This window comes from Antedon mediterranea, chromosome 8 (genome assembly GCF_964355755.1).
Source record: "Antedon mediterranea chromosome 8, ecAntMedi1.1, whole genome shotgun sequence".
Lineage (NCBI taxonomy): Eukaryota > Metazoa > Echinodermata > Crinoidea > Comatulida > Antedonidae > Antedon > Antedon mediterranea.
Window position 1 is genome coordinate 23,612,968 of NC_092677.1, and position 288,358 is coordinate 23,901,325.

A 288,358-nucleotide genomic window follows, 5' to 3' on the forward strand; every position below is an offset into this window, starting at 1 on the left:
TAAAAATTAAAACATAATTAGCCTAATTATAAAAAGGTATAGTTAAGTCTATAAAGGGTTTTTTTTAATGGCAAACTGAATACAAAAATACTATTGTTGATAAATATAAAGCAATTCTTATTACGTCTACATTGAAATCAGTAAATAATAGTAAGTAATTAAATGAATACCTTTCCTATTACTAAAAACACCTAATATTTGAAATCACTATATAGATACTTATGGAGATTTCAATTATAATTTTAGATATAAGTCTAGTTTAAAAAACGTACCGTTATACTGGAAAAATATCATGTATTGTGGTACTGATCTAATAAAAATGGTTGTATCTCATATCCTTCTTATTAAAATAAATTTTAAAATAAAATATCATCGATCAATTTTTTTTGCACGGATAGTTTATTTTATTTGTTGGGATGTCTACATTTATTCTGCGGCATTATGTTTCTATTTCATTTAAATTTAATAATAATTTGAATTCATATCACATATTTTTATTCTAATGACCTCCTCTCCTCATATCAGCTCCTTTTTTATATTTTTCTATTGTGTTTATATTTATTTGTTTTGCTTTATATATTGTATTCTCTGAAAAAATAAATAATAACAAATAATAATAATTGTTGAATAAATGTTATTAAGTCATATTTCGTTCATTTAGATATCAAAACATGTTGTTGACAACAACTTCTAAAAATATTCTTTATGTTAAGTAAAGCTCAGTCGTTAGAGCAGAAGACTTTAATTCTCAGCTTTAAGTCCCATATTCGTTTTGCATTTAATATGAAGTACATTTTTGTACAATAAGTAAAATAAAAATTACTTATCTTTAAGCTGTATAAATAAAAATCAAAGCAAAAATAAGGAATTACGAGAATATGGCTTGTAAAAGAAGCCCAGTTACCTCAGTCGGTAGAGTATCAGGCTTTTAATCTGAGGGTCAAGGGTTCAAGTCCATTTTTGGTGTATTTGTTTTAAATTCCATTATCTTTAAAGTCATTTTTGACAACATGCAATTCCTTTTATAAATATAAGATACAGGTTTTAAAAGTATTAATATTACATAAATAATTCTAAATACAATTGTTATATTAAATAAATACAACGATTATATTTAGATTTATTTGTATATTTATTTTAGTAAAATCATATTCCACAGTATTGTGTTCACATGGCAATACTTGTATTGTTCTATTATTAATTGGCAAAACACATGTAATTCAATCGGAAACGCCTTGCTTTTATGAAATATTCAACTGGAATATCTATGATATAATTGTTATGTTGGGCTTAAAATAGTGACGAGAGTAATAATTGACAATTGTCTGATTGACAAATGTTATTATTGTACCTTATAAATCATGGCCTTAAATTAAGTATGTATTTAATATAAGATAATAATCATAACGATTATGTATTACTAAAAAATGCAGCAGCGTAACTTAAACCAAAGAACTTATAACAAAAGAATCTCCTGTTCTTCAATTTGCATTCAAAACACAGTATCGGAAGTACAGGGTTAAAAGGTCAAACTGGGCGACGCCATTTCACAGCATGGAGTAGCGCCCCCTCCAAACTAGGAAGTCAATTACTCTACCCACCTAGAGTATTAGCAGATCCCCTCTATGATTTTGACTTTCTAATTTGATGCGGGCGCCCTACTCCTCAGTCAATTACTCTACCCACCTAGAGTATTAGCAGATCCCCTCTATGATTTTGACTTTCTAATTTGATGCGGGCGCCCTACTCCTCAGTCAATTACTCTATCCTCCCTAGAGCATTAGCAGATCCCCTCTATGATTTTGACTTTCTAATTTGATGCGGGAGCCCTACTCCTCAGTCAATTACTCTACCCCCTCTAGAGCATTAGCAGATCCCCTCTATGATTTTGACTTTCTAATTTGAAGCGGGCGCCCTACTCCATGGCTCACAAGCTCTATTCTATCCCACAATGCCTTTCGAAATTGTTACGCGCTTCGGACGAACAGGAGATTCTTGTGTTATAAGTTCTTTGCTTAAACTACAAAAAAATAGAGAAGATTACACTGACTTTAATGTACAATCCGATTGTGCATTAACTTTATGGTATTGGTAATTTACGTTTAATATGTCGTATGTTTATTTAATTAATATTTATATTGAATTGAAATTAATTAATTTAATTGGAAAAAATGCTTAGGGAAAAAAAGTTATACATATCTATAATGAATGTCGATAAGTTTCTGAAATTGAATGTCATGAATAGAATGTCTATTATGTTAACTAACTATTCCAAGTGAAGGAGCAGTTTTAATTGGAGATTGGAAGCTATATATTTATATTTTATAACTTTATTATTTATTCAATAAAACACCCAATATATGTGGCTGAACTATTAATCAATATTGCGGTAAATCAAATCAGTTATCAACCGACTACCGAACTCCAGCCAGCATCTAATCACGTGTTTATAAGAACGTATTTTTACATGCTCATAGCATTTCCCCTGTTGTTAAACTTTTTGATCGTTTTTAATTCTTATTTTTTACATTTGAATGATATGAATGATAATATATAAAGTAATAATAGTATAAGCCTATAAAGTATATATTTGATAACAATTCGTTTTAAATAAATTTATTTTATGAGCTCTCATTATTCATTCGTTTTGTCTATAATGTATTGCGATTATCCATATGTATTGTGACTATGGTGTATTGAACCATATAGATATTATTTATAATTTTATTCAGGTCCTTTTGGAAATTCTTGTCAGGGGTTTCATGTCAGACTTCATTCGCTCAAACGAAATTTAAGTAAATATACCAAAATATAAAATAACAAATATACAGAATAAACCTATAAAATAATTATTATATAATAAATATTGTACAAATACAAACAACTTAACAAACTTATAAACCCTTGATCTTATCTTTGCCCTCTGACAAACTATATACCTTTCGCAATAGAAACGCAATTGAAGACGAATTTCCATTTCCAAATGCCCATTTTATTCAGATTTACGTTATGACTTGTACAGCAATGTTAAAGAGGGAGCTATTTATTTTTATTATTTAAATGACAATGACAAATTCATTTTTCTTACTGGCGGACATGATTTTAATATTATTTTGCCTGTTATAAAAAAAACTCGGCCTTTTTTAGAAGACAAAATTAATTGTTTTTAAAGGTTCTGATGCTGTTTATTTGTAATATATTTTAAAACATTCTCAGTACAACAAATATACACCCGAACCCCACCAACCGGCAAGGCAACCCCTCAGTGGCAGTTTTCAAATGTTATAGTTTAAAACATTTCCGGTTTATTTAGATACTCCATTACTCCTCTGATATGAACCCGAACATTTCCTGTAATTCAAATATTTTAACCCCCACCCACAGTACACATGAGGTCATTCCCCACTACTCCAGCCCCAGCAACCCACACCCCTATCCCCCGCACCATGTGAATTAACAGCACCATGTGAATCTCAAGTTTTCCGACTTTCAATGGAAATGACCATAGATAAGTTCAAATCGCCAGGGCCCACGTAACTGAGATTGTCGACTTATGACTATATTATGATATGATAATACAGTATTAGTATAGTTGTCGTGTTTCGTAATACGTCAGTCAGATGTAAATAAAAATAGAAAATGTAAGTTAAATCCTTTCCATGACAATTCTGTTAATGTCATTACCTCTCCACCCGTCCCCTATCCACAGATCTTTAACCCTCCTTGGGACGGTTCAAATGTATTAAATGTATAAAATTCCAATCATTTTGATACACCATTTTAGGCCTACTCTTATCTCAACCCCTTCCCTCATTATCCAAACGGCAGCATGACTTGTCCTTAATATACGCAATTACCCTCTAACGACCCTAATTTTGCAATAACAACCATTTTTTATAAAACGAACAAACGTACAAACTTGCTCTCTTATAATTAATAATATGTATTTTATTCTGTATTTTTAACGTTTAACGACTGAAACTGAAATAATGTAGATAGGCAAACCTTAAATGACGTCCGCCATTGCCTTTTTGACTATTTTATATTTGACTATTCAGGCATTTTAAAACATTTACTGTTATTGTGTTGCTTCACATCTCATTGGCTGAAATCGGGTCTAAAGAATCTTGTATTGAGTGTATTCCTTCCGTATAACGGATTTAGAATCATACGATACTGAAAACCGTTGATATCAGACTACAATAATTATACTGTGCTTACGCTACGCAATCAGATAAACAGGGAAGAGTGAGGCTCATTTCCTCACTCTTCCCTGATCATTTATTAGAAAAATATACTTATCTTGAAGGTTAGTATCCTATAGATTTTACCAAATGGATAATTTTGGAATACTTTTTGTAAATGATTAGTAGTAAGAGCAATAGCTCAGTAAACAAATATGTTTACCAGTTTAACGGAAGTATTGCACCAGAATGAAAAACAGAAGTCGTAATAATTGAACGCTTTTCCGTTATTCACTAGGCCAATATCCTTGACGAAATAAGGTAATGCACGCATAGCTTAAAGCCGATTACTAGGCGAATTTGTTCGCGTGAATTGTAAGCGTCAGCTTATACGTATGCGTATTCATGCTTCCATCTTCCTAGTCCCTCTACGCATGCGTATAAGCTGACGCTTACGATTCGCAAATTCGCCTAGTGAAAAATCGGCCTAATATATTTTGCACACGACGAAATATAACCTTGAAAGAACTAAATAATCCCCATTGTATACCCATGGAGGTAAAAAAATCATGGTATAACTACGTCATTTATTACGTAAGCCACACCCCACTACTACTAAAATGTTTAATTATTGACACATAGCAGAGAAGATTCACTCTTCCCTGCTCATAGTATACAAAAAGAATAATGCAACGAACACCCTATTATTATAAGTAGGCCTACATTGCATGAGAAATTCGATCTGCATGACTAAGATTATACATTGTTAACAGTTATTGCAGAAGTAAATTATTTTCAATACTATCACTTTATGGCCTTAGTTTTGTAAAAAAAATATTGTATACAGTATTATATTATTTGATATCTGCTGTGCGTGTAGGGGAACTGCGATCAAAAAGCTACTAAAACCTAGATTCGACTCGGAATCTTCTGCTTGACATGTAGACATCCTATCATAAAGTTAAAAAACGGTATTAAGCCTAATGGTATGGTTGTTAACAACACCATTGTCGTGAGGTGTAACATGAAGTTATCAATTGTACGCACGCGCAACAAAAATCTAATTTATACGCCCTCATCTTCATCGCTTTTCTAGTACAATTGTCATTTTGGAATTGTTTTCACATGTCAACTTATAGGTTTAATTAAATCCATTTAAACATATTTTTCATTTTTTCAGACTAATACATAAAGATGTCAGACATTGAAAGTAAATTTCAGGTGTTGAAATTAGAACTCAGTAAGCATTACGATGGTAAAAACTACAAGTTATTGAAATATTGCTTATTTCATCATTTACCGCTAGCAGACCTTACTGACGGTAATTTTACAGCACTTCATTTATTTAATAAACTTGATAATAAAGGCGGCACTGGTATTATCACACCTAATGATGTCAAACTTTTGCTCGAGATTTCTACACTAACAGGTCCAAAGGATGCTGAACATCTTGTAACTAAATATATACAAGAGAACAACATTAAAAATACAAATGAAAAGACGTTGTCGTCTTATCGAAAACAACTGTTTAGTGCTTTAAAAGAAACGGAATCTGATGCATTAGGGAGGGTTAATGCATTTTATCGACTAGAACAATTTGAATATATCAGCCTCTGGGACGCCGTATTTAAATTGGAGATGGACAAACTTTTACCCGACAAGTTAGAAGAGTTTTCACGTCTTCTCGGAAAACATGCACAGCAAGAACTAGACCTATTAAGTAAGCCTACAGGTTATATTTTTGCTTGATATGTGTATATGTCTTGAAACACGAATTAATCGTAACAATGAATTCAAATACAGTACAGTATTAATTTGTATGGTATTAATTTGTAATTACCGTATTTATCCGAGGTGAAGGTAGGGGGTGCTTTAATCAAAATGATGTTCATGGGGCGTTTATTCAAGGGAGGCGTTTATTCGAATAAATACGGTATGTTTAATTCAGGCAGAAACAGCTCATAGTACATAAAGTATATATTATGTAAAAAATAAACAATACTTATATGTTAAGCTCAGATATAATATTTATATTTTATAAAATACTGTAAAACGACCAAACGCAATTACCTTTAACAAGGATGTCCCTTGGCACTCTCTGTTTGATTATAATATTATACAAATAATGAATGTTTGAGTGTAATGGTGCAAATAATTGCATGAGGCGCTGTTGTATTTTATGTTCAGAATCACAGTAGGCCTGGTATTAGTAATTGTTTGTTTTGGTCCGCGAAATGTTTTTCCTTACGTTCAATAGTGCGTACTATTGCACGTCATGTGACCCACAATAGTTCAGTCAAATGAATTTATTTAGGTGTTATATAACAATTAATATTTATTAAAATATCAATATTGCTTTATTTTTATTTTTACAGATATTCCAGTTAATCCAACGATACCATATTACAATGAAGGTATGTGTACTATGGCGGTACCATAAACCCGCTACTATTAGGAGGCTTACAATACAATAACAATTTATGTATTTCAAAATTATACACCAAGATAATTATAATATGGGACTGCAGAAATGATAACAAATCTTAACATAAATATTCTTTCTTTGCATTTAGAAAAGATAGAAAAATACCTTCTTAAAAATCAAAAGGATTTGTGCAGCAACGACAGCACATTTACACCAGCAACAATGCGTGCTAGATACAAAGTCGACATTTCAAAGATGTTTACGGATATGGAACTTCTCAAGGAAGCTGAAAACAATAAAGAAAGCAGTGAACCAACGAATTTAGAAAAAATGGTAGAAGTTATAAAATTCACACCTGGATGTAGAGCTCTTATAGATGGTGAAGGAGGTATTGGTAAAACTACTATATTAAGGTATTTATCATACAACTGGGCAACTGGCCAATCAATGAAAGTATTTGACAATAAAATTGTATTTTTTTTAAGTTTAAGAGATTTAAATGAAAATGACGACATATTAGATCTCATTGTAAAGCAATTTGATATGAAATACTTTGGTTTATGCACAGATCTTCCAGAAGATCCAAGGTTGATTGAACAATTCATAATAACACATGATGATAAAATTGTTATGTTGTTAGATGGATTAGATGAAGTACGATTTAATAATCAAAGCTTACTTAGTCTTTTCAGAAAAAACAAGTTAAAGAAAGGCACCGTGATACTTACATCACGATTAGAAAACATAGATGAATTTATTAAAGCATGTGATGTACATGTAAGAGTTAAAGGATTTAACGAAAAAAACATAGGAAAGTATATTGAAAAACACTTTGTGTATTTTGGAAAACCACAATTGGGAAGATCTCTTAGAAATAAATTAAATATTGGCAGATGGTGGGTTAGGCGACAAAAACATCCTGAAATGTTTTCAATGTGCAAAAATCCTATGTTACTTCTTTCAATTTGTATTTTATGGGAAGAAAATCAATGTTTTCCTGAAAACAAGGCTGACCTTTTTAAAGAAATATTTCGGAGTATTTTGAATCAGTATAACAAACAAGAAAAATTCAATAAGATTTCTAATTTAGAAGATACTCCAGTAAAGTTAGTAAATGCTATGATTTTGTTGGGGAAATGTATGTATTATAGATTAAAAGAAAATCAACTATCAATAAACAAAACAAATCTAACTGAACATTCAAACAAGGAAATAGCTGACATGGCCCTAAATATTGGATTTGTTTACGAAGAAACACCAATTTCAAAATCTAACTTTGAAATCATTCTTATGCCTCCTCACAAGTTGATAGTAGAGTCATTAGTAGGATTTTACTTGTGCAAATTATGTGAAAGTGAAGGTATGGTGAATAAACACACAGAAGATGTCAGGCGATTATTGACACCGTTGGATGAAAACGAATGGAAATCAATAAGAAAAAATGAATACTTAATGGTAGCGAGAGAATTTGCCATTGGTTTTCTTGGTGCTAACGCCAGTGAATTTTTAAAGCATTATATAACAAATGATTTGTCATCATATCGCCAGCTTCCTAGTGAATTAAACTATGCTAAAAAACAACATGAGACTGTAAATGCATTAATTGATTACATGAACACCACAGATTTAGAAATAAAAAAACATATAGGAGATATATCTACCTCCATTAGATTGTTTATTCTTCACAATAGTCCGGAGGCGGATTGTGATGAGAATTTCATACCCCTGGTTTTGCAACTTAATTGTATGAAATATGTTAATAAAAGTTCCATTTGTAGTGAGATGGCATGGAATGGCAATGGAAGAGGTATTGCGCACATTTTAGGCATTGATGCCAAATGTACCAATGTTCATGTTAAGCATCTATCGGGTGATTTAATGAATGAAATGATTACAGAGTGTTCAAATATAGGTGCTGAATTAATGTTAAATGAGCTACAAATCTGCAATAATAATCTCGGCAACATTGATGGTACTTTATTGTCTTCTTTATTGAATTTGTCACCTAAGCTGACGGTGATTTCTATGAAGAATTGCAATATATCAGGTGATGTAATAAATAACATGATTGGAGGGTGTTTAAATACAGGAGTTCGATTAGCATTAATTTCTTTCAATGTCAATGATAATAATTTCAGCAATATTGATGGTGGTTTACTGTGTTCTTTCTTAATGTTATCTCCTGAGCTGAGGGAGCTTGATATGGGTAATTGCAAACTATCAGGTAGTGTCATTAATCACATGATCAGAGAGTGTTCAAATAGAAGCGTTCTATTAGGATTAGAATGTCTCAATATCCATGATAATAATCTCAGCAACATTGATGGTACTTTACTGTGCTCTTTATTGATTATGTCTCCTTGTCTGAGGCGGTTTGACATGAGTAATTGCAATTTGTCAGGTGAGATAGTGAATCAAATGCTTATGGAGTGTTTACATAGACGAGTTAAACTAAAAACGTTACAAGACCTCTGTTTGAACAAAAATGATCTCAGCAATGTAAATGGTATTTTACTGGGACTATTTATTGAAATGTGTATTAAAACAAGTTATTTCCCTAGAATCCATAATTGCAATATTCCATGTAACGTAATAGATAACATTGTTGGATGTTTGCATAGAGAAAAGAGAGATAACTTTATAATGGAATATTTTTATGATAATCATGATATACGTGTTATTTTACTACGAAATGCATGGGCAGCACTTATTCTTCGTGGATGCTGGATATCTGCAGGATGGCCGTCGGTGGTCTCATATTTCATAATTGATGACCAGTTTTTTTTATTCAAGATAATAAGATACATTTCGAAACATCTGAAATATAAGCTACGCGAAAAATGAAAAAGTTATTATTAAGAATAATCTATGGCGAGCCTAAACATGTATAAACTTGATTATAATGGACTATAAATGGACTAGTAAGATCCAATAATCCGTGTTCTTTCTCTACAATATGCATTGGCAGTACTTATTTTTGGTGGGTGCTGGATGGCCGTCTCAAACTTCTTATTTGATAACCAGTTGTTTTTATCCAAGTTGATAAGAAACTCTTTGAAGCGAATGAAATAGGCATGCCTAAAATGGTAAAAAGTTATTATTAAGATTAATTTATTTATTGCGAGCCTAAAACTGTTTAATTAAATTTGTTCACTACCATATCAATAATTGAATACATATGACAGGTACAGAATCAATTCTAAACCACCAAGTAATATACTGAAAAATTAATTTGAAACAACGATGAGGAAATCTGTAAAATGAGAAAAGTCGCCACAACCCAGATTCTAACCCGGATGTCCTAAGCATTAGACCACTTCGGGTATTGATAACATGCTTTTGAAATATAATTTTGTTACTATTGAATAAATATAGAATTATATTTAGAATTATTTGCAGGACTAAATTCAAATCTTTGTTTTTGTTAATTTTACCTATTTTTAACTAATGAAATTTGGTTGTAGCACTAAAGATATTGTTTTCATTGTATGAATATCAATAAATGAAATAAATTCGTTTTTATTGGTCTTGCTTTACTTTTTAAAGGTACTATAGGTAAATATATATTTACGTAGCATTTTCAATCAATGGTATTTAAAGTTGGTACGGTATGATGTTTAATACCTAATGAAAACCAGTACACTACAATTAAGTTTAGTTAGATAATTAATGGCTGTGTTAAAAGCGGCGTTTGAAAGCGAGGCCCTGGCTAGGAAGGTAGGCCTATGCTATCACCAGAGCCAAGCGATTCAGAAGGGCCTCGCGTCACGAGACAGGGGAGGGATCGGAGAGAGATACTGCTGGTCGTCGTCTTCGCGCAGGGTGCGTAACTAATAAAACTGCTATGTTGACTGGATATGACTTTACGCTCTAGCGATCACAGGGTATTCGTCGTCCTCCCTTAACCGTCGTGTTTCGTAAAGTCCCTATGGTGTTCACGTGACAATACTTGTATAATTGCTCTATTATTTCTCAAAACACATGTAATTCAATCGGAAACGCCTTGTTTTTATGAAATATACAACTTGAATATCTATGATATAATTGTTATTTTAGGCGTAAAATAGTGACGAGAGTAATAAGTGACAATTGTCTGATTGACAGATGTTATCAACTTTATGGTATTGGTAATTTAAATATGTTGCATTTTCATTTCATATTCAGATATACTGAACTAAAAAGAAAGTATGCTTCGGAAAAAATATATGTTTAAATTAAATTGTATTTCGTGAATAGATTGTATTACACATTACTTACTATTCCATGGAACAGGTTTAAATGGCAATACACTGATTAACACGGTGCGTCTGTACTTTTCTTAAATGAAATGGTCTAAAGATTGTTCTGTATACTGTGGTAACTTACTATTTAATTGGAACCATTCATATACCGTAATTTTTTTTCAGAGTAGCAACTTCAGTATACAAATTTACACGGCTCGCCAGTTTGTTTCTTAAATAGAATGGTATAATATATATAAATAATATGTCTGATAATGCGAAAGCATGTATGAGACTTTGACTGGCCACGTTCAAGTAGAGATATTATTATAGTGACTATAATCTTATAGGTTTATCCTGTATATTTGTTATGTTATACTTTTATTTTTTTAAAATATTTATTTGATCGATGAAAGTCTGACATGAATTTCCGAAAGGACTCAAATAAATATAAATTTAATACGAATACATTATAGTAACTTATGACATAAAGCTTATAAGCACACATCGAAAGAAACAAAACGAATAAGTAATGAGAGCTCAGAAAATAAATTTATTTAAAAAAACCTGTTATCTAAAATAAATTGTATATACTATTATTTACATGACTATGTAAGAAGTAACAATTAAAAACGTTCTCAAAGTTTAATCAGCAAGTTCTATGACTATGTAACAATAAGTTGTTATTACAAGACACGTGATTAGATGCTGGCTGGAGTTTAGCAGTAAGTTGATAACTGGTGACGTCTGTCCAGTAGTCTGGTGATATACTTAAGAAGTTGTAGTTGAAGACTTCACTGCATTTCATTTCTTGATTAATAGCACCTTCTTCGTTTTGTATGATGAGAGATTGAGAATCGTCTAACATGGCTGGAAAAAACCCCAAATATTATAAGATAAAAGCAAAATTGAATATCTTTCAGTAATTTCGGATCCTTAAAGTAAAAATGAATACATTTTAAGGAAGATAAATTCCAAAAAATATATAAACAAGTACTTACAAGGAAATCCCATTTGAAGCTCACGTAATAAATCGGCATCACTGCCGTCACTGGTCTCACAGTCGCTATCACTGGTATAGTCGTCATCGCTGACCTCACATTCGTCACATGTCATTAACACATCGGGAGACTCATACACTGATGTTATTGAATCACTTTGTAGATGTGGAAAGTAGATTCTAAGATCTGAATCCATTTCAGTTTGTAGAAGATCTTCTCTTGACAAATACGGTAGTGGACTGTCATCTTCTTCGATGTCATCTTGGAAGGTTGTAGAATACATTTCATACCACTGGAGTCTTTCATGGCAACTAATTGAAGATGTTCCTGTATTCATTGTAGTACTATTTACTCGTTAATTTCAGGATACGACGTTATTTAAACTGATCTTAATTATGAAGATCATTGAGATTTTTACGATATAACAGTTGTAGGTCTAATGACAAATTGATAAAAAAACTCCACAGAACACTCGTTTTTATCACGTGGTGGTCCTTTACGCTGTTGTTTTATCATAATGTGTTAGCCAATCAAAATGTGTGAAAATGCGCGGTTTCCTAAATCGGTCGCCGCATGACGTTTGATGATAACTTTAACAATAGAAATATAAAACAATAGGCCTAGATATGAACTCTTTGTTATATTGAAAAACAGATTAGCAATAAAAATTAAAACATATTTAATTATAAAAAGGTATTTAAGTTCAGTCTAGTTTTTTTTATATGGAATACTTAATATAAAAATACTATTGTTGATAAATATAAAGAAATCCGTATTACGTCCACATTTAAGTCAGTAAATAATAGTAAGTAATTAAATGAATACATTTGCTACTAAAAATACCTAATATTTAAAATTACTATACAGATACTTATAGAAACTTATCTTCTAATTTTAGATATAAATCTAGTATATAGTTCAAAAAACGTACCGTTAAATTTGTTGTGCGCCATTGCATGAATAATTTATTTTATTTTGGCCTACTATTTTGCTCCGTCATTATCTTTCAATTTGATTTTAATTTAATAATAATTTTAATTTATATCACATATTTTTATTCTAATTAACTTTCGTTCTAATGATTTATTACCAAGTCATATATATTTTAAAATCGTATTACGTTGTATTAAGTTCCTTATTCGTTTTGCTTCCAATATGTAAGTTGATTTTTGTACAATAAATAAGTAAAATAAAAAATTCCTTGTCTTTTAAATTGATTGATTGATTGATTGAATTGATTGAAATATATATTTATACTGGGTAACCTCTTCAGTCAATGACTGGTCTCCCAGAGGGCCCAGTTGGTGATCAGTGGCTGTGATGTACTAATACACCGGGGTAACCCCCTACTCGTCTCGAAAGATGTACTAGGTTCTTTAAAGTGCACACGAGCCAGATGTGTACACTGGACCTACGGTTTATAGTCCTTATCCGAGAAGACTCGTTCTACCACCAGAACCATGGAGTGAGTGAGCCTCGAACCCCTGCCGTTGTTATGGCTAGGTAATTACGGTTCCACTGTCTTAACCGCTCGGCCACTCACTCATTAAGAACAACGTTTATCAATGTAGCCCAGTTAGCTCAGTTGGTAGAGCATCAGACTTTTAATCTGAGGGTCAAGGGTTCAAGTCCCTTATTGGGCGTATTTTTTTTAAATATGACAACATGAAATTCCTTTTTAAAAGGGAAAGGTTTATATGTCTTAATGTATAAATATTAAATAAATAATTCTAAATATAATTGTTATATTAAATAAATATAACAATTATATTTATAATTATTTGTGTATTCATTTAAGTAAATCTATATTCCGGGCATATTGGTTAATTTTACCAATTGTTAACTACTTTACATGATATAGTTTTATTTTGGTTATACCACTAAATATATTAATTTTCATTGTGTAACTAATTGATACCAATAAATGAAGATTTATAAGATCATTTTTGACAACATGTAATTCCTTTTTAAAATATAAGATCGAGGATTTAAATGTCTTAATGTATAAATATTAAATAAATAATTCTAAATATAATTGTTATATTAAATAAATATAACAATAATAGTTATAATTATTTGTATATTAATTTTGGTAAATCTATATTCCAGGCATATTGGTTAATTTTACCAATTGTTAACAACTTTACATGGTATAGTTTTATTTTGGTTGTACCACTAAATATATTATTTTTAGTGTGAGATTAATACCAATAAATAAAGATTTAAAACTATCGTGCCAAAATAGAATGTCGCTGTATTATTATTTTTCTTAGCCCAGTCCCACCCACAGTATTGTGTTCACATGACAATACTTGTATTGTTCTAATATTAATTGGCAAAACACATGCACTTCAATCGGAAACGCCTTGCTTTTATGAAATATACAACTGGAATATCTATGATATAATTGTTTTTTTGGGCGTAAAATAGTGACGAGAGTAATAATTGACAATTGTCTGATTGACAGATGTTATTATTGTACCTTATAAATCATGGCCTTACATTAGTTAAAGGTATTTAATATAAAATAATAATTATAACGATTATTTATTACTACAAAATGCAGCAGCGTAACTTAAACTACAAAAAATATTTTAATGTACAATCCGATTGGGCAATAACTTTATGGTATTGGTAATTTACGTTTAAATATGTTCCATTTTTATTTCATTTTATATTCAGATATACTGAACTAAAAAGAAAGATGCTTCGGAAAAATATATGTTTAAATTAAATTGTATTTTGTGAATAGATTGTATTACACATTACTTACTATTGCATGGAACAGGTTTATATGGCAAGTGGCAACTGATTAATAGATTGTTCTATATACAGTACTATGGTAACTTATACTATTTAATTGGTACAATTTATATACCGTAATTTTTTTTCAGAGTAGCAACTTCAGTATATTACTCGGTGGCTCGCCAGTTCGTTTCTTAAATAGAATGGTATAATATATAAATAATATGTCTGATAATGCGAAAGCATGTATGGGACTTTACCTGGCCACGTTCAAGTAGAGATATTATTACAGTGACTATAATCTTATAGGTTTATCCTGTATATTTGTTATGTTTTCATAATTTCATTAAAAAAAAAATATTTATTTGAGCGATAAAAGTCTGACATGAATTTCCGAAAAGACTCAAATAAATCTGAATACATTATAGTAACTTATGACATAATGCTTATAAGCACACATCGAAAGAAACAAAACGAATAAGTAATGAGAGCTCAGAAAATAAATTTATTTAAAAAAACCTGTTATCTAAAATATACTTTATATAACTATTATTTACATGACTATGTAAGAAGTAACAATTAAAAACGTTCTCAAAGTTTAATCAGCAAGTTCTATGACTATGTAAACATAAATTGTTATTATAAGACACGTGATTAGATGCTGGCTGGAATTTAGTAAGTTGATAACTGGTGACGCCTGTCCAGTAGTCTGGTGATATGCTTAAGAAGTTGTAGTTGAAGACTTCACTCCATTCCATTTCTTGATCAATAGCACCTTCTTCGTTTTGTGTGATGAGAGATTGAGAATCGTCTAACATGGCTGGAAAAGAAAAAAAATATTATAAAATAAAAAAAAATATATAAAAAATTGAATATCTTTCAGATAATTTCTGATCTTTAAAGTAAAAATGAGTACATTTTAACATTTTAAGAAATATAAATTTCGAAAATATCTTAAAAGAGAAAAAAAAAGTACTTACAAGGACATCCCAATTGAAGCTCACGTAATAAATCGGCATTGTCGTCACTGGTCTCACAGTCGCTATCACTGGTATAGTCGTCATCGCTGACCTCACATTCGTCACATGTCATTAACACATCGGGAGACTCACACACTGACGTTATTGAATCACTTTGTAGATGTGGAAAGTAGATTCTAAGATCTGAATCCATTTCAGTTTGTAGAAGATCTTCTCTTGACAAATACGGTAGTGGACTGTCATCTTCTTCGATGTCATCTTGGAAGGTTGTAGAATACATTTCATACCACTGGAGTCTTTCATGGCAACTAATTGAAGATGTTCCTGTATTCATTGTAGTATTTACTTTGCACAATACGTAAAACTTATCGTAATTATGCAGATCGTTGAGATTTTTACGTTATAGCAGTTGAAAGTCTAATGACAAATTGGTAAAAACTGCACAGATCACTTGTTTTTATCACGGGGATGTCTCTTACGCTATTGTTTTATCATAATTTGTTATCCAATCAAAATGTGTGAAAATGCGCGGTTTCCTTAATCGGTCGCGGCATGACGTTTAATGATAGAGCCACTTTAACAATAGAAATATAAAACAATAGATATTACCTAGTTATTATAATTGCGTTCAAACAGATAAAATTAAGAAAAACTAAGCAATACTTAATTTTTAAAACTTATACTTGAAATGGAATACTTAAAATAAAAAAGATTTAAAATGGAATTTTTGATAGAAGTATGTGATATGTATTTATATGCATTTTAATGTTTATACACATTTTATTCTAAATGTTTGCAATAGGAGACCTACTAGATAGTGATTATGTTCGCGGCTTTTAAGGAATTCTGTTTCTGCATGGTTTTGTGTGATGTTTTCTTGTTGTTTGTCCACATTTTTTGATATTATATTTTTATGGAGACATGAAATGAAATGTAACTTTCTGTACCATAGAAACTTCAAACCTCTTTTCTCTTTTTTCGGATCGTTTGTTTCATTTTAACTAAAAATCATACATTATAATAATACTACAAATTGTCTATGTGCTGTTTTAGCCTTTTTTTATTTGTTTTTTTGTCCTTATTTTTGTTTTAGTTATTTTCTCTTATCTATTATATTACACAAATATCACATATTTTTATATTTATAATACCACAATATATCACGTTATGTCCTTTACATTTTACTTCTGATTCTTAGTTCTAAATTTAACAAGGCCATATAGATGGCTGCAGTCGCGTGCTTAGTGTTTACCGACCGACCGACCAACCTACCAACTGACCGAAATTACTGAACATGTTTAAAAATGTTGAAATGTAAAATGAAAATGTTGTTGAAATTTACACGTGCGTAGCCTGTCACTTTTGACGTGCTCGTATAACGTAATTTCGAGTTGAAAAGTAAGTCAAGAAAACAGAAATCGGGCAAAAAGAGTGCGCAATAACATTTAACGCGCAGTGCGCGCGCAAAAATCTGCGCACTCATGGCAATTTTTTAAACGCTTAAAATTGCCTGAAACGTACTCTTATTTCATCGAAAATAAATTTTGAAAATTTTAAGCGCGCGTACGCATGCGTTACATGCGCTACGCACGTAATTGTATTGCCATATGATGATTTATGCCCTGAAATTTATGAGTACCAAATTTTATTTAATTGTGATTCATGGTTGTGAAGATATGATTACAAACGTGATTTCGTTAAATCGTGCGTAGACCGCGTAATTTTTTATTGCGCACCGTGAAAACATAACCACATCGATTCCTGGCCATAAGGAATAACCTGTGAAAAATTGACTTAGCTAGATTAAACTGATATCAAGATAAGGTCAGAAAGCGATAAAACGCATAGTGATACCGGACCGACAGACAGACCGACAGACCGACCGACCGACATAGTGAACTATAGTGTCGCTTCCACGCGACTAATAAATTGTGAATATTACTGTTTCTTATTTTCCTTTTATTTTCTTCTAATCTCATGATTTGTAAATTGTAAAACAAGCTATAGAAATTATTTCATTGACTGCATGATTTTTAACACAAAAATAATATCAACGTTTGACATTTTACTAATGTTTACCTTTTCAAATCTATGGTTGCATCTCATAAGCATTGTATATTCGATTCGGTCGATTTATCAAATTTTACTACAAATTCCGGTCATCAAATCACCTATTTTACGCAGTAAATCCCGGTTTTCAACTGGGATGAGAGAGCATTAGGCTGTTTTTATTCAGAACATGACATCTATTAGTAAATCCATATTTTGTTTGTTTGCCTTTATTGGTAATTTTACCAATTTTTTTCTAAATTGATTCCTTTATCTGTTTTTATTTTTGTTGCACCACTAAAGACTATGTGATAATAAATGAAAAAAAAAGTTTTTTAACCGGGTGTGTTGATCTTTAACCTAAAAAAGCGAATGTAATTGTTTGTAGTTCTGTTTGTCCACATTATACAAGAGGCATTGTGTTCACATCACAATAACTTTTATTGTGTTATTATTTTGTAAAGACACATTCAATTAAATCGGAAACGCCTTGCTTTTGTCATGGATGAATAATACAACTGAAATATTTAAGCTATGACTTTTATTTGCGTATATTAACAATTATTTGATTGACATATGTTATATCTTTACAGTTATAATTATTCTTTAAATTTAACTTTTATTTAATAAATAGAAATTAATTTAAAGATATCTAGAAATAAAATACTGTAGTAGAGAATCACTGCGAATTCCATTCGTACAATATCTTTAATATTAACTTTAGGCTTCATAAAGGTAACGTATACATTGAATTGTATGGCGTTCGCTTAAAGGTTCCGCTCCAAGTTACCTGAGAGATATTCTTACTGTGCGGAATGTTTCTCGCAGTACTCGTTCAAGCACCAGCAATTATAACCTGACAATCCCATGAACTAAACGAAAGACATTTGCTGACCGTTCGTTCGCCGTAGCAGGACCCAAAATTTGGAACAGATTACCAAGTCACATTAAACACTTAGACGACTATAATCAGTTTAAAAAACATTTAAAAGCACTATATTTCAAACAATGTTACGATACTAATTGATGTGAAGCGCCGCTGATTATAATTAAATGTTGTATAAATGTGCGCTATACAAGTAATAATAATAATAATAATAATCGGAGCAGCTGCTTACAATAATAATTCATAATCATGGATATAGCACTGCACTATATTATTTACTTTCTTCTCTTTAGTTTGTTTATGTTTTGCCTATGTTTTGATAAAAGCACTGCCTTAAAAACGACACAATTAATAACACATAACATAGAGAAACAAATAACTATCACAAACCATTGATATTATTTTTTATTTATTCCAATAAATGTAACAGCACGTATATATATTTTCCCTTTATCGAAAAAAACCTCTTTCATAGTCATGTATACTACACTATTTACTTCCTATATAGGAGCACTTCCATTCTGTATTTGAAGTTTATGTTTACAAACTTATATTGTATAATAAATAAAACAAATATATATAACTATACGCAAAATAACTAAAAATACACAAATAATTTCACGTTGGCATGCTCCAATCAACATTATGTACAGCACCAATACAGTTGCGTTATTATGTTTTAAATACTTTATTATTCTGAATTCAGTGTAGACATTTTAGACAAATTATTGAAAATAAAAAACATATATTAAATTATCTAATTAAAGTACATGAATCTAAGTACAATATAGTAAACGGTTAAGTTTGGTATTTAACTTTTTGTTCTACAATGGTATTTTTGTATTTGCATTTTAACAAAATGTTATAATTATTTGTACAAATACTTATTACTCACTATATACAATACACATTAGTAACATTTGTTAGAATTGTCTATAAACATCACACAAACGGGAGTTTCCCCTACTATTCAGGAATACAACATTTGTACAATTATTGTACAATGGATTATAATTGTGTTTTTAATACCGTTTTATGAGTGTAGACATTTCAGAGAATTAAAAAAAATAAAAAAATAACTTTTTATACAGTATATACAGTAGATAACATAAAACAAGTATAAATACAATATATTTGAAACGATGAACAATACAGGATGTGTTTCGATCGGAGCAGTGCCTATAATAATTATTACTGTGGTACATACGTGTATTAAATCACTATATAAAAAGTACATCGAGTTTTAATGTCGAGTAGCCATCATGTCATTGTTCCTATGCAAAGAGATATGATATGGATGAGTAGCAAATACTGGTGACGGCGAGTCAGATTTACCGCCACTTTCGATTACTTGTTGATGGAATGAATATGCATTCAAAGTGGCCTGATTAGATTGAGCGAAGTATCTTGTGATGTAGAATCTGTAACAGTTGATGGAGCACTTGTCTGTTTTCTGGAAGTTTGCTAGAGAAAACAACAGAGTAAAGGGTTAAAACACATTTAAAGGTCAAATTATAGGAAACATGCCAACATTATTCTACTGAAGTTACTGTATAGTAATGACGTTTATTTTACAATACGTAATTTTAGTTTTCTTTCAATCATAGACGTGCAGATATAGTGATATCTCTATATTATTTCCCTGGTATAAGGAAGTCACTGCAGTGTGTATGGTTTTTAGTCGCGTGGACGCGACTCTATAGTTCACTATGTCGGTCGGTCTGTCTGTCGGTCCGGTATCACTATGCGTTTTAGCACGCGACTTATGGCTGTTGGCCTTGTTTAATGAATGCTTGCTTAATAATTGCATACTGTAAAGATATGCAAAAAGGTAGAAGGCCTACTGCAGTGGAATAATATTGACAAACGAATTGAATTAATCACCCGGTTACATTATTAACATAGACCTACATAGAAGGCATACAATAAATTACATTTTAAAACGTCACGATACTGTTGCATACAAGTCAAAAAAAAAATCTCACATTATATTATTTATTAAACAAAACACCAATATATGACTGGAAATGTTGTTTATAATCAACACGTTAACCATGAAATATGAAAATAAAAACAAAGAACGAGAAAACATATGAAACCATTTACTTAAAAATATATATAGATTTGAATCAGTATTTCAATCAATGTACTGTATAATATTATTTTAAAGAGAAATGTCTCAATCTAGAAGAAAATGTATAACCATGGATTATAGGTCCACGGTATAACTTACCGGGTTTTGACATGATACACTTGCAGTTAGGTCGCCATCGAAGACATTGAAATACTTCGACTGATCAATATCTAATTCTGGAACAAACAAGTCGTTGATAAACTGAAGATCATAGGATAACCCACCAAGTCTGCGGCGTAGTGCTCGCTGGCGAGTGAAGTTGGCGCCCACACAGCTACCAGGGTGAGATAATCTGTATGCAGGGGAACGACTTGATGTCAATGTCACAGCTGGAAAAGTACCGTCCGCTCTACGGATATGATGGCGAGTATTGCTAGTATAAATCAATGTGTTCTCGTATCGGATTGGTACTGGATGCGAATGAGAAGACTTATTAGAGGTATGGGTTGATTTTTCCAAGCGTTGCTTCTTACCGACGAGTTTTAAGTTGTTATTAACTACTGCGGTGACATGCTTTGAAGAAGTCGTTGTTAGGTCCATAGGTTTCATCTCTTGTTCGTGGCAGTGTTTACAGTCATGATTCATGGCCCAGGAGCTCAACTTTTCGTCAGGCTTAAAGAAACACGTACAATTATTTAAGGCATAACGTACAGAAGTTTTCCAACCTTTGTGCTCTCCAAGACGGAAACAATCGTAGGTCTTAGCCAAATACTCGTTGATCTCCCTTGTTGTCATTGTCAAGCGTGGAAAGTGTTTAAATGCACATTTAATCATGTCCACATACGTCTCTCTCCTCGCTTGAGATATCTTAAACATTATAAATAGTTGCTTGTACAGCTTGCTGATGAAAACCGTTAGCACAGGTGTAATTCAGAGCTTAAGAAAATGGTAATTAAAATGACTGTTTTGGTTTATTTATTCACAGTGATCCCAGTCACCGAACTAACCAATCAGAACAATTATAATTTCAGAATAATGCAGAGCGCGGTGTTTAAGAAGTTGTTGCGTATTAAGGTACATCATCAAATCTAAAACTTCCACGCCTATTTTCAGTGATTTAACAACCCGTTCAATTTGAATAACAATTAGAATCAACAGCATTTTACGATTATTTCGATAAACCATGAGGTATATGAAAATAAATGGATCTGATGAAGTTTGTAGCCGGGAAATAACAATACAGAAACCATTAAATAAAAAATTACTAACAAAGTATAAAAATAATGGATGAGTTGTTGGAACATAATATTACAGGAGGGTCATAGACTGTGTATAACAGCGTCAACCATGATATGTATGTTTCAATTCCCATTTTATTTTCAACCTGCCTATGGAACAAAAACTAACATGAAAAATAATAGAAGAAAATAATGTAGCCCGCTTAGCTAAGTTGGTAGGGCATCATTAACCTGAGAATCACGGGTTCAAGCTTCCAATATCTTTCAAGTGCATTTTATACCATAGGACAATTGAAATAAAAAAAAATTATGATAATGAAAAAATGGTATTTAAACAAAGCCCGGTAAGCTCAATCGGTAGAGCATCAGACTTTTAATGTGAGCGTCAAGGGTTGAAGTCCATTATTGGGCGTATATGTTTTTTGCTTCCATTATCTTTCAAGTCAATTTTATACTTTAGGCCAATAGAAATTTAAAAAAAACATCTAAGAATGAGAACAAGGTATTTATATGAAGCCCGGTTAGCTCAGTAGGTAGAGCATCAGACTTTTAATCTGAGGGTCAAGGGTTCAAATCCCTTATTGGGCGTATTTGTTTTTGCTTCCATTATCTTTCAAGTCTATTTTATACTTTAGGCCAATTGAAATAAAACAAACGTCTAAGAATAAGAACATGGCTTTTATGTGAAGCCCGGTTAGCTCACTTGGTAGAGCATCAGAGTTTTAATCTGAGGGTCAAGGGTTCAAGTCCCTTATTGGACGTGTTTGTTTTTTGCTTCCATTATCTTTGAAGTTAATTTTATACTTTAGGCCAATAGAAATTTTTAAGAAAAAGTCTAAGAATGAGAACAAGTTGTTTATATGAAGCCCGGTTAGCTCAGTTGGTAGAGCATCAGACTTTGAATGTGATGGTCAAGGGTTCAAGTCCCTTATTGGGCGTATATGTTTTTTGCTTCCACTATCTTTGAAGTCAATTTTATACTTCAGGCCAGAATGAGAACAAGGTATTTTTATGAACCCCGGTTAGCTCAGTAGGTAGAGCATCAGACTTTTAATCTGACGGTCAAGGGTTAAAGCCCGGTCAAGGGTTAAAGCCCGTTATTGGGCGTACTCCTTTTTTGCTTCCATTATCGTTCAAGTCAATTTTATTCTTTAGGCCAATAGAAATAAAAAAAAAAAAAACGTTTAAGAATGAGAACAAGGTATTTATATGAAGCCCGCTTAGCTCAGTTGGTAGAGCTTCAGACTTTTAATCTGAGGGTCAAGAGTTCAAGTCCCTTATTGGGCGTATTTGTTTTTTGCTTCCATTATCTTTCAAGTCAATTTTATACTTTAGGCCAATTGAAATTAAAAAAAAACGTCTAAGAATGAGAACAAGGTAGTTATATGAAGCCCGGTTAGCTCAGTTGGTAGAGCATCAGACTTTTAATCTGAGGGTCAAGGGTTCAAATCCCTTATTGAGCGTATATGTTTTTTGCTTCCATTATTCTTTGAAGTCAATTTTATACTTTAGGCCAATTGAAATTTTAAAAAAAAACGTCTAAGAATGAGAACAAGGTATTTATATGAAGCCCGGTTAGCTCAGTTGGTAGAGCATAAGACTTTTAATCTGAAGGTCAAGGGTTCAAATCCCTTATTGGGCTTTTTTCGAGTTTTGCTTCCATTATCGTACAAGTCAATTTTATACTCCAGGCCAATTGAAATAAAACAAACTTCTAAGAATGAGAATAATGTATTTATATGAAGCTCGGTTAGCTCAGTTGGTAGCGCAAAAGACTTTTAATCTGAGGTCAAGGATTAAAGCCCGTTATTTGGCGTATTCCTTTTTTGCTCCCATTATCGTTCAAGTCAATTTTATACTTTAGGCCAATAGAAATAAAAAAAAACCGTCTAAGAATGAGAACAAGGTATTTATATGAAGCCCGGTTAGCTCAGTTGGTAGAGATCAGACTTTTAATCTGAGGGTCAAGGGTTCAAGTCCCTTATTGGGCGTACAGTATTTGTTTTTTGCCTCCATTATCTTTCAAGTCAATTTTATACTTTAGGCCAATTGAAATTTCAAATAAACGTCTAAGAATGAGAACAAGGTAGTTATATGAAGCCCGGTTAGCTCAGTTGGTAGAGCATCAGACTTTTAATCTGAGGGTCAAGGGTTCAAGTCCCTTATTGGGCGTATATGTTCTTTGCTTCCATTATCTTTGAAGTCAATTTTATACTTCAGGCCAATAAAAATATAAAAAAAACGTCTAAGAATGAGAACAATGTAATTATATGAAGCCCGGTTAGCTCAGTAGGTAGAGCCTCAAACTTTTAATCTGATTGTCAAGGGTTCAAATCCCTTATTGGGCGTATTCGTTTTTGCTTCCATTATCTTTCAAGTCTATTTTATACTTTAGGCCAATTGAAATAAAACAAATGTCTAAGAATAAGAACATGGCTTTTATATAAAGCCCGGTTAGCTCAGTTGGTAGAGCATCAGACTTTTAATCTGAGGGTGAGGGGTTCAAGTCCCTTATTGGGCGTATTTGTTTTTGCTTCCATTATCTTTGAAGTCAATTTTATACTTTAGGCCAATAGAAATTTAAAAAAAACGTCTAAGAATGAGAACAAGGTGTTTATATGAAGCCCGGTTAGCTCAGTTGGTAGAGCATCAGACTTTTAATCTGAGGGTCAAGGGTTTAAATCCCTTATTGGGCGTGTATGTTTTTTGCTTCCATTATCTTTGAAGTCAATTTTATACTTTAGGCGAATAGAAATTTAAAAAAAACGTCTAAGAATGAGAACAAGGTATTTATTTGAAGCCCGGTTACCTCAGTTGGTAGAGCATCAGACTTTTAATCTGAGGGTAAAGGGTTCAAATCCCTTATTGGGCTTTTTTTCGAGTTTTGCTTCCATTATCGTACAAGTCAATTTTATACTCCAGGCCAATTGAAATAAAACAAACTTCTAAGAATGAGAATAATGTATTTATATGAAGCTCGGTTAGCTCAGTTGGTAGCGCAAAAGACTTTTAATCTGAGGTCAAGGATTAAAGCCCGTTATTTGGCATATTCCTTTTTTGCTCCCATTATCGTTCAAGTCAATTTTTTATACTTTAGGCCAATTGAAATAACAAACTTCTAAGAATGAGAACAAGGTATTTATATGAGGCTCGGTTAGCTCAGTTGGTAGCGCAAAAGACTTTTAATCTGAGGTCAAGGGTTAAAGCCCGTTATTCGGCGTATTCCTTTTTGGCTTCCATTATTGTTCAAGTCAATTTTATACTTTAGGCCAATAGAAATAAAAAAAAACCGTCTAAGAATGAGAACAAGGTATTTATATGAAGCCCGGTTAGCTCAGTTGGTAGAGCATCAGACGTTTAATCTGGGGGTCAAGGGTTCAAATCCCTTAATGGGCGTATTTGTTTTTGCTTCCATTATCTTTGAAGTCAATTTTATACTTTAGTCCAATAGAAATTTAAAAAAAAACGTCTAAGAATGAGAACAAGGTATTCATATGAAGCCCGGTTAGCTCAGTTGGTAGAGCATCAGACTTTTAATCTGAGGGTCAAGGGTTCAAGTCCCTTATTGGGCGTATTTGTTTTTTGCTTCCATTATCTTTCAAGGTAATTTTATACTTTAGGCCAATTGAAATTAAAAAAAAAACGTCTAAGAATGAGAACAAGGTGATAATATGAAGCCCGGTTAGCTCATTTGGTAGAGCATCAGACTTTTAATCTGAGGGTCAAGGGTTCAAATCCCTTATTGGGCGTATATGTTTTTTGCTTCCATTATCTTTGAAGTCAATTTTATACTTTAAGCGAATAGAAATTTAAAAAAAACGTCTAAGAATGAGAACAAGGTATTTATATGAAGCCCGGTTACCTCAGTTGGTAGAGCATCAGACTTTTAATCTGAGGGTAAAGGGTTCAAATCCCTTATTGGGCTTATTGGAGTTTTGCTTCCATTATCGTTCAAGTCAATTTTATACTTTAGGCCAATTGAAATAAAACAAACTTCTAAGAATGAGAACAAGGTATTTATATGAGGCTCGGTTAGCTCAGTTGGTAGCGCAAAAGACTTTTAATCTGAGGTCAAGGGTTAAAGCCCATTATTCGGCGTATTCCTTTTTGGCTTCCATTATCGTCCAAGTCAATTTTATACCTTAGGCCAATAGAAGTAAAAAAAAAAAACGTCTAAGAATGAGAACAAGGTATTTATATGAAGCCCGGTTAGCTCAGTTGGTAGAGCATCAGACTTTTAATCTGAGGGTCAAGGGTTCAAGTCCCTTATTGGGCGTATTTGTTTTTTGCTTCCATTATCTTTCAAGTCAATTTTATACTTTAGGCCAATTGAAATTTAAAAAAACGTCTAAGAATGAGAACAAGGTGTTTAAATGAAGCCCGGTTAGCTCAGTTGGTGGAGCATCAGACTTTTAATCTGAGGGTCAAGGGTTCAAATCCCTTATTGGGCGTGTATGTTTTTTGCTTCCATTATCTTTCAAGGTAATTTTATACTTTAGGCCAATTGAAATTTAAAAAAAACGTCTAAGAATGAGAACAAGGTGATAATATGAAGACCGGTTAGCTCATTTGGTAGAGCATCAGACTTTTAATCTGAGGGTCAAGGGTTCAAATCCCTTATTGGGCGTATATGTTTTTTGCTTCCATTATCTTTGAAGTCAATTTTATACTTTAGGCGAATAGAAATTTAAAAAAAACGTCTAAGAATGAGAACAATGTATTTATATGAAGCCCGGTTACCTCAGTTGGTAGAGCATCAGACTTTTAATCTGAGGGTAAAGGGTTCAAATCCCTTATTGGGCTTATTGGAGTTTTGCTTCCATTATCGTTCAAGTCAATTTTATACTTTAGGCCAATTGAAATAAAACAAACTTCTAAGAATGAGAACAAGGTATTTATATGAGGCTCGGTTAGCTCAGTTGGTAGCGCAAAAGACTTTTAATCTGAGGTCAAGGGTTAAAGCCCATTATTCGGCGTATTCCTTTTTGGCTTCCATTATCGTCCAAGTCAATTTTATACCTTAGGCCAATAGAAGTAAAAAAAAAAAACGTCTAAGAATGAGAACAAGGTATTTATATGAAGCCCGGTTAGCTCAGTTGGTAGAGCATCAGACTTTTAATCTGAGGGTCAAGGGTTCAAGTCCCTTATTGGGGGTATTTGTTTTTTGCTTCCATTATCTTTCAAGTCAATTTTATACTTTAGGCCAATTGAAATTTAAAAAAAACGTCTAAGAATGAGAACAAGGTGTTTATATGAAGCCCGGTTAGCTCAGTTGGTAGAGCATCAGACTTTTAATCTGAGGGTCAAGGGTTCAAATCTCTTATTGGGCGTGTATGTTTTTTGCTTCCATTATCTTTGAAGTCAATTTTATACTTTAGGCGAATAGAAATTTAAAAAAAACGTCTAAAAATGAGAACAAGGTATTTATATGAAGCCCGGTTACGTCAGTTGGTAGAGCATCAGACTTTTAATCTGAGGGTCAAGGGTTCAAATCCCTTATTGGGCTTTTTTCGAGTTTTGCTTCCATTATCGTACAAGTCAATTTTATACTCCAGGCCAATTGAAATAAAACAAACTTCTAAGAATGAGAATAACGTATTTATATGAAGCTCGGTTAGCTCAGTTGGTAGCGCAAAAGACTTTTAATCTGAGGTCAAGGATTAAAGCCCGTTATTTGGCGTATTCCTTTTTTGCTCCCATTATCGTTCAAGTCAATTTTATACTTTAGGCCAATAGAAATAAAAAAAAACCGTCTAAGAATGAGAACAAGGTATTTATATGAAGCCCGGTTAGCTCAGTTGGTAGAGCATCAGACTTTTAATCTGAGGGTCAAGGGTTCAAGTCCCTTATTGGGCGTATTTGTTTTTTGCCTCCATTATCTTTAAAGTCAATTTTATACTTTAGGCCAATTGAAATTTCAAATAAACGTCTAAGAATGAGAACAAGGTAGTTATATGAAGCCCGGTTAGCTCAGTTGGTAGAGCATCAGACTTTTAATCTGAGGGTCAAGGGTTCAAGTCTCTTATTGGGCGTATATGTTTTTTGCTTCCATTATCTTTGAAGTCAATTTTATACTTCAGGCCAATAAAAATATAAAAAAAACGTCTAAGAATGAGAACAATGTAATTATATGAAGCCCGGTTAGCTCAGTGGGTAGAGCCTCAAACTTTTAATCTGAGGGTCAAGGGTTCAAATCCCTTATTGGGCGTATTCGTTTTTGCTTCCATTATCTTTCAAGTCTATTTTATACTTTAGGCCAATTGAAATAAAACAAACGTCTAAGAATAAGAACATGGCTTTATATAAAGCCCGGTTAGCTCAGTTGGTAGAGCATCAGACTTTTAATCTGAGGGTCAAGGGTTCAAGTCCCTTATTGGGCGTATTTGTTTTTGCTTCCATTATCTTTGAAGTCAATTTTATACTTTAGGCCAATAGAAATTTAAAAAAAAACGTCTAAGAATGAGAACAAGGTATTCATATGAAGCCCGGTTAGCTCAGTTGGTAGAGCATCAGACTTTTAATCTGAGGGTCAAGGGTTCAAGTCCCTTATTGGGCGTATTTGTTTTTTGCTTCCATTATCTTTCAAGGTAATTTTATACTTTAGGCCAATTGAAATTTTAAAAAAACGTCTAAGAATGAGAACAAGGTGATAATATGAAGCCCGGTTAGCTCATTTGGTAGAGCATCAGACTTTTAATCTGAGGGTCAAGGGTTCAAATCCCTTATTGGGCTTATTGGAGTTTTGCTTCCATTATCGTTCAAGTCAATTTTATACTTTAGGCCAATTGAAATAAAACAAACTTCTAAGAATGAGAACAAGGTATTTATATGAGGCTCGGTTAGCTCAGTTGGTAGCGCAAAAGACTTTTAATCTGAGGTCAAGGGTTAAAGCCCGTTATTCGGCGTATTCCTTTTTGGCTTCCATTATCGTCCAAGTCAATTTTATACATTAGGCCAATAGAAGTAAAAAAAAAACGTCTAAGAATGAGAACAAGGTATTTATATGAAGCCCGGTTAGCTCAGTTGGTAGAGCATCAGACTTTTAATCTGAGGGTCAAGGGTTCAAGTCCCTTATTGGGCGTATTTGTTTTTTGCTTCCATTATCTTTCAAGTCAATTTTATACTTTAGGCCAATTGAAATTTAAAAAAAACGTCTAAGAATGAGAACAAGGTGTTTATATGAAGCCCGGTTAGCTCAGTTGGTAGAGCATCAGACTTTTAATCTGAGGGTCAAGGGTTCAAATCCCTTATTGGGCGTGTATGTTTTTTGCTTCCATTATCTTTGAAGTCAATTTTATACTTTAGGCGAATAGAAATTTAAAAAAAACGTCTAAGAATGAGAACAAGGTATTTATATGAAGCCCGGTTACCTCAGTTGGTAGAGCATCAGACTTTTAATCTGAGGGTAAAAGGTTCAAATCCCTTATTGGGCTTTTTTTCGAGTTTTGCTTCCATTATCGTACAAGTCAATTTTATACTCCAGGCCAATTGAAATAAAACAAACTTCTAAGAATGAGAATAATGTATTTATATGAAGCTCGGTTAGCTCAGTTGGTAGCGCAAAAGACTTTTAATCTGAGGTCAAGGATTAAAGCCTGTGATTTGGCATATTCCTTTTTTGCTCCCATTATCGTTCAAGTCAATTTTTTATACTTTAGGCCAATTGAAATAACAAACTTCTAAGAATGAGAACAAGGTATTTATATGAGGCTCGGTTAGCTCAGTTGGTAGCGCAAAAGACTTTTAATCTGAGGTCAAGGGTTAAAGCCCGTTATTCGGCGTATTCCTTTTTGGCTTCCATTATTGTTCAAGTAAATTTTATACTTTAGGCCAATAGAAATAAAAAAAAACCGTCTAAGAATGAGAACAAGGTATTTATATGAAGCCCGGTTAGCTCAGTTGGTAGAGCATCAGACGTTTAATCTGGGGGTCAAGGGTTCAAGTCCCTTAATGGGCGTATTTGTTTTTTGCCTCCATTATCTTTCAAGTTAATTTTATACTTTAGGCCAATTGAAATTTCAAATAAACGTCTAAGAATGAGAACAAGGTAGTTATATGAAGCCCGGTTAGCTCAGTTGGTAGAGCATCAGACTTTTAATCTGAGGGTCAAGGGTTCAAATCCCTTATTGGGCTTTTTTCGAGTTTTGCTTCCATTATCGTATAAGTCAATTTTATACTCCAGGCCAATTGAAATAAAACAAACTTCTAAGAATGAGAATAATGTATTTATATGAAGCTCGGTTAGCTCAGTTGGTAGCGCAAAAGACTTTTAATCTGAGGTCAAGGATTAAAGCCCGTTATTTGGCGTATTCCTTTTTTGCTCCCATTATCGTTCAAGTCAATTTTATACTTTAGGCCAATACAAATAAAAAAAAACCGTCTAAGAATGAGAACAAGGTATTTATATGAAGCCCGGTTAGCTCAGTTGGTAGAGCATCAGACTTTTAATCTGAGGGTCAAGGGTTCAAGTCCCTTATTGGGCGTATTTGTTTTTTGCCTCCATTATCTTTAAAGTCAATTTTATACTTTAGGCCAATTGAAATTTCAAATAAACGTCTAAGAATGAGAACAAGGTAGTTATATGAAGCCCGGTTAGCTCAGTTGGTAGAGCATCAGACTTTTAATCTGAGGGTCAAGGGTTTAAGTCCCTTATTGGGCTTATATGTTTTTTGCTTCCATTATCTTTGAAGTCAATTTTATACTTCAGGCCAATAAAAATATAAAAAAAACGTCTAAGAATGAGAACAATGTAATTATATGAAGCCCGGTTAGCTCAGTAGGTAGAGCCTCAAACTTTTTATCTGAGGGTCAAGGGTTCAAATCCCTTATTGGGCGTATTCGTTTTTGCTTCCATTATCTTTCAAGTCTATTTTATACTTTAGGCCAATTGAAATAAAAAAAACGTCTAAGAATGAGAACAAGGTATTTATATGAAGCCCGGTTAGCTCAGTTGGTAGAGCATCAGACGTTTAATCTGGGGGTCAAGGGTTCAAGTCCCTTAATGGGCGTATTTGTTTTTTGCCTCCATTATCTTTCAAGTTAATTTTATACTTTAGGCCAATTGAAATTTCAAATAAACGTCTAAGAATGAGAACAAGGTAGTTATATGAAGCCCGGTTAGCTCAGTTGGTATAGTAGAGCATCAGACTTTTAATCTGAGGGTCAAGGGTTCAAATCCCTTATTGGGCTTTTTTCGAGTTTTGCTTCCATTATCGTATAAGTCAATTTTATACTCCAGGCCAATTGAAATAAAACAAACTTCTAAGATTGAGAATAATGTATTTATATGAAGCTCGGTTAGCTCAGTTGGTAGCGCAAAAGACTTTTAATCTGAGGTCAAGGATTAAAGCCCGTTATTTGGCGTATTCCTTTTTTGCTCCCATTATCGTTCAAGTCAATTTTATACTTTAGGCCAATACAAATTAAAAAAAAACCGTCTAAGAATGAGAACAAGGTATTTATATGAAGCCCGGTTAGCTCAGTTGGTAGAGCATCAGACTTTTAATCTGAGGGTCAAGGGTTCAAGTCCCTTATTGGGCGTATTTGTTTTTTGCCTCCATTATCTTTAAAGTCAATTTTATACTTTAGGCCAATTGAAATTTCAAATAAACGTCTAAGAATGAGAACAAGGTAATTATATGAAGCCCGGTTAGCTCAGTTGGTAGAGCATCAGACTTTTAATCTGAGGGTCAAGGGTTTAAGTCCCTTATTGGGCTTATATGTTTTTTGCTTCCATTATCTTTGAAGTCAATTTTATACTTCAGGCCAATAAAAATATAAAAAAAACGTCTAAGAATGAAAACAATGTAATTATATGAAGCCCGGTTAGCTCAGTAGGTAGAGTCTCAAACTTTTTATCTGAGGGTCAAGGGTTCAAATCCCTTATTGGGCGTATTCGTTTTTGCTCCCATTATCTTTCAAGTCTATTTTATACTTTAGGCCAATTGAAATAAAAAAAACGTCTAAGAATAAGAACATGGCTTTTATATAAAGCCCGGTTAGCTCAGTTGGTAGAGCATCAGACTTTTAATCTGAGGGTAAAGGGTTCAAATCCCTTATTGGGCTTATTGGAGTTTTGCTTCCATTATCGTTCAAGTCAATTTTATACTTTAGGCCAATTGAAATAAAACAAACTTCTAAGAATGAGAACAAGGTATTTATATGAGGCTCGGTTAGCTCAGTTGGTAGCGCAAAAGACTTTTAATCTGAGGTCAAGGGTTAAAGCCCGTTATTCGGCGTATTCCTTTTTGGCTTCCATTATCGTCCAAGTCAATTTTATACATTAGGCCAATAGAAGTAAAAAAAAAACGTCTAAGAATGAGAACAAGGTATTTATATGAAGCCCGGTTAGCTCAGTTGGTAGAGCATCAGACTTTTAATCTGAGGGTCAAGGGTTCAAGTCCCTTATTGGGCGTATTTGTTTTTTGCTTCCATTATCTTTCAAGTCAATTTTATACTTTAGGCCAATTGAAATTTAAAAAAAACGTCTAAGAATGAGAACAAGGTGTTTATATGAAGCCCGGTTAGCTCAGTTGGTAGAGCATCAGACTTTTAATCTGAGGGTCAAGGGTTCAAATCCCTTATTGGGCGTGTATGTTTTTTGCTTCCATTATCTTTGAAGTCAATTTTATACTTTAGGCGAATAGAAATTTAAAAAAAACGTCTAAGAATGAGAACAAGGTATTTATATGAAGCCCGGTTACCTCAGTTGGTAGAGCATCAGACTTTTAATCTGAGGGTAAAAGGTTCAAATCCCTTATTGGGCTTTTTTTCGAGTTTTGCTTCCATTATCGTACAAGTCAATTTTATACTCCAGGCCAATTGAAATAAAACAAACTTCTAAGAATGAGAATAATGTATTTATATGAAGCTCGGTTAGCTCAGTCGGTAGCGCAAAAGACTTTTAATCTGAGGTCAAGGATTAAAGCCCGTGATTTGGCATATTCCTTTTTTGCTCCCATTATCGTTCAAGTCAATTTTTTATACTTTAGGCCAATTGAAATAACAAACTTCTAAGAATGAGAACAAGGTATTTATATGAGGCTCGGTTAGCTCAGTTGGTAGCGCAAAAGACTTTTAATCTGAGGTCAAGGGTTAAAGCCCGTTATTCGGCGTATTCCTTTTTGGCTTCCATTATTGTTCAAGTAAATTTTATACTTTAGGCCAATAGAAATAAAAAAAAACCGTCTAAGAATGAGAACAAGGTATTTATATGAAGCCCGGTTAGCTCAGTTGGTAGAGCATCAGACGTTTAATCTGGGGGTCAAGGGTTCAAGTCCCTTAATGGGCGTATTTGTTTTTTGCCTCCATTATCTTTCAAGTTAATTTTATACTTTAGGCCAATTGAAATTTCAAATAAACGTCTAAGAATGAGAACAAGGTAGTTATATGAAGCCCGGTAAGCTCAGTTGGTAGAGCATCAGACTTTTAATCTGAGGGTCAAGGGTTTAAGTCCCTTATTGGGCTTTTTCCAGGTTTGGCTTCCATTATCGTATAAGTCAATTTTATACTCCAGGCCAATTGAAATAAAACAAACTTCTAAGAATGAGAATAATGTATTTATATGAAGCTCGGTTAGCTCAGTTGGTAGCGCAAAAGACTTTTAATCTGAGGTCAAGGATTAAAGCCCGTTATTTGGCGTATTCCTTTTTTGCTCCCATTATCGTTCAAGTCAATTTTATACTTTAGGCCAATACAAATAAAAAAAAACCATCTAAGAATGAGAACAAGGTATTTATATGAAGCCCGGTTAGCTCAGTTGGTAGAGCATCAGACTTTTAATCTGAGGGTCAAGGGTTCAAGTCCCTTATTGGGCTTATATGTTTTTTGCTTCCATTATCTTTGAAGTCAATTTTATACTTCAGGCCAATTGAAATTTCAAATAAACGTCTAAGAATGAGAACAAGGTAGTTATATGAAGCCCGGTTAGCTCAGTTGGTAGAGCATCAGACTTTTAATCTGAGGGTCAAGGGTTTAAGTCCCTTATTGGGCTTATATGTTTTTGTCTTCCATTATCTTTGAAGTCAATTTTATACTTCAGGCCAATAAAAATATAAAAAAAACGTCTAAGAATGAGAACAATGTAATTATATGAAGCCCGGTTAGCTCAGTAGGTAGAGCCTCAAACTTTTTATCTGAGGGTCAAGGGTTCAAATCCCTTATTGGGCGTATTCGTTTTTGCTTCCATTATCTTTCAAGTCTATTTTATACTTTAGGCCAATTGAAATAAAAAAAACGTCTAAGAATAAGAACATGGCTTTTATATAAAGCCCGGTTAGCTCAGTTGGTAGAGCATCAGACTTTTAATCTGAGGGTAAAGGGTTCAAATCCCTTATTGGGCTTATTGGAGTTTTGCTTCCATTATCGTTCAAGTCAATTTTATACTTTAGGCCAATTGAAATAAAACAAACTTCTAAGAATGAGAACAAGGTATTTATATGAGGCTCGGTTAGCTCAGTTGGTAGCGCAAAAGACTTTTAATCTGAGGTCAAGGGTTAAAGCCCGTTATTCGGCGTATTCCTTTTTGGCTTCCATTATCGTCCAAGTCAATTTTATACCTTAGGCCAATAGAAGTAAAAAAAAAACATCTAAGAATGAGAACAAGGTATTTATATGAAGCCCGGTTAGCTCAGTTGGTAGAGCATCAGACTTTTAATCTGAGGGTCAAGGGTTCAAGTCCCTTATTGGGCGTATTTGTTTTTTGCTTCCATTATCTTTTAAGTCAATTTTATACTTTAGGCCAATTGAAATTAAAAAAAAACGTCTAAGAATGAGAACAAGGTGTTTATATGAAGCCCGGTTAGCTCAGTTGGTAGAGCATCAGACTTTTAACATGAGGGTCAAGGGTTCAAATCCCTTAATGGGCGTATATGTTTTTTGCTTCCATTATCTTTGAAGTCAATTTTATACTTTAGGCGAATAGAAATTAAAAAAAAACGTCTAAGAATGAGAACAAGGTATTTATATGAAGCCCGGTTACCTCAGTTGGTAGAGCATCAGACTTTTAATCTGGAGGTAAAGGGTTCAAATCCCTTATTGGGCTTATTCGAGTTTTGCTTCCATTATCGTTCAAGTCAATTTTATACTTTAGGCCAATTGAAATAAAACAAACTTCTAAGAATGAGAACAAGGTATTTATATGAGGCTCGGTTAGCTCAGTTGGTAGCGCAAAAGACTTTTAATCTGAGGTCAAGGGTTAAAGCCTGTTATTCGGCGTATTCCTTTTTGGCTTCCATTATCGTCCAAGTCAATTTTATACCTTAGGCCAATTGAAGTAGAAAAAAAAACGTCTAAGAATGAGAACAAGGTATTTATATGAAGCCCGGTTAGCTCAGTTGGTAGAGCTTCAGACTTTTAATCTGAGGTCAAGGGTTAAAGCCCGGTATTGGGCGTATTCCTTTTTTGCTTCCATTATCGTTCAAGTCAATTTTATTCTTTACGCCAATAGAAATAAAAAAAAAAACGTCTAAGAATGAGAACAAGATATTTATATGAAGCCCGGTTAGCTCAGTTGGTAGAGCATCAGACTCTTAATCTGAGGGTCAAGGGTTCAAGTCCCTTAATGGGCGTATTTGTTTTTTGCTTCCATTATCTTTGAAGTCAATTTTATACTTTAGGCCAATAGAAATTTAAAAAAAAACGTGTAAGAATGAGAACAGGGTATTTATATGAAGCCCGGTTAGCTCAGTTGGTAGAGCATCAGACTTTTAATCTGAGGGTCAAGGGTTCAAGTCCCTTATTGGGCGTATTTGTTTTTAGCTTCCATTATCTTTCAAGTCAATTTTATACTTTAGGCCAATTGAAATTTAAAAAAAACGTCTAAGAATGAGAACAAGGTAGTTATTTGAAGCCCGGTTAGCTCAGTTGGTAGAGCATCAGACTTTTAAGCTGAGGGTCAAGATTTCAAGTCCCTTATTGGGCGTATTTGTTTTTTGCTTCCATTATCTTTCAAGTCAATTTTATACTTTAGGCCAATTGAAATTTAAAAAAAACGTCTAAGAATGAGAACAAGGTATTTATATGAAGCCCGGTTAGCTCAGTTGGTAGAGCATCAGACTTTTAAGCTGAGTGTCAAGGGTTCAAATCTCTTAATGGGCGTATTCGTTTTTGCTTCCATTATCTTTCAAGTCTATTTTTTACTTTAGGCCAATTGAAATAAAACAAACGTCTAAGAATAAGAACATGGCTTTTATATGAAGCCCGGTTAGCTCAGTTGGTAGAGCATCAGACTTTTAATCTGAGGGTCAAGGGTTCAAGTTCCTTATTGGGCGTATTTGTTTTTTGCTTCCATTATCTTTGAAGTTAATTTTATACTTTAGGCCAATAAAATTATTAAGAAAAAGTCTAAGAATGAGAACAAGTTGTTTATATGAAGCCCGGTAAGCTCAGTTGGTAGAGCATCAGATTTTTAATCTGAGGGTCAAGGGTTCAAATACCTTATTGGGCGTATTCATTTTTGCTTCCATTATCTTTCAAGTCTATTTTATACTTTAGGCCAATTGAAATAAAACAAACGTCTACGAATAAGAACATGGCTTTTATATGAAGCCCGGTTAGCTCAGTTGGTAGAGCATCAGACTTTTAAACTGAGGGTCAAGGGTTCAAGTCCCTTAATGGGCGTATTTGTTTTTTGCTTCCATTATCTTTGAAGTCAATTTTATACTTTAGGCCAATTGAAATTTAAAAAAAAACGTCTAAGACTGAGAACAAGGTATTTATATGAAGCCCGGTTAGCTCAGTTGGTAGAGCATCAGACTTTTAATCTGAGGGTCAAGGGTTCAAATCCCTTATTGGGCGTATATGTTTTTTGCTTCCATTATCTTTGAAGTCAATTTTATACTTTAGGCCAATAGAAATTTAAAAAAAACGTCTAAGAATGAGAACAAGGTATTTATATGAAGCCCGGTTACCTCAGTTGGTAGAGCATCAGACTTTTAATCTGAGGGTAAAGGGTTCAAATCCTTTATTGGGCTTATTCGAGTTTTGCTTACATTATCGTTCAAGTCAATTTTATACTTTAGGCCAATTGAAATAAAACAAACTTCTGAGAATGAGAACAAGGTATTTATATGAGGCTCGGTTAGCTCAGTTGGTAGCGCAAAAGACTTTTAATCTGAGGTCAAGGGTTAAAAGCCGTTATTCGGCGTATTCCTTTTTGGCTTCCATTATCGTTGAGGTCAATTTTATACCTTAGGCCTATAGAAGTTAAAAAAAAACGTCTAAGAATGAGAACAAGGTATTTATATGAAGCCCGGTTAGCTCAGTTGGTAGAGCATCAGACTTTTAATCTGAGGGTCAAGGGTTCAAATTCCTTATTGGGCGTATTCGTTTTTGCTTCCATTATCTTTCAAGTCTATTTTATACTTTAGGCCAATTGAAATAAATTAACGTCTAAGAATGAGAACAAGATATTTGAATGAAGCCCGGTTAGCTCAGTTGGTAGAGCATCAGACTTTTAATCTGAGGGTCAAGGATTAAAGCCCGTTATTTGGCGTATTCCTTTTTTGCTCCCATTATCTTTCAAGTCAATTTTATACTTTAGGCCAATTGAAATTTAAAAAAAATGTCTAAGAATGAGAACAAGGTAGTTATATGAAGCCCGGTTAGCTCAGTTGGTAGAGCATCAGACTTTTAAACCGAGGGTCAAGGGTTCAAGTCCCTTAATGGGCGTATTTGTTTTTTGCTTCCATTATCTTTGAAGTCAATTTTATACTTTAGGCCAATAGAAATTTAAAAAAAACGTCTACGAATGAGAACAAGGTATTTATATGAAGCCCGGTTAGCTCAGTTGGTAGAGCATCAGACTTTTAATCTGAGGGTCAAGGGTTCAAGTCCCTTATTGGGCGTATTTGTTTTTTGCTTCCATTATCTTTCAAGTCAATTTTATACTTTAGGCCAATTGAAATTTAAAAAAAACTTCTAAGAATGAGAACAAGGTAGTTATATGAAGCCCGGTTAGCTCAGTTGGTAGAGCATCAGACTTTTAAGCTGAGGGTCAAGATTTCAAGTCCCTTATTGGGCGTATTTGTTTTTTGCTTCCATTATCTTTCAAGTCAATTTTATACTTTAGGCCAATTGAAATTTTAAAAAAACGTCTAAGAATGAGAACAAGGTATTTATATGAAGCCCGGTTAGCTCAGTTGGTAGAGCATCAGACTTTTAAGCTTAGGGTCAAGGGTTCAAATCTCTTAATGGGCGTATTCGTTTTTGCTTCCATTATCTTTCAAGTCTATTTTTTACTTTAGGCCAATTGAAATAAAACAAACTTCTAAGAATGAGAACAATGTATTTATATGAAGCTCGGTTAGCTCAGTTGGTAGCGCAAAAGACTTTTAATCTGAGGTCAAGGATTAAAGCCCGTTATTTGGCGTATTCCTTTTTTGCTCCCATTATCGTTCAAGTCAATTTTATACTTAAAGCCAATAGAAATAAAAAAAAAAACCGTCTAAGAATGAGAACAAGGTATTTATATGAAGCCCGGTTAGCTCAGTAGGTAGAGCATCAGACTTTTAATCTGAGGGTCAAGGGTTCAAATCCCTAATTGGGCGTATTCGTTTTTGCTTCCATTATCTTTCAAGTCTATTTTATACTTTAGGCCAATTGAAATAAAACAAACGTCTAGGAATAAGAACATGGCTTTTATATGAAGCCCGGTTAGCTCAGTTGGTAGAGCATCAGACTTTTAATCTGAGGGTCAAGGGTTCAAGTCCTTTATTGGGCGTATTTGTTTTTTGCTTCCATTATCTTTGAAGTTAATTTTATACTTTTGGCCAATAAAATTATTAAGAAAAAGTCTAAGAATGAGAACAAGTTGTTTATATGAAGCCCGGTTAGCTCAGTTGGTAGAGCATCAGACTTTTAATCTGAGGGTCAAGGGTTCAAATCCCTTATTGGGCGTATTCGTTTTTGCTTCCATTATCTTTCAAGTCTATTTTATACTTTAGGCCAATTGAAATAAAACAAACGTCTAAGAATAAGAACATGGCTTTTATATGAAGCCCGGTTAGCTCAGTTGGTAGAGCATCAGACTTTTAAACTGAGGGTCAAGGGTTCAAGTCCCTTAATGGGCGTATTTGTTTTTTGCTTCCATTATCTTTGAAGTCAATTTCATACTTTAGGCCAATTGAAATTTAAAAAAAAACGTCTAAGAATGAGAACAAGGTATTTATATGAAGCCCGGTTAGCTCAGTTGGTAGAGCATCAGACTTTTAATCTGAGGGTCAAGGGTTCAAATCCCTTATTGGGCGTATATGTTTTTTGCTTCCATTATCTTTGAAGTCAATTTTATACTTTAGGCCAATAGAAATTTTAAAAAAACGTCTAAGAATGAGAACAAGGTATTTATATGAAGCCCGGTTACCTCAGTTGGTAGAGCATCAGACTTTTAATCTGAGGGTAAAGGGTTCAAATCCTTTATTGGGCTTATTCGAGTTTTGCTTACATTATCGTTCAAGTCAATTTTATACTTTAGGCCAATTGAAATAAAACAAACTTCTGAGAATGAGAACAAGGTATTTATATGAGGCTCGGTTAGCTCAGTTGGTAGCACAAAAGACTTTTAATCTGAGGTCAAAGGTTAAAGCCCGTTATTCGGCGTATTCCTTTTTGGCTTCCATTATTATTATTATTATTATTTATTGCCAAAAACCAGTTACAAACAAACAAAACACAGAAACTAAGAGAGTAGGCAGGAACCTAAAAGTGAACCTAATCACTATAACAAGAGTTCAGGTTCCGTACTCCCAAAGTAACAACAATGATATAAAATAAACTTATCGTTCAAGTCAATTTTATACCTTAGGCCAATAGAAGTTAAAAAAAAACGTCTAAGAATGAGAACAAGGTATTTATATGAAGCCCGGTTAGCTCAGTTGGTAGAGCATCAGACTTTTAATCTGAGGGTCAAGGGTTCAAATCCCTTATTGGGCGTATTCGTTTTTGCTTCCATTATCTTTCAAGTCTATTTTATACTTTAGGCCAATTGAAATAAAAAAACGTCTAAGAATGAGAACAAGATATTTATATGAAGCCCGGTTAGCTCAGTTGGTAGAGCATCATACTTTTAATCTGAGGGTCAAGGATTAAAGCCCGTTATTTGGCGTATTCATTTTTTGCTCCCATTATCTTTCAAGTCAATTTTATACTTTAGGCCAATTGAAATTTAAAAAAAATGTCTAAGAATGAGAACAAGGTAGTTATATGAAGCCCGGTTAGCTCAGTTGGTAGAGCATCAGACTTTTAAACCGAGGGTCAAGGGTTAAAGTCCTTTAATGGGCGTATTTGTTTTTTGCTTCCATTATCTTTGAAGTCAATTTTATACTTTAGGCCAATAGAAATTTAAAAAAAACGTCTACGAATGAGAACAAGGTATTTATATGAAGCCCGGTTAGCTCAGTTGGTAGAGCATCAGACTTTTAATCAGAGGGTCAAGGGTTCAAGTCCCTTATTGGGCGTATTTGTTTTTTGCTTCCATTATCTTTCAAGTCAATTTGATACTTTAGGCCAATTGAAATTTAAAAAAAACATCTAAGAATGAGAACAAGGTATTTATATGAAGCCCGGTTAGCTCAGTTGGTAGAGCATCAGACTTTTAAGCTGAGGGTCAAGGTTTCAAGTCCCTTATTGGGCGTATTGTTTTTTTGCTTCCATTATCTTTCAAGTCAATTTTATTCTTTAGGCCAATTGAAATTTAAAAAAAACGTCTAAGAATGAGAACAATGTATTTATATGAAGCTCGGTTAGCTCAGTTGGTAGCGCAAAAGACTTTTAATCTGAGGTCAAGGATTAAAGCCCGTTATTTGGCGTATTCCTTTTTTGCTCCCATTATCGTTCAAGTCAATTTTATACTTTAGGCCAATAGAAATAAAAAAAAACCGTCTAAGAATGAGAACAAGGTATTTATATGAAGCCCGGTTAGCTCAGTAGGTAGAGCATCAGACTTTTAATCTGAGGGTCAAGGGTTCAAATCCCTTATTGGGCGTATTCGTTTTTGCTTCTATTATCTTTCAAGTCTATTTTATACTTTAGGCCAATTGAAATAAAACAAACCTCTAAGAATAAGAACATGGCTTTTATATGAAGCCCGGTTAGCTCAGTTGGTAGAGCATCAGACTTTTAATCTGAGGGTCAAGGGTTCAAGCCCCTTATTGGGCGTATTTCTTTTTTGCTTCCATTATCTTTGAAGTCAATTTTATACTTTAGGCCAATAGAAATTTAAAAAAAACGTCTAAGAATGAGAACAAGGTATTTATATGAAGCCCGGTTACCTCAGTTGGTAGAGCATCAGACTTTTAATCTGAGGGTAAAGGGTTCAAATCCTTTATTGGGCTTATTCGAGTTTTGCTTCAATTATCGTTCAAGTCAATTTTATACTTTAGGCCAATTGAAATAAAACAAACTTCTGAGAATGAGAACAAGGTATTTATATGAGGCTCGGTTAGCTCAGTTGGTAGCGCAAAAGACTTTTAATCTGAGGTCAAGGGTTAAAGCCCGTTATTCGGCGTATTCCTTTTTGGCTTCCATTATCGTTCAAGTCAATTTTATACCTTAGGCCAATAGAAGTTAAAAAAAAACGTGTAAGAATGAGAACAAGGTATTTATATGAAGCCCGGTTAGCTCAGTTGGTAGAGCATCAGACTTTTAATCTGAGGGTCAAGGGTTCAAATCCCTTATTGGGCGTATTCGTTTTTGCTTCCATTATCTTTCAAGTCTATTTTATTCTTTAGGCCAATTGAAATAAAAAAACGTCTAAGAATGAGAACAAGATATTTATATGAAGCCCGGTTAGCTCAGTTGGTAGAGCATCAGACTTTTAATCTGAGTGTCAAGGGTTCAAGTCCCTTATTGGGCGTATTTGTTTTTTGCTTCCATTATCTTTCAAGTCAATTTTATACTTTAGGCCAATTGAAATTTTAAAAAAAAGTCTAAGAATGAGAACAAGGTATTTATATGAAGCCCGGTTAGCCCAGTTGGTGGAGCATCAGACTTTTAATCTGAGGGTCAAGGGTTCAAGTCCCTTAATGGGCGTATTTGTTTTTTGCTTCCATTATCTTTCAAGTCAATTTTATACTTTAGGCCAATAGAAATTTAAAAAAACGTCTAAGAATGAGAACAATGTATTTATATGAAGCCCGGTTACCTCAGTTGGTAGAGCATCAGTCTTTTAATCTGAGGGTAAAGGGTTCAAATCCCTTATTGGGCTTATTCGAGTTTTGCTTCCATTATCGTTCAAGTCAATTTTATACTTTAGGCCAATTGAAATAAAACAAACTTCTAAGAATGAGAACAAGGTATTTATATGAGGCTCGGTTAGCTCAGTTGGTAGCGCAAAAGACTTTTAATCTGAGGTCAAGGGTTAAAGCCCGTTATTCGGCGTATTCCTTTTTGGCTTCCATTATCGTTCAAGTCAATTTTATACCTTAGGCCAATAGAAGTAAAAAAAAAAACGTCTAAGACTGAGAACAAGGTATTTATATGAAGCCCGGTTAGTTCAGTTGGTAGAGCATCAGACTTTTAATCTGAGGTCAAGGGTTAAAGCCCGTTATTGGGCGTATTCCTTTTTTGCTTCCATTATCGTTCAAGTCAATTTTATTCTTTAGGCCAATAGAAATAAAAAAAAAACGTCTAAGAATGAGAACAAGATATTTATATGAAGCCCGGTTAGCTCAGTTGGTAGAGCATCAGACTTTTAATCTGAGGGTCAAGGGTTCAAGTCCCTTATTGGGCGTATTTGTTTTTTGCTTCCATTATTTTTCAAGTCAATTTTATACTTTAGGCCAATTGAAATTTAAAAAAAATGTCTAAGAATGAGAACAAGGTAGTTATATGAAGCCCGGTTAGCGCAGTTGGTAGAGCATCAGACGTTTAAACTGAGGGTCAAGGGTTCAAGTCCCTTAATGGGCGTATTTGTTTTTGCTTCCATTATCTTTCAAGTCTATTTTATACTTTAGGCCAATTGAAATAAAAAAACGTCTAAGAATGAGAACAAGATATTTATATGAAGCCCGGTTAGCTCAGTTGGTAGAGCATCAGACTTTTAATCTGAGGGTCAAGGGTTCAAGTCCCTTAATGGGCATATTTGTTTTTTGCTTCCATTATCTTTCAAGTCAATTTTATACTTTAGGCCAATTGAAATTTAAAAAAAAACGTCTAAGAATGAGAACAAGGTAGTTATATGAAGCCCGGTTACCTCAGTTGGTAGAGCATCAGACTTTTAATCTGAGGGTAAAGGGTTCAAATCCTTTATTAGGCTTATTCGAGTTTTGCTTCAATTATCGTTCAAGTCAATTTTATACTTTAGGCCAATTGAAATAAAACAAACTTCTGAGAATGAGAACAAGGTATTTATATGAGGCTCGGTTAGCTCAGTTGGTAGCGCAAAAGACTTTTAATCTGAGGTCAAGGGTTAAAGCCCGTTATTCGGCGTATTCCTTTTTGGCTTCCATTATCTTTCAAGTCAATTTTATTCTTTAGGCCAATTGAAATTTAAAAAAAACGTCTAAGAATGAGAACAATGTATTTATATGAAGCTCGGTTAGCTCAGTTGGTAGCGCAAAAGACTTTTAATCTGAGGTCAAGGATTAAAGCCCGTTATTTGGCGTATTCCTTTTTTGCTCCCATTATCGTTCAAGTCAATTTTATACTTTAGGCCAATAGAAATAAAAAAAAACCGTCTAAGAATGAGAACAAGGTATTTATATGAAGCCCGGTTAGCTCAGTAGGTAGAGCATCAGACTTTTAATCTGAGGGTCAAGGGTTCAAATCCCTTATTGGGCGTATTCGTTTTTGCTTCTATTATCTTTCAAGTCTATTTTATACTTTAGGCCAATTGAAATAAAACAAACGTCTAAGAATAAGAACATGGCTTTTATATGAAGCCCGGTTAGCTCAGTTGGTAGAGCATCAGACTTTTAATCTGAGGGTCAAGGTTTCAAGCCCCTTATTGGGCGTATTTCTTTTTTGCTTCCATTATCTTTGAAGTTAATTTTATACTTTAGGCCAATAAAATTATTAAGAAAAAGTCAAAGAATGAGAACAAGGTATTTATATGAAGCCCGGTTAGCTCAGTTGGTAGAGCATCAGACTTTTAATCTGAGGGCCAAGGGTTCAAATCCCTTATTGGGCGTATATGTTTTTTGCTTCCATTATCTTTGAAGTCAATTTTATACTTTAGGCCAATAGAAATTTAAAAAAAACGTCTAAAAATGAGAACAAGGTATTTATATGAAGCCCGGTTACCTCAGTTGGTAGAGCATCAGACTTTTAATCTGAGGGTAAAGGGTTCAAATCCTTTATTAGGCTTATTCGAGTTTTGCTTCAATTATCGTTCAAGTCAATTTTATACTTTAGGCCAATTGAAATAAAACAAACTTCTGAGAATGAGAACAAGGTATTTATATGAGGCTCGGTTAGCTCAGTTGGTAGCGCAAAAGACTTTTAATCTGAGGTCAAGGGTTAAAGCCCGTTATTCGGCGTATTCCTTTTTGGCTTCCATTATCGTTCAAGTCAATTTTATACCTTAGGCCAATAGAAGTTAAAAAAAAACGTCTAAGAATGAGAACAAGGTATTTATATGAAGCCCGGTTAGCTCAGTTGGTAGAGCATCAGACTTTTAATCTGAGGGTCAAGGGTTCAAATCCCTTATTGGGCGTATTCGTTTTTGCTTCCATTATCTTTCAAGTCTATTTTATTCTTTAGGCCAATTGAAATAAAAAAACGTCTAAGAATGAGAACAAGATATTTATATGAAGCCCGGTTAGCTCAGTTGGTAGAGCATCAGACTTTTAATCTGAGTGTCAAGGGTTCAAGTCCCTTATTGGGCGTATTTGTTTTTTGCTTCCATTATCTTTCAAGGTAATTTTATACTTTAGGCCAATTGAAATTTAAAAAAAAAGTCTAAGAATGAGAACAAGGTATTTATATGAAGCCCGGTTAGCCCAGTTGGTAGAGCATCAGACTTTTAATCTGAGGGTCAAGGGTTCAAGTCCTTTAATGGGCGTATTTGTTTTTTGCTTCCATTATCTTTCAAGTCAATTTTATACTTTAGGCCAATAGAAATTTAAAAAAACGTCTAAGAATGAGAACAAGGTATTTATATGAAGCCCGGTTAGCTCAGTTGGTAGAGCATCAGACTTTTAATCTGAGGGTCAAGGGTTCAAATCCCTTATTGGGCGTATTCGTTTTTGCTTCCATTATCTTTCAAGTCTATTTTATTCTTTAGGCCAATTGAAATAAAAAAACGTCTAAGAATGAGAACAAGATATTTATATGAAGCCCGGTTAGCTCAGTTGGTAGAGCATCAGACTTTTAATCTGAGTGTCAAGGGTTCAAGTCCCTTATTGGGCGTATTTGTTTTTTGCTTCCATTATCTTTCAAGGTAATTTTATACTTTAGGCCAATTGAAATTTAAAAAAAAAGTCTAAGAATGAGAACAAGGTATTTATATGAAGCCCGGTTAGCCCAGTTGGTAGAGCATCAGACTTTTAATCTGAGGGTCAAGGGTTCAAGTCCCTTAATGGGCGTATTTGTTTTTTGCTTCCATTATCTTTCAAGTCAATTTTATACTTTAGGCCAATAGAAATTTAAAAAAACGTCTAAGAATGAGAACAAGGTATTTATATGAAGCCCGGTTACCTCAGTTGGTAGAGCATCAGTCTTTTAATCTGAGGGTAAAGGGTTCAAATCCCTTATTGGGCTTATTCGAGTTTTGCTTCCATTATCGTTCAAGTCAATTTTATACTTTAGGCCAATTGAAATAAAACAAACTTCTAAGAATGAGAACAAGGTATTTATATGAGGCTCGGTTAGCTCAGTTGGTAGCGCAAAAGACTTTTAATCTGAGGTCAAGGGTTAAAGCCCGTTATTCGGCGTATTCCTTTTTGGCTTCCATTATCGTTCAAGTCAATTTTATACCTTAGGCCAATAGAAGTAAAAAAAAAACGTCTAAGACTGAGAACAAGGTATTTATATGAAGCCCGGTTAGTTCAGTTGGTAGAGCATCAGACTTTTAATCTGAGGTCAAGGGTTAAAGCCCGTTATTGGGCGTATTCCTTTTTTGCTTCCATTATCGTTCAAGTCAATTTTATTCTTTAGGCCAATAGAAATAAAAAAAAAACGTCTAAGAATGAGAACAAGATATTTATATGAAGCCCGGTTAGCTCAGTTGGTAGAGCATCAGACTTTTAATCTGAGGGTCAAGGGTTCAAGTCCCTTATTGGGCGTATTTGTTTTTTGCTTCCATTATTTTTCAAGTCAATTTTATACTTTAGGTTAATTGAAATTTAAAAAAAATGTCTAAGAATGAGAACAAGGTAGTTATATGAAGCCCGGTTAGCGCAGTTGGTAGAGCATCAGACGTTTAAACTGAGGGTCAAGGGTTCAAGTCCCTTAATGGGCGTATTTGTTTTTTGCTTCCATTATCTTTGAAGTCAATTTTATACTTTAGGCCAATAGAAATTTTTAAAAAAACGTCTAAGAATGAGAACCAGGTATTTATATGAAGCCCGGTTAGCTCAGTTGGTAGAGCATCAGACTTTTAATCTGAGGGTTAAGGGTTCAAGTCCCTTAATGGGCATATTTGTTTTTTGCTTCCATTATCTTTCAAGTCAATTTTATACTTTAGGCCAATTGAAATTTTAAAAAAAACGTCTAAGAATGAGAACAAGGTAGTTATATGAAGCCCGGTTAGCTCAGTTGGTAGAGCATCAGACTTTTAAGCTGAGGGTCAAGGTTTCAAGTCCCTTATTGGGCGTATTTGTTTTTTGCTTCCATTATCTTTCAAGTCAATTTTATACTTTAGGCCAATAAAATTATTAAGAAAAAGTCTAAGAATGAGAACAAGTTGTTTATATGAAGCCCGGTTAGCTCAGTTGGTAGAGCATCAGACTTTTAATCTGAGGGTCAAGGGTTCAAATCCCTTATTGGGCATATTCGTTTTTGCTTCCATTATCTTTCAAGTTTTTTTTATACTTTAGGCCAATTGAAATAAAACAAACGTCTAAGAATAAGAACATGGCTTTTATATGAAGCCCGGTTAGCTCAGTTGGTAGAGCATCAGACTTTTAAACTGAGGGTCAAGGGTTCAAGTCCCTTAATGGGCGTATTTGTTTTTTGCTTCCATTATCTTTGAAGTCAATTTTATACTTTAGGCCAATTGAAATTTTAAAAAAACGTCTAAGAATGAGAACAAGGTATTTATATGAAGCCCGGTTAGCTCAGTTGGTAGAGCATCAGACTTTTAATCTGAGGGTCAAGGGTTCAAATCCCTTATTGGGCGTATATGTTTTTTGCTTCCATTATCTTTGAAGTCAATTTTATACTTTAGGCCAATAGAAATTTAAAAAAAACGTCTAAGAATGAGAACAAGGTATTTATAAGAAGCCCGGTTACCTCAGTTGGTAGAGCATCAGACTTTTAATCTGAGGGTAAAGGGTTCAAATCCTTTATTGGGCTTATTCGAGTTTTGCTTCCATTATCGTTCAAGTCAATTTTATACTTTAGGCCAATTGAAATAAAACAAACTTCTGAGAATGAGAACAAGGTATTTATATGAGGCTCGGTTAGCTCAGTTGGTAGCGCAAAAGACTTTTAATCTGAGGTCAAGGGTTAAAGCCCGTTATTCGGCGTATTCCTTTTTGGCTTCCATTATCGTTCAAGTCAATTTTATACCTTAGGCCAATAGAAGTTAAAAAAAAACGTCTAAGAATGAGAACAAGGTATTTATATGAAGCCCGGTTAGCTCAGTTGGTAGAGCATCAGACTTTTAATCTGAGGGTCAAGGGTTCAAATCCCTTATTGGGCGTATTCGTTTTTGCTTCCATTATATTTCAAGTCTATTTTATACTTTAGGCCAATTGAAATAAAAAAACGTCTAAGAATGAGAACAAGATATTTATATGAAGCTCGGTTAGCTCAGTTGGTAGAGCATCAGACTTTTAATCTGAGGGTCAAGGGTTCAAGTCCCTTATTGGGCGTATTTGTTTTTTGCTTCCATTATCTTTCAAGTCAATTTTATACTTTAGGCCAATTGAAATTTAAAAAAAATGTCTAAGAATGAGAACAAGGCAGTTCTATGAAGCCCGGTTAGCTCAGTTGGTAGAGCATCAGGCTTTTAAACCGAGGGTCAAGGGTTCAAGTCCCTTATTGGGCGTATTTGTTTGTTGCTTCCATTATCTTTGAAGTTAATTTTATACTTTAGGCCAATAGAAATTTTTAAGAAAAAGTCAAAGAATGAGAACAAGTTGTTTATATGAAGCCCGGTTAGCTCAGTTGGTAGAGCATCAGACTTTTAATCTGAGGGTCAAGGGTTCAAGTCCCTTATTGGGTGTATTGGTTTTTTGCTTCCATTATCTTTCAAGTCAATTATACTTTAGGCCAATTGAAATTTAAAAAAAATGTCTAAGAATGAGAACAAGGTATTTATATGAAGCCCGGTTAGCACAGTTGGTAGAGCATCAGACTTTTAATCTGAGGGTCAAGGGTTCAAGTCCCTTATTCGGTGTATTGGTTTTTTGCTTCCATTATCTTTCAAGTCAATTTTATACTTTAGGCCAATTGAAATTTAAAAAAAATGTCTAAGAATGAGAACAAGGTAGTTATATGAAGCCCGGTTAGCTCAGTTGGTAGAGCATCAGACTTTTAAACCGAGGGTCAAGGGTTAAAGTCCTTTAATGGGCGTATTTGTTTTTTGCTTCCATTATCTTTGAAGTCAATTTTATACTTTAGGCCAATAGAAATTTAAAAAAAACGTCTACGAATGAGAACAAGGTATTTATATGAAGCCCGGTTAGCTCAGTTGGTAGAGCATCAGACTTTTAATCAGAGGGTCAAGGGTTCAAGTCCCTTATTGGGCGTATTTGTTTTTTGCTTCCATTATCTTTCAAGTCAATTTGATACTTTAGGCCAATTGAAATTTAAAAAAAACATCTAAGAATGAGAACAAGGTATTTATATGAAGCCCGGTTAGCTCAGTTGGTAGAGCATCAGACTTTTAAGCTGAGGGTCAAGGTTTCAAGTCCCTTATTGGGCGTATTGTTTTTTTGCTTCCATTATCTTTCAAGTCAATTTTATTCTTTAGGCCAATTGAAATTTAAAAAAAACGTCTAAGAATGAGAACAATGTATTTATATGAAGCTCGGTTAGCTCAGTTGGTAGCGCAAAAGACTTTTAATCTGAGGTCAAGGATTAAAGCCCGTTATTTGGCGTATTCCTTTTTTGCTCCCATTATCGTTCAAGTCAATTTTATACTTTAGGCCAATAGAAATAAAAAAAAACCGTCTAAGAATGAGAACAAGGTATTTATATGAAGCCCGGTTAGCTCAGTAGGTAGAGCATCAGACTTTTAATCTGAGGGTCAAGGGTTCAAATCCCTTATTGGGCGTATTCGTTTTTGCTTCTATTATCTTTCAAGTCTATTTTATACTTTAGGCCAATTGAAATAAAACAAACCTCTAAGAATAAGAACATGGCTTTTATATGAAGCCCGGTTAGCTCAGTTGGTAGAGCATCAGACTTTTAATCTGAGGGTCAAGGGTTCAAGCCCCTTATTGGGCGTATTTCTTTTTTGCTTCCATTATCTTTGAAGTCAATTTTATACTTTAGGCCAATAGAAATTTAAAAAAAACGTCTAAGAATGAGAACAAGGTATTTATATGAAGCCCGGTTACCTCAGTTGGTAGAGCATCAGACTTTTAATCTGAGGGTAAAGGGTTCAAATCCTTTATTGGGCTTATTCGAGTTTTGCTTCAATTATCGTTCAAGTCAATTTTATACTTTAGGCCAATTGAAATAAAACAAACTTCTGAGAATGAGAACAAGGTATTTATATGAGGCTCGGTTAGCTCAGTTGGTAGCGCAAAAGACTTTTAATCTGAGGTCAAGGGTTAAAGCCCGTTATTCGGCGTATTCCTTTTTGGCTTCCATTATCGTTCAAGTCAATTTTATACCTTAGGCCAATAGAAGTTAAAAAAAAACGTGTAAGAATGAGAACAAGGTATTTATATGAAGCCCGGTTAGCTCAGTTGGTAGAGCATCAGACTTTTAATCTGAGGGTCAAGGGTTCAAATCCCTTATTGGGCGTATTCGTTTTTGCTTCCATTATCTTTCAAGTCTATTTTATTCTTTAGGCCAATTGAAATAAAAAAACGTCTAAGAATGAGAACAAGATATTTATATGAAGCCCGGTTAGCTCAGTTGGTAGAGCATCAGACTTTTAATCTGAGTGTCAAGGGTTCAAGTCCCTTATTGGGCGTATTTGTTTTTTGCTTCCATTATCTTTCAAGTCAATTTTATACTTTAGGCCAATTGAAATTTTAAAAAAAAGTCTAAGAATGAGAACAAGGTATTTATATGAAGCCCGGTTAGCCCAGTTGGTAGAGCATCAGACTTTTAATCTGAGGGTCAAGGGTTCAAGTCCCTTAATGGGCGTATTTGTTTTTTGCTTCCATTATCTTTCAAATCAATTTTATACGTTAGGCCAATAGAAATTTAAAAAAACGTCTAAGAATGAGAACAATGTATTTATATGAAGCCCGGTTACCTCAGTTGGTAGAGCATCAGTCTTTTAATCTGAGGGTAAAGGGTTCAAATCCCTTATTGGGCTTATTCGAGTTTTGCTTCCATTATCGTTCAAGTCAATTTTATACTTTAGGCCAATTGAAATAAAACAAACTTCTAAGAATGAGAACAAGGTATTTATATGAGGCTCGGTTAGCTCAGTTGGTAGCGCAAAAGACTTTTAATCTGAGGTCAAGGGTTAAAGCCCGTTATTCGGCGTATTCCTTTTTGGCTTCCATTATCGTTCAAGTCAATTTTATACCTTAGGCCAATAGAAGTAAAAAAAAAAACGTCTAAGACTGAGAACAAGGTATTTATATGAAGCCCGGTTAGTTCAGTTGGTAGAGCATCAGACTTTTAATCTGAGGTCAAGGGTTAAAGCCCGTTATTGGGCGTATTCCTTTTTTGCTTCCATTATCGTTCAAGTCAATTTTATTCTTTAGGCCAATAGAAATAAAAAAAAAACGTCTAAGAATGAGAACAAGATATTTATATGAAGCCCGGTTAGCTCAGTTGGTAGAGCATCAGACTTTTAATCTGAGGGTCAAGGGTTCAAGTCCCTTATTGGGCGTATTTGTTTTTTGCTTCCATTATTTTTCAAGTCAATTTTATACTTTAGGCCAATTGAAATTTAAAAAAAATGTCTAAGAATGAGAACAAGGTAGTTATATGAAGCCCGGTTAGCGCAGTTGGTAGAGCATCAGACGTTTAAACTGAGGGTCAAGGGTTCAAGTCCCTTAATGGGCGTATTTGTTTTTGCTTCCATTATCTTTCAAGTCTATTTTATACTTTAGGCCAATTGAAATAAAAAAACGTCTAAGAATGAGAACAAGATATTTATATGAAGCCCGGTTAGCTCAGTTGGTAGAGCATCAGACTTTTAATCTGAGGGTCAAGGGTTCAAGTCCCTTAATGGGCATATTTGTTTTTTGCTTCCATTATCTTTCAAGTCAATTTTATACTTTAGGCCAATTGAAATTTAAAAAAAAACGTCTAAGAATGAGAACAAGGTAGTTATATGAAGCCCGGTTACCTCAGTTGGTAGAGCATCAGACTTTTAATCTGAGGGTAAAGGGTTCAAATCCTTTATTAGGCTTATTCGAGTTTTGCTTCAATTATCGTTCAAGTCAATTTTATACTTTAGGCCAATTGAAATAAAACAAACTTCTGAGAATGAGAACAAGGTATTTATATGAGGCTCGGTTAGCTCAGTTGGTAGCGCAAAAGACTTTTAATCTGAGGTCAAGGGTTAAAGCCCGTTATTCGGCGTATTCCTTTTTGGCTTCCATTATCTTTCAAGTCAATTTTATTCTTTAGGCCAATTGAAATTTAAAAAAAACGTCTAAGAATGAGAACAATGTATTTATATGAAGCTCGGTTAGCTCAGTTGGTAGCGCAAAAGACTTTTAATCTGAGGTCAAGGATTAAAGCCCGTTATTTGGCGTATTCCTTTTTTGCTCCCATTATCGTTCAAGTCAATTTTATACTTTAGGCCAATAGAAATAAAAAAAAACCGTCTAAGAATGAGAACAAGGTATTTATATGAAGCCCGGTTAGCTCAGTAGGTAGAGCATCAGACTTTTAATCTGAGGGTCAAGGGTTCAAATCCCTTATTGGGCGTATTCGTTTTTGCTTCTATTATCTTTCAAGTCTATTTTATACTTTAGGCCAATTGAAATAAAACAAACGTCTAAGAATAAGAACATGGCTTTTATATGAAGCCCGGTTAGCTCAGTTGGTAGAGCATCAGACTTTTAATCTGAGGGTCAAGGTTTCAAGCCCCTTATTGGGCGTATTTCTTTTTTGCTTCCATTATCTTTGAAGTTAATTTTATACTTTAGGCCAATAAAATTATTAAGAAAAAGTCAAAGAATGAGAACAAGGTATTTATATGAAGCCCGGTTAGCTCAGTTGGTAGAGCATCAGACTTTTAATCTGAGGGCCAAGGGTTCAAATCCCTTATTGGGCGTATATGTTTTTTGCTTCCATTATCTTTGAAGTCAATTTTATACTTTAGGCCAATAGAAATTTAAAAAAAAACGTCTAAAAATGAGAACAAGGTATTTATATGAAGCCCGGTTACCTCAGTTGGTAGAGCATCAGACTTTTAATCTGAGGGTAAAGGGTTCAAATCCTTTATTAGGCTTATTCGAGTTTTGCTTCAATTATCGTTCAAGTCAATTTTATACTTTAGGCCAATTGAAATAAAACAAACTTCTGAGAATGAGAACAAGGTATTTATATGAGGCTCGGTTAGCTCAGTTGGTAGCGCAAAAGACTTTTAATCTGAGGTCAAGGGTTAAAGCCCGTTATTCGGCGTATTCCTTTTTGGCTTCCATTATCGTTCAAGTCAATTTTATACCTTAGGCCAATAGAAATTTAAAAAAAACGTCTACGAATGAGAACAAGGTATTTATATGAAGCCCGGTTAGCTCAGTTGGTAGAGCATCAGACTTTTAATCAGAGGGTCAAGGGTTCAAGTCCCTTATTGGGCGTATTTGTTTTTTGCTTCCATTATCTTTCAAGTCAATTTGATACTTTAGGCCAATTGAAATTTAAAAAAAACATCTAAGAATGAGAACAAGGTATTTATATGAAGCCCGGTTAGCTCAGTTGGTAGAGCATCAGACTTTTAAGCTGAGGGTCAAGGTTTCAAGTCCCTTATTGGGCGTATTGTTTTTTTGCTTCCATTATCTTTCAAGTCAATTTTATTCTTTAGGCCAATTGAAATTTAAAAAAAACGTCTAAGAATGAGAACAATGTATTTATATGAAGCTCGGTTAGCTCAGTTGGTAGCGCAAAAGACTTTTAATCTGAGGTCAAGGATTAAAGCCCGTTATTTGGCGTATTCCTTTTTTGCTCCCATTATCGTTCAAGTCAATTTTATACTTTAGGCCAATAGAAATAAAAAAAAACCGTCTAAGAATGAGAACAAGGTATTTATATGAAGCCCGGTTAGCTCAGTAGGTAGAGCATCAGACTTTTAATCTGAGGGTCAAGGGTTCAAATCCCTTATTGGGCGTATTCGTTTTTGCTTCTATTATCTTTCAAGTCTATTTTATACTTTAGGCCAATTGAAATAAAACAAACCTCTAAGAATAAGAACATGGCTTTTATATGAAGCCCGGTTAGCTCAGTTGGTAGAGCATCAGACTTTTAATCTGAGGGTCAAGGGTTCAAGCCCCTTATTGGGCGTATTTCTTTTTTGCTTCCATTATCTTTGAAGTCAATTTTATACTTTAGGCCAATAGAAATTTAAAAAAAACGTCTAAGAATGAGAACAAGGTATTTATATGAAGCCCGGTTACCTCAGTTGGTAGAGCATCAGACTTTTAATCTGAGGGTAAAGGGTTCAAATCCTTTATTGGGCTTATTCGAGTTTTGCTTCAATTATCGTTCAAGTCAATTTTATACTTTAGGCCAATTGAAATAAAACAAACTTCTGAGAATGAGAACAAGGTATTTATATGAGGCTCGGTTAGCTCAGTTGGTAGCGCAAAAGACTTTTAATCTGAGGTCAAGGGTTAAAGCCCGTTATTCGGCGTATTCCTTTTTGGCTTCCATTATCGTTCAAGTCAATTTTATACCTTAGGCCAATAGAAGTTAAAAAAAAACGTGTAAGAATGAGAACAAGGTATTTATATGAAGCCCGGTTAGCTCAGTTGGTAGAGCATCAGACTTTTAATCTGAGGGTCAAGGGTTCAAATCCCTTATTGGGCGTATTCGTTTTTGCTTCCATTATCTTTCAAGTCTATTTTATTCTTTAGGCCAATTGAAATAAAAAAACGTCTAAGAATGAGAACAAGATATTTATATGAAGCCCGGTTAGCTCAGTTGGTAGAGCATCAGACTTTTAATCTGAGTGTCAAGGGTTCAAGTCCCTTATTGGGCGTATTTGTTTTTTGCTTCCATTATCTTTCAAGTCAATTTTATACTTTAGGCCAATTGAAATTTTAAAAAAAAGTCTAAGAATGAGAACAAGGTATTTATATGAAGCCCGGTTAGCCCAGTTGGTAGAGCATCAGACTTTTAATCTGAGGGTCAAGGGTTCAAGTCCCTTAATGGGCGTATTTGTTTTTTGCTTCCATTATCTTTCAAGTCAATTTTATACTTTAGGCCAATAGAAATTTAAAAAAACGTCTAAGAATGAGAACAATGTATTTATATGAAGCCCGGTTACCTCAGTTGGTAGAGCATCAGTCTTTTAATCTGAGGGTAAAGGGTTCAAATCCCTTATTGGGCTTATTCGAGTTTTGCTTCCATTATCGTTCAAGTCAATTTTATACTTTAGGCCAATTGAAATAAAACAAACTTCTAAGAATGAGAACAAGGTATTTATATGAGGCTCGGTTAGCTCAGTTGGTAGCGCAAAAGACTTTTAATCTGAGGTCAAGGGTTAAAGCCCGTTATTCGGCGTATTCCTTTTTGGCTTCCATTATCGTTCAAGTCAATTTTATACCTTAGGCCAATAGAAGTAAAAAAAAAAACGTCTAAGACTGAGAACAAGGTATTTATATGAAGCCCGGTTAGTTCAGTTGGTAGAGCATCAGACTTTTAATCTGAGGTCAAGGGTTAAAGCCCGTTATTGGGCGTATTCCTTTTTTGCTTCCATTATCGTTCAAGTCAATTTTATTCTTTAGGCCAATAGAAATAAAAAAAAAACGTCTAAGAATGAGAACAAGATATTTATATGAAGCCCGGTTAGCTCAGTTGGTAGAGCATCAGACTTTTAATCTGAGGGTCAAGGGTTCAAGTCCCTTATTGGGCGTATTTGTTTTTTGCTTCCATTATTTTTCAAGTCAATTTTATACTTTAGGCCAATTGAAATTTAAAAAAAATGTCTAAGAATGAGAACAAGGTAGTTATATGAAGCCCGGTTAGCGCAGTTGGTAGAGCATCAGACGTTTAAACTGAGGGTCAAGGGTTCAAGTCCCTTAATGGGCGTATTTGTTTTTGCTTCCATTATCTTTCAAGTCTATTTTATACTTTAGGCCAATTGAAATAAAAAAACGTCTAAGAATGAGAACAAGATATTTATATGAAGCCCGGTTAGCTCAGTTGGTAGAGCATCAGACTTTTAATCTGAGGGTCAAGGGTTCAAGTCCCTTAATGGGCATATTTGTTTTTTGCTTCCATTATCTTTCAAGTCAATTTTATACTTTAGGCCAATTGAAATTTAAAAAAAAACGTCTAAGAATGAGAACAAGGTAGTTATATGAAGCCCGGTTACCTCAGTTGGTAGAGCATCAGACTTTTAATCTGAGGGTAAAGGGTTCAAATCCTTTATTAGGCTTATTCGAGTTTTGCTTCAATTATCGTTCAAGTCAATTTTATACTTTAGGCCAATTGAAATAAAACAAACTTCTGAGAATGAGAACAAGGTATTTATATGAGGCTCGGTTAGCTCAGTTGGTAGCGCAAAAGACTTTTAATCTGAGGTCAAGGGTTAAAGCCCGTTATTCGGCGTATTCCTTTTTGGCTTCCATTATCTTTCAAGTCAATTTTATTCTTTAGGCCAATTGAAATTTAAAAAAAACGTCTAAGAATGAGAACAATGTATTTATATGAAGCTCGGTTAGCTCAGTTGGTAGCGCAAAAGACTTTTAATCTGAGGTCAAGGATTAAAGCCCGTTATTTGGCGTATTCCTTTTTTGCTCCCATTATCGTTCAAGTCAATTTTATACTTTAGGCCAATAGAAATAAAAAAAAACCGTCTAAGAATGAGAACAAGGTATTTATATGAAGCCCGGTTAGCTCAGTAGGTAGAGCATCAGACTTTTAATCTGAGGGTCAAGGGTTCAAATCCCTTATTGGGCGTATTCGTTTTTGCTTCTATTATCTTTCAAGTCTATTTTATACTTTAGGCCAATTGAAATAAAACAAACGTCTAAGAATAAGAACATGGCTTTTATATGAAGCCCGGTTAGCTCAGTTGGTAGAGCATCAGACTTTTAATCTGAGGGTCAAGGTTTCAAGCCCCTTATTGGGCGTATTTCTTTTTTGCTTCCATTATCTTTGAAGTTAATTTTATACTTTAGGCCAATAAAATTATTAAGAAAAAGTCAAAGAATGAGAACAAGGTATTTATATGAAGCCCGGTTAGCTCAGTTGGTAGAGCATCAGACTTTTAATCTGAGGGCCAAGGGTTCAAATCCCTTATTGGGCGTATATGTTTTTTGCTTCCATTATCTTTGAAGTCAATTTTATACTTTAGGCCAATAGAAATTTAAAAAAAACGTCTAAAAATGAGAACAAGGTATTTATATGAAGCCCGGTTACCTCAGTTGGTAGAGCATCAGACTTTTAATCTGAGGGTAAAGGGTTCAAATCCTTTATTAGGCTTATTCGAGTTTTGCTTCAATTATCGTTCAAGTCAATTTTATACTTTAGGCCAATTGAAATAAAACAAACTTCTGAGAATGAGAACAAGGTATTTATATGAGGCTCGGTTAGCTCAGTTGGTAGCGCAAAAGACTTTTAATCTGAGGTCAAGGGTTAAAGCCCGTTATTCGGCGTATTCCTTTTTGGCTTCCATTATCGTTCAAGTCAATTTTATACCTTAGGCCAATAGAAGTTAAAAAAAAACGTCTAAGAATGAGAACAAGGTATTTATATGAAGCCCGGTTAGCTCAGTTGGTAGAGCATCAGACTTTTAATCTGAGGGTCAAGGGTTCAAATCCCTTATTGGGCGTATTCGTTTTTGCTTCCATTATCTTTCAAGTCTATTTTATTCTTTAGGCCAATTGAAATAAAAAAACGTCTAAGAATGAGAACAAGATATTTATATGAAGCCCGGTTAGCTCAGTTGGTAGAGCATCAGACTTTTAATCTGAGTGTCAAGGGTTCAAGTCCCTTATTGGGCGTATTTGTTTTTTGCTTCCATTATCTTTCAAGGTAATTTTATACTTTAGGCCAATTGAAATTTAAAAAAAAAGTCTAAGAATGAGAACAAGGTATTTATATGAAGCCCGGTTAGCCCAGTTGGTAGAGCATCAGACTTTTAATCTGAGGGTCAAGGGTTCAAGTCCTTTAATGGGCGTATTTGTTTTTTGCTTCCATTATCTTTCAAGTCAATTTTATACTTTAGGCCAATAGAAATTTAAAAAAACGTCTAAGAATGAGAACAAGGTATTTATATGAAGCCCGGTTAGCTCAGTTGGTAGAGCATCAGACTTTTAATCTGAGGGTCAAGGGTTCAAATCCCTTATTGGGCGTATTCGTTTTTGCTTCCATTATCTTTCAAGTCTATTTTATTCTTTAGGCCAATTGAAATAAAAAAACGTCTAAGAATGAGAACAAGATATTTATATGAAGCCCGGTTAGCTCAGTTGGTAGAGCATCAGACTTTTAATCTGAGTGTCAAGGGTTCAAGTCCCTTATTGGGCGTATTTGTTTTTTGCTTCCATTATCTTTCAAGGTAATTTTATACTTTAGGCCAATTGAAATTTAAAAAAAAAGTCTAAGAATGAGAACAAGGTATTTATATGAAGCCCGGTTAGCCCAGTTGGTAGAGCATCAGACTTTTAATCTGAGGGTCAAGGGTTCAAGTCCCTTAATGGGCGTATTTGTTTTTTGCTTCCATTATCTTTCAAGTCAATTTTATACTTTAGGCCAATAGAAATTTAAAAAAACGTCTAAGAATGAGAACAAGGTATTTATATGAAGCCCGGTTACCTCAGTTGGTAGAGCATCAGTCTTTTAATCTGAGGGTAAAGGGTTCAAATCCCTTATTGGGCTTATTCGAGTTTTGCTTCCATTATCGTTCAAGTCAATTTTATACTTTAGGCCAATTGAAATAAAACAAACTTCTAAGAATGAGAACAAGGTATTTATATGAGGCTCGGTTAGCTCAGTTGGTAGCGCAAAAGACTTTTAATCTGAGGTCAAGGGTTAAAGCCCGTTATTCGGCGTATTCCTTTTTGGCTTCCATTATCGTTCAAGTCAATTTTATACCTTAGGCCAATAGAAGTAAAAAAAAAACGTCTAAGACTGAGAACAAGGTATTTATATGAAGCCCGGTTAGTTCAGTTGGTAGAGCATCAGACTTTTAATCTGAGGTCAAGGGTTAAAGCCCGTTATTGGGCGTATTCCTTTTTTGCTTCCATTATCGTTCAAGTCAATTTTATTCTTTAGGCCAATAGAAATAAAAAAAAAACGTCTAAGAATGAGAACAAGATATTTATATGAAGCCCGGTTAGCTCAGTTGGTAGAGCATCAGACTTTTAATCTGAGGGTCAAGGGTTCAAGTCCCTTATTGGGCGTATTTGTTTTTTGCTTCCATTATTTTTCAAGTCAATTTTATACTTTAGGTTAATTGAAATTTAAAAAAAATGTCTAAGAATGAGAACAAGGTAGTTATATGAAGCCCGGTTAGCGCAGTTGGTAGAGCATCAGACGTTTAAACTGAGGGTCAAGGGTTCAAGTCCCTTAATGGGCGTATTTGTTTTTTGCTTCCATTATCTTTGAAGTCAATTTTATACTTTAGGCCAATAGAAATTTTTAAAAAAACGTCTAAGAATGAGAACCAGGTATTTATATGAAGCCCGGTTAGCTCAGTTGGTAGAGCATCAGACTTTTAATCTGAGGGTTAAGGGTTCAAGTCCCTTAATGGGCATATTTGTTTTTTGCTTCCATTATCTTTCAAGTCAATTTTATACTTTAGGCCAATTGAAATTTTAAAAAAAACGTCTAAGAATGAGAACAAGGTAGTTATATGAAGCCCGGTTAGCTCAGTTGGTAGAGCATCAGACTTTTAAGCTGAGGGTCAAGGTTTCAAGTCCCTTATTGGGCGTATTTGTTTTTTGCTTCCATTATCTTTCAAGTCAATTTTATACTTTAGGCCAATAAAATTATTAAGAAAAAGTCTAAGAATGAGAACAAGTTGTTTATATGAAGCCCGGTTAGCTCAGTTGGTAGAGCATCAGACTTTTAATCTGAGGGTCAAGGGTTCAAATCCCTTATTGGGCATATTCGTTTTTGCTTCCATTATCTTTCAAGTTTTTTTTATACTTTAGGCCAATTGAAATAAAACAAACGTCTAAGAATAAGAACATGGCTTTTATATGAAGCCCGGTTAGCTCAGTTGGTAGAGCATCAGACTTTTAAACTGAGGGTCAAGGGTTCAAGTCCCTTAATGGGCGTATTTGTTTTTTGCTTCCATTATCTTTGAAGTCAATTTTATACTTTAGGCCAATTGAAATTTTAAAAAAACGTCTAAGAATGAGAACAAGGTATTTATATGAAGCCCGGTTAGCTCAGTTGGTAGAGCATCAGACTTTTAATCTGAGGGTCAAGGGTTCAAATCCCTTATTGGGCGTATATGTTTTTTGCTTCCATTATCTTTGAAGTCAATTTTATACTTTAGGCCAATAGAAATTTAAAAAAAACGTCTAAGAATGAGAACAAGGTATTTATAAGAAGCCCGGTTACCTCAGTTGGTAGAGCATCAGACTTTTAATCTGAGGGTAAAGGGTTCAAATCCTTTATTGGGCTTATTCGAGTTTTGCTTCCATTATCGTTCAAGTCAATTTTATACTTTAGGCCAATTGAAATAAAACAAACTTCTGAGAATGAGAACAAGGTATTTATATGAGGCTCGGTTAGCTCAGTTGGTAGCGCAAAAGACTTTTAATCTGAGGTCAAGGGTTAAAGCCCGTTATTCGGCGTATTCCTTTTTGGCTTCCATTATCGTTCAAGTCAATTTTATACCTTAGGCCAATAGAAGTTAAAAAAAAACGTCTAAGAATGAGAACAAGGTATTTATATGAAGCCCGGTTAGCTCAGTTGGTAGAGCATCAGACTTTTAATCTGAGGGTCAAGGGTTCAAATCCCTTATTGGGCGTATTCGTTTTTGCTTCCATTATATTTCAAGTCTATTTTATACTTTAGGCCAATTGAAATAAAAAAACGTCTAAGAATGAGAACAAGATATTTATATGAAGCTCGGTTAGCTCAGTTGGTAGAGCATCAGACTTTTAATCTGAGGGTCAAGGGTTCAAGTCCCTTATTGGGCGTATTTGTTTTTTGCTTCCATTATCTTTCAAGTCAATTTTATACTTTAGGCCAATTGAAATTTAAAAAAAATGTCTAAGAATGAGAACAAGGCAGTTCTATGAAGCCCGGTTAGCTCAGTTGGTAGAGCATCAGGCTTTTAAACCGAGGGTCAAGGGTTCAAGTCCCTTATTGGGCGTATTTGTTTGTTGCTTCCATTATCTTTGAAGTTAATTTTATACTTTAGGCCAATAGAAATTTTTAAGAAAAAGTCAAAGAATGAGAACAAGTTGTTTATATGAAGCCCGGTTAGCTCAGTTGGTAGAGCATCAGACTTTTAATCTGAGGGTCAAGGGTTCAAGTCCCTTATTGGGTGTATTGGTTTTTTGCTTCCATTATCTTTCAAGTCAATTATACTTTAGGCCAATTGAAATTTAAAAAAAATGTCTAAGAATGAGAACAAGGTATTTATATGAAGCCCGGTTAGCACAGTTGGTAGAGCATCAGACTTTTAATCTGAGGGTCAAGGGTTCAAGTCCCTTATTCGGTGTATTGGTTTTTTGCTTCCATTATCTTTCAAGTCAATTTTACACTTTAGGCCAATTGAAATTTAAAAAAAATTTCGAAGAATAAGAACAAGGTAGTTATATGAAGCCCGGTTAGCTCAGTTCGTAGAACATCAGACTTTTAAACTGAGGGTCAAGGGTTCAAGTCCCTTAATGGGCGTATATGTTCTTTGCTTCCATTATCTTTGAAGTCAATTTTATACTTTAGGCCAATAGAAATTAAAAAAAAAACGTCTAAGAATGAGAACAAGGTATTTATATGAAGCCCGGTTAGCTCAGTTGGTAGAGCATCAGACTTTTAATCTGAGGGTCAAGGGTTCAAGTCCCTTATTGGGAGTATTTGTTTTTTGCTTCCATTATCTTTCAAGTCAATTTTATACTTTAGGCCAATTGAAATTTAAAAAAAACGTCTAAGAATGAGAACAAGGTGTTTATATGAAGCCCGGTTAGCTCAGTTGGTAGAGCATCAGACTTTTAATCTGAGGGTCAAGTGTTCAAATCCCTTATTGGGCTTATTCGAGTTTTGCTTCCATTATCGTTCAAGTCAATTTTATACTTTAGGCCAATTGAAATAAAACAAACTTCTAAGAATGAGAACAAGGTATTTATATGAAGCTCGGTTAGCTCAGTTGGTAGCGCAAAAGACTTCTAATCTGAGGTCAAGGGTTAAAGCCCGTTATTGGGCGTATTCCTTTTTCGCTTCCATTATCGTTCAAGTCAATTTTATACTTTAGGCCAATTGAAATTTAAAAAAAAAACGTCTAAGAATGAGAACATGGTAGTTATATGAAGCCCGGTTAGCTCAGTTGGTAGAGCATCAGACTTTTAATCTGAGGGTCAAGGGTTCAAGTCCCTTATTGGGCGTATATGTTTTTTGCTTCCATTATCTTTGAAGTCAATTTTATACTTCAGGCCAATTGAAATAAAACAAACGTCTAAGAATGAGAACAAGTTATTTACATGAAGCCCGGTTAGCTCAGTTGGTAGAGCATCAGACTCTTAATCTGAGGGTCAAGGGTTCAAGTCCCTTATTGGACGTATTTGTTTTTTGCTTCCATTATCTTTCAAGTCAATGTTATACTTTAGGCCAATTGAAATAAAAAACAACTTCTAAGAATGAGAACAAGGAATTTTTATGAAGCCCGGTTAGCTCAGTTGGTAGAGCATCAGACTTTTAATCTGAGGGTCAAGGGTTCAAGTCCCTTATTGGGCTTATTCGAGTTTTGCTTCCATTATCGTTCAAGTCAATTTTATACTTTAGGCCAATTGAAATAAAACAAACTTCTATGAATGAGAACAAGGTACAAGTCAATTGTATACTTTCTTTAATTCATCGTTATTATTTTAATTGGCATTGGCCACGCGTAGTAAAAATAATGATAACAAACTTATTTTGCAATTAGTAGCATTTTATTCTTTGTGGTAATAATTACGATACAAAACTATAATAACAATTAAAAAAGAAGAAATAACCCTCTGTCTAATTGGTGTCTTTGATTATTAGTATTCCAATGTTGACTATGTTGACTATCGGAAACTAATCAACATAGACAAATGAAGAGAAACATGATTTTAAAGCTTATTTCTGTGAGTGTGACCAATATCAGGAATTGTAGGAATAATTATGAAAAATAATGATTCTGATTATGATTTACATTTTATCGGATCATAACTGGCGGTAAAAAACACATACACCGATATCTAATATCTAAACATACTTACGACAACAGTCAAGGCTAAATACTTCAATTCATTTCCATAGTTTGTAATTGTAATTAAAGTTTTGCATGATTTTAATCATAGTCCTGTTTGAGGTAACACATTGAAGGCATAATCGTTTTAATAGAAAATAGAACGTTTGATTTTTTACAGCTAAAAGTGTTTTACGACTTTTCAAATATTACTAACAAATATGAATATTTGAAGAAAACAGCACAAATATATATACGGTAAATCGTTTTTTCTTTTTGCGTAGCGCCACTAACGGGTGTTCCGTCTCTTATCTGTTTAGGTCTGATACCGTTACGTCATTTATGCACTGCATGATGGTTAATTTAAAAACACATTAAGAATTCGGTCTGTCCATACGTCTAATAAAAAGCACGATCATGCCAGACTCATGCAAGCGATAAACAGTCGGACTTTCTAGTCCCTACATAAACATTCAGGAAAGTAGACAATTTTGGCTCTGTAGATATTTGTGCTGTGTTCTGAATGTTTCCGCGAATACGTTGTATGTAGTTGTAATTGCATTTTTGGCGGCGATTGCCTTCCATAGTCATGTGTTACATGGTAGAGCTATTTATACCTCAGTGGTTACATGAGTAATTAATTAAGAGAATGAAGTACAATGCGACATAATAAATACTGAGAAAGATTCGTTTAGTACCCCGGGTTCATTGCTGATACGGGGACCAGTGTACCTTATTCTATTGGAGCAAACCAGATTTGTCAAGTAGGCCTATGAATTAATTGAGATGATTGTCATATTTAGTTAGACGATTATTGACCGACATCATAGTCTTGTTATGAACCTAACTCTCTATACTAATACCCATAGTTACCGTATCTTTTCATACATACTGCGGCCAAAATGCGTATTTTACATGATTTGTGATCATATGTGGCAGCTCAATTAACCAATACAGAAAACATTTTCGGTAAATTGTAAACAATGGTGTAGGCCTATGCCTAAGGTGAAAAAGAAGCTGGCGTTGGAATATAAATGCAACAGAACAATAATTGTGTACAAATACACTGTATCAATATTGCTAACGTCCAAAGTAGCCTAAACCAATCATCCTTAACCTTTTCTATGGAATGTGTTCCGTTATAAAATACTGAGATTACTACCGGAATGGTCATAAAAAATAGGAAAATACATCTAGTGAAAAACAATTGATATTACATCTACATTATGAAAACTCTTAAAAAAGTAACTCCATCAATTTACTCTGTAAAGACTTTGGTTTGTTTTGCCCTTTCCTGAGTAGCTTTTCTGAGGTTTTTACTGAGGTATACTAACCACCGTCGACGATTCTTGTTTTTCTTCAGAGGTAGATTTTGCTTGCGGAATAAGCTTAGTACTTTGAGCTTGGACATCGTCTTGTGCTTCAGACGGTTCTCCTATATCGTGACTTGTACTCGCTTCATCAAATAAAGGCCGACGACGGCGAGTTTCTGAGTTGCTATTGTCGTCGCCAGAATCGGACGAAACGCTAGATTCGGCTTGTAACCAAATGTGACTTTGGCCTCCAATCATATGGCGGAATTGTTGTATTACACGATTCCCGACGGAGTTGTACTTTTCAGTTATTGCCTGAAAATAAAAAAACAGTTGCATAACCATTTTATTTAATAACTCTTAAAATGGCATTTTACAACAAGGAAATAATTGACATTTATTTAATTAATTCACAGTTTTTGTTTGTGTTTATAAATATCGAGTTTTAAACAGGCCTATGACGTATCTTTGCCATTTCATTGTTTAAATATTTGGTGTTGTTGTGTCACATTGTGTCAAACAACTTGGGAGATGTTATACAAAACAAATAATAAATGTTTTATATGTAAGCATATTCGTGCTATGGTACAATTAATTTCATTCGGTGAAATAAACCCCTTTCACCTCATGGAATTATTTGTACCATTGCACTCATAGAAATCCTTATTTGTATAATATTGCATGCGCAAGTATTATACGTATGAAACGCCATATGTGCCAACATATTTATCTTTTTTACTAATAATACTAATTCGAAACCCAGTCTGGAACCTAGACTAGCACAATGTAAATGAGTTGACCAGTCATCAGGCTGCAGCAGTTGGGATGATCCATCGCGTCGTAATTGGTCAAATTACTCGCGGTGCGCTTCTATATTGTGTTTTTGTTTTGTGGGAAAATGTTGCATGTATAGGTTCTGGTAGGCCTAAACAAATTCTTACCTCGACTTCAATTTCTGTGTCCTGACCAAACACAAGAAATGCCTTGTATAAATCTTTATCTACAGTGGTATGGACACCTCGACTTTTGATGGGTGCTATATAGTCTAAGTGTAAGCGTGCAAACAACTCTGGTTTCAAGGTAACCACATCGCTGCCACTGTCTACCATAAACTCTAAAATAAGAGAACATATTATTTTTAAGATGTATTTTCTCCCAAAACATAAAAAATGAAGATTAATAAAATCATATTTTGAATAGTCCATTTTGTAGTTTTAATAAAGTTAATCACTTCCAAAGGAAAAAAAAACGAAAAAAAAAAAAACAAACAAAAAAACAAATTACCTAAGTCTTCAAATTTCGGATCCCCTGGGTGTCGTGATTTTAAAGTTGCTCGAACACACAGGAAGTCATGAGGGGAGTCCTTTAGTTCATTCGGTCTTCCCCAGTATCCAATTGTAATTACTTTTTCATAGTCCGTTTTATGTTTTTTTCGCAAATTACTAACTAAAAGAGAAAACAAAACAAAACGTTCCATGAAAAATTTAGTAATATTATCCCCAATACCCGTGCTGAAGCGACAGGTAGATCTCTCAGAAACGCAAACAAAATATCCCAAATTAAATGTAGAACAGAAAGATTTAAGAAATCCACACTCCCATTCCTGATTAACAATGACCTTATAGTGCAATAATATATATATATGAAATTCTTAATTTTGATAGGCCTACGGATAATTAATAATTTTACTCGCAGTTTTTAAATTTGTAATTGTATATTCTTTATTTTTTTTTTTTATGAATTTATGTGTATATATATATTTTTATATTAGATGGTTGTGTAATTTTGCTCGTTTTTGATATATATCTTTGTAAGTTTGTAATTGTATATTCTTTATTTTTTTTTAATGCATTTTGTATATATATATATATATTTTTATATTGAATGTTTATGTTACTGGACGCAATTCAGTTTTGTACTGCCATGTCTTTGTTTTTAATAAACCAGAATAAATAAATAAATAAATAAACGTTTATCTTAAATCTAGTAAACAGCAACATCTTTCTAATTAATGAATTATTGAATTATTAATTCATTATTTTATAATTTTATTTTGCCAAGGAAAGATTTTAAAAGGAACAAACAATAATGATGTTCCCCAACGGTTGTATTTTATTCTTTATAACTCATTAAACAATTCAACAAGTTGTAGATATTATATCAAAAAGAAGCCCATCTCGAAAAGAAGCCCACTTTGAAAAGTAGCCCACCCAAGAGCACTAAAAAAAAAGGGCTTCTTTCAAACTAGGAACAAGGCCATATACATGACTGTCCCAGTCGCGTGTTTGAATTAAGCTTGGTTGTCACTAGCGACGCAACGTAACGCAATCTACGCAACGAACGTAAGAAAATGCCCTTCCAAACATTTTTTTTTCTTGTGTGGGTTCGTCCCACTTTTATTATAGTTCTCTGTTATAAATATAATAATATATATATATGCACATTTATATATTTCTCTTATTTATAAGGTACATTGCTAAAAAATACATATCTTTTAAACAGTATATACATAGGCTAAGATTATCTGTGTAAAATCTAGTTTGTAATACAGTACCAGAAAATTCATATTTAATAAATATCGATTAAGCCTTTATTTCCAGTGTCAAAGACTGAGTAGGTCTATTATTTAAACAAAATGAACGAATTTATTTTATCAGGTTTAAATAATATCATCGAGACAAGCTTTATATATATTGTTGTCAATACAAGAAGATATGTTTATGCTGTTTACCTAATATGGTGACGACGTCACGCTGGTAACTCAAGCCACAACTTGGCAAATCATGTACACTATATCATATTTATTCTATTCATGAAAAATCGAAGAGCGCCATGAAGACTGAAATTATACAGCAGACTACGGTAAATGATGTAACGCCCGATGTAACGACAGCCTACTTAGAAAATGAGCAAAGCTAGGTTGTAAACAATGAATGACTCATAATATTACTTTAATGCATTGCTACATGAGTCACATTTTGCTGTGAATATTAGCAATAAATTTTGAAACTGTCACAATATCGCACAGCTGATCGTCACTCCAGTGACAATTGTAAGTTCGTTATGAGTTCAGATTCATAATGCCGCGTTTTATAACAAAATTAACGACGGTAATCTAGTAGCGCCCGCATCGGTTAGATGAATCCAAAACTTTTTCGAGCGTTGCTCACATTGGCACAGTTAGAACAACATGACACGTTAACAGTTAGAACAAGAGCTAATCCAGGGCTAGCTGATCACCAAGAATAATTCTGGGGCGGAAAATAATCGTAGGACCGAAAGAAATAAATGAATGACCAAACTTTTTTCTCAATATATGCTCCATCTCATCGCCTTTGTCCCTCTCTTGAAACTTCGAACATTTACCCATTTTGAATTCTTTTATAATTTATTAAAAAATCTACTTAAAATCCAGGAGACGATGCGCCTTTGATCATTTTTTTAAATTGGCGCAATAATATATAAAAGGTTTGATTATTATGATCTTTTCACGTCGGTTACATACCAATCTGTAAACGACATTAATGGCTATTGAGTAAGATTCCCATACATACACAAGACTTACTTATTTAAATTAATACTTTGAATAAATTGAATTTATTTTAAACCTGATGATTATTTAACTAAGTGATATCCCTTTTCCGTGTTTTATTGTTTTGTATCGTGGTCCAATTTCACAAACGCGGTCGATCACATTTCATATAATTACTTATGAGTCAGAAAGAAACGCAATTTAGTTTACAGGTGGTAACCAGGAGATATATTACGCATGCGTAGAGTATGAACACAGAGCACGCATACAATAACCAGACGAAAATGAACTACATTGTGCGGTATACGCGCCAAGTATTGTATTATCAGTATAGCTAATTCTCATATATCTCGTTAATATTGGGTTGTGAAAAAAGATTTGACCTCGAAAAAATTAAAATATTCGTAAGGAGAAAACAAAATGAAATGGAATTGCACTTTTGTTTATTAAACAGCGTGCATAGTTGGTTGACCTACCTGCTTCGTATTAGTATATTCAGAAATAAACTACTTATGATGGATAATACTTAAAGATCTACTGTTGAAAATAAATAAAATCAGACTTTGAATAGGCCTATGCCTTATTGTATTATATTCACTTCTGTTAAAAAATAAATAATGATTTCAGGATTAATAATAGTCAGTAATTGTTTGTAACCACTGTACTGTGGAGTAGCTTTGCATCAGGGTGTTGAGTAATTGGTCAGGCACCCGGAAATGACATGCGTATTCTCAATTTACAATTACGTCAGAGTAGGGCAAAACATCTGACCAATAATGGTTTCAATTTAAAAAAACAAAATTAAACGAGTAGGCTAAATGAAACAAAAAATGTTTCATCTTATCTTATTTGAAATGCTTAGTTATTTTTTAATTGATGTACAAAATATTACATTACGTTTTGGCGCGGCCATACAAACAGCTCAGGTGGTACATTCTAGTCATTGGAAGTTTCTATCAGCAGGCCTTAGAATGACTTATACTTATACTATACTTGGTTTATACGTATTATTTATCCTCAAACCCCACTTGGACATGCGCAACTGGATTAAATCGTGTGTTGAATGAGTTTGAAAGGACAAGGACATTATAAACAATTAATAAGATAGTTTATTTTGAGAAATTTGAAATTATAAACTATAAATTATTAATGAGTAATTGGAATATTGTAATAAAGGCTGTCCAGATAGCGCACTGTAGATAGTTTAGGCCGCACAGTGTCAGTTTAGGCCGCACAGTGTCCAGTAAAAGCATCGATGGCTATAAATCGTGCCCACTTAGGCATGACCAGAGACCCCCGGTCACAGAATGTCCAAGAAGTAGGGCAGAGTGGTGTTGGCGCACATTGGCAATATCAGGCCTGAACTCTTTCCCTGTACATTGTGGGTGCATGCATGGAAAACGAATTTGAAGGAGAGGGATTTAGGGGTTGGGGCTCACCGGACTACTCTCTTTTAAGAGATAAAAGCCTGGTTCCCACTAGGCTGCAATGCAAAGATGAAGTAGATGTAACGGAGAACACTGGGATACAATGCAAGAATGACGCAAAGTGCCGTAAGAACAAACCGTACAGTACGATAACGTTGCGTGTCAGACGTGAGAACCGACGACGTAACGTTGGTTTACACTGTGATGCAACGCAAGAATGCCGCAAAGTGCCGTAAGAACAAATCGTACAATAACCTTGCGTGTCAGACGTGAGAACCGACGACGTAACGTTAGTTTACACTGGGATGTAACGCAAGAATGACGCAAAGTGCTGTAGGCCTAAGAACAAACCGTACAGTAACCTTGGGTGTCACACGTGAGAACCGACAACGTAGAGGTTGGTTCCAAGGATGAAACGTAACAACGATGAATCGCTAAAGTGTGGTTCCCACTTGAACGCAACGCAATGTAACGCAGCGACGTATCGACGCAAAGTGTATTGCGTAATCACAAGTGGGAACCGACGACGCAATAGTACTGCAAACATCGTAGGTTTGATTTCAAGCAGGCGGGGCAAAAACAATGATTGGAAGGCATTTTCTTACGTTGCGTAGATTGCGTCGCTAGTGGGAACCAAGCTTTACCTTTGGTGGTCAATTCACTTGCTTAGCGCGCCTCGTACTTTTGCGTCCCGTCAGTGGGAAGCAAGCTATAGGGCCTAACAAACACACATTCTTACCTGCTTCTCGCAAGCGTTTACGGTGACTTGGTAAATGTATTTCTAGATCGTGCAAAGTATTCTCATTCACTTCTAAATCGCTAGCTGATCTTAATGTGTCTATATCAGAATTCACAAAGTTCGTAAAGTAATAATCTAGACCATTTCTTCGCAGCCATGAAAAAACTTCAAAATATTCTGACGGTTGATATACTTGCGCTGAAAAGATAAATAGATTACTTATTAATTGACTGACTGCACGAGGTAATAATATGTGTTTTTGTTAAATACCGTATCATTGATATATTTGGTTTCACTTCACCTACAGAGTGGATATAGGTGCTTCTAGAATGTTTTTATTCTGCAGGCCTAGCAAAATGTTTAGAAGGGTTGGATTAGACGGTTGTTACTATTTTAAGTCATCTAGGCGTAGGCCTATGAAATAAACTTAATTGACTGGAATTGGTTGTTTTCCTTAACCTTTCATGTGACTTATGAATTCATATTCATGTGAAATAAGAAGACCTGCGATGTAACATAAATGACTGCGGTTAAAAATAATGGGTCACTGTGATGATTGAGGCCCAACAACTTTACTGTGCATGCGATGCTGTAATGTATTCTTTTTTAGTCCCCATGTTTATTTGTTCGTTTATTCATTCAATTAAAAAAAATCATAATAATAATTACTGCACAAAAATAACAAGATTACAAAAATGATATGTTTACAACAGAGTTGTACGAAGTATTTATCTTGATACCAACACTTAATTGACTATCTGGAATAGGTTGATTTCCCCTGCATTAATAAACATTAGTTAAAAGCAAATAATAACCTGGATTAAGCTCTGTCAACACATATCAAACATAATGTGACAAAAAAATGTGATGTGCCCATGGACATGATGATGTCATATCACTACCATATTCAAGCATATCACAACCATATTTGGGCATATCACACTTTTTTTCAAACTAGTTTGATAGTGTAGAGAGCTTTAAGCTATATCTACACTATCAAACTAGTTTGACAAACAAAGTGTAATGTGCCCAAATATGGTAGTGATATGACATCATTATGTCCATATATGGAAACATCACATTTTTTTGTCACATAAAGTTTGATAGTGTAGACAGAGCTTTAGGCATGTTATGCAAATTGTCCATAACATAGACTGAGATGCGCCTACTCTAGGAAATCCATGGTTTAAAAACAATTTAATGCTAGTGAATTACATATTTAATTACATACGAAATAAATCCGTAATGAGTAAATTAAATGCAACCGATCACCGCGTTAAAGCAATTGCTAATTACAAATATAACATTAGGCATGCCATGTGAACGAGTCATAACAATGTGATCGCGTCATAGACAGTTGATGGTGACGCAATTAAAGTGTCAAATCACACACATTGAACTCATATGTAACGCATTTAAACTGACAGCAAACGCATTGTCAGTGAATCAGATTGATGTAATACGTTCTGGATTCACTGAAAACGCGTTTGTTAAGATTTATTTATTTATTTGAAACTTGTTTTACATGGATGACATTTTCATTAAAATAATTACAAATGGCCCATGATGATGATAGATAGCTTTGATGTATCATATCCAAAGAGTGTAATACAACACGCAATAAAATAAACCAATAGAATATTAGTCATTTCAAGACATTATCCGAAAAATGTATTTTTATACATTTGTAATAACTGGTTAAACATTCAAAATATGATTCACAACGAGGTACTAAACGTCTTGTCATTTTATCGATTGTCGAAGGTATAGACATAATCATCTCAATTCCATGACCACGTGTCTATAACTCGAGGCAGGTTATCGCACTGATAATCCGTTGATAATAAAGTAATATAAATAAAGACATTTGCACGGAGGCCTCAAGGACACAATTCAATAAAGTTTAAACTAACAATGTAGTAGACCTAATTAAATTTCAGTTCTGTAAATATTATCTTTAAATTGAGAAAAGATTCACTTTCAAATCAAAGAAAGAGAGATTTGACACAATGCAGAAGGACCAACAAAAACCGACTCACAAAGCGCCCGATCAGGCTTAGTTTTAATTACACCCGTGTATACTCGAACAACCAAATGTTTTTTTTTTCTCTTTTGTGGGTTTCCCACTTTTATTTCATCACCAGCATTGTTTCATTCATTGTGATTTTTAAAAATTTATTTTACATTTATTCACCAAAGTTATAGTGATTGGCCCATGAATCCAGTTCAGAATCCCCGAATAAATAGTTCCAGGCGTTTTAATACCATGTCGTGGGCCCGTCGGGCAAGCATTCTATTTCTGTATATGGGCCTGTAATAAATTGTTTTTGACTGAAAAAAGGCGCGATTCCACAAGCAACAGAATATAGAAAATGTTGAACATTTTACACGCTACAAAATATGAAGGAATTAATAGGCTTTTGTAGTCACATCTATGTCACATGTGTTTAAAGAGAATAGCAGGTCACAACGAAAATTCAGACACTGATTAATTAATAATAATATATATAATATATATGTAGGCCTACACAAATTAGAGGTCTAAATGCTAGGTAGGCATTAATTTGCATTTATCGATTACTGTATACCCCTAACAAACTTCGAAGTATTATGGAACAAATGGCTTGCCCCACACACCTTTATTTAAGTGTTAGTACCTTATAAAAAGCATTGATTGTATTTCAAGTTAAAGTATGTGTTTAGTAATTCCCCTTTCTTCTGCAAACATTAACAAATATTTTAAATTTACACTTGATACTGGTATATAATAAACATTTATCTTCTAATTTAACGATTTATGTTACCAATGATTGATTGAGATAAGTATAAAGTGATGTTAATTTTTCCAAAAATGTAATTTTAACCCTTTTAAATATCTAAACAATTTTCCTTGTTTTTTTTTATTGTTTTCTCTTATATATTTAAATTTGTTTGTGTCTTTTGTGAGATTCACTCACTTTTATTTCATTCTTTACAATTGTTACAATAATCTATATCAATTTTGTTTCAGTAGAAAACTATCTCTGCAGCTTAACGTGTTTTGTTTTTCTTTTTTTACATATATACATATATACAAATTTAGAGCATTTAAAAAATAGACAGAAGTTATATATAAATATACATCACATAATATAGGTTCACAATTGCCATTAGAACATCAACAACAAAAAAATACTGTAACTCATATACCACCAGTAAATAAAACTAGTAACTCTTATATATTTGCTAGCTGAATTTTAGTATACTAGATGGTACGCTCGCTTCGCTCGCGTACCATCTAGGTCGTGCCCACAGATGGTTCTCGAATAGACAGTAATTTCAGCGTAACAAAACTGGCGATTTCAAATGTACCGCAGGACTATAATACATTGTCGTTTACAGAAACGAATAAATAGACACGATGATTTATGTAGTTAACTAAAATTAGCACCCTTGGAATTACTTCCGAAAGAGAAACTTATCACAAAATGAGTCCAAATTTTTGATTTGGACTCATTTAAAGAAACCCAATTTGTGTTTTGTATGTAACATTAGGGTTGAGGGATGGGAAAGCGGATATGTACAAAGAGGAACAATTTTTAAATATAATCTTTATCCACTCAGTAACGAACTATTTTTTTCATGTAGGCCTATAAATAATATACCTCTAAATACAGTAAAACATTTGCGATTTAATACTTTGTTAAAACTGTCACTGTCATAATCGATTGAAATATTAAAGTACATGTCACGATACACCACTACGACGTTTATATTTTTGGTAATTATTAATTAATACAAACGTTGAGAAGGAACTGTTAGTATAAAGTTTATTTGTATATAATAATGTGTTTATATATTTAACAGTAGATCCTATCCACAATCTAAGTAATAAAGTTTATTTGTATATACTTTTATATTACCAGTGGGAAAGCCACTTCGCGTTTTGACCGTTAAATCGTGTAAAATCGACTTACTTCCGCATTGACGATTTTGAAGCGCCACCTATCGTTGAAAACTGAAACCACGATTTTTCGTCGCCTAGCAAATAAGTGCTGTTTTATTTTAAGCTCTCATGAATATTTAAGAACCGCCCAACATTACCTATTATGGTAAAAGCATTTCCTAATAAGTATAATTGAATAACCAATCGGTTTCTTTCAAAGAAACCGAAGCTAATACAATACATTCGGCGACTGAAGTCGGGACTCGTGAAATTTATAAATGTGGTACGATTTGACTACTGTGTTGTTGTCCATTTTCTGAATAGTCGGAGGTGCATCCCAACAAATTAAAACAATTATAATCAATTGTTTTATCAAGAATAATATTAGTTTAATCGAGTATGATATATTTCTATCCTGTTCAAAATTTGTTGGTGTATTCTCAGGCCTCGAAAGGTAGGTACATTTTCTAGCTGTGAGCGTGGTTTCGGCAACGCGAGACACGTGTGTCAGTATAGGCGATAGCGAGACGTGTGTTGTACCATGGATTAAAGAATAGAATTCTTTAATCCATGGTTGTACTGTGTTGATGCTGATCCGATAGTCGTTAAGTTGTACTGATTACGAGTATCATTGGTCCTGGCCGGCCTAGCCTGGTGATCTGATCCCCCCCAAAAAATACTTTTTTTCAATCAGTATTAATATATTATTTGATTTATTAGGCTCAATAGATGCCTAGCTAGGCTACTAGTAGGCCTAGGCCTAGATTATAAATAATAATAGTAAATACTGTAATTTAATTAATAAAATACAGCTTCCATTTGCCTTACTTTTATGTCATCATATAATATATTATAATTATATATACAACCAGACATTAAAATTTTTTAAAATAATATTTATTATTTTTTCTGACACTTTCAGGAATCGTTGATGATGCAGAGTTCTTTTTCTTTGTGACTTCAAACTGAGAGTGAAGTGGATAAAAAGATGACACTGTCATACCCAAACTATAATTTAATTATTTAAAACAAAATGTTGAATTACAAAAATGTATGTTGCAGAGGATTTAGATGAATATTACAATACAAATATTTATGTTGAATGCAAACCTACTACACTATACTCTGTAAATTATGTTATTGTCATGTGGTAGACCTTAAAAATTGAATATTTATTGTATGTTAGGGCTATTTTATATTTTATTATTATTAATACTGAATTAGTTTAATATTTATACTACAATGTATTAATTTATATTATAGTATACAGTACTACTACTACTAGTTTGTACATGTTTTTACCCAAAAAAAATGAATAAATAATTTGTTATTCAATCTAATTGCTTGTTTGTTCATCAATAGCAAAACAATTGTAAGCAAGTATATAACAGTTCTTGTTAGCCGCTTATTTCAGGTCATATTATTAGTATTAGCTAGGCCCGACGCGCCCGATCACAACGTCACTAAGTGACTTTCCGCCCCTGGAACCATCGCTCGCTAATAGGGCTAGGCCTCGGACTCGTATAAAAGCTATTATAATAGTTATGATAAATATTCCTCAACTAAAATGTATACTGTGATAAATAAACAAGTAATAATATACGTTGTATTGGAATGTATTTATTTATATGAATTCTTATATGCGGACAATTATAAACATCGCGTATATCGTTCGCTATAAATAAATTCATAAACACGATGACGATGAGTTTACAAAATGGCGGTTTCGCTAGTTTTCGATGGAACAAATAGTGGTACCTTTAGTTTGAATAGTCGGAGCTGCATCCCAACCACCGAATTTTGTATCTTAATATCGTATTCTGTAGATTATTAATTTTTCTAACAGGGATTTTAAATTCAGGACTGTTCAATTTTTCTAAACATTTTATTTTAATGATTTTCTAGGGTACAATTTCGGAAAAAAGACATTGGTTGATTTTGCCGTTAAATTACAGATTATCGTTTTGTTCAAATACATTTAATTTTACATGAGAATATATTAAAACCATTTATGAATTTATTTCACTAACAATATTTTTCCGATAATCAGCTAAATTTACAAATATTGTGTTTTTCCAACACCCTAAAATTGAGCAATTTTCAACTAAATTAGAAAAGTAGGGCGCCCTCTCCGAGTCGAAATTTGACACGATTTGTCGACTGGCTGTCCCACTGTTACATCTAACAGTACGAACATTCACAGTAAGAAATGTTCGATTCAAATGAGGAACAAAAATAGTTAATAAATATTTACAGTATTGTCAAAGTATTGCAAGTTTATTCTCAAAGGGCCCATATATTTACCTACCGTATGTGTTAAACCAAGGGCTCATAAATTTACCTACAGTACTTGTGTTAAACCAAACTCTGGCAGACTGAGAGATTGGGATGTTCCATTCATCGCAAATCAATAGATTTGTATAATCGTATATTAAATCTATCAAAATAGTATTTTTTAAAGAAAATCGGCCTGTCTTCAACATTATGATGGTGTACTCTAGCTGTTCAACCGGTTTTCAGCTATTAAAAACAATTATCGTAGGAGGAGATAGGAAAATGCGAAGCCTCCTCGCATTTTTGTGGCGGGTATTTTTCAAGATGGACATCCATTAGACAGTGTATACCACGGTCGGAAAACACCCCTATTTGGGGCAAATCGTTGAACCTAAATTCGTTTTAATCGTCAATAACTAATTATCTAACTTAATTTAATTAGTAAATAGGGTTACATCAGGTGGTTAAAATCAGTACCGAAAGTACGAACCAACTCTACATACCATCGAGTCAAAATTCTAGAAGTAAGGCGCGATTTATCGAATTTTGCCCTTACGTAAATTTATATATAGATCCTTTTGTGAGAGATAATTATCCTGCCTCATTGTACTAATTGTCATGCCTACATTTTGTCAATAATAATAATAATAATAATGATATTATAAGGTTTATCGCAAATAGCGTACGCGATGCATGGTGGGAAGGATTTGGAAGCAGACGTCACGACGCGTACATACGTAATTTGTTGTTTGTACGTCGTACACGTGACGTCTGCTTCCAAACACATCGCATCATGTATTGTGCAATGACGTTCCTTGTGAAATCAACCTATTTGCGATAAATGACTTATTATTGACAATTAGTTAGTATACTGTAAACAATACCTATTTCACCATATTATGGTGGATTAAATAATGATGTTTGATTCTTTGCAAGCAAACAACAAATTTTCTTAAATATGTACATACATTTAAAAATAGATACAAAATAAATGGAAAAATGCAAATGCTTGGTGAGGCGTTTTGTTAAATGCGGAACAGCTTCAACAGTTTAAAGAAAATCTTTATCTAAATAGATTCAAAGGCATTTCAGTCTAGAATTGCGCAGAAGAAAAAATTCCTGAGTCATTTAAAACAATCCATGCATCGAGAGTTACACAAATTATATATAAATATATAAATGTACGAATAAAATAAAACACGATATACTATTAATTATCCAATATTTGTAAAATTCAACGTGGAGATAAAATCATCGTAAATGTTAGTCGTAATGTAATGTGAACTAATATTAATAACCATGAGGAAAGAGTGTGGGTACGTACATGAACAACTCTTGAGAACCTCAGCCTTTTTACATGGTATTTTTTTTTCGCGCGAATCAATCGTGGACTAGGGAAAGCCTTTTCATTAGCGAATACATTCGCTGGAATCGAACATTCTTGAATTTTGATTGGTTGCGCATTTTTTTACGTCACACAAAGTATTACATGTCACATGCGCAATAGTCAACAGTTTCGATTCACGCGAATAAATTCGTTTATGTCTCCATGGAAAACCGGCTTAATGCGCATGCGTAACTTCATATAAAAAGTACGCAAACCAATCAGATGTCGAGAACATTTGATACGTAGTTAGAATCCCTCTTTCAGGACACATCTATTAAGGGGACACCCTTATTAAGGGGACACCCTTATTAAGGGACACCGTGAAACGAACAGCAGATGGTTTTACACAGTGCTGCCAGTTTTTGTTTAGTGGAACCCCTAAATAGGGACACTTTATTGGGTCCCTAACGTGTCACCTTAGGTTTTGCATCAAAGGTTACAACGCGTGGCATCGATTACCGTCATAATCAATGTGATCTCACTTCCTTATATGGTTATAAATATCATGATTCTGTAACAATTATATAATTTCATTTTCGTCGAAACAGGATGCATGACCAGAGTATCTAATACGATTTCACGACTCAGTATGTTTTATTATTGGTGTATTCAATATATAATTTGTATCCACTCTCCACCCCCCCACCCCCCTTTTTTTTTTCCACAAACAATTGAATTGAAGTGTACATACACATTAATCTATAGAAACGTGTGTATTCCTCAACGACCAATATATCAATGAGTAAGCACAGAGGTTTAATTAACATAGAAACATCCTAACGATTTTAATAACGACGAAGGCAAAGTTCGATGACTGTAAGGTCATTGAACTGAAAAATAGACAATGCTTGGAAAATACAGAATATGTATGATTCAAAATTAATCAGAATGAAATAAAAATTCTAATGAAACAAAACAACAATTGTTTATGAGTCGAAGGGAAATTCAGTAAACTGTGACGTCATGATTGCCGTTCGTCATTTCTCAGTCTTGGCTCTATATATACAAAATAAGTTTAGGCCTTACCTAATAATGTTTATTTTAAAAATATTTTATATGTTTTTTGAATTAAAGATACTGAGATACAACATTGTCGATAATGGTCTAAAGCTCTGTCTACACTACCGGGTATCACACTAGTTTGACAACAAATGTGCTCAAATATGGTAGTGATACATTTATCATTTTTGTTATCCGCCTTATTTATTTCATTTTTAGTTATAAAAAAAAAACTCGTTGATACTAATTTGAATTGTGTTGCTAAATTTGTTTGGAATGATAAATACATAAAATAAAATTATTCATCCATTCTATTATACGACGTGAATATTCGAAGCCCCGGATGATGCACTCTATTTCGCCGTAAGCCTGGTTCCCACTAGGACGCAATCGAGTTGACCAATCACACGCGACTGTTCGTATAATCCATCGCTTGAGATTGGTCAAATTACTTTGCGTTGCGCTATTCCTTGCGTTGCGTCCTAGTGGGAACCAAGCCTTAGCACCAACTTGAGCTGCGCTGCCCTAAACTACGGAATTGTTTTAAAACCTATTTTCCAAACATTTCCACCAAACCTATCTTGTTCATACTAAGCACCACAGTAAAACAATCTGCACAACCAACAACACTTCCCAAGTGTCGCAGCCAAATATTGCTTTTCCCACCAATTATTGTTACTCGCTAAGCGCCATGAAAACTTATATTATACAAAAAAGCAGTATTGCTTATGACATTGTAATACACTGTATAAAATTAATATTATTATTTCCTGGAATTTAATTTTAGAATGACCTATTATCATAATGGGCTGTGTTGAAACGCATTGTATCGACTACTGTATCATGCATATTGCATATTCCCCGTGCTCATAGGCTATGTTATCCGCTAAAGTGTTTCCTCGCTAGCGTCTCGGTCGGAAGAATATTGGTTATGACATTATGTAACATAGAATTAATAATGTAAATTTCCCGGAATTTTATTTTAGAACAACATTATTAATATGTCATGGTTGGTACTACTAACCATTAACCATTTTTGGAGACCTAATGGTCTAGCCGCAGTCGAAAAGCGCCGTGGCCTATCATGCGCATTCCCCGCGAGTTCCGCAGTTCAAAGCACCACAGTTTTTCACGCTAAGGCGCCTCGGAAACCACGACGTAGTTGATACCAAACAAGATTCATTGGTTATGACATTATGTAATATATAATATAATTAATCACTATAAATTTCCTGGAACTTAACTTTAGAACAACCAATTTAATATCATTCAATCTTGCTTTGTTATCCATGCTGTGAATGCCCTATCTTAGCCTATACAGTTCCATTTCTTTATTAACAGCCTAGCTATTGTACAGATAACTTGGACGAATTCTATATGTAACACGACTAAGTAAATAAATACCACAAAAATAAAATTGCAAATTTTATTGCATACTAAATTTGGAACTAGTGGAAATTCCGTAATTAACAAAAATCAATATCATGGAACCGGTCGGTGCGGTATCGCTTTTGATAGAACATTAGCCTATAGACACGAGTCAGAAAGCAAGTTGAGTGTTCTATTTGCTAGAATACATAATATATTAATAACAATAGGCCTATAGGGCTAATAATAAATATCTCTTCACAAGCACCCCTATTAGTGTTAGATAGCCCTGGTTTGGAAAGCCATGGTACTTCGTTTTCTTTACTTTTTAGGCCTATCATTTGATTTCGCTTTCTGCTTTTTATTAATTTGTATCTACATTGATTCAGTCACTCCATATCACTTCCCAGTAATTTGTCTTTGAATAGAGGCCTAATCCAATATAATAATACAATAAAAAAGCCCAATTGATGATATGTTATAATTTTATTTAAAAATTATATTTTTCTAGGCAAAAATTGATTTGAATAGGCCTATCGACGACACATGATAATATCGTAGGCCTATAACATAACATATTACGTAGGCCTACATAATGAATTAAAGACCTAATGATGATACCTAATACAGGCCTAACAGCATACATACTCTTGACCGGTTATTTTAAGCCGGCCACCTTTACATTTATACAGTATTATGCTTAGTAATTACAACCATTACAGATATTTTATTGAAGTAAACCGATGATCGAATATGATATTTTATCGAAACTTATGGACTCTTTTCTAAACATTATTGTGTAGGCGTAAAAATGTGCCATTTCCGTTTCATAACTATAAATCTCATGATCGCAATTATGCAATTATTTTATTAATTAATTAATTTAAAACAAAAATATATCAGAATCATTACAGATATTTTATTGAAGTAAACCGATGATCGAAACTTATGGACTCTTTTCTAAACATATTGTGTTTAGACGTAAAAATGTGCCATTTATTTTTTCATAACTATTATTATTAAATCTCATGATCGCAATTATTTTATTCATTTATTTAAAACATTTAGGATAAAAATATATTGGGTGTTAGGCCTATATGTAGGCTTATAGAAAATTTTTTAAATATGGTTCTGTGTTTCAATACTGTTAGGTTTAAACAAATACATCAAACACCTAAAAAATTGTAAAAATAAAAAAAAAAATGTTTAGGCCTAAATGAAAACAAAATAAAGCGTCTTAGTTTAAAGTAAACCTTGAAAATGATTGGAAACAAAAAATGTATAGGCATTAAATTAGCCAATAAAAAAAGGTGGCAGATGGGAGTGTCACACGGGTGAGGTGGTGTGGTGGGGACAGGGTTCAAATCAAATTGTACATGGACAATTGTTTTCCTTGACGACAGAAATAAAGTAAAACAAACAAAACATTACATGGATAATTTAAACTATTAACATTATAGTGCTTAACTACACTATAGTGTCCTATAGTATTTTGTTTGATTTATAGGCCTATGGGATCTGTGTGGGTCAAACTGCTCTTTTACCGAATATTGTAATTATTATATTGTACCGAAAGATGTATTTCAACACTTTAAAAACGGATAATTATGAAGGCTCAAAACTAATATAATACGCAAAGCGAAGTATAATTATTATCAGCAAATATTGCTGACAGTCAATTATAATAATATAGGCCTAAATATAATTTATATAAAAGGTGTCTATTTTCAAAGCATCAATCAATCGGAAGAAACTCGTGATTAGTGTGCACTATTTCATAATACGGTTCAGTTTAATGAATCATTGGCATCATATTATTGTTCTTAGGCCTGTGCCCGCAAAAAACGGACTGGTTGATGAATCACACAGTCGGGCCTGCAATAATACAGCCAACCACAGCATCTTCATTCAATACTTACTCAAACATTAATATTCATAGGGATTTAATAGGGCTGAAAAATCCCACGTCCCTATTTATTATTTAAAAATAGAAAACGGACTTGGGTGTATAATTTTAAGCAATCGCACAATTGCCTACCGGTATACTCTAAGCCAGGGGCCTAGATGCAGGCAAGTGTTTCGATGGTTTGGTCTTAAATAAATTGTTGATAAGTGTAGGCTATTGAACAATCGTTGTAGGTCTAGAGTTTTTAACACGTTTTTTCAAATACCACAATATAACATAAGTCTAAAATTATAGCTAACATAACTCGTCTGTGTAACTGATCTGTCGTGCGCACGTTCTTACTTTTTGTTATACGTTCTTACTTATTTAAACTAAATCATAAAGAGCTATAGGCTAGGCTATTGCCTGTCTACTTTTTAATAATAGGCCTATATTCATATGATTTTTATATTCATTTTATAATATAATTGGTCTAACTAGAGGGGTTTACGCCTATCGTCGCCCACTCTCTGACAATAATGATTCATGCCATTTAAGTAACCTGCCCCATTTTTATAGGTCTAGGCTACATTATTTTTGTTCCATAACACAAGCCTTAGACTGCTAGGCCTAGCCTAGGCCCCTCATATAAAATCAAGCCAAAACATTTTATTAAAAATAATTGAGCACTTAAAAATTATTGGTACATTTAATACGGACATTGAAATAATTAATCAATAATTAAACTAGGCCTAATCATAAAATACGTAAGTAAGGTTAGCCTATAATATAATTTAAAGACTTAGCCTAGGATTATAATAAAAAACAAATGACACTTCCTACCTGCTTCTAAAATAAGTCTCCGATGTTCTTTGTTAAAAATTTTCATTTGATTTAAATCATCCTCATCCAAATTAGGAAAATCACTTTCAATGTCATATCCTTTAATTTTAAATATCTCTTCGTACTGCATCAGTCCAATAGGATGTAGAAAGTTAGAGATGCCTTTAGAGTTCATTATCACGCTGTACAGTTAACTAAGTCCGAACGAGCTGTACAAAAATATTCTTTTCAGTATCCAACCTCAACCGATTACAGATAATACGTCAGCACGGTGAGTGTCTATGAATGTATTATGTTCGAGAGAGAATCGAAAAATACAATAATTCATTTCCCCTTAATTTATTGTGTTTTATAAACTCTATTAAATTTCTTGGGCATGTATTTACTTGAATGGTCCCAACGGCGCTTATTGGTGGAGTAAAGTAAGAAAGGCCTGATTCTTACTATGACGTCATCAAGAAGGCTTCTCCCAAAACCGGCTTGTCTGGACGTGCCCAAAGGAAGGTCGCGAACGACGAATGCCTCTCTCTTTAATTAGCGTTAATATGACGTCATAATATTTTCAACGTATGACCTTTGACATGACATGTGTTTACAAACTTCACAATGTGAGCATGCAGCAATTCAAGTCGCAGCGCCAGGCCGCACGGCGGCCACCCGGTTGTGTGGGCAGTGCACACACACCACAACCACGGTCCACGTCGCGCGACTGACTCGCTTTGTGTGTATGTTGAAAGATGGCAGCTAACATAAAGGACATGGACATTCCCACAGAAAGCAAGACAATCACCATGAAAACTGCACTTATAACCGGTATCACTGGTCAGGTAAATTTATATTTGATTCACTTTCAGTTCAGGCCTTGCTTGTTTTTTTGTTACTGCCTACCATGTGCACACCACGGAACAAAAGTGGGGCCTAGCTAGACTACTACTACTACTAGGCTAGGCCTAGGGTAGTACTAGACCTAGTACTAGTAGTACAGTAGTAGTAGTACTAACAGGCTAGACGCCTTGGTTGGTCGGGTCGTCTTGTATTAGGTCTCGAGGCCTAGAAGTATGCCTAAGCCTAGCATAGTTAGTATAGCCTGCTAATAATAATGCTATATTTATTACTAAATAAATACTATAATTATTGTATATATTGTTATGCACTTGTCAATTATATGACCCACTATACGACCCCTGGGAGACGTGCGTAATGGGTGCGTCATTTACAAATAATTACTGATGCAGGGGTTCGTAAAAAAAACTAGATGTCCGTCATTTTACCCCCCACCATATCATGGTCCCAGTGTGTCAAAATGGGTGTGTCATGTTAACGTAAATAAAGGTAAGTCAAATTTTTGACGTACAGGTGCGTCATATGGTATTCATAAGATATGACGCATATCGGGAAAAATAACGCACCTCTGCCAGGGGTTGTAGAGTGGGTCGTACAAATGACAAATGCATTTTAATCTTACTACTAGACTAGCCGCTAGGGTAGTATACTAGGCATAGCAGGGGCATAGCAAGCAATGAAATTGATTGATTGATTGATTGAAATATATATTTTATATAAGTATTACTATTATTGAGTATTTTGCGAGCGAAGAGCGGGCAACAATGGGCCGGGGGCCCCATATACCTTTGACGTTTCATCTGGACAATCATATGATTTGAATCAGACCTACTGTACATGCTTATTTCTCACGCATGTTGTGCGTAATTTGAAATTGTGCAAGGAAATTTATGTTCACACACACTGGCCACAGAAAAATTTGGCTACCATTATTCAATCCTGGACCTTGCTAGGCAAGTACTGTAGTAGGCCTAGGCTAGTCCTCTTGAATGGCCTACTAGTACTAAGATAGGCCTAGTAAAAAAAATGATATCTAGCCAACAGACTAAAGATTGCACACTCATAACCTATGCCTAGTAATAATTAATTTTTAATAAGTTATTTTTTTGGATTGAAAATACAATCCATGTGATTTTGGGGAATGCGATAGAAGGATTGAGTCTTGCTCTTCAACGTTGATAGAATCATTGTTAGAGACCACCACAGGTTTATTTGCTAATTATTGCCCAAACTTGCAGGCATATGTTTTCTTGTGTTTAAGTTTTTCTTTAGAATTACTTTAGTGCTCCATACAAAATATTAGAAGTTGATTCTATCGCGTCCAAGATAAAACAAATATCAGTCGTAAACCGATAGGGCTATGTTTATTAACTGCTAGACTCTATATGCACTTGTCAAACAAAATATAAAAAAAAACAGTAACGGACAATTCTCATACCTCTTACAACCATACCATGAATCTTCTAATCGTGACCCTGGGTTATTATTCTTTGAGGGTTCAGGGTGGGTTACTATTAGAGTAGTGGGTTACTATTACTAATCTTAGGCACCTGAAAATAGTAACCAACCCCCCAACTTTTCCAATCGGCAACTCATAGCAAAATAATAAAACAGTAGGAATAAACAAATTTGGTTGAACTCAATCCTCCCCCACTCCCAAGATCAACATGAATTATCTCCTTATTTTCAAAATACGTCTACATCATAAGTTTTTGTGATTCTAATAGGTTAATGGGTTACTATTAGCGTAGTGGGTTATTATTATAGATTGACTTACCCTTGTATAAGGTGTGGGTTACTATTAGAAGATTTACGGTAAATAAAAATATATAATAATAGTATTAGGTGTAAGAGATGACAAATTGTTATATTTAATTTCTTACATTTACAAACAACCATATTTTCCTGTAATTGCGATTGCTATTTTAAGCACTATGATTATATTGATGCCTAATAATAAATATTGGATGTCAAGTTGACGTCAAGATGGATATATAATTCTGATTGAATCAGGTTTTATAATACTATGACAATCTTTTTCATCATTGACTGTCATTTCCGTTTGATCTCAGAGATACTGACATATTTTAAGACCTACTGTACTGTACCTAAGCATTTGATTGTTATGCAGTACATTATTAATAATATTAATTTAATATAATTATAAAAAAATAAGATCCAATTCAATACGGTACCTGACTGTTGTAAAATAGATATTATATTAATTAAAGTCAACATTCAGTATGTACAGTAAGTAAGCAAGGGATCTTCTCAAAATTATTCAACTACAGTTACTGCAGTAAGTACATTTTTTACTGTACTAATGTGTGATTTATTTTTGTTTCAATGTACAGTAGATGTTTATTAGGCAGTCAGAAATAGTGTGTATGATTACTGTACTAAAAAAAGCTTGCTAAATTATTGCACTGCAGTAACTGCAGTAAAATAATTTTATCATTTTGTTTGACTGTAGACTGTGTCAAACAAAATATAGTTACTGCAGTAACTGCAGTAGAATAATTTACTACATTTTGTTTGACACAGTCTACAGTACTGTAATTACTGCAGTAACTGCAGTAAATTAATTTTATCATTTTTTCTAAATTTAAATACAATTAGCATAATTACACAAAGAGAGAGGATGGTCGGTCAGGGCCGGAGGATGGTTGATGATATCTATCACGACTGCGCCTTGCATAAATTTTTGTCTGTCACGAAGGATGAAAGTCATTTTCTTTTTGAGAGGATAAACTGTCACCTGATTGTGACAAGTGGTACCGTAGATATCTTCTGCCTTCCTCCCGCACTGAACGATATCGTCTCTCCTTCCTTCCACAAGCCATTTAACTTTTTAACAAAAATTAATACAAACGATAATAATTATAAGAAATATACTGTATTTTAGTTTGCATTTTATTGTTTATATATATCTAGGATATATATATATATATCATATTCCAATATGTTTTATTGTAATGTAATTTCAATTGTATTGTAATTGTTCTGTAATTTTTAATGCAAGCAATGGAATTTCCAGAAATGGATAAGAATAAAGTTTGAATCTTGAATACTAATTGCGTAAATAAATACTTCCTTTGAATACAGGAATTAAAATAGTGTGTGAGGCACTGGCTGATTAGAGCCTACATTTGGCTAGGTAGCTATTTGATTTCTGGTTTAATTAATCTGTAAAAACAATAGAAAATATAGCTTTTTCATCTAAAATAACAATTACCATGTAAATCTTATGTAATATATAGGACATAAACAGTTTTATTTTGATCATTTTATTGTTTTATAATTTGCTAAAATAATTGGCTAATGTATGGACTTACAATTTTTGCCTTAGCGCGCATCCAGTAAAGTATTACAATTTATTTAATTTATCTTAATTTAATTAATAATGTTTATAATTTTTAATAAATTATAATTTTAATAATATTATGTTAAGAATTCTATATTTTCAGTGCTGTACTGTAGTCACAATTGTCCCCCTGAAACACTTTTTGTTGTTGGATGCCATTTTAATGTCACATAAAAGTTCCACTTTGAACAGAAATTTAATTGAAATGAAATAAAAATGTATTTTCCCCCAAAAACTTTAATTTATAGCAAAAAATAGTCAAATTGGCTGCCAGCCAATGGGTTTTTGGTTGACCATTTATTTTGTCATTTTATATGAATAATCATTTTTTTTTACATCAGGGATTAACTTTGTTAAAACTACAAAATAACCTATTCAACGTCTTTTTAATAATCTTCTCTTTAATTAATCTTCATTTTTTCATTTTTTTGGTGGACAATACATCTTTAAATAGCATAGCAGAATCATTTACTCATCCAATCATATAAATATAAGTATATACTTAATTGATATTTTTTCCATTTTCTAGTAACGATGGTAATATTCAAACACAAATAAAGCCTCGCTATCATTTCACAAAAGGACAAAATATTGCTAATAAAAAATATATTTTGTTACTGTAGATTGTAAACTCCTATAAAGAAACGCTTATAATTTTTAGTTATATTTCACAATTAACTACTGTATATGTATTATATAATATAATTATTAATAGCACAATAGCTCAAACAAGTGGAGGCAAAATATTTTATTTTAAATGAACCAAAAAAAATACAATTCTCTGATAATGATATGTATGGGTTTGACAAAAATCAGAAAGTGCCTTTAAATATATCTAGAAATAATTCCTTAAAAATATATAATTCCTAGGACTAGTGCTGTTCCGCCGTACCACGCCGAGAGTGTTAAAGAGTCGCTATCGAGTCGAGTTTGAACAATACCATGAAAGCCCCAGTGGTCTAATGGTTAGGACATCTGCATATCAAGCAGGCGGTCCGAGTTCTCGGTTGGGGCGACTTTTTTTCATTCACACAGATTTCCTCATCTTTATCGTTTCAAAATAATTAATTAAATTTCAGTATATCACCGGGCGGTTTCGAATTAATGTTCATTGCCTAATGTCCTAATTGACAGGCAGCACTTGCCAACTCATATGCTATGACTTTATCCAAATTCCCTCACTTGCACTGATGAAGGGCTAGTGTTGCCCGAAAGCTCTGCTAACTTTTCTGGCTGTTTACTTTATCGTTTTGATTTAGCTTAAATTCACTTTTTTTTTTGTATCTACATTGAGATCCAGCCACAGCATTGTCATTTTTTTCAGTAATTTGCCTTTGGATTTATATATAAACACAGTAGGCAAAGAACATTATATATCACCGGGCGGTTTAGAATTACTGTTCTTTGCCTGATTGGTTTAATATATTGACCTTGGAATGGATTTTGATAATTTAAATTGTGGTACAATGATCATAATTTCAGTAATTATATCTTTTTGATTACCAATTGAAAGAAGGTATAATTGTATACCAACCAGTCAACTCTCACAACGCGTGATTCTCGCGCATGGCGGCCGATTTTGTATGCCTCGCGCGTACATGGCTATTTCTTATGTATCCATACAAATATTCAGAAAAAATATTATTTTGAAATGAACTTGTCTATAAGAAAATAGCCTAGGAGGACTCACTGCACAATATTGAATTAATTATGTCGTAAGGTAGTTTCCCGATTAATCGTACGATCAAACGGTACTGGGTATGATCAACTAGCGTTCGTGTTCCCACCTAATCATATATCTTTACTCTTTTTAAAAGTTTTACTAACGATTTTTATTTTATTTTATTGTAGGCTATTTATATTTTTGCTTTATGTACACGACAACTAACGATAAAATAACAGTTTTTCACATCGCAACTTATACAACGTAATTTTGAAAATTACAACCATTTTTCTATATACATACAACGTACATTTCTAGTTTAACAAAAACATTTTTCTAAACTTTCTATTATTTAAAAGTCGAAGATAGCCAGGTCTCGGGTCCATTCTATTGTCGCCACAGATTGATATCTTCATCAGTACTTCTATGAATGGATGATTAGGTGGGAACACGAACGCTAGTTGATCATACCCAGTACCGTTTGATCGTACGATTAATCGGGAAACCACCTCACGACATTATGTGTACACCTGTATAGCATTCAATCAGATTTGAGTAAGTTCCATAAACTGATCGTTAAATGTATTCCGACTAACGAAACACTACGGCCAGGTTTGCCCGAATGGTCAGACATAGTTATAGGAACTCAGAACACGCTTGTTAATGAACTCATCTCTTTATTTACATTTAGTATTTACAAAACTTGCATTATTTATAAAACAAGCAAACCGATTGTCACTTGGAATTTATTCAAGGTAGAACTAACAAATTTAATTTCAAATGAATACTTATGTAATCTAAACAAAGCAGAAAGAAAATGGAACGACGTTAAAGAAAAACTCCTTGAATCAATTATCTAAAAAGAAAAATAATAACCAATAAAATTTAATTTAATGAAGAAAAACACAAGAATAAACATAAATGTACGGTATACAGTATTTTCTTGATTTAGATCAATTAAATAAATAGTTTACCATCATTATTAAAATATTATTGTTTTCTAGGAGGCGCCCGAGTCCGGGATGACCGAGACGCAACTGGTGCTAGCCTATAAAATAAACCTGGCTAGCGACAAGGGCGTATCCCCATACTTCATATGGGTTTAGCTTTGCAATATTTATTAGTTTGTTATGTTATCATATGATTCATGTAAATAATGAAAGCAATATTATGTTCAAAATGTAAAACTAAAAAATTTTATCAAAGTATTCAAACAAAACACAATCTTACAATGCATCAATATACCGTTTTATCATTATTATATCAAATCTCTTTTTAATACTGAATATCAATCTCGTTTTAGCTCTGTAATATAAATTTTCTCTGTATACATATTTGTTTTATCTAGATTTCAACACAATATCAAAATATTTTATATAATCTTTTAACCTCAGGCTGTGTAATATCACTTGAATATTCATTGATAAATAGATAGAGAGACATATACCGTAAAACCTCGAAAAGAAGCCCATGGGCTTCTTCTTTTTTTAGTGCTCTTGGGTGGGCTTCTTTTTGAGATGAGCTTCTTTTCGAGATGGGCTTCTTTTCGAGAGTACTTTTGCAAACTTTTTCGAAATGAATGCTGTAAATTTAATTTACTAATTTAATAATTTAAATACAACAATGTGACTTTTGAGACATTTTTTCAACCATGAAATTATGTTTAATATACCAATTAAAAAACAATATAAAAAGCAAAAAAACAGTCCTATGATTCACCGTCAAATACAATAATTTTGTCATCATCTCAATACAGTATGAGTAGTCTATCTCGAAATGAAGCCCATACTATCTTGAAAAGAAGCCCAGGGGGCTTCTTTTCGAGATGGGCGTCTTTTCGAGAGTACTTTTGCAAACTGTAGAGGGGGCTTCTTTTCGAGATGGGCTTCTTTTCGAGGTTTAAGCCCATGGGCTTCTTTTCGAGGTTTAAGCCCATGGGCTTCTTTTTGAGGTTTTACGGTATATATGTACTGTAACCTTTACCATATTGTTTATTATTGAAATAAAAGTGGGTTTCCCCCACAAAAGAGAAAAAAAAATTAATTAATTTAAGCATACAGATTATATTTATTTATTTTTTATGGTTGATGTAGTACAGGAAAGTCAATTGAAACTCAATTTGTCAATAAATTACATAGAGGGGGTTGCTTTATGTTTTGTTTTCAGGTTTGCAGGGGTTATCAGTTATTTTAAACATAACGTGATGTTTTACCCCAAAAATAAGTATTAAGAAAAACATTTAAATTTGTTTTTGACTGACATACAAAGTAGTGAGTTGTACACTACATGATTAAATTACTTTTATTGGTTCATTGGGGTTTGCCATGTTTTGTTGTGGTTTTTAGCAAAATCCCCACACCAGCACAAAATATTCCCATCCCGTCAACGTTAAATTTTGTTTGTTTTCGTTTTCAATTTAATTTCTTTTTTTTTTGTATTTGCTATTGAATACAAACCAAACACAAACCAAAACGCTCTCTAGAAACTAAACCACATAAAATTGCCACTTGCATTTGAGAAAAGTCCCGGACTCGTACAGGACCTGACCTCAAGATATTTTAGATTAAAATCCGACATCTTCAAACCAGATCATCACATCTTTTTGGTACTATATTTCGGTATTGTTTTCATTAATTTTTTCCTGGACACAGAATAGATCCGTCATAAGCTACATAATTGTATTGTGAATGCAATTGTACAGTACACTATATTGAAATCTCGTTAACAAAACGACTTATTATGTTTAATTGCATTTCCGGAAGTTTGCCAGGCTGAAATTTGAAACCGAAACCGTAAATTGCACAACAAATAACACATTGCACGACAAAGAGTCAAGTTTTTGTTTGTGGTCCGTCGTATATCTACAGTGTAAAAGTGTTGATTTAGTTAAAGCAATTGGCAGACAGCATGAAACAACAGGCTTTAGTTGGGGAAAGATGTAGGAATTTGGCCGAAATGTGAAGAAATACAACAAGGTCTTATCCAAGAAATTGTTTAAAAAATGCTATCATAAGCTACAGTATGAAATGCCAAAAACATAAAAAAAAAACCATTTCATTTCATCAGTATTTATGGTCTGAAATTATGGAATGAGTATTGAGAGAAATTTTTAAATGATAACAATATAATATCAGATTATGCTAAATAGATAAATAATATGTTTGCATTATCTGCTTTCGTATGGTACTCATATTCTGCTAAGAGGGATCGTATTTATAATTGATATGATATTTTGTTTATTCATTATCAATAGATAAACTACAGATAAAATAATGTGTGTAGGTTAGCATAAAAAAAATAACTCAACAGCGTTTCTAAGTTTCAATAGGATACTGTCCCTCTTAAATATTTCCATACAATGAGGTGCCTCATTTATGGGGTATATTTTTGTAGGCCTGGTAGTATAGGAAGGTACATAAATTATGGAGAGGTACAGCATTTATGGAATACATTTCTGAGGGGCAGGGATTTTAGTTATACTGGATGCTACTGTAAGCTTATCGCTAAAGGGGTCCTACCTTTAAATCAATGGAAACTGGTGACCAGTGTTATCGCAATTGTTTTCGAGGTGTTAAATGCTAGTTGAAAGTCTCCTTAAAACTACATATACAGTAGTTACTGTAAATACACCATGTTATGATAAATAAAGTGTATACATAAATTGATTTTCACATTAATACAAAGGGCTGGACCGGATGCTAACTGTACAGACAACAAACAAATGTCCGTGGGCGGCGTCTAACTAAATAGTTAAGCAACATTTTTTCATTTCATTCTTCTATTAACAGTAGTAAATCATATCAAATTTCGGAAAGGAACCTAATCCCTTCTCAAACAGAGGTTCCGAATCTTATAGTATAGTTCCTGTTGTATTTTACGCCATGAGTATTTATAATCAGCTTCTTGTTAAAGTCCTGTAGGTTACTGGTGGATCGTATCACCGGTAAACCATTAAGTTGCCAAATTCATAATGCGGCTGTGTTAACTTCAGCATAATAATGTAATTTCCGGCCAACTAGAGATGCAATTTACCATGTTTTTATGTTTGAGAGTACCATTTCCTGCTATCTAGGGGTGTAATTTAACAAAATCTCTTTGCCACAGGCCCTGCCATGGGGTTGAAAATACTTGGTATCAAATTAGAAGCCCCTATACTGGCGGTTACTGTAAAAATAGTGATTGTTGACCAATTTAGATGAAAGGTTGCAATATGTGTAGTCCAAATAAACCCGGATTTGTTTTATTTTTACTTTTCAGTTAGAAGCAAACAATGTACCTCTGTGTTCAACAGAAACATGCTTAGGATAGATACAGATTCTTTGTGGGACAAATTATGCGGTTTTTACTTCTCTGTGTGTGGCCTTTAGATGGCTTTTTAGATAGAGCATTCATTTTTTGACCTTATAAAAATATTCTCCCCATTCAATGAAAAAAGTTATTAATTGGATACTGAACTCTTGTATTCTCTCTGAATTCTACTTTGGTATCAAAACTGACAAGTAGCTTATTTTAATTATGAATCTCACTGTAGTACTGGTCATCAATAACTTATATTTCTGTAAGACTAACTGTCCCTTTAGGTCAGTTAGCTTTGTGTGATGTTCTAGTTAAGAAAATTGTATTTTACTGCACCTAATTCTAGTTTTCGTAAAGTTGGTCATTAAAGTAGGTCGCATGTTAAATGTTCTATAAATTTTTTTTAACGACTGTACTTACAATACATTATATCATTTATTTTGCCATATAGAAAACAAAAACGAACATACAGACAGAACAAATGTAAATCAATGAGGCAGGATTACCTAAATGTTATAAAAACAAAATAACAGTTGAGAGGCTCTCCACAAAGAAATACATACAATATTATATTGTTAGTTACACTTTACACTACAGGTATTACAATATTTTAAAAAGGATTAAAATTGCATGAAAAATACATTTAAATTAGTAAAATATTTCTTAATGAACTCAGTAAAAGAAAAATATTAATACTATGAAGCTGGAATATTGTATAAAAATAAAAAGAATTTGGATATGGTTTAAAAACAAAGACTAGGTTCTTTCTATGATTTAAGTACAATAAATGTTGCGGATTATGGCTGGTTTTGCATTAAAAAAATACACCAGTTAAACACCCGATTCATCCTTATTGTAATCTGGTAGGGACGAAGTTAGACCAATACAATTATCTGCTATACATTCATCATCAGCCGTTGTCAGTCCACTGCTGGAAGAAAGCCTCAGCATGTTTCTGCCATAGTGAACGATCTCTAGCCGCTCCCTACCACTGCACTTTACCCCAATACTTGTCTATTTCATCTCGCCATCTCACTCTTTGCCTTCCTCTATTTCTCCTCCCATCCATCATGGGTGTCCATGATGTCATTAGCGAAGTGCATCTATTGTCTGTTCTCCTACTGATATGTCCAGCCCACTTCCACTTACTTAATTTGATAGTTCTTATAATGTCTTGGACTTGTGTTTGTTTTCTTACCCATTTATTTGTTTTTCTGTTGGTCTTGCAAAACTCCAAACAGTTATTAATAATGAATATTACTGGTCTTGAAAATTTAATAATGTTGATTTTATTAAAATATGGAAATACCAGACTGTTTGCTCCTAAAAGGTCAAATTCATGAAAAAAATTCACCTGCCTTGCTATCATTTCTGACACGGAAGTGTAAGAGAGTTAATTGATCACAAGAGCACAATACGTCGGTTGCAACTCTGATATGATTCGTATCGGAAGCTTAAATCTTATTCTATACAGGTGCAACTCTAATGTGTGTGAATCAGCTTATAAGAAAGAATTACAACCACTTTTAACCTGTGTCCACACTGGCAAAAAATGAACATCTGAACAAAATGTTTTATTCTTTTGTAAAAGTACATATGTACTGCGCCTATGAGCAATCACTGATTGGATATAAGGCGCATTATAAATTATCATTATAAAATTATATATAATGGCTTGATTTATCAATTACATTATCTGAATGTTCATATTACTGTATTGTACAGTATAATGTACACAGATTTATGTAACTAGGAATTTGAAACCATAAGCGATATCAAATCCAAGATCATATCGTGAGAGTGAAAATAGGTAATTTCCTGTGCGGTTTCCATAAAAAAATCACATGTTTTTTGTGTGTCCACACGTAAGGGATCAACGCCTCATTTATATGACAACCTTTCAATGTTTGCTTTGTTAATAATAATAATAATAATAATAATATTTATTCGGCAAAAGTTCATAAAGTACATTTTACAATTCATCTTGCCAGGAGCAAGTAATAGGCATGAGCCCAAACAGAAAACTGCTCTTACTCATTTACCTTATGCCATTAACATGTCTTTCTACATATGAATGTTTGTTTGTGGAGTCGAATTATATTACAGTAATACTAATAGTAATAGATTCTTTTTTTTTCTAAATGCCAAACTGCTTTGAAACACCGGGCCCAGTTGCTTTCTTAGATTGGTCTCCATCTGGGGATATCGAGTGCTGTATACAGTAGACCAGAGTGTGATTGTGTAATGATAATGTAATCAGACTGGCATATAATACAGTAGGCATGGGTTTGAGTCTTTCGTGCCATATTTTGTACCATGATGCTTTACTATCAACTCTCGTCCTTCAGATGGAACATAAAGACATACAGTGCATGTTAAAGAACTTGGTAAACTACATTAAAAAAAAGGGAATTGTCTCCCGGTGTGCTGGTCTGAGTCTCCCGGTGTGCTGGTCTGAGTCTCCCGGTGTGCTGGTCTGAGTAGACTGCTTGCTGTCGTGATTCATAGAGCACCAAATTTCCTCAGTTTCCAGCTAAGCTTGAGGACAATTTCAAATATTTTCAGTTAAACTTGTTTTCAACATTTTGAATATATATATATTGTTTTATAATAAGTGATATTTAATTGTAATTTTGTTTTAATATATTAATTGTATGTTCTACCTTTCTAAATGTCTTTTATATTTTTATATTGCATTTTATTGTTCTGAGTGAAACGCTTATGTTAAACTTCAATCTTTCGTTTGATTGCAATAAAGTCCTATTCGTATTCGTAAATACCTAAATTTACCTTTTCATAATTTGTAAAGTTATATTTTGTAATTTTCTATGTTTTTCAGGATGGTTCCTACTTGGCAGAGTTCTTGATTGAAAAAGGATACATGGTAATGTATTATTTTATATAAAACACAATAAAATGTCTTTAGAATATACATGTTTTAAATAATAGGGAGTTTCAAATGAAAATAAAGAGCTTTGGCAAAATAACATACTTTGTTTATGTAAGAATATTATATTAGTAAGAAACTAATATTAAACTGTATTCATAATTTGATGTTGTGATTAATATCAAATTTGATGAATTTTTTGTCATAAATATCATATATAATTATACTTTAGCTTTTACAAAGGTCAAAGGTTAAACAAAGCACCAGTTTTTTTATTTTATCGATTCCCGCACAGGAAGCAATTTGCATAGTAATACCTGGCTGCTTTATCGTTTATTTTGGTCTTGCCCATTTCGGGTCATTCAATGCTTCTGGCGAAGGTGATTAATCTCTATAAGAGACCACATTTATGACACCGAAAAAATTTGTACAGAAAGATGCTTGTCTGCTTTGCAATTGCGAAGCGATTGTTCTTGGTGTGAAGCAATAGCGTGACGAATACTTTTCACCTATTCTGTCTCGTTTGTTATTCTAATTCAGAATTTGAAATTCTAATTTCTACAACTACTGTAGTAAATCGTAATTAGTGTGCTGTTGGCTATTCTAAAGATATTGTGTTTCTGAAAATAGATTTATCATTTACAAAATGTTTTTAAAACGAGTTGAAAGTTTGACATTAAAACCTCTACAGAGATGATTAAAAGCTAGTAAAAAAATAAAATTAGTTTTAAAAATGATAAAAAAGACTTTCCATACAATTGTTGACGTTTTGTAAATATAATGCATATATTACTTTAAAAACATTAAACCATGAGATCATTACTTGTGTTAAATTGATGTTTTATGGTTAATGACGATAAAAAGAGGAAAACAATGCACTACCTATTAAGTAACTTGCGTCGTATGTCCTTTTGTGGACAATTTTGGGCCAGGCTTAGTTTTGTAGACCTAGCTGGTAAACATCGGTACCGTACCAACATCGTATGCTACTGTAGCATAAGGCCTAGCCTGGAGTTGTCTAGTTGCTGTATTAATTGGACAAAGAGAAATATAAAGTTTTAACGTTTTAGTACTTGTCTTCATGCAGTAGGACACCCATATTAAGGGCACATTTGGTTTGGCCCTGAAGGTGTCCCTTTAATAGCAATTCTCCTGTAGTTTGAAAAATCAACTAATAAGATTTGTTTTATATTGTATGTATCAACAGGTGCATGGTATTATACGACGGTCTAGTTCCTTCAACACAGGCCGAATCCAACACTTGTACAAAGATCCTGCTACACACAAATCTGGAGGTTAGTAGGCAACAATAATCAGTGGCATACGGTGAAAAATCTATGTGTGATTAAAATGGAAGCTTTCAATTATTCCTAACCAACACATGTAACTCAACACTTGTATGGGCAGCCATTAGGGCCTAAATAAAGAAAATAGTGAATCATTTTATTCCTTATGATGATATTTTTGTCTTTACGCCAACATTCAAACGTGTTTGTGTTTATTCAATTCAACAAACATTTATTTACAAAGAAACAGCATCAGTTAGTTTTATTCATCAGCACAACATTATTTAACATACAGTAACCACACACCATCCCCTCAAAGTGCCTCAACTCTGTAATATTAATTTAAATCTCATGTTTTGCTAGTGATATTAACTAAACCCCTTTTTGGTACCTAAACATCGTTATTACTCTTTGCTGGTTGACAAGTATCATAAGATGAGATATGATGATTTGATAGTTTGTGCTAAATGTCATTTATTACATTACCATTCTCTATAATAGTATAACGTTCATTTTTAAAAGTACTGTAGTAATCTGTACAGTTTATTTCTTCATTACTGTTTAAAAGAAATAGAATAGGACAACAATATTTAAAGTGCTGACCACTGAAAGATAAAAACATAATTTTTAGAATTATTTCTCATTTCTGTACCCTTTGATCTGAGAGATGTTCATAATTAATAAGGTTAGTAAAATCATACCCTCTATTAAAAAGTATTTATGATTAAAAAGTGTTTAATAAATAATCCCCTAGTTAAAACTGTGTACAATCTGTATGCACAAACCTAGTAAAGAAAATTAAATTGTTCAATTATTAATTTATTAATTATTAATCCGTCTTTTACCATAAACTTTTTTTTATTTAACTGTAATTTAGAAAATTTCTGTTAAATAAAATGTTTGTAATTGAGAAGTACATAATGAGAAGCCAGACAGTACTAACTTACACTAGGGTTTGGTCAACCAATAAAAACCACATAATGCAGAGTCTTAGAATTTTAAGATAAAACTTTATCTTTGGTTCCTGGAATGTTCTAAACATGTAAATGTTGTTCGCACACCCCATGATTATCATCAAATAAACTCCATTTACTCTACTATCAACCTTATTACACTACACAGAATTGTCTAAATTTATTATCTCCGATTGTTTAGATAAAAAAAAAATGTTTGTAACATTATTTATACTGTATAAACAATAAACAACAATGTTAACAAAACCTAATGTATTTTGATGATACTGAAGTATATTTAAAACAAAATGAATAATTGATATTATTTCTGCTTGATACATTTATTCATTTTAGCAATTGAATAAAATCATAAATTTTAAATTTATTTAATTTGTATGCTATTCCTGTCCAATAATATTACCAGCCGCTATCTGTGTAGTTAATGTAAATTTCAAGGACCATATGCTATCATTTATTAACATTGTTTGTATGCTTTAGGCATCTATATCAGTATGACAACTGGTCTGTCATTTAAATAATGACGTTATTCCACTGTCAACTTCTTTTGAACCATAATTTGACCTGAATTTTTCCCAGTCAATTTGGACCATCTCATTCTCAGGTTTTACTGTAGTAAAAAGTATATAGTATATATCTTGCACTACAGTAGTGTTGTTCCACCGTACCACGCCAAGAGCGTTACAGAGTCCTACCTATTTTACCATACTGTGAATGCCCAAGTGGTATAATGGCAGGATGTCAGAAGAAGATTTCAACTTCAAATCATGGTTATAATGACTTTTGCTCATTCTCACAGATTCTCTCATCATTACAGTGTTTCAAAATACAGTAAAAACTCTCCCAATTCCGGACTTTTCTGAGGTCCCAAATTCTTTTTTACCATTATAAACACATTCTGAATCCTAGACTTTCCAGAAAACCAGACATATTCCAGCCCAAAGGAGGTGTCCGGTATAGGAAGAGTTGACTGTATTATACATTTTTTTTTAGAAAGATAGAAATTAAATTAAAATTAAAATTTTTGTTAACTGTTTTGAAATTCTTATTTGAGCTGACTGTTCTCCAGTCTATTTGCACTACTTCAAATTATTTGTTGACAATTAGAAAATGTAAATTTAGCATTTTAACTAGTACAGGTGATTTATATGAATTGTTGTGTGTATATTTTTAATTCTTCTCCATCTTGAGGTTAATTTTTGTACAGTGTGTTAAATAGAAATTAGATTTTATTAGTTATAATCATGTTGTCAATTGTATGACCCACTATACTGTACAACCCGTGGGAGAGGTGTGTCATTTACAAATACTTATTGACAATTTAATAAAATCATAAATTTTATTAAAAGATGTGTAAAAAAACCTAGATTGTATAGAGTATCACGGTGCTGACGTCACGACGGTAGGTGGTGCTGCGTGGTTGCTAGCGCAACCAAAAATGCGTCAGCCTGCCTGAGTGACTCCAAGATCACCAATGGTTTGGAATTGGCTTATTGAAATAGTCATTTTAAAACTTAATAATTTTCAATAAAACAAACTAAAATTTCAAAAGATCACTAAATATTTGTTTTTTAATAATCTATTTATTCTTCAACTACAGTTAAAGTTTAAAAAAATCAAGCTAAGGTAGATAATTTGATAGAAATACAGATCTTCACTGTTTATCAACATAGTAGCGCTGAACGCATTTTTTGGTTGTCACTTTTTAACGCAGGGATGCGTCATTGTATTCATAAAGCCGATTTTTCACTAGGAGAATTTGTTCCCGCGAATCGAAGGATTTTTAGGCTTACATTTATTTTGTTTATTAATATTTGGATATTAAATTATCTACGTATTATTACTTTAGGTTTTTAAAATTTTTTATCATCAACAGATTTCTCAATAATGCCTCTGTTGTAAATGAAGATCAATTAAATATTCAGTATTTATGAAAATGACTTCTAGGTATTTTGTAGGCTAAGTGCATTTCACACCTGGTCGCCTATTAAAAACCAACAAAGCATCTTTATACCACCGGATGTCATCTGACAGCGGTGTTTAGCAAAATAAATCAAAGATTTTTTACAAAGTAATACTGTAGGTCTTTTGTAATTGGTCATAATTTTTTTTTTTTAAATAAGATTTATTATTTAAGATCTTTAAATATTTCTTATTTAATTCCTCCTTGCTTTATTGTTTCCATCTGAATTCTTTTTTAAAATTAAAAGCAATTAATGATAATTATAAACTCTGTCTACACCAGCGTTCCTCAACCTTTTTTGACCGTGACCCATGATCCTATTTTTGGAATTCTCGCGACCCAAACAAAAAACAACTGTAGATTTAAAATCAGTGTTGTAGATTCTACAAAACTGAGAACATACAGTATCACATATAGATCAGTGTATAATTGATAACAAGTTTCAGTATCAAACAATTTCGCGACCCATCAATTTTTTTTTTCATAGGTTGCGAAACGGCGGTTTATTTGGCCCAAAAAATGTGAATTGTCCATATATGTAGATGACAAATTTCGTTTTTGTAAAAGCACAAGTTAACGGAGTACTTACTCGAACGTTTCGATCTCTATCAGAGATCCTTCTCAACTGACTGCGGAGTGTTAATGCAGCTTGGTCATTCTTGACGTCGTCTGTTGATGACGTCGTACGCCTCCGGTTGTATGTTGGAGGTTGTCCATATATGAACATGATGATGTCATATCACTACTATATTAGGGCATATAACTATCATATTTGGGCACATCACACTGTTTTTTTTTCCAAATTAGTTTGATAGTGAAAACAGAGCTTAAGAGCATTTAATCCTTACTGTACTGTATATGGACATAAGTAGACCTATATTGGTTGTCTATTTTTCATGTCAAAAATCTGTTGCATTTTGTATTAAAAGCAGGCACCTTTTGACCATAAATTATGATTTTTTTGTACTTTTCTTACACTTCCATGTAAAGGCAAAACATTATTCTCCTGCATTTTTTTTTTCTATGCTAATTTTCTCCGTCCATTTAGCAAGATTATTTTGAATGGCCTAATCATAAACATTTAAATCATTAGTTACGGTATTACAATTAAAAAAATGTTGTAACTGCAGTAGAATAATCTTAACATGATCCCTAAATATTTTTTCCACTCAGTTCTTAAAATATTATTTATATATTCTTATATTATTCATTAAATTATAAATATTTTTAAACATTTGTGTATTTGCAAAAAAAAATTCTGTTAAAATTGAATAGTAATCTATCATAGTTGTCTAAAAATAAATTTTTATTTTTTCTTTTCACGTAAAAATATAATTAGGTTTAAAATATTTTTACACTAAATAAATAATTGATGTTGTGAATTGGACATTTTATCTGTTTACAACTTATCTTATTTTACATTTAATATTAAAATTTAAATATATATTTCAAACTAATTTTAAATTGAATTATATTATAGTTTGTTAACACTATCACTATGATACTTAGTATTGTATATTAGGAACAGCCGCGCTCTTCCTTATATCTTATTCTTATTAACACAAAATTATTTATACTATGACTAACAAACATTACTATTTATATGCCTAGTGTGTAAACATTATTGACATAATTTCATTAAACATCCACATACAGTACAACTCTTCTTAACAAACTTTTTTTCAATCTTCTATCTACTAAAAGTCGTTGTTAGTCATGTCTCGGGTCACATTCTATGGTCACCGTACAGATAGGCTAGTACATCAGTACTTCTATGAATGAATGACTAGTTGGTGACAAGAATGCTAGTTGGTCATACCCAGTACCGTTTTGATTTTACGATCATTTGGGAAACCACCTCAGGAATAAAACAAAATATAACATAATAATTAATATACAATGAAGTTAATCATATTACAAAATTTGCAGATGGAAAACAAAGAGGTTAATTCATGAGTGGAGTGCAGTTGTGTCTTTTTTCATGTTTAATATTAAAATTTAAATATTTATTTCAGACAAAATTTAAATGTAACTACTGTATTTGTTTTTCTCTGTTTACAAGTGTGTAATGTTAGGATATACAGTATAATAATTATAACAATTTTATATACAAATATTAAAATAAATATATTAATTATTAGATAACATTCGTCTCTATTTATTTGTTTATTTGAAGTTTACATTATTTAAAAATGTTCAGGAGGAAAACAAAGAGTGGAGTTGTGGCGTGGTGGTTATTATGCTTGCCAAGTCCTGTCATATGTTTTCTAATGACAAATTATAAGTCCACTCCAAAAGACTTGTAATAAGACTTTGTTTATATAGAGCATCTAGTGCATGATTGTGAACAAGATTGCCACATTTAAGAAGGATAATATTGTAGGATAGAATAGGATAATAGTTCATAGTATGCACTATTGAACGGTCGTTCAGTAGTACTAAACTTTTTCTTGTATGGAAAAAATTTACGACCATTAGTGTAATTTTGAACGTAAAATCCAACACCGCCGCCTATTTTTTAAAACAATAATAACAAATATTGAGACATTGAACTCCCGTTTCATTCATTATTTGTATACTAAAAATCATGTGTGGTTTTTATCTTCTATAGCTATGAAGCTTCATTACGGTGATTTGACAGATAGTACATGTCTTGTGAAGATCATTAGCCAAGTGCAGCCAGACGAGATCTATAATCTAGGTGCACAGAGCCATGTTAAGGTGATTGCGCATTCATTACAATTTGCGACTGGCACTGCACATCATGCCACCTCTCCGTATAAGGCATTGTTTTTCACAATTGTGGTGTTGTGGTTAAACGATAACAGGATTGATGGCATTACATAAGAACCGTATACAAAGGGACATGTGTTTAAAGTTATTTTGAATTTTTCCCAAGCCATTTCTTTTATTTACCCAAAATAAATCATAAACATGGTAAATAAATTTCCATATCCCCATGATCTATACATAAAATATGTAAATAAAATATAATATATATCATGGGAAGGGCTAAAAATCATCCCCTAAAAATTGAATAATACATACTTAAATAGAAGGGATAACACTTAAATATACTTTATATAGATTTGTCCCCCAAAAACATGAAAAATAAAGATTAATAAAATCAGACTTTGAATAGGCCATTTTTTAGTTTTAATAAAGATATATTCACTTCTGTAGACGAAAAAGAAAATAATAATTGTTTCACTTAATAAAAAGTGATCCAGTTTTTGGTCAAAATGAATAACTATTATGTTACATTAAAATGGCAAAAAAAGATAAAAATTATTTTTTTAGGGGGACAATATATCTTATAATAAAACAATATTAAAACGCTAGGATAATTAAATAAATGACAATAAAAAATATTAATTAATACAAATATTTCATTCAAAAGTTTCCAAGTTCACCCATTATTGAATATTACAGCGTGTTATCACTGGATGGTTAATAATAATAGTTTCTCTCATACACATACTTGACATTGCAATTTTTATCCTAACAGATTAGGATGATAAGCCTACTCTACACAGAGTGAAGATTTGTTTGTGTGTGCAATGAACAGATTTATTGAGAACATGAGAGTGGAGTGTTGCGGAATGATTTAATGTATAGATTGATAGGGGATATGGAAACGATCATTTTAATAGCAACTACTGTACAGTATCTAATAGATACTGTGAATTCTATAGATTAGTGTTAACATAATGGGATGGAGGTAATTTTGCAACGTTCTAGAGTACGTTTACAAGGTCGTTACACATGCGTCAAAGAGGAAACAAATGTTATTGATAACTTTTCTTTTTTTTTATAACAGTTTCTTGTCAAATTGATGGCCAAATTCTGAATTCTGATAGACCTGTTTGTGAAATTGGTTTAAGAAATACATTATTTTAGTTTAAGGACGTGTGGCGCAGTGTTGGACGTTGAACTACTGATTGTGAGATCGAGGTTCGAATCCAACTCTAGCCGCAACATTCAGCTCTCCCTAGAGATGCACTGGTTTCAAGTACACACATGAGTGTACAGTGACAAGCCAGATTTATACACGGGGCCTCCATTTTTAAGTCTTGTCTGAAAAGACTTGTTCTACCACTAGAACTGTTTCTATTTGATGGGTGTGGTCTTCGACACCTCTTAGGCAGACTATCTTTAAGGTCCTGATCGAGCACTGATTAGCTTTGTTTGAACCTAACATTGAAGATAATCAGATATCAGTGTCTCCAATTTTTGTAAGACATTTGATTCTATTAGTGTGGGTGTCAGGTGGTGCAGATATACAGTAATGAAATAAATGTGAGTGGAATAATGCCAGAAAAAGAATGAAAAAGAGAATGAAATTAGACCAGTCGCAAAAATAAACCAAGCTACAATAGAGACGACACCCCTTTCCTGTAGTTTTTTTACTTCCAAATAAATGTTCTTGGTTCCTTATTTGCTGCTTTCTGTGCTCGATTTCTGCTTAATTTATACACTTTATCAATAATTCTCCCCCCCCCCTTTTTTTTTCATTTGTTTTTTTTATGAAATATTATTATCGCATATAATGTAATCAAAACATCTTTACCCTATTTATTTTTTCATAAATTGTTATTATGTCACTTTATTTTATGTTTCAGGCTTGCCCAACACAAGTCCTCCTTCATCGGGATCAAGCCTTCTTTCAATGTTACTTTGTCATATTATGTATCTCCTTTTATTTTGTTACTGTCATTGAAAGTAAATAAATGTTTAACAAGGCCAACAGCCATAAGTCGCGTGCTAATAAAACGCATAGTGATACCTGACCGACAGACCGACATAGTGAACTATAGATTCGCGTCCACGCGACTAAAAATGCTTTAACACTACAGTACGTTTAAACCTCCAATATTAAGACACCCTATAATTTCTTTGGTCCTAAAGTGTACCTGTTTGTAGTGACACTATGAACACATCGTATCATATGTGAGATATATATCCCTTCAATAGTATTTAACTTTAAGTCAATTAAAATTTTAACGGTTTTCCTATTTTAGTAAATTCTTTTAATGATAAGTCGTTCCTCTCCCTAAACCAATGCTTACCAATCCTAGTATTATGTGTTAAAATCTTTTTTCATTATCAGAATTTTGTTCTAGCCACGTAATGAGAAACCCTGGCTTTAATTCTTATCGGATAAATACACACTATCGGATGTGTGCTGAAGTCATTATATTTCTTATAATACGTAGGCGTTTTTTAACTGATATTTGTAACGACTAACGACATGCAAATACTATAATTTGAACCGACAAACGATTTATATCATTGCGACTAAACAAACATAAATCATTGGAAATAAAATTTAAATATACCAATGGATCTACTCAACAATTAATACAGAAACGACTTTAAAGTAAATATTTGAATGATATATCAAGTATTCAAGGTATCTGTCTAATTCAGCAATCTGAAAAATTATATAAATTATATAGTATTGTAGATTAAAAGATGTTTTTCATAATTTATGTCATTTAGATTAAGTTTAATGATATTTCGACGTATTGCTTCATTAAATTATAAACCTTTAGAGTATATAAAGATGGTCCCTGGTGTTTGATTACTAAAGACACTCAACTAAGTTCCGGTGTTAAATTATTTCTTTACAGACCACTTCCTTGATAGAAATACCGTAATACGAGGATTAACATATGGGTAATGATGTTATTGACAACTTAAAAAACATGTGGAAACATTAATAATGTGTTAATTGGTATTTGAACCCTGATGTACGCCTAACAAGGGTACTTGTTTACCGACATGTGTATAAACCCACCCTCCATAGGATACAATTTTGTATCCCATCCTAAATTTGGCAAAATTATTATTTTTATTTGATATCTGGTGATTTTTAGTACAAAGTCAATATTTTGCCAATCTGATTTTTGATGGTTCAACAATAAACCGTCAAGTGAGAAAAACGCAAGAAAAACGAACTAAATGCTCTACATAGACGTACAACATTCTGAGTTTATCCAAAATGTATTTACTGTATATAGTGTTTGAACCCAGATGTATGCCTAGCATAATCGGTACTTGTCTAACACATGTTTTAACTCTTCGGGATACAGTATCCCACCCTATATGTGGCATGATTTGATTTAAGGTTATATGTGAGGAGAGACTACTTGACCGGGTGGAGAGTCTCTTGACTGTGTGGAGATCTTCTTAACTTTATGGAAAGTATTTCAAGTGTTAAAGTTACTCATTTCATTTTTGCTATTTTGTAAATATATATAAATAATAACAGTACTGTAGATAAAATTGATGTTTTCTGTTTAAACATAGCTTTTAAAGCTCATTTAACCCCATACCCCTTCACATTAAGCATGTTGTTTTGCAATAAAACGGTTTTAATACTGTTGTATACTGTTTGTGTAAACACTGTATACCAGTGTTTAGGGTTGACACCATTCACATTCAGTTCCTGGTGTGTCCTTGAATCAGTCAGTTGTTAAACCCCAGTGTTTCAAACTATGAAGTTGTTTTATTTTTTAAATCACCCCAAACAATTAAATGGTTGTGCTAAAGCTTCAGTGTGGAACTTCCAGAGTGCCTCCATTTTTTTTCTAGGCGATGTGATATAGGTACAATAATGCATTACAAATCCTTGGGCTGGCCCAAAAAAAGCCAAGATGCAAATAGAGTAGGAAAAACTATGCAAGCTTTCAGGTCCTATTTGTTGTTATTTTTTTGTAATAAGTTATAAGGTATAACATTGTGTGTTACAACCACGTACCCTATTCAGTCATGCATACCATTGCGATCCGATTGATTTGGTTATAAACCAGTGGTTGTATTTATAATTTTGTTCATATAACTTGAATATTGTTACCTGAAAGCTCTGCAATTTATTTCTAGCTGTTTACTTTATCGTTCTGATTTAGCTTTTGAATTATTTGATTTGTATAGCCTCTCATAATTTGCCTTTGGATTTATTACTTGCGTTTCTTATTTATTTGAAGCTTACTGTTTAAAGATTATCTCTAAAATATTAATCCACGGTTCTCAAACTTTTGATTATAATATAGAGGGCAGTATACTATTTTGTTGGAAATACTGGAGAAATAACATAGGCCTACATTATTATTGGATCTACCTCATAATATTGAAACTTTTTATATTACAGGTTTCTTTTGATATGGGAGAATATACAGCAAATGTAGATGGTGTTGGGACACTTCGTCTTCTTGACGCTGTACGGACATGTGGTCTTGATCAGAAAGTACGGTTCTACCAAGCATCTACAAGTGAGATGTACGGCAAAGTTCAGGAGATTCCACAAAAGGAGACGACACCATTCTATCCACGTTCTCCCTATGGTAAGTTTATGTACTATTCAAAGTAAATAATTTAATTAAAAGCAGTATGACATGGAAGGTGACCAAAGTAAGTTGTAAGTAAGTAAGTCATATTTAGTAATCATAAATTTTCACGTCTTAGTTTGAATACCCAGACAGGCGAGAAAACTACTGTAAGAAAACAGTATTTGAATTCCAAATGAATGCTAACTATGCCTTTAGGTTTAAAATCTTGTTTAAACCTAAAGGGGAACAACCAGTATATACAGTAGACTATAAAATATTTGACATTTATCTGTACGTTGGTTCCCTCCGTGAATTAAATAAAAGTACAAATAAATTTACAAATTAAACATGTAACCATATTTTCCTATCAACTATACTCAATTCATTAATACAAAATGCATTAAATAAAAAAAAAAATTGAATTGAAGGTGTATAATCGGCAGTAACAATGCAACCTTCTATTGTGGATCTATTGTATTGTATTGTAGATATAAACAAGTCCGCCCAACATTGTTATCTGCCATCTACGAATGGTAGAGTCCATTATGGGTCGTTATTAGTCAGGCTGATATGTTGTGAATATCATATCTGATGTAATCGACTCCTAATGAAATCTTTTAAATTTACTTCTATTAATGATTTTGTATAAATATTTTGTATGCAAGTTAAATTTAAAGATGCATTTTCCCCCAAAAACATGAAAAATGAAGATTAATTAAATCAGACTTTGAATAGGTTATTTTGTAGTTTTAATAAAGTTAATCACTTCCATAGAAAAAAAAATGGGAAAAAAAATGTTTACGCTTATAAAATGACAAAGTAAATGGTTAATTTCAACCAAAAATCCATTGGCTGGCAGCCAATTTGACCATTTTTTGCTTTAAACTACATTTTTTCAGTTAAATACATTTGTTTTCGATCCAATTTTTGGTCAAAATGGATAACTATTATGTTACATTAAAATGGAATATTCAACAAACATTTTTTACAGAATTATTTTTTCAGGGGGACAATACATCTTAAAGGAATGTAATCTAACTTTTCCAATTTATACATTGTAAAGTCTCCCAATAATCATGGGTGCTTCCCTATATTTCATTGTCAAGAAAAAATTTGTATTGTATATTAAATAATAACCTATTGTTTGAAACAAACATTCTTACTATTGAATGTTTGTTTCAAACACTTTCAAACAAGAATTTCAATTCTATTCAATGTGGCTGCACATCGATATAAAAGTTGTAATTTAGACTTCAACTTTTCATTTCGCTTAAAGATGTATTGTCCGCTGAATTGGATCGAAAATAAAAGTATGTACCTAAAAAAAACTGTCATTTAAAGCAAAAAATGGTCAAATTGGCTGCCAGTCAATGGGTTTTGGTTGAATTTAACCATTTATTTTGTCATTTTATAAGTGAAAACATTTTTTTTTCTACTGAAGTGATTAACTTTGTTAAAACTACAAAATAACATATTAAAAGTCTGATTTAATTAATCTTCATTTTTCATGTTTTTGAGGGACAATACATCTTTAAAACTTTTGAGAATTAAATCATGCCGTTAACAAATGGAGAAGAAGAACAAGAACGCTATCGTCAGAAACTTAAAAATACAGGTAAGAATGACGAATACCTGAAGAATTAAAATAATTGAATGAAGGAGAAAAGAAAGAATCTAACCACCGTCCAGTTGGTAAATCTACGAAGAGCAGAACGAGTTCGTCAAAGAAAGCCGTTACAAAAAGAGGAATTTCAGAATATGGCTATACAGAAGAATATTTGGTTACTGCTGTGTGGAGTGGTTAAAAAAAAGTACCTCTGAATTTGATAGCAAAACATAGTTCAGAGCTTTGATTGGACACAATCGTTTAACCAAGAGGTTAGGCAATTGTGCAGAGTTCAAGTCCTTTAAAACTCCTATCAATTGGCTTCTTCAATAGGGTAACTGTTGCGTGTCTAATATTAAAGGTTGAAGAATCTACTACAGTAATTCAGGAATCTGTAACTCTGCAACAGTGTATTTGCAAGTTAAGTAAACATCTTCCAAAGTTCTGGAGATACCCACAAACATTCGAATCGTCCACACATTCATTAAAAGGAAACTGTCTCTGTTCTTTGTTGTTATATTTGTAATTTTTGTACAAATTCTGCAATTAAGCGTTTTATACTCCAAAGTATATTTTTTTATTGATTGATTGAATAAACATACCAAATATATAAACACATCCTTTTACTGTAAAAAGCTGACGCTGATTCCTGTTAGGTCATTCAAGTTGACTTTGGAGAGAACTTTTCAATTATTGACCAAAATGAAATCCATATCTTGCTAGCTTGCTCATATCACGGCTTAGGGAATCTCAAATCCTACACTGTGACAAATTAACCCACGAAAAGACTATGAATCTTTTCCTAACTTCTTCATAAAATATATTGTTCAGGTTTGCATGGCGAAATCAAATGTTGATATAAAGTTTGCAGTACACCACGTATATTAGTTCTGAAAAGAACTGTTTCATGACGTTTCGATCAATATGCTTTGATCGTCAAGAGTGCTGAAGACGATCAAAGCATATAGATCGAAACGTCGAGAAGCTCAACAGTTCTTTTCAAAACTATACATGGTGTACCGCAAACTTTATATCAACATTAATCATAAAAGATGTAAAAGATTTATGCCCAGAACTTGACTGCCCTTTGTTCCGATGGATTAAAAATATAATGCAGTTCAAACATAAGCGAGCATTGATGCTTTTATTTAAAGATGTATTGTCCCTTGAAACACAAAAAACAAAAAAATAAATATTCTAAATTTAAATTAGCCATATCAAAGTAATATTAAAGTTATTCACTTTAAGTTGAAAAATCGAGCCAAAAACAACAAGTTTACGTAATTAACAGGTAAATTAATTAGATTACATTTCGTCTGGGAAATCGTCGCAAGCGAAAGTAAACAAAGATTTCAAACCATGAGTATGCATTATGCATGATGCTAATTAGGATTGTTTACAACTCGTCACGGTTGAGAAGGTGTTTTCACACAGATCGCGAAGAAGTTTTATGATTATGCATACAGAGTAGCCAAACAAGCGCGTTGCATTATGAGATATGTTTTGATTGAAAACTTTGACTGGAAGTCAAAGTTATTTTTTGAACAAAAAAACATCTGTATTTCGGTTAAAAAATTTTTTTTTTCGACTAATTTTTGGTGAAAGTTAATAACTATTATGATACTTCAAAATGACCCCCTTTTTTTCAAAATATAAAAAAAAAATTTTTTGGGAATTAGTCAAAGGGACAATACATCTTCAAAAAATGAAAATTCATTTTACAGGTAATTAAAAGTAACATTGCAATGCACACATTAATGTTATTTGTTTTACATTTTTAAATAAAGTTTTGTACTGTATATTATGTTTGAAAAATTAAAATTTGTGAGTTTCATTATTTTGTGTTTGCTGCCCTCTTTTGTTCAAATTGTTATTTTTGGCCTGTATGACATTCATGTTTGTGTTTTTGTCGCATTTTATTCATTATTTATCAAGTAATTTTATTTTTTTTAAAAGTACATATTTCAACGGATAACTTTGAGATTAATTTACCAACTATGTAATTTTTTTCCCTATATCATTGTGCAGACTGGTACTGGTACTCGTTCAAATAACCGTCTCACAGAGACATCTGGTCATTAGTATAATGACCATACCCATTTTAATAATTGTTAATGTTATATAATGTACCAGCTTATTAAACCATCACCTTTCAAAAATTAAACTATAGCTTGATTATCAATCCAGTGGTCCAATCTATTAGGCCTGAGAATTAATTAATTAATATATAAGTGTGGCTAAAGCAAAGAGAGTGCCTGATTTGTTAAAAAATACATCCACAATCGTATGCACAAAGGTGTACTGTAACACAGGGTACAAAGGCCCCTAGTTTAGCACTATTGAGGGCCCTCTAACACTGGGTAGTTGTATTGGACTACTCATGCTCTAAGGCCCCTTAAGCTCATGCTCTAAGGCCCCTTAAGCTCATGCTCTAAGGCCCCTTAAGCTCTGGGTTTAGCCAGTTAGTGCTTATACTGTAGTCATTGTCTACATGCTTCGCATCATCATCTATAGAAAACTATGGGTATTCCTGCTTCTTTTCATATTTCTCATTAATTTAATATTAAATATGATACAACTACAGTTTGGGAGTCTGGAAATCAATAATGTTAATCAGATTTCCATGAAATAAAATTAAACAGCGCAAAAAAAAAAAAAAAAGAAACTCTTAAACCGAAGCTCTCTTCTTTATCATTATTGAATGAAATGATTTGTAAATGGTATTGTATAACTTTTAGTTGTCATCATCTGTGTATAAAATATATATTATACTGTATTTTATTGTTTTTACTTATTATTAAACACATTGTTATGGACAATATAAATTACTAATATAATTATTTTTTAATATTAGATGATTTTGGTTATTATCGTATTAATTTTAAATATTAAAATTAGTCTTGTCTTTATTTCATTTTATTTTAATATCAAGTTGGGCAAAGATTATGCTAATGTTATCGATTGTGACATGGTTGACTCACCGTCCTAAGTTTGCGCTTCACGTTATTGATTCACTCATGAACGATCGGAATTGTAAAAACATGATTAACCATCAAAAATAATATCATCACTGCTAACTGCCAATGAACATGATAAATTAGACTTGATAGTCCAGCAAAAGTATTTAGTATGTTATCTTTAGCGTTTTCGTCATCGCTTTAAGATGGCGTCGAGACATGTAGTCGGACACATATTAAGCGGTTGTCGTTTAACTGAGCGAATGCGTTGTTTTTTTAACCTTGGCTATATCACACGTTCACTTAATCGAGTGTAATACTGTTTACTAATTAATAAAAATGAATCAAGTTATGAAAAACTTGATTTCTTATATGTATTTTGATATGATTTCAAAAATTGCTATCATCAATCATTAAAAGTTGCTATTTTGAGTTGTTATTTCTACCCACAATCTAAAGTGAGTTTCTGCTGCGAAAAGAAATAACTGATTAATAACTTTAATTACCCATGATTTTTTTGGCAGCAGTAAATGGCAGCGTGAAAATAATGGTTAAATGCCATTTAACTGGTAACTGTCAACAATTGGTAGTATTATAGTATTGTAATTAGAGAATCTTAATTCTTTCAGTTTTGGTTTTTGTAAAGCTCTGTCTACACTATCAAATTAGTTTAACAAATAAAATGCCCAAATATGGTAGTGATATCAACCAACTTAAAGTTTGTTATAATGATGCTTTCTGGAGGTTGTTGGGACAACCCAAATTTATTAGTGCGAGGAATTTATTTGTGGAAAACAATATTCGATGATTTTATGAATATTTGAGGATTTCGACTTACTGATTTCTTACAAGAATAATGAAAAGCGAAAACAGCATGTGTATATATAAATATTTGTTGATGGATTCAAACATGTACTACAAATGGAGAGAGGCATTATAGTGTATACCAATAGATAAAAATGTTGGTCTTCATTTCCTTAATCTTTTTTTTTTGTAATGTATATACCATATGGACAATTGTCTGAAATAAAAGTTGAATTGAATTGAATTGAAATTGAAAATATGGTACTAACATGTCAATATAGGGGAGCATCACATTTTTGATAGTGTAGACAGAGCTAAAGTTAGTTCTTATTTTTAGCCTAAATATTAAATTAAATAGACTTACCGATTTTGTATTATAAAACTATTGTCCATTTAAATATATTTCTCAGCTGTTATTCCTTTTTCCTCCATTTTCTTGTATTCTTATTTTACATTTTATAATGTGGTCTACATTGTTGATCTTTTTTATTTGAAATGAATTATGATATTTGAAATAAAGAATTAATGATTTTAAAAGAGTAAATATTAATTTTTAACTAAACACTCAATACAAAGGCAGACAATGCAATTTACTGTGGAGTTATATTTTCTATTTGCTGCCCTCTGTTGTTAGTTTTGTGAAGCCAGGACTATACTGTTTTTTGAACGCACATTATAGTAAAAAAATATAATATAAAATATTTAAAATATACTTTGTACGGTTGGGATTCTACAATTTTTCCGAAAATTACCCATTACATTTATCCACAGAAATCATTAAAAAAAATTACTGTACGATAGAAGTACTGTACACATATTCTCAGGAGACACCACATCCAAACAAAATGTCTCCTTCATAGGAGTGTCCAGAAGTACAGTTCTACTGTAATTAAGAAATTATATTAATTATATATAAAAGTAGTTAAAGCCATATTATGTTTATATAACTGATTATGTTGTTACATTCTGGCCTAGTAAATGTTTAATACTTTCTAGCCATTTTCCAGTTTTTTATTTACTTTGTTGATGTTACTGTTTATACTAACTGTACGATTTTTGTTGAAAGGATGACAAATTGGAAATTATAAAAGAAGTTACAAGTGTATTTTAATGTTTTATAATTTCAGGTGCAGCTAAATTGTACGCATACTGGATCACAATCAACTTCCGTGAGGCCTACAACATGTTTGCTTGTAATGGTATCTTGTTCAACCATGAAAGCCCTAGAAGAGGTTAGTAAATGCACTTTAGAGAGTTTTCAGCATAAACTTTAACCTTATAACATTATTTACCAACATTTAACATTAAGAACAAATTAAAATTCTCATGTCCATATTACCTTTACAAGATCAAAGCGCTTTACAAGAACCAATTTTTTGATGAACATAATTTTGTTTTTTTGTAAATAAATTTATCTGCGTACATCGGTGATGTAGGTTGAAGGAATGATCTTGAAAATCACAAAGGTTACACACTTTACATGGATAACCAATAATTAAGATATGGATAATTAATAGATGGTTTATATTCATACAAAACCATACAACATGTACATGTAAAGATACAATTAGAAATTACACTATATTCTTGGTAACCTTTGTGCAAAAAAAGAAATTGAATTGAATAAAACCATACAGTATTGTAATTAAAATGATTATATTTCTAACAAGTTATTCATAATCACCTCACTGTTGTACAACTTGAAATGTATATGTATTATTCTTCAAGGGAAACTTTGCATTAAATTCAGTTGATTAGAAGGTTTGGCAACCTTACAATTACCACAATGGGGATCAATATATCGGAAGTCACAGAAATAGGTTTTGTGCTTTCAGAAGAAACATTACAATGAAAAAAATGTTAAATTTTATTTTCTTTTCTTTTTGTGTACCGACAACTTGCATCATAGGCCGGCTTCCTTGTAAGTCTGAAAATATATTAAAAATATATACAGAGTATGGAGGGTGAAATAAAGCCAACTAAAATAAGAGTGTTGAAGATGATTTTGAAATTATTAGGTCATTTGATTAAATTTGTTTAATTTAAAAGCAGCTAACAATAACATTTGTTTGTAATTACTAAAATTATTTGATATTTTTACAACATATTTAAATGGAAAAGAGAAAGATATGAAAAGCGACCTTTTTTTTAGAATTGGAATTCTTAACTATTTTACTGTATGTTCATTGTTAATATTATTATTTTTGAAACACAAAATGCTTAGGTTATTTCTTTTATAACATTATTGATTGTTTTATGTTTATTTATCATTTTTTTTTGTATTATTCTCCCGTTTATTTAGAGGTTTTTTAATTTAATAAATCATTTTACCCAAGTAATATTTACAGTACTTGGCATTTTGTTTTACATTTTAAATGTCCTGCTATATTTGTTATATAAACACCTAAATTGTGAGAATAGATCCAAATAATACATGGTACGCGATATATAATCAAACAATCAAATTACAAAGCTTATACCTAATATATGTGGTATATTTATTTGTTTATATGATAATGGCATAGTTACGGAATTGCTTGTCTACAGGCCTAGTTTCATCACATACTTGATTGCTGTACGTAGGCCCATTCCGTCATGACCCTCTCAGATATCCCGCTGTTGGAGGAAGTTACATGTTGGCCGAACACTTAACTGTTTAAAACCAATTAGTTCATATAACTTGCAACTATTTGCTGGCCAAATTGCCATCAAGACACAACCTTGCGCAGATTACTAGCTGCATTATGGGAGTATGTTTCCATACGTGTTTGATCCAAAAAATTACTGGTGTATTAATGTTCAGTGCTGAGATGTTTCACAACATTAGGCACTATATAAATCCAGGATATTATTATTATTATTATTATTAAATTATGTTTCCATACTTGTTTGATCCAAAAAAATGACTGGGGTAATAATGTTCAGCTTAGAGGTTCACAACAAGGCGCTATATAAATCCAGAATATTATTATTATTATTTAAATAAACTACCTTAAAGTATTTTGAAGATACTGCAAATAATGTTTAAAAAATGACTGTTTTGTAGTATTAATTGGGAACAATATTGTCACATAAATTCGATGATTGACTGTACTATATAACATGGTAAAGAATAAAAAACATTCATTATTTATTTGATAACACCGCTGTTCTAAAGTAAACTTTTATTCAATTACTCCACGGCACTGAAAATTTGACCATCAAGTTAAACAGTTACAAATGGTCCCTCCATAGGTTGTTTTTCAGACGCTATTACATTGTATCACACAACAATCTCAATATTTATGAAAAGCTGAACATTTCTGCATAGATCTTGCATGGTTTTTCGATTGTAATACTATGGGGTATTTTGATTGAGACGCTAAAGCGAGAGATATATCTTTTGTCGTGGGGTTGCTTTGCGAATTAACAGATTATAAAGTGGCTCGTAGGTTTAGTAAACACTGTTGTTACCAGCTTTTAAAAACTTCATCAGAAGTTTTAAAAATAATATAATTATGTATGCAAATAAGATTATTAATTAATAATAATACAGCTGCTATTCTGATTATTTTCTGCCTCCAGTTTATTCCATTTTGAAGCAGATAAGCATGGGCATATACATTTTATTATAATATATTATTTTATTTAGAAATACTTATTATAAATTGCAAATGTTTAATACAATTAGATTATTGTGATAAATGCTAAATTATAATACCGAATAAAATCTATGGTGGAAAATGTCAATCACAAAATCCTAATGCCTACTGTGTTTTTTGCTATTATATGAATTGTGGAATAATTATAAATATCCCAAACCATATATAAATATTTAAATTTTAGCTGTCACTAATTAAAAAATTAAAAATGTCCATATTGGAATATAGTTATTATGTGTATATTGGGTTTAATAGACCAGTGGCCATATTCACCAATCACACTTAAGTGAGATATTTTCTAGTATTTCACTTAACTCAATAACTTATTTCCCTTAAGTTGTATTCACTTAGATAGAGATTTTTTAAATTTTAAGGGTAAGTGTTTTCCTAGCCTAAGTGTGAATGGTGAATACAGCCACAAGGATTTGGCTTGTGAAAGTACTGTATAGGAGTGGGTTTCAGGATAAGTTGGTATAAAATAAAACAGTACTTTTCAGGTACACAGACTAGGTTTTCTTGGGTGGGTGCTATGTTGAAATTTGATTGAAATGCTGGTTGGTGGAAGAGCTATATAAGCTTTCGACATGGTATGATCATGTTTTATTTTGTAAAACCATGCATAGTAAAACATTATTTTGATCCATGAATAGATAAAGATAATGATAAATAAAGTGATGTACAGTATGGCAAGCCACTTTGGTGTTTATGTATCTACCTATTCTTGATGTGATTATTGCAAGATGTTTCATGCCCAACTTACCTGGATAAACCGACAATAGTCCTTTCTCCTCAAAGATGACTCCCCTTCTATTACGTTTATGAACCGTAAAAGTTTATACAGTACGTGCGGAAGTTATCAATCTTTAATTTACTCTCGCTTTTTATTAGGCCTAAACAAAATTGTTTAGTTGCTCAAGCACAACATCAATTGAAAATAAGGTGAATCAGATATTTAACAATTCTAACAAGTTCTATAATACTTTAGAGTAGGGAAGGGGATTCCTGGAAGCTCCACCGTTTTAGATAGTTTTTACTACCTAAATATATGCTGCATCAACCTTGTAGTCATTTTAATTGTTAAGTTTCTAAAAATTAGTTAACAAATGATTTTTTATAAAACCAATTCTCAACCAATTACAATAGAATAATTAGTATAACTTTTACTTTATATCATAAAATAAAAAGAAGATTGATTAATATTTTATTAGTGAACTTATTGGCGCAAAACCAAGCGTCTTTTTCAGAAGGAATTGTTTTATCCTTGTACATTGTAAATATTGTGCTTGCCGATTTTAAATTTTTCGACGTATCCTGCCAATTGGCAGATGAAAAGGTAGACAAGGTAAGGTAGGTAGTATGTTTAATAGTTTTTATAAGAAATTACAAAACTTTATAATGACCTATTTATGCATTGGTATTACTGCTTAATAAGTCATGGTTGACTTGGATGTGGAATAAAGAATGCAAAAAACAATAGTATAATAACGTCCATACAAGCAATTTGCCCTCTGGGCGGTTTCTACAGCCCGCATGTGCCAATTTATTTTGGCTTCAATTTGCGCCACGCGTAACTCTCACATGTATAATGAGTTTGTCGAATTGATCTATTTTGATAAGGACTTAGTACCTAACAAGGTTGTTGTTTTCTTAGCAAAGAATTTGATTTGCGTTTACAGTGCTAATATCGGGTCGTCATTGATTTTGTCAGCAAAGGGAAGAGAATGTTCACGGATATTGACTGCTATATGTACGCTTATTTCAACTAATCTGTCTTTTGTCTTTCTGCCAGTCAGCATTATAAAGGGAAACACCTTTTTGATGTTGTAGCCAAATACTCTAAATGTCAGTCATTGTTTTGATAACTTTAAAGTTCAAACTTTAATACGATAAAAATAAACTCATTTTAAATTTTTACCATAAAATAACAAATAATTAAACAACTGTATATTACTAAGTAATTTAAATCATTTTTTGGAAAAAACCTTAATGGTTATGTAACAAGCCTTTCAATTAACAATAGCTTCAGTAAATGAAGTTTTTTGGACCAGTAGTTCTCGAGAAAATGCAATTTAAGTTTACTGGTTACTTTAAGACTGCTCGCCGGCGTTTGAAAAATTTTGTCTTATCTTTTAGCACTAGCAGGTCTGAAAAGTATACTCAAAAAGTGGTCCAGAATTGGAACCATGGTCCCAAATGGTCCCAAAATTTAATGGAATGGTCCTTGACCACATATCTATAGCCTGTATATTTATTTTGATAAAGATCTTGTAATTACTTTTTGAGTAATCCTGCTAAAAAACAAACAAACAAACAAACACACGCTACTGATTACATATACCTCCTTGGCGGAGGTAAATTATGCTGATTTACTACTTACAACTAACAGCGTTTGCTGTTGAAGCCAGCCTAGAAGTTGTAGTGCAAACATGTTGTTTGTCTTGTATGGCGTTCCATCATTTGATGACTTTGTTAGAAAGGTAGTTTTTAGTTTAAAAAATGAGTCAATATGATTATTATAAACAAATTAGTTTGATCTGAAATCCACACCGAAATGATATCCGGTTGTATACTGTATGTTTATTTTATTTTTTGCTTAAAGATGGTCTAACCCCCCCTCCCCCCCAAAATGAAGATTAATATAAATTTTACTTTGGATAGGTTATTTTGTAGTTTTAATAAAGTTAATCACTTCCATAGAAAAAAAAAATGTTTTCACTGGCAGCCAATTTGACTACTTTTTGCTTTAAATTACAGTTTTTTAGGTAAATACATTTTTTCTCTCGATCCACATTTTGGTTGAAGTGGATAACTATTATGACATTAAAATGGCATATTCAACAACAAAATATTTACGAATTATTTTTTCAGGTGGACAATATATCTATTTGGACATAATGGATGTATAACAAAACCATAAAATTATAAGTGAACTTACAGATAACAAAGCTTTCTTTTTGTAAAATAAATTAAAATTGTATCTTTTTAGGTGAAACATTTGTAACTCGCAAGATCACAAGAGCTGTTGCTAAGATTCATATGAAACTAGGAGAAGATGTTTGTCTTGGAAATCTGGATGCACAAAGAGATTGGGGTCATGCAAAAGATTATGTTGAGGTAATAATGAGGATATTTTTTTATCTGAACCAAACATATATATTTACCTGTGGAGAAAGTTGTTCGCTGGTGCAACCCTAACCCACAACCTGCCTACCTTTTATACTGAACATCTAATCTATCTTGCACTTGATGGTAGATGTAAAAGTATTATTTTCAAAATTGCAAACTTTGAAGAAATAGCCAAATCCATCAACAATTACAACTTCAAGAATTAAAAAAAACATTATCTAAACTCACTTGATTTAAATTTAGATATAAAATTCATAAAAAGACAAAAATTAAATAAATATAAAAAATGAAAATTTACCTTTTGGTTAAAAATTTAAGATAAACATTTATGATTACAAGGCTTTACATGTAGCCAGGGATTTTTTTAACAAGTTAAAAATAAGAAAGTTTGTTAATATCTGTAATAATATGAATACTAAAATGGACAGAAGAACTCATCAATGTAAGTTAATTTATTTTGATTTAAAAGTCAGTTCTTATATCAATAAAAAAAGCAATTCTACAAACCAAAGCAAAATATGTTTTGCATATTCAATGTATTACGAACTATTAAATACTTCTTTTAAATATTCTTATTCTTATTCTTTTATTGCCAAATATAAAATACATGAAAAACATGACATACAAAAAAAAAACAATAGACCCAACTGAGTGAGCTGGCATTGGACACAAAAGCGAACCTAATCACTATGACTTAAAGCCTGTGTTCCCCACTCACCCAGTTAACAATAGAACCAACTGAGTGAGCTGGCATGGGACACAAAAGCGAACCTAATCACTATGACTTAAAGCCTGTGTTCCCCACTCACCCAGTTAACAATAGAACCAACTGAGTGAGCTGGCATGGGACACAAAAGCGAACCTAATCACTATGACTTAAAGCCTGTGTTCCCCACTCACCCAGTTTCACAAGCAATGATTATACCATCTTAAAATATAATATATCAAATATATTCTAATAATGACAATATTATAAACTATTAAATGCTAACTTAAAATACAAAAAAGCTAATTATAGTCCATTTGCATACAATTTGGAATTATTAAAGTGAATTATCTAGTACAAATAACAATAACATTTAACGATAATTGAGAGGAATTAGTTAGAAAAAGAATAAATGGTTTTATATTCTGTACAAACATAATTATAGCAATTACTAGTCATGCATCCAAACCATTATAATTCTAGTTCTATTTTTATATTATAGCTAATAAAAACATTGTAAAAAAGTCCAGCACATTGCACAGGGCATACGTCAGGCTTTCAAACTAGAGAAATTATAATACAAATTGTAATGATGGTATTAGTTTATTCTATAAGCAAACGGCACAAGATAAGTCAACAATACGTATGTTATTACAACATACTAACTCAACCGCAGCCAATATTGTAGCCCTATCTACCATCTCATCCTAAGTACTATAAACTCTATAATTATTGCATGGATAAATAAATGTTACTTTTCTTTACTAACACCAGTTATTTACTTACAATACAGTAGGGCCACGCGAACAAGCTTCCATAAATACCGGCTTGTTATAAGAGTTGTTAAGTACATATTATGATTTTACTGAAATCTAAACAAGGGATATGATTAAAGACCACTGCGAAAATTATTTCAGAAAACAACAGAGTCGTAACTCAATCTGTGCATTTGTGTGTGTGTATATATTGCAACTAGTTTACTCAAATCATATACCAAATAGTTTTTCTCGGTACAGTAGTATCATCACCATCATGTACGAATGTTTTTAGTTAACAGGATATATATTCATTCACTGGATAGTTACGAATTTTATTAAGCAAGTAAGAGTTTTTCTAGATTAGTTTAATTTATAATTAAAATCATATTATTTTCGAATAGTTTTTTGAAATGTTTTAAACCAGTTTAACGCAGACAATTTCTAAAAAATGATTAAAATAGAAACCAGACTTTTTTAAATAAGTTAATTATATTTACTGCGCTTATAAACTTGTCTGCATTTTTTTCCCTACTTTAAATCTGAATTTTAAAAATTAGAAATGAATGTTTAATTCAGTGTTGTGTATTTTTATAGTGTGTATCCATTTAATGTATGCGAAAATTTAATCCATTTAATGTCATATTCACAATTATTAATTGATGTAAACATTGAGCTAATATAACCGAGTTGCTATTTATATGTAGTTAATTATTTATTATAAAATACCAAATTAGGAACCAAATAAACCAGAAGCTAATACAATAAAAAAAAAAATCTTTTTATAAAATTATTCTTTCCATGCATTTGTTAATCAAATGATATTTATCCAGTGGCAAATTGATAAAAAAAAAATTATACCAATGTTGAATATACAGTTTGAAATGTGGAACTTTTTCTCAGTCTAAATGTAAATTAGGCCTGCTAAATAGACCTAATTTAGAATGATCCTTAAACTTGAAAGCATTTCAATATGAATTAAAATGTCTGATTCATTTTAATTCATATTGAAATGCTTTCAAGTTTAAGGATCATTCTAAATTAATGCATGCATTCTAGACATGCAAATTAAGCGGTACTGTTATCCTGTATCATGTACTGTACAATATCAGTATGCCTTATTAGATTTGGACCATGACCATCTACTGGTAAGGAAGAGAGCCTTCCAACTGCACCATATTCTGTCGCAATGTTAATCAATGGTTTGATTCAATGCATTAACAATTCACTAAAAACAGTGGTCTATGGTTTGCATGATCCATAATATCAGATTTGGACCATGACCATCTACTGGTAAGGAAGAGAGGCTTCCAACTGCACCACATTCTGTCTCAATGTTAATCAATTGTTTGATTCAAATGCTCCGCATGATCCATTATCAGATTTGGACCTTGACCATTTACTGGTAAGGAAAAAACCCTGCCATTGTACCACATTCTTTCAAAATGCGATTTAAATGGTTTTAATTATGAAGCATTCTAATTGGCTATTTAAGACCAAGATCAATTTAATGATACATCCTTGGTACATTATCATGCGCTACAATGACTGTGAATGTTAGTGCCGAAAGGCTATCAAACACAGTGCAACCTTCTAGGTGTCTCTTTTTAGTTCATTAACCTGCCATGAAGGACACCTTACTCATTACGTCCATATCTTTCAATGAAATATTTTTTCGAAAATTTATTTATTTAGAAATTTGTAATTTTAAAGATTTGGAATATTAATATTGATAATTAATTTAATGGGGTTAATGTATGTTTACTAACTTTAATTATTTATTATAATTACATGTTTTATACTATGTTTTTTTTTCTTTTTAAAAAGTAGAATAAAAATGTTAAAGTCACCAAAAACTAAATCATTTGAAAAAAATAATATATTCATACTTTATACAATAAAAAAATATTGTTTGTATAAAGTAGATATTTAAAATTTAGGCAAGAGATTTTCGCTAATCATCCCAACACAATTAATAGCTTTGACATGACCCATCCTAGACTCATTTTCGAAACAATTTTGTTCTTATAGAATCCCAACTCCAGCAAAGTGACATTTCTTAAAATATTTAATTTAAATAATTTAAATATGAACTTAAATTAAAAAAATAATATATTCATACTTTATACAATAAAAAAATATTGTTTGTATAAAGTAGATATTTAAAATTTAGGCAAGAGATTTTCGCTAATCATCCCAACACAATTAATAGCTTTGACATGACCCATCCTAGACTCATTTTCGAAACAATTTTGTTCTTATAGAATCCCAACTCCAGCAAAGTGACATTTCTTAAAATATTTAATTTAAATAATTTAAATATGAACTTAAATTATTATTTACTGTAGAGAAACCATTGGTTATTACTTACAGTAAAATAAATAATAACAATGGTTTTGTTTTAAGGTGCATACGCTCATTTTACATGGGTCAAACCGAACCTCCCCAATTCAAAGGCATTTTGGGTAATAATAACATTTTATCATTACCATCTAAAGCTCTGTCTATACTATCAAACTTTATGTGACAAAAAAATGTGATGTGCCCATATATGAACATGATGATGTCATAGCACTACCAAAGTTGGGCATATCACTACCGTGTTTAGATACATCACACTTTTTTTGTCAAACTAGTTTGACAGAGCTTTAGAAGTACTTTAGGCAAAAATGGTCAACTGTAATATTTATAGTATCTATATACTGTATACAGTATTGAGAATATATAGAACACTTGAACTTGAAGGCTGTGAATTTGTACCAGAAAATATAGTACAAACTTGTTGTTGAGATGTGTGAGGTCCTTTTACAATAACATATTCAAAAAATGAATTACTTTGCAAAGGAAATCATGAAAGGAATATACTTATTTCCCTAGAGAATTACTAGACAAAAAGAGACATTAAGTTTAGGCAGATAGAGTACTTGTAAATTCTACAACCTTAATAAACCTTTGTGGATTACCAAGAATAATAAGCAAAGAGAAGTAACAGGAAATAATTAGACTTAAGATAGCTTTTAAAGATGATACTTTGTTTAAAACTTCTTTCACCTAGGCCTATTTCAGTTTAAGATATTCTCCCCCTGAAAAAAATAATTTGTTAAACTTTTTTTGTTGAATTCCATTTTAACGTCACATATTGACTTTGACCAAACAAAACCAGAAATTATGAACCTAAAAAATTGTAATTTAGATCAAAAATACTTTAGTGTAATTGAAGAAATCTGTGAAAATAGGAAAAATGAGTTCCCTTAAATGAGATGAGAAAACTCTTGGGTCTGAATCTACTTAAATGTAGGTAGGTAGGTTATAATACCACATATTTTATGTTGTAGTATGATAGTACAATTAATGAATGATTATGAGTTGAATGGGGAGAATATTTTCATGAGTTTAAAGATGTTGTTCCTATTCAACGAGACAGAGCATAGTTGAATAGAAATACTGTTAGTGTACTTTGTGATATACACTTGGGTGACTAGAATAGTCACTGGTTTTCAAATATATACATAGGAACATTTATTAGAACTAGATATTAATTCGTCAATTTTACAAATTATAGCTGATCTCTATGATAGAAGATAATTTACACATAAAATAAAGATACTGTATATAGCTATTAGAGATTATCACTTATACAGACTGTCAGGAAAGTACAAAAGTATGGAGAAAGATGCTAAACCATCAGCAATTATTATACTAATATTTTTTTTTATGTGGATTTAGATAATTGAATACTATTTGTAAACAAAGAATAATACTACTGTATTCAACAGTGAATTAACTGCCTTTTAGACATTAATATACTGCTAGTGTATTCCGTGATAATTAGCTAAAAACCATGTCTTTTGTTTGGTTCACTATCGAAATCAGAGACTTGTCGTTTTTTGGTTGAAAGAACAATTAGTGTAAACTGGGCTTTAATGAACTCTGTCTAATAAACTGAGTTTCTTAATCCAGTTTTTTTTTCATCAGTACGTTTGGTTAATTAGCATGTATACTGTATACTCCTTCTTTGGCATTGCTAGTATCAGACACGAGCTATATTAAAACCTCAAATATCTAACCTTTTTCATAAAAGACTTTAGGCTTAGCTTTAAAATATTACCATTGTTATTATTATATTATGTTTATACTCTTGCAATTTAAAAATATTAAAATTATTTAAGACTGACTGATGAACCTTTTTATTTAAAATTTCAAATTATATATTAACTATCTTTACTTATTACAGTAAATTTGAATTCCAATTAAATATTTACAGTAACATAATTGTTTGTTTCATATTTCTTAAATTGAAGTATCCTTTCATATGATATAATCGTAAACAATCCTTGGTTACTGTATTTATATTTATTAAAATAGATGTATTTTCAAAATTTATTTCTCCTTAAAATAATTCTCAAAGTCAAATGTATAAGATAAGATAAACGATTATCTCTGTGGTTTGTACCTCTCTATATCAAAATCTTGAAACAAATTCATCTGGGGCCAAAATTATAAATATTAATAAATAATAATAAAATAATATTATTAAATTTCAAAATGTTGATACCACTTTTATGATATAAGATACAATTTCTATTCAATTTTATCTTGCTTGTTAAGAAACATTATTACCAGCTTTCCAGGTGTACCAATGCGGATGTAATAACTATCAAATCTCTAGGCTGCATGCTTTTAAGTCTCTTCCCGGTTATTATCAATATTTCTGAATCGTAACTAACAGGATATTGATTGCGTTTCTCGTTCCTCTAAATAACCTAAGGGATAACGGCGTGTCAGAAGTAATTACGTACTTGTCAACTACCTGCTTATCACTTTGTATATTTTCAAAGTAAATGAAAAATTTCCAGCTTTAATCTTTTGGTTGCTCTACTCCTTCATGCACAAATTTCATGAAAAACATAAACATCCCTGACTAAACAAGAACTAGGCAAAGTCCTATTGATTTTGGTTTCTTTCTATCTCAACATCTCATCTTATTTAGGGGATGTGGATGATGCTCCAGCAAGACAAACCAGAAGATTTTGTGATTGCAACCGGTGAGGTTCACAGTGTAAGAGAGTTTGTTGTTGCTGCCTTTAAATGCATAGGACAAGATATAGTGTAAGTTTATATTCCACAGCTGTAGGTAGTCTATGTGTTGAATTTAGAATTGTGTGCAAGATATTAAGGTTAGATGAGCCCCCAGTTGTGGGGAATGAAATTACTTAAGCACCTGCAGCAAAATTCAAAGTGAGGTGCCACATGCAGGCGTGCTAATTTGCATATCTGCACCTTTAAATTATACTGTACATAAGTTTTGTAATGTTTGTATTTTAGAAATAGTATGGTAGATATTATGGTATATAGTATGGTAGAGGAGTTGTTGATAGCCGAGTGGTTAGGACACTTGACTGTCATACAGATAGACCCGGGTTCAATTCCCGACAACTCCCAGTCCACTCAGCTGTAAATGAGTACCTGGTTGAAAAATACTAGGGAGAAAAAAGGCGGCGTGGAAAGGAACTGGCCACCCTACCACATAATGCCGAGGCTTAGTACAATGAGCTCCTAACAGCTCATTCCCCTACGTTCAGAGAATACGGGACTCACCTTTACCTTTACCTTATGGTAGATATGGATGCTACTCCTTTAAAGTTTGGTGCCAAAAAGTAGTTGGGTATTAGTTAGGACACTTATCAGGACTGTCACAAAAAACCAGGTTCAATACCTGATACGATCCCAAAGTCCCAGTCCACTTAACTGTAAATGAGTAATTGGCTGAAACTTGGTGGGAACAAGATGGAGTGTAAAGGAACTGGCCACTTGACCACATGGCGTAGTACAATGAGCTCCTAACTGCTGATTACCTTACTTACATTCATAATAATTTTTGGGCCTACACATGAATTTACTGTAGTTTCAAGTAAGCTATTGCTGTTAAATGTAACAGAGGTGTACAAAAGGTTTAGAGGGGTTTATGTTGCTGCTACACAGTTAAAAAAATAGGAGGCGCCATCTTTGTACAGTACAAACAATATTTGTTTCCAAGGGTTGAAACTTAAACTGGGGTAAGGCCTTATAATCTACTTTATATTGGTCAGAAGACATTGTTACTGGATGATTCTTGTCCTGGAGATAGGTCCAACATTGCAATAACATATTTCGTATATTTTGTTTTCTAAAAATGTAGATGGGAAGGATCTGGTGTTAAAGAAACGGGTATGGATAAAAATACAGGGATTATACGTGTAAGAGTAGATGAGAAGTTTTACCGTCCAACAGAAGTGGTAAGTCTTTTTCGAAAACAATGAAATAATGTGGTTATTTTGAAAGTATGAAACAACCAAAAAAATATGTACTACTAAACAACTTAAGCTTGGTTTTTACTTGGACGCAGCGCAACGCAACGGATGTACAAGCAAGCAACAATTTGGATGATCTATCGCGTTGTGATATTAATTACAGTTGGAACCTGACACTTCTGTTAAATAGACTAGAGCACCTATTAAGGGGACACTTCGGGACACATCAATGGTCGTCAGGTTTTCATGAGAATTTACAGTTTCATAGTGACAGTATGGTTGCGAGACTCACTTATAAATTACACTTAAGTCAAAATCTTTTCAATATTTTTTACCTGATATTTTTTATTTTTTCAAACAAAACTTTGATGGCACACCCTTGTTTATGATCTTTTGCAATTGAAAGTATTTAACTAATTGGCAATATTGAGTTGTACAATTAGGTTATTCTAACATACTCTTACCCTTCAGTGAACATCTGGGTTGTGGGGGCACCCTACTGATTGCTAAGGTCAGCGGCCTTTTGCAAATGTGCTGCTGCCTGAAGTCTTAGATTGCCTTTAGTCTGACAGACCAGGTGCTAAGCTATTTGCTGACCAATCAACGTTTTAAAGATATTTACAGTATACCATGATCTTGTTTCTGCAAACAGATCAATTGATTTTTTATTTTGATGGGTCGACTACATTTGTGCTGGTTGAATGTGTGATGCAAGTTTTTACCCCTAGGGGTTTAGTGATGGCTGATCAAAGATGATAGTGTGTCTAACAATTTTCATGCTTGGCTGTCAAAATTTCAACCAATTTCCACGAAATTATATAAATAATTTTACTTCCTGATAATGATGATAAAAATATTGTTATGGTCTGAAGAACAAATTTCACCAAAAAAACCTTTCTTGCAAGGAGTTTATTTAAATGCTTATTTCCCATGGGCTATTCTACAGTTGATGTAAATGAAATTTATGACAGTTTACTATAAAATCGCAACATTTTACTATAATAACTGCTCTCGGTACAATGCAGTATCTACTCTATATAAACATGTTCAATTTTATTTCTTAGGGCCCGTTTCTGCTGCCAACCCAAAATATACCGTATAAATATACCGTATAAATATACCGTATATATACCGTATATGAAATTCGTGCACCGTTTCCGCTGCACATACTTCGTGGGTGGGTTGTAAAAAAGTTGGCTTTCATTACCCAAAATGCATTTCGTGAGACGGAAGTATGGATTGACCTCGTGTAGTGAGGTTTTTACCTAGCTACCGGTACATGCTGACAAAAACAAAACAATGATGGTTTAAACGTTGTAGCATTGCTTTCTATTTTAAATCTAATGAGCAGAAGTGGCAACGAATTTACACCGCACATACAAGCACAATCTAGAAATGTCACTATAAATAAACTCTGTTAATTATTCAAATTGAGTTTATATTATGCTATATTATCCTATATTGCCGTTTTAATTTCCATTTTCTATTATACAGTATTTTACCATGATTTATTGTAATTAAAATCTCGGTATCTCTTCTGTTGCCATGCAGTCTCCCCCCAACTTTCGCTTCCCCCCACAATTGAATTGCAAAAATAGTGATTTGTTCGGTCCACAGTGACATTTTGATCTGTTGCTTGCTTTTACACGTGTGTTTCAACTTTCAGTGCAGCAGAAAAACCAAAACAAACGCGTCGCGCTCTGTTAGTTTTTGACCTCGTGTCATGAGTCGGGTCACATTTACGGTATATTTTGAGTGCAGCAGAAACGGGGAACGAAATATACGGTATATTTTGGAATATACCGTATAATATCCACAAATGATGGGGATATTTATGCAGTATATATACCGCAAATATATACGGTATATTTTTTATGAGACCCATTTCTGCTGCCAAAAAATATACCGTATATAAAATATACCGTATATATACGGTATATTTTTGGCAGCAGAAACGGGGCCTTAGGCACACGTGGCCAAGGATTACCAATAGTAAATTAATCACTGTCCTATCAGATAGGTGGTTAACAAACCCCTACTTATCTCGAATGATGAACTGAGTTTTTAAAAAGTGTACGCGGCAAACTGTATACTGGACCTACTGTTTATAGTCCATAAATCCGAGAAGATTTGTTCAACCACCAGAACTAGGAGCAAGTTGGCCTCAATTTGATACCGATATTGTTGACCCTTTAGGTACTGCCCCGCCTTAACTGCTCGGCCATTTGACTCATTTGTCAATATGAAAACACATACATTTTCACTTCTATAAAATGTTCATAGCTGTATTGATATTATTGTTTATTAATTATTAATTTATTTATTAACACATTTTTTAATGCGAAGTCAACAGCCTAGCCTTGTGTTGCACGTGTTTGCTTTTGTGTAACAAGAATGAACAATTGCATGTAATGAAATTCAATGGGAATATAAAAGTAATATTGAATGTCATGTGACCTACAATCCTCCAATCAAATGAAAATCTACTAAGGTACATTATGTATGTTTATAATGAATCATAATGGCTTGCCTCACTTTATTATTATTATTATTTTATTTATTTAGCGCTTTTCCAAATTAGTTTAAAATGATCAAAGCGCTTTACAGCAAACCCAACAATTCACAGTTTTTTTTTTATTTTACCCTGTAGTTAGTTTTTTCTGTTTATAAACTAAATATATATATTATATGTATATATTTGTTTATAATTATTTATTGATTTTGGATTTACTTAACATTAAATGATAAACACATGATATGTTTGGGTATAAACAGTTTGATATTGTTTATTTTAAATACCACGACCAACATACATTGAAATTTAAATAAGAAACCGCATCTTATTAACCACTTATCTTTATACATTATTTGTATCGCAATAATGCTCACTCCAATATGAGTAGAATTTAATTTTAACTACGAGAAATTGTATACTGCATGTTTACGTATGCTCTTAAGGACTTGGTTCACGCTTGAACTTTACAAAGTACGTATGCGTTACGCGTTGAAGATGGGTTACAGATTATCAGCTGTAGTGGCTTTGGGATATTCATTGATTTCAAACTAATGCTCATATATCCATGATCATATCTTATAACTCCCTAAGTTTAATTAACTTGATTTCATTAATTATAATATTCTTAATTAATAATAATGAACAAAAACTATTATTTGAGACGATGAAGTAAGCATTTAATATTTAAAATACATTTTTTTTTAGATATTACAATGTCAAATTGGTTTATTATTACATATTATTACCATCCTGTTTCTCAATTTATTTTAAGTGTTCTATGGGTCACAATGATTTTGGTTTATTTTTGTCATTTAAAAAAAACATGTTTTGCTTTTTTAAGATACTGTACTTATTTTTTTTATTTATTTATTTATTTATTCAATTTTCTGCCATTATACAATACAAAAAAGACAAAAGAAGTATAAAAGGCAAGGAAAGACCAAACAGGTGCTAAACACATATGCTAGTTGGTCAACCAAGAAGTATGTAGCCCTAAGGAGAATTTTCTTTGTTTCTTTGGTTAAAAAAAAAATATTATTTATTAATTTTAATGTACTTTTATATAGTCTTATTTTTGGGTTTCATTTTTGTTGTTTTTATAATTTTCTCTTTTTAAAATTCTTTCTGATATCTAATGATCAATCAGAAACTTTCTTGATTTTTGAAATTCTTTTTAAAGAGTCTGTTCAAGCGTGTTTTTATAGCTTCCGTGAATATCGTGCTTGAAATTAATTCCGCTCAGTTTGGAACAATAATGCATATTAAAGATAAAAAAACAGAATTAGTCACAAAGAAAGCACATCTTGAATAAGCTAGTTTCGGGTATGATAGAATACTTGTACAACCCATTACAAATTTTCATGTGTAACTGAAAAGCAAACTCCACAGCAGAAGACCCATTGTCTCCAAGTACCTGTTATTCAAAATATTCACAGATTTGACACCATTGTCTATGATCAAAGACTTTCACATGCCCGATTTGTAAGAATAATGTCCGTGATTTGAAGCGTCTTGCGTTTCATCGTGTGCGATTTTGTGATGCAAGGCGTTTTATAAAGGTGTTATCATCGGATGATTACATTACGTTGTAGTTTACCGATGACCTAATTTTAAATCAAGAGATTCAAGCGAAAGACTGCAAGGGAATTTTGAGTCAAGTTTTTATAGTTACTTAAATACAATTGTAATAATAATAATTATAATAATTTATTTCCTGTTGCTAAAATATGTTTAAATTTGATTGATGTAAAGTTAATTAATATTTGAAATAACGAATATGCTGCAGCTTCTTAAAATAACAGTACAACTAATTTAATTAAATTTAATTCACTTATTTACATCATGTACAGAAGTTCATAATTCTTTTTGCAAGACCCTTTAACATAAAACACATAACACACATAGATGATTAGGAATTTCACTTCAGTAAAACTATAGTCTTTAAGCCGATTTTCCACTAGGCGAATTTGTTCGCGCAAATCGAAAGCGCCAGCTTGTACGCATGTGTATTCATGTTTACATCTTCCACATCCTTCTCTACGCATGCGTATTAGCTGACGCCTTCGATTCGCGCGAACAAATTCGCCTAGTGGAAAATCGGCTTTAAAGGACAACTTGACCAAGGACCATATTTTTACATCGTATTAGGAATGTATATATGATTTCAGAACAATCATGAGATTAACGATATCGCTGCACGCGCTTCCGTACAGCCATCGCCGTAAATTGCTGTGACGTCACAGGTACATCGCAAAATCTACTTAATGAGTCAAGATAAGCAAAAGAAACAATAAATAAAATCAACATTTATATTTTTTACAATTTATTTATAAAGTGTGTTTACTAGAAATTTTCGCGATTTGCCAGACTTTGCCAGAAAACTCATGACGTAAATTTTTAAAATGTTGAATAAGATTTACACTGGTGAATGTTGTTTAGTGTGGATAGTGATGAGAGCATTCCCATACTGAACAGTCTAGGATTTTGTCCTCAGTTTGTATGCAAAAGACACTTTATTTCATGACATTAGGCGCTTTATATATTTAAGATTGTTATTATTTATTATGCGTGTGTGCCACAGTGTGTTGGACGTTAGAATCCAACTCTAGCTGTATTGCTTGTATCCTTAGGCAAAATACTTTACTTACGTTTGCCTCTCTCCGCCAAGGTGTATTAGATCAAGACACCACTTTGCGCTGATTACAAGCTGCATTATGGGAGTTATATATTATTATTATTATTATAATATAAAAATAATAATAATAATATAATAATAAACAGTATTTATATAGCGCCTAATGGATCACTGTCCCCTCTAGGTGCTTTACATATGACTAATGGTAATAAACTATCCCCCGCCGGACACCATTCCATTCCAGTATTTCTTAGTCGAGGAACACAATGTCAATTTGTTTGAATTTGAAGTTTACTGATAAAAATAAAATTGTTTTATTCTTTGATAAAACATTTTTTTTCTCTCTACGTACTACTCGTGATAAAAAGAAACGTTGTGTATGGATGTTATAAATTTGATTAAGAAACATTTTTAAAATATTTTTATTGAACAAAGTAATTTTACAATTTTGTCTGCAGCTAGATAGTAAATTAAGAACAACCAAATTACTTTTTTATAAAAAGTAAATTTTAAATAATGACAAAAAGAATGTTTTTATTTCGCGTTATAAAGTCTTTTGTCGGACAATCTTTGATTCAATTTTAGTATTTTTGTAATTTGCATTGTAACTAAATGGTGAACATTTATATTCTGGTATACCTTAATTGAATCTTGCTCATTTTATAATAGATATCACTATTAATTATTATCTTTTTCTTATTAATATTAGTATAAAAAGATAATAGAGTTATTTCTATGTCTAGTGATGTTAATGGTCTGGCAGACATTTCTATCAGTCGTGATTATACACAATTAAAGATATAAAGCCACAATATTTTGATATTAATTTCTAAATCTTTACAAGCTAAATTAGATGCTCTTTATCATCACTGTAAATTGTAGAATCTTAATAATGAATTAAGAACTTTGCATTTTATTAAAAAGTATTGTTGAAAAAAAAAATGTAACTGTAACTGAACAAATCATATAAGTTGTTCTGATTTTGTTTTTTGCTTTTTAAAATAGCCTGAATTATGTACTATAAAATCTGTACCAGTACTCTCAAATATAATAATTAAATTCATATTTAAGTTCTTAAAATTATTAATGAATTAACAAAACAGGGTAATATTTAAATTCTGATTTTATGAATTATTGCTGAATATACAATTGTTATGATTATTTAAATCGTTAGATTTCTATAATTCATGAATTTATAATTTCTAATTAATTTGTATAACAATAATGTTACAGTTATATTTGTGTTTTAATGACTAGAGTGACTACTGAAATAGATTATTTTAGAAAGTAATTTAGTTTTTTTAGAAGCAGCAAATTTAAATATGCGAGTCATATGGCCGAGCGGTTAAGGCAGGGGCGCCGTTTACCGTACCTAAAGAGCCAACAACATCGGCAAGGGTTCGAGGCCGACTCGCTCCTACTCCTAGTTCTGGTGGTGGAACAAGTCTTCTCGGATAAGGACTATAAACCGTAGGTCCAGTGTACACAGTTATAACCTGTGTGTACTTTAAAGAACCCAGTTCATTATTCGAAAAGAGTAGGGGGTACCCCGGTGAACTGGTTCACACAATACTAGCCCCTGTATCAGGGGGATTACCACCTATCTGATAGGACAGTGATTAATTCACTATTGGTAATCCTTGGCCACATTGCCTAAAGACATAAAATAAAATAAAAAAAATAAAATAAATAATTAAAATTTGAGAAAAGTGCAAACATCAGAATTGTTCTTTAAAGGGTATGGACAGTTGATGGTGCCTTGCCCAATCTACAGTACATGTACGCCAACCCTAGAAAACATACATTTTACAAAACAATGTTAGAATTTAATAGTAAAATCATTCAACTTTGAAATATTTAAAGTTATCAAAAAACAATCATTCAAACAATAAAAGAAAATAACTTTTTATATTGCAATATTTAAATTAAATAATACAAAAAAAAAATATTCATTTGTTTTCTTAAAAATGTAATTTGTATATGCCATGTCATACTTGGTATTTAGAAACAGTGATCTTTGTAATACCGTAGAAATTCTACTAGAATGTATTCAATGTATTTAGGAGACACTTTTCACATAAAGAGCGAAGAAGCAGTGTTTTAACACTGCTGTCAACCCCTAATAATTGCACATTTTGTTTGGTCTCCAATTGGATTTCTACAAAACTTTCCTTGAAAACTATGATCTTATCAGATTGTTTGACCGTAAACAATACAATATTGTAACAATTATTGAAAGTCAGAAAATAATGCATAATGCAATATTACATTATTATTAAGTGCAATGCTGTAAATGAACATTTTAACTAATGAAGAAATAAAAGTGAGTCTAACCCACATACGACAAAAAAAAAAACAAAACAAAAAACAAACAAAAACAATACAAAATTCAACAAGTGAAAATTAAATGTTTTAACTTTATGCTCTGCAGAAGGGTTATGTTGTTTCTTTTGTTGTCAAACAGACAAATCAAGTTAAGACTTTTTGTTATTCTAGTTAATTATCTTCACTGTATTATCTATTAAAGCACAACAATATTTAGCAAGATTATGATATACTTAATACCAGTAAAGCGATTGATATATTAATGTTAATTCCAATAAATGTCTTGGAATTGTGCATATTGCTGCTAACAATAAACAACCTTGATTTTTATTTTCCATAATTACTTAATAATGTTTTCATAAAGAATTATCTTATATCTGAATGGAAGTACTTCTTCTCTGCCTTGTCGTATATTAACTAACATAATACAATGTTACGGGTTGGATATTTTTACAGAATTTTCACGTAATTGTTGTACTATAATGAGCTTGAATAACTTAGTGAAACGGTTAATAATAACGGATAATTGAAACTTATCAGTTAGTATTCCCTATAGCAGTTTTTTTCGCATCCTATTAAGAATAATACGTTTGGGATAAGATTTCTTTCAATGCATGTTTGAAAACTCACACTTTTCACACTGATTGTCTGTGACCGCATTTCCTGTGCAATGTGTGCCACCTGTGTGAAAAGAACTATACAGTAATTTTATATACAAACGGATATAATTTCTAATTAATCCATATTTGATTCATATTTAAAAGTAAATGCGATCGTTATAAACATATCTGCTATAATTTCACAAGTTTTTTTTCTTCTCAGATGCTTTGTATTCATTTAAAGTGTTGAATATCATTTGCAAGCATGTTAAAATTCTATTTGACTGTTAATTGATGAGGCTATAGCCCAAGGGCCGAAGGTTTCAAATTTAGATAGGTAAAACCATGTTTGTCACTGCAATGCGTAATAGATACGTTACTCTATTGAATGCTTATAAACACATTAACCCAAATAACAACTTTATTTAGATCCATTGCTGCGTTGTTATAGTAAGGAAATAAAGTGTATTGCGGTGTACGATACCTTATCTAAGGGAATTCCTATCAATTCATGCTATAATATACATCTTAATTAAATAATTATCAACAAGAGAGTGAGAACGGTTCTCATGTTGTACAAGGTTTTATAAGAAATGTATACCTACATATACACATCCCTCCTCTTGTGTTAACCTTCTCTGGGATACCTTATCACCCATTAATACGATTGAGAGGTTTTCTAAAGAAATTGTTCTGGTGGGAATTTTCATTTGTGAAGCAAACAATTTCATACCACAAAACCTCGATTTCAAGCCTTCCTTTCGAGATTACTTTTGCAAGCTAAAGAAGTGAATGGTGTAAATTTGTGAATTGCTACTGTAGTAATAGTATTTTTTAAACATTACCGGGCCTGCCAATTTTACATATTTGTGATACAAAATACCATTTTAAACTGTAAAATAAATGTACAATATAAACTTGATCATACTCTACATTATATCTGCATCACAAGTTATCTGGCATTAAATTACCGTGTTCCTTTAATATTCAAATAGTCTATCTCGAAGAGATAGACTATTCTTAAAAAGAAACCCCTATGAGCTTGATTTCAAGATGGGCTTCTTTTCAAGATTACTTTTGAAGATCGAAGAGATTGGCTTCTTTTCGAGATGGGCTTCTTTTTGAGATTGCTTTTGCAGATCCAAGAGATGGACTTCTTTTTGAGATGAACTTCTTTTTGAGATGGACTTCTTTTTGAGGTTTTACAGTATTTTATTTGAAAGTTGAAACTCAGTTATGAGTAATGACTTATGATTACATGCAATACAAAATGTTAAACAACAAACAAAAGCAAGTATAAAAAATAGTAATTATAGTCAAAATTTAAATGTTTAGATGAATAATATAATAAGTAACATTTTATAAATATTTATATTATGCAGTAGAAACTAAAGATGCAGAAATTTTACAGGGAGATCACTTCATACTGTACTATAGGTTCAGTTAGTGAAAAAAAAATTGATTTGTAGTCAAATTTGTAAAAGGAACATTCAGATTCTACTTCTAGATACTGTTTGAACTAGAAAGCCACTCCGAGAGTGCATACCTCCGCCTACTGTAAAATTCTTGTACATAAGATTTCTCCGGGAAAATATATGTATATTTGTGTGTGTCTAAATTCTGTTTGTGATTTAGGCTAATTTCACTACATACAAGCATGTGTGTGCGAGTTTGGCGTAATGGTTGTGTAACAAGCCTTTCAATTCAACAATATTCAGTTGACTAACAATAGAACAGCAACGCGAAAATCAAACGAGTGAATTTGAAAAGAAATAGGTTTTTTAAACTAATCGCATAAAAAAAGGTGCACTTTAAATCAGATTATGTTTTAAAATTACAGATCACAAATTATAACTCTTGCCTCTTGTACAAAAATGAAGTTTTTTGGACAAGTTCAAGAGAAAATGCAATTTCAGTTTACTTGTTACTTTAAGACTTTGAAAAATTCTGTCCTATCTTTTAACACTAGCAGGTCTAAAAAGTATACTAAAAAGTGGTCCAGAATTGGGACCGTGATCCCAAATGGTCCCAAAATTTAATGGAATGGTCCTTGACCACATATCTATCTGTATATTTTGGTAGAGATCTTGTAATGTAATTATTTTGTGAGTAATCCTCCTAATGCTAACAAACGAACAAACAGACAAACAAATAGACAAACAAACAAACACACGCAATCGATTACATATATCTCCTTGGCGGAGGTATATTATTGCATTCTATACAAAAGTGCACTGTAGGCATATTCCTATACTGTTAACAATTGGTAAAATTACTTTTTTTTGGAAAATGGGAGATATTTTTAAAATGGTAATGTTCCTGGCTGTGTAATTGGTTTCATTGATATTTTGAGTGTCTTAAAACCTTTTAATTGCTTACTGTTTTTGTTTGGTATTGCTGCCTAAAGTCTTAATCCTTACTGCCTCGTTAAAAATTCACTTTTGAAAGCTGATTTGCCTCGAAGAAACGTTCAACTTCTAAAGGTTGTTATTTTTGTATTTTTTGCCACCTGTCATGTACACCACAGTAACATACAATCTGTGTGTGACTTAATTCTATGTTTACCAACTCATTCTGTAAATTACTTCTTAGGCCTAATATGATGGAAGTGTTTTTTATGCAAGCTGGAGGGGTTGAAATTTGGATGTAGGCTTTGTGTTGTGTGGTCTCTAGAGCAAAAGTCAGTTTACATGACAAATAATAGCAAAATGGTTTGTCCGTAAAAAGCTTCCATATTAATTAATTCATTGCTTGAAAATGATCTTCATTAATGCTTTTAAATGACTATACACTTTATATTAAAGTGTCCAGTTTATACATGCTGTTAAAACATTTAAATTTGTTATTGAATTTAACAAAATTGTGTTTGTTGATTTATAAATCATTTATAAACAAGCAATTTAGTAAGTATACAAATATTAAATGTTAATCATCACCAAATTTTTATTGCAAACATTCAATGTGTCTCATTAACTAAAGCCCATATATGGACACGATGCCATCATATCACTGCCATATTTGGGAATATCACTACCATATTTGGATACACCACACTTTTTTGTCAAACTAGTTGATAGTATATAGACAGAGCAGCTTTGATCAAGGTAGTAAGTGAGTCAGATCTTAGATAGTCCTAGACCAGGTCTGTTGGGATACACTTTTGGGTTTACATGCAAGTTATGTTCTGTGAAAATTATGAATAAAAGAGAAGGAAAATATCACCAGTTTTTAAAAATAAACATGAAAGATCAGTCTTTGATGCAGGGCCAAGTTGTTCATGATAGAGCCTGACATGTACCATGCAATCTCTTTCCCCTGCCCTAAAGCTCTGTCTACAATATCAATATCAAACAAGTTTTACAAAAACATTTGATGTATCCAACATGGTAGTGATATCCCCAAATATGGTAGTAATATGATGTCATCGTGTCCATATATTGGCACATCACATACAGTTTGATAGTGTGGACAGAGCTTTAGATGTATTCATATTTTGAACACAAAATGCTAAATCATAAAAACCTCAATAAAACGTTTGTCTGTTGAAGTACAACAGGCCCATTTCAAATCTTTTAATAACCAATAAATAGTTTTTATTATTCTATTGAATTGTTCAGTGATTGTATCTTTAGGTTCTCGACAAATAATAGGTTTATTTGTTTATAGCCTCAGGCTTCTCAGGATTTCTATGGTATACTCTCTCGATAGGTACTACCTATTATAATGAGGTGATATTATCCTCAATCTGTATTCACACAGAATTTATAGCTACTTAATGATAGACAGGATAATAGACACTAGTGTACAATCTCATAAAGACAAATCATATTTTAGATATTAATTTAAAAGCATGTTAGCGACTGCACAGCTATCAGCGAAAATTAATGATTGTTGATCTTATAACTTTTTCTATATTCAATGATGAATTTCTGTTTTGTTTGGAGAATCTGATGCTTTCGCATAAGTGCTTAATATTCTCGGACTGTTTTCTTACAGAACTCATTAATACTTGGCTAGCTTATAATGTACGTCTGTATGTTTTCTTTAGTCAACTTTAAAGCATTATAAATAGCTTTATTGCTTTCAAAAATGATATGAAAACAACTGTTACTCTTGTAAGCTATTATCCGTAATACTCTTATGAAAACAATCAACATGCTGTTTTAAAGAATTTATGATATCACCATGATCGTTACGGTGTACTGTGTTCAACATTCTCAGATATTGAATATAAAATTTAGTGTTATGAAGTTCTTCTGGGACTGTTACTGTATAACTAAAAGTTGAATTATTGGTAAAAAAATAATGATTTTGTTATTTTTTTTTGTAATTGTAGTTTTTTGTCAGGGAGTTGAGTAATTACACATGTTTTGCCCTACTCTGACATAATTTGTACTTTATACTAAATACATTTGAGAATACGTGCGAAAAAATTCGCAAGTAGTTCTCGGGTGGGACTCGAACCCACGACCTCCAGATCACTAGCCTGGCGTTCATACCTCTAGACCTCCGAGCATGCCCTGATGGCTAGTGGTTAGATTCGAGCCCAAGTAAGCAGCGGGTACTGCACCAACAGAATTGTAATTGTAGTTTTTTTTCAGGGAGTTGAGTAATTAGATGTTTTGCCCTACTCTGACGTAATTTGTACTTTATACATTTGAGAATACTTGCGAAAAAATTCGCAAGTAGTTCTCGGGTGGGACTCAAACCCACGACCTCCAGATCACTAGCCTGGCGTTCATACCTCTAGACCACCAAGCTTAAATTAAAATAAAATTAATTAAATTAGTTATTTTTTTTCTTATTATTGGAGTTTTCATTTTTATTCAGGCATTGAAATGTTCTCAACGTTAAACTTAATACTACTTTAGTTGGAAATTGTTGGGTTGTACCACAACCTTTATACAGTACTTTCCTAAATTGTTTGGTTGTTGATTTAGTTATCTGTTTACTAATTCCATGGCAAACACACTGGTAGATATCAAGAGCTCTGATATCAACAAGTCCATGTTGTTAAGTCACATGATATAAAAAGGCTTCATTAGCGTGCAGGTGATAGATTTTCTTTTCCTACCTCATTTGCATATAAAACAACATAGTACATTGTTGAAAATAGAGGGTATACCCCGGTGTACTGTATGCATAGCTGACGGAGGATACGATGTCACTGTTGGCGAGATGCAAGTTATAGAATTCAGGTTAAAGTTAAATTCACCAAGCAGTCGGATCTTTATGAAATAATATATTATTAATAATTTTCATGTTATTTAATATAACCCTGCAGTTTGTGGAAATCTTCTTTATATCTTCAAGACAAAACCAATAATTTATCATCATTTATCATTTATTTTTGACTGGGAAATTTATTAAATGAAAAATAGTCAATTTTTTCAACCTTTTTAACAAAGACCTTTTTGATCTTTCCAAATTATAAAAAAGGGTGTCAAATGAAATCGCTTGTGGAGAAACTGTTACAGGTCATTGTTTAATTGTCCAGAACTTTTAATATCTTTTTTTAAACTTTTGTTTGACTTATTAAACATTTTCAGGGTTTATAGTCCTATTATTAATTTTTTTAAATCATTGATAGCCACCACTGATTATTTTGCACTTGGCTTATCCAATTACAATATAAAGAAACATATTTCTAAACGGATGACAAAGTTATTCGTTGCCATTGTTCTTTTGGCATAAGTGTGTTCCTTTCATTTTCAAGGACAAATTGTTTTATAATCACCACAGATATTAATTTAGAACATTTTTGTGGTTTACTTATAAATGTGTATAGATGTATACATTTCAGGATAATTTGTTTCAACAATTTCTTCACCAGTAAGATCATTATTATTACAAAAACTAATTTAAATTTGATCAAAGGAAGCTTAAGTCTAACCTTCATAAGACCCTGTTTCATCTTTCTTCTTTATACAACGTAATTTATTAACATTATGTAATTAATGAATGTAGGCCTGTATCATACAAATGTGTAACATTTTCTATTGAATTCAGTATTACATTACTACTGTATGACGTCCTATTCTTTATATATAATTTAATTTATTCTTTCTTTTGACTGGATTGCATTTTCAACTAGAAAGACACTCCGAGAGTGCATACCTCCGCCTACTGTAAAATTCTACTACATAAGATTTCTCCGGTAAAAAAGAAATATATATATATTTGTGTGTGTCTGGCTAATTTCACTACAAGTATGTGTGTGCGAGTTTGGCGTAATGGTTATGTAACAAGCCTTTCAATTAACAATAGCTTCAGTTGACTAACAATAGAACAGCAACGCGAAAATCAAACAAGTGAATTTGAAAAGAAATAGGTTTTTTAAACTACTCGCATCAATAAACGTGCACATTAAATCAAATTATGTTTTGAATTTACAAATCACAAGTTATAACTCTTGCCTCTTGTACAAAAATGAAGTTTTTTGGACAAGTAGTTCTTGAGAAAATGCAATTTTAGTTTATTTGTTACTTTAAGACTGCTCGCCGGCTTTTGGAAAATTCTGTCCTATCTTTTAACACTAGCAGGTCTGAGTAGTATACTAAAAAAGTGGTCCAGAATTGGGACCATTGTCCCAAATGGTCCCAAAAATTAATGGAATGGTTCTTGACCACATATCTATCCGTATATTCATTTTGGTAAAGATCTTTTAATTACTTTTTGAGTAATCCTGCCAACAAACAAACAAACAAACAGACAAACAAACCCACGCGATCGATTACATATACCTCCTTGGCGGAGGTAAATAATTTATTGTTTTATGTTATTTGATTTTGTTGGATATTCTCATCATCGTTTTTCTTCCACTGCTCCTTTATCAAAACATCTGGAGAATGGTACGACCAAAGCATCTGTTGTCATAGCAGTGTAGTCTTTATGGTGTGTAGTACTCAACATTCCGTGTTCCTTGCCATCCAGAGAACTCGCAAAAAAATAAGAAATAAAAATTACGGCTGGTTATTTAATCTCTTCTGAAGTATAAATTGTATAGTTAAGCTTGTTACTGTTGTTGTCCATCAAAAAAATTCATTCTATTTATATTTATTTAAAAAAAATTAATGTTTCTAATCATTCAAAAAAAATTATTAACAAACTTACAAGAAAACAACAGAAATTGTCATTAGGTTATTATTTATTTACTATATTTAAATATCAATATTAAAAGTCTAAAAGTTTAAAACTTATTAGTATATTTTGCTATCACTGCTCAATAGATCCTTGCAATAGTGGTAGTCTCAAACAAACAAACCTAAACAATACGTAATAGATACTTTTTAAAAATCCGTACTTTCAACATAGATTTTCGTGTGCATATTACTGTAACGTGTAGTCCTTGAATCTATTTCTCTTTCTTATTTTACCCGCTGTGTTCTTATCACTTGATTTAGAGGGAACAGATTTGATTCAGTTTGGGTAAATGAGAAGATATTTTTGGTAAGCCTCTTAAAGAAAGGTAGATATCCTCTCAGCAGTTGGTAATTGCTAAGGTTGTGGTTTCGGTTACCCAATTAAAATTCACGCCAGGGAGTTGAGGTTTCGCATCAGGGTGTGGACCATTCAGTAGTAGACATCATGTTTGATTGCACCTATTTTAGGATGAATTTTGACAAATTTGTCTACATTAAATTTAATCATATCAGTGGAAATATTTTTAGAAGAGCTTTATCATTTAGCAACGTGGTTAAATATTTTAAACTGATTTTATATATCTTTCAGTTCTTGCACACATCATCAAACTTGTATGTTTTTTTTACCAGTGATTTATTGTTAATCACTAAATGTAATGACTTCAAATCAATAAAGAAAGACCATTTCAGTTTACTATGCCATGAATTCGGATGACTTTTGGTGTTTAGGACCTCCCTCATTACATGTGCGGGTCACGTACTCTATGAAAATGTGTTTGTTGATAAGCAAGGCTGTAAAATGTACATTCGTCATCTGCCAAAGGGTATTCAAGGATATTGGCGCGTAATTGGTCTGAAGGGAAAATCCACTGAACAGCGCCACATGTGGTCGACGAACTGAACTGTGAAACGCATTAGTCACATATTTAAATATGGCATGCTCTCCTAAATTTCTCCAGTTACTTGACTGGCAAACTTGCAAAACAAAATTCAATTCTAGAGGGTGTGCAAGTTATTCAAATGTATGCCCTCAAGCCAAGGTGAACATCAATTAAAATTGGAAGATTCACAGTGGGTTATCTTCATAATCCCTGGTAGCATCTTTGGCAATCAGAACGCGCAGGTGCGTGTGCGATAAAAACTGCCGGTTATTTAACTTCATACGTTATTAGGTGGCTGTCAATCACAGGGTGGGTCGCTGTGCTTGACCTCTTGGGTTGTCCGCCGGTATTTGGTGTCGTTTGTCAGTACAATACTGCTCCCGGGCTAAACGTATTGTACATACCATAGTTAAGCTGTCCTTTTTTGTCACACTCAAAGTATAAATTATGTTTTGTATGAAAACATTTGCCTGTGTTTAAGTTTAGTGGGATAGCATATAATGTTGTTGGCCTAGAATAAACTTGTCACAATTTTGTAAAGTATCCAAAACCAATTTGTAAATTGTCACCTCTTTGGTTAGCTGTCTCATAGTGTTATATGTCAAATGTGACAAATACCAGAAAACTATACTTTATTTTCACTTTAAACTTGTAAATGTAATTAAAAATAAAGATTTTCATTCTTTAATTATGTAAGTTAATTTTTTTACCTATATATTTTTATTTTTATTCAATTTTTTTTTATCCAATTTTTTTTTTAACTTTCAATTTTTTTTTTCCAATATATTTTCATAAATTAATTTTGTTGTTTTTTAGTTATTTTTTGTCCTTTTTTTTATTACTTTTCATACATTTTTAAGCCAAAAAAGTAATAAAATAAAAAATACCCACAATACAAACAGTTGCAATGCACTTTTAGGAATGAGTCAGTGTCTCTTAAAAACATGTTTGCTGCCCTCTATTCTTCGCTTTTATACCATTTAGTTGCTTCACACAATACCATTATTTTTATGGGAAAAAAAACAAGAAAAAATTCTCTTAGCGATATTGGGTCTTAGCTTTACAGAATTAACAGTCAATTTATTTTTGTAAAAGACTAAAAATTGTGTATCAAGAAAATATAGCTGAAAATTGGTATGAAATTTAACTTTTTCCAGCGAGTTTCAGCATGGTAGTATGAAGATCATAGGTTTATGTCTCATCAGAGAGCAAACTTTTTGACCCATTGTTGTATGTACCAATTTATGCCTGAGTTGGGAACATAGTGCACCAATAGCAAGTTAAATATGAAAGCACAATACAAGTAAAAATTTAAATAATTTTGTTACAAATATATTTAAATGAGAAAGACAAGAGTTAAAATTATTATATAGTTATTACTGTATACTATTCAGCTGCCTTTTTCTTTGCAAAGAACATACCCAGAACCGTGATTAGAAATATATTTAAACAAATTAAAACACAGCTACGGGTTTTTATCTAGAAGTTAAGTTAATTATGATTATTTTCTTCAGAATAATTTAGTATACCGTATAGAAACTATAAGTCTGATGGTCTAATGGAGTCAATCTAAAGTTATATATATTGTACACAAAATGTTACTTGTATGTACACAGTACAGTATATTTGAGAAAGAGAGAAATGCAATAAAAAGGTTAATAATAGTTATTTATTTTTTTTTTTTTTTATATATTTAGGCAAATTGCCAAGGATAACCATAAGCAAATTCATTCACTATCCTTCTTAAAGGTAGCAATCCGTTCACGAGACAAACATATACACACGATGCTCTACATTAACAAAGTCTTATTACAAGTCTTTGGGAGTGGAGTTATAAATTGTCATTAGAAAAAATCCTCACATATGACAGGACTTGAACCCAGGACCCTTGGATTGGCAGCCAAGCATCATAACCACCAGGCCCAACTCCATTTACAGTAAAATAAAAACTACAGTTAAAAAAAACTTATACCTGTTATGTACACAGTATATCGTTTATATTGTATGCGGTACACATCCATATATAGCAATATATATAGACATAGCACTATTCACTGTAATGCCTTTATGCTAGCTCATGCTAGCAGAAAACACAAGTTAGAACGCTAGGCCTAGTAGTCAATCCCGACTATAGAAGCAGAAATTACCAATTTTTCAATTCAGGTAATCAAGCAAAAGGCAATGAAAGCAAGCTAAATTCCTGAGCAGAATTACCTTTTGGTGTTATACACTTTACACAATTAAAGCTGGGCCACCATTCTTTCTTATAAAATTAGCAAAATGTTGTTTATCAAAAATTGCATTACCAAACTAAATTTGATATTGTATAGTTTGGTAGCCGCTTATTACTTGAATCTGGGGCACCTTTCTTTCAAACATTGTTTTGCTTATTTTTACAAAGGTCAATGATTTAAAAAAAAAATCTATATTAAATAATAAAACTATACAGTAAGTACCAATTTTGAATATATATTATGTATATATTATATATTATTATTATTATATATATTATAAAATGTTTTTGTTTATCTTTTGCTTTGGTTTAAAAAATGTGTATAATTGTACAATTGTATTATTTGTTCAAGATGATTCCCAGCATTTTCTACCTATGTATATATAGCTTGTACAAGCTTAACATCAAATATATGTGTTCCATTTTTTTATGATACATTTTTATTTCCTTATTTATAAAATATATAAAATCGAAAAATGTACTTTATTAAGGTACTATGTATTCAGTATTTGTAAATTATATTTATATTTTTAAACATACCCTAAAAAATAATAATTTGTGAACAATTTTAATGTCGCATATAAATATATTATTCATGTTGACAAAAAATTTGATAAAAAAAGCTGTAATTTAAAGCATAGTTAAATTGTTTAGAGACTATGGGTTTTCTTTTATAAGTAAATAATCAGGTTTTTTTTTTTCCAGAAGTGAATTATATTATTATATAAAAACTGCAAAATCTCCTATTCAAAGTCTGATTTTGTTCAACCTCATTTGTCATACATCTTTAATTTGTAATTTGAAAAAATTATATCGACCAATTTCTCTATATGATTTTACTAATTTTTTTTATTAAAAAAGATTATATATATCATTTTTTACAGTTATAAATTAATTTTTTTATAATAATGTATTAATTAAGAATCAAATAGTCATTTATTTATTTCATCGTGTTTATTGTCACAGAATTTCACTTTCACAGTAATTATCTATAATGTTTACTCTTCACTTTAAAACATTTTAGTTAAAGTGTGATGGAATATGCAATCTTGCTATGAGATTGACTTTAACAAGTGAGATTCATTTCCATGCTAGCTTAGTTGAAGATTAAATTCTATAGAGATGTTCATGAGAGCCTATTAGCAATGGTGATAATTACTTAAATATATGAATTCCCTGAGAAGCATAGAGATTTGCATGTAAATTGCAGTCTGTCAAGTACATATCACTATTACATGCTACCGTATACAGATTAGGAAGGGCTAATTGACGGGGATATGTCCAGATGATGCCCCGAGAACTTAGGCCCTGGTGGAGCGCGTCCCACGAGGGGCTAGGATTAGCTTTAGAATGGTCTGTAGAACAAGGCAAATTCTTCATTCGGTATTATCACAGGCGCAAATCATTTCTGCTTGATATCATTCATAAAATTAAGTCAAACTTAATAAGAACACAACAAATCACAGATAATCTTTAGTATTATTCTGTATTTAGTGTGATTTTAATCTTCATTTTGTCCCTAACTTTGGGGTATTACACCCAAGGGGTATTTTATTATAATATGGCTTAAAAATAGGGTTTTGTAACCCTTTTCTTGATCCAGAGTTTCTTAGATTAAACACAAAGGTAACTTTAATTCTAATCATATTTTTCACAATGTCTAAAGATAACATCTGTGAATTTGAACATTACTTGTAAGATTGTTAAAGTGTTTAATCGTAGAGAAAATAATTATATTTTCTAGTCTTTTTGCCAGTACATTGTATACTGCAGAGCTGTTTTTTTTTTCTTAAAAAATCTTCATGACCTAAACAGTACATATGCACTTATTTTCCAATGTTCTCTATTAAATGTTACCCAACTGTTTAAAGAAGGTTGTATAAAGAATGAGAATTGATACCAATAGTCAAATAATGAGTATACACTGAGAAATAGATACACATACTTGATCATTTCAAAACTACAATACTTCAGTGACACGACTAATGAAAAGTACTTTGACCACGGTTTCTTTTCATTCTAAATAATAGTTTTGACTTTTTGTTTTCTGGTTTTGTGATTACAGTGCAGGAGGCGTGCTTAAGCAGAAATGCACACATTCAGCTTCTGTTTACAGACTTTGTATAATATTCGTTTCTGTGTTCTGATGGGAGTAAAATTGTCCTGCCGTGTATATACTTTGTCTTTTGTTAGCCAGGCTGCTGAGTATGTCTGTTAGGCTGAATGTGAGCTGGTTTTATTGGTGTGCAAATAACGTCATTAGCTTCTGGCCATTTCGGGTATATCTGTTATTCCCTGTTGTCGATCAGGCTTACATTGAAATTGAGAGCTGATTGGAAAATATAGAAAAAGAAAATAGTATGAAAAAGTGCATTCAACTAAAATAAAAAATAATGAAAAGTGGGTCATCTTTTAAGGAGTCATACTCATAGATTATTCTGAGTATTTTTACAGCATAGTTCAAAGTATAATTAATTTTTTATAATAGTATTATCGTTTTCAAATGACTGATTTTGTAATTGACCTATGACCTATGATTATTTATGCAAATAATTAATGTTTTGTATTTGATTGAATGAGGAAGATTTTTTTCATTTGCTTGTCTGAAGAGAACAGACAATCTTTCAACTTGAAACATGAAAATATAAAAAATACTTATTTTGTAATTGACCTATGACCTATGATAATTTATGCAAATAATGAATGCCGATTTCTTTTATTTACAGTATACACATAGAATGTATTACCTTGAAATATTTTATTTATTATAACATAAATAAAATAAATAAAATAAAATACATAAAATACAAAAATAAAATAGTGTATATAATACTGAATACTGAATTAGCTTTATTTGTCCATTATCATATAATAATAATGATAGAAATTGTTCTTAAAGATTGGCAAGTATATATTAGTTCAATTAAAACAGATATATATATATATATATATATAAGCAAACAAAGAAATAGAATACACACACATTATTGCACAAAAACTTGCGATTAATAGTTTTATGACTAAAGTCCATTTTGATGATTGACAGAAATAAATTTATATTAATTTATAGGTAAAATACATAAGAGGTGATTAAAGTAGTTTACCCTACTCTGTTTTCAATGATTATTAAACTTTAATGAAATCAGAACGAAAATCATTGCCATGTTACATTTGACAATCAGCATCAGTTCGAGCGATATCATCTATCAACGAAAAAACTCATAAACAAATTTGATGCGCAAGAACAACAACATCAGCATGGAATTTAAGACTTATGTAATGGCAGCAAGGGTAATGCGATAGTTTAACTTGATGAGGTGTAAGTTGTGATTGGGCAAATATACAACTTCACCGAGTTAGCATGTTTTCGTAAGCAATTCACCTCACGATAACGTGTATTATCTTCTTTGATTGACTTGCTCAACTTAATAGTATTTATCGTTAAGTTATTTGAATGAAGTTGGCAGGATCGCTGGTGTTATTAATGAGATTAACCATATTAATTGTCGCAGTTTTACAGCATACATCCATGCTTTTGTGTTTTAAACCTTCTTTTTTCACCTCAATGATTCTGGTCTTTTTAAAAAGAATAACTTTGAGTCAAAAAGTAGTATCAAAAAGTATAAAAACATGATTCACCTGTTTTTTTATTTTGGTTTTATTGTTTATTTTGTTGTTTTTTCCTGTCTTTTATTCTAGATAATGAACTTTGTGTACTTATCTTAAAATCAGGGATTTATAATAATTTTCAGCTATGAACTTGACTGAACAAATGCGTAGCTGAGACGTGTCGTCTATTTTCTTTGTTAATCAATTCACTTGTACAAACTGTTTTCAATCTAAATATTATTATCAATATAATGTGTTTATTTGATTATTGTATTTATCTTAATCTCTAGAATGCTAGGGTTCATGCTGTCAGCACCATATCTCTAGTTTCCGTTATATTGTGTTAGTTCCTTTATTTAAACGCTGTTTTTCTTGAAGAGTAATTTATTGACGTTGTTGTTTTCTTTGGTAAAACACAATACAGTAATCTATTTAATATAGCAGTACTATCATTTTCAATAATATTTTAGTTGATTAAAAAAACTAACATGATTAGAATAGACTACAATACAGTGACAGGTCTAACAAAATAATGAAAATTGTGTTTCTGATCTGTTTAATATTTAGATAGAAAATACAAATCTGTTTATGATACGTTACTAAAACTACTACTTTTCTCTTATGGGTAGATTAAATCGTGACTGACTGACTACCATATGTTTCTATGAGCACTATTTAATCATTTTTTAAATATACTTTATTGTAGTATAGATTTTATACACTACATACATATTTCATCTATAAAAAGGACAGCTTCTTCTTGGCCTATGCCTACTTAACTTTGATTCTCATTCATTTTACAGGGATTTGTTTCCTTAAAAATAGGGGTGTCTCCTAATGTGTGTAGACACAGTAGTGGAAAATAGTTACAATATTTTTTTATGTTAAGGGAAATTGTTTCCTGAATATGTATTTATTATTGATACCTAGATTTGTTTCTGAAATGTCACACATGTCTAGAACTGTTATTACAGTAAGTTAAGGGGACACTTTTGGGATCCAACAAAAGTCCTCTTAACAGGGTTGTCCCTTGTATAGGGTTATATATCCCCTTATATCGTCTATCTCACATGTAAAGTGTCCCCTTGTATGAAGTATAGGCCTACCAGTGAAATGTTGTTTGTTTTTAGACTTGATTTACTAGTGGGTTATAAAAACTGTTTAAACTTGATATGCTAAATCTTGTTTCTATTCTAAATACATTAATAAATCTTAAATAAAAACAAACAAAAACAAATAAATTTATTCTCCATAGATTTATTGAAAAGTATTTATTTATTTATTTATTAACAATATTTAACCAGCGTGGCCCAATCAGTCAAAAAGACTGGTCACCCTTGGGGCCCTGGGTACAATAGTACATTTTAAACTAAAATATAAAAATAACAGTAACACAATAAAACTTTGAGTATAACTCACAAATTTGTAATGTACATTTGTCAAAATTGTTGCCAGTTTAGATTTACTGCTCAAATTATTAGACATACTGTAACATATGATATAATAATTGATATGAATTTTTCATGCTTTAATGAATTAATTACCCTCTATGAATTGGTATTAATTGCACGCAAAAATGGCCGCATGGATTTGAATAAAATAGGCAAACGTTCATTTAACACTTTGTTCTTTTGAATAGGTCTGTAAGGATTATCGCAATTTACTCTACATTGATAGCGTTGCAAATCCAATTTCAAAAGCGATGAATACGCATTGATAAATGCTTTGCGTTCAGTTGGAAGCTGAGTTACTGTCAATCATAAGTTTAATCCATTTATATTGGTGTGAAGTAGTGATGAGACACAGTCGTGAATCTAATTAAGATATCTTATGAAATTTCATTAGCAGATTATCAACATATATATGATGACTGACGTACAGTGTGTGGGAGAATTTACACTATGTTGTCTGGCAATCAACGATGCTGTCAAATTGTAATATTTAACATTTATACTTGCTGTTAAGGTCATGCTATTTACTTCTCTTGGGTCACCCTAATCAGGGGTACCCCTATTCAGGGGTACCCCTATTCAGGGGACACCACTATACACAAGATAAGGGGAGAGTTTCCATGAAAAAAACAAGGAGAATTATATTTACTACTGTACTGGGGGGTACGCCACTCCTCCCGCACAAACGAGTCTGATTTACCTTCCCAGTACTTTTCACATACCGGTACCCATTTCTATCACCTGGGTGGGGAGGAACAATGTGGATAAAGAATCTTGCTCAAGGACTCAACACTGCAGTGACCGAGCCCGGGCTTGAACCGACAACCTCTTGATTGCAAGTCCAATGCTCTAACCACTGCGCCACAGTGCTTCAAATGAAAGAAAGGTTCTACTGTAATGTAGTTAGGATAATTATGTTTTTTAATAAGTTTCCCAACCTACAGTACTTTACCTCCATATTTTTGGCAGCAGGATATTTTTTAAATTATACAAATATGATTAAAACTTTATTGCCATCCATGTTTAAAGTTTAACATTAAAATAGTGTTTCAAAAAAACGATCTACTAATACTTTATTTAAAAACATTAAGAATTTTTATATATCCATTAAAAAGTATTTAAATAAATATATACAAAAGCATATGAAACATGTTTTTGACATACATGTAAACTTAAAATATTAGAAAAGTATACAATTGTTGATTTTAAATTCCAATTTACAAAATTTGATCTTTGCTTCGGACTATATCACACAACTATTGATTTGATTGATATTTGGTTGGAAAATCATTGTAAAAAATACATACAAAGTGATAGTATTGGAGAAATACATTTATAGAAGATTTTCCAAGATAGCGAAAAAGACTTATTTCCATTGTATTTTGTTGAAATACATCAGAAATGCTACATAAATTAGATGTTTTTGCAAAGTCAAGGAAAAGGTTTAGAAGTTTTTTACTACACCATAAAGGAAAAAGCAAAAAGACTAATTCTTCCTAACATTTCAACGACCACATACAGATTTATTGCTTGTGGGTTATAAATTTTGAAAACACCAGTAAACATAATGGCGCACGCTATACTAAAAATTGCACACAATTAGACCCCAAGTGGCTGTTATAAACTAGCTTGTATATCCCACTAATGTCACATTCATAATCATTGCAAGATTTGCATTGTATCTATGATACATTTGTCATCCAAAAATATATAATTCAAGAGAGAAATGTATATAAATCGTCAAATGTTATTATTGAAATGAGACAATGTACCGTTAACGCGTGCCCAGCGCAGAAATAAGACCCATGTCTGTGTCACCCAGATACATGTATCGTCATAAATCAGTGAGTTGATTTGCAAAGATGTTCAGTTTGTTCCACTCTTAGGAATGTCCTTAATTTTATGGTTCTTAAGTGACAGATGCTGTATATAAGTTTCTATTCAATCAATTCAACAAAAATCCATACTTACCTAGGAGTAACACAATTCATTTATAATTGGTTTAAAATTGTATGAGCTTTATTCACGTTTACGTCAAAAACAGGAAAAGGGAAGTCTAGGAAAACATAAAGGTGAGGTTACGTGTTTTTATGCTTAAATATGGATTTAGGCACCATATTCAAAAAGGATATTTTGAAGAGGAAGAAATTGCCATTTGTGCATTGAACCATTGGCGGTGATTAAGTCTCTCGTCTTACTTTAGATCGTAAAGAATCTTGGTATTCTTTTGTTCATGTGGTCTGAAGCTGAAATCAACGCATTCTTTGTGAGACGTCAGTCAAATCTTGCACGGAAATGGAATTTTTTGACAAATTAGTGCTAAGTCACTGCTTCTGAATAGGGTGGCTCAATTAATTCTTTTATTATATTTCTTTTAAGATAGCCTAAGGCCGATTTCTTTATAGTTTTGATGTTATAAAACTCTATCTAAACGTTATATCATAAATATACTTGTGATCATTTTCTAAAGTAGTCTACTGCCCTCTCTCTAGTTAAATATTGGCGTAAAGTGATCAAATTTTAGTAATTGCAGTGTATTTATTTTTCACGTACTGTATTTGATATCTATTGTATACCACATAATAATATCTCGGTATATTTATTCTTATATTGCACATTAAAATAAACTTACGCCCTGCTTAATGTCTGATCTGAAGGGCACCGAAAGTGTAATATTTTGCCTGCAGATAGCGCAGATGCAACTCAAAATGTTATTTATTTATCACTGCACCACCATCTCTCGTTCATTTGTGTTTGTTTTCTATTAATTAAAAAATAACATACACTCTTTAATGATTTCTCATTATGAGACTTTAGTTTAGGAAACATTTAAAATTCTAGTAATTTAAGTTGTGTTTTAATGCTACGTAAACATTGTTCTGTCTTATGCACCTTTTAGATGTTGTTTTTTTGTGGAACATTTTCTCCCAGAAACACTCTTGGTATCTGGTTCAGTTTCTCTCTTCATATTTACTTAAGGTTCTTAGAAAGTGCTCTGATCCTGAATGGAAATTACCAATAAAACTAATTGAAAGTGATCTTTATTATTATACCTTGTTTATCTGTGTAGTAATTACAAAGATTGCCGCTTGATTTATATGACTGTATTAAGTTAAAACTAGCCACTACTATAGAACATGTCAGGTTATCTATGCTGTAGGAAATTTACCCTTTTTATGAAGATTTATTGGAAAATATCTGTTGGTTTAAATCTATGAGAAATCATAGAATTGCGTAAATCATTCGTATATATGTGACCGTAATAATTATAATATAAACACGCATTGTTACGTATAGTATGCTAGGTAACATGGTCTGCACGGGCAGCCTATGGTATGTATCATTAAAAAACCCAGTCCTATGTGAACTGTCGTGAAATGCATATCATTTCACGCAAACAGACACGGCTGCACATCAGTTCACAAATTATTAACAAATTTGGAATGCGGGAGCTATTTTTGCATGCATTTAATGCGGCGCAGTGCGGGACCGAACTTTGTGCAAGTGTCATAGATCGGACTCAATTACAAGATAACTACGCAGAGTTGACAATATTATGTAAATAATCATCCATGTCGTCTTCAATCATTATTCAAATAACATGAATTAAACATTAATACATTATGCATGACATTGATTGGAACTGTGAAAGTATAGCTACCGGGGCAGGTTGCATTATTGGTTTTGTTCAGGTGCTGATGTTACAGTAGTCTACTGTTTATTTGAAGATTAATCCACATTTTAATCCTGAAAAGATCAATTTAGAATAAAATTTGAACAAGAATTTTGATTTTTGAAAATGAAAAAATAAAGCTTGGTATGGGATTATGGTAGCATTACCTTTTCCGCCATCTTAAACAATAGAACTTAATAATGGTGTTGTACCATTTAAAAAAATAATAAACAACGGCACAGATCAGAAATTAGGATAACATTTAGTTTATCATGTTTACAATAAAAATTAATGAAATTATGTGTGATTTTATTTTGTATTTTATGTATGTTTTAACTATTCTTTATTTTTAAACCTCTTCAAACATTTTGAAAAGTATAGTACTATGTTTCTGAAAATGTCAACAGAAATAAATAAATAATAAAGTAAATACTTTATTGTAATATATTAATAACTCACAAGCATTTGCTTTTTGCTTTGTCATACAGTCAATTATGTGGTTAACATGATGTTATTCCTATCAATCAATTGTTAGTTTTACCTTTTCATTGTCCAGGTGTAATAAAGACCCAATTTAACCCCCGCCACACATGGCAGGGGTGACAATTTACCCCACGCTACCAGTAGAAATCAAAGTATCTTTTGTGTACATTGCATCGATAAATATCTGCAATTATTATCATAAACTCTTGGTAGATAATACAATTTTGATTTGTGTAAATAGTGCTCTTCATTTCTGTGTTTTCTTTTCACGGCAACATCTCCCTTTCTGTGCATCTGGTTCCCAAGTTAGGATTTGCTTCAGTGAGCGTGTAGGCAATGGGTGACAGGTATGGCCAATAATATTGGAGAGTAACCGTTACTAGTAACAACTTGTTAACAATAAAGCATTGAAGGTACTACTCGTTTGATTGTCATCTTCACGCATTATTGGCGTAACAAGCGCCGGATGACCTACCCTATATTGTGCATATGCCAAAAAGTGTGAATCACTGTAAAATTATCATTGAATTCTATAAATGAACAATAGAATCTGACTGGATAAATGTTTGAGGGAGGCTAGTTAGATATGATGCGTATTCTCATCTCTATCTGAAGGCGTTGTTTCTCACACCTAGCATAATAATTTCTACGTTTTGCCTAAGCATTATTGGATTCCAGTTGGGGCAGTTTCTGCTTGATTTGCCGTACAACTATGATGTATAGAAACACTGGCAAGCTAATCAATACGCATTTCTATTGAAATTGTAACGATTTTGATTTTCTTGCGCATCTTTTAGCTCATCTCTTTCGGCCAATGAATTTGTAAAATGTCGCATTAATTGGTTACGGGCAAGCGGTTGATATGAACACCTGGCTCAGCTGCTTTGGTGTTCTGTCACTCATTGTAGTCAAGTCTGTGACATCTTAGATTTGTGGAAGCATTCATATAATTTTTTTTTCCAAATTTAAAATGTTTATTCTAACTTTGGTTACTGTTTAAAAGCATTTTATTGGTCTATTTTACGGTCACAGACTACTTTTTTTTGGTAAAAATAAATCCCATATTGCGATAATTTTAAAATTGTAGAAAATGTTAATAACCATTGTATAAGCATTGTTATTATTTATTATAATTCATTTTTAATAATTTATTAATTGTATTTGTTGTCAAATAACTTTTTGGGTGTGCGTATGGGAGGTAAATTTAAATCCAAATTCTATGTTAACAAAAAATGTTCACAAAGTGTCTTGTCTGCTTACCGAAAGTGTGCGCATACGTATATGAAATACATTCATTAGACATAAACTGAACAAACAGGCTTCTAAATGAGTTGTTATTATGGGTGGTGGCCTTAAAAGAGTAAGGTGTCCGCACAGAGAGGTTCAACCTTATTTCAATTATTTAAAAAAAAAAAACCAGTTAATTTCTAGTTACAATTGATTTCATATTCAATTTTTTATTTAAAATATGATCTTTTGTTCTTTAAAAATTTTAATTTTGTTTTAGTTTAAATAAAGTTAATAATAAAGTCTTTTGTTTTCAGAAATCATCACACATGTGTACATTGATTATAACAATTACAATTAAACAGATATGATAGTTATCATCCTTTTGTTCTGATGGCCTGGTTTTCCCACTAGTGCTCATGTGCCTATTCTCCAGGTAATTAGAGCGTGTGGGGGAGATGCATGCGTATGATGTGGGTAAGCTTGATCAATATTGATAGAATGCTCCTTGTTAGTCATATGACCTTGACGCAAGTGGAATCTGTTGGTTCAGCCGTGGTTGGTCAATACTGTTCCCACATTAAATCTAATGGTTTTTTAAATAGTTATCTTTTCTTGATAATTGACTATTTTTGCTAAATCAACACACAGAAATTTCGTAACTATAAGAATAGAATAATTATTTCTCTGTGTCTGTCACTAGCTAATTTAAAGTACTTAAAGATAAATACAATAATCATCTATCACTATTTGGCAACAACAAATATTTGTAACAAACAAACATATAACAATAATAACAATTCCTGTGTTGAACGTTTCTTCCACATTTTTCATTACATTGAGTGTCGAGTCAACTACGCCCTCTCTTTATTTTTTATGTATAAACTGTAATTGTTTAACTAGATAGGGGATTTTCCCGCAAATTAAAATGTTTAACACATGTATAGAACATTCATAGTTTCATTTTTATTTATTGACATTACTTGGTCAATTTGTTGTGACAGTTGTGATAGTTGCTAATGCTAGTTGAAATTTTCAAAACCAGCTAATGTTTGTTGGTTGTACTTTTGAAGGAAAAAAAAGTTACTTTTACAGATTTCTCTAAATTCCCTTTGTAGAATTAATTCATTAATTAAAAAGTTAAGTTCTCATTTTGCTAATTAGATTTTTTACAACTAGCAAATGTCTATTCATGTACCCTGCAAAACAAGGTAAATTTTCATTAACAAAAATACAAATTGTGCGCTTTAACATTATCTGTGATACCGAATTGTGAGAGGTGAAAATGTAGGCTTTAGAGTGTTTGCTACGGAAGGTGTCCGCTTACAAGTTGTTTCCGCACAGGGAGTTTCAACTGTATTTAGATTTATAATATTTACAGACAAATGCTGCTTACAGAGATTAAATCCTTATTAATTATACTACAGAGATTAATGAAAGGTTAATTTAAGTACGCAACTAATCCTTTATGATTGAATTTTATTTCAATAGGCAAGTGCTCATTGTGTAATTATAGGTTACAATAGATGTGATAAACTCGTGATTTAAGCCTTGTAAATCTGTTGGGTTCAATCCAATTTATATTGATCTTTTTAAATCATGTCATATGTATTGATTAAATTAGGTGGTATAAGGTTATTCATAAATTTGTTAACTAGCAATTTGATTCACAAGCTACCCTAGATTTTAAATCCCTAAAATTCATGTAATCCTTGATATACAAGCTACCCTGGATATATTAGCTGTCCTGGATAGTGTTAGCTATCCTGGATATATTAGCTATCCTGGATAGTGTTAGCTATCCTGGATATATTAGCTATCCTGGATAGTGTTAGCTATCCTGGATATATTAGCTATCCTGGATAGTGTTAGCTATCCTGGATATATTAGCTAACCTGGATATATTAGCTACCCTGGATATATTAGCTATCCTGGATAGTGTTAGCTATCCTGGATATATTAGCTAACCTGGATATACCATTTATATTAACAACCCTAGATATATTAATTATCCTAGATTTATCAGCTACCCTGGATAACTATCCTGTGTATTAATAGTTCCTGGCTAAATTAGCTACCCTGGATATATTAGCTATCCTGGATAGTATTGTAGCTATCCTGGATAGTGTTGGCTATCCAGGATGGGTTCGAATCCCATGAGCAACTTCTTTTTACTTGGGGAGGGACAGATTAGTTAGAAAGTAGTTTGGCTATCTTTCACATAAGGAGTCCCCAACTTATGAACGAAAAAAGAAAACATCGCATCCTCGATAGTATTTGCTATCTAGGATAGGCCTACATTAGCTACCCTGGATATACAGTACCACTCATATTAACTACCCTGGATATATTAACTATCTTAGACTTATTAGCTACCCTGGATAACTATCCTGGGTATTAGTAGTCTTGGATATAGGCATATTAGCTACCCAGGATAGTATTAACTTGGATATAAAATATATTGGATATAGTAGTTACCCTGGATTTATTAGCTACCTTCGATTCTCAAATTAAGATAGTTTTTTTTAAAGTTCATTGGTTTTGTGATTCATAATTTGTTACAGATATTTTGTACTTTTAATTATAAGTACATTTTATAAATATTAAATGAAACATCAAACTCAAATTTTAAAAAGAATAATGTATCAGAAAAATACTACAGTAAATCTTCCAATTCTCTAAAAACTCACAAAATAACAAAAAAACAAAACCGTTTAACTGAGCATCTTTTTCTCAGATCACCTGCATTCTTGGTTTCAAACAGCTTATGCTATTTTGTCAATTAAGAAACGTTTATGAATTTAATGGTTGATCTGGCATGAACATTGGTATACATTGCTATATTACACAAACATCTCTTGACTTTATAAAAATCTTCCGCACTGCTGCACTTTTCATTTGTGAAACGCTTTTTTTACTTAAATATGGTAAACAATCTTCTTGTAAACAAGTTTAAGAAAAATAAAGAATATAATTGTGAGGTGTTGCAAAAACCAAGGTGTTTATTTGGTTTGATGAGAAAAACACATCATTTGCATTTTATTTTAGGGTATTTGTGTGCATAAAATGAAACTTTGCACTAAAATTTGAACCACTCTTTCCTAAAGCAAAAAATTAAGAATTGGTATTACCAAATGTACCATACTGGTTTGAGCACGATATCTTCTCAACAGATTCCCTTAGGCCATATAGGAAAAATTAATTGTTTATCGTACCTCCCTGAATTCAACCCAACATTTTTTTTCCTATTTTTTACCTCCGCCAAGGAGGTATATGTAATCGGTAGCGTGTGTTTGTTTGTTTGTTTGTTAGCAGGATTACTCAAAAAGTAATTACAAGATCTTTACAAAAATGAATAGACATATAGATATGTGGTCAAGGACCATTCCATTAAATTTTGGGACCATTTGGGACCCAATTCTGGACCACTTTTTAGTATACTTTTTTAGACCTGCTAGTGTTAAAAGATAGGACAGAATTTTTCAAAATCCGGCGAGCAGTCTTAAAGTAACAAGTAAACTGAAATTGCATTTTCTCGAGAACTACTTGTCCAAAAAACTTCATTTTTTAACAAGAGGCAAGAGTTATAATTTGTGATTTGTAATTTAAAAAAAAAACATAATCTGATTTAATGTGCACGTTTTTTGATGCGGGTAGTTTAAAAAACCTATTTCTTTTCAAATTCACTCGTTTGATTTTCGCGTTGCTGTTCTATTGTTAGTCCACTGAAGCTATTGTTAATTGAAAGGCTTGTTACATAACCATACACATGCTTGTAATGAAATTAGCCTAATTCACAAACAGCATTAAGACACGCACAAATATATATATATATTTTTTTTTTACCGGAGAAATCTTATGTAGGAGAATTTTACAGTAGGCGGAGGTATGCCCTCTCGGAGTGGTTTTCTAGTTACTATAATGAATGGGTTAAGAGTTTGTCTTACCAAAAATAGACCAGACCTGACAAATGGAATAGATAGATATACAGTTAACCATGATAGTGAAACTACATTAATAAAATACTTTCCACATATAATCTCTGAATCCTAAATAATTTTAAATTAAATTTCATTGATATTTTCAATCTGTTTAATTTTTTTTTACTTTATTGGTTTTTGTTATTCGATAAAATTGTACCTTATTTCTTATTTTAGGCAGCCCCTCACAAGTTTCGCTTTTTGGGGTTTGCACAAACTTTGTAAATGAAAAGGAAAAGAGAAATAAATGTATAAGTTGCTTATACTAATAATATAATAACAATTGTTTATTCTGTTGTATTGTGTAATGTATTTTAGGTTAAGTTTATATATTCCACAATTTTGATAAAATAGGACGATAAACAATTATTTTCATTTATTTCTGTCTTTATTATGAAGACACCTTTAGTATCGTAGTACTGATATCACTAGTGGATCACATACAAAATCAGGCATACAAAAGTAAAAACAATTTTTTAAATTCATTTACATTTATTTAGCCATCCTTTATAATTACAATTTCAGTATATAATTGTGGCAAGGATCCTGCATAGAGAAATTTACAGTTCTGTTTTAAAAATAAAAACATTAAAAAAATAAAACACAATATAAATTAAATAAAAGGGAGAAAGAAACGACATTTTTTATATACTTTTATTGTTGTTCATCAACATAAACAATATAAGAAAAGTGAAATATAACAAAAAGAAAAGTAAAAACAAAATAAGTATTAAAGCCTGCAATCAGGTACTTTAAAAATTATTCTTTAAGAACTTTAAAAGTAAAATTATTATATAAAATTAAAAAACATTATTAAAAAAGGTATAATCGTTTAATTCTTTAAAAAAAATTCTTGTATCAGAAATTAAGCTGTTCATCAATATGGATTGATACCTTTTAAATGTGTTTACGTTCCACGACTCTTTTAAAATTAATCATATTATGTGATATCAAATTTTATCCCAAATTCCTAATTTGGTATATTCTTTATACTTGTATGCATTTATATTCATTTATCTCAGATTTCAATTTGTCAATTTTAACTTTTAAACAAATAAAAACTTGTAAACTATCCGCACAAACCCGCGTCCACTGAGACAGCTGCATAGGGCGGCCTATTGATTAAGAGACACCCTTGTCATCAAAATATCAAGAAGCACAATAATCATTGATAGTGTTTTATTCTTTAATTGGAATAACATAGACAGTATTGTGACACATTGTAACAAATGAGAAAATGACACTCTGTGAAATAAACTAGCCTATATGCTTGATTATGTCGATTGCTTGATGCTATTGTCTGTGTTTGACTCGCGATTCGTAAATTTACCTTTGTGCCTTGTACATAAACAAGGCTCCTTCGTTGGTTACTTTGTTCTTGATGAATTTTCTCCTGTTATTGATACTCGAACTGAAATCGCTTCACTGGGTTTCATTTCTAAACTGATTTTAGTCCGAGCAAGAAGTTATATACAGAAATAATAAGTCCTTGGTCAGAGGACATCGGTACCTAAAAATCATGCATTGTTTGTTAAATCATGCGGTCAAATGGTTGCTCCTACATATGTGTGTTTTCTTTATCTTGATATTTACCAAAATTCTTGCATTTTACAGCAAAACATAAAAAATTCGAAAATACACATCAAAGAAAAAACAAAAAATGTAAAAAATAAAATTTTCGAATATGAAAATATAAATGAAAAAATTAGAGTTGTATTTTGTTTGTGTGTGAAGATTTATTAAATTTAAAGTTAGAGAATGTATGTAATTATATTATTTAATTGATTTACAGTACGTGTTGGGACTTATAAAGCCGAAGCTTGTGTGTCCCTCGGTGTGTTTCTATATTATCTTGTCTACTATAGGGGGAAAACTTGCAGAAAGAAGTAGACAAATGTTTTTCCAGCCTTGGCTTGAACTGGTTGATTGAGTCAGATTCTATGACCATTGACAGTAATTTGTTCAGACGTTGCATATGTCTTGAGTGAAGAACTTTTGTCTAATTCTTAGATGAGATATGTCTTTATTCATTTTCCATTTATGGCCTCTAATTCTGGACTCTCCTCCAAAATTATTATTTAATATTTGTTTTAAACTGTAGGTTATAGCTGTCAATTATAGATTACGATCAATACCACACTTAGCAATATATACAATATTGACAAGGACATAACATCAAATTGAATAATTAATAACTGCACTTGCTTCATATTCAAAATCAATTAAAGAACAACAATAACGTTGCTAAATATTTAATAATGTTAGCCTTGGAAAAGCAGCTATTTGTTATAATTGTATTTATCTAACAATTTGAAATCTTTTCAAGCAAGAACGATTGACACAATTTAGTGGTAATCCTTTTATTTTCAACTTCAAATGATAGTGAGCCCTCTATAATTTGTAAGACTTTTTAGAACATTATATCATTAATTATTCACTATATGACATTATACTACCATCTTTAGCCTCCATTCCAATATATAATATTTAATAATAATGACATTGTATCTTTAAGGCAATGAAACGTTATGTATCTTTTGGTAATCTTTTGTTTTTATAAGGTAATTCATACATGCTTACTAATACAAATTTGCTAGTTAATTAATCAATATGTCAAGAGAGAGTTTTCTCGATTTGATAATTGATCAATGAGAGTGGATTAAGATGTATCAAAATCGACCAATGTCTCAGGCCCCAAGTTGAATTCTCCATAAACCTAACTTCTGTGCATTATATATTGATTTTGCAAATGCATAGTGTAAAGAACATTCTATCTACACCTTGCGACTATACTCATATTAAGCCTGTTTTCCACTAGGCGAATTTGTTCATTTGTTCATTCAGCATTCATTCATTCATGCGTATACACATTCAGCGCAAAATGAGTAGTTTGTCTAGTCAGGAAAAAAAAATTAAAAAGCTCAGAAGATACGCGATGGAAATAAAAATCGCAGCTATTCGCGGAAAATTGTAGCATGGGTTTCTGACAGAGTGCAAGGGTTGTAACTCACTTTCAATACCTCAACCTCAAATGAGACTTCGTTTATAAGCATGAACAATTATAAAATAGTTTATCCATCCTATTGGATAAGTATTACAAAGACAAAATACTGTAAAATGACAATGCTGTGTGTATAAGTGGCTGCATGTCAATGGAGATACAAAAAAAAAAGCGAAAAGCTAAATCAAAACAAAGTAAAACAGCGAGAAAAATAAGCCGAGCTTTCGGGCAACACTAGCCCTTCAACAGTGCAAAGTATATATAACAAAATTAGTTGTCTTTTTTTCAATTGAAAGTCGATAAAACTTAAACTTGTCCTCAAGTTTGATATAGTTATATAAACTATAGAAATGAAAATAAATGTGTAAAAACAAAGGTATATGTAACTATCATTCTTATAATGAAATTCTTCCTTTAGTGTGTGGCAACATTGCTTTGGTTAATTTTATTATCAGTCATCAATCAAAATTCTCACATGGTTAGGACAAACATTTGAAAACAGTTGGGATGGTCTAATGCTGGACAATAGCCCCATCATCTTCCATCTTGTCAAAATATGCCAGTGTTTCATCTCCCTTCTTAGAAATGATAAGACTTTTAGGATTGCTCCTAAAGGTGAGAAAGATCATATTGGTCGTCTCCAGCAAGGGGACAGCTGGTAACAGAAATATAAAGAGCTTGCAAATTAGATGCTATTTTTTTTAGATTATTCACAGCTAGATACCGCTGCTCTTCTTCAATTGGCTGTTTGATCCGAATAACCGGGCAAGTTTCTCAAGGACCCAAAGTGCTTAGTTTAAAAGCGTTCTCAACTCACCAATTAAGAATTGTTAGCATTTTATAATATCTATTCAACAGTTTTATTCTGATAATGCAGTAGAACCTCATGGCCACTCCTTAATAGGGTGTCCCCATAATATGAGTACCCCCAAAGGAAAGGGTCTAATTATTTTTCATGTCCTAGTGGTGCCCAAGTTTGCATTCTAAAATCTTTTACATCTAAAATTAATATATACAATACAGAGAAGCTGAGCAAAAGTGTGGGTAGTTAAGACAAAAGACAAATTCATATTCAGGAGAAATTTGACAATGTTAAGCCTTTTCAACATTATGTGACAAAAAAGAAAAAAAATGTGATGTGCCCATATATGGACATGATGATGTCATATCACTACCATATTTGGATATATAACTACCATATTTGGGCACATTACACTTTTTTTGTCAAACTAGTTTGATGGTGTGGACATAGCTTTAAGGACAAAGAACCACAATAATTTTATTCTCCATAAGGGGCTGCAGTGTGTAAAGTATATACATATACATATATGCAGTATGGTGACAACAGAGGATAAAAAGTACAATAATTTAAACATGAAACTGAGAGAAGAATAACAATAGTTTATTAATAATATAATAATACCAGTACAAGAATTGTTCTGTAACCTTCACCTTGCTTTGTTTATTTTAATTATTGTTATTGAAATATATTAAAGAAAACATATCATGGTATATTATACATTATTCATGATTTAATTGAAAATTTATTTTCTTTTTAAGTTTTTATAGAGTTTAAAATCACCTGGTACCATCATTATACTGTATGTACTTTACTTTCATCATAAATACGATTTTTTTAATATATAATTATTATTTTTTTATTACTTACAAAAAAAAAGTTGCATGTAAAGTTTTATAGGATACAAAATATGGGTAGAAAATTAAAATTCCTTTGTATTCTCTTTTGATGCTATCTAATGAGTTAATATTAAATTTAATTCATCTCTAAAAATAATATTTTCTAGGTTTATAAATCTTGTAATCTAACAAATAAGAAAATACTTATAACCTTAAAAAAAATGATTTATATTAAAAAAAAAAATTATTTTCATATTTTATCTGAATTTAAGTACATATTACTTTATATGTGTAAAAATAAATAAATAAATTAAAATTAATTCAGTAAATTGTCTAATGGTAACCATCGATTAGGTTTAGGTTTGATCGTGTTTTAGGGTTTACCTTCAAACCGTTGGTTAATGATTATGTTGGGTTACCAGGCGCGGAATTAGGCGGGGGCTAAACAGGCTGATTATAAAAATAATGACTATTTTTATTTTTCTACAACCTGACAGAACTGTTTTATTATTTAAGAAATAAAATAAAATAAAATAAATAATCTATAATGCTGGATCCGCCCCTGGTTACAATTAGAATTGTCATTACAATTATTATACTAATAGTATGCTGATAGTAAATAGTAACCCATCCCCATCTCCTCCAGTTAAGCTCTTGGGCCAGAACAAATACCTTTACTTACAACTATGAAAACTACACCACATTAAAAAAAAAACCAACATGGCCTATCATATTATCCTCTATTCTAATAACTCTGTGAATTTACAACAGTTGTTTATAGATTAATAAAACTTTGATGATTGGGAGGGTTTGCTAATACTAATAGGGAAGTGAATTACTATTGAAACTTTATGATATAAGATATATTTGTTGAAATTCTTTTAAAAGTTGTTCACTTTGATTCAACCAAAAATTGGATCTAAAAAATATTTGCCTGAAATTTTCCAATTTCATGGTTAAATTTACCCTTTGTTTTGTCTTTTTATTTGTAAAATCCTTGGGGGTTTTTCCGTTTGATTTTTCTATGCCAGTGATAGATTTATAAAAACTGATTGATTGACTGATCTTCATTTTTCATCTTGTTTTTTAGGGGACATACATAGGCAAAGAACTTGTTTTTAAGTTATAAAACATAAGGTGAATTTGAACAAGCCATCATTTTGTTTCATTGCATTTTCTCCATCAAATCTATAATTAAACAACATCATGGATGACTATGTGTTATCACGTTTTCAATAGACACTGACAATTAATGCTTAAACACTAATTTACCTAATTAACTGTTATCCTATACCTAGGTTGTGTCATATTCTTATTGCTAGTATCAATTTTCAAGTCACTTTAATCACCCATGGTCTTGAATTTAAACATTTATACTGTACATGGTTAATAATCTTTATTTTGAAAATATAATAATGATATATTTTATTATTGCACATGGGACAGGAAAACTCTTTCAGCTAGATAGATTTTTTTTTTCACCATTTTTTTCCCCTTATACTCAAACTTTATTCGAACAACGCTTTTGGATCAGCGGCACACGTTTATAAAACATTAACAATACAGTTACAAAAATAAGTTACACAAAAAAAAGAAGAAATTTAACTTAATAGAAATGGTCCGCAAGTAGATTTAAAGATAAGATAAGATAAGATAACTTTTATTGATCCTCAAAAAGGAAATTCATTGCTCGTCATAATAACAAAGAAAACACAATAAAAACAAATATAGCATAAAACCATTCATATAAAAACATCTAAAAAAAAACCAAAAAAAACAAGATAAAATTATCTTCTTGACTTCCTGTTGTACTGGATGATACCGGAGGGAATAAATGATTTAGCAAATCGATTTGTTTTCACACTGAGGAGCCTCAATCTACCACTTGGATTAAGTTGGTCTATGATCACTTTGTGGAGAGGATGAGAGGCATCCGACTCAATGCGTTCGAAATCTTTCTGGAGGTGTTCTAGGTGCACATCGGTAAAGGAAGGCAGTTCCAGACCAATCATTTTACCAGCCCGACGGATGAAAGTTTCAAGGCGTCCTTTATTCCCTCCGGTAACATTACCAGCCCAACAGGAGAGGCAGTACATCCAAACACTACATAACGGATCTATAGAACGAAAGTAACATCAAATCACAGGAGTTAAATTTATATAAAGTTCTCATACAATACATTCTGGGATTTAATTTTTTGCTGATGAAGTCTATATGGTCTCCCATATATAAGAATTACAGCCAATACCTTTAAAGTGGAGACTATCGGGTATTAAAACTATTTGAAAAACTATAAGGAATAAATGTTTACATTAACATTATATATATTTATATTTTTTTGTTTCATGATTTGATTTGATTTGATTTATTTCGGCATCAGTACATAAAATATCACAGACATACAATTAAAATTAGCAAATATAAAAATACCAAAATAAAACAAGGATGCCAAGGATAACTCATAAAAGTCCTCTACGGACTTGTTTCCAATGAGGTCCTTTGAAAGAACAGCAAAAGGACAAACAATGCAACATATAAAAATTACAAAAAACAGCAAAAAGGACAATCGAAAAAAGAAGCGCTTATTAAATAGTTTCTAGAGCTAGTGAACGTTCCTGTAGATACTTTTTAACTTTACTTTTAAAACAACAAACAGTTTGTGATTCCTTAATGTTAATTGTAAAAATGTAATTGCTTATAAACCCACCTACTTCTGCTAGCTATTATACTTAATGCAAAATGAAGGGTCATGTATTAAACATATTCTAAATATTCTACAGAGATCATAGGTTAAAATATTGCTCGTTATGAGACAAGTTTGAAGATGCTATTTGAACACATGCCCTTCAGCTTTTTGTCTATACTCTTTGCTTTTTAGCGGTGTGGATTTCTTAATGATGAAATTTGTTATTGGATTGGATTTATGAGCGAGTGTTTTTCGTTCAATGACTGCGGTTTGTCCTCCTGCTCTGGGTGGCATATTCCTGCCAATCATGGCAATCTTGTTTTCGCAACTGGTAGGAGTTCCATTAAAGATACGAGCTTGTAATCAACCCAGCGTCTTCAATTTGGTGGAGTAATTTAGTGCGAATGCTTGTGAAATTTGTCTACGGGACTTTAGTGACTGTCCGGGAGATTGATGTGTAATAAGTTTGCGATTTGTTAGGAAGTTGTGTCAAAACTGTCAGTTTATAGTGAGGATAATGTTATAATAACATATTAAACCTAGGCAATCTTGTCATATATTTTCCTACATAAACAAAATGTGTTTAACTCAGTCAGAACAAAACTAGTTCAATTATTTAACCTGTATATTAATTTGTATATTTGTTTAAATTTACTATATAGAGTATTTTTAAATGTTGAATTTAAACGATATTATATCAAACATAAAAAAACGGAAACAGAACTTTTCACATGCGGACTTATACACATGAGTGGCAAACACAAGTGAGACGCGCAATGTCTAACGACGATTAGCGTTTAAGATGATGATATCTAATTAGTTGTATTATTGTATAGTACTTTGTTTGTTTGTTTGCAAGATAGTGTCCCAATTTTCAAGTTATTTTCCTGTATTTTTGGGCATTAGGTATATCAATTGATTTTCAGAAAATAGATATATTGGTGACTTGAAAAAAGCTTGAATAATATAATTTCAAGTGCCTGTATCTTCAATATGAGCTGAAGTATTATATAGCACTCCCTCTGTCGCTCTGCATTTTGCCAAATATTTTGCTCAGTTCCAAGCGCTCAATTTATTTCTTTCTTGTTAAGCTGTCTACACTATCAAACTTTGTGACAACATAATGTAATGTGCCATTATATGGACATGATGTCATGTCACTACCATATTTGGGCATATCACTACCATATTTGGGCACATCACACTTTTTTGTCAAACTAGTTTGATAGTGTAGACAGTGCTTACTCAACACTGAAATACACATTGAACTGAAGATATTTTAAATGTTTGTGTTTTAAGCCATTTTGCCTTTGAACAAAAAAAATAAATAGCCACATATATTTTTAATAATATCTAGATTATTATTTCTTTAACATATATATCACATCCTTTATTTCAATAATTTTATTATATATTTTTCAGGAATTTTTACTTGGTGACAGCACAAAGGCAAAGGAAGTAATGGGATGGGTGCCAAAGGTCACATTTGAGGTAAATTAAAATCATGTTTTATTCACAAAAGTAATACCTGTACATAACAAGTATTAGAAACATTTATTTTAATTTTTAAACAGATACCTGTATTATTATGTTTTTAATAATTTTTAGCTTGCCTTTGGAACTTAGTTGAATATGTTCAGTAAATAAATAAATAATAAATACTAGACCCTATATTGAAAATTGACAAAATTAATTTTGAAAATAAAAGTCTAGATAACTTAATAATACTGTATATACATGTTTAAATATTATGTCTATGCTTTGTTTGATACAATGTTGTAAAATATAGCCCTTTTACACTGTTGTGCTAAAAACAAACCTTGTTTCCGGATAAATGTCCTTTTTATACATGATTCAGTAACTCAGGAATGACACAGGTTGCTTGTATTTACACTGCCAAAATGCCCACCGAAATTGATATAAAAATCGCTCTCTCGTGCATGAGGAGACACTCTAGTAACAGTCAGCTCATCGTACCTCAAATAATTTTTGTTATAATGCCAATACACAAAAATATGTCTACTTTTGAAGATTGTTATTTCTTGAAATAAAATTAATAAGAAATAAAAAAAACCTTTTTATATAAGTCCACAAAACAAAATCAGTATTTTTGTCAAGTATGTAAAAATACTATAGTGAGCAAGCAACCAACCGGGAAAACATACACGCAACTGTTGACTTTGCGCTAAATACATTCTGCTTCACTTATCCAAGTGGTTCAAAGATCTTTGAACTAGTTAAGGATACCTGTGCAAGTCAAAGGTATACTAGTGAAATATACCTGAACTAAGGAATACCTAAACTAGTTTAAGAATATTTGAACTAGTTATTAGAAATACCTGAACTAGTTAAGGATCTTTGAACTAGTTAAAGATATACTTGAAAGATACACAAACTAGTTAAAGATACCTAAACTAGTTCAAGAATATTTGAACTGAACAAGTTGATGATCTTTGAACTAGTTTACACTTGGAAACAAGTGCACCGGTACGTCCCAGGTTAACTTGATGCTGATACATTCTGCATCACTTACCCAGCTTGTTTAAAGAACAAGTAACTTTTTTCGTTGTTGTGTATGCCGGCCAAATTTTGTATCCCCTCAGGTTACACAATTTTAGATCATCTCCACATTTTTGTGTAAATTAAGTATAACCCTGTTCCATACTTTACATTTACTGTGAGTCCCAACTTTAAAGCACTATGTAATTTTATTTTTGTAGGAACTCGTAAAAGAGATGGTAGATTCGGATATTGCTTTAATGATGAAAAACCCAACCGCATAAACCTGACCGAATTTACGAAAAAACACACATTAAAGGTGCTAATTTAATATTCAATAACACCAAAAACAAAAAATGAAATATCAGGTTTTCTTTCAGTATTACTGTAGAAGTCTAAATATAAACTATAAGTTATAATAACAATATATTATAGAATATGAATATAATGATTTAATTGAAGTTGGTAATTGATTATTTCAAAGGAAATGGTGGTGGGAGAATTGCACTGGTTTTAGTAATAATAATTTCATATTGAATGGATTTACAATATGTGTTGATTTATACTGAAAATATTATAACCAACATTTAAATATAGACATCTGATGTAATTGTACAGTATCTACTAGTTTCTATTGATAAGGAAAGTAATAATTAGATCAGTATTATCTTGTCATAGAAATATGGTAGGTCCTCACAAAAACCACAAAAACAATAATTCTTAAGGGTTTTTATCCCATTGTTACTTACTAGTTAAGTAAGTATGTATCACCCAAAAATGCAACAACCACTAATGTTTATTATTACATTAGTGGGTTGATACCAAGAACTAGTTAGATACGAAGGATAACTGAACTAGTTAAGGATACCTAAACTAGTTAAGCATATTTTAACTAGTTAAGGATCCCTGTGCTAGTTAAAGATATACTTTTTACTAGCGAAGGATACCTAAACTCATGGTTAAGCATATTTGAACTAGTTAAGGGTCTTTGAACTAGTTAATGGTTCCTGTGCTAATTGTTAGGAATACCTGAACAAGTTAATGATCTTTGAACTAATTAAGAATGCATGTGCTAGTTAGGGATCCTGAGGTAGTTAAGGATCCCTGTGATAGTTAGGATCATGTACTATCTCTATGCTAGTGAAGCATTCATAAACAATAAAATTTCTTAATTAATAAAATAATCAATTTAAACAAGCATTTAAATGAGAGACCCTCCCCCATCTTTGTAATACTTTTTTTGTCCCCCATTCTCCTATGGTAAATATATTATAGATTTGACCTTAATGTGAACTTTTATTATCGAACATGAAAAAATGAAGAAACCTTTTGTCACCCGATACTTGTAAATACATTTTAATTGTCATTGAGTTTCAATCCCAACTTGTGTTATTATTATTAAACTGTGGAAACAAAAGGGATAGAAACCCAAGACACGTCGAATTTAATTATATTTTAAAGTGGAAATGTTTTAAACTCTCAATTTATGAAAAATTGTTCTTCGGTCATCAGTGAGTTTCGAGCTAAATTATTTTGCAGATCTTGGCTGGTGAACTCTCATTTACCTAATGAATTTTGTAATATTATTTATTATATTAATTTTTAAGCATATAAACAGTTTTTTTTGTTGTTTACTTTATTTTTAAATTTTTAAATATACTGTATAACTAATAATAACTTTATTTGAACAGACGCTTTTAGAACAGCGGCACACGTTTTATGACGGTGCGTTCATAAGTTTAAAGAAAAAGAAAAGGAAATGAATTATACAATAGTTAATTAACAAATTAAAGTATGAAAATACACTTTAAGATCAACGAATACAGTAAACACAAATAGAAATTTAAAAAGATTTACAGAGATGTACACCAGTCTTTCTCTGCAACATTAAATACAATATACAGTGAAAATTAATAAACAAAATTATAAAGCAACAATGCAAATTAGCTCTTTTTTAACTCTGATCTTTTTTTCCAGGCAACTTTAAGGAAATTCTTACAGTATTTGTCAAATGCTGTCAAGACAGCTTTACTAGGATCCAAGTTAATATCTCCCCCTAAAACTATAGTAGTTTTTTCATTAACATCAGCATTTATAAAATGTTCCCATGTTGCAGACTCATCCAAATTTTCAAGGTCATTATTTAGCTTCACTAATTGGATCTCCTTTATAGCATTAAAAGCTTGGCAATTAAATAAAAAATGCTGTACATTTTCTATTTCACCACTCTGACATATAGTGCAGTGGCCAGATATTTCTTTAGACCATTTACAGGTTCGTCCATCTAGAGGTAAAGTGTTGGATCTTAATTTAAATTTTAAGCTTGCACCTGTGAAATTGGTTTTATCAAGAAGATAACTCTCAAGGCTAGGACTTTCTTTTAGTTTGGAGTAATCTTCAAGGGATGACTTTTGGTTTATATTATTTAACCAATCCAAAGTGTATGCATCTGCAACATGGTCATCTATGGTTTTAACAGAGAATGAATTAAAAGTATAATTTTCAGTATCAAAAACTTGTTCAAACATATTTAAGTCTTGGCATTTATCTAAAGTTTCTTTACATAAAGCTAAAAAGTTGTATTTTAATGAATCAAAGTCACTGTTGAGTTGAAACATGCAATGGAGTGAAATATTAGGCCATCTATTTACATTCATATTTATAACACGTTTGAGGTATTTGATTTTTGTATTTTGGATTACAGTAGTACTGTTTTATTTACGTATAGTGTGTGTTAGACAAATCATTCAAACATAATAAAGTTAGGAACTTTTCAACAGCTGAAACTTTTAATTGAAGGTGTAAGATACTTATTTTTAATTTCTCTGTACTGCTGGACATTGAAATATTAGATATCTGTATATTAGTCTTAGAATACAGTAACAAGAAGTTCTAATCAGCTGACTTGAAAATACCTGATATATATTAACAAATCTTTTTTTTCTTCCTTTATATTCCCCTGCTATCTCATCTCTCATCAATTTCCCCTTCAGCTTCCCTTCTTTCCAATCCCATTTTTATTCCCTCTTCTTCCTCTTCCATCTTTCCTCTTCAATAACTTTCCCCTTCAGCTTCCCTTCTTTCCAATCCCATTTTTATTTCCTCTTCCATCTTTCATCTTTCCTCATCAATTTCCCCTTCAGCTTCCCTTCTTTCCAATCCCATTTTTATTCCCTCTTCTTCCTCTTCCATCTTTCATCTTTCCTCATCAATTTCCCCTTCAGCTTCCCCTCTTTCCAATCCCATTTTTATTCCCTCTTATTCCCCTGCCATCTCACCTCTTCCATCATTTCCCCCTTCAGCCTCCCCTGTTTCCAATCCCATATTTCCATCCCCTATTATTCCCCTGCTATCTCATCTCTCATCAATTTTCCCCTTCAGCTTCCCCTGTTTCAAATCCCATTTCCATCCCAATTATTCCCCTGCTATCTCACCTCTTACATCACTTTCCCCTTCAGCCTCCCCTCTTTCCAATCCCATTTTCATTCCCTCTTCTTCTTCTTCCATCTTTCCTCTTCCATCACTTTCCACTTCAGCCTCCCCTCCTTCCATTCCCATTTCCTAAGACTTATTTTAAAATTAATAACTATGTTTTTGATAATTGTGACTCTGATGAATATTTCTATATTATTATTATTATATACAGTGTGAACCTGTTCTTGAGGTAATAGTATTAAAATATGTATATGAGAAAACACTGTCTTCTCAGTATGTAAAAAGTGAAATGTAATATATTATATTAATTTTTTTTATATGCAAAATACATTCCATATCAGACTCTTATCGCAGATGAGAAATATCTACAAATTTTTTTTTTTGTTCATGTAAAGAAGTCTGGGGTCTATAACTTTTTGTTTCCTATTTTTTAATGAACAAAAATGTCACGACTATGTGGCTCAGACATTTTTATAAAAATATATGTAGGCCTATTAATTTTTTATAGAAGTGAGGTAAAGAATCTCAATATTAAATAATTCAAGCAAACATTTGACAAATGTTTGTGTTTTTTTTAATGCACCTTTATTAGACACTCGCTTGATAAAGAAAGTAACTGTGACACTTATACTTTCAATTTAATCTACAATTTTCTATTGATAAAATAATAAGTTTGTTTGTATTGATAGTGCATGTTCTTGGTATTCTAACGGTTCTTTTGGGCTATTTTTGAAATATTCGATTATTTTTATAAGTAACTTATGAAATATTCTATTTATTGTACACCTTGTGCTGCCAGAAAAGTCTGATATTCACTCTTGAAGAATGATGTTCACTCTGTAAAGGTGATTCACTCTTAAAGAATGGTGTTCACTGTGTAAGGGTGACATTCACTCTTGAAGAGTTATGTTCAATCTGTAATGGTGACATTCACTCTTGAAGAATGATGTTCACTCTCTAACAGTGATATTCACTCTTGATGAATGATGTTTACTCTCTAAGGGTAACCTTCACTCTTGAAGAATGATGTTCACTCTGTAAGGGTGACGTTCACTCTTGAAGAATGATGTTTACTCTGTAAGGGTGATATTTACTCTTGAAGAATGATGTTCACTCTGTAAGGGTGATGTTCACTCTGTAAGGGTGACATTCACTCTTGAAGAATGATGTTCACTCTGTAAGGGTAACATTCACTTTTGAAGAATGATGTTCACTCTGTAAGGGTGATGTTCACTCTGTAAGGGTGACATTCACTCTTGAAGAATGATGTTCACTCTGTAAGAGTGACATTCACTCTTGAAGAATGATGTTCACTCTGTAAGGGTAACATTTACTCTTTAAAAGTGATGTTCACTCTGTCAGGATGATGTTCACTCTGTAAGGGTGATATTCACTCTTAAAGAATGATGTTCACTCTGTAAGGGTAACATTCACTCTTGAAGAATGATGTTTACTCTGTAAGGGTGATATTCACTCTTGAAGAATGATGTTCACTCTGTAAGAGTGACATTTACTCTTGAAGAATGATGTTCACTCTGTAAGGGTAACATTCACTCTTTAAAAGTGATGTTCACTCTGTAAGGGTGATATTCACTCTTGAAGAATGATGTTCACTCTGTAAGAGTGACATTCACTCTTGAAGAATGATGTTCACTCTGTAAGGGTAACATTCACTCTTTAAAAGTGATGTTCACTCTGTAAGGGTGATATTCACTCTTAAAGAATGATGTTCACTCGGTAAGGGTGATATTCACTCTTCCCCGTAGGCCATATAGTATTTGTGTATATTTGTGCTCATTCTTGGTGATGGTCTTTTAGTAACATTAAATTGTAAAAAAAATCACACAGTTCCTGTTATGTTGTTATTTTGTCTGATTGCTTCATACGTAATATAAATTATAAAAACCACCACTAAATGTCAATTTTAATTTGTTTAATTAATTATTTTTTTAAACGATAAATTATATAAAGCTATGCTTAAGAACATTAAACTAGCCTATTAACATTAAAATGCATGTTATTTCACTCATTTGTTGACCATTCACTATACTCATTTGTTGACCATTCACTATACTCATTTGTTGACCATTCACTATACTCATTTGTTGACCATTCACTATACTCGCAAAAACAGAAACAACAAAACAGAAACTTTTGAAACGAAAAAGAAAAAAAAGAAACAAAACAACTTAAATTAAATAAAATACTTCTTTAAACAAATTCATCCATTCATTTTTATTAATTTATGTATTGTTCCCCCAAAATATGAGACATTTAAGATTAAATTCAAATTATTTTCTATTTATTATTTATTTTATTTATTTTTTCTAGTTATTTCACATTTTGTCAAAAAAAAATATGTACATAAAATAATTATGATTTCGCTTTTTCAAAAAGACAAAAATATACACTTAAATATAGCTACACTTCCACACAATGGTCTTCTAATTGACTTCATTTTTCAATAAAATAATACTGTATCGGATAGAAATATAAGTATACATTTTTCGTTTAAACATGAATGACTATTTATGCAATATGATATTAAAATCAACAGTTTAAATTGTTTTTTCTTCAGGGTAGACAATATATCTTTAATCATTAATTCATTAATACATTCGGTTGATAAATAAGCAAGATAAATACAATATACGCAATTTCGTAAAAATCTTATTTTAGATTAGTGGAACATTTATTATCAGGACGATGCTACTCCCAAGTATAGCAGCTTTCTCGCTCTCACCCTGCTTGATGAAGAACTGTAAAACAAAACCGTTGATATATCTATTCCAAATTTCGATCTAAACGTATCATACGACTACAATGTTAAATATAGTTCCTGTGTTTTAATTTTTTTTTTTTTTTTGCAAAATTGGTGATATTGATAATTAAGTAATTACTATTCTCCGCGTAGGTATTACAGTCACGTGGCCTGATCGACGTTTGAGATGGATACCCTTGACATGTTTGATAACAATAAACGATTTCTTTCACATTGCTAAATTCATCGAAAACAATTTCGTCACGTTCACTAGTATTACTAATAAAGATTCGATTAACATAACAACAAACTTTCACTATTCCATCAAATGTAGTTAAAATCAACTGGTATGTATTTATAATTACTGTTTTCAATTTCAAACAAGTATAGGCCTATATAGAAACACTTCCCAACCAATAAACCACGACATTCAAAGAACATCGCTATAGTTGGCGCTCTAATTTGCACACCGACTTCATCTTGCTTTTCCGACTAGCAACGTACATTTTTTTGACTCGTAAATCACATTTCCCGACTCGCACCGTACTTTTTCCGACACGAAAATCTTGTTTTCCGTCTTGCAACGTACATTTTTTCGACACCTAATTCGCTTTTCCGAACTCACAACGACAACGTATACTCGCTTTTACCTACTGTAACTCGTCACTTTCATTTTCCGACACACAATAGGCATTTTTTTCTTGCATCTCGACTCGTAAGTCGCATTTCCCGACTCGGAGCGTGAATGTTCTTTCTTTTCCATATCGCAACGCACATTTTCCGACACGCAGCATACATTTCTCGACTTCAACTCGCATTTCTCGACTTTAACTCGCATTTCTCGACTTCAACTCGCATTTCTCGACTTCAACTCGCATTTTCCGACTTCAACTCGAATTTCTCGACTTCAACTTGCATTTTCAGACTCTGAAAATAAACATCCAGTTTGGTGGTTTTTCAAAATGTTACTTATTTACAATAATATGTTTCTTCGTGTGAAGAATGCTAAATAGCAAATTAATGATGTGTAATTAAAGGAGAATAAACAAATTGCATTCATTCTCATTTAACGAAAGGAATTAATTGATAATATCCATTTAATTTCAGTTTATACCGAAGAGCGCATGCGTGCATTAATAAAAATTCTCTATTAAAAAAAAAAATAGAATCATAGAATGGAATAACCTCCTTACTTACTTATTATATAGGCTACACGCCTTTTTTCCAGTTTTTAGGCCCTATGTGTTATCATCCTTTTTGAATTTATTTATCCCGCTTTTAATTTTTTTTATTGATGTATTTTAATGTTTAAGATGCATTGTATAGTTTATTTTAACTTTTATATGAATTTTAATGAGATTCCAAATTAATGAAATTGGAAAAGTTGTTACCAAATGGAGGAGGCAATAACGGTGATTATGTTTAATTATTTCTTGATACTTCGTCTGTATATTAACAGTCAAGATTATACCCTTTTCATTTATTAAGATAACCAATCAATCATCAACACTGAGATTCATAACTTAAATACTAACTGTAAGAGGCCTAACACAGACGAGTGGTAACTGTAAACCACATAGCTTGTCGTCCCACGTATCCTGAGCGCCCGTTCGCTACGCGTTTTGTGTAAACGGTCAAGCAATAACATAGATTCTGTTTTATTACCGTTACTGCTTGTCTACGTAAATTGGCCTTACATTGCACACGTGTATTGCTATTCTGTAATCTATATTTTATTTATAGGTCTATATTTACCTCCCCATCCCCAAAATGATTTCTCGCTGAAATTCGCATTGTCCTCATCATAAACGAGACTCAACGTTATTGCGCCCGCTACCGGGCTGCGATTTTATTTTTCGTTCATAAGTTGCGGTCCCCTTATGTGAAAGATAGCCGAACTACTTCCTAAATATAACTAAACCTAACCCTCTGAATAAGCTCTCTCTCTCACTATAAAGTAAAAAGAAGTTGATCATGGGATTTGAAGCCCATACTTCGACATATAACGTCCATAGTCTAATCCACTCGACTACACAAACGGCTCGACAGAAAGCGTTTGCATTAATCTTACGTCATACCTTATGGATATGACGAATAAATATTCATGTTTAATTTTTGACGTTTCATGAGGAGTTCCCCACTTATGTACGACAAAAAATATCGCTACCGGGCTACCATATTTAATAATAACTATGTTGAATATAACGTACTTAATCATGAACATTCTTGAATATAGCTTTGGTTTTTCCATCGTTGAGAATTAAATGTGAAACCCACAGTATTGAGCATCATTTAAAAAAAACCTCTATAATGATATAGCGTTCCTTTTATTTAAATGATGCCCTGAATATCCGAAATTGACTGTGCCGTATGGCCAAAGTTACTATAGGTTGTCAAATCACCTCAAGTTAAGGTAAAACACTCTCTTAACTCTATTATCATAACATTTAAGGCCTATTATGAAGGCATAAACATAATTATGTATTTAGAATATTATATATAGTATGTTTTATTCCTTCATTCATTCAAAAGGTCAAAATTAATTTTAATAACAGTATATAAGGAAAAGAATAAGAACAAGATTACAACCATATTTGTAGGCCTACTAGTAGTGTAGAAGTGTGAGTTAAAAGGGTATAAAACTTCATTAAAAGCAGAAGACATAAGATTATATTAAAAAAATTAGTTAGGAGTAATTATAGTTAGGACTGTTTAAAATGTTTACAGATATAGTAGGAAAACATTTATAAAATGTTTAAAAAGAAACAATTATGTAGTATAATTATTGATATTTTATTTATATTTTATTATTTATTCAAAATATACACAAATCACAGAGAAAAGCTGAATTGCTTGGGATTTACAAAAATATAATATATACAAATAATATATGTATCGGTACAACAGTATTATGACAATGAATGTTGTTGAGACCAGTATAACTGAGCTGGTGTCCCGTAGTAATGTCAATATATTTTAAACAGTGCTTCCAAGTAGTCACGGCAGCGGGAGCAATAGTTCTAACACTTTTAAGTTTGATTTCAAAACACAAGATGCTGAGGTTTAAAGATTGAACAGTGAGTTGTATTTGCTCTGATGTCCCGACCAATGCGAATTGTGGATACTATTTGTTTGGTTTGACACTTTTTATACGAGCCTAAAGTTACGTCAGTGATATTTTTTGACCTGATCAAGGCAGTTATGCATAACAAATAAATAATATTGTTCTTCGTTCAGTTACATTGTTGTTCTAAATAGTAGTTAACGCTACAAAAAAAAACAACCCAAAAACCCAAAATAATGACGCCACAATTATATCCGTTAATGTAAACGGTATCTGCTGTCCATTTGAAGACATAAACATTATTCTAAATTTTTCCTTCATTAATAAACATATGCATTTCGCAGTGATTATTTACGATACTTAAGGTTAAGCCTACTCATTTATTACGTATGAGATCCGCATTACAAGGTGCGTCACAGCCGCACGAACACAGACCTGTTCAATTGATGACGTTTTAACTGTTGATACGCTTAAAGTTTATTCACTCGGTGACGTCACTGCAAAACTTGTTGAAAACAAAGTTCGTGTGTGATCTCGTCTGCTGCCATCCACACCGGGGCTATTAATGTCAAAAATATGACGAGATCTTCAAACTGTAGGAACTGTACATTAGGAACATCAACCTGATCTAATAAAACTACGTTTCTTTCTGTCCTCAAAATGTTTTCATTTGAAATGAATACCGCATCCACACGCCAACGATCCATTAAATACGTCTTTCATGTTTGTGATAGAGACTTAAAAGCTGTCCTGGCCAGATGCTATACTCAACTGCTAACGAAAACAAACTATTTGGTATACAATCCGTAAACATTGTCCGAAATATTGCACCTGGAGTGTCATACCTCGTCATCACCTTCGTTTATCACCTTGCTGGGCTCACCTTAACCTGTGATTATCACCACTCATCAGTGCACTTAAAACTCTATCAACGTGTTTGTGGTCTGGGCTAGTTATTAAAAGTTTTGATTATTTTGGGACATACATAATTTCAAATTTTTTAAATTTTTGTCAACATTATATTTGTTGAAGAGGTTAATTTTATTCTTTTAAACCTATTTGATTTACCATAATTATATTAGACTGTTTAATATATATATTATAACACACCTGAGTGTAGTCTTGCAATTTGATTGGTTAATTAGGCTCCGCCTCGTTAAATAGAACAGTCAATTTTTCAACTCATGCAATATTCTCACCATTCAACTCATAAACATTAACTAATTATTTTTAGTATTTAATATTGATTATGCATATTTCTGACAGAACAATTACTTTTTTTTTCTGGCATGACTGTAGCGTACTAGATTAAAATCATTTATATTTTATTCATCATCTCGATCGATTAATTTTGATACTCAGTTAATATGTTAAAGATCATTATTTCAAAACTAATTTTAGGATTGATGCTTATCATGGCAGCTGCCTATATACTATCTGAACAAGTTGCATATCAAATGGGTAATTTTGTAGGCATCTTATAACCTCCCCAGGGTCTATAATTAGACCTTTCTTAAATCGTATTCTGGGTGAAAGCTAAGCCACACAAGCGCAAACAGCAACGGGAGCCAGAGGCTGTAGCGATGAATTGGTATCAGTTCACTTCCCTGGCTTCAGGCCTATGGAAGAAATGGCTTATAATACAAACGGAAAATGTCAGTTATATTGAGCTAAATTAGTATTGGAAATTCTCATCAAACCTATATGCTGTTATTTCTTAAGGGAATGGAGCGTATCGTGGGAACAAATCATTTTGTGACTTTATTTTCAGATATTATATCAGATGTAACACAAGACTTAAAAACAATTTCTAGGCCTAAACCATTATACGTTTTTATTTTTGTACAATATTGTATTTTTTCATATTTTTGTTATAATAGATTTCATCCTCAAAACAAAATGTTCTCATTTAAAAAAAAAAAATTTACGAACAATTTCGTACATAATATCAAATACTATTCATAATTCATGCATAATCGATCTTTAAAACAACATTTTCTATATTTGGCGATTTTTATGATTGCTATTTAGTCTGGGTGGTATTCCAGTTTCAGTGTTTTTTAGTTGACAGTGTAATTTTTCCTCTACATCCATGTAACATATTTGTATTTATTTTATTCTGAAAATATTAAAATAAAATAAATATATTTATTATAGGCTTAATTTAATGGAATAATCTTTAAAATGTTTTCATGTACATGCTATGGCATAATGTCCTTTAAGAGGCGGTTCAATTCACCACTATCAATACATTGATGCCCTAGAATTATAATTAAATATTATTATTATAATATTAAATATCTACAAAATAGGTGTATAGAAATATGAAAATATGAAGGCAGGCGATTTTCATAAGCGATCCCTAGATCGAGCATCGCGGTGATACAATGAAGCCGCGAGGGACACGTCTACCCCGCTGTGTTGAGCCTCTCCCGCATCGCTACAACTAGCCTAGAAAGAATTTTTCTTTGACAAATTTGACGAGAAGTTCATCTCGATTTGCCTCAATTTGAAATAGATCCCATACCTTAGCCTTCGGCAGGAATGATTTGACAATTAATTATGGTTTTATCACGGAATGCTGATTACATTCTTTCAAATATTTACGACAGGTACCTATTTTATTTAATACTGTAATGATATTAAAACGGATGGAAGTGGAGAGGTACAATATTAATATAGAATTAGTCACGTGTAAAAAAAATGCCGCGATCAATTATCCAGGCTCCTCACTTTAACACTAATCAGTAACCCAGATATAAGTCATGCAAATTATCCAGGCACCGCCCCCTCCCCTCACTATAACACTAATCAGTAACCCAGATATAAGTCATGCAAATTATCCAGGCACCGCCCCCCTCCCCTCACTATAACACTAATCAGTAACCCAGATATAAGTCATGCAAATTATCCAAGCATCCCCTCACTATAAGACTAATTAGTAACCCAGATATAAATCATGCAAATTATCCAGGTACCCCCCCCCCCCCCTCCCTATAACACTAATCAGTAACCCAGATATAAGTCATGCAAATTATCCAGGCACCCCTCACTATAACACTAATCAGTAACCCAGAGCACCCCCTTACTATATACACTCAGTACCGTAATCCAGATATAATTCATGCAAATTATCCACGCTTTATTTTTTTTTATGAGAACATGTCGTCCGTCTAGATACAGTAGGCCTACCGTACCGAGAATCGGGTGGGTGAGTCCGTCGTTAAACTGCCATAATGGATGACCTTTCGATTTGCGATTACATCATTGTTCCAAATAGTCGTCGTCCACTAAAATCGATTTTTTTTTCGCGACGACCGTATATACCCAAAGCAATTATGAAACACGGTTGTATTAGAGTATGTATTTGTTAATACAAAATACAAGGGCGTCACTTGAATCTAGATTCGACAAAATTGTGTCTGGACGACTTTGACAAAATGTTGCCAACCCAAACTCAAACGCGCATGCGCTACAAATAACGATAAGAACTGTATATTCCCTTGTAAACTATATAATGTGATGGACAGAATTTAAAAAAAAAACATTAGAAAGAATGATAATGAAATAAAAGAACATAAGAAAAAATGTCAAAAATCCACATGACGAGTTCACCAAAAAAGCGAAAAAAATCACCTTCAAGAGAGATATTTCACTTATTATGTATATTAAGTAGTATTACTATATATTGAAACATTATAATGTATATTCCTTGTTTGAATACTTTGAAAAGTCAATTAACCTCCCCCCCCCCCCCATGTGTGGAAATGGGTACCTGGTATCGTTCCAGACAGAACATTGCGCTGATTACCAACTTCCATACGTGTTTGATCCAAAAATGACTGGAGTAATAATTATGCATAGCGCTTAGACGTTTTACAACATTAAATAGGCATTAATATAAAAAAGGCCATATACATGGCTGCAGTCGCGTGCTCAAAATTTGAGTTAGCGTTTACCGACCGACCGACCAACCGACCGACATAGTGAGCTATAAGGATAATGAAGTTGGGTTAATTGAAATCCTAAATACAAGTTGTAAATAAATAATACCGTTTTCAAATATTAATACCAATATAGTATGTTATTGTTTCTATATACAAGGTTGAACTGATTATTAGGCCATATTCAATATCTTGTGAACTTTAAAGTTCCAATCGTATTGTGTGTGTTTTTAAATTAATATTGAAAGTCAATATCCCGCTCCATAACAAGCATAATTAAAACAAATATAATCACAAATATTTGGATAAAAACATATACATCTTCCTTTAGCATTGGTGTATTAACAACTTATCTTCTGTAAATAGTATATCTTTGTTTATGTTTTGCCGAATTAGTAGCGTCTTAATCAATATGTGGATAATCCTAATTGTTTTATAAACACATCGAGAAGGTTTATATTATTTTGAGCCGAAGTCAATGTGTTTATTTGTGCTTCAAATTGATGATTTTATTTCAATTCGACGGCCATGATTTAGTAACGTCATTGGGTTATTCCATTATACACACCACAAAGTAGACCTGTTGTAACAATTTTGTATTTTAAAAATAAATGTGTTTCGAATGTCCAACGCAGGCCAAGTTTCCGCAGCCAAAAAAATATTATTTGTTATTTTTAACCAACCAGGTAATTAAAATGTAAAAGTGCGCATGCTCAGTTATTACCAAACAACCAGGTGCCCAATCACAACGCAACAATTTGTTCTTCAGGTCGAAGGTTAAAAACTATCGCATTTATCCGATAAATATCTGATTTGAATGAGATAACACGGTTAATTGTTCTCAAATGGAATCGATTAAACCCCGTTTCCACAGGCAATTTATCGGTTAAGTATCGGTTAATTTTATCGGTTAATTATCGGTTAATTTTTGGCTGCGGAAACACGGCCGCAGAGAGGTACTGTACATACGCGCAACGCAACTATTTTGACCAATAACATGGATCGGCGGATAATTGAATCGTTTGCCTTTTTTTCCAAGAATGACTTTAGCTGCGTGCCAATGGGGGAAAGAGTGCTTAATTTATTTCAGGGAAGAATATTATATATGAGATTCATTCAGCTATTATCCAGCTACCATTTTAATCATAAAACAAGTACATTTTTGTCCAGCCTCAAGATAGGGGATGACTAGACCAGAACACAGGAGTAATACCCTTCTCTTTCTGAAAGATGCACTTGGCTTGGTTTAAATGTTTAAAGTGCACAACAGATCGATGTGTACACGAGACCTTCAGTTTTAAGTAGGCCTACTTTCCGAGAAGACTTGTTCCTTCACCATAAATAATAATGGTCGAGCTTGTACCTTGAACCTGTTCCGATACGGTATTATTTGTGGTTCTAACCGCTCGACTTTTCTTTGGTGGTTACAGCAGTGTCAAAACTTACTTGTTTATGTTAATTATAAAATGTACCTCTGCAACTACAATGTGTCACCCTTTGAAAATTTGCCAGGCTGTAATATTATTAAAATGTGTTGTTAAAAAAAAACATTGTAGACTTTCACCACCACTACTTTTGGTAAATAACATAATTGAAACATAATGATTTAAAATAATCACTATACACAAAAAGAAATTAAGAACACATTCTGGTTTAAATAATATATTTTTTTAACGAATCTGTAGTATTTGAACTAATGTTTCCAAGCTCTATTTTTTTCTTTTTTGTTGTATGTCATCCTATCCCATTTTAAAATCATATATAATGTAGACAAAACGCTACAATTATTTTGATATTAAATTCGGTACCGGTAATTTTGATCAAACTGTATTGGTTTCTCTCAATTAAAACCGTTCAGTAACATGTGATGTATTTGGTCTTATAGCGCGCATATTTTGGTTAGATTCCGCCTGTACCTACGCCGAAATTACACGTGAACACGTTTTCGACGACACTGGAAGTAAGATAAGTTTGCTATAACGGGTCGAATGTCGTCTAAAAACGTGCAATTTGTCAACGAATCATCTTCGTTGCGTGAGTTTGCTGTTAGTTCTGTGTGGTCCTGTAATATTGTGTCTGTTCGTTGATACTACCACCTCAATACACCTTGTCACGTGCTGTGATAGGGTCGAGCAAGTACGTTCAACTGAAGATGATTCGATAATCTTACTCTTGGTATGAACCTAAGGGGTTGGCGTCATCGACGGTGTAGATTGGCAATATCGATCGTTGGGTTGTTACGTATCTTTTAATTGGATCTGTTTAATTTGTATACCAACTTTCTCTGTGCTATTACTCAACTTTTAACAAAAAATGGAATTAAGCTTCTTTGATGTTCATGCCGTCATTTGTATATCTTTTACCAGAAGTGTTTTTTGTCTTTTGTGGGTTTCCTAATTTTATTTCATTATCTTAACATTGTTTCATAATTTTATACGTTTTCTAATCTAATTCATCATAATTACATAATTACAGTATTTGGTTTGCTACATGCTACAAAGTATAACCAAACTAGTTGCAGTATAGGAAGGAATGTAGAAACATTCAGTCAGATGTATTTTTTTCTTTCATTATTTCATTCCAGACCAACAGCGAATCATCGCCACTAACAGGCTGGTTAAAATATTAATAAAAGCTACTTTAGATACAAAATTTAAATCATATATAAAACAAGATGACAATTAATTATTTATTAATATAATATACATCTACATGCACACACTTTTATACTAATTCATTTTTCAGAATTTTCTTCTGAAGTTATATATATATTATTCAATTACAACTGTACCGAAGTGTGTGTGTGTGTGTTTAAATAATTACAAATTACACAGTGTGATTTTGTTTACAAAAAGTAATTTCCACCTAATACTGCCTCTTTGTGTTTGTTTACAGTTTCAATCCTTTTTAGAAATCGCTCTCCATCTTAAAAGTTTTTGATTTTATGATTAGGCCTACAGTAGAAATATTCCCAAATGTATATATGCTGTACAAAACGATAATAATCTGGCTTCTAAGAATAAAACGATCGATTATATTTGACTGATTGATCTCTTTCATTATCATTTCTTTCCATCAGCTTGATTTCCGGTCAATTTGTTGCTGTTTTGTTTTTTTATTTTGCGTAAATGATTTTGCTGGAGCTGGTGCTGCTCCGTAATTGGCATGTGTCTGATTGCTGGGATCGGAGTTTGTATAGTTTATCCACACATTTTGATAAGCTGATAGACGTTATAAATATTTGGCAAAAATAAACATGAAATATACAAAAATATACACATATTGATGGATTATTACTGTTTACTGGTTAAGGATGTCTGTTTGGACGTAGGACATTGTGTTTATCCTCATTCACTCTTGTTTTGATCATATGGCAGGAGATATTCGTCAAGTTCGAAGAACGTTTCTATTCTTTGATTGGCCAATGGCTGCGAATCCAATAATACCAGCCGTGGAAGGCAGTTTCAGCGCACCATACTGATTTTTTTTTATTTGAAAACTATAATTGCTTATTCACAATTCTTCCAAAAATTCTCAAAACAAAGCTTTACTATTTTGAACAAACTAATAATATCCAACTTCTATTTTCCTAAAAAATGTCGAGGTTTTAGTTAATGTTGTATATATACACTTACACTATAAACATAAATACGAAATAAAAGCTCAAATATAATATACCAACTGGGCCCTCTGGGAGACCAGTCTTTGACTGAAGAGGTTACCCAGTATAAATATAAATTTCAATTCAATATACACCTGTTGTTCTAATTTACATGTCATTTAAATATATCTGGTATGAACCAACACAGCAGGCGAAGACCAAGAGGTTATGGCGAATGGATATAATTATGTTAAACTCAATGCATTCGATATGTTTTATTTTCATGTAAGTTATCATTTTTGTGTTCAGTATTACAGTAGATTTAAGGGAGACACCTTCGTAACCTAATAAAGTATGGGTGTCTCAAAGTAGAGGTTCCACTACACGTATTACATTGTTGTTGTTATGCATTTCCGTCCTTTCTTCAGTCTTTATACATAGGCGTATGGTGATTGCTTTCTGGGGTGGGGCGGGGTGCGCGATGCGATAATTGTAAATACTTTCCAAAGAAGAAAGAATCTTCTGGTAAGACAATTTTGAAAATTAGAGCTGCAGGTCTTCGGAAATTGCACGAAATATAAACGAAATAAAAGTCTCAGGACCATCCATACCATGGTTGGGGCTGAGCTAATATAAAACCCCTGTGCATGGACTGTACCATTTTCAGAACAAATTATGTTTACATTTAAATGAATTCTAGAGTTAAATAAATTCGTTAAATTTAGCCGTTTTTATTTGTCATGCTTTAGGGTGACAATACACCTTTAGTAATACACATTTCAGCATCGTTTTAACGTCATTAGTTCATAATTGGTATCACTACCGTAATTAATTTATAAAATAATGAAATACTGTAAGAATTACTTCTCGGTCTAGACGATAATTCATGCCCTGGTGTCCGGGCACTCATTTAATAGTTTATTTTTACACGATGTATTGTATGTTTGGCTATTTGAACGATAAATCCGGGATGTACATAACATGTAAACGTATAGTTGTGTGTAAATAAACTTGTCATTATAGTTCAGTTCAATATGTTGTTCGTTGGAATAGGCGAGTGAGAATTTTCTATTTGTTGTTTTCCCCGGGCCAAATTGGCTGTCAATAGAGCAGCTTATATTAACAGAACACCCGTACTAATTATGTTTGTGTACAGGTTTTCTCGTTTATTCTTCTTTCTTCTAAACTGCTTGTCTTGAAAATTAAACATCTTAGAAATAATGCTCAACCGGTAGTAGACTGGAGGATTTACCTGGCCCGACATAGGTTTTCATTGAATATGCCTAATAAAGCGTTGCATGAACAGTAACGTAAACACCTAGGGATTTGCAGTCAAAATACAGACTTGTTTTATTTTACAATTTGACAAGTTCTGTCAAAATTGATCGACAGTTCTTATTTTCAATTAACAGCTTATTAAACAACTATTCATTGCAAGCGATGTTTGCCTACGATTTTATTCTGAAGTTTAGTTATAGAGGAAGCAATTAAATGAAAACATTCAAGTATATTAAATTACTCCAAAGCTTAATTCTGCAACAAATAAGTTTTGATATTTCACACACTTGAAAAAGAAGTAAAAATAACTAAGTTTTTGTTTAACTTTTTATATGATACTCTACCAAAGTACAAATCAAAACTTAGGAAATACTTAAATAACCTATTAATAGTTTCCTTGGCGATAATTGTTGGAGTATTACAAATATTATTTTGTGTAGACTGAAGTTTGGTCAAGTTTACTAAACATAATATTATCTAAAGTAAAAGCAAAAGATCGAAAATACGTATAGACATTTTATTTTTGATTTTAGGAATACAGTAAGCTCTATTAAGGGGACACCTTCGGGACCTACAAAATCTTACCTTTAGGGGAAACAAAAAACAGCTACTGTGAACAATAATTTATCTGGAATTGCGAAATTGAAAATAATTAAAACCTTAGCATCCAACGTTTCTTAAAAAAATTATAATTCGTTGAAACTGTCAGAATAAAAAAAAATCTTTTGTTTTAGCCTGTACCGTAGGAAGATGCATAACTGTGTAGTTATCGTCGATTGTTTTTGTCCTTGAATAAATGGCTTTACTGTTTTTTTGCATTTATGTAAATTCATAGAATTTGTTATTAAAGAGTACCAGTATGTGATTTATAATTCAATTAATTTGAGATTATTACCATCAGATGACGTGTCGGGAAAAATACACTTTTTATTTATCATTTAAATGCAATGTTTGTATATTCTTTGATGTCGAGATACAAATAAATCAAATCCAAATTATTGGTGAAATCTGTCTAAATTTAGATATACCACTTGATAGTTTGATTTAGTTCGCTTTTGGGAATCCTGTCTCTCTGTATTGTTTGTTATTTTTTTGTTATAATTATGTGAGACGAAATAAATAAAATGAAATGAAATGAAATATACTAATTTATGACGTCATGTGGTACCATTTCTTCTGTAATTCAACGCAGTTTCAGTGATTATGTATTTAGGTTCAAAGGTTGATTATAAATGTATATATATATATATATTTATTTTCTGATTATCCTCATTATATTTACGTTTGAAATGAGGCTTTATTTTACATGTGCAAACCGTTTCTTCTCGTGATGACAGATTTTGGGTGGTTCCCCCTTCCTTTTTCTTTTAATCACTAATGCAATACCGTTTGTTAAACTATTGCAGTACCGGTACTGTAAACGGTACCGTAAACTATTAACATAGGTTAGTACTGTTCCTGCAATGAGTTGTGAACGGGATAGGGCCCACGCGGTACAGTCTGTATTCAGTAATAAACTAGATCGTCCACAGGAAATGATTCTAATGACAGGAGGGAGAGGGGAGTGGAAGTGCAAAACTCCGCCGTAGTTAAATATTATTTAGTATTTAAAAACAAAGTATAAAATGATATAAGAACACATTTTTGTTAAACCACTGAACTTTTTTTTTAAATAATTGTATATTGTTAACCGCAGTGACATTTCTTGGTAAATTATCTAGAATTTTTGTATACGAGGATAAATTTCGAACACGCTTGTTGAACTCGATAACATTTGAGTTGGAGTTGAAGCATTGGGCGGTCTATAGCTATGGTATTTACTGAAAGTTTAATATTAAAGAAGAAATAGATATATTATTAGTAATAGACCTAATATATAAACAGAAACATAAATAAGTCTTCTGCTCACTATGTCGGTTGGTTGGTCGGTCGGTCGATTGCAGGCAGCCATGTATATGGCCTTGTTTTACAATGAAAAAAAAAACAAGATATCACTTTACTTACACTGATCCGGATACACACAATAATCGATACGAGACCAAGACTTGTGACTTCAGACCTCCGGTCCCAAATCTTTAACTTTGCTTATTATCAGGGCGAAAACACTTGGAGTTACTTAGGCCTATCTCATGGAGAAATAAGTTATGTCTAACGTATTTCTCCATGCTTATCTTAAAGTTCGACAGTTAACAACAGAACATTAAAAATAGCACAGTAGGCAATGACAAATGTCAACTTTATCATAAATCTTTATTTCAAAATGCATACATCAAAATCAAAACCAAGGGAATGCGTACGTATATTGAATGAAAGAAAAATGAGGTGAATTATATAATACATTTTGATATATAAATAAATGTACGCTGCAAAAAACGTAGCCCTCTAGACTACACACTCTCAAAAGCTAAATTTATTATTAAAAAATGTATTTATATCTTATTTTTAATAAAGTATACCACATACAAAAAAATCACACTAAAATTTAAAATTATTTAACTGACTGCTATTTTAAAATAAATTAATTACAATTAGGTTTGAAAGTACTATTTAGTAGCATCAAGATAAAGCAATACACAATATAAAGTTTCTTTGTTATAGGCCTAACACACAATACAAAAAAAATGTTTAGAAAAATATATTTCATTGTCCGTTCATTGTTCTCTCTGTTATAATATAATATCAATATATGATTGTTTGTGTCGATACATATTATTTAGAATCCAAACACATTTATGGTGTCTCTCTTATAACTCTCCGCTTTCCATTGTGAAACTCCATATGGAATAGTTACGTAAGTTTGGTGAGGAAGCGATACGTCATGTTGGCTAGGGCACGTCAATTGTGCATACGACGAAGGCGGATAGCGAACCGACGGGTAAGAACTGTATGCGATCGGGCTACGTGTGTCGTATAAGCTACGGAGTCTGTGAACGAATTCTTGGTTTGGACTTGGTGAGCCTCGGTTGTATGCTGACGGTATTGTAATATTAAGAGATTCAGATTTACGCGAAACTGGTTGAGTTTTAAGTGGAGGACTGTATGTAACAGTCGCATTTTCCTCCTTCACAATTTCCACCTTTTCCGTTAATCTATCAGATTGTTCAAATTGTTTAACTTTCAAATTGTCGTTTGTAGGTTTACTCGACTTCTTAATTTCTTCTTCCTCGCATGAATGAGATCGCTTTCTTTTCAAACTTGGTTTTCCTAACAGATTTTCAATACTGAAAGAAGTCAATTTATGTGAAGTTGGTGGTTCCGAACGATTACTAATTTCGTTTATACAAATTTTTTTTTGAAAGTTTATACGTTCACTTTCGTCATTTGCTTTACATGGTAAAGTTAAATGATTACGTGCTGTACACTCGTACCGGTTTTCGTTGCTAGCGTCCTTACCGGAATCCGCGCCATCTCGCAGGCCTAAATTTCCAGACGCACGCTCCACGCAATGATCGCCGTAATCGCGTACGTCTGTCCCAGGAGTACGCTTACCGGTGCGGTTTTCGCATGCTTTCCCGGTTACATTGATGTAATCACAGCTTGAGTTCTTATTATTCTCGTCACTTTCATTTTCTCTGTCAGATTTGTCCTCATTCGCGAATTCTGATCCACCGTCGTCACTTTTGTCGGTTTCGTCACTGTTGGTTGAATTTGGGAACGCTTTTGGTCGTCGCTTTCGTCGACGAAAATTTCCGTTTTCGAACATCTCTTCACAATCCGGAGCCAGTGTCCAGTAATTGCCTTTTCCGGGTTTTCCCTTTTCGCGTTGTAATTTTACGAAACAGTCATTGAGGCTGAGATTGTGTCGTATAGAGTTCTGCCAGCCTTGTTTGTTGTCATGGTAATAAGGAAAGTTATCCATAATGTATTGATATATTCCACTTAATGTTAGTTTCTTTTCACTGGATCCACGGATTGCCATAGCAATCAGAGCTATGTACGAATATGGCGGCTTCTGAGGAGTTTCCCTTCTCTCTAGGGACGGCAACAGTCCAAAATGATAACCGGCAGCTGCGGCAGCCGCAGTAGCGTATGCGTTGTCTCGAAGACCATAAAAACAAGGTGTCGAATAAGTTGGAAATTGTATGTGTCCATAATGGTGTGGAAAAGCCTGGTAAAGACTGCTAAGAGAAGCCATCTTGAAGCAACTAAGTTGAATATGCTCAGCAGGCAACTCCGTCAATTTATGTCTGTATCTGTTTCTAGAATGTGTGAAGTTATTATGATAAATAATTAGGCTTGTATATGTTAGAGCACTGAGCTAATCCACGAACGCCCTCCTGTCACCCGCAGACCGTTTCAGAATAAGCTAACTGGAACGGTAGCAGCGGCTCTTATTCACCTTCTTGTTTTGTCTTCGCGATTTTTGTTTTAGGATTGTTTAAATGTTTTATGTTGAATTTGGATGACTTTCATAGCGGTATTGAAACCGTAACAATGCTTAAACAAAACAAGTTATATGGTTCCCATTCGCTGCCCGTGCGAAACGAACAATACACACTTATCTGCCTATTTCTACAAATTGCGCGCTCAGTCAGCCAATCAGAGAGGAGAATTTCCACAAAGTTTGTTTATAAAGTTCTAACATCAATTAAGCATGCCCACCCAAGTTGTTTTGTGTCTTGTTTATTTTGAAATTTTGTTGAAAAGAAATTGACCACCCGGTCTGTATACGACTGGGGTTGTAGAACAGTTGCTTTACGCAAGCAAAAGGAAAGTTCACACTTGCCAAGCCTTCCTTCATTCTAAACACACAGAATGATTGACACCGGCAAACTGTTGTATTTCTTGACACTTTGAATAGCCAGTAATTTTTTTACAAAAGGAACAAGTGTTAGTCAACTGTATGGCGATGTTTTTCTTAATCTTTGTTTTATTTGTACACCTTGTTTTCACGCAGCTAAGAATATCACAGTACTTAAGTTTACATAACGTCGCCTTATTTAACAAAATGTCAAGCGCATTGTACGATATTATATTGAAACTTTGTTTAATATCTGAGTGACATAGTTTAATTCGCCGTCGGCTTATTAAAATTCAATAGCAATTTGTAAAGGTAATTTTAATTATGCTTGTAAAATTGTTTGCACCTGATTGAATTTTTGTTATAAAATACAATTTTCATTCTTGAGGAGGTGATTGAATGTGGATGGAATGACGAAGTTTAAAAATAACGAATAAACAGAGCCATTACTCGTCTAAACAAGCATTAAACTAAAATAAGTTACTTGACAACACATGTATTATAATTCTATATTCTATCGATAAAAACTATCTTCTACAATTAAATTAACCTGTCCACAACAAAATGGCCTACCACTGCAGAATATCGTACAAAAATATACAGCAACGCGTTCAAACTGCACCTTGTAGGCCTATGCAATATAGGCCTATAAATAGGTTAAAACCATCCAGGATTAACATTCAATCTTCCGGATTGACATTCAAGCTTTCGGATTGACATTCAATCTTACGGATTGACATTTATTCTTCCAGGTTAACATTCAATCTTCCAGATTAAAACTCAATATTCCAGATTGACATTCAATCTTCCAGATTGATATTCAATCTTACAGATTGACGTTTAACATTCCCTGGTTAAAATAATATTTTATATATCATAGAGATATTATAGTTCACTATAATATCTCTATGTATATATACAGTATAATCATTTTTCGCGAATACGTAAACGTTACAAACACTAGTCTTTTATACGCAAATGTGTCGGGTGAAACTCTTCATGTGTGCGTTGCGTTGAGGAGAAGAAGTCGAAGAGGGGAAGAGTGTTCAAACAATAATGATATAGGCCTATATCATGACTTTGCTGAACTAATATAAATTGTTGTATAGACCTAAAAATAGGCGCGACCGATAACAATGAGATTAACCTACCCCTTTTTTAATGGCGGATCAAGAAATTGGATTGTATAAAAGCTCAAAGCTCAACATAAAATAATATTTAGGTCTATAAATAATACCGTAAGAACAACAATTAAATTCTTTTGTGTAAATTTGATCACAATTTGGTCACATTAAACAATTTCAGAGGAGGGGTGCGGAAAACGCGTCCCTCTTTGGATCCGCCATTGTCTGTATAGAAAAGATAAATTCAGTTGCACTATATTATCACAGCTTTATATACTATAAAGCATAAATCAGGATGTATTCTGTTTAATAAAAGGCGTTTTAAAAACACAACTTGGACTTTATATAAACAACGTCCACAAAAGAGCAATTGTTGCACCCCAGCACCCATGTGCATTTTGACCGTATCAATTTCTTTCTTTTCCTGAAGCTCTTCAACAAGCACGTCAATCTTACTTTCTTACTTTGCTGTCATTGCTGTAAAATATAGGACGGTGCGTAATACGGTAGCATGACTGACAGGCGTACTCGTGCGCATGCGTCAGCGCAATATTACCAGATTATTAACGTGTTAGACTGACGATCTTTTATGTCCGAATACTAATATACCATGCACATTTATATAGCGCTCTGTTCATGGATAAACATGCTCAAAGGCGCTTAACAAATAGTTCATTTTATATAGCGCATATAATAAGCAAGCTCTCAATGCGCTGCACATTATTACCCCGGGCATTTTTTAGATCAAACACGTATGGAAATACTCCCATAATGCAGCTAGTAACCAGCGCAAGTGTCTTGATCTAACCATTTATACACCTGGGTGAAGATAGGTAAATGTAAGTAAAGTATCTTGCCTAAGGATACAACCAATGAGTTGGATTCGAACCACGATCTCACGATAATTAATCCAACGTCTGCTGTATTCCTCTTAGGATAACTCAATAATCAACAACAATAATGGACAGCGGTATTAATTTATAATACAATGAATTAAATTGAAGATAACATTTGGAAAATAGATACATAAAATAATAGTAACCAGCAAAAAAGTAAAATAATAAGGGCACTTGATCGAAACTCACGACCTATGACATCTTATGTAAGCTTTTGGCATAATATTGTTAGCTAGCCCTAAACTTATCAAACACTTTGACCATGGTTCCTAGGGATTTTGTCTCCATATTTTGGTCCATTTTTAAATCGCCCCACAAGACTGATAACGTGACTAATGTTTTATCTCTTCCAAGACCGTACGAGTATACATGGGTGGGCAAACGTAAGTTAGTTTACTTCACGATGTTTTTATATACTATCTGTTGAGAGCATTAAAACCCCAAAAATTTATAAATAAACTAAAAGCAAATAACGTGGCCTGCATGACGACAGATCCGGCGAGAGAGAACATAATGTAAGCCAAAGCTGTGTCAGATAGGCCTAAACAAACTTTTGTCTAGTTCTCATTGCGTGCATGGTGCGCCTATTCGATCAATGAAAATGTTTGATAAATTTAAAGATGTATTGTCCCCCAAAAACATGAAAAACGAAGATTAATGAAATCAGAGTTCATTGTGCAGCTTTAATTTTTAAAAAACCGGAAAAAATAATGTTTTCACTATATAAAAGACAAAATAAATGTTTAAATTCAATGACAAACTAATTGGCTGGCTTCCAATTTGACTACTTTTTGTTAGTGAATACAAATTATTTAACATTAAATTTCATATTCAACAAAAAATGTTTACAACATATTTTTTTCAGGTTGACAATACATCTTTAACCAAAAGAAAAAAAAGGAATTTCTTCTCAACAAAACATTCTTAAAATCTTGAATTTTGAAATCTCCTTCTTATCTCTCTGATCTGATATACCAGGCATCATCTTCATCACCATAATCAACATTGACCATCTTTTTTAATCTCTTTCTCATTTTCTCGCATCTTATACATCGACATTGTTTAATTGTTTTAAATCTTAAACTGCAATTAGAAATATTTAGTGAACATGTGTTCGTTCATCTTCGTTGTCAACGTAGACTTAACACACCCAAGCCTATTATACAAAATAATAACGCTTGTTAATATGATTACTAATTTAAAAGCCTGATGAATGTGAGTTTAATAGGGGTTACTGTGTTGTTGTGATTGTTATTGATTGTAATAAAGGTGTTTATAATTGGCGTGGTGCTTGACAGTCGGTGGTAGGTAACTTTTGATCAGCTCATACTATTTGACATCAATTAGGGTTTACATCAAACTTGCCATCAATTGCACCATGATGGTGTTTTAACTGTTTCTAGGTAGGCTTAATTAGCGTCGCTGTTCGGCTAATTTTGACTCGGCCTGCTCATTCACCAAAATGTGGTTAACAAAGCGCGATGTTATGACAGCAAAACTCGTTCATGTACAAGGTGGACAACCTTCGGCTAAAGTTAATAACTGAAGAACGTTATTGAGCCAGATATAAATTTTATATGTTCATGAATGTTGTCATATCTTTAATTAACATACATAGCTACTGTATTTCTGAAGATACAGGAGACCCTGGCAATGAAATAATATTATCACATAGACTACTTTAGTTCAATTGACCCCATATGATAACGGTACTATTACAGTTCTGGCTACTGGATTATGAACTCGTAAATGAAGATAAACCAGACATTATGTTATTGTTAAAGTCGTTGGTTCACGACTAGATTTGTCACGTTTAAAAATTTCTATTAGTCATCGATATAAAAATAGTCGTTTTTACCTTATGAATTGAAGATCTACTTTTTCCAAATTTTGTCTTACCTTAGTAATTCTTAATCTTACTTTAGCAAAGTCAAGAGGATGAGTAAAATTCGTAAGGTGCCTCTTTCATAAAAATTTTGTGTTTATCAAGGTTGTTTTTAAATGTATTTATACTGTGCTGACTACAACCCATCAAGGTATTGAGTTCCATTTATTGATAACTTGGTGTCTTGAAGCACTATTCCAATGATATTAAATACAAGCAAATGAATATAGAAAATAAGATAAAGAGAGTACTGTAACTTGAAAAAAGTAAGGTCGTTTCTTCGTTTTTTCGTCCTTGTCATTTTTCTGAGGATCTTTTAGTTTAAATCGATGTTTGCTGGATACTTTTTTTTAGCATTGTTGCAGAAATTGGACATACAATTTTCCTAAATCTTTGCTTAGGATAAGAGATAAGAATTCTTAAACGAATTAAACCTAATTCTTGAAATCAATTATCTCTTCCTTGTTCAAACACACTTTAAACATTGTAGTCTTTTTGTAACTATCTTGTTAACATTTTTTTTCCAAACGTTTGTATGAATATTAGTATGTCTCATGACAGATAGAAAAAGTGTCAGCTTTCTGCATATTTTGTTTAGCGAATAACAATAATTAAATTATGATTAAACCTTTAAATAAAGTGAAATAACTACTCAACGATTATATTAATTAACCTAATTTTTATTTAAAAAGATTAGTACGGTACTTTCTCCTTTACCGTTTTTGGTCCCCCTTTATTCACGTCAAGAAGAGCTTTTTTATCATTACTTGTTAGGTCCCGCTTGATTTATGAATTACACCTCTGTGTTTGTCGTAAATATCGGCCTAACATGGAAAGTTCAAACACAGTTTGGTTGTTGGTTACGACATGATCTGTATTTAATAGCTTCGAAATAGAAGACGGAGTAGTCGGGGGTCAGTGACAAACAGCAAAGTATCAACACGGTACACCAATAGTTTATAGCATGTTTATTTTCAGCTGTTTGAATCGTAAACACGACGAATATGTGTTTTGCAATTTTTATTGACGTCGGAATGCACCGATCACAGAAAGAATGAAAAACGTGTGCATTTTCATCACGTCATAAAGACGCACTAAATCATACCATAAACGAGGTGTTTAAAACATCACTAACCCGAGATTTAAATATTTTTGTTGAAATGGGTAGAGGATTTAGTGGGTGGTCAGGAAATCTGTGGTTTACATTTTCTTTTTGAAAAGTAAACTAGGAGGACTCTGACGTCACCAACACGTGATTACGTGCGATGCAGCAACAATTAGGTTATCTGCTGTAATATATTATATTAAGATCTTATTTAGTAAAATAAATTAATACAAATAGGTTGGTCATGTAAATTAGAAGTCAAGTTGATGGTACTGATATTCATTAGAATTCTCAAAAAATGCATCATGTTTCAAATGGATATTTGAAAATAAATGAATTAGAATTGATAGCCAGTTTCTTATGGGCTACGACGCAAATTACGTTTGGAAAAAATAAAATTTTAATTGACTTTAAAATTGAAACAAAATTGAAACGAATACTGCAGTATTTAAAGATACTATGCACATGCCATTTTCCTAAGATATACAATATTATATAGATTAAATACTAAATGAGATTTGGAGACAATTGCGATCTAAAAATAATTATTTCGCCCGTATCTTGAGTAGCGAATGTTCCGGTATGTTTCGTAAACTGTTTATTCTAAAAGACCAACATTAAAAGTTGATTGTTGATAACGGTAAATTAATTACAAACGTTGATCCTCTGCGTACCGCGCCGGTTGTTTCATAAAATGTCATAAAATATCCATTTTATTAAATGTTCTTAATTTTAAATAAAGTTTTTAATAAAAGTGATAGAAGTTTTTAATAAAAATGATAACAGTTTTTAATAAAAGTGATAGAGGTTTTTAATAAAAGTGATAAAAGTTTTTAATAAAAGTGATAAAGTTTTTAATAAAAGTGATAGAAGATTTTAATAAAAGTGGTAACAGTTTTTAATAAATGTTAATAGGCTACTATTATAATAGTAGCGGCCTATATTTTCTGGTTACTATCAATAATTATGATTGGAAAAAATCTGTTTTTAATTATTACACAAAATGGAAAACTAAATGTTAAGAATGTTATTAAAGCTGTACGCTTTTTTAAGATCCATACCATTACTTTGCAAAACTTGCCAGACTCTAAATTGGCCATTTGTATTACAAGCCTATTGTAACAAATTGGAAAAGTCATTTTTGAATTTGTATGTATATTAGTTACTTAGTAGGCATAGGCTTACTGTGATGTTTTGAATTCTAAAAACTTGAGATATACTGTCGTGAGGTGGTTTCCCGAATGATCGTAAAATCAAAACGGTACTGGGTATGACCAACTAGCGTTATTGTCACCGGCTAGTCATCCATTCATAGAAATACTAATGTAGTAGCCTACCTGTACGGTGACCATAGAATGTGACCCGAGGCATGACTAACTACGAATTTTAGATGATAGAAAGTTGAGAAAAAATGTTACGAGTAGTTGTACGACATGAAGATGTTTATGAAATTATGTCAATAATGTTTACACACTAGGCATACAAATAGTAATGTTTGTTAGTAAAAATAATTTTGAGTTAATAAGAATAAGATATAAGGAAGAAAAGCAAAGAGACTATGGAGCGGCTATTCCTGAATATACAATACTAAAGTATCGTAGATTTAAATTATAAATTTTAGGCGATCTTGTCAAAGGTCAAGCGCCATATAGCCTGCCACGTTTCGGGCTAATCGAATGTCTGATTATTTTCCTTGATACCATAATAGCAATTTATGTTTATAAGCGACCTGTTATATTCAATTCAATTATTCGTTACGACACCTATAGAATAAATACTTTTACACTAACATTTTAAAGAAACATGGAAAGTAGGCAGGCCTATTAGGCATACTGACAAACGATATTGCATAACACTATAACACTCTTCGTAGGCCTACTATATCAGTATTATATATATGTATTTAATATAATATATGTATATAATAGATTTCCAAATATCAAATAAATAATTAACTTACAAATTCTGTTCCTTTTCTAAATAAATACTATACTTCTAAATCTATTTCTGTATAGTGTAACAAACAGCGCCCCTTACGATTACGGAAGCACAAACTTTGTTTTCATTGTCTTAGACCGTACACAAGCTCACCCCAGTTTCACATTTAAACCGCTAATACAATTTGAAATTCCTAAACAATTTTTAATTTATAGATATATCGTTCCCCTGGTTAAAAAAATTGACTGTTCTCATTTGAACCGATAAATATACGGATGCAAAAGACTAATTATTTGTTTTATAACTCCCCAACAGAAACTGTTATTAATTCATCCACTGCTTTCATCTTTCATCAATAATTTTCGGATACTCTGATTCAGTGCTCCGATTTTGAAAATATTTACAACAAGCTGATCATGCAATAGAACAATTAAATATAACAGTCTAATAGAACCATTGTTATCGTGCAATAGAACCAATGTGATTGATACAAAATGAACCCATTTAATAGAAAGGATACACCCAGGTTTGTTATAACAATAACGATGATACAATTATCAAATCGAAATAATGACCATAACATTGTTGATACACACGTGGAAAAATAATCTAAAACTCAAATTATCTATTATAATATATATTAGTGTATTAATATTGTTATTAATATGATGACCTTTGTTATCAGTGCCTTTAGTAAATCATGACCTTTTTTTTATAACACACTTGACCTATTAGTTTAGTACCTGTCAGTCATTAACTTGGGATGTTAAGATATAACGACGTCGTGTGTATCTGCCAAAAAATATGAAATAAATATAAACATACGTAATCCACCTAACGGAGATCACCCATTGTTGACACAGATCAGATAACAATCATTGTATTGAAATCAGGGAAAGAGTTGGATCTCACTCTTCCCTGATTTAAATATAGATTAAATACAGCTTGGTATAATTTCCTATTCAGTGACTTACCACGATTAAGTTTACGAGTTTGCACAATGTAAGACGATTTCAAGTGGTCATTAGCGTCTAATTTCATGATCTTCCTAATCTGGTTGAGCCTCTGACACGAGAAAGGGATTATCACTCTTTATCCATGTTTATTTACGAACTTAAAAGTGACAAAATCTTGCATAAGTTCTGCCCTGAGGCAATGTATTTTACAGGGTACTCTATTAACATAAAATATATAATTGCTCCATAATTTGAATCAACTGGAAATCTTTTTTTAGTCAAGTGAAATCTTTATTTTTGTTTGCAAAATGAGCTTTTTGGATTTATTAATTAATAATTAATTGTCCATGTTTTTTTATTGGGAGACAATTTTAATACTGTACACTTTAATAAAACAATAAATGTGATGTTCCCATAATCACGTCATATCACTACCATATTTGGGAACATCACACGTTTTGTCAAACTAATTCGACAGTGTAGAGACAGAGCTGTACGTTAGTTTCCAATGTGCAACTTGGTAACATTAATAATAATATAGTGTCGTAGCCATTAGAAGTAAGTGGTGCGGTGATCGCAAGAAAACGGGCCACAGGGTGAAAAAATGATTAGGTTCTTTACAAACCATACTTGTGACTATTCCATTAATTTTTTGTCGGGGCTATTTTGAGCGTCATTTTTTTTTTCTTTTTATGCATCCACCATAAATATCATTTAAACCAAAAATGAAATCTGCATTGTTATAGAGCAAATACACATACCGCCCTCTTTATTCCAGTTGAGAAGAACTATACGGAACCAGTAATTGCGAGCTAAAACTGGTCCAATTGGTCCGGACAATTCTTGTGACGAAACTATTTAAAATTTGCTATTGCATGAACTGTGCCACTTTTTTTTTTTCGTTTAGTTATTTGAAGTCTACCGGACTGGTCCTTTTTTTCGATAAAGAAAGCATTTTTCACTAGGCAAATTTATTCGCGTGAATCGAAAGCGTTGACTAATGCGCCTGTTTATTAATATGTGATGTGTATAAGAAAATGCGCAACCATTCAAAACCCAGGAATGTTTCATTCTCGCGATTTTATTCTGTAATGGATCGGGGCTTGAACCGTTTAAATTTCGGTGTGATTTCTTGTTAAATAAACGTTTTGCGGCCTGGGCAATTTATAAACGCGTAGATATAAGTCATTGGGCGAATCAAATGCTTTGTATATGCCCAGATTAAAAAAAAAAATATAAATATAAAATTATAAATAAATATAAAATTGAATACAAATTGTTTTTGTTTTTTTTTAATGAAAAAATGTCATGCTGTTTTATTAGATAATTGGTAAAGATGCTCTGCTTCCAACATTTCAGGTCATGTCAAGTTCCACTATTGTTTTTTTCTCACGACTCCCAGATATGTTTTTAAAGAGTTTGTTTAAAATTGTCTTGAATGTTTGTCTTGGAAACGAATTGTCTATTAGGGCAGGTATTACCTTTGCTATTGGCAATATGTGACTGGCAAGCAATACGCCTACATAAAAATAATACTGTATTGATTAAAGTACAAGCAGTAAGCAACTATTTTTTAAACTGTTTAATATGTAGATTGGGGAATTACTTTAAATAATAGTTTTAATATTTATAGTTAAATTTGTTTATGTAATCCTCGTAATAGTAAGTGTAATATTTTAATATACAATAATATTTACCTCAATAAAGTATTCGGATCGCTGAATTTTATATATTATAATTATTGGGTTTTTTTTGTCACCTTTTTTTGGTCACTTCTATCTATTTCTTCATATTATTATTATAGATTTATTTTTGTAATGTTTGTTTCTGTTTTTTACTTTGTTTTCTGCTGTTTTCAATCATTACCATAATATTAAATGTTGAAAATTATGCATTTCCGAGAATATTATTAAATCGTTCGTTTCTCAGAGTAATTCATTCTTCAAAAATTAATTGACCTTTAGTTTTGTAGTGCTTGAAAATTTGGATAATGTATTTTTAGATTGTATTTATAATTTATTTCATAGAATTGCCAGTAATGTATACACGTTTGAGTAAGGTTGTTTTACTAGTTAAATTATTATACATTTAATTTTTGTGTGAAAGTTGTTGTTGTTTACTTTGTTTTCTAGCTGTTTTTAATCATTACCATAATGTTAAATGTTGTAAATTATGCATTTCCGTTAATATTATTTAAGCGTTCGTTTCTCAGAGTCATTCATTCTTCAAAACAATTGATCTTTTAGTTTGTTTTTTTAATGCTTGAACAATTTGGATTATGTATTTATAGATTGTGCTATATTTACAGTATTTCATAGAATTTCCAATAATTTATACAACACCTTTTAGCTAAGTTTGTTCGGTAGTTTTACTAATTCAGTTTTCTCATTTCATTCTTGTTTATATTTTCTGCTCGCTTAATCGTCGTTTTTTCCTTCTCCTTCGTTCTTTTTTTCCTCTCTTTTGTTAACCACTGTTTATTCATTGCATCTTCAACAGATCAATATAATTGAATACTTCTGTAATAATAATAATAGACCTAATAATAATAACTATTTAATTGTTATTCTCTATTTTGATTGTTTTTTTTTGTTGCTTATATTTTCTCCAATCCATTATGTGATTTGATCAGAAACAATTTAATCAATGTTATATACTTATAATCTGTACCTTACTATTTCTTTTTTTTTATATCCACCTTTTTTCATAATTTTCTAATATTTTTTGTTCTATAATTCTCTACATCTAAAATTGTAAACATTTCACTAAAAATTGTAGGCCTACTCCAGGAGATACATTTACATCTAATGTTATGTATTTATTTTCAGTATGGACGTATTTTTTAGATATATATTTCATTTCCCCCCCCCCCCCCCCTTTACACATAGATATAGAAACCTGATATAGACATCCAACGCAGTACGTTCGTTCTTTGTGCCGTCGTCGTAGTTCATCCATTCTTGTTGAGTGTAGTTCGTAACATTCTGTGCTTTTAATGGAACAACGATGTATTTGTCCGTAATCTAGACGGGTTTTTTTCTTGTGTTTATGCTAGATTATTTTCCCATTCATTTGTTTCTGATTTCCATTTAATTTTGTTCATTTTCGTCGTTTGTGTGACCTACAGTACTCGGTCGTTCGTTCCGTCGTACTAAGCCTAATTCCTGTTCAATTTTGTGGTTCGTAAATTTTTGTTTTTACTGGAACAACGAAGAGAATATTATGGGTTCGTTGTACTTCATTTATTTTGCATAGTGGCATTGCTAAGAAAACAAGAACGGTCTGAGGCTACTCAATTCACTGATAGACATGCCATGATGCTACTATTACTTCCTTTGATCTATTTTTTAAATTGTTTGTGGATATCTATTGTTTTTGATTGATTGATTGACATATGCAAAATTGCAATTTACATTCAGTTAAATGTACTTTTTGGGTCAAACTTCTAGGCCTACTTGTTTCAGACAATACGTACTTTTCTATTGTAACGGACGGTGTGAAACTGATTATTCCCCTACAGGTATTATTACATCATGCAAAATGATTCAAAATTATTGTCTATCATATTATTACAATCGATATTTCAGTTTTTTTATTTCAATTATATCATATATGTTGTTATTGCTGCATTCAGTGATTCAATTTAAATCGATAATATTCTATTCTTCCTTAAATGTTTTTCCTACGTACGGTACCTTGTCATTTTAATCGTGCTAAAAGTTCTTAATTAATTGTACTTGGATATAACGTCTTGGGCATTACTTATGAATGAAGCTGATGATTTTTAAATGTTTACCCTAATGTATCAATGTGCTAAAATATTGATCATTTTTTTCTATAGCCTATTTCTGTTTTTTTTTTTTTGTAAATCGGATGTAAAGTAATGTAAATATTAATACATGTTTATATATTTCTTTTGTTTTGTTATAATTTTCCATCTTGTCTAAGGACACTTACACTGATGATTGGCTAGTGTTGCCCGAAAGCTTTGCAAATTGTTCTAGCGGTCTAATTTATCGTTTTGATTTAGCGTTTTTCTTATTTTATCTGTTATCTCCATTGAGATCCAGCCACTGATACCCACAGCATTTTGAGAATGTTGCCTTTGGATTTCATATCTAATATATAATATATATTTGGCTGCTGGTTTTTGTATGTTTTATACCATAATAAATAAATAGATACCATAATAAATTATATATAAATAAAATCCAGTGAATCATAAGTATTTAAATACTTGCCTTGAAAAAATAAAGTGACAGGTTCGACCGTTTTACTCGACAGTCGCTTTGGTGGAACTTTCTTATAAAGATCGCGCGATCGACAATTATTACCTTACTGTAGAATGTAGCCTACGTAGGCATGTATTGCCTATGCTTCTGTAGACATACATATTGCTTTATGTATCTGTATTTATAATGTATAAATATATAGCCTAGTGTAAATGATGTATAGTTTGATTCGTACAAGTATATCTCCTAATATAAGATAATAATGATTGTTATCATTTATAGGAAGTCAATTTACGTTTTAAATGTTTTTATTCATAACAGTTTGAGTATTTGAATAATGTTTTTATAACCTACTATTGTAGATATTAAAATCTTCGGCCTATTTAATTTATCTATTGACTATCTAGTTTCTACTTTTACATTCTGAGTTCAAAAGCAAACATGTGTACGATACTTTATAAAACAATACGAACGCCCTCAATGGTTTTAAACTTTCAAGAAATATGGTACAGAATTTTACCAATATTTGCACGTTCGTCGGCGGCACGGGTCTCACAGCTAGGTTTCAATACGCTACTAACTTTCATGTAATCCCACTTTCAATGGTTATGATCCATATATGATTATGAATTAAGTTTACTATGGTAATGACAATGTAATTATGTTTTGTTTGATTAATCTATGAAACTAACCAGTTTGAAATTTAGAGCATAAAATAGACAATGAGTTGTCAGAAACATTATTCAGGCTAGTATTTCCAGAACGCTGACGAATACTCAATAACCAACCAACACAAGTCAAACAAAGATACTGTTTTTTAACATTAAAAAATAATTAAATTTAAAAAAAATCAATATAAAAATACTGATTCTATTCGTATTTTTTAAACAACATTCTTTATTCTTTCTTTATTTACCAAATTGGAGCAAACAAAATAGCTTTGGGTAATCGAAGGTTTGCCCCTTACTAATAAATACATTCAATACAACAATAACATTGAAATAGCAAAAAACAACATTTTTTTAATAGAGTATGTAGTAAATGAAGTATTATGATTGGAATTAGTAAATATGTTTATATGAATAGGGCTACATTGTGTGTAAATACGAACCTTAACGATTGGCGACGCGATACTAAGAGGGGGAAAACTAATTTTCTTTCTGAGCATGTAGTGGAAATGGAAACTTTCCCTTGGATTCGTCTGTGTGTAGGCCTATATGTGTTTTCATAATGGATTGTATAGTACATTCTTGTATACGATATAATAGTGGTGAATTTTCCTTCAAGTTATATGCCTACCTACATTAATTTTGTATTAAAAATAATTAAAATTAAATTACAATTATCCCAAGCATGCACTGCTCACGTGTTCCTGCTCTCGGTTTACAATAGGAGAAGCGACCCTAAAAATGAACTTTTATTATTCTTGATCAAAATTGCTCATAATGTTTCCTGAACAAGCCACATGGAATCAATCAAACCCGGGAAGATTCACCACAAGAACAACAATACAGCTCACCAGACAGCTGCAAAGTAGAAAACAATACACTTGCGTGCTGGCGCCAAATCAGGAAATGCATGGATACCTATCCGGTTTCACCTCTAACACTTCTTATCTTTGAATGTCAAAGACAACCATTTCCCTACTGTAATCCAAAGTGAATCGCTATTAAATTTGTCCACCATAACAGGAAGACAACGTAATACAGTGTCACATAGGTATCACATGTTACCCTGTATTTAAATAGGCCATAACCCTAACCTAATTTAATACCAAGTCTTCCTGATAATGTACGGACATCATATGTGATACGTTGTTTCTAAAACCACATTTGCTTTCGTTATTTTACATTTTTTTTAAATTAATTAAAATATATAAAATAAGTATTTGCATTTTACATTTAAAAAAAAAATCAAGTAAAATATATTAAAATATATAAAACAAACAAAAATGGCAATAAAAAGATGATAAAAAGTGATTAAACACGTACTTTTGACAGTGGTTATTATTCTTCTAAATGGTTGTGTTCGTCTAGAGAGGCTATAAACTCACAGGAGGAATATAAAATACCCTCCCTTAGAATAAGAATGCAAAAGTTTAAAAATATGATATTTAGATGGATAGCATGGAATGATCTATTAATGAAAACCGTAAGGTTAGATTCGATTCACTGTGCAAGTCCAAAATAGTATTTTGGCTCTGTTTGTATGTGAGACGCTTCATACCCGGATGTTATCATCTTTTTTTTTCGTGGGAGCAACTCACTTTTATTTCATACTGTACATCTTTCTGTTTTGCATGTAAAAGCAACAATTCAAAGAATGTAATATAGCAGATACTGTATATGACATTCAATTTATTTTATTTATTTATTTATTTTATTTATTTCCTTTATTGCATCAAGTAAACAGTGATGAAGTTGACATAAATATAATAGTAAATATGTAAACACATAGTTATAACACAGTCCAAACAAGTAATACTAAAATATATCATAGTCCACAAATCAGTCTTTCAATGGCCATCATAAGTACATCCAGTAACACAAACCAATAGGGGTTCACAATTTGCTTTATCACTTAATATATGTATATATCTAACAAAAATAATGAAGTGTTTCTTGTAAATCTTGTTCTTTTACGTTTGCTTGTATATAACTATTCAAATTGATTTTGACCAAATAAATGGACGAACGAAGGAACGAACAAGCGAGCGTATACCTGTGTTTGTCGTATCGCGTTAGATAACTGTACATAACTAACTGTACTTTCAAAGTTGGTCTAATCGTTATAAATTATCTTAAACTCAACCGTTACTAACAAACTTACGGGTACATGCAAAACTAGAGCATTGTCTATGTCTACTGTAGAATAAATAATATCCATATGGAATATTATACAAAGTCGGTTATGTTGTCTGTAAAATCACGGTTTCCGTAGAAAAAAACTTTAAACAAGAAATAATATCCTTAAAACAACTAATAAAAGGGATGTGATGACGTATGGTGTTATGTTGTTTAATGTCGTAATATCTCATGTGAACTCGTCCTACATTTGATGACACGGTTACTAAATCTATTCAATTATACATAGGCCTAATAACCTTTATTTTAGTTTAATTAATAGTCAATGTTACTGTACACAAGGCTATCAAAGAAGCCTGGATGTACCTACCTGATTTTTTACTTTCAAAATCTTCTTCTTAACAATTTTATTCTAGTCTAAAAATAGCCAGATTTAAAACATTAAGCTCTGTCTACACTATCAAACTAGTTTGACAAAAAAAGTGTGATGTGCCCAAATTATAGTAGTGATATGACATCATCATGTCCATATATGGGCACATTTTTACCAATGTTATGCTAGTGGTAATTGGCATTCATAGATTCAAACAAATTAAAAACATTACATTGCTTGCACTGTACAAATATCATGTTAAGATGTATACAATAAGAAGAATAGGCATACAGAAATATAATCACATTTTACCATTTTAATTGAATTACCTATTACTGTACCTTGATTTAGTAGTAGATACAATTGACTTAAAGCTAAAATTATAAATAATAATAATTTTGTTTTACTAAATATGAAGTTATGAATTATTTAGTGTTCACCTTGTGTGACATACATACCAACTTGAATACGGTAATATATGGAAAGATATTGTTGTTTTTTGCAACGAAAAAGTAAAAAATGGTAAAATGGGTATTTTAACTTGTCAACGTTTTATTAATGAATAAGTCTTTAAGTTAGCAAATTCACCATTTTAATGTATAGGCCTATTGGAACTAATTGATATTTATGTTAAAATTCAAAACATATCCTCATCACTTGTACAGTATATGAATGTTTATAATTCACCCTTGGAAATCCATTTTGTTTTGTTTGTTAGTACTATAAATGCACATAGTTATATTAACGTATGATAGATATAAATCATAGTACTTTCAGTCGACAGATATGTGTCGTGATCCCAGTTCCTCTCTTCCCTGTGGATATATTTGTTGCTTTGTGAATGGTTGTACTTATTAGTAGGCCTATACTTCAGTTCTTTTTTTATTTATATGTGAAGGTTATACATGACTTATCTAAAATGTATTGACATATAACTTTATGTTTCCGAAGCATAAACTGAATAGTGGATTTACTGGACTCTTTGTTACCTTGACTCCATTGCACTTTTTATAGACATAGATGGCGCTGTTAAACAAACTCACTGAAGCCAACGGAATCGCATTATTGCGCGTAACCACGGCAGACGAATTGTGATTGATCCATCAACCGCAAACAACTACCGATACAAACAAAAAAAAAGAAAAAAAGTCCGCATCGGAACAAAACGAATGCAATCAATTAGCAGGCACCTGAACTTCCATTTAGAAAATAAGGAAAAACGATTGTCTGGATGTCTCCTTATCGCGTTTTAAGACCATTCGCGTGCTAAAGTGTTTCCTAGTCATGATTTACAGAAACCCAACAACCTTTCACTTTTTATCTTTTTATATTCCATCCACTATACTGTCAGTCATGTTTATTGGTTCCTTATTACGATGACACAACAGCCTATTGATCTGTAAAATAACAATTAGATATTTCACTCAATATAATTTTCCCAGTCATAAAATTGCGTAAGCTATTTCATTAGATGGGTAATAATCAACGCAAGTTGCATAACTAGTATTGATTATTATCATTACCGTATTGATATGATTATATTTGTTGATTATGTAGGCATAGAATAGCCCTAGGCCTAGCCTATGATCCTACACTGAATTTCTTTCACTTGACTACCACATCACACTACCCCTTCGTCAAGAGGCATATTATGCTTACCTGTGTCATCGTGCCATTACAATCATTCATTATCAACTCATGCAAATATAATTATGCCTTTTCCTTCTTTTCGAATAATTTACAAAGTTTTCCTTTGCTTTCTCTATACTTGAATGACTCTTTTTGGAATATGGGAAGTATGCTGAAAACCACCAGTACTAATGCAATTCTGGAGACCGAAGTTCTATCACATTAATAAAAGAGAGAAACCAAACAAGTTAGGCCCCACTGTGTTACATTGTATAATGTATTTTTATTTATTAATAGTATAAATTGTAAAGCACAGGAACATACACAATATATTTAAGCCTCAATGGATAAACAGTTAGTTGTAAGATAAGAGGACAGAGCTCGGTTGAGTCTCTATAATAAACAGCCCGCATAAAACTAGTTTTAGGCCTAGCCTATGTTATAAGCCTAATGTATTTTAACTTCTAAGAAAGTATTTTTTTAGTATAATAACATTAATGTTTAAATGTGCAGCCCCTGCAATGCACTTTTTTTATTCGAAACTTTGTTATCAATTGATTTGTTGTTTTTGACCTAAACCTAAACCACTTTGATACTCATACCTGTTTTCAACACAAGATCAAAACCAATTTTCCTAAAGTGAATAAAAGAACGACAAGTAAACCTTGTCCCACCTCACCGTATAGGCCTAACTTTCGTAACTGAATAAATGTAAAATAAACAGAAAACAGTTTCTAAATCAATCATGCATTGAACACCTTATATTAGAATCAACAACATAGATTATGATTCGTTAATAAAAGAAAAAATACTGTCTGAAAAACCCCCCAAAAAACCATTAAATATGGTAAAAAAAAAAATGATTGTGAATTAATATGAGACGCAATGTATTGTGTGTTAACAATACGACATCCAATCCCTATTCAAATGGACACTGGTTGGGTCCCGAAGTTGTCCCCTTAATAGAGGTTCTGTAATCTAATCTTAGCTATAAGCATACAAATAGGCCATTATTGACTTCAGATTTCCAAATGTCATTAACTATCATATTAAAACTTACCGCCATTAATGTAGTTAAGTTGATGTTGAAATGTTAAATGAATAGTCAAGTAGGTATATGATCTGATGTTTGAAACTTAATAGTTCCCATAACAAATCTTCCCAGGCCCAATGAATGACATGCACATATAGTTGCACTTGAGTGAGGAGGCCGCACTTATGTTTATCTTTAAAAAGTGTACATACAACCAGATACATCAGAAAGGAACGCAAATCATAAACAAAGGATTATTTTAGGTGTTCTGGTAATTTTAATTATTACACTGCAAAAATAGAGTATAGATCTTACATATTTTGTACCTACTTTCCCCACACTTTTAGCTTTTGAACACGTAGTTACATGTTTAGCGTGTTTAAAACCTAAACGTGTTTATAGCTACATGTTGTTTTCCTCCACTCGTTCAGCAGTCAACATGTCACTATATGTTTAATCAACATGCTTAGGTACGTGTTTAGCGTTGCGTGCATACGAATTTACTGTGGCTGAACACAAGAGCTTCACACATGGCAAATTAAACACGTGTAAAACCTAAACATGTCTTTATAGTGCTCCACATGTTTAACAATCAACATGTTCATATCTAAACGTGTTTAAGGCTAAATATGTGGGAAAAGTGGGTACAAAACAAGTGTATAAGATCTAAACACTGTTTTTACAGTGTATACAAATAATATCAACATATAAAATTATTTTGAAAGTCAAAACAAAACATAACTGTTGTAATTTGACGCTTACTACAAATGTACTTACAAATGGCCTAATACTTATCAAATGGACATTGAACATATAGTACAATGAATGATCATCTGTGGTTTTATTGTATACATTTGTCGAGTTTTAGATGATGCCTAAATATAGACTCATATGATTATAGAAATCAATATTGGATTTTTAATGCGCTTTAGAATGTGACGTTGAACATAAATAACAATATAGGCTTACAAAATGTATATAGTTTAAGTTTTGAGGTTAAAACATAGCCTCTCATACAAATGATTAACCAATCCAAACAAAATGGATTTGAATGTACATTTGGTAAAGATATATAAACAACACAAAATCATATTGATTTTGAAATATCAATAATAGGCTTAAATGCTGAACACAGACATGCTATTTTAGTAGGCCTAACTTTTCCAAAAGTATATACTACTCCGAAATAATCATAAAAGTTATACCACAGAGGCCTATGCCATGTTTGTCTGTTTTTTGTTTTACTCAAACGCCTTTGCGTTGAATTTGTATCGAGATTTTTAATTTATAAAATAGAATGTAGGCCTAACTTGCTATTTGGCAAACTTACCGAAACAGTTATACAGTTTTGTGTGTATCATTTTAAATATTAATGTAAATTTGTATTGTTGTTTTTAGTTGACTACAATTTATTATTATGACTAAGGGTGTATTTTTAATAGGAGCAACTACTATATTGCAAAATTTAATTTTTTTTCTCTCGAAATTTCAATTAGTGACATTGCCTCTTTAAAGTTACTGAGGATTATCGATTATTATTTGTCGCCCTCATTATTTTTACTTAGCATTTCTTTGTTTGCGCCATCTTTGTGTCTTAGTCCCAATTACAAGCTTGTTAGAAGAAATGGGTGTCTGCTAGAATTCAGATATTGCTTCTAAAGATGTCTAGTTCTTGCTAAGCAGACTTAATCAAGCGGCAGACGATCGAAGCACACTCGCTACCGATGTTGAAACCGATATCTAAGTAATTAGATATAAGTACAGTGTTCTTTCTTACGATTGTGTAGTTTACTAAAAGGTCAATTAATGAAAGAGTAGGACAATTCGATTCGATATAATATTCAATATTCCGGTAATGATTACATACTTCAGATAAAAAGGGGTTATAGATTTTACTTCTGTCTCCTAACATTGTTTATACATTAGTGCCATTACGCGTGGAATTCATTTATTATATTATAATGTAATATATGGTAGTTACTTATTATTTATTCAAAAGAATAATGTTTCGTTTATGCGCTTATAATATTTAGGTCAAATTCAACTTGTGATTAATAGTTCTAATTACAATAGCTAGCACCGTACATAATTTACTTGTATTGAAAAATACGTCATCATGGCCTCCAAAATTAGCCCAATATTTCCAAAATGTGCGGAACTAGCCTATATAAATACAAAACGAAACCCAAACGTTACTATATATAGTATTTAGGTCAATTTAAACTTCTAATTAGTAGTTCTAATTAGAAAACTGTTCTTATAGGCGGCACCGTACACAATTTACTAAGGCTTATATGGAACAAAATAGGTCATTATGCCTTCAAAGTTAGCCCAATATTTCTAAAAACTATAAATATACAAACGAAACCCAAACTTAACCACCCTACTTCGTTGGAGATCAAAGACCCGACATATATTATTCTGAGCTTAATCAATTGATGACATGTATTGATAGGAAATAGATAATGGTTATTGTTCCTACCAGGTCATTCTTCCTGCAACTGAGGAAACGAATCTTGGTCCTAGCTTACACTTGTGTTGTACATATCCTTTAGCTTGTGCTAATGATCGTAATCAGATATTTGAAAAGGTTTGATAACTCTGGATTGTCTTCCGTATAATTTCAGGGTATTGAACGACAAAGCGATATGTTAATCCTCCATCTCAGTGGCTGAGGTTTCGGCAGATGTTTTGAAATCTCTCGGTTTTCGATATATTTATGAACTTTTGTCACTTAATGTCCAACAAAAAATTAGCCATTGTGTTGTGTTTGATTTATTTCGTATTTCCAGCAACCCTTTTAGCTAACGGCACCATGTGTCTATGTCCAAATGTATTTTATTCAAAATACCATGAAGGTATAATGGAATGGTGGTGATACCTGTGGGTTCATTCAGTATGGCATTCTGGTCATTGGCTTGTTTTGAGAAATGCCAACATTTACTTTACCATATATTATATCGTGAAAATACTAATATAAAAATACTAATATAAAAATAGAGTCTGTTGTCACTTTAAAGTTGCAATATTTTATCTATCATCCATAGTTTAATATCAATGACGTAGACAGACATACATTAGTAAAAACACTTTATTAAAAAAAGAATTCTCATTTGATAGAAATGTTTTTTCAGTTGAATAGGATAATATAATATTTTCACGATTTTAAAGATTGATTAGTCGAGTTAAATCTCCGGTTTTTTTAAAATATCTTCTTTTGGTTAATTGTAGGCCTATATAAATCATTTTTATTAATTTATTATTCAAATCAATGGTTTGAAATTGTAGGTATTTTTTACAGATAAAACACAGAAATACAATTTCAAGAACAAACAACTTCCAACTAAAATATGTTAATCTTTTTTAAAATTACAAATAAATCACTGGAAAGGTGACGGAAAACCAACAAATTAGTATTTTCAGTTAACGCTTCCATGTTCCATTGAATATCCTCACTGCAGATGGAAGAGGAATTCTTCGTGATTTCAAATTTGGATAAATTAATTTACTACTAGATTTGTTGACAAATATTATGAGATGTGATCTTGCAATAATGTAATAATAATTTAGACACTTTACCCACGTTTTTACGATCTAATTTAAGGATACAAACTGCATATTTATAATAAATATATTACACATATTATTCATTACCTTTACAAAAAGTAAAAATGCAGGGAAACTGTTTACCCCAATGACTGTGTGTCAATTTAACCAACTGACTACATTTACAGTACATCCAGAAAGCATATACCATAACCCACGCATTTTTCCAGCGGACCTCAATAGCTCTATCCTCAATTATTCTATCAGCCTTTATCAGCCTATACAGATAATGTAAAAAAACACATGAATTAATAAAAAAAAATTAAAAAAATTAATGAGAAAATAATCATGAATCACATTCATTAAAAAATGTCTAGACTATAAATAAAAGAATAAAACAACATTGCAAGACAAAACAGGTCATTACACTTTTAACTCTCGTGTTTCTTGTTGCTTCTCTCTATATAGCATTCTCCTTGTCTCGAAGTTAAGTTTACGTTGTTTTGATTTTGTAAATACTATTACCTACAGGCCAAAGGCATATTATCATTCATAAAATATTTGTTATTGAGAGATCGGCACATATTTGTTTTTATTGAAAACAATAAAAAGAAATGTATTTGTTAAGCTCGTGGCGATAATTCGTTGGTAGCATTAGGCAAACAAATACTGACATCTTCAAACTGATACAATGTTTCTTTAAAAGATTACCTTTATTTGTTTATATCGAAGGGCCATCATGATATCAATTCACTGATTCAATAATCCAATGACTTTAAAAACAAATTTGTGTAAGTTATGACAACAGAAAACACATGGTTATGCCAACATGTATTAATACAGTATTCAATCAGCGGCTTTAAGTAGCCGGCACGATGTCGATTTGCTGCCTCGTCAGCTGTTTTAAACTACTGCTCAAAATATTACTACAAATTACGGACGTACAAATCGAAAGATAAGTATTTCATGATCGTTGTATGTGTCTTTGTTAAATCGCATGGTTTTTTATGCTAACAAAACAACACAACTGCCTTCCGTGTATCTAGGTAATTAATTCGTACAGACAATTCGATATATTTTGCAAATTGTCTCAGTTGGATATTAAGCGGCAATGAGTTATTGTGAAACTGTTGCAAACGTGTGCTTCATTACCCTGTCAAACGCGTATATACAACCGAGCAAGGAGCACGGTTTGACGCCGTGCATGCATGCAAGGAGGCCTAACTTCATGTCTAGGGTGGCCTGTATTTCACCTGGTATATATCGTTTTATCGTCTTTAGAAAAATTGGTAAAATAGTAATGTCTTAAAATTGTTACCGACATATTGTGATGAGGCTTGTAAGAATAGTCGCGTGATAGCTCTGCATGGCACGCGAGAATAAAGATGTTAGTGGAATGAGGGCACCGAGACGCAAGCATAAATGTAATTGTAAATTGATAATCATAGAGTACCAACAAATTGCTTTTATTCGGCTTGATTGAATTGACCCAGTAATACGATTCGTAGAATTGATTGCGATGCTTTCTGAATTGGTCATGTTACTCTTCAATAATTACAATAATGTATCAATTGCAATGTGGTCCCCGTAGCCTACTGATTTCAGAGACAGAAATCAAGTAATAGTAATATAAGCCATGGTGATTGTTTAAAATTGTAGGAACAAATTAGGAACTTCGTTTATTATCACATAAAAACACCAATGTACGATTTTTCTTGGAAAAGTTGTAAAAATACGATACTTTCACTGTTTATGGTGGTGATGATGATGAAAACCCCACTTTTTTGGCAACGGGAGCAGAACAAAAATTAAAAAAAACAAACTAAAAGTGGTTCTAAAGGACTTGTTTGTAATGTTACAAGGATTTAAATAATAATCATGACTTACTGTACAACTAGGACTAAACTATTGAGTTTTCTGCTGATTTTAGCTACAGTACAGATGCCTCTGTAAAAAGAGTGGCTTTGCAAGACGCGTGACCCAAAATATAAAATAGACTTTCAAATCTTTTCAATTAACATAAAAGTAGGTATATGAAAAGGGGAAAATGACAACTCGAAACTTGAATCGAATGTTTTCTTTTCAACGCAACTAGTATCTGTTATGTTTTATTCCTATATTTCGATAGTCAAGGCTATTTTAACTTTGTTTAATATTTCAAAAGTGAATATAACAACCAGTGACGTATAGTGAGGATGGAGATACTGTAGGCAGAAAAAAAGAGTTGATGAACGTTTTAAAATGATGTTGCCCCAATTGCCCTTTTCTTTGCTTCTTTCTTAAATACAAAGGATAGCCCAATGTGCGGTTAGATTATTGAAAAATGGTAAAATGATAAAGATAAAGATTACGTATTTTAATACGTATTCTTGATCTTTATCATTATGCCATTATTAGAATATTCACCAGAATCTAAATATTTCTGCTTATCATTGATGATGAAAATTAGGATGATGATGTTGATGATGGTATATGTTGTTGATGGTGGTAATTTTGATAAATGTAATGTTGATGATGGTAATGTTAATTAGGGTAATGCTGATAAGGGTAATGCTGATGATGGTAATGTTGATGATGGTAATGTTAATTAGGGTAATGCTGATAATGGTAATGCTGATGATGGTAATGTTGATGGTGGTAATGCTGATAATGGTAATGTTGATGATGGTAATGCTGATAAGGGTAATGCTGATGATGGTAATGTTGATGATGGTAATGTTAATTAGGGTAATGCTGATGATGGTAATGTTGATGATGGTAATGCTGATAATGGTAATGCTGATGATGGTAATGTAATTGATGATGGTAATGCTGATAATGGTAATGTTGATAATGGTAATGTTGATGATGGTAATGTTGATGATGGTAATGTTGATGATGGTAATGCTGATAATGGTAATGTTGATGATGGTAATGTTAATGAGGGTAATGCTGATAAGGGTAATGTTGATCATGGTAATGTCGATGATGAGAAAGTTTATAATGTTTATATTGATGGTGGTATATGTTGGTGATTGTGTTGATTGAATGTTGATATGTTGATGATTTGACTGTTGATAATGGTAATTTTGATAATGATAATATTGATGGATGGTACAGGAATATTGATGGTAATGTTGATGGTGGTAATGATGGGAATTTTGATTGAGGTAATGGTGGTGGAACTAATGCATGGTGGGAATATTGATGCTGGTAATTTTGATGGAATGTTGATGGTGACAATGTTGATGGGGCTATTGTTGGTGGTGGAAATGTTGATGGTGGTAATGTTGATAGAGTATTGTTGGTGGTCATGCTAATGTTGATGGAGGTAATGTTGATGGTGGTGATGACGATGGGAGTGTTATGGAGTATTTTTGGTGGTGGTGGTGGTAATGTTGATGGCAGTAATGTTGGTGGTGGCAATGTTGATGGTGGTGGTGATGATGGGAATGTTGAGGGAGGTAATGTTGGTGGTGGTAATGGTGATAATGTTGATGGTGGTAATGTTAGTTGATGGTGGTGATGATGGTGGGAATGTTGATGGAGGTAAGTTGGTGGTGGTAATGTTGGTGATAATGTTAATAGTGGTAATGTTAGTTGATGGTGGTGATGATGGTGGGAATGTTGATGGAGTAATGTCGCTGATGGTGGTGATGATGTTAATGTTAGGAGGATGGTGGGAATGTTGATGGAGTAATGTCGCTGATGGTGGTGATGATGTTAATGTTAGGAGGATGGTGGTGATGATGTTAATGTTAGGAGGATGGTGGTGATGATGTTAATGTTAGGAGGATGGTGGTGATGATGTTAATGTTAGGAGGATGGTGGTGATGATGTTAATGTTAGGAGGATGGTGGTGATGATGTTAATGTTAGGAGGATGGTGGTGATGATGTTAATGTTAGGAGGATGGTGGTGATGATGTTAATGTTAGGAGGATGGTGGTGATGATGTTAATGTTAGGAGGATGGTGGTGATGATGTTAATGTTAGGAGGATGGTGGTGTACGGGTGCTATAATGCTGATGGTATTTATTGTTAGTGATGGGTTAATTAGTAATACTTTCGTTTTGAATTATGTAATAATTACATTATGGACATTATTGAATATATAAAGTGGCACATTAAATTGGAAAATATGAAAATTGAATAGATTCATTTCGAATAAACTGTTTCTGTGTTAACTATAAAATTTAAGATGGAAAATCGTACACATTCGTTTAAAGTGAACACTGACTCTGGGTATAGATGACTGACTTGATTAAAGTACGTACCGTGTTTAGTCATCGTTTGAATTCAATCATGATCTACAAACTGGTGCAAATCTTTACTCTGGTGATAGATGGTAGGCGGGAATAAGTATTGTCATGCGGCGACTGGACCACACATCAGTCGTTTTATACATTAATATTATAGAAGTGATAGGTCCGAATTAGCTAGTATTCCACTATTATGGATAAGTTGTTAATGAGTTAGCAGCGACACTATTGATGTGTTTAATGAGAGAACGATATATTAGGACCACCGGCGAGAGGTTGTTGATAGCTGACTGACCAACATGGACACGGGTGCGGCCATTAGCTGGCTCACTTCAACATGTTTAGTATATAAGTGTAAACATACAGTAGTGTATGACGAAGTTATGTTTCCCACAATTCAGAACAGTACTCTATCTATTCTCCCAAAACGAAAACTAAAACAACTGACGGAGACCCAGTAATTTTTCAAAATCAGATATAAACATTATCTTCCTTGCTAGTATTAACGTAAAACAAACACTGTCCAGTACAAAAATGCACATTTTTTTAAAAAATTGTATGAATTTAGGCCTTTTTCATTTTTAAAAAGTTTTCAATAAAAATATGTTATTTTGAATAAATCCAAGATTAAATCTACGTTTTGATTGAATTTCAACAACGTGGTTCTTCAATGGACTTTATCAAAAATTAGTTATGTTATTTCGAAATAAATAAATCTATACAAATAAAATAAATGACTGTCTTTGCTTTTTCAATAGTATTAAATCCAAGCAACAATATTACTATAAATTTATTAACTTAATAGTTCTTAAAAAAACACCTTTATGGCGATATTAAATTCTCTATGATTTTGGCCAGTATAGTCCAAGCTTGTTGCGGAAGGATTATTCTCAAATGGAAGAAAAGTGTGAAAAAAATTAATTATTTAGGCCTAGTGTAGATTGATAGAATTTACTTTAGGACTATATTGAATTTTCCTGTTGGTAAGGTATAGAACTGATACCAGTATTTCACTGTATATAGTTAAATAGGTTAACATATGAAAAAGGAGGTTGGAAGTCCCATGATCTAGTGTGTGGACAACACTAATTAAAAACACAATACTTAAACAGCTAGTAGGCCTACTGTATAAATATCTCTATATAAATTACTTATAAGTACTGTAGCACGGCTATACACATGTATCTGTACAATCAATCGGTCACAAATTGGTCTTTAATTGGAGAGATATCCGCAATAAATTATATGTGTACCATGCATCTGATGTCATCCATGACTGGGTCAAAACATGATAGTCATTTATCATTGAAGAATAAACATAAGTGACCTTTAGTGGTACTAAAACTTACGTTTATAAATCACACTCAACTGTCTGTGGCTATATTTTGAATACTGTAACTTTACAAACTTGGTAGTTTAATTGAATTTCTTACCTAAATTATCTAAAAGTTTCTGCTGTAGTTGTTTGATCCAATTAGTTCAATGTATCCATCCACCTTCCATCACCATCTTTCAATTTATCCGTCGACCTGCCATTTACCATCTTTCTATGAATCAATCTACCTTCCACCAACCATCTTTCCATTTATCCGTCCACCTTCTATCCACCATCTTTCCATTTATCCATCTACCTTCCATCCACTTTTCCATTTATTTATTCACCCACCTTCCATCCACCTTTCCATTTATCCTTCCTCCTTACATCCACAATCTTTCCATTATCCATTCACCTATCCACCCACATTCCATCTTTGCATTCACCCATCCACCTTCTATCCACAATATTTTCATCCATCCACCATTTTTCCATTCTTCCATATATCTTCCCATGTTTCCATCCATCCATTTATCCTCCCATGTATGTATCCATCCATCCATTCATCCATATACCATCCATCTTTATATATCATCCATTCATCCATCACCTTTCCTTTCATTCGTCACCTTTCCTTTCATTCGTCAACCATCTTTTCATCTATCTACCATCTTTCTATTCATTTATCCACCATCTATTCATCCATCTTTCATCAACCATCTTTCCTTCCATTAATCCACCTTCCATCCACCATCTTTCTATTTATTCATCCACCATATTTCCATCCATTCATCCACATTCCATCAACAATCATATTTCCATACCATCAACAACCATATTTCCATTCATTCATCATCTTTCAATGTATCCGAATTCGATCCATTTACTGTATTTTCTTCAATTTTTCCACATGTTTTCCGTCAATCCGTTATCCATTCATCTATGCCTATCTGCCTTTTATTCTCCTTACATTCACTCATCGACGGTAACTGTATTCATCTATTTTTTAGATTAAAATCGCTTACATGTTTATTCGTTTATTTTTTCATGAAACCCTTCATCTATCCATGTATTCCTCCTTTGTTCATTCTTTTATTTTGCTATGCTTGATTGTGTATGGCATTAATTGATCCGGGTCTCTATCCATAGTTGTGAAATGTGAACTTTATTGGGGAACTTAACGCCATCTAGTACCTCATAATAGGTTGCATAGAAGTAGTTTGGCATGATATAAGAGAGCTCTGTTTGTAAGTAAGGGCCTTTTAGGTATCACTTTAATTAGGAATTTCAGTATACAGATCCAATGTTATAACATACCAATTAGCCGTAAAAACCTTGAGTATCCAACATGAAAGTATCCCAGCTGCTTTAACTTTAGTTGCAATGGAGCATAGCAAAATTCCGCCCAGGGCACAAATGACGACTGACTTTCAGTTTGTTTATAAACAGTTTATGGAAACTGTCGAGTCCTGCATTAATCACAGCCTACACCTCACCTATGCGTTTCTTTATGACACGTATACATAACGAAGGGAAGTATTTAGGTTCAGATTTCGATGAAATATGCATTACATTGCAATACACTATAGCCTATCCATTCCTCGTGGCCTAGCATTCAAGGATGCTACACCACCCCGACCAGAACCACCTCCCAGCCCTGAGGCCAGTCGGTGAAAACAGACAAGATCGCGGTGTGTATATACCCTAGTCCATCTTTATCCCATGTGCGACTTATCATTTAATTAACTGGGTTTATTTATAACAACTCAATAGTCCTTCGTTCATTGCATGCTATTATGGCATCATTAGGAGAAGAACCTTGGAATAAGAAAATGATACGATATCTTGATAAACTTCGCACTCATTCCATATCTTATTGCAATTATATAACTATCTTCTTGCAGTAATTAGACACTTTCAAAGTTTCAATTATTCGCGTTTGAGTTGTTATTATTAACAGCACAATTGAGAATGAAGTGGCCTATACCAATCGTTTAAAAATAGACGACATTAAACATACTTTAAATCAAAAGCACTTTCAACTCTATCCACAATAAACGTTGAACAAGACCTACAAATAATGAATATTTATGAGTGCAATGGTACAATTAATCTCATGATGTGAAAAACACATTTTCATATTTCACTGAATGAAATTACTTCATTGAACTTTTATCATTTGTTTTATAACACACCTATACTTTTAATGAGAGGCTAGGCCAATGTTTTCCATATTTTGTTTTAGGCCTACTATTACCTTAGATGTGTGTACTTTCATTGTATGTAGACATATGCAATGCTTTAGTGTCAGTAAAGACAGAATAAATAAAAATATATAAAGCAGTACGTTGTTGATGTAGTGTTAATGATGATTAGGCCTATTATCGACTACACGAAGCAGCTTTGCGTAATATAAGACCTGTACAGGTTTTTAAAAAGTTTTAAACACAGAATGACTTTATTCTATATTCATTGAACAGCAAGAATTGTTTATGTTCATGAAAAAATGACCATGACGACAGTGTGTGTAGTAGACATAAATGCAGGGGAAAAATCCCTGGTTTAGCACTCCTAAGTATAGCCCTTTTACGTTGAGTTGTCTTGGGCTGTTGATGCTCTGAGGCCCAGATTTACGCAATAAGCGCTCATAACCGTTACTCAATGTGTTGATGAGTAAGTTGTAGGCCTGACAAACGAAGATGAATGTAGTGACGGTGATAGAGATGCAAACGTTGTAAATGATAGCAAACAGTGTTGGTATGCAGCAATTACGTTGATTAATGAATACCGGTAATCATCTTGTTGATAAAAGTTATACCACAATGGGCATGACAATAATGGGCAACAGTTACAGGGTCAAGCTAGGCCTACGAAAGCATCGACATACAAGGCATTTAAAGGAGAATGGCCATACAAGATCTTATTCATTATAAACAATTGTTCCTTAACAAGACCATCCGTGCTTCGCTGCAGATAACTACAACAAAACATTAACCTTAAAATCGATTAGATAGATTGTAGATACTCATTTTGTTTTTTGAAAACGAATCTGTAAAGTTTGCAAATGTAAAGAGGTTGAAAATGAATATCACTTTGTTTTAGTATGTCCATACTACAAATACTCCTTCTTAAAACCTTGTTATTTTAATCGACCAACAAATAAAAAGTTCATTTTACGAATGAATGAATGAATGAACGATTTATGAATAACCTGTTAGTGGCGGTATTTATCGCTGTTGGTTTTGACTGAATAAAATAAAATAAAATAACAAAAAGAAAGAAAATAATCAATAACCTGGTAAGATTTGCCTTTTTTGCATATAAAAAGAGAACTAATTATGTTGCTGTTACTATACTACTTCAATTTAATTATATTTTTTGTTTTCTATTATTGTACTTAGGCTAGTGGCTTACATACCAATGAATAAACCATTTTGACATCCCTGAATTTAAAACTATTAAAAAAATGTTTCACAAAAACTTCGTTTAATTGTGATTCCTAACTAGATCGTGTTTTAACTATCATCTTGAAGTATGAGGCTTGAGTCATGTTATTGTTATTTTAAAACTTGTTTAAGTGCTAAAATAAAATGTGTTCTGTTTTTCTTACCTAAAAAGCGGCGTTGCTGATTGACATCATCTTTTTAATTTTTTTTGTAATTATTCAAAATGATAATTAAGCATATCCTAACAATTGCAATCTTTTTTCGTTTAATTTTAGATATAATTTTTTTGTATTATTCATTTTTCTGTAATAATTCGTTGCAGTAGGCCTACCGTAGGTTTGTTGTGCACATTATCTACTAGCATTGGTCTTGCATATTGTGATAGTAAAATCCGTTTTATCCCATGTGAGAACTTTCAAGTTCAAAAAGGTCGAGTGAAATAAAGTAGTTATAATGTACTAGTTGACAGCCCCCATCAAGGCGGAAGTCATTAATCACTGTGACGTCATTATTATCGTCGTACCTCCATTTTTATTATATCGGAAATAATTTTTGGGGAAGATGGGTAGAAGGGGACGTAGGATTGGATGGGTGTGTGAAAGGTGGCGGGGGTGGGGGTGGTGGTGGTGTGTGCAATCGGTGACTTTTCTTCGCGATACCAATGCCAGGCCTGATCTACCGTATCTCTCATCAATCATTTGAAAACTGCTTGTATCATCCGCCCTCTGATCAATTTCCAATACGGTAGTAGGCCTTCAATGAAAAAAATATTAATATTATTTACCGCACGAGAATTTTTATTTGTGTTTATGCTTGCCTGTGTACACATTACGTTTCGTTAACCCTTAGTGCAATTAACATTGGGTAATTTCTATTCCCACGTAATAAGGTAGACATTTTACCGCCTACACTATTTTTAACTTTAAATATTTATCTTAATGATCTACAAATCAACTGTTTTTTACGAATAATCCGTAGGCAATATTTTGAAATATATTAACATGTCGCAAACGTGAAGGAATCTATTAGCAGGCCTTAGTGGCCGAAAAGAACCCTCTTTGGATCCCCTTATGTGGGTAGTTAAGTGCCGCGTGTCTCTGCTCTCGCGACTGCCATGGTCACCAAGAACAGCCCTTATTTCCGGATGTAGTTTGTAACTTTAAAATATGCAATTATTGTATTATTATAAATACTTTTTTTTCTGATAATTATTGGATCTTTACACGCTGATCAAAACGTATACCGTAAAAAATATGAAAGCTAGAATCAACTAAACAGATTGTTAATTCAAAGCAATAGCTTTTTTATTATAATATAATATTATTAATATAACATTATGATATTTTATATTATTAGGAAAACAAATTACACTTTAGATACAAATTACACTGTAGATACAAATTACACTGTAGATACAACAAGTAAACAATTTTGACAATAAAGTTATCTTGTATCTTGTATCTTGCATCTTGTACACTGCACTGTGTAGCCTTACACGATAATATACAAATGTGATATACGCCCTCTATCATGTTGTCGTACATTTTTCATCAAACTTTAATTTTGTTTTTCACCTGAAAAATAGTTTATGAAATATTTTTGTTCTTGAATGTGCTATTTTAATATCATATAATATTTATCCACTTTGACCAAAAATTGGATCGGGAAACATTTATATTTGGATAAAACTGTAATTTAAAGAAAAAATTAATCAGATTGATAAAAAGTTTTGTTAATGTAACTGTTTATTCTGTCTTTTTAAATGATATCATTATTTACCCCCTTCCCCCTTCCCATCCCCTCGCCCACACCGAAGTTTATTAGCATGACTACACAATGGCTTATTCAAAGTCTAATTTGATTAATCTTCATTTTTCATGTTTTTTGGGGGGAACAATAAATCTTATAATATAAAGTATATTTCCATAGAGTGCTAATATTGTCTCGATCGAATGTTTAATTTGTTTACAAATGGCATTTGATAATATTTCCTATTACAGGAACAATTCACCTGTCATTGTGTTATATAGTAGTACATAAATTAACTGTAGGTGGTTGAGTGACAACGTCAGATCACATGAACGATATTAAATGAACTATAACATCGTTACCCAGTTAAAAACAATATTTTGATTATTTTTAAATGTTACTTTCCGATTTATGCTTTAATGTGCTATTTAGTTGCAATTAAAGAAATTGTTATGATAAATATTAACACCAGACATTATTTTTACTATAAACTATTTAGTTTTCAATGAGGAAAAGAGATTTTAAGTTCTTCCAACAGGTATATTATATATATATGTTTTAAAGACGCGTGTATGGTTCCATATTGCAAGGAACAGAATATACCAACTCAAATGTACGAGTATTCATTCATTCATTTAAAACAGCCAGAAATTGCATAGCTTTCGGATAACACTGACCTTACTCAGTATTATTATGATGGATGAGAGAAAATGTTAACATTGAATATTGAAATTAACAATTCAATTTGTTTAAACATTTTAAATTTAATTCGACAGCCATGCATTAAATTGTGAAATAATAGGCCATATTCGAATAGAAATATCCATTATGATTTCATATTATTATTATAGGCCTATTATTTTGTGTAAAATATGTGCATGTATCATTCGGTATATTGGATATAATAAATAACTAAACTATGGAAATGTTTCATATACTACAGTTATTATACTATAATAGTTAGTAGAAAACATCCAATGCCACGTGATATATAAATGACAATCTCAAGGTTTCACAACTTAAAATTACTACTTAGTTTGGTTAATTATCATATTCAACACAAAGAAAATATTAATTCTAAACAACAATTTACAAAAAGACACAATTCTTACCAAACGCAGACGTGCGCCATGTGCGTCATCAGAACCCGTATATTTTGCGAACGCGCCATGTCATGTCACGGACGCATGCTTACGATTAATTCGTTACAATTGTTCGTTTCTCTTTTAAATAACAAAAAAATATACTAAGTAACTGCGTTTTACATACCGTTCTAGAATGACAATGAACGTTTACTACCAGTAAAATTATAAGTCTATTATCGGATTAATTGGTCTATTACGTGGAATAATTATATCCTTTTCGAAGGCGCGCGTTCACTTAATCGTTTGATTATAGGACAAATGTATATTTCTTTGATTGAAACATAATGGTTGGTAGCTCATTGCCTCGGTAGAAATAACAACATAATATAACTCGATCTTTATTGAATTCAATCATAAATACGGTACATTTTCTGGCAAAGTAATTATTTTTTTATGATCAGTGCGGTTTTTTATTTTCTCATCCAACAACAGAGCATAATTTTATTCAACGTTTTCGGTTGTTCGTTCTGTCTAGTATATTAGTATATTTCATGTGTCTTTCTATTTTTCATTATTATTAATATTCTATTAGTGAAGTAAAGTATACGGAGCCAAACAGTATTAAATATATGTATTAAATCAAATAAATTACCCAATTATATTAACATCCAGAATGATAAAATCAAAATTTAGTTCAAATATGTTCCATTATCAAACTAGTTTGACAAAAAAAAAGTGTGATGTGCACAAATATCATGGTAATGATATGCTTAAATATGGTAGTGATATGCCCAAATATGGTAGTGATATGACATCATCTTGTCCATATTTAGGCACATCACATTTTTTTTTTGGTCACATAAAATTCGATAGTGTACACAGAGTTTAACAAATAGGCATTTGTTACGTACTAATTAGTACCGTAATCTCTCTTTTTTAAACAAATAATGATTTCGTTAAAAAGGCCAGAAACTTTCTTCGCGTTATGCGTCCTTGATAAAAGAAAATGTTTAGATATCACACACCCCCCCCCCCCCTCTAAATGCTATTTTCTACTATTGGTTCGTGTCAAGAATTGTATTCGATGAAATAATCTTTACAATAATCGATAGGTTGCTTTAATAAATTAACAGCGTGAATTAATATATTCATGATTTCAGTATATTAATAATAATAAAATAAATAATTGTATAAAGATTTTTATTTGAACTTTAAGTGTTACTGATTGGTTTAATTGATCATAGGCTGATATAAAAAACTTCGCCATTTTGGACCGATGTGAACTAGGTCTAAGAAGAATATAATGTAATCCTGACGTCATCTCGTAAAATTGATTTGAAGCTCTAGAAGGAGAAAAGCATTCCAATTGTTCCATTAATAGGAACGTAATAACTGCTTGTAAAATGAAGATGCACATATATTATGTTTGGCCTGTTTACACTGATCGTAAATTTAATTTTATGGGAACATAAACGCGGCGCAACGGAGCTGTGAAAAGAGGTTATCAAAAGCCAATCTACGCCATTAGTTTCAGTCCTGGGATAGGGGTATTGACCACTTAAGCGCGCCTAACAATTGTTTGTAGCCTATCTTACGTTTTGATTTTGGAATACTTATAAAGGAAATAAAAAGATAAATACTGGAATAATAATAATGAACGTCTTTATTTTGGATATTCATTCAATAATTTTACACATTTGTTCTTCGTGTAATTTCAGTAAAAAAATACAATAAAAAGGGAAATTATGAGATGTTGAAATGACGTGTATCACAAGAAGCAAGACAAAATACAATTGAATTATTTGCATACTTTTTTTAATGGGTGTGTCTTACCAATATTATTTTATTTCTTCTTCATTGTCTACATATCGTGAACTAAACTTATTTTCATTCTCAATCTACTCATATCATACTGTACTCCACGTAAACATTTTCCATTTTCCACCAAATCTTTGAGTGATGTGACGACTCTTCTCTATTAAATTTCATATTCCTTGCTCAGTAATAAAGTATTTCTCTCAATATTTTCAATTTTACTGTGTTCGTTTACAACGCCTCGCATGTTAATCAACGTCTACAGGTCCTATCTGTTAACGAGGCCAGTTTTAAGTAAAAGTTCTAGATATTGTTCTACCTTTTTAGATATTACGTTTTAGTGCGATTTTTATTAATTTCATGTTTATTGTTTAATTCATTGCACACAGCATTATTGTAAAAGATTAAATTAACAACTGCAAGAGAAAAAAAAATACAGTTGGTCTGATATGTTGATAGATAAAATGTATGTGCTCCACCCATGTACCGTACCGTACCGTACCGTACCCCCTCTACAATGTGGAATTTATGTACATACATAAATATAAAATTTGTTTAAAAAAAAATTGATTTAAAACATAATATAGGCGTATATAGGGAATTGTATTTACTATTGTTTGATTGATTGTATATATATTTCTCTCTTCAATCGAGCAAGCAGACATAAATTGGATGCGCGCATAGCATTTTCATCAGCTATTAAACACGCGCGGGTAGCATTTTCATCAGCATTTAAACATCATCAGTTAAACACGAGCGCGTAGCGTTTTCATCAGCATTTAAACACGCGCGACGAATTGTGTGTGTTCCGGAGTAGCACACTTGACTCAACACCTACACATACGTCATCAAGCCTTAGGAAACTGAAGCGATTTGAACGGGCTACTTAGTGCCGCATCTCATCACTTGTAATCACACTACCAAGTGCCCGCTGCCATGAAGTGCTTGCAGATATCTCACCTACGAAACATCCATCATTAAACATGCTGAACGTATAATTTAAAAGTTGAACTCTGCGTTCCGTTCGGTCATGAGGCACTATAAACAAATTGAATATACAATTCTATGTACTTTAAAAAACCCAAATACCATTAAACATGATACAACTCAGATATATTTCATAAAAAATGTGTCCATTTGCAGGCACAAATTAAAAAAAAAGTATTTATTATCGATTATTAATACCCTCAACTATTTAAAAAGTTTCATCAGGCTACGGATAATAATTGTTTCGTGTTCGCTATTCAATTATTATGTTAATATTAATTTAAATTCAAAGTTCCATATTGTAGGCCCTAAGTAAATCTAAACGCTATATATTCATTCATTCATTCATTTTATTTGGTCAAAACCATTGTCCACACTACCTAGACAAGACAACAAGTAAAAGATAACGAGCACTGCACATAAAATGGAATTAAAATGGTATAAAACTGCAATAAAACAATACATTTTAACTAAAACAATATCTATATTTTATTAAACCAAGAAAGAGTGAAATCACATTACATTATTAAAGTATTGTAGTTTCACGCTTCTCGGATTAAACTTTCTTCTTCTAAGCAAAAAAAAAAAATAGTTTGATTCTATTATATTCTGTGTTGTGTTGTCTATATAACCTTAACCAACTCAATGTTAATCCCAAAAATGTTACGATAATGTTAGGTGCAAAAGGTTAAACCCGTTGTATTGTAAGTATGTGAACATATAGTTCTGTCACAATGAATGTCCTTATTGTTGTAGTTTTATGCTTGTTATCTTTTACTTGTTGTCCTCATATCAGTCAGGGGGAAATTTGAAATTACGTATTGCATTAAAATTGGGACGACCCCACAAAAGAAAACATGTTATATTGAATGTTTTAAGAAAACACTAATACTGTACTAAAAATACACGAGAAAGAGATTAGTAGGCTGCAGGTTCTGTGTTGTCGAAACTTCTGTGTTCTGAGTCCTGACACTGACAGACGTTTGTTTGGTACGAAGATGATGTCAATTTACGGGTCAAGTGGCAATATTATGGGATATATTGAATTCTTGATCGGTGTTGGTGTTTTTTTTTTATTCTGTTGGTGGTCGAATCGTTCAAAAGCCCTATACTCAATCTGTCATATTAGATGCTTCACGAGAAACCCGAACTGTTCGTTATGTTTCTTCTCATTGGCTATCCCACTGTGATACAGACATTCATATTAGGGATCATATCATAAATGCGTTCGCTTTATCTTAACTATATCTATATTTTCAAAAGTTATTAATAAAAAACTGGCATAACCAAAACTGATTAGGTATCACGTCCGTACTGAAAACAGTGATTCAATCAGGTTTGTTGCTGTGAAAGATGGGTTGTGTACAGTAGGTTCACTAGATAAGTTACTAAAAACTAACTGTTTAATACCTAAAATTTAGATAATATCTAGTATGTTATATTATAGTATTATTGAATAAATTCGAAAAACATTAATCGAAATTTAATTTTTGTTTTACCATTAATGTTAAACCGGGAACGTAATTTTAATTACCAGACTTAAGTTTAAAGAGATGAAGGTAAAACACAATCACTTGTTATTATTTAAAAATAAAAGTAAAACAATTTCAGTACATTTAAAACTATTGAGATGGATGGATCTCAACATTCTGGAACATTACGGTACCTAATTAATGCCTGAAGTTTATTACATTTCACATTAATTAAAACTCAGAGGCATTTGTAATACAATTGATAGTAGTATAGTCATATTAATGTATACAAACTACACACAATTAATCACAATGATCTGAGGCTGAAATTATGGAAATATAATATTTATATGAAAGCTACTATGCAAAAGGTGTAGGCCTATTGCAGTTTATTTGACCTTGTTGACGTCATACAGATATTAAAAAAACATATTTGCTGATAAAATGGTTAAATTTGGGAAGCATTTGGCAATATAGGCTGTATTATATTGATCAATAATTTCCTCTATAAAGGCAAATCTCATAACATCATAGACCTGTTTTTCTTGGCCTATTTCCGTGATATGTTGCACTCCTTATGCTATCAAATCTGTTTGACAAAAAAGTGTGATTACCCAAATATGATAGTGACACTACCAAATATGGTAGTGATATGGGCACATCACATTTTCATCACATAAAGTTTGATAGTGCAGTGCTTTATAGTGTAATATATGACTGGCCAAACTGTCGTTTATTGGGAAAGAAAGATTAAAAGGTATATAACACTGAAACAATCTCTCTCAATATATTATTGAAACACAATATTCCATCTGTTTATGAAATGTTTAGACTGAATTTTTTTTTTCAAGAATTAAGAAAAGCAAAGACAAAATGTTAAAAATTGTATATATGAATATTTATTGTTATATTCCAAAATGTATTTTTAGTGGAGACAGGCGCGGCACTACGTTTATGTCATCAGATGATTCTTGTTGTCACATAATGCTTTGTTTTTCTTCTCTTTTTTTATTGTGTATGTTTCATATGGACATTTGAATTGAATTAGAGAGCTTAAGGTTAGGACTAAAATATCTCTCTAGTTAAAAAAGAGATATCTCTAAATATTAGAAACAGTATCTGAATAAAAAAACTATATTTGGGTAATAATTTCCCCCAAATATACCACTTTGGCGCACTATAGTAAAAATTGTAGATATTGCAGTCAGTTCTCACCTGGATTACCAATACTCCAGGTGTGCAAAAAATTCGGTTGTTAGTCATGATTGTTCGTGCAACCGAACGTCAGTAGGAAGTGTGTTGTTTTACCTCAAAGTAAAATGCCGAATATTCTTTCCCGTTCGGCGTTATTCAACTGTACATTTTCCTGTTCCTGTGCACTGTACTAGGAAATTATTAAAAGTTCATTTTTGATACGTATGTTTCTATTTATTTCTCCCGCAGAAATACAACTGAATCCGTTTACTGTGGTATAACTGTACTTTATATTGACAATTTAGTATTACAGGTTGAATTTACTTTACGCAATACAAGCGTTTCCGAAATAGATTACCTTTACTATTATAGCTTCATTACGGTAATCAACAGTGAAAAAGGAGAGCAATAATGGTTGAGAAACCCACTTAAATCCGCGGGTGCCGGGCAGAAAACGGTATTTTCCGTCCCCTCTAACCTCTCACCTACGAGGCTGCATCTCTCAAAATTACGTAATTAAACCGCAATTTTCCCTGAAATTATGTTTTACGTTCTGTTTCGCAAAAATTGCTGAATCTGGGTGGGCTGTACATTTTGATATGACCATAAGGCCATTACTGAATTCGAATGCTCGTAACGATTTTATTTCATGACAATTATTATCAATATGACTGCAACTGCAGCATAGGCACCAATGCTATAATACTGTAATCATTATCACTATTAATTTCATTTCATTTCATTTATTTATTCGAAATAAAAAATGTCATGGGGCCTCAAAAGAAACAAATGGAGGCCCCTGAAGAATTTAATTACATATAATTATTTATCAATATACAATAGGCCTATACATTTAAAACTGGCCATGATAACCATCATCCTATTATCCGCAATGTCTGATTAAAACCCACGAACCGTTATCATTATCAACCATTAGGCCTACTATAAAGTATCATGATGTATCGTCATTATCATTAACGTCATCATCATCATCATCTTCGTTTGATCAACATCGTTGTCATTATTATCATTATTTCCTTCACTAATATAGTTTTACCATATTATTATCTTGCTTATCAATATTATCATTGCCAGACATCATCTTTATACTTTCTCATATCATCTGGATATTGCATGGCAATGAAGACGACATGATGACGTCAATCAAGCAACAAAAACACTATCATCAATATCTTTATTTGCATCATCATCATCAGCACCGTAATACATTTTTGCGCATCTCTTTTAGGCAGTTATATTCAAGAGAACGAAAGTATTAGGAAACAGTTACCATTCCGTATAGGTTACTAAGGACTGGGCATGCTCACGCACCAACGCACGTCTGGAAAAAGAGAGTCTATGAAAACATTTTCTGATAAATATTAAATCCATGCAGATGGTACAGTAGTCTGTAAGATAAACAATGACTTCGTTTTGGCTGTCGACCTCGGCCGGTATTATAATAATTCACTGTCAGCAAATGGTCCAAAATATTTCTTCCTTTATGGTCATTTTTGGTTATCAGATGCCGGAGGTCCAATCATTATCGTCAGATGTTGAACATTTTCAGCAGCAGTAAAATCGACATAAATAGAAAAAGGCAGAAATTATTGATAATAAATAATATTGTTTCATACTTTATTAGACAGAACATAAAAGCAAAAAAAAAAAATTCTTATTGTGCCGTCACAAAGTCGAGCAGCGTTTTTTGTAAGAAATGTTATTGTTTATATTCATTCATTGGTATTACTTTATCATTAAATGTTTATATTCATTTTTATTATTTTATCATCATTACGATTATAATCCACATATCATATTTATGCATGCCTTGTTTACTAAATCTTATTCGTAGATATTTTTTCTTTCTCGAATTCATCGATTTGTCTCTTATTTAAAATTCATTTTTAGGATGCTTAATAAATCTTATTATTTTAAATATGTTTTAACATTTAAGTGTCTGACATCATGTTAAAGGCTCGACAAAATGGAGACTATATATTTAAAGGAACCAGAATATTTTTAAATAACGGCCGAGATAATTATGAAATTGGGTTAATTATCGTTTAGCATACTAAACATTATTTGTTAGCTACACTATTTATTATTATTTAAAAAGACAAAGAACAAAAAACTTGTACCCTGTGAATTATTGGTGTTTAGGTATCGTAATGTCTTATAACCGCCATGCAGACATCGTGTCTGTCATTCCCCCCATTTCATATCAACCCACAATTAGTCATTATTCATATTATATTGCATATCTCATTAATTTAACCTAACTATAACATTTACCATTTGTAAGATAGTTGATGTTTTCCATTTTTATTTATGTTAGAAATGAAACGCATTTTCTTTCGATAGGGAATTAAATTGGATGTGTTCGAATTAATTTTGTTTTGTCAGAATTCGAATTCTTTTCGGTATTTAATGTAAAATAATATAATTCCATTAAAAAATAAAAACATTATACAATTAATAATGAAAATAAGTGAATGAGTGGCTGACAATAAGAGTAAGTGTAATTGTTTAATTTGTGTTTGTATCTTTAAAATCTAAAACGCTGTCCTATACTTAACAGTTGAAACTAAAAAATAAAATCAGTGCAGAAGGAAAATGTGTAGATCACATTTTAAATTTTAAGTGTTAAATGTATGAAACGCCATATGTGCCACATTTTATCTTTACTAATTAAGTCGAAACACTGTCTAGAAACTAGCAATGGAAAACTGCTAGAAATATACATTCCATAGGTTAGGTTCTGAAGGAATTGTTTGTTTTCAGATCATTTATAAGAATGCATCACATGACGGCGTTCATATTTTTTTTACTGACATTTTTTATAGCTCAAGTATTAAATGTATAAAACGCCATATGTGCCAAATATATCTTTTTATAATTATATTAACTATTTATTACACTAAACACTGTCTAGAACCTAGCAATGGAAACCTGCGCGAAATAAACATTCCATAAGGTTAGGTTCCGGAGGAATTGTTTGTTTCCAGATCAAAGAGTAAAAGGAAGGAAAATGTCTTCGTCTATAGTTTGTCCTTTAAATATACTTTAATTGATAAATGCCAATCAGGGTCAATACAAGTCAAAGTTCTATATATCGAAGTTCATGTAGCATCAGGTCACACATGTCAATGGACCCCAATGACATATTAAAATAGCTTTATATTGTTTCTTACGTAAGACAATGTATATAGCCTACTTTTTTTCACCACGGAAAAATTCGTTTATCTTGCAGTTGGCTGCCAATTATTGTTGTATTCTAGTGCGCGCAAAATAACGTTAATAAAAATATGTGATGTGCCCAAATATGGTAGTGAAATAATCAAATATGGTAGTGATATGACATCATCATGTCCATATATTGGCACATCACATTTTTTGTCACATAAACTTTGATAGTGTATATACAGTGCTTTAGAATGTCTTGAAATCAAATTTACTAAATATTGATGCAAGGAAAATAGCGGTTTAGCTAATGCTGATGTAAATATAAAAAGTTTGCATCTCCGATTCCACATGCTATCGTAATATCCTATTTTCAATTTTGCAGTATCATCCAAATTCTATAATATAGTGTCACATAATACCACATGTTTTACGTTACGTTAACTTATTTAACTTTTTCATAAGTACGTTTTTTTTAAATCAATTTTTATCGTCAGTTTACTGCCATCGACATATTTTAATTAATTGTATTTTTAAAAATGTATATGAATGTAAATGTGGTTACTTCTTAACATCAAAATAATATTAGTCTTATGTATATACTGTTCAAAAGATATGTATTTTTTTAACAATGTACCTTATAAATAAGAGAATTATATAAATGTGCATATATACATATATTATTTATATTTATAGAACTATAATAAAAGTGGGACGAACCCACACAAGACAAAAAAAAACTTATGGGACAGGATTCACATGTGATACATGTTACAACATATCATAGACTTTGCCTATGGTGTTTAACATATGTCATCTTTGAATACCGGTATTTTATTCATTTGTTTTAAATAGGAAATGAGTAGGGGCCTAATTTGTTTTTTTGGTTACACAATTAGTTTGTTATTGACAATTAGTTTGTTAGTATCATTTTGCTATTTTGTATTACCTGAATAGATTTATATATAGTTTAAGCAGGAAGAGTGAATTTCACTCTTCTCTGAATTAACAGTGCACAACGGAGAAATCTGAATTACAGTTAGTAGGCCTAATAGTAGCTCAAACTTCTTTGAAATTACATAAATAGTGCATGAAAGCCGTTCATTGGAACTTGTTTATTAATAAAAAAATAACAGAAATATGTTCTATTTTATTCACAGAATAAGTATCAATTAAGACTGGCAATTGTTTCCCTTAGTTTGTAACGAGATATGAATAAGTACAATAATAATCGAATAAAGGACAACGTCACTTCCGTTTTACTTCCGGTGTAAGTCGATGACTTGGTAACAAAGTCGTCTATTTTTGTCTGACTTACAAGTGCGATTAACAAAATTCTTTTGCACAAGGAGGACAGAATACAGTATTTTGCGTGTTCATTTAAAATTGTCTGATATTAAGTAATTATGAGTGTTGTCATTTCCAATCATTTCACCTTTCTTTCGCTCAAGGATGGCGCATGCCTTGTCTGAAGTTTGCATTACAAAACTATGCATTGGTGGTGCGGGGAAACTATCGAGTAAAAAAAGTCATTTTGCGCGCTCAGCATCATGTGCCTGCGCGGAATGACATTTTTACTCCATGCGCGTAGTCTAGTGAAGGAAATGGCGCTAGCTTTTAGCTTTAATAACAGTATTTTCTTGACTTGAAGATGGAACAGCGCTTTCAAAAATACGTTTACGCCTTCCTCAGAGTAATTTTTGTTACGTTAAACATAATAATTAATTTTCGTTGTCTAGGCCATATCATTTTGAAAAATATGTTCCATAGTAGGCCTATTGCTAAGACTATAAAAGAATAATTATTACTAAAAAAATTTTCTTTATAAGAATTTTGCGATTCTTAGTTAGAAAAAAAGTATTGAAATACGGACAAGTCGAAATGTTTTACTTGTTTCAAGAAATATTTTACTTGAAGCAAGTTTTTTTTTTATTAATGATAACCGAAATTTGTCTGTGTGAAACCGGCAAAAAAAATTATCGATCAATAATTTTGTCCCCTATGGTGAGCTATTTTGTAAACTTACATAGAACTTTGGAACACTCCTATTGAGTATTAATTGCATACACTTTCCTATGAATTTTTAACGTCGATATGTTTAAAACATGCAATGTTCAGCATGAATTAACATTTATTTAATGCTATAGGGGACACCCCTATTAAGTGACACTTTCTTGGATGTCTTCTTAATATAGGTTCTACTCCATGGTTGTTTTACAGGAGGTATCCGCTTCATAGGTGTGTCACCTGAATATTGCATATCTCTGTAAAGTGGAAGTCAAATGTTTGGTAATGATTTATTTCAGACAAACGCCTACACTGTTCTATGATTTACTCTTTTAGTTTACTGCTATACAATTGCATGTATAAACTGTAACAGACTAGACTAGTTTACTTTATTACAGTTATTAAAATAATTATGTCGCGTCAGCATGTGTTACGTCATAAATAGATTTAGAAGAATAGGGATGTTATACATATGAATTGTCTGGATGATACACAATGACACCCTTTCCAAACAAAAAAATAGTACATTGGTCTTTTAATTGACAAAAATGTCTGGCAAAAAAAAATTGTATTCTCACAGATTTTTGCCGGTCCACATTTGGCATTGAATGGGAATCGAAATGACAACAATAAGTTCGTTGAACGAATCTAGGCCTTTTAATGAGTCACTTGTATAGGGTCATTCCTCTTTTTTTGGCCTCGGTAGGAGGTTGTTCCCGCCGCAGTTGCATTCGGATCGCCTTTCTGCCACAAACTGAAAATGTGGTCAAGACAACAGTTTCTACGATTTCCATTTCACAGCGTGAATATCCTAATTTTCTATTATAGTCTTGTATTTATGCGTTGTTTTCAATACCACAATGGCGACAAACAAAATCGGAAGTAGTTTAATAGCACAACTGAACTATATAAGACGGCCTAAAAACGAACGTACGCCTAATTATATCTTATCTGTAATCAACGAAAGTGGAATGAAAAGTATAGGCCTAATGCGTCTTCATGATACTGGAGAACTCCAGACACAGTACCGAGAATCGGGTGCTCTACCCATAATATGCAATTTAGCCTACTATTAAGTTAGGCTGCAACACAAAATATTTACCACTTTACATTAGGTAAGTTCTATAAAGATAATAAAAAATTACTTTAAAGAATGCCCTTAAGAAATAGTTCGTTATTACTAAATTTTTAATTTTTAGGATGATATAGAAATTAAACTGGGCCAATTATAGAAGAAATAATGCTTACAATGTCCATTCCAGTCCAACAAAAATACCCGGTAAGTTCGGGCAACATTTTAAACCACCATCTACCACACCATGTTTGGATAAATTCTTTGAAATACTATATAAACTAGGCATAAATTTATACCTAATTAGATATCCTTGACCTCATAGTTAGACTCTATTGTTATATAATTCCCGACAAACCCCTTAAAATGATCTGAATAGGTCTAATAAGCGTACGTAGTTAATTAAGTGTACGTTTTCATGAAATATATCTGTAAAAAAACACTGATTTTTTCCTTGTTCTGTCTGCAAACCATAAGTACGCATTGTATACGATTGATTCTGGCGGAGTCGGAATTTGTTGATGCATGTGATTTACAATATCATGTTTTCAGATACTTAAAGATTATCGTCTGTGTAACCATTGAGTGAAGTTTAATATTATTAGCAAAGTCATTATCATTGATTGCGATGAATTTGTAAATTATGTATGATTACAGTCTGTGTCGAAACCAAATATCTTTTTAAAAACAATTGCTTAATAGTACGATTCTAATTAAATACTTTTAATTGCGAGTATGACAACATTGAAAATAAACCAACGTAACTAGAAGAACCACTTACTTCTTCTCATTCATAAACTGTGTACTGGTAATTCAATTGTTTGATTGTATTATTTCAAAAGTATATTCTTGCTTATGAACAATGGTATTTAGCCTAACTGATTGCCCAAATCATTCGTATACTGGTTGATCACGAGCAATCATTACCTACTGGTTGCTTACGAGCAATCGTTATCGTTACCGACTGGTTGCTCACAAGCAATCGTCAACTGGTTGCTCACGAGCAATCGTTACCGACTGTTTGCTCCTGAGATCATCAACTCGTCACTCACGAGCAACTGTCAACTGGTTGCTCGCGAACAATCATCAATTGGTTGCTCACGAGCAATCGTCAATTGGTTGCTCACGAGCAATCGTCAACTGGTTGCTCACGAGCAATCGTCAACTGGTGTCTCACGAGCAATCATCAACTGGTTGCTCATGATCAACCGTTAACTGGTCGCCCATGAGCAATAATTGTCTTCCAAGCAATCGGCTGGTCGCTTAGATAAATCGTATTCGATTAGTCGCTTACGGAAAGAGTTCGAATATTTCCACTTCGTATATCGTTCGTTTCACGAGAATGTGTCTTTTTTATAGGCATATGCGTGTCCCTTGAATATAGACAGACACAATTTCCCTCGCTCGTTCGTTTTGGAAAGTGTCCCCAGCAAGTGATGTTGGGGTGAACCAAAGAAAGGGGTCTATACGTATGTCTGCATGAGAAATCCACTAACTTGATCTCAATGTATTCTACAGTGTTTGTATATTTTCTCTAGTATCTGTTTGCACGACACTGATTTGTCTTTGGTAAACAGTACTCACAAACACAATGACGTTACAATCGCTTAGCACTGAAAAGCTTACAGATTTGCCGATGGTGTTTAACGAGGTAGGCCTACTTGTGGAAATCTTAACCGTAACGATTGCAGTGTTTAGTGACAAATTGTGATTTTTTTTGTTTGCATTTTACTGGAACAGCCCCTATTCAAAGTTTTCAAAAGTATTAACAGAGATTGTTAAGGATTCCTAACAAAGGGTACTGCAATACCAAAGCGAGATATAGTTATACGCCAATGGTAATACTATAGTTGATTGTGCTGTTTGAATATGTTTTATTCTGAAAGGTAGACCTGTATAAACGTTCTCAGAACAGTTGTACGGCACAGGTGGTAGTTTACCTAAAGGCAATACATTCACGTGTATCGTATTCCATATGTAGTATTGGTAAGACTTGACACTAGGACTGAGAATGGGGTATTTTCAGCAACTTTCAATTCTAGCCCGAGGCCCGACTTCGATACAAATTCGGCCATCGATGCAGAATTGTTTATCGCAGCTGAGGCGGATAACGATCATAACTATAACGAAATACCTTCCCAATTTAGACTTTATGGATGAACAGAAAATCAGTCAGAATCTGTGTTAAGTTACGGTTCCGTAGGTACTGTAATGTTTTCCCCTCAAACCCGTATAAAGAAGTTCTATCTATTACATCAACGCAAACAACTTGCTATTGGTACGATAATGCAATATAAGTCAAACAAACTATTTAAAGAGTTTACATCTGTAGTTTCTTCTGATATTTCTCAAAAGATTGCGATGTTTTGAAGAAAATGCACTTCTTTTTACAGTTATTACACCCCATAACAACACACGCTTGACTGTGCGTATTCACTTCTGATTTTCCACATGGGTGATGTTCTACATTGTTGTATGGCCATCCAATCATTGCCTAATTTGACATTTTTCAAGACGGCTTCTACTTTCTTTTCAATCTTTTGTAACGTGATCGTTGAGCCACAACAAAAGTGTTTTTCATTGGTATTCCGTTTCGAGTGGAATCATTTAATTAAACAACAAGAATGTATAGTTTGCAATAGGTATAACGAAAATCAGTTTCCTTGCATAAAACGTTATTAAACTTTATGCCAATTTATGAACAAATTTGAATTGCATAATACATCTCCAAAAGTAAAACTTTCACTTTTGGGAAGAGTGGAATTTCTTTCCCGGTTTTTAACATCAACTTTCCTTAAACAACAAGATATACTTTGCAATAGGTATAACAAACATCTTGCATACAACGTTAATAAACTTTATGCCAATTTATGGACAAATTTAAATGGCATATACCGTATACATCTCCAAAAGTAAAAATGTTCACTGTTTGGAAATTTGGAATTTCTTCACCGGTTTTCTAACGTCAACTTTCCTAAATCCCTCAGCAGTTCAGGAAGTGAAAACCTGATCTGCATCGAAATATGGAACAAGAATAAATACAACCCACATCAAATTTCATCACAGTGTTTAATAGCTTGTTTACCAAACGTTATCGTTGATTTGGTCGAATTCACGAACGTAAAATATACGAAACGACATAAAGTAATATTAAACAAAACCACAACAACCGCTCAACACTCAATAACAATTCGTGTTAGCGCTACTACCCCTTTAAGCTGGTTTTCAACACACTTTTATAGCTGCAAATGTTTATGATACCAAACTTTAACGATCACCCTAAGTCTCCCATCGGGCTTGAAGATGTTCACTTCGATGTCTCTCATTAGGAGGGTGATGAGGAGCAGCTATTTTTGGAGCAATGGAGATCTCCACGGAGAAATTAATTGAACTCTTAACCCTCAATTTTATCAAAATCTAATAAGGTATGGGTTATGTATTTGCTCGTTCACAATCTTTAGGTTTAAAGGAAATGAAAAATGCTTGTTTAATACTCTGTATTTTTATTTAGAGCGCGTAAATTATGTCACAATACGGAAGTTCCACTTCTTTATATTTTGTTGGGTGTAAATAAATCATGTGACCTACCGGTTTTTACTACAGGCAACAAGTTTAGTATAATTTTCTCCAACCAAACGGGTCTAACGGGTTTTTTATTTTAAATCTTTTCAATATAGTTTTCTCTAATAATAAAATATATTATATTTAATCATCTGTGTAAACTATTAACATTATCTTTATTTCAAACTTTATTTCAGCTAGATTCTAGATAACTAATATTATTTTGCTTAGAATTTTGGCGATTTTAACGTTTTGTTAAAAAAAAAATTAAGTACAAGCATATTGTTACTGATATTAAAAACAGAAAGACAAAATTTAAGCCACACATTTCAAACGGCATTTTATAATACATGTGTTTATCTATTTGTTATGCTAAGCAAACGTACGCGTGTGTGAGCATATATTTATATACATTATACTTACTTAGTTTTTCTAACACTTTATTTATTTCTCAAATATTTTCTCTCTAAATATACATATTACTTAAGGGCTTATTTGCGCATTGACTCGGCAACGACGATGTGGTTGAATCAATCGCACTGGTATACTGTCTGTGTTTTTAGACCAATTGATACTTTATTATTACAGTATCAATGCTTAAAACTGGATTTATAACGTGTACCGTAATATATTTTATAAACTATTCAGTTTTTAATGTATTATATTTTCGGTAGCGTGGTAACAAATTAAACATAGCCATCCATAGTTTGTTAACGCACTTACAAGTATTCTTTATTTGACGACAATTTACCATTTTGAAATACGTTTGCACATTTTAATTAATATGGCCTACTAATATTAAAACGCATGCTAATTATAATAGGCCAGTTGAATTAATATTCGTACATTAGGGTTCATGATAAGGTGCACTGGATAACATAATTACTTTTGTAGACATTTTTTTCTCTTAAGTTGACGTGCAATAGTCAGTTAGAATCTATATCGTGACAGCTGTAAAATTGGATGAATAAATTTATTTTAAAAAAAGAGATAAATAAGTAATAATCCGCTTTCTTCAGAAGGAAAGTCATAACAATGTTTAACGTAACGGTTGACAAACATAATTTAAAATATGAAAATAAGTAGTCTTGTTGGCATAATTCTATTATTATTTTGTTTAAAGAATGACATTATTATTTATTTATTAAGTGGTGTCAAATTCGTTCTCTATCAGAACCGCGTTTCAGATGCGCGGAGCAGCAGCGGTTAGAAAACGCGTCATCGTCAGCTTTCCTTTAGATCTTCAAACGAAAAGTTTAGTGTAACAAGTATAGGCCTAAGACAACCTCGTAGTCAACTGATAATTGTATAAACATTACGTAAACCAAATGTTTCGTCCATGAGTGAAATGGTAAATTTCAATACAATAGAATCGGATCATTTAAGTAAATATAGCAGGTTACTCAATGACACGTGTTGTAACATAATCCAGCAACATTTTAATTGTGTTTGTATGGTAATTAACAGAGAGTTAACGCTTTTAACCGTATACATATCGCTTCTCATATACTATGCCTCTGATTGATTTACTCCATGTCAATTATGAGCTTATTGTTTTCATATTAAGATCTTCCAATGTTGATTTGAGTGGCAGGTTAATCGATAATTGATATATCGCAGTTTAGAAGACGTTCATTTGACGAGTCATTTACTAACGAAGATGAACAATATTTTAATATAGTAATTATTTGTTGATTAAAATATAAGATCGTATGTCAATGTCTCAATCCAATATATTAATGCTTTTGCATTGTTATAACGTTTATTTCCCACTGGTCTGAATATTTGTATTTTAAGGCAAGTTGCTTGTTTAAATTTAGCATTCAAGCGACCACATTTAAGCTCTGTCTACGTATCAAACTAGTTCGACAAAAAAAATGGTGATGTGCTCAAATATGGTTATGATATGACCAAATATAGTAGAGATATGACAGCACACAAATGTTGAGATAGTAGAGCTTCTTAAGCGTCTTCAAGTAGAGCCAATTGTGTATATATAGGCAAATGTTAAATATTGTTAAGTAACATAGTCAAATTCTAAATACAGAGAACATGTTACGTTATGTTTTACCTTATAAGTGTGATATAACACTTTCCTTATAATATAAGATACAGATGCACTGACATTTGAAAATGATAGATCTGGGCCCATCTTATTCTCTCATAAATAAAAGAAGAATATTAAAACAAAAACGTCATCAGTGGTAATGTTAGTTCATTTTAATTATCCATTATCATTATTTGAATCAGTCTTTCTTATCATTTCATCACAGTCATTAAATAGCCAGAGCAATCTGTAGCGTTATTTATGTGTATCTAGGCAAATTATATATATTTTATAGTAAAATAGAAACATTCTAAATACAGTAGAACATGTTACGTTGTTTTTCCCTTATGATAGGAAACTTTCCTAAGATTTGAAAATGATATAAATGCCATAATTCTATAGATAATTCCATCACTGGTAATGTTAGGCCTAGTTCGACATGATCCATTATCCATTATTATCATTATTTTAATCAGTCATTAAATACAGAACACAGTCTGTAACGTTATTCGTCATATTTTCGTATTAATCATCTTTCATCAGCTCAAACAAAGATGTGTTTCCGAATTCATGTAAAACCTCCCGTTGGTGTTACGATGATTCAGACGCTCGCGGCGTGATGTAGCTCTGTCGTCTGCTAGCAGTCCCAAGTGACGTAATCATTTGGTAATCATATCGAAGACCAAAAAACAGTTCCAATTAATTTCTCCATGCAATTAATATTCAGGCATGAGTGTCAGCGGTCATCTATTCAGGTGACTGAACGATTTTCCCCTTAAATGCTGTTCGCTTCCCGCTGGAATTCATTTCAGGAGATACTATACTTTCATTCTGCAGCTTGACAACGGCACAAACTCGATGTCAGTGGACTAATTAGAATTTTAGGTAATTACAAATTGCGTAGTTTTCTTGATGGGAACTTTTGCTGACACTAGGGGAGAGACAGTGATCACTCAATTGGAATAGACCCATGTGCTAAATATTTTTATGTGATTGATATCTCAGCCTGAAAAAAATACATTTCCCTATAATAAAGTGTAATTTCACTATTTCCTGATGATACTGAATTATGGATTAAACATAAATAATACTATTTTTAAATTATAGAGACATTTAGAAAGCGTATAAATAACTTTATAAGTTATCATCAATGGTGAAACCTAACGTTACAATATTAGAAGATATACGGTATATTAGGCTAGCCTAAACCTGAAGTAAATAACAGCACACAGTGTTGCCGTGTGGTTATTAAGCTTGGTTCACACTAGAACGTAATGCAAGGACGTAAACGTAACGCAAGCGTTTTAACCAATGACAAGCGAAGTTATAGACAGTTAGCAATCACAAGCGAATAAGCCATCGCTCGTGATTGGTCAATTCACTTGCGTTGCGTTACGTCCATGTGTTGCGTCGCTAGTGGGAACCACGCTTAAGTGTTGAGTAGACTACCTAACGGGTAATCAAGAAATTTCGGTGGAGTACCTTACACAGGGTGTTGACAAATCACAAACGTATACTGACTCTTTTTGCCTCGCGGGTATTTTTGGCTCTTGATGATTTCCCCTAAAACGCAATCATGGCATACAAAAGGCTTTCTCGAAAAAGGGCATTCTTTGTCGACCTAATGAAGCATGTAGAAACACACATGTAAGTTTTGTATCATAACATACCACTAACCTCATTACATTACATAAGCAACTATTTCCTTCTCATAGTTATATATACCGTAGTCATTTGATATATACATATTGAAACATGGAATTTGATTGTAGTGCTGTACCATTTTTGGTAATTAGGTTACGAGGAAATATTTGTATTTAATATCATTGTCTTTATACTCGATATCTGAACATCCCCTCCTCCACGTCTTGTACTGCTTATGCCGAAATATTATAAATAAAGAATACATATAGATGTAGACTTAGGCCTGTCATTCCACTTAACGAATTTTTCGAAATTGATCACAAATGTTGAAATTGTTGTGTGAATTAAACGTAAATAAGTGAGGATAACATCTAAATGGACTTTCCGACGGCAGAGAGCAAAGGAAGTTTACGTTTTTGAGGTCTCCAAATTGACCACTTTGATGCATCAATTGGCCCGTATGTTGTCAACATGTGTTTGACATAAACAACTTTATACCAAAAGTCTCGCTTCAAAATGTTTAATTGATGGAGTGTAGACACGTTAGTAGAAATTGCTAACCATAAGCAATGTTGTATGTAAAAACAAATTAGCATGGTTATGTATGTTAGTCGTTGATTGATATAAAACACCGCGAGAAATGTTACCGTCTGTTAAACTAAACCAGGAAGTGTTTTGATGACCGCACATAGGCATAATAGACATACAATCAAACTTGATCACTGGATATTAAGACACAATTGTGATGTAATAAATATTGTGTTTTCATGTTTGTGTTGTACTTCGTTTCTCATCAGTAGCGTACCGGTATGTTATACCACAAAAATGTACTAATGAATGTTTGAATGCGCGCGTACAAAAACTGAACCATTGTCATCAGTATTTAAACGCGCGCGTACGAAAACCGACCCATTGTCATTAATGTTTAAACGCGCGCGTACGAAAGCCGAACCATTTTCATCAATGTTTTAACGCATGCGTATAGAAATGAACCGTTTCAAATCGATGTTTAAACGCGCGCGTAATTGTTCTTCTTCTTCATGTGATTACATCCGGTTAGACAATGAGTTTTATTTCAGGGAACGTGCATGAAATAGGAGCATTTATGTTCATGCTTGCAGACCTTGACATTACTCCCGGATTTGTATGACTAATAAGCTCCTCGCAATAATAGGCCTACCCCTTAGTTTACTTGAAATGACCCTCTTGGCCCCAGTACCATAACATAGTGACGGGGATGCATAATGCTTTTTCTGTATTATGTGATTAAAACGCAAAGCTTTGTTATGGATGGTATGGCCTATAGAAGCGAACCAATGCTTATAATACATGCAATTGAATCATTACAAAAACACGTATGTTTACAAATAATATTATAATGATAACGATAACGAAATATTTGATTTAAACACGTATTTAGTATTACTGCACTTCATTATAACAATTTAAGTCCTTAAATAAATTTGTATTCTGGCCCATTTTTAGTTTGTTAAAACTTTGTTATTTATGTTGAAACGACGAAAAAAAGTAAGCTAAAACTTAAAAAGCAATTTGTCGTTATTTATTGACAGAGGGAGGGAGGTAAACAGCGCCGTCGGCAAACACGAGCGTTCTTTGAAACCACATTGAGAGATTCGCTGTTTTCAACGCGTTTCATATCTACTGTACTTTCAACGTAATGAGATATTAGTTATGATTTGTGCGAAGCTGTCAAATGTCGTTAGAGTGGCATATAGCCAGTGTAAAGACACATGCTTGTCGAAACCCTAGGCCTAAGTAGCAACGACACGAACCTCGGGTCAAATGAACTTTCACGCGGCAACCGTTGACTGACGAGACTGCATGGAAGAAGAGATCTTACCTGCACAGGTGCGAGAAGCTTTGAAGGAGGTATGCATACGTTTCAATATTAAACAATCACTATTACTTATTTGTCATCTACAGTATTTATTACAAAAAACAATACAATAAACACTGCAACTTTACAAACACAGCGTCCGAATAATATTAATTTGTTCTTATACTTTTTTAACTAATAACATGATTTAAGGTCACAACATTTCTTAGATAATTTGAATACTGTTAATTAAAGGTGTTTGTGTTTATGTTTTTAGAAGGGGATAGGAAGGAGGTTTTAATACTGTTTAAAAATAAGTGTAATTTTGTGTATGCCTATTGTATTATAGGCCATATCAACATTACGAATGCAAGTATGTTTAGGACTATACAAATTCGTAGGAGATTTTTTTAATGTAGTGTTTCCCTGAGATTGGTGAATATCACCAATGGCTTACTATTATAATTTAGCTTAGTTACAATCTAACAAATGATTACATTCAATTAAATTAATTTATTATTTCGTCAAGTTGCTCTTATCATCCAAGAACAACAATATATCAAACGTGTCATCAATGTACTAATTAATATTTCATATTATAATATTATAGTTTATATTCAGCATAATTTAATTTTGTACATTTTCGTCAGTTTATTATACTTTTAACACCATAATAATGTTTGTGTTTATAGTAGACACTTTGTTTTAAGGTTTTTGTTTTCATAAGTACTAGTAATATTGTTTATATTAGTATTGCTAGTATCACAAAATAACCATTTTATTTTCGTTATTATAGCATTGTTAAATATTTATTTATCAACTCAAAGTTTGCTTAGGCCTAAATAATAATAATACTATGATAATATAGGTGTTATAGTAAGGTCATGTTGCTACAATTTCTTATGAAAACATACCACCATACCAAAATACAGTACGTACACAAGCTGATAATAGTAGTGTGTACGCGCGCGTACCAAACTTGATATTACCTTACCGTAATATTATGATGTACGCGCGCGTACACAAGCTGATATCTGTAATTTTGTGCATGCGCGTAAACTTTTACGTGTCTTTTATTTACCGGACACGTATAAGACTTCCAAACTATTGAATAAAATGTAATCAAAGTAATTTTGTTGAGTATCACTTATAAGTTCGTTTGCGTATTTCAAGCTTACAACATAATTGTTAGTTAATTGTTTGAACTAACGATACTATATTATGTAATTTGTAAGCTCATAAATTATCGAGTGAATTCCATGATTTTGATATGTTTACCTACTTTTTTGTAGATCGGGGTGAGAAGTATTTCTGTTTTTATTTATTTAAGGGTTCGACATGCGACAATGTCCTTCATACGGGCTAGAGTGTATTGTTATAGGAACAATTGGCCGTCGACTGCAGAGCGGTGATTTTGTCTGTAGCCCATTTGATCTGTTGTTGCTCCTGAATTTATACTTTTGTAATCGATTGTTGAGTTGTCACTTGACAATAGCAAATCGCCTGATCTATTATGTTAAGCACACAACGGTACTTTAGTTTGTTTGTTATATATATTGTTGTGCTAGAATAAGCAATTAAACGTATGTTTAATACAGTGCTAATTAGGTAAATGTTTAATAATAATCTTTGTATTGTAAACATAAAATTGGATTATAACAATTACAACTATTAGGAATAAGTTTATACAGTGCTAAACTGACTGTTGTGCTACTTGAACGAATATGCAACCAATATAAATATTCATATGCCATTGATGTCACCGTAATACAGAACAATGCATTACGTAATAATATTTTGATTTATAATATATCCGGTAGGCCTTGTATAGGTTAATTAATTTATAAAATTTAATTAATAATCCATACAAGGCCTAATGAAATATCGTACAGTGTCATGAGGCATACTATCATTGACTATATACCGACATAGAAATGAGCCTAAATACTTTATTAAAGATTAATTTATCAAAAATTACAACTTTACTGTCACATAATGTGTAAAATATAAAATGTGATATTTGGCTCCTCGTCACAATCAATTAAAACATCCTTAACACAGTAATAATACAGAAAAAACACACATAAAAGACATAATAGAAAAGTTACATTATCATTTCATTATTTATTCGGTCTATTTCAGTACATACATTACAAAAAAAATGAAATTGGAGGGACCAGGGTCAACCTAAATGAACTTAATCACAAGCTGAACCGGTTGACCCAACCCCAAAGTCAGTTTACACATAAAAGACATAACGACAAAATACAGTTAAAGCGAATCAAAATGAATGTGAACACTTCTAATGAGAAAAGGGTAAATAATGCTAAACATCACAATTAGGCCTATTATTAGTTGATTGGGCCTACTGGTTTATTAATATTAACATGGCTATTAAAAATTGTTCATCATAAGTTATTCTTATACAACAGATATTATGGTTTATATTAATAGACCTAACTAGTAAATTTATTTTCAAATTTTCAACAAACCAAAATTTAATTTGTCCGATTTATTTTTCCCGGATTTACAATTGTATTTCTTTATTAATTTGTGAAATATAAATACTTAATTGATTATTGTATTGTTTTTCTTTTTATTTTTCTTCAAAACTACGCCTAGTAAATTGTAGATTATTTTTGCCCTCGTCAGATTTTGTTTACATCGCATATCCATTATCACCTTCGTTCATAGTATGAATAACTTTGTTATTGTAGCAAAACTTATATAGATTATTGTTTTTGCAATGTTACGCCTCATGCAGATTGCTGATATTTTATTAATGATCAATTGTGAGTCGTTATTCAAGCTTAACAATCGTAATGTACTTGACTAATTTCAAGGGGTTTTCTTAATTTTGTCTTCAGTAATTTGCATTCTTTATTCATTATTTAGAAACCATAGATGAACATCCCTTAACTTCGGAATCATTAAATGTCTCTCCTGTAATTAATGTATAGATACGAATATATATTTATTTTTATTATTTATATAACAATCGAACTTCAAATCTTCAAATTATTCATATAATATTATATCGTTTCCCTGGAATTTCTAATTAGGATCTAAACCGATAGAATATGACCAATCGTATTATGTATTATAAAATTGTATTATTTCCTTTTTATATATCGTCTTCAAATATTACTTTCTTTAATGCCGGTCCGCCAGATAGTCTGATGACTTTCCCGCCTCGTCTGCTTTGCTTATATCTCAGATTGCTTTCCTCCAGTCCTATCTGTTTTCTGCTATTCTCCGAATCGAATCAAATATTGATATCACATATTGTATTAAAATTGTTATTATTAGGTTCTATTGGTTAAATAAATGTTACCAAATAAAATAAATGTATACAGTTTGATAAATCGAAGGACACTAATAGTTACACTGAATACTGACCTAAAATTCATCAAAAACACCAAACTTGAAACTAGAAAATAAAAGTAATTGCACAGAACAAAAATGAATGGAAAGATCTTAGATGAAGAAGTACCTGAACCTTTCGGTGACGAACTTCTAAAGCAAGGAAGCACACGAAGGAAGAAGTACCCGAACCTTTCGGTGACGAACTTCTAAAGCAAGGAAGCACACGAAGTAGTTTTGCATCAGAGTTAAATTTGGTCAAATATTTTGGAAATAATTCTGACGTAATTGTACTAAATTGTTTATAATGACACATAATGATAACATTTTCCATTTAATAATAAAGGAAATATACACAGTAATGCAATACTACAAAGTTGTGAATTGCATTATGAAATACGAAAGGTATACAATTAAGAAAGAGTTACAATATTGTATATTTGTCCAAGATGCGTTTAAAAATGAGATAAAAAAACAATGAAATGAAAAATAAATCTGTTTTAAATATCATAATACATTATTAACAGTATTTGTTTTCAAATGTTAAGAATTAATTACGAACAATAATCTATAGTCGTAATTTATGTCCAAATGCTAAATACGATATCAACAATGTAATATTTTCACTGTTCTTTCACTGACTAAACATTCCTGATATTTACTATTTCGGACAATATCGAAGATGGTCTAGAGCATTCAATGAGCTGTCTGTGTCGTCACCAATATATCGATTTTCCGGAAAATCAATCAGCTTGGTCTGATGGTAGCTAATGTTATTGGAAAAAAAAAGCTTTGAAAATTGTGGAAGTTACATAACAAACGTTACAAAACAATCATTTTGCAAGTTATATCTGTATATGGTACAGTACAATATACAATGGTTTAAATGTAACAGTGGAAAAAGACATGACATACAAATATGGAAAAGCATACTACTGTACTAAATAGTGATCATGCAAAATATATTACATTTAATTGAATACAATCCTTTTAATTAATATCGGCCTATTAGATTTTAAAAATCACTGAAATTTTCTCCTTTATTTATTGGCCACCAGAAAGTAAAAAGAACGAAATAACCTGGTTAGAATAGACCTAACGTGATTGTATGTGGATGAATAACTGTATCGCTTATACAATAGTAAATCGAAAAATTATTGACACAAGAATTCCACCAGAACATCAATAAACTGTACATTGTATAATATCGAGTGTGAAATGTTAGAGAGCTGCGCGATGGAAGAAACACATACAGTTTTATTTGGTTATTCGTTTGATAAATTATTAGGAATAACTAATTCCTTACGTACCTTAGTACCATTTTTGTTTGAAGTTGATATAATAACATTAGTTTTTATTAATTATCGTAATTGCAATGTCAGCGGTGAATTACTTAAGTGTTTATCTAAAAGCGTTAAACATACCAACCTGCACTAATTAGCCACTTAAGTAATTATAACTACGGAACGTATATATCGGTATAACTTACCGTATTGTATTCATTGCCTGCGATTCGTTGTCTCTGCCTACGTTGTCTCTGTTTAGCGAAGTGTGCGGCTCATAATGTTCCGTTAGCAGGTCCTTTCCGTATAGTATTCCATATTCAGGCCAGTGATGGAATTGTGGATAGATATACTGTACAATACAGAGGCAGAAAACCCCCAAATGATTTAATGAAACTTCAAACTCAATTCATTGCTATACCATTGCACAATTGAAACAGAATGGCAAAGAAAACAAATATATCATCCATTCTTAGATTTCATTCGATTTGACAATCAGTTAAATTTCGAACGTTTACCTTAAATGTTTAAAGGGCATGTCATTACATTTTGTAATGATCGCTTTATAAATATATTAAACATTAAAAAAAAATTATATGAAACTGAAATAATTTTTTTAATGAGTAACGACATAAATTTTATTGTACTGTATTACATAAACGTATTGTTAAATATTTTATTTCATCTTACAAATTGACGTCATTTTATCAATTTGCTTTGTAAACTACTGCATTGAGTATAACGCTTACTGTGTTACACATTTTATTTATTATTTCGATAATAGCTTCAAGATAAAGGTAAGTTGTATGGTCATTAAAAGCAACGATTAATAAAATGGATGGCAATGACGAATGTATAGGCCTACAACCTCATTTGTTTGTTCTTCGCACTTGATCGAGAGCCGTATAAAACCACACCAAGTGTTTTAATCTAAGAATGTTTAAATGGCACGTTAAGTAAGATAACAGGCTGCAATAATATTGAGTTGATGTCAAGTATGGTTAAGAATTAATTACGAACAATAATCTATAGTCGTAATTTATTTCCAAATGCTAAATAAGATATCCACAAACAATGTTTTCCTGTTTTTAATTCAGGAGGGTAATTCAGCTTTTAAAAAAAATTGGGATTAAATCGTTATTAACGTCGAGTTCAATCAAAATGTGCACGGTAAAACGTTTATAATAATTGGTATTAGATTTGTAATGGTTTTTTTTTAGTTTGTTCTCTGCAATAATAGCAACGGTCACATTTTCAGTATTTTTTAACGTAAGAATTTCAGCAATAAGTTATTAATAGTTTACAATGTTTATGTACCTAGTTTTAATAACTTTTTTATAACTATTTATTAATTTCATAAACGAAAATAAACACAAAAGAAATAATATAAAAGTTATCCATAGTAGTTTTCATTGAATCACAAAGAATTCGTTTATTCATGAGAGCCGTCACCAAAAATAGAATCATTTAGCGAGAAATTGTGATAATATTAACCAGTTAAACATTGTTTTATTAACATTACATACAGATACTGCAAATAAATGATTAATTTATATACTGTATAAAACTCACATACAGTGTAACAAAATGATTCGAAATATTAGCTACGAGTTATGTCTCATATTTTGTCTCTCCAGCTACTCTCAACAATAAATATACCTCTAAAGTATTTGAAAATATACAACTTATATTATAATTCACCGTACAAACAAAATTGCAAATTTTAATAAATTATTTAATACACTGTCCAGAAATAAAAAAGAAAAACAAAACAAAATAAGACTAATTTTTAAATGGACACCGCCCATTCAGTTCACTGTATAATATCACTTGTTTTACAACAAGAGAAAGGTAAAATATCTTTATTATTAAATTTAATAACTCAATTTTTATTATTGATATACCATATCATTGTGTTTTGATATAATGTTATTGTATACCTTTTAAAAGCTAATTACATCCCATTCTAACGAAATATTGTATTAATTCTTGTAGTAAATGCTTCTGAGTACGCATAAAATATTAGGCTACCACAGCACTATACCATGCTTAATTGTTGTAAAAACATTCTATAACAATGTTTTTCTAAATCGAATTTGGGATTAAAATGCATTACTGTTTTAACATCTACTGTTTTAAACCAGTCTATTCAAAATAAAAAATATGGTAGACCTAATTATAATAAAACAAAGCTTAGGCCTATTGCAATGTTGTTGTCCGCAATCAACGCTGAAATTCACCAAAAAATGAATATCCTAACAATAGTGTGTGATAGAGCAACACGAAGTCAATAACTTATCAAAAATACGGGGTGCACTTGTGTGCTACCCCGTCGAATGCCTAATTAGGTCCATTCGTTTTTTCGGCGTAAACAATCTCCGAAGCGACCCCTTCGGTTCGCCTGACATTCATCAGATTGCGTGACAACACATTGACTGTTTCGTGTTTCCAATCACAATTTCTTTTCTTTTTAAATGTAAAGAACCCACGGAAAATTAACAATTACTATAAATTAGTACAATATTGCCCGTCAATATTTAGGTAATTTAATATCATTTTGATATTGAAATGTTTGTTACTAAACTAAAGACTAATACATTAGTACATTATTATGTCAGAAGTTAAAATAACCCACCGTTTTAAATCAAGAGCACTTTAACAAGTTGCAGCAATTTGCGTAACATCCGACTTAAGATTAGGATAAAGTTTTGAAAGTTATTGAAAATTTAGTCGTAAGCCGAGGAATAAGGGCTAGATGTTGGATATACAGGCGTTGAATGCGTTGATCTATAGCTTGACGAAAGTTGACAACTTTGATTAGGTGCTGAGCCTAGTAAGCGAGAAGCATCGTACATACCTGGGTGATACGGTGTTGTAGGAGAGGTATTCCGTAGATCTGTTCCATGGTACCAGTTTGATCGCAAACTCGAAGTACCGTTCGTGTGTGTCATAGCCGTCTGTCCATGAGGACTATGCCTTGGTATCACATCTTGTTGATGGTGCAGTTCTTCTGGTGTTGGTGCTATAGACATGTGTTTACCAACTGCTTCAGAGTGATACATATTTTGTGAAGAATTGTTCAGACTACATTGATAGTTCAGATGATCACTTCCTTTTGTATAAGAATGTGTCGTGTACATAGTTTGATGTTGAGCATACGTTACTGGTTGTGAAGATGCCAGATGATCGGCTACTCTAGATTGTAAGCCCTGGTTAGGGTTTGTAGTACTCATATCACTTGCATTGTCTCTTTGTATGGTCATTAGATTTTCAACTGTAAAGTTTCCACCAGTTGGTGGTGAGGTTGTTTCAAGATTCACGTTTAGTGCACGCGCCGATTGAGGCGTATTGTCCGTCAACATACCCGTAGGAGAGTCTAAAGGTTCTATCTTCGGCGTAACATGCGTGATTGAAGAATTGCTACCAGAGTTGCTATGAATGCTAGGCGGGCTAGCAGCTACTGAATTTGAATTGTTCAGATTTTCTGAGCTACCCATAGAGTCTTTACACAACGTTTGCTGTTGAATTGGAATCATTGTATCTTGCACTCTCTGTCGATCTTCTTTATCTTTCAATGCATCCTTCTTCTTAAATCTTTTACGTCGTCGTAGATAGCTTCCATTGTCAAACATATTATAACTGTCAGGATCTAGGGTCCAGTAGCTGCCCTTGCCTGGCTTCTTATCGTCACGTGGAATTTTCACGAAACATTCGTTTAAAGATAAATTATGACGAATAGAGTTTTGCCAACCTTGTTTATTTTCCCTATAATATGGGAAACGGTCCATTATGAACTGGTAGATTCCATTCAAAGTAATCTTCTTGTCCTGAGCGTTTTGAATGGCCATAGCAATCAGAGCTATGTACGAGTAGGGTGGCTTCACCATGTCTCTTGGATTGTGGTTGTGGGTTGGATAAGGTCCATAAGGCCTAGCAATCATGTTGGTAGCATACTGTTCCGCTCCGTACATTGACATCATCCCAGGATAGCTTCGGTAGTAGTTTTGTTCCGGGAACATTGAATGAATCATACTCATGTTGCCCGTCATCCCTGAGTTAGGATGAGCCGAGGGAAACCCTGGCTGCATAGCGAATTCAGCACACGAAGCAATTTTGACGGTTTGGTACAAAATAACTAAGAGGTGAAATCTGGAAAAATACACAAAAGTCAACTGGCTGTTATGATAGTAAAGTCAGTTTTCTTCACTCAATTGGTGCATGTGTTTTCTAGTTAGACTCCAACGGTCTTCTCGGCCAAATAGTACTCCTGAATCGTATAAATCCACTGACACCATTCTGGAGCTACTTCATCATTTACCAATTAAACTCCGCCCACAAACTCTTCAGCCAATCATCGGAGTGGAACGGCGACCACACATCGCGAAGCCCACACATGGAAACCGTTGCATACTTTTACAATATGCACTTGTCACTTTTATTCGTATTGTGATCCTCAAATAAATTAATCGACAATTTTACTCGATTTCAGTGGTTCATTCATGGACGCTGTATATTAGGACGCGTCGTGTCGTGTAGGCGTGGATAAATGATATTGTCAATTATCAACCTAATTTTACAATCCCTGTTTTTTTTTTGTGTCTTACTTAATAAACTAAAGTGCAATATACGATTTCTACATAAAATATTTAAATATGAAAAACTGTTTAAAAGCTACTGGTAACCCGTGTTTTCACTATTTATGTAAAATAACTAAAAATGAATATTCTCGATGGATTGTTCTTTTGATTAATTGAAAAGGTATGCAAATGGTACAGATCAGTGCTTTATCTAACACATGTACTTCTAGTAGCCGACTACTATTATAACATAATATTGATATTAAAATTAGTATCATCTTTGCACTATTATAACTAGTTAATTATTATTACAATGATCATTCTAACCTAATATTAATATTTTGTGAACCTTTCGGATCATTTACATTATTATTTTTGTTGACTTAATTGGTGTTTTTAAATATAAATAAAATAATATAGATAATAATAATAATAATAATTATTATTATTATTCAGTGTATCTTTAATACAATAGACCAGCTTTATTAATGGAATACTTTTCTAAAAAAGGTGAACCATTTCGGCCAGGCTATCGTCTGATAAAACCAGGTGTTTGATATTAATGGGTGTGAGGTATTTTGTGGAAAGGTTAGAAGATACATAGCCCTCGAAATAGGTTTGACGATAAGCAAATGGTAAATAAAGTCATGGTTATTCGTCATTAGGCAGGCATAAAAACTTGACAACAGATCAATTACTTTAGTATAGATAATGATGTAGAAAAACCTGTGTTCACATTTTATTAAAAAAACTAGTATATAATCCCATTCCAATTCATATTTTTAGACGGTCTACTAACATGTATTTTTGTATGCTTTAAAAGAAAACAACATCATTTACCGATGCAATAATGTATTAAGTTGACTTAGGCTGTGTACATATTCAGGCCAGAGGCCTGAGATATTATTCCCTGTGCTGAGGGAACAAAACCGTAAACAGAGTAATATTACCTCATTGTTACCCCGGCATGTTATTAGAATATTCGCATAATAAAAAGAATACATTTAAACTGTACAGCGAACGATATTATTAGTTATAGCATTATATTCTTATTATTAATCATAAAAATCGTCGGTTTATTTTATCATTGTTTTTGTTGCCGCATCCGTAATGTGATAACGAATTTATGCACAATATTACGAAATTTGTAATATTACTTATAGAATATAATTCACATTTTATATTTTATTATCGGCATTATACTATTATAATTCTAGACACACTATTGTTAGAGTAATTGAGGAAGCCACGACATTGGTGGTGAATGTAAATAAATTGCGCCAAACCAAAAGAGTCTATCTGATTAATAACGGGAGTTAAACATCGCAAGGGGGCGCCAAACAGAAAAGTGTCAGACATAATTAAAACTGAATAAAGTATCGGAGAGCACCCCCATTGCAAGTAAACATAATAATGGCTATCATAATAATTATAATACTTTCTTTGCTTTCATTGGTAAAAACGTTGGCTGCAGATTTTCGATTCTTCTCATCAATGAGTCCAGATCAATTATTGTTCATTTTGGTATACAAAATGTTGGGTTTTCCCCAGTGAAAACCCCAATTTAAGGGGACAATTTCGTTTCTATTGGTTAGCATCCCTTTAATAAGGGTAGCCTTACAGTAGAAACCGTATTAAAATTCAACGAATGTCCCCTTAAAGCGTGGTTCCCACTAGCGACGCAACACAAGGACGTAACGCAACGCAAGTGAATTGACCAATCACAAGTGATGGCTTATTCGCTTGTGATTGCTAACTGTCTATAACTTCGCTTGTCATTGGTTAAAAAGCTTGCGTTGCGTTTACGTCCTTGCGTTACGTTCTAGTGGGAACCAAGCTTTAATATAGGTTCTGCGTAGGTACAGTAATATGCATATTGTATTTATTTATACGTTATATCAAAATAGTATAATTTGTTGTATAATACTTAACTAGTTTAAAAAAAATGAATGGACTCTTCTGCCCAGGTTTCACTTTCATGTAATACAATAAGTAAATCTAGTGGACTTTTGGTCTTTGTTTCAGATTGACATAGCATGCAACAAGCACTTCTTGTCTCCGTACGCAGATTTGTTTTTAGTTGTTTTCTGGTACTCTTAAAAAAAAAAAATTCGGACCCGATTGAAAATTCTGGGCTTCGGTTTCAGTTATTTGTGTTTCGTGTGTGTTTAATGTTCGTATGTGTTTAATGTTCGTGTGTGTTTAATGTTCGTGTGTGTTTAATGTTCGTATGTGTTTAATGTTCGTGTGTGTTTAATGTTCGTATGTGTTTAATGTTCGTATGTGTTTAATGTTCGTGTGTGTTTAATGTTCGTATGTGTTTAATGTTCGTATGTGTTTAATGTTCGTATGTCATTTCTATGTGTGTACTTTTATCAATATATTAATTTTAGGTCTAAAATTGTTGTTGTGTTATATCCTTTTCTGTGTTTATGTAATGAAGGATCTCAAATAAAATTATGCATTAATAATAATAAATGTGATATTAAATTATGCACCATTGAAGTTGCTGTTTGTTCATCATAACAAGTTTTTTTTTAAAATCTTTACATAATTTTCCATTATTACAAACGGCACCGTCTTCAATTCAGTCATGGAGAAATCAGTTAGGAACTAACTGATTTCTCCATGATTCAGTAAAATTAACAATTCATTGACTTATCACATTAAAGAAACGTGTACAGTTAGATGCTATTTATTGTCAGCAATAAGGAGTACCGTATCAAACTGTTTACCTGATATTTGGTGAATATATGTAATGTGGCTGTCTGTATCCCTGCACTGGATGTGCGTATAGGCCTACATAGAAAGCGAGAAAATATTAAAAATATGAAAATTGATAATCCGAGGTAGGCCTAATGAGAGGAATCAAATTCGGACCACACGTGAAATTGTACAGGTGCAATGCTATGCTTGAATACAACTCATTGCTGATAAATGCCGATTGATGTATTGCGACAGGTAAAATGTAGAGACCATGCCAGGTATAACACACCTGAGAAGTGAAACACGGGATGCACCTACGGATGATTGTCATTCACGTTACGCCCCCTGGAAGTTTATAAATGAAAGTTATCGGAGTTATTAGGTTTCATGTTTAGTGGTAGTGTAGAGCTAATGTCTACACTATCAAACTTTATGCGATAAATAATGTGTTGTGCCCATATATGGACATGATGACGTCATATCACTACCATATTTGGGCACACCACACTTTTTTTATAGTGTAGACAGAGCTTAAGTTCTAAATACTTTAACAAGCATTACAACGTTTAGTGGACCCTGTGATGGCATTACCTTTTAGAAAATTCGTTGATCGCACCTCCCGGTTTTTAGCTGTTACTAGATAGATTCTAACTGACTATCGCAAGTCATCTAGATATGTGTCAAGCTGTATGTGTACAGAATAGACTCAATTCTAGATGACTTGTCCGTTTGAATCTATTTAAAAATATGATATGTTATCTGCAGCAGTATGTTCTTCTGCTCATAGATCACGTAAGCTTGTTCAATCACACCTCAATTGAACATACGATAAGTAGTAAATAGAATATGATTTGCTCTAAGCTTAAGTTTGTAAATAGCATCCATTCAATATTAAATGATACACTACACCAGGGAAGAGCTCTCTTTCCCGCACAAAACAATCATCCAAAGGAATATACATAAGCCTAAATATAATTGTTTACAATTAATTTTAGAAAGGTTTACGTTCGATTGTGTTTGGTCTGATAAAATTCAAATATGTATTATATTTTGATAGCTATTTTGAAGTTGCTTTTATATTATCATTTTCTCAATATTACAGAATACATTTAACTCATGCGATATCCACCAGAGCAAGTCATTTTGATCTCCAACTCCAACCACATAATTGCAGGTATGCTATAGGCCTATCTATACTCAGTTAAAGTTATTATACTTACTTATTTAGACATATTAACTTTTGTCTTAATAGTGTAAGCATAAATTATTAATTCTCGTACACAACTAATCTGCTTTATAAAACTAGATCATAGCATAGCATAGGAAAATTTAACATTCTAATTGCCATTTCATTAATATCGAAATGGCAAAATGGGAAGAAAAATCGGTGAAAAGATGTGATTATGTGATTTATAAAATAAGTATGTTGCCAAAAAGCCAACATTTTATTAAATGCGAGCTACGGTACTTTCATGATTTTGTTAAACGCATATTTTCATATCTGTAATTTAGCCTACTGATATTTTCTTGAAAGACTACAAATTGACAAAACTTTTATAACTTGTCAGCTAATAGTAAGATTATTCCCACGGAATACAGTAATTATATCACGATGTATCTTTAAATGAAACGTATAATTGATAACGTACGCATCGACAATCCTACGCGTGTCTTGAGCATGGTGCGGCCGTTTCTTTAGCCATCGTTTAATTAAGCCGCGATTAAAACGTATGTAGGCTACACAATCAACTAACATCCCAACGCGTGAATCCGTGTGCAGGTCTCCTACGAAACTTTCTAATTATTTCTCTTTAATTAACCGTGAACCAGATGTGATTGCACGAAAGGCACCTGTATGTGTGTGAGATAGAAAACAAAGGGAAGGGGTACATAGCAAATCTCCACCTGTACAAGTGTGCTCAATTACAAGAAACCTAATCGTTACCAGGCCTCCTACTTACGTTTGAGTTTTAGTAGCTTTGTGTAGGCCTACAATTCGAGGAAACGGAGGAGTACTGTAGTAGCTTACGGTGGACGATAACGGTAATCAAAATATAGAAATAGGCCTAGATAAATATCAATTTTATTTCTTATGACCATTTACACAAAACGTGGACAGGCGGTTTCCACTCAGGGTAGATAAGATTCTACGACAAGCTACGACCGCAGGTTGTTGTGAAAATTTGAGAGGTAGAGAGAGAGAGGGTTGGGGGACGGGTGAAGGTGGAATTCCAATAAAATGATTATAAAGAAAGAACATCCTTTTGCATTTGCACAATAGCATGACACGTGACACTGTATTACATGCAGTGTTACACTTCATATCATAGCAATGTGTTTTTACTATTTTAAAGCGTACTGAATTTATCGTCGCGTCCATGTTATCGTAAACAATTATTATTTAATGTTATGATGAATTTCTAAAATTGATAGTTTTCAATAAAACGATCAATTTTTATTATTTTTATTGCGTGCAGCGATCTGCCACGCGATGGCTGTCATAAAGAATCTTTTAGCAGAGGCGACGTTTGAACTCTTTCGTAAAAGGCGGCGGTGCAATCGACCGGTCGTACATTGCTGTGTAATGCTATAGTGTGAACAATTAGTGACCGGTGTTTAAAGTTCAATCGTAATTAATCAACGCGAAGTGCAGGCACTGCGGGTGCGCCGGTCCTTACCTCCATGCAAGAGGTTATCGGTTAGTAATCTCGTCATTTTGCGATACCTCTGCATGTCTTCGACTGTTAGATTTCGTTATAGTATATTCGATGACGTAGACCTAGGCCACGAATATCATCCATGCTAACGCATTAGCCCAGTTTCCTCTAGTTTCACAGTTAAAATCGCTTTAGATCTGATCTGTATAGATATCTAAGCACGTATTTCTTCTAATAGTTTACCCTCGGTGAATGTGTTGCTGGGTGTCGATAACCTGTAGTGTATAACGTGATGACGCGTCGATGAATAAACCGGTTTTCACTATAATTATAATAACCAGAAATGTTCGATAACGAATGCCACACAACGACAAATAAAATTCTTTTACGTTTAAAAAAAGATTTAACTGATATGGGTTTACGACTTTATGCTTATGAAATGATTATGAATACTTGAAATTCATAAGTCTGTTGTTGTTATTTTTTGTTACCATTTAAGTTTTTGTAAAGGTATTTTTTTTAAATTTTTTTTTTTTACTTCAACAATATTCTACGAGGGTGGTCCATCCAGCCGAAGCTGATCATTAGGGACCCTCACATCATGACAAGACATAAATATGTAACAATAAAAATTAAATTAAAATAAATATAATTTATATATATGCCTATGCTTCTTTTATTTCTTGAACTGTTTCTAAATAAATGTTGAATGAATTAATTATATTAAATATTTAATTGATTATTTAATTATTATTTATTTATTTACTTGCTTGGTACTTGCTTGGGTCGGGTAACAAGCTAAATAGCTTATATGACCCTTCCTCTTCTTTTCTTTCTTCTCTTTCAAAATTTCTATTGTATAGACTTTTGGGGGATCTGGGTACAAGCAATGTTTGTTTATATTTAAAAGATAACTGTAATGACAATATTTTAGTTTGGATGAGAGATGATGTGCTTATAAATGTGAAAAAGTAATGTAAGAGTCTTCCAATTATCATTAAGCAGTTACTTGAATTGATTTAGGTGCTTTTACAACATGAAAAGGTAGGCTATTCTAAGTCCACAACTTTACAACTAATGGAAACCCTTCTACTATTGAGCCAAACTTGTAACTCATGACCTATAGTTCCACACCTGACAATTAATTCTGAATTCTATTTCATGTATTATTTTTGGAATTTTGTTATTTAGAGTCACTTCATTTTTTATAGCTAACAATTTAATATATCACACGTTACTAAAAATCAAGACCGCTTTACTGGTCTGTAAACTTCTCAGTTTTGTCAAGTTAAATGTTTAAGGTCAATCAACCTTTTTTTTTTTTTTTTTTTTTTTATTTCATCATATAATACATTACGAAAGAAATCAAATAAAAAAAACTTTTTTTTGGCATTTATTTTCACCGGATATTTTACCACATTAGGTTAAACTACCCAACAACTGAAACAATTATGTCTGTTTTTGTGTAGCAGAATTTTGCCAAATTTTGTATTTTACCATTTTAAGAGAAAATAATGTTTCATATTTCATGATCATATTATTGATTTATGTACATTTATCTAAAATTCATGCCCGTATTTCAACTTCTTTTAAAGATATTGTTCCCCAAAAACTAAAAAGATAATAACATCAGAATTTGAATAAGCCGCATGTTTCGACTAAAATAAAATGACCGACAAACCGATAAACGGTTCAAATTCAACGAAATTAGCATTTGGCTGGTAGCAAATTTGAATAATTTTCTCTTTAAAACACATTTTCTTTTCGATCCAATTTATGGTCAAAGTGAATAACTATTGTGTGACATTAATATATAATAATAATAATATTATATAAACTTCACTGGCTTCCAGTAAAACAACGAATTATTTTTAAAGTAATGTTCATTCTTTTTTCCACTTTAATTATACGTAGATCTTCAGTTTGCAAAAGATCTCTTAGGTCGACCAGTAATCCATCTGCACTTTTTGTTCCACCCAGCCGCCTTTGCAGTTGCAGCTCCTAAACTGTGGAACAATCTTCCTGATCCTATTAAAAAAGCATCATCTATCATAGTTTTCAAAACACTCTAAAAACCCATCTTTTTTCTTTGTAATTTCTTTCTGTTTTTTCTCTTACCGCTTTGGGACAATCTTTTGATTGTATAAGCGCTTTATAAATCGAACATTACATTAACATTATTCAACAACAAAAATAGTTTGTTTAGGTACAATATTATCTACCATTTTACTACTAGTCAATAAATGTGTTACATATATACATAGAATCCGTTTTGTTGTAATTGCTGTAGTGTTTGTATGATAGTGTTTATCAATTGACGTAGGTTAATTTATCATTGTAATTCTAAGCAGAGTATTTGCAATTTGTAGTGTTTTTTTTTCTCGAATTTTAAGTACAAAATCAACAAACAAGTTATTTAACGTTCGTCATTCGAATACAAAATACTTAACGGATTTTACGCTGAGCACGAGAGTTCGTCTTTTGATACACTACTTTATCGTGTTGTACACACACATAGTGATATAAGTAATGTTATAACTTATAGTGTTATGATTAGGTAATAGGATTATACGTAACGTATCATGGCTTCGTTAAGCTTATGTTATTAGGGTATTTGATTAGGTAAAGTGAGATAAAGTGCAGATTTATTGATACCAAACTTGGTTGTTATTCATGTCGTAGCTGAAAGCGATGCGGTGACCACAATATCAAATAGCTGCAAAGTTGCCGTTGGCGGCATTAGACTGAGGGCGGTATGTTAAAACTTCGACCTGATTTTGTCAAGTACCGGGCTTCTTTTGTAACTAATGGGAACACATTTACGTGTCATATCATATCCATTTCAAAAAACAGATTCTAATATCGAAGCAACATTTATTTAACACCAGAGTGTAAATAGAATATTGTTATTAAAAGGGACGGACTTTCTCCCTTGTGATGAAGTCCAGTGGCCTGAATCAACTTTGGACATAAGCCGATGGAAGATGAAAGGAGGGTCTGTCCATTTAGTAATTAAAGGTGTAAATTTAATAAAATACACCTGTATGCAAAAATGACATCAAAAAATTATGGTAATTGGAATTGACAGCGCCTTAGTAATTTTGTTTTAACTTCACATCGTTAAAATTTAAATTTAAAATACAGTACAATTTTATGTTAGTATCATCTTCATATCAACTTCATTTAGGCCTACCAAAAAAATAATGATGTAACATATTTGCTTATTTTAGTTCTTTCAAAATAAATTATTTATTTTCTCCATAATAAAAACAACCCTCTCAAATGTATTGATTATTATTATTACATTGTCGTTGTTTTGTTTTACTTGTTTGTCTTGTTTTGTTTTCTGTTTGTTCAAACTTTAATATGATTACAACTTCTTAACAGGCTACCCGTTACAAGTTTTTTTGAAGGGAGACCTCCAAATGTTATTACTTTCTGAGTTTTGCCTTTAGGGCTAATTATTTATATTTAAATTTTTATTTGGTTTACTTTGAAAGATAAGAAATAAATGTTATGAATGAATAAACGAAGATAGTACATTCTTTGCGATTTTTTAAAATATAGAAACAGCAAACAAAATAACACTAACATTGATTTCTATTATTCATCTAAGAAGAGTAAAATTACACGTTATCCACTACTTTTATTCATTTCATCTTATTGATAGGATAGTTTAATATTCCATTGTTCTATCTGATTTTTTCGTTAATATTTGCTCATCCTTCATACAGTATTTGATGAAAATTCAATTTAATCTATCTTTCTTCTGTATTATCCATCTTTTTCATAATTTTCTTATCTTTATTTCTTTACATCTAAAACTTTAATAATAATTACATTTAAATACTCAAATAAAATTAATATACAGGAAAATATATTAAATACTACTGTAATGTAATTATTATTCAATAAAAAAAAATAGACATATCCCTGTACATATACGTAATACGTATAGATTGTTATATGCTACATACGATACTTATTTCGGAATATGTCTATTGATATCATTCCTACACTTGCCTTGCTACCCTTAGAGAATAATACAAAATATGCATGAATTACTTCGATGAGGGTATAGCCAGCATCAATCTGCCTCTCATTTATAATTTGCCTTAGGCGGGCTAAACACATTCTATACCTGACATAGCTTAACTTCCGTCCGGGCCTTAAGATACCCTGATTAGAAAATAAAAAAATGTCAATCAATGCTTAGAAATTCGAATTATGTGCATAAATTGTTTAAAACATTAAAAAATTAATTTAAATTGTGGTATGAAAAATGCAGTAATGAGGTTTGCCTTTCAATTCGTGATAATTTCATACAGTATCTGTAAATTAATGATTAATGTTAATTATCCGCACACGTACAGATTGTAATCAATATTTTATTTTAATGATTAAAAATGTTAAATATTTGATCATGCTGCGAAAAATGTTTATTGAGTGTTAGTATTTAGGAAACTATACAAGTCTATAGGCCTATATTCAGGAAACACCACCCTAAATAAATAGGACAGTTTTTGTTTTTTGAAAACGTGAGTTTCCTGGGAGTTTGTTGAATTCTCCCGGCCCATATAATCACCAGAAAATAAGAAACTAAGTAGGCCTAGGCCGAACAGTAACACCTATAATACATTTACTTAAAACCATACTACTAATGTACAGACACACACGGAAACAATGTTGCCTAACTTGTATTGTTTGGTAATATTTATTTCATCATAATTATATTTTTCTTGTTTAGGGTTCGCGCACATAGTAGCCTAAAAAAAGTTAGGTGTAGCATATATTTAACTTTTTAGTAGTCAACTACCTACTCGGGTAAATAACTAAGCATGCTATATTAACTTTATACATGCTTACTCGCTGTATTGTCTATATACGTATAAGTATTTATATGAGAAGTTATAATAAATTATTATTATTATTATTATTATTAACTAACGAGTGAGTGAGTGGCCGAGTGGTTAAGACAGAAATTACGTAGCCATAACATCGGCATGGGTTCGAGGCTCACTCACTCCATGGTTCTTCTCGGATAAGGACTATAACCCGTGGGTCCAGTGTACACAACTAGCTCGTGTGCACTTTAAAGAACCTAGTACATCTTTCGAGACGGGTAGGGGGTTACCCCGGTGTATTAGTACATCACAGCCACTGATCACCAACTGGGCCCTCTGGGAGACCAGTCTTTGACTGAAGAGGTTACCCAGTATAAATATATATTTCAATAAATATTTCAACTGTTTACGAAAGATTGTGATGTGCTCTTGATTACTTACAATCATTAATATATCAGATTATTTATTTTGCATTGGAAGCCGGTCTAAATCTACCAATCAAATTAGATATTATTAATAAAATAGTCGATGTCTACACAACGTCAGTGACTTCCGAAAAAAAAAACCTTAACAATTAATGGCAAACTAAAAGACGCCTCCAATTATCAAAGAAAGTTATTGTAAACTTTCTAATCTGTAGAGGGGGTGGTAATAACTATAGCTTCGTTGTTGCGTCAAGTGAGAGCATGATTCAATAGTTCAATTCACTAAATCTCTGCGTGTCTGTCCGGCTTTACTCAGAGTCTAGGAGTAGCACGGTCTTCAAGCTTGGTTGATGCATCTTGGTATAAGAAAGAACGAGTTTTCGTTCGTTAGTCCATTAACGAATCTCAAAATTCTCAAATTGTTCCGATCGAGCTGCTGAAACTTTTGGAAAAAGCTTTCCTGGGGGTAGAGCGCGTATTAAACTGAAATCGAAGAGGGCGCCACCCAAAATCATGCGATGTCAAAGGTCAATTAAAAATTTCAAAACTGCTCCAATCGAGCTGAAACTTGGGTAAGGTAATCGTGAGGATATATGGCGAGTATGAATCTGATGCGAGTATACTTGAATACTATTCCTTCATTCTAATTAGTTGACGTTATTTCAAAATCGGCCTCTGTCCCTTATAGACAATATTGTGTTTCATAATAATAATTAAGCCAAAGAATACTACATTTCTATCATTTGAATTACTTATTCATTATTTTTATATAGACATCAACTAACAATAGAGATAGAATTAGTTATGAATTTTTTTAGAAAAAGGAAAAATTAAACTTTAAAATGAATTTCAATTCTTTAATTACATCAATAATTAAACTTAAATTGCATACTCTTGTTTGCCTCTAAATCCAGAACTATTAAACGAATTTTGGTATATAGTCCTTTTACGTTTCTAATCTTTAATATTTTTAAAATGATAACTTAATCAATCAAATCTATAATCATAATAACAATTACAATAATTAAACAAAATAATAACTACAAATTACAGTAGTAATGACTATAATGTTTATGTGTTTAAATTTTAAATGTAAATATGTATATGTTTGTATGATGTAGTATGTTTAAGCGGATATTAGCCCTTGATAGCATTTGCAGCAATAAAGAAATTGAATTGAAAATTGAATTGAATTAAACAATATTCTTATAACGTGACTTCTGTAGAATCATGTATGTCGCCCCCTATATTTTATATTGGACGATAAAATCGAATACTATTCATGCAAAAATGAAATTCCCACTACCCCATCTATGTTCAATAATTATCCTGATCCATTTGACTGACTGTATTCTATAGTGTAAATCGGTTATATAATATCAACTACAACAATTATTACGTTGTAAGATTAAATCCCATCAATTCAATTCAATTTCTTTATTGCTGCAAATGCCATCAAGGGCTAATATCCGCTTAAACATACTACATCATACAAACATAATTATACATATTTATATATAAAATTTAAACACATAATAATTATAGTCATTACTACTGTAGTAGTTATTATTATTTGTAATTATTGTTATTATGATTATTGTTATAGTTATTATAATAATTAATAAAAGTGTAATAAATTATAGGTTACATCTTAAGGGCAGTTTTAATTTCAAGGACAGAAGAGGAAGACACGTTAAGATGAAAAGATTGAGCGAGTGAGAGTGAGTGAGGAAGAGTAGAGTGAAGAAAACGAGTAGTATGTCCTTTAAAGGGAAGATGAGAAGAGTGTCGATTGTGGCGAATGACCATAGACATAGTACGAACAGGAGGAAGAAATGGACGAAGAGGGTGTTAAGGGGACTGCGTGATGGCACAAATCAATTTAAGTAAAAAATACTAATGCCTTAAAGAGAAGGTAATAATATTGAAATTAGAAAAAATGGCGGGATAGATATAATAAGTAGCATGATCAGAGAGGAGTTTAGCGACATAGAGTTCGAGACGTTTAATTCGGGCGACTTTACATTGGGGGAGGAGACCATAGGTAGAGCAAGAGTATTCAATAGCAGGTTGTATATGTAGGATTTATATAAAAAAGCAATAGTATCAGAATCAAGGGAGTGTTTAAGGTATTTAAGAATAGAGATTTTTCTGATTTCAGATTTGTAGACAGAAGAAATTTGAGTGTGCCACTTAAGGTTGTCAGAAATTAAAATGCCAAGGTACTTTAAATGATGGACCTGTTCAACTATAGTTCTATGAAGGTGTAAAAGGGGGGAACACAGTAGGTATTCTACGGAAATCAAAATTTAAAATTTTACATTTGTTAGGGGCGAAGGTTAAACCATTGTTGAGGGACCAGGATTCTAAATGAGATGCTAAAATGGGCAATTGATCAAAAGAAGGGTCTTTAAATGAACTTAATATATTTAAATTTGCATAATTCAATATAGGCCTATATAATGTATTTGTGATTGTAAAATGTTTTAATTTGTACAATATTTAAAAAATATCGATACATTTAATGTAATAGCAGAACTATAATCAACAAACATAATCATTACAACGAATAATGATGAAGAACTTACGGTTTACATTGTATAGCATAGAAAAAGGCTCTAGAGAAAACTAATTACATTGAAATAGTTTAGAAATAACAAGCAGTAAAAGCTATGTTTCCTACCAGATCAACTATCAATTATTGGTAATCACATTTAAAAAGAAGAATTCAAATTGGTGTTAATAATAAACAAATATGAATTAAAACGAGTTAATGAAAGTGAAAAAATGTATGCCTAGGTAATATTCTTAGTCGGTAATTTCTCAAGAAAGAAGAAGTAGAAAGATTTTTTTTAAACATGTTTTTGTGTCTTGTCGTGGTGTTGTTTTGGTAATTAGTTAGTAACACCAAAAGTAAGACATCAATAAATCACCATAAAACCGTTTATTGCAATTGATGTGGTTTGTTGGTGGGCTGTTTTTATTTTGTTTTGAATGCTATGGGTGTTTTTATTTTGACTAGGCGTTATTTTAACAATTTTAATTGTTATAGTAGCCTAATATAAAACAACAAAACAATGTTAAAAAGAAGAAAGAATAATAATTTTTTATTTTTTGTTTAAGATAATTAGTTTGTGTTAAAGGAAGACAATTATAATTTGAGAACAAGTTTAAAAAAATGTTTTATGTATATCAAGTTTAGAAAAGGTTGCCTTTATTATTTATTTACGATTTTTCTTCAATTTTTAGGGGCTGAACTTGATAAGTTCTGACTATTTGTTAGCCCTTCCTTTGATATATAATGTTGTATTTATGTTTACAATGTTTATAACTTATTTTTGGGTTTAAAAAAAGAAAAAAGAAAGAAAGAAGACAGAAAGAAATCATTCTATTTAGGTTCTTTTCATTCATTTATTCCTAATCGGCGTCGCTACCGTAGGCCTACTTCATTGTTGATTTTCTCAAAATGAAGATTTCCTAAGATAGAAAGTGACTCGTATGTTTTCATTAATAACTCTTCATATAATAAATATTATTAAATATAGATTATGAATATATAAAAATCTAAACAAATAATATTTTCGACACTACGCCGATTTTGTGATGCCATGCCTCAAATGAAGTTCGAAAAAAGAATCCTTTTTTCTGAGTTTGTTTTATATCATATACAGTATTAAACTCCTACTTTTTAATATATGGTGTTAAGTATATAATAAACATTTATTAAATAAAATGGAAACAAATCCTTCTTTTACAAAAAAGCGATCGTCAGGGGTATAGAACCGACGGTAATGTTATTTATTATGCGACAGGTGTACAGTCGGCCAAATCGTCACTTGATGCAATTTTTTTAACCCCTTCCGAAGATACTGGCGTCGCCCACGGTGATATTTTATTTAGGTTTATGTAACTTTCACGAACACCGACATAAAGAATATCGTGTTGTTTACGAGCCTTTGTATAGAAATTCGATGCAAAGAGACACTACCATCTAAACTAAAACTTAATAAATCAGCTAGAAGCGGGCCTTGAAGGTTTAAAGATGTATTGTCCCCCTGAACATTTTTTTTTAAATTTTTGTTGTTGAATATGCTATTTTAATATAATTTAATAGTTATCCACTTTGACTGGGATCGAAAAAAAAATATTTACCTGAAAAAACTGTAATTTAAAGCAAAAAATATTGTATTGTCCCCCTGAAAACATTTTTTTTACATGTTTTGTGTTGAATATGCCATTTTAATACATATAATAGTTATCCACTTTGACCAAAACTGGGATCGAAAAAAAAAATATTTACCTGAAAAAACTGTACTTTAAAGCAAAAAAAATATTCAAATTGGCTGCCAGCCAATGGATGTTTGGTTGAATTTAACCATTTATTTTGTCATTTTAGTAAAAAACATTATTTTCGTTTTCGTTTTATTTCTACCCAAGTGATTAACTTGATTAAAACAAAATAACCTATTCAAAGTCTGATGTAATTAATCTTTATTTTTGGGGGACAATACATCTTTAACCTATTGGTCCTGTTTATAAGCATACGGTTAAAATTGGTTAACCATTGTGGGTAATTCTCAATTAATTAATTGAGTGATTTTAAGGTGGTGGCAATAACTAGAGCAATTATTATACGAGAAGATTTTGTGTGGGGCTGGTATTGTTTTGCGTTACGGTAATTGTTCAAGCAGAACAAATATAGACCTATTCTTCTTCTTTTTCTTTATTGCCGGTCCGCCAAATAGTCTGATGACTTTCCCGCCTCGGCTTCTTTGCTTATATCTCGGATTGCTTTTCTCCAGTCCTGTCTGTTTTCTGCTATTCTCCGAATCGTTTATGCGATTGATCCTATGGGGTAGTGAAGTTGATGATTGTTATAGGCCTATAGATATTATATATATTGCTGATTTCTCCTTTGTTATAATCTAAGTTGGAGTATTGAAATATTATTTTTATTGTTATGTATTAATCTAGATTTTATTTAACTTAAATCGTTCAGTAAAGATTAGAGAGATATTATTCAGTTTTGAGATTTAGTTCAATCAAAACAAATGTCACTAGTACCTCTACCAAATTTGTTACAAAGCTTGAAAGGAAACTTGGCATGGAGTAAATGTTAATATTCTTATAAGATGGCAGTAGTTTTAAATTATTTAATATCTTTTTAAAAGGCTGGGTGTTTTTTCATTGTAAATGTGCCGTCAGACAAGCGTCTAGTGTCTTCTAAATGAATGTCTCCATAATTTAGGTTCTACAGAAAACGAACTAGCCTACTTTTGAAGAGTCCGTAATTGACTTACAAAAGTAATGCTTTCTGTTTTGTTTGAAGCGTCAGTTTCTTTCGATAGTTTTCGCCTCAGCCTATCAAGAACATTAGTGATGTGTCAATCAACCGATAGACCCATCGAATTACCCTGAACTTGACACCTAAACCGATCATGCAGAAATGAACCTGGACGTCTTAACAGGTTTGGCTGCGGGACAAACGTCCATCACCGGCCGTGGACTGGTTGTCTGCTAGGCATAGTGAACCGACACCTTTGCGCCAGATTCGCTCGGCTTCAGTTTCAGTATCTCACAGTATAGTATAAAGGGCTTGGTCGTTACTGTTGTATCGACTTCCAAACTTAAAAAGTAAATAAACTTTATTTGCATAGAAACAAAATTAATATATTATCATAGCATAATTGTAGTATAACGTCAATTGGCCCACTGAGAGAGTATTACTTTAAAATAGGCTAAGGTTGTTTTTTTCGTTGTTGAAAGGGTCATTTTAATATAATAAAATTAAATAATTATAATTAATTAATATTGTAGGCCTATTCACTTTGACAAAAAATTGGATTCTAAAAAAATTGTTAGCTGATGAAGTGATAATTTAAAGAATAAAACATGTCAACTGGAAGCCTATTTCCTTGATAAACTGTTTTTTTTTTCTATAAGCGAAATCATTGTTTTTGCTAATTTTATTGACTTTATTCAAACTACAAAATGCCTGTTTGAAGTTTGATTTTATCCATCTTTATTGTTTATTTTGAGATTTAACAGATATAAACTTATAGTTATTTTGTTAGTTAGGACCTGTGCCATTATTGCAAGTAATAAAACCGTATATTCGGTACGGTACTCATCATAATTATCATTATTCTGTATCATCACATTTTCTTGATATCATAATCACCGTCTCTGACGCCGTTTCGATATGTAACTGTATATTAGACTTTTCTTAATTTTGTCAATGTTGTGTGTGTGGTAATGATAGACATTGTCACTCGTGGTCACAATTCGATGGCGTTCTTTGAGGTCATTCAACTTTGCTTGTTTTTCTACGTAGGCCTACACCCCATTAAACAAGATGATCGGAACTTGACCATGGTCTTATAGGCCTGGCCTACACTGATTAGTATATATTAGTGCTTATTAGGTCATGGTATATAAATTGTTCCAAATATCATAAATTATCATGTAGGCCTACTGTACGTTGCGATATACGATGTTAGCATTTTAAACATTACTCAATTTCTAAATTCCAACTATTTTTCCTTAAATTTGAATGTATGTTACCGTTTTTATACTTGAAAACTTCTTATATTTGTATTATATATTTACTAGCATTAATTTCTCATGTAAACAAATAAATATATTATTACTCTTACTTTTAGTTCTACACCTAATTCTCCTACATTTTAACTGTTTTATTAGAACAAAATCAACTAGATATCTAGGTAAATATTTTTTTTTTCTAAAATTTGTTTTTAACATATTTAATTTAACTTTTAGATAGGCACAAACAATGTCAAATTGATTACACAAAACACAAATAAAATGTAGGCCTATGATAATTCAAATCTCTAACGCATACTTTAACTTGCGTACAACTCAACTACAACCCTTCGACTAAACGTTTTGAATACATATAAATACAGTATACCATTGGATTAACGGTCGTCGACTCTATCAATTTTAATCGACTGATATAAGCATACTATATGCTATTTTTAATTAAAAATCTTACATTGGGAATATACCTTATTAATTATACTGTGATGTGACGACGTATGTCGATGACAACATTCTTCGCAACCCACAAACACAACTTTCCAGTAAAAAGAAACCCCAAAAACCGCCAATTCTTTTTTTTTCTAGAAATTTTGAGGAATTATTCACTAGCTTATTTTTAAAAAGAATCTACAGTATATCTGTCGATAAACTAATGAGAGTCATGAGAAATAATGAAGATTAAATGGCGCCATGTCAGGTCGTCGTCTGACAAAATATGTGACCATCTTGGGCAGACGATGATGGGTTATGAGATTGAGTGTTTTGGAAAAACTTTTCGTTGGTGTAATCCCAAAACAGATCTTTCATCATTCAATGTACAGTAGCCTCTCACTGGACATTCACTTTGGGGCAAGATATTGTTTGTATCCGTCCGTGTATGCTTCTACCGCTGCTGTAGAAATGTAGCACCCAGGCTAGATTCCAGCCTTCATTTCATGTGTTCAATTTTGGTTCATTATAGATTTACACAATTCATAAATTGTTGTGTAGGCATACAGTACTTCAAATTATCAAATCTAGTGTGATTTGTATTAAGGCCTTTCAACTATATCCAAAGAGATTGGACAATACAGAAGGCCTACTAAATGTAGGCCTATCATTATTTGCTGCACGTCTGAGTTATAGGCCTAGACTAAATTGTATTTGTAACTGAAAAGTCTAACTTCTCCAGCCACTGATGCCCTATTTATGGTCTTCTTCATAAAATGTCGTTTGATTCGTATTGTCCTCATTGGTATGCTCACATATTAGACATCGGTAGATAGTCAAAATGATAATTAGTTAGATTTAGGTCTATCCCATATTTACATTTTTTATGTAATATTATCTGTAATATTATCTTATAGGTTTCTCATCTTTGTTAAAAGAGTTACCCTAAAACCTGAACAACCGGTATCCCGGATAGTACCAGTTTAGTTTATTGGTAGGCAGTTTAGTCGCACCTTTTCTAATTCAGCAGGTATGTAATGCTTAAGGTGTGGTTCTTGTATAGCGCTGTGGACTCAGGTATTAGCATATTACCCTTCCCATGATCTTCCATCCGGTACTGCTTCTCACTTTCTACTGAGTTCCACACCAATGCCCTGAGAAGGGGGTGGGGTGGAGAGTTAAAGATTTCATACACTGCTATATTGTACACACGCACCTTATTATTCTCTGTACTATTATTATATCCATGTATAGCCTGGTTTCCATAAAATCGCTACACGACAGAGCGTAGCGATTCTATGGAAACGCTAGAAGGTATCGGGGATCTAGTACGCGAGCGCTAAATATTCTTTGGTACGCGTATACGATTCATCGCCGACAAAATCGGCAAAGTTGAACATGGTTGAACTTGACTCTGCGATGAATCGGTGAGCCTTCCCGATTGCATCGGCGACATCTGCTCGTGTAGCTCAAACGCTGTAGCGACGGTGTAGCGATTTTATGGAAACCAGGCTTATCGCATAGGCGCAATCATGTAGGTGTAATGATTATCCTATGATACAAGATAAATGTGAGAGATATGTTACACTGTTTTGCGAAATTTGCCATGATACGGAACAAATTATAGATACATGACAATTTAACGACGCGCGTAGAGTCACTACAAAACGGTTAGCGTCGATCTTTATCAATAAAATATTACTTATCCCGTTTTTGGATGAACTTTTTTTTATCTAACAATAACACAACCGGTTAAAACAGCCACATGTACGTGAAGATCTTTGCAATATAATGGTTGAGTTTATTTATAAAGCAAGACTTATCAACGAGAATAAGTCAGAAGACGATCAATCATTTAGATAACCGTGTGGGGAAATAATGCTTGAATTGACTCTCCGCAAGGGGGACCAAAAACATTCCAAATTGCTCTCGCTTTAACTTTTTAGTATTGTTTATTCTTTAAAATGCTTTTTTATAGACCGGTGTAAATTAGTTAGACCATGGAGAAATAAGGACTTATTTCTCCATGGTTTTACTAATACAGTGTATCCGAAGTTATTTATTTGGAGGGGTTTTTCTGTTTAAATGCGCAAAATATCAAAAGTTTAAACAGAGGGCATTTCAAAGTATATTTACAGATTTGGCGGTAATAATATAATATAGGACCAAACTATAAAGTAGGCTAACCGTATTTCCAATCAAAATTTTTTTTCTTGTCGTTTATATCTTTCAATTTTGAAAATTCGAATTACGTTTTACGACGTATAGTCACATTTTAGTACTTCCGCTATTCTGTAGACCTCTAGTAATTTTGTCATAATTTAGATGTATGTGTAAATTTCATAAATATATATTTCAAAGCTGTATCAAACAGCAGACCAAGCCTATAACGAGATAACCTTGCAGGCGATACATTACGTCTGAATCTGTGTACAGTATTACAGAATTATGATACTTGACTTAATGATAAATGTATGGGATATACAGTAGGCTACAGAGAATTGCTACACGTCGGACGAACACGTGACGTCATAGCCAAATTAGCCTAATTGTTTGCGTATCTTACTGATTTTAAAGAGTATGCCTATGTCGTTGATGGTTCGAGCGTGAGAAAACAACAAACAATTTTACCTGTAATTTCATAACTTTGCATTTCCCGGACTTTCCCTAAAATATACACACGTGTCTTCGTGTCTGGAAAACGGATCCGCCTTTTATTATTATACCTTCGTCGCTGCTTTGTAATGCGTGTATAATAACGACAATGACGTCATGATGTCTGAAATGTGTTTTTTTACAACGCACAATATACTTATAAACAATATATGTTCACATACGGGTGTTTGTCCAAATGTCAGAATAGCCGTTAATGTGGCGTAGAGGAAGCAGGACGCACACAATAAGATTTATGTTAATGGGCTATTAGGCTACTGAATCTAGCATTTGAGCGGAACAAAATTGTAGGCAAATGTTTTTCAGTTTTAAATGAGTGTATATGTTGTCCTGGTCACGTACAACAAATCAACCTTTTGTCATCCACCGCCTTTCTATGTAAATAAGCATAAATATGCAAATTAGGTATAAAACACATGTTTTCAAGATGTCTCCTAAACTAATAATAGTCCAATCATTATAATTTTTTGGCAAACCCTATGTTTTCATACCCAATGGACACATTCAAAGCATTTCCAGTTATCAAATATCATGTATCAACAGGTAAAAATGTAATTGAAGTCACGCTTGAGTGATTTTATCTAAAAAGGCATTTTTTTATAGAAATATAGGGTCTATTGGCCTAACGAGCAATCATTTATATTATTTTATGAATCAAAAGCCATATTAACAGATCACTAATGACCTTTTGTATGTGATTTCATTTGTAAATTGCATCATATTGACTGAAATGTATGTGTATTTAATAGATAGAGATACGTCAGTACTATACATACTACATCCTTCTTCTTTCTAGTTACCTCAAGTTAGGGCGGATTGCTATAAGCGGTCTTAGCGCTTAGCCGGCTATAATTCGTAGCAAGTAGTCTTATATAGACCATTGCTATACCGCGGTCTAACCTGTAAACGGTCTTTAAAATTAAAGCCTACTCGAAGGAGTCTTAAAACAGTCTTAAACCTCTATTTCTTTTGCTTTTACGTATTATTTATCGTCTAAAGACAACCAATTGAACGATTTTTAAGTGTTAAATCAAATAATAACGGTGATTTTATTCTTATATAGGCCTAGAATAGATTTTCATATAAATGTACGTACTGTTATGATTGTGAATTTAATAAGCGTGACAAACATTACCTTATTTGGTATTCTACGCGCAAAGTACGACCTCAATTTGTTCCTTTACGCGGTCTTATCTAAAGCGTAGTTCCCACTAGCGACGCAACACAAGGACGTAACGCAACGCATGTGAATTGACCAATCACAAGCGATGGCTTATTCGCTTGTGATTGGTTAAAACACTTGCGTTGCGTTTACGTCCTTGCGTTACGTTCTAGTGGGAACCAAGCTTTAGACTGTTTTATAGCAATGGTCTAACAGGGGCGTCTATCTGATAAAGCCGGATTTAATCGGGAAGTTAAGACCATCAGTTAAGACTATTTTATATCAGCCTAGAGTCCTCTACATGATTTCCACAAGTTACAGTACGTTCTTATTCTACTGCAACATTTATTTTGATCCAGTAGGTTTATATCCTTATTCACAATTACACAAATATATGATTATTTGTTCATTATTTGTTATCTATATACAAAAATTACTTCAGAATTACATAACATATAAAAAAATATATTTATAACAATTTCCATAAAGATAAATAAATATATAAAAATAATAATCCTGGCACGCCAGTGACATTGCAACAACATTAGATTTATTACACATTATTAACTTAACATTCATCAAACAAACGAATTATTCGTGCTAATAGATTATGTAATGATAATCTTAATGCAAATGCGTATTTCTCTAGATCTTAAATATGTAATTGAAACAAGTTTACATAATTTTAATGTTCTTTGATCGAAACTTGACAGTAAAATGCAAACAAGAAAACTTAAAATTATAACGGAAAACTACATAAAAACTATGTGGGAATATCCCCAAAATGTCAACCAAACCATATACAATAGTTTTTATTATGTGATCTATATAAATTATGATATATAGAAAGATGGATATGGATTAGATAATGAATTACCAAGATTCAAGCATATATTCACATTACAGTATTCCCTACACACACAAAAAAAACAAGAAAAAATCAGAGAAAAAAAATGTTTAGTTTGTGAAAAAAAAAATGATCTAGCTTTGAAAGAAGCAATTGTTGCTTTTCAGTTGGTAGGTTCTATATTTTAGCTCCTGAAACTTTGAACGACGAGTTCATCTTACTAATGGTATTGTTAATGTTATATGTATATGATTATATTTCTTATCTGTCTATTATTATTTAATTATTTAATTAATTTAAATTACGTTTTATTGCTATTATTGTTTTTGATTCACACCTTAAAACCAAGGCAATCTATAACAATATGATGCTGAGCTCCGGAGATCAAAGTGTTTATCATGGCTGCGACACGATCAGTTGCTGGTATTTGTCGCAGCCAAACATAAGATCAAAGGACTGTTACGGTTTCCTATCTTGGCAAGGTTTCACATGCGACAGCATATCATTATTATACCCTACCTTACCTCCCATTATACAAACACCACATGATACTGTATTACGGAATTTGCCTGGGCAATTATTGGCAAATCTGCAAATGTCCCATTTTGAATACACATGTGTAAGCCTAGTATAATATAGTAGTAATCCCATGTTGTCGACAAGTTACTTGTATAACTTCCCTGTGGTTAATAATATACTTTACGGCCAATGAACTTCAGGTTATTAAGAACAATAATAATAATCATATTTTTCCGGATTACTGACCCAATTACTGACTAATAGTAAATAATAATAATATTTAACAATTATGACATAATTTAAGCATTATCTTTGCCCGGTTCAAACCTTCTGTTAGCCTAGATTTTTATATTTAAGAAAATGTTCTCAAAAGTTACCAGATTCTTTATTTTGGCCGTAATTATGCTGTCAATTCTGATTGTATACTATTGAATATTTAGAACTTTTAAGAATTTATGCCGCTGATCTAAAATTTGTTCAAGTAAAGTTTGAATTTAAGATGGTAATTTCTTTTGGAATCTTCTGGTAGAAAAAAAAATTAAAATTGCATATATTATATAATTATCTGTAGGCCTATAATTAGGAAAACAATATTATTTATTTATTTTAGTACATTTTCATGAGATGTTACTATTTGTAGATTGTTCATTATTAAAGCACATACCTTTTGTTAAATGCTCCATTGTTTATGACCTTTTCGAAATAAGTATTGACCATTAATTTAGGCGTGTAATATTGATTTTTTTTTAAAGTACGGAAGTTTGCAATATAAATTGTACTTTGTTACATCCTCAATGAGTGTCCAGAAACTATGTATCTGAAACGGAACTCGCGGTATAGACGCTTACGTGCACTAGAAAAAGCAGACTATTTCAAAATCGTATTAATAGGATAGCACAAGGAATAAACAGTGTGATTACGACGTCACTATTTATAATTGTTACAGTAAAGATACTTATTTATATATAATGACTGCATACAGTTAACTCTGGTGTAGTTTCACTAGTCTCAGGGGTACACTCATTGACGTGCTATATTCTTGTAATAGTTTATGCGGGAAGCACCGGTATATGGTGTGTTCTGTCGGCATAGAAGATTCCGAAATGTCCAACTTTAACCCAATGGTGTCCTGATAAATTCGACCGACTGCACTCAGTGAACCGAAGAGTCTTCCCGGTATTATATAGGAAATGATGGGTTTACCTGAACCATTGTGAAATTAGAACAGTGCTATGGAAGGCAATTCTCGCCTCGATAATCAACAAATAGCGTAACTTATTTCGCAGGTGAACATACCAATGAACCTTATTGCTTTTGTCCATTGTCTGTATAAGACAAGTACATCAGTAACATTCATTCATCATCTCGGAGTGCAATAGGACCTTTCGTTTTATGCGTTACGTGACTACGCAACTGTTCAGTCATTCTGCACATCCATATCATTATGCTGACAATTACATCAACATCGTATTTGTTTCCTCATCACCTTACTGTTATCTTTCTTAACATTATCATACACCACCTCGTCGTCATCATATCATTTTCATCATCTTCATCTTCTTTTTCATCATCTTCATCATCATCTTCATCGTCTTCATTTTCATCATTTTCATCTTCTTCTTCATCGTCTTTATCATCATCTTCATCATCATCTTCATAATCTTCATCATTATCTTCATCACTTTCATCATCATCTTCAGCATCTTCATCATTATCTTCAGCATCTTTATCTTCATCATCATCTTCATCATCATAATCATCATTATCTTCATCTTCATCATCTTCATTATCTTCATTTTCATCATCTTCATCATTATCAATATCAATATCATTGTCATCATCATCTTCATCATCTTCATCTTCATCATCATCTTCATCATCATCATCAAAATCATTGTCATCATCATCTTTATCATTTTCATCATCTTTATCATCTTCATCCTCTTCATCTTCATCATAATCTTTATCATCATCACCAACTTCATCATTTCACAATAATTCGAATCAACAACATGTCGTCCCTTCCATGTCGGATAACAAGAAATACAAACTTTGACAAATTTATTTTTAAATTGTTCAAAAAAAGTTCAGCTTTTCTGGAAATTGTTAAACAATGTTTATTTATGCTTTGGTATTAGAAGGGTAAGGGCGTAGATTCGATGCGTTGAATAGGCCTACAGTGGTTTTTATAACTAGTATAATTGTATATACTTTTAATTGTAACATACCAACTTTATTTTAATAAATTTATAGCAATTATTAAAAGAAATAGTATACAAATAATGAATATTTACCAGTTTGATTGTGAGAATATTTCATGAGTTGAAAAATCGACTACTCTATATTTTTCATCGAATGACATATTCAATATAATACATTCATTATTTGTTTTATAACACATTCAATTTATCCATCGTAATAAATCATTGAGGAACTCTAGGCCGGGAAGGCATGCCATTATAAAGGCGGTGCTTCAACTTTTAGACGCGGAGTAGAACAGACGACGCGCACAACAAGTTGGTTTCCAAATGCGATCAGCCAACAAAAACGTCGCGTGTCAAATATTCTCAAAATATTTATATTCAGAGTGTTAATTCTCACCATTAGATATCACTTTTTATATAGATATGGCTAATTCTAATGCTTTGGTATTAGAAGGGTAAGGGCGTAGATTCGATGCGTTGAATAGGCCTACAGTGGTTTTGATAACTAGTATAATTGTATATACTTTTAATTGTAACATACCAACTTTATTTTAATAAATTTATAGCAATTATTAAAAGAAATAGTATACAAATAATGAATATTTACCAGTTTGATTGTGAGAATATTTCATGAGTTGAAAAATCGACTACTCTATCTTTTTCATCGAATGACATATTCAATATAATACATTCATTATTTGTTTTATAACACATTCAATTTATCCATCGTAATAAATCATTGAGGAACTCTAGGCCGGGAAGGCATGCCATTATAAAGGCGGTGCTTCAACTTTTAGACGCGGAGTAGAACAGACGACGCGCACAACAAGTTGGTTTCCAAATGCGATCAGCCAACAAAAACGTCGCGTGTCAAATATTCTCAAAATATTTATATTCAGAGTGTTAATTCTCACCATTAGATATCACTTTTTATATAGATATGGCTAATTCTAAAATGACACGTGATGCGTAATTGACCTATCAAATTGCAAAAATACAATTGGTGTGTTAAAAACAAATATATTGCATTCGAAAACGATAAAATGCATGCAATGGAAATTGATTGATAATGGAGATTATGACTTGACATGTAACCATTCAAAACTAGTAATGATATGTTTCTTTAATTTTCTTGGGGGTTTTCACTAATTTCACACTATTTTAATACAGTACGTAATACTATAGAATTATTTTATCATCGACCTTCATATTTTTTTTTTTTTGAAAATTTTCAAATGTTGTTATTAGGGAACCTTTGTTGTATTGTTACTACAATTGGTGGTCCATTTTTGTGTGGAAAAGAAGTAAATAAATAACACAAACAAAAATTGTCTTCCCTAAACATAGTGATTTTTCAACAACAAAAATCATAGCCATAGTCACAATTGTTATTGTCCAATCAGATCAGCATCATAATTATCAATTTCCTTTAATCATCACTATCATTATCACGCCATTGACAATCATCATTATTTTGATTACCACAAGAAGAATAGAAGAAAGGCGGTCACTATTGGTAAATCTTGATAATAATAATAACTGCACTTCCAGTGATCCCCCTGGTGGCAATGAACAGCAATTAATGAACTCCATTAATCTTGTCTTTAATTGTACCTTTCGCACTTTTCCACTGGTTATTGACAAAGACAAATCGAATACAATAACTTCACTAACCAATCCATCATCCCGGTTTTCAGAGTCTGGGTTCGCTAAAGAAAGAAAAATATTTTGCAGGCAGTTTCATCGCCTCACATAATCGTGCCGACAATGCATTAAATTCGAAATTTAATTCTCTATAATGCGTTTAAGGTTGACGTTTGACCAATGGGAGACGTGCAACTTTCCGTTGATCAGTCAATAAACACAACTGTCTGTCATCAAAGCATGTTAATAGTAGACGATCATTACACTCCAGAGAATATTATCATGGTTGGTTTCTTACATACCTTCTCTTTTGTGGGCTGGCTTGAGGTTCAATCGTATATATTGTACTGTATACCATCTTTTTATCGAGTGTGTGTCCACTGAGAATAACTTTTCTTTGAAACCGAATACTCTTTCCACATTTGTTATTCAATCGTAGGCCATACGCCTAACCTATAAAGCCTAACCACGACATAAAAATATAGTTACAAATTGTATCCAATACCTGTCTGTAAATTATTTAGGACTTGCTTCTAAAATTCATTATAGTGTTAATCAATTTCTGATGATAAATCAATAAATGAATCAATCCATAAAAAACAAATCGATCGATTAATCAATCAATCAATACATATATAAAGTAATCAATCATTACATACATAAAACATACAATCAATATATAGAGCAATCAATCAATACATAAAGCAATCAATCAATACATAGAGCAATCAATCAATACATAAAGCAATCAATCAATACATAGACCAAACAATCGATACATAAAGCAAACTATCAATATATAAAGCAAACAATCAATACATAAAGCAATCAATCAATACATAGAGCAATCAATCAATACATAAAGCAAATAATCAATACATAAAGCAAACAATCAATACATAAAGCAAACAATCAATACATAAAGCAAACAATCAATACATAAAGCAAACAATCAATACATAGAGCAAACAATCAATACATAAAGCAAATAATCAATACATAAAGCAATCAATCAATACATAAAGCAAACAATCAATACATAAAGCAAACAATCAATACATAAAGCAAACAATCAATACATAGAGCAATCAATCAATACATAAAGCAAACAATCAATACATAAAGCAAACAATCAATACATCAAGCAAACAATCAATACATACAGCAAACAATCAATACATAAAGCAAACAATCAATACATCAAGCAAATAATCAATACATAAAGCAAACAATCAATACATAAAGCAAATAATCAATACATAGAGCAAACAATCAATACATAAAGCAATCAATCAATACATAAAGCAATCAATCAATACATAAAGCAAACAATCAATACATAAAGAAAACAATCAATACATAAAGCAAACAATCAATACATAAAGCAAACAATCAATACATAAAGCAAACAATCAATACATAAAGCAAACAATCAATACATAGAGCAAACAATCAATACATAAAGCAATCAATCAATACATAAAGCAATCAATCAATACATAAAGCAAACAATCAATACATAAAGAAAACAATCAATACATAAAGCAAACAATCAATACATAAAGCAAACAATCAATACATAAAGCAAACAATCAATACATAGAGCAAACAATCAATACATAGAGCAATCAATCAATACATAGAGCAAACAATCAATACATAAAGCAAACAATCAATACATAAAGCAATCAATCAATACATAAAGCAAATAATCAATACATAAAGCAAACAATCAATACATAGAGCAAACAATCAATACATAGAGCAATCAATCAATACATAAAGCAAACAATCAATACATAGAGCAATCAATCAATACATAGAGCAATCAATCAATACATAGAGCAAACAATCAATACATAAAGCAAACAATCAATACATAAAGCAAACAATCAATACATAAAGCAAACAATCAATACATAAAGCAAACAATCAATACATAAAGCAAACAATCAATACATAAAGCAAACAATCAATACATAAAGCAAACAATCAATACATAAAGCAAACAATCAATACATAAAGCAAACAATCAATACATAAAGCAAACAATCAATACATAAAGCAAACAATCAATACATAAAGCAAACAATCAATACATAAAGCAAACAATCAATACATAAAGCAAACAATCAATACATAAAGCAAACAATCAATACATAAAGCAAACAATCAATACATAAAGCAAATAATCAATACATAGAGCAAACAATCAATACATAAAGCAATCAATCAATACATAAAGCAATCAATCAATACATAAAGCAAACAATCAATACATAAAGAAAACAATCAATACATAAAGCAAACAATCAATACATAAAGCAAACAATCAATACATAAAGCAAACAATCAATACATAAAGCAAACAATCAATACATAGAGCAAACAATCAATACATAAAGCAAACAATCAATACATAAAGCAATCAATCAATACATAGAGCAATCAATCAATACATAAAGCAAACAATCAATACATAGAGCAAACAATCAATACATAAAGCAAACAATCAATACATAAAGCAAACAATCAATACATAGAGCAATCAATCAATACATACATCAATCAATACATAAAGTAATCAATAAATCAATACTTAAAGCAATCAATCAACAGTTCCATTTGTGTAGCACCATTTCCAAATATCATTGGTTTTGTGTCAAAAAAGATCACAACTTGGAGTGAGTTTTCAGTAGTGAATTGAAGTTGCCGTAAAAAATGTTAATAATAAGTATGACATGTTGAATTGTTATACGTCTATAAAGTAGCAATTTGAAGATCTGGATTAATCTTAAAATTCAAGTTGCTTAAAATAGATACGTAATAGATACATACGGTTCAATACGTTACATTGCGAATACAAGGCGAGGTAAAGGGTATTCGGTGGGGGGGGGGGGGGCGGAGGGAATGGGTGCGGCCGGCTCAGCTCACGTTACCTAAAAACTTTATATAGGCCTAAACATAATACATATTTAGAACATATTGTGTAAATATGTATTTTACTACATCATACGTTGTCTTCGTATGCTACAATAATGGGTTAGTTGTTGCATGGAGGTATATTATACCTCCATGGTTGTTGCAAAGGCCTCGATATTGTAGTGCCAGCCTCATGTTTACAGAATGTAGAATTCCTTCTTGTTATGTTTTTCTTTAGAAAATCGATATATAGCCTGACGTGTAGACTTAATTCAATTCATATCTGCGTTATTTGTTATAGCCCCAGAGGAATACTCCTTATTAGTAATGCCTTCATGTTATATAACGTCACACCCTAGAATGAATAGTTTAGATAAGTTAGGCCTTAAGTTTATTTATTAAATAAACTTAAACTTAATAAAATAATATTGGAGAATTTCCGTTAAGTGCAATCCACAATATTTATTGATTTAAGTGAAATGCTTAGTAGGTACTATTGAAGCTTGGTTCCCACTAGGACGAACGCAAGGACGTAGACACGCAACGTAAGCGTTTTAACCAATGACAAGCGAAGTTATAGACAGTTAGCAATCACAAGCGAATAAGCCATCGCTTGTGATTTGTCAATTCACTTGCGTTGCGTTACGTCCTTGTGTTGCGTCGCTAGTATAGTGGGAACCACGCTTAAGGAATATCTCATTTATTTGTGAATATGTAACTCGGGAATTTGTTTTACTTTTGTTAGAACAAGACAATTCTCTCCAGCCTAAGTGTTTGAATTTCCGAAAATTATTTTATTCCTTTTCATTATTTGCTTTAAAAACAATTGTTGGTTCTACAAGACAACCTCAGCGAGTCTCCTGTATATGCTATTACTTATTATAGTCACAGCAGCCTACACTGTACTGTATCATTCTTTATAACAATAATTTCAATGTATTAAATTGTAACCATAACCATTCGCAATTAGGGACTGTTGTTACAATCCTTAATCCATCAATTCATTATTCTGTATCATAATTGACAGTAAGTGATCACCAAGGGTTGTAACCTGTCAGTTTTTGCCTTAACCTATCTACACCCACAAGCATAGTATTTACTGAATCCTGCAGACTCAGCGGCGATCTGCCGCCTCTAGACGACAATCAAGTTACATAGCACCAGCGCCTGGGGGCCTAGCTCAAGTTAATCTAGCGATTTGGTCCGAATGCATGGTCAATTTTGTTCACGACCAGGGTGGTATATTGATGATCCAAATTGTTATTCTTAGATTAGTTGTGGCCGCCATAAATGTACTCAGTATCTCATCTTACCCTACTACTCAAATCTCAGTAGGAGATTCGACCCCAAGAAAACTTTTCCACAAATAACTAATTATTCTTACACGGATCTATTTACTTTTGGCGAAGGTTGTGTGTTTTCTGTGACTTGTATCATCCTAGGGGTTTTATCGTATCCATCACTCATTATTATACATCGTTGAAACTTAAAGGAGCTTCACGTAGTCACTAAAGTTTGGTTGTCGTATTTAACGCAATGCAATGGCATTCGCACGCTTAACTGCGTTGGGCAGTCACAAGCGACACTTACAGATCCATCGCGTCGTGATTGGTCAAAACTTGCGTTGCCTTTTCATACGTCCTTAAACAATTAAAGATGTAGGCCAAATATTGGTCTAAAGCAAAATTAATTTACTCGTACAATTGTGATTGCATCAAATTCACGTTTTGATTATAAAAATATTTAGTTCTCAAAAAAAAATCCTACGAATTATTTATACAAAAAGTTTCCAGCTTTCTTGGAATTTAAACTTTACCCTTTGTTGATTGAACTTGAAAAATAAATTAATTTGTAATCATACAGCGCAAACAAATTAGTGTTTAGTGTATAATTCTCTAGGCCTATAGCATAATAAATCTAAATCATGTTAAATTGTGGCAATTGAATTATAAGATTCAAAAACCCATAAAATAACTTGTTTTATAATAATTATCTTAGGACGGACCCTACTAAAGTATATTTTAAAAACAGTTAAGGCACTATTTACTCACTTAGGCCTACTTACTTACTAGGCCTAAAGGAATGGAGTTAAAAACAGTTTTATTAAATTTGTTAATAATGTTATAACTGTATTTTAAATGCAAAAACCCTTAAAATAATTTGTTTTATGATAATTATCTTAGGACGACCCTACTAAAGTATATTTTTTTTTAAATAAAGGCACTTTTTACTCACTTAGGCCTACTTACTTACTAGGCCTAAAGAAATGGAGTAAAAAAGTTTTATCAAAAACGGAAAAATATCAAACATTATATAATTCAGGAAATTCATTAAATTCCATTATCGACGCAACGAAAAGATAAAAAAAAAACGTTTTTTAACAATTTCAGGGAAAAATTCAAGAAACCCAACAGAAATAAACATTTTACATTTCTGTAATGGTTATTGAATCTCCTGTTTTATACCGCATTTAATATCTGTTATTATATAACACCTATATAAATTCCTGTCATTTGATTGGACGAATGTGGGTCACATGGCGTGCAATAGTACGCACTATTCAACGATCGTTAAATAGTACTTTTATTCAAATAACTAGAATTTATTTAGATGTTATATAAAACAAATAATGAATGTTTTGTATTCGTGTAATGGTACAAATAATGGCACTTGGTGAATGATGAAAGGTTATATCAACTCGGCTTTGCCTCGTTGATATAACCTTTCATCATTCACCTCATGCCATTATTTGTACCATTGCACTCATAAACATTCATTATTTGTATAATAACGTTATAACTGTATTTTAAATCTTATTGTTATGTTTTTAATGTCGAATTGTATTGACGTTTTAAACCATCTTTCGTACCGTCGTATTGCTTGTAATGATTTTCTTTTCGATAACATTTTAAAATTTGTACTGATTAAGAATAACCTTTTACCGCTGACGTTTATTTATTGATTACCATTCCACTTCTCAGCGTCGTTTGACCGCTTAGTTAGATTATAGGCTGTGCCCAAATCTCTTTTTAAGACACTGGAAAGACGAATCTAAAAATATAAATACATTTGATATGTATAACGTTTTCGTAATAAGCCTATATAATTTTCCACTAACCGTCAGATTCAATTACTTGTGTATATGAATAACTTAAATAAGTTGATCTGTGGTGGTTATCACTATAA

The 288,358-nt window shown here is 32.2% G+C and overlaps 5 protein-coding genes, 1 long non-coding RNA gene and 107 other non-coding genes across 115 annotated transcripts; 110 read left to right on the forward strand and 3 right to left on the reverse strand.

Moving 5' to 3' along the window:
- Positions 1-4,180: 4,180 nt before the first annotated feature.
- Positions 4,181-11,384, forward strand: LOC140056776 (uncharacterized). Of its 2 annotated transcripts, XM_072102253.1 has the most exons (4): positions 4,181-4,309; positions 5,365-5,904; positions 6,560-6,598; positions 6,758-11,384. In XM_072102253.1, the coding sequence occupies exons 2-4, from the start codon at positions 5,379-5,381 to the stop codon at positions 9,451-9,453; spliced, it is 3,261 nt and encodes a 1,086-aa protein (XP_071958354.1). In that variant the 5' UTR covers positions 4,181-4,309; positions 5,365-5,378; the 3' UTR covers positions 9,454-11,384. The 2 variants fall into 2 exon arrangements, with proteins under 2 accessions (XP_071958354.1, XP_071958355.1); XM_072102254.1 differs by lacking the exons at positions 4,181-4,309; positions 5,365-5,904 and adding an exon at positions 5,988-6,117 and having other exon boundaries at positions 6,758-11,383.
- Positions 11,385-13,400: 2,016 nt separating this feature from the next.
- On the forward strand, positions 13,401-13,473 carry Trnak-uuu (transfer RNA lysine (anticodon UUU)). The gene has a single exon. It is a non-coding gene; the product is annotated as a tRNA-Lys (tRNA).
- Positions 13,474-19,385: 5,912 nt separating this feature from the next.
- On the reverse strand, positions 19,386-21,446 carry LOC140057337 (uncharacterized). The gene is made up of 2 exons (XM_072102954.1): positions 20,724-21,446; positions 19,386-19,954 (listed from the first exon to the last, which is right to left on the reverse strand). Exons 1-2 carry the CDS (start codon positions 21,438-21,440, stop codon positions 19,865-19,867), a joined length of 807 nt encoding a protein of 268 aa, XP_071959055.1. The 5' UTR covers positions 21,441-21,446; the 3' UTR covers positions 19,386-19,864.
- Positions 21,447-22,317: 871 nt separating this feature from the next.
- Trnak-uuu (transfer RNA lysine (anticodon UUU)) lies at positions 22,318-22,390 on the forward strand. Its single transcript has one exon. It is a non-coding gene; the product is annotated as a tRNA-Lys (tRNA).
- Positions 22,391-22,667: 277 nt separating this feature from the next.
- On the forward strand, positions 22,668-22,740 carry Trnaq-uug (transfer RNA glutamine (anticodon UUG)). Its single transcript has one exon. It is a non-coding gene; the product is annotated as a tRNA-Gln (tRNA).
- Positions 22,741-23,016: 276 nt separating this feature from the next.
- On the forward strand, positions 23,017-23,089 carry Trnak-uuu (transfer RNA lysine (anticodon UUU)). The gene has a single exon. It is a non-coding gene; the product is annotated as a tRNA-Lys (tRNA).
- A 103-nt stretch (positions 23,090-23,192) lies between these two features.
- On the forward strand, positions 23,193-23,265 carry Trnak-uuu (transfer RNA lysine (anticodon UUU)). The gene has a single exon. It is a non-coding gene; the product is annotated as a tRNA-Lys (tRNA).
- A 106-nt stretch (positions 23,266-23,371) lies between these two features.
- Positions 23,372-23,444, forward strand: Trnak-uuu (transfer RNA lysine (anticodon UUU)). The gene has a single exon. It is a non-coding gene; the product is annotated as a tRNA-Lys (tRNA).
- A 457-nt stretch (positions 23,445-23,901) lies between these two features.
- On the forward strand, positions 23,902-23,974 carry Trnak-uuu (transfer RNA lysine (anticodon UUU)). Its single transcript has one exon. It is a non-coding gene; the product is annotated as a tRNA-Lys (tRNA).
- Positions 23,975-24,250: 276 nt separating this feature from the next.
- Positions 24,251-24,323, forward strand: Trnak-uuu (transfer RNA lysine (anticodon UUU)). Its single transcript has one exon. It is a non-coding gene; the product is annotated as a tRNA-Lys (tRNA).
- Positions 24,324-24,425: 102 nt separating this feature from the next.
- Positions 24,426-24,498, forward strand: Trnak-uuu (transfer RNA lysine (anticodon UUU)). The gene has a single exon. It is a non-coding gene; the product is annotated as a tRNA-Lys (tRNA).
- Positions 24,499-25,301: 803 nt separating this feature from the next.
- Positions 25,302-25,374, forward strand: Trnak-uuu (transfer RNA lysine (anticodon UUU)). Its single transcript has one exon. It is a non-coding gene; the product is annotated as a tRNA-Lys (tRNA).
- Positions 25,375-25,478: 104 nt separating this feature from the next.
- On the forward strand, positions 25,479-25,551 carry Trnak-uuu (transfer RNA lysine (anticodon UUU)). Its single transcript has one exon. It is a non-coding gene; the product is annotated as a tRNA-Lys (tRNA).
- A 454-nt stretch (positions 25,552-26,005) lies between these two features.
- Trnak-uuu (transfer RNA lysine (anticodon UUU)) lies at positions 26,006-26,078 on the forward strand. The gene has a single exon. It is a non-coding gene; the product is annotated as a tRNA-Lys (tRNA).
- A 102-nt stretch (positions 26,079-26,180) lies between these two features.
- Trnak-uuu (transfer RNA lysine (anticodon UUU)) lies at positions 26,181-26,253 on the forward strand. Its single transcript has one exon. It is a non-coding gene; the product is annotated as a tRNA-Lys (tRNA).
- Positions 26,254-26,532: 279 nt separating this feature from the next.
- On the forward strand, positions 26,533-26,605 carry Trnak-uuu (transfer RNA lysine (anticodon UUU)). The gene has a single exon. It is a non-coding gene; the product is annotated as a tRNA-Lys (tRNA).
- A 278-nt stretch (positions 26,606-26,883) lies between these two features.
- Trnak-uuu (transfer RNA lysine (anticodon UUU)) lies at positions 26,884-26,956 on the forward strand. The gene has a single exon. It is a non-coding gene; the product is annotated as a tRNA-Lys (tRNA).
- Positions 26,957-27,059: 103 nt separating this feature from the next.
- On the forward strand, positions 27,060-27,132 carry Trnak-uuu (transfer RNA lysine (anticodon UUU)). The gene has a single exon. It is a non-coding gene; the product is annotated as a tRNA-Lys (tRNA).
- A 453-nt stretch (positions 27,133-27,585) lies between these two features.
- Trnak-uuu (transfer RNA lysine (anticodon UUU)) lies at positions 27,586-27,658 on the forward strand. Its single transcript has one exon. It is a non-coding gene; the product is annotated as a tRNA-Lys (tRNA).
- Positions 27,659-27,761: 103 nt separating this feature from the next.
- On the forward strand, positions 27,762-27,834 carry Trnak-uuu (transfer RNA lysine (anticodon UUU)). Its single transcript has one exon. It is a non-coding gene; the product is annotated as a tRNA-Lys (tRNA).
- Positions 27,835-27,937: 103 nt separating this feature from the next.
- On the forward strand, positions 27,938-28,010 carry Trnak-uuu (transfer RNA lysine (anticodon UUU)). The gene has a single exon. It is a non-coding gene; the product is annotated as a tRNA-Lys (tRNA).
- Positions 28,011-28,109: 99 nt separating this feature from the next.
- Trnak-uuu (transfer RNA lysine (anticodon UUU)) lies at positions 28,110-28,182 on the forward strand. The gene has a single exon. It is a non-coding gene; the product is annotated as a tRNA-Lys (tRNA).
- Positions 28,183-28,285: 103 nt separating this feature from the next.
- Positions 28,286-28,358, forward strand: Trnak-uuu (transfer RNA lysine (anticodon UUU)). The gene has a single exon. It is a non-coding gene; the product is annotated as a tRNA-Lys (tRNA).
- A 103-nt stretch (positions 28,359-28,461) lies between these two features.
- On the forward strand, positions 28,462-28,534 carry Trnak-uuu (transfer RNA lysine (anticodon UUU)). The gene has a single exon. It is a non-coding gene; the product is annotated as a tRNA-Lys (tRNA).
- Positions 28,535-28,810: 276 nt separating this feature from the next.
- Positions 28,811-28,883, forward strand: Trnak-uuu (transfer RNA lysine (anticodon UUU)). The gene has a single exon. It is a non-coding gene; the product is annotated as a tRNA-Lys (tRNA).
- Positions 28,884-28,986: 103 nt separating this feature from the next.
- On the forward strand, positions 28,987-29,059 carry Trnak-uuu (transfer RNA lysine (anticodon UUU)). Its single transcript has one exon. It is a non-coding gene; the product is annotated as a tRNA-Lys (tRNA).
- An 803-nt stretch (positions 29,060-29,862) lies between these two features.
- On the forward strand, positions 29,863-29,935 carry Trnak-uuu (transfer RNA lysine (anticodon UUU)). The gene has a single exon. It is a non-coding gene; the product is annotated as a tRNA-Lys (tRNA).
- A 277-nt stretch (positions 29,936-30,212) lies between these two features.
- Trnak-uuu (transfer RNA lysine (anticodon UUU)) lies at positions 30,213-30,285 on the forward strand. Its single transcript has one exon. It is a non-coding gene; the product is annotated as a tRNA-Lys (tRNA).
- A 103-nt stretch (positions 30,286-30,388) lies between these two features.
- On the forward strand, positions 30,389-30,461 carry Trnak-uuu (transfer RNA lysine (anticodon UUU)). Its single transcript has one exon. It is a non-coding gene; the product is annotated as a tRNA-Lys (tRNA).
- Positions 30,462-30,913: 452 nt separating this feature from the next.
- Trnak-uuu (transfer RNA lysine (anticodon UUU)) lies at positions 30,914-30,991 on the forward strand. Its single transcript has one exon. It is a non-coding gene; the product is annotated as a tRNA-Lys (tRNA).
- A 278-nt stretch (positions 30,992-31,269) lies between these two features.
- Positions 31,270-31,342, forward strand: Trnak-uuu (transfer RNA lysine (anticodon UUU)). Its single transcript has one exon. It is a non-coding gene; the product is annotated as a tRNA-Lys (tRNA).
- A 103-nt stretch (positions 31,343-31,445) lies between these two features.
- Positions 31,446-31,518, forward strand: Trnak-uuu (transfer RNA lysine (anticodon UUU)). Its single transcript has one exon. It is a non-coding gene; the product is annotated as a tRNA-Lys (tRNA).
- Positions 31,519-31,794: 276 nt separating this feature from the next.
- On the forward strand, positions 31,795-31,867 carry Trnak-uuu (transfer RNA lysine (anticodon UUU)). Its single transcript has one exon. It is a non-coding gene; the product is annotated as a tRNA-Lys (tRNA).
- Positions 31,868-32,143: 276 nt separating this feature from the next.
- Trnak-uuu (transfer RNA lysine (anticodon UUU)) lies at positions 32,144-32,216 on the forward strand. Its single transcript has one exon. It is a non-coding gene; the product is annotated as a tRNA-Lys (tRNA).
- A 103-nt stretch (positions 32,217-32,319) lies between these two features.
- Positions 32,320-32,392, forward strand: Trnak-uuu (transfer RNA lysine (anticodon UUU)). Its single transcript has one exon. It is a non-coding gene; the product is annotated as a tRNA-Lys (tRNA).
- Positions 32,393-33,195: 803 nt separating this feature from the next.
- On the forward strand, positions 33,196-33,268 carry Trnak-uuu (transfer RNA lysine (anticodon UUU)). Its single transcript has one exon. It is a non-coding gene; the product is annotated as a tRNA-Lys (tRNA).
- A 277-nt stretch (positions 33,269-33,545) lies between these two features.
- On the forward strand, positions 33,546-33,618 carry Trnak-uuu (transfer RNA lysine (anticodon UUU)). The gene has a single exon. It is a non-coding gene; the product is annotated as a tRNA-Lys (tRNA).
- Positions 33,619-33,721: 103 nt separating this feature from the next.
- Trnak-uuu (transfer RNA lysine (anticodon UUU)) lies at positions 33,722-33,794 on the forward strand. The gene has a single exon. It is a non-coding gene; the product is annotated as a tRNA-Lys (tRNA).
- Positions 33,795-34,070: 276 nt separating this feature from the next.
- Positions 34,071-34,143, forward strand: Trnak-uuu (transfer RNA lysine (anticodon UUU)). Its single transcript has one exon. It is a non-coding gene; the product is annotated as a tRNA-Lys (tRNA).
- Positions 34,144-34,419: 276 nt separating this feature from the next.
- Positions 34,420-34,492, forward strand: Trnak-uuu (transfer RNA lysine (anticodon UUU)). Its single transcript has one exon. It is a non-coding gene; the product is annotated as a tRNA-Lys (tRNA).
- Positions 34,493-34,771: 279 nt separating this feature from the next.
- On the forward strand, positions 34,772-34,844 carry Trnak-uuu (transfer RNA lysine (anticodon UUU)). Its single transcript has one exon. It is a non-coding gene; the product is annotated as a tRNA-Lys (tRNA).
- Positions 34,845-35,297: 453 nt separating this feature from the next.
- Trnak-cuu (transfer RNA lysine (anticodon CUU)) lies at positions 35,298-35,370 on the forward strand. The gene has a single exon. It is a non-coding gene; the product is annotated as a tRNA-Lys (tRNA).
- A 104-nt stretch (positions 35,371-35,474) lies between these two features.
- On the forward strand, positions 35,475-35,547 carry Trnak-uuu (transfer RNA lysine (anticodon UUU)). Its single transcript has one exon. It is a non-coding gene; the product is annotated as a tRNA-Lys (tRNA).
- A 452-nt stretch (positions 35,548-35,999) lies between these two features.
- On the forward strand, positions 36,000-36,072 carry Trnak-uuu (transfer RNA lysine (anticodon UUU)). Its single transcript has one exon. It is a non-coding gene; the product is annotated as a tRNA-Lys (tRNA).
- Positions 36,073-36,525: 453 nt separating this feature from the next.
- On the forward strand, positions 36,526-36,598 carry Trnak-uuu (transfer RNA lysine (anticodon UUU)). The gene has a single exon. It is a non-coding gene; the product is annotated as a tRNA-Lys (tRNA).
- A 452-nt stretch (positions 36,599-37,050) lies between these two features.
- On the forward strand, positions 37,051-37,123 carry Trnak-uuu (transfer RNA lysine (anticodon UUU)). Its single transcript has one exon. It is a non-coding gene; the product is annotated as a tRNA-Lys (tRNA).
- A 451-nt stretch (positions 37,124-37,574) lies between these two features.
- On the forward strand, positions 37,575-37,647 carry Trnak-uuu (transfer RNA lysine (anticodon UUU)). The gene has a single exon. It is a non-coding gene; the product is annotated as a tRNA-Lys (tRNA).
- Positions 37,648-38,276: 629 nt separating this feature from the next.
- Trnak-uuu (transfer RNA lysine (anticodon UUU)) lies at positions 38,277-38,349 on the forward strand. The gene has a single exon. It is a non-coding gene; the product is annotated as a tRNA-Lys (tRNA).
- A 100-nt stretch (positions 38,350-38,449) lies between these two features.
- Trnak-uuu (transfer RNA lysine (anticodon UUU)) lies at positions 38,450-38,522 on the forward strand. Its single transcript has one exon. It is a non-coding gene; the product is annotated as a tRNA-Lys (tRNA).
- Positions 38,523-38,625: 103 nt separating this feature from the next.
- On the forward strand, positions 38,626-38,698 carry Trnak-uuu (transfer RNA lysine (anticodon UUU)). The gene has a single exon. It is a non-coding gene; the product is annotated as a tRNA-Lys (tRNA).
- Positions 38,699-38,975: 277 nt separating this feature from the next.
- Positions 38,976-39,048, forward strand: Trnak-uuu (transfer RNA lysine (anticodon UUU)). The gene has a single exon. It is a non-coding gene; the product is annotated as a tRNA-Lys (tRNA).
- A 609-nt stretch (positions 39,049-39,657) lies between these two features.
- Positions 39,658-39,730, forward strand: Trnak-uuu (transfer RNA lysine (anticodon UUU)). The gene has a single exon. It is a non-coding gene; the product is annotated as a tRNA-Lys (tRNA).
- A 451-nt stretch (positions 39,731-40,181) lies between these two features.
- Trnak-uuu (transfer RNA lysine (anticodon UUU)) lies at positions 40,182-40,254 on the forward strand. The gene has a single exon. It is a non-coding gene; the product is annotated as a tRNA-Lys (tRNA).
- A 454-nt stretch (positions 40,255-40,708) lies between these two features.
- Positions 40,709-40,781, forward strand: Trnak-uuu (transfer RNA lysine (anticodon UUU)). The gene has a single exon. It is a non-coding gene; the product is annotated as a tRNA-Lys (tRNA).
- A 100-nt stretch (positions 40,782-40,881) lies between these two features.
- Positions 40,882-40,954, forward strand: Trnak-uuu (transfer RNA lysine (anticodon UUU)). Its single transcript has one exon. It is a non-coding gene; the product is annotated as a tRNA-Lys (tRNA).
- Positions 40,955-41,406: 452 nt separating this feature from the next.
- On the forward strand, positions 41,407-41,479 carry Trnak-uuu (transfer RNA lysine (anticodon UUU)). The gene has a single exon. It is a non-coding gene; the product is annotated as a tRNA-Lys (tRNA).
- A 99-nt stretch (positions 41,480-41,578) lies between these two features.
- On the forward strand, positions 41,579-41,651 carry Trnak-uuu (transfer RNA lysine (anticodon UUU)). Its single transcript has one exon. It is a non-coding gene; the product is annotated as a tRNA-Lys (tRNA).
- An 803-nt stretch (positions 41,652-42,454) lies between these two features.
- Trnak-uuu (transfer RNA lysine (anticodon UUU)) lies at positions 42,455-42,527 on the forward strand. The gene has a single exon. It is a non-coding gene; the product is annotated as a tRNA-Lys (tRNA).
- Positions 42,528-42,802: 275 nt separating this feature from the next.
- Trnak-uuu (transfer RNA lysine (anticodon UUU)) lies at positions 42,803-42,875 on the forward strand. Its single transcript has one exon. It is a non-coding gene; the product is annotated as a tRNA-Lys (tRNA).
- Positions 42,876-43,503: 628 nt separating this feature from the next.
- Trnak-uuu (transfer RNA lysine (anticodon UUU)) lies at positions 43,504-43,576 on the forward strand. Its single transcript has one exon. It is a non-coding gene; the product is annotated as a tRNA-Lys (tRNA).
- A 100-nt stretch (positions 43,577-43,676) lies between these two features.
- Trnak-uuu (transfer RNA lysine (anticodon UUU)) lies at positions 43,677-43,749 on the forward strand. Its single transcript has one exon. It is a non-coding gene; the product is annotated as a tRNA-Lys (tRNA).
- A 103-nt stretch (positions 43,750-43,852) lies between these two features.
- Trnak-uuu (transfer RNA lysine (anticodon UUU)) lies at positions 43,853-43,925 on the forward strand. Its single transcript has one exon. It is a non-coding gene; the product is annotated as a tRNA-Lys (tRNA).
- Positions 43,926-44,377: 452 nt separating this feature from the next.
- Trnak-uuu (transfer RNA lysine (anticodon UUU)) lies at positions 44,378-44,450 on the forward strand. Its single transcript has one exon. It is a non-coding gene; the product is annotated as a tRNA-Lys (tRNA).
- Positions 44,451-44,549: 99 nt separating this feature from the next.
- Positions 44,550-44,622, forward strand: Trnak-uuu (transfer RNA lysine (anticodon UUU)). Its single transcript has one exon. It is a non-coding gene; the product is annotated as a tRNA-Lys (tRNA).
- Positions 44,623-44,900: 278 nt separating this feature from the next.
- On the forward strand, positions 44,901-44,973 carry Trnak-uuu (transfer RNA lysine (anticodon UUU)). Its single transcript has one exon. It is a non-coding gene; the product is annotated as a tRNA-Lys (tRNA).
- Positions 44,974-45,072: 99 nt separating this feature from the next.
- Positions 45,073-45,145, forward strand: Trnak-uuu (transfer RNA lysine (anticodon UUU)). Its single transcript has one exon. It is a non-coding gene; the product is annotated as a tRNA-Lys (tRNA).
- Positions 45,146-45,947: 802 nt separating this feature from the next.
- On the forward strand, positions 45,948-46,020 carry Trnak-uuu (transfer RNA lysine (anticodon UUU)). Its single transcript has one exon. It is a non-coding gene; the product is annotated as a tRNA-Lys (tRNA).
- Positions 46,021-46,300: 280 nt separating this feature from the next.
- Trnak-uuu (transfer RNA lysine (anticodon UUU)) lies at positions 46,301-46,373 on the forward strand. Its single transcript has one exon. It is a non-coding gene; the product is annotated as a tRNA-Lys (tRNA).
- A 280-nt stretch (positions 46,374-46,653) lies between these two features.
- On the forward strand, positions 46,654-46,726 carry Trnak-uuu (transfer RNA lysine (anticodon UUU)). The gene has a single exon. It is a non-coding gene; the product is annotated as a tRNA-Lys (tRNA).
- Positions 46,727-47,002: 276 nt separating this feature from the next.
- Positions 47,003-47,075, forward strand: Trnak-uuu (transfer RNA lysine (anticodon UUU)). Its single transcript has one exon. It is a non-coding gene; the product is annotated as a tRNA-Lys (tRNA).
- Positions 47,076-47,527: 452 nt separating this feature from the next.
- On the forward strand, positions 47,528-47,600 carry Trnak-uuu (transfer RNA lysine (anticodon UUU)). The gene has a single exon. It is a non-coding gene; the product is annotated as a tRNA-Lys (tRNA).
- Positions 47,601-47,699: 99 nt separating this feature from the next.
- Trnak-uuu (transfer RNA lysine (anticodon UUU)) lies at positions 47,700-47,772 on the forward strand. Its single transcript has one exon. It is a non-coding gene; the product is annotated as a tRNA-Lys (tRNA).
- Positions 47,773-48,052: 280 nt separating this feature from the next.
- On the forward strand, positions 48,053-48,125 carry Trnak-uuu (transfer RNA lysine (anticodon UUU)). Its single transcript has one exon. It is a non-coding gene; the product is annotated as a tRNA-Lys (tRNA).
- Positions 48,126-48,578: 453 nt separating this feature from the next.
- Positions 48,579-48,651, forward strand: Trnak-uuu (transfer RNA lysine (anticodon UUU)). Its single transcript has one exon. It is a non-coding gene; the product is annotated as a tRNA-Lys (tRNA).
- Positions 48,652-49,105: 454 nt separating this feature from the next.
- Positions 49,106-49,178, forward strand: Trnak-uuu (transfer RNA lysine (anticodon UUU)). Its single transcript has one exon. It is a non-coding gene; the product is annotated as a tRNA-Lys (tRNA).
- A 100-nt stretch (positions 49,179-49,278) lies between these two features.
- Positions 49,279-49,351, forward strand: Trnak-uuu (transfer RNA lysine (anticodon UUU)). The gene has a single exon. It is a non-coding gene; the product is annotated as a tRNA-Lys (tRNA).
- A 452-nt stretch (positions 49,352-49,803) lies between these two features.
- Positions 49,804-49,876, forward strand: Trnak-uuu (transfer RNA lysine (anticodon UUU)). The gene has a single exon. It is a non-coding gene; the product is annotated as a tRNA-Lys (tRNA).
- Positions 49,877-49,975: 99 nt separating this feature from the next.
- Positions 49,976-50,048, forward strand: Trnak-uuu (transfer RNA lysine (anticodon UUU)). The gene has a single exon. It is a non-coding gene; the product is annotated as a tRNA-Lys (tRNA).
- Positions 50,049-50,851: 803 nt separating this feature from the next.
- Positions 50,852-50,924, forward strand: Trnak-uuu (transfer RNA lysine (anticodon UUU)). The gene has a single exon. It is a non-coding gene; the product is annotated as a tRNA-Lys (tRNA).
- Positions 50,925-51,199: 275 nt separating this feature from the next.
- Trnak-uuu (transfer RNA lysine (anticodon UUU)) lies at positions 51,200-51,272 on the forward strand. The gene has a single exon. It is a non-coding gene; the product is annotated as a tRNA-Lys (tRNA).
- A 628-nt stretch (positions 51,273-51,900) lies between these two features.
- Trnak-uuu (transfer RNA lysine (anticodon UUU)) lies at positions 51,901-51,973 on the forward strand. The gene has a single exon. It is a non-coding gene; the product is annotated as a tRNA-Lys (tRNA).
- Positions 51,974-52,073: 100 nt separating this feature from the next.
- Positions 52,074-52,146, forward strand: Trnak-uuu (transfer RNA lysine (anticodon UUU)). The gene has a single exon. It is a non-coding gene; the product is annotated as a tRNA-Lys (tRNA).
- Positions 52,147-52,249: 103 nt separating this feature from the next.
- Positions 52,250-52,322, forward strand: Trnak-uuu (transfer RNA lysine (anticodon UUU)). Its single transcript has one exon. It is a non-coding gene; the product is annotated as a tRNA-Lys (tRNA).
- Positions 52,323-52,775: 453 nt separating this feature from the next.
- On the forward strand, positions 52,776-52,848 carry Trnak-uuu (transfer RNA lysine (anticodon UUU)). Its single transcript has one exon. It is a non-coding gene; the product is annotated as a tRNA-Lys (tRNA).
- A 454-nt stretch (positions 52,849-53,302) lies between these two features.
- Positions 53,303-53,375, forward strand: Trnak-uuu (transfer RNA lysine (anticodon UUU)). The gene has a single exon. It is a non-coding gene; the product is annotated as a tRNA-Lys (tRNA).
- Positions 53,376-53,475: 100 nt separating this feature from the next.
- Positions 53,476-53,548, forward strand: Trnak-uuu (transfer RNA lysine (anticodon UUU)). The gene has a single exon. It is a non-coding gene; the product is annotated as a tRNA-Lys (tRNA).
- Positions 53,549-54,000: 452 nt separating this feature from the next.
- Positions 54,001-54,073, forward strand: Trnak-uuu (transfer RNA lysine (anticodon UUU)). The gene has a single exon. It is a non-coding gene; the product is annotated as a tRNA-Lys (tRNA).
- Positions 54,074-54,172: 99 nt separating this feature from the next.
- Positions 54,173-54,245, forward strand: Trnak-uuu (transfer RNA lysine (anticodon UUU)). Its single transcript has one exon. It is a non-coding gene; the product is annotated as a tRNA-Lys (tRNA).
- An 803-nt stretch (positions 54,246-55,048) lies between these two features.
- On the forward strand, positions 55,049-55,121 carry Trnak-uuu (transfer RNA lysine (anticodon UUU)). Its single transcript has one exon. It is a non-coding gene; the product is annotated as a tRNA-Lys (tRNA).
- Positions 55,122-55,396: 275 nt separating this feature from the next.
- Positions 55,397-55,469, forward strand: Trnak-uuu (transfer RNA lysine (anticodon UUU)). The gene has a single exon. It is a non-coding gene; the product is annotated as a tRNA-Lys (tRNA).
- Positions 55,470-56,097: 628 nt separating this feature from the next.
- Positions 56,098-56,170, forward strand: Trnak-uuu (transfer RNA lysine (anticodon UUU)). Its single transcript has one exon. It is a non-coding gene; the product is annotated as a tRNA-Lys (tRNA).
- Positions 56,171-56,270: 100 nt separating this feature from the next.
- Positions 56,271-56,343, forward strand: Trnak-uuu (transfer RNA lysine (anticodon UUU)). Its single transcript has one exon. It is a non-coding gene; the product is annotated as a tRNA-Lys (tRNA).
- A 103-nt stretch (positions 56,344-56,446) lies between these two features.
- Positions 56,447-56,519, forward strand: Trnak-uuu (transfer RNA lysine (anticodon UUU)). Its single transcript has one exon. It is a non-coding gene; the product is annotated as a tRNA-Lys (tRNA).
- Positions 56,520-56,971: 452 nt separating this feature from the next.
- Positions 56,972-57,044, forward strand: Trnak-uuu (transfer RNA lysine (anticodon UUU)). Its single transcript has one exon. It is a non-coding gene; the product is annotated as a tRNA-Lys (tRNA).
- A 99-nt stretch (positions 57,045-57,143) lies between these two features.
- Positions 57,144-57,216, forward strand: Trnak-uuu (transfer RNA lysine (anticodon UUU)). Its single transcript has one exon. It is a non-coding gene; the product is annotated as a tRNA-Lys (tRNA).
- A 278-nt stretch (positions 57,217-57,494) lies between these two features.
- On the forward strand, positions 57,495-57,567 carry Trnak-uuu (transfer RNA lysine (anticodon UUU)). The gene has a single exon. It is a non-coding gene; the product is annotated as a tRNA-Lys (tRNA).
- Positions 57,568-57,666: 99 nt separating this feature from the next.
- Positions 57,667-57,739, forward strand: Trnak-uuu (transfer RNA lysine (anticodon UUU)). The gene has a single exon. It is a non-coding gene; the product is annotated as a tRNA-Lys (tRNA).
- An 802-nt stretch (positions 57,740-58,541) lies between these two features.
- Trnak-uuu (transfer RNA lysine (anticodon UUU)) lies at positions 58,542-58,614 on the forward strand. Its single transcript has one exon. It is a non-coding gene; the product is annotated as a tRNA-Lys (tRNA).
- Positions 58,615-58,894: 280 nt separating this feature from the next.
- On the forward strand, positions 58,895-58,967 carry Trnak-uuu (transfer RNA lysine (anticodon UUU)). Its single transcript has one exon. It is a non-coding gene; the product is annotated as a tRNA-Lys (tRNA).
- A 280-nt stretch (positions 58,968-59,247) lies between these two features.
- Trnak-uuu (transfer RNA lysine (anticodon UUU)) lies at positions 59,248-59,320 on the forward strand. The gene has a single exon. It is a non-coding gene; the product is annotated as a tRNA-Lys (tRNA).
- Positions 59,321-59,596: 276 nt separating this feature from the next.
- Trnak-uuu (transfer RNA lysine (anticodon UUU)) lies at positions 59,597-59,669 on the forward strand. Its single transcript has one exon. It is a non-coding gene; the product is annotated as a tRNA-Lys (tRNA).
- A 452-nt stretch (positions 59,670-60,121) lies between these two features.
- Positions 60,122-60,194, forward strand: Trnak-uuu (transfer RNA lysine (anticodon UUU)). The gene has a single exon. It is a non-coding gene; the product is annotated as a tRNA-Lys (tRNA).
- A 99-nt stretch (positions 60,195-60,293) lies between these two features.
- On the forward strand, positions 60,294-60,366 carry Trnak-uuu (transfer RNA lysine (anticodon UUU)). The gene has a single exon. It is a non-coding gene; the product is annotated as a tRNA-Lys (tRNA).
- Positions 60,367-60,646: 280 nt separating this feature from the next.
- On the forward strand, positions 60,647-60,719 carry Trnak-uuu (transfer RNA lysine (anticodon UUU)). The gene has a single exon. It is a non-coding gene; the product is annotated as a tRNA-Lys (tRNA).
- Positions 60,720-61,173: 454 nt separating this feature from the next.
- Trnak-uuu (transfer RNA lysine (anticodon UUU)) lies at positions 61,174-61,246 on the forward strand. The gene has a single exon. It is a non-coding gene; the product is annotated as a tRNA-Lys (tRNA).
- Positions 61,247-61,349: 103 nt separating this feature from the next.
- Positions 61,350-61,422, forward strand: Trnak-uuu (transfer RNA lysine (anticodon UUU)). The gene has a single exon. It is a non-coding gene; the product is annotated as a tRNA-Lys (tRNA).
- A 278-nt stretch (positions 61,423-61,700) lies between these two features.
- On the forward strand, positions 61,701-61,773 carry Trnak-uuu (transfer RNA lysine (anticodon UUU)). The gene has a single exon. It is a non-coding gene; the product is annotated as a tRNA-Lys (tRNA).
- Positions 61,774-61,874: 101 nt separating this feature from the next.
- Trnak-cuu (transfer RNA lysine (anticodon CUU)) lies at positions 61,875-61,947 on the forward strand. The gene has a single exon. It is a non-coding gene; the product is annotated as a tRNA-Lys (tRNA).
- A 102-nt stretch (positions 61,948-62,049) lies between these two features.
- On the forward strand, positions 62,050-62,122 carry Trnak-uuu (transfer RNA lysine (anticodon UUU)). Its single transcript has one exon. It is a non-coding gene; the product is annotated as a tRNA-Lys (tRNA).
- Positions 62,123-62,271: 149 nt separating this feature from the next.
- On the reverse strand, positions 62,272-82,789 carry LOC140057164 (uncharacterized). The gene is made up of 5 exons (XM_072102718.1): positions 82,293-82,789; positions 69,612-69,809; positions 65,198-65,359; positions 64,855-65,027; positions 62,272-64,228 (listed from the first exon to the last, which is right to left on the reverse strand). Exons 1-5 carry the CDS (start codon positions 82,465-82,467, stop codon positions 63,917-63,919), a joined length of 1,020 nt encoding a protein of 339 aa, XP_071958819.1. The 5' UTR covers positions 82,468-82,789; the 3' UTR covers positions 62,272-63,916.
- LOC140056583 (uncharacterized) lies at positions 73,524-75,136 on the forward strand. Its single transcript, XR_011846780.1, has 2 exons — positions 73,524-73,990; positions 74,459-75,136. It is a non-coding gene; the product is annotated as an uncharacterized lncRNA (long non-coding RNA).
- Positions 82,790-82,934: 145 nt separating the features above from the next.
- LOC140056124 (GDP-mannose 4,6 dehydratase-like) lies at positions 82,935-171,017 on the forward strand. Of its 2 annotated transcripts, XM_072101383.1 has the most exons (12): positions 82,935-83,119; positions 95,298-95,342; positions 96,553-96,640; positions 102,177-102,286; positions 106,719-106,911; positions 113,391-113,495; positions 118,891-119,018; positions 125,482-125,600; positions 126,670-126,766; positions 168,282-168,350; positions 169,580-169,670; positions 170,151-171,017. In XM_072101383.1, exons 1-11 carry the CDS (start codon positions 83,030-83,032, stop codon positions 169,640-169,642), a joined length of 1,107 nt encoding a protein of 368 aa, XP_071957484.1. In that variant the 5' UTR covers positions 82,935-83,029; the 3' UTR covers positions 169,643-169,670; positions 170,151-171,017. The 2 variants fall into 2 exon arrangements, with proteins under 2 accessions (XP_071957484.1, XP_071957483.1); XM_072101382.1 differs by having other exon boundaries at positions 82,936-83,119; positions 169,580-171,017.
- Positions 171,018-252,405: 81,388 nt separating this feature from the next.
- LOC140056951 (forkhead box protein C2-like) lies at positions 252,406-255,259 on the reverse strand. Its single transcript, XM_072102483.1, has one exon. It carries the CDS (start codon positions 255,088-255,090, stop codon positions 253,729-253,731), a length of 1,362 nt encoding a protein of 453 aa, XP_071958584.1. The 5' UTR covers positions 255,091-255,259; the 3' UTR covers positions 252,406-253,728.
- Between the last annotated feature and the right edge of the window lie 33,099 nt (positions 255,260-288,358).

Bases quoted from the DNA above. Each gene is read 5' to 3' on its own strand.
- LOC140057337 (XM_072102954.1), bottom strand. From the start codon at position 21,440: ATGTTTAAGATATCTCAAGCGAGGAGAGAGACGTATGTGGACATGATT. The intron at 19,955-20,723 runs GTAAGTTATACC...TGTTTTCTCTAG, and splicing joins GTGTATCATGTCAAAACCCG to CAAACTTCCAGAAAACAGAC.
- LOC140056951 (XM_072102483.1), bottom strand. From the start codon at position 255,090: ATGCAGCCAGGGTTTCCCTCGGCTCATCCTAACTCAGGGATGACGGGC.
- LOC140056776 (XM_072102253.1), top strand. From the start codon at position 5,379: ATGTCAGACATTGAAAGTAAATTTCAGGTGTTGAAATTAGAACTCAGT. The intron at 5,905-6,559 runs GTAAGCCTACAG...TTATTTTTACAG, and splicing joins GCAAGAACTAGACCTATTAA to ATATTCCAGTTAATCCAACG. The intron at 6,599-6,757 runs GTATGTGTACTA...CTTTGCATTTAG, and splicing joins GATACCATATTACAATGAAG to AAAAGATAGAAAAATACCTT.
- LOC140056124 (XM_072101383.1), top strand. From the start codon at position 83,030: ATGGCAGCTAACATAAAGGACATGGACATTCCCACAGAAAGCAAGACA. The intron at 95,343-96,552 runs GTAATGTATTAT...ATGTATCAACAG, and splicing joins TGATTGAAAAAGGATACATG to GTGCATGGTATTATACGACG. The intron at 119,019-125,481 runs GTAATAATGAGG...CATCTTATTTAG, and splicing joins ATGCAAAAGATTATGTTGAG to GGGATGTGGATGATGCTCCA.
- LOC140057164 (XM_072102718.1), bottom strand. From the start codon at position 82,467: ATGAACTCTAAAGGCATCTCTAACTTTCTACATCCTATTGGACTGATG. The intron at 69,810-82,292 runs GTAGGAAGTGTC...TTATCTTTTCAG, and splicing joins GAGACTTATTTTAGAAGCAG to CGCAAGTATATCAACCGTCA. The intron at 65,360-69,611 runs GTAAGAATGTGT...TTTCTCTTTTAG, and splicing joins TAAACGCTTGCGAGAAGCAG to TTAGTAATTTGCGAAAAAAA.